Source organism: Rhinoderma darwinii, chromosome 8, assembly GCF_050947455.1.
Source record: "Rhinoderma darwinii isolate aRhiDar2 chromosome 8, aRhiDar2.hap1, whole genome shotgun sequence".
Classification (NCBI taxonomy): domain Eukaryota; kingdom Metazoa; phylum Chordata; class Amphibia; order Anura; family Rhinodermatidae; genus Rhinoderma; species Rhinoderma darwinii.
Window position 1 is genome coordinate 108530385 of NC_134694.1, and position 238399 is coordinate 108768783.

Genomic DNA, 238399 nt, shown 5'->3' on the forward strand with positions numbered 1-238399 from the left:
CCCTTTCATCTCCCTTGGCCACTCTCGTTGCTTAATCCCCATCGACAGAGCACTTTCTACTGGCACCCCAAGTCCTGATACTATTTCTCCTCAGCAGTTGTCTGCCCTCACACATACATCAGGTACATTACAACATATCTCTGACGTTATTGCCTCATAGCCATAAAACATGAAGTTTCTTCATCCTATTAGTGAAATCAATGAAAATAGAAAACTTCCTTCCAATGGTACCTTCATCGGGGTCACTACCCCACAATGCCATTGTAAGGTTTCCTGTACCCGTATCCACAATCCCTTAAATGTAGTCTCACAAGTTTGACGCATAGGCACCTGACTATCCCCTAACATCTCCCATCAGAAGAACAAGGGTTAAACCGATTGAAGTTTAACCATATTAGCCAACGCTCTAACATTATTCTGAGTTCTTATGTAAAAGGGGAGATCTCCAAGACCCCAGAAGGGCAGATAAATGTCCCGGAGAGCCAGGAGTCATTTCCGCTTGAGCGTTTAGCCGCTCCTCCGCTGAACGAAATACTTTCCTGGTGCCGATTTCTGCCGACAGAGCTGAGTGCCAGGAGGGGAAGTGACTGTTCACAAATGACTTCTTGGTGGATAATTCTGGAGTGAAGTGGAGGTCTTTTTTTATTTTTATTATGTACACATATTGAACGGCACTATTTATGGACACTCTCTGGCTGACCGTATTAATGAGGGCACACGGCTTGGGGCATTCTTTCACTTATAAGGGTGCACCGCTAATTTTTCCAAAAAAAGCAATTGTCAGAAGTTGTCATCTATGGATTTTACCTATCCAATCCTTTGCTTTCTCGGGAGATAAGCGATGCCATACTTGTCTGCCAGCTGCTTATCCCCATTGAAATAACTTGCATGATTAGCAGGGCCGAGGCCTGGGGTCTGTATTAAGGGGATAGTCCGGTTTAAGGATCTGTATTAAGGGGATTATGTGGTCTTGGGTCTGTATAAAGGGCATAGCCTGGTCTGGAGTCTGTATTAGGCTGAGTTCACACGTTGCGGATTTTTCGCAGATTTTGTTGCGGTTTTGAAGCAGATCTCACCCTTTTGCATTGCAAAATGTAACACCTGCGCTGAAAATCTGCGTGAAATCCGCGACGTGTGAACTCAGCCTCACAGTGATAGTCCAATCTAGGGTCTGCATTAAGGGGATAGTCTGGGGTCTGCATTAAGGGGATAGTCTGGGGTCTGCATTAAGGGGATAGTCTGGGGTCTGCATCATTAAGGGGATAGTCTGATTTGGGGTTTGTATTTAGGGAAGTCTGTTCTGCGGTCTGTATTAGTTCAGTGGTTCTGGAGATTCTCTATTTAGGGGTTCTGGTCTGAGAGTTCTCTATTTATTTAGGAGTTTTGGTGTCTGTAAAAGTTTAGAGGTCTGTATTCATTTTGGGGTGTGATGAAGGGGGTCATATGCACTATTTGGGATTCAAATACCACAGACTGGTGGCGTTTCATATATAAATGGGTGGGTTACGAGGCCAAAAATTGTGCACACCGCTTTCTAACACCTCATGCAGACGACCGTGTGGGCCGGCCGAGTCCTGTCAGTGATCCGAGGAAAGATAGAACATGTCCTATCTTTCCTCGGATCGGAGACTCGGATAATTTTTCACGGACCCGATTCCCCCACTAAAGTGAATGGGTCCGTGAAGACTATCGGGTGCCACTCGGCTGCCGTCAAAAACGGGACTGCGTGGCACAACGGTCGTGGGCATGAGGCGTTAGTTCCTTTGCAAAACCGCTGGGATATTTCTTTCTTAAAAGTTGTCAGTAATGCGAGAGATACGTCAAATTCCTTATTCTCAGAGACAAAGCCTGAGAGTTTCTATGTTGTAGACAAAGAAGTCCGTCTAGAAAAAAGCTCACGTTTTCCACCTGTCTCCGCGTTTTACATGTGAATAGGTTTATCTTGGGGTAGATTGGCGTTCACCTCAGGCAGGTTTCTAGTTGCTAATTCTTGTTGTCCCCGCTACATTTACTAGACTGATTTCTTTAAAAAAAAAATTCTCCTTTCATGTTCAAACATTTTACATAATTAAAGATTTCAGTCATAGCCCTTCACCTTCTTCCCTTCAGGGTGCACCTATTAACCCTTTAGTGACCAGTCTATTTTAGGCCTTAATGACCAAGCTATTTTTGAAGTTTTTCCATCGTCTCATTCAAAGAGCTATAACTTTTTTATTTTTGCGTCAACATAGCTGTATAATGTATTTTTTTTTTGCGGGACAAGTTGTATATTTTAATAGCACCATTTTGAGTTACATATCATTTGTTAATTAACTTTTATTAACTTTTTTTTGGGGGGGGGGGGGAATAGAAGGAAAACTGTAATTTCGCCAAGCAACTTGTAGTTTTTATTGGTACAATTTTGGAGTACATGCGACTTTTTGATCACTTTTTAATCACATTTTTTTTAAGGCAGGTTGCACAGAAAACGGAAATTTTTGCATTGTTTTTTATTTACTTTTATACGGCGTTCTCCGAGTGGATTAAATAATGTAATAGCTTTATAGTTGGGGTCGTCACCGACGCAGCGATACAAAATATGTGTAACTTCTTTTTTTCATAATAAAGCATTTTGTAAGGGGAAAAAGTGGGTTTTTAATATTTTTTTTTACTTTGGATTTTTATTTTTTTATTATAAACTTTTATCAAACTTTTTTTTTACTTTTTTACTAGTCCCACTAGGGGACTTCACTATACGATCGTCCGATCGCTTTTACTTCTGTATTGCAATGAATTACTGCCTGTCCATGTAAAACGGGCAGGCATCTGCTAGGCCATGCCTCTGGCATAGCCTAGCAGGCATTAACTAAAGGCAGACCTGGCGGCCTTTATTAGGCCCCCGGCTGCCATAGAAGACACTGGCACCCTGCGATCGTATAGCAGGGTGCCGGTGGGGTGAGAGAGGGAGCTCCCTCCCTCTCTCCAAAACCACACAGATGCGGTGCTCACTATTGAGCGCTGCATCTGAGGGGTTCAGCTAGCAGGATCGATACCGATATCGATCTCGCCCTGCTTTATTTACTTATTCCGATGCAGTGTGGTAAAAAGGCTACTGCATCAGAATAAAGCTCATTAGTGGCCGCCGTAAAAACACCTATGGGTGGTCACTAACGGGTCAAAGAGAATCTGGCGTGGAGAACCACTCCTTCTGTATAAACAAGCCTGTACTCCTGAGGGAACACTAGCACCCACCACTGGTGCCGATCCAGAGATGAAATCACTACTTACTTGTGTTGTTTTGGTCTATTTACACAAATCAAATTAAAACAATTGATGTCACCCCCCCCCCCCCCAACTTTTTTCCCACATCCTTCTTCACCTTCTTGTGTTCTATTTTACTGATTTTATGTTCCATGACTTAATATTTTTAGTTATCCTCCTCTTCTTTGGGCAAAGTCTTCCTTGTCGTATCAATTAAGATATTATTAATGATCACATGATATGTACCTTATACTTTGTATACTGTTATCTTATTACTGTCCCGAGATGTTTCTGCCATGGGATATACTGTTAGGCTATGTTCACACGGAGTATTTTGGGGGAGGAATATCTGCCTCAAAGCTCCAAACGGAATTTTGAGGCAGATATTCCTCCCCCAAAATACTCCGTGTGAATAGCAATGATCGCGCCGTTTTTCGCCCGCGGCCATTGAGCGCCGCGGGCAGAAAACACGCTTTCTCCTGCCTCCCATTGAAGTCAATGGGAGGTCGGAGGCGGAAGCGCCCGAAGATAGGGCATGTCGCTTCTTTTTCCCGCGAGGCAGTTTTACTGCTCGCGGGAAAAAGACGCCGACGCCTCCCATTGAAATCAATGGGAGGCGTTCTCGGGCCGTTTCTGCCGAGTTTTGCGACGCGGTTTCCGCGTCAAAAAACTCGGCAAAAGACCCCGTGTGAACATAGCCTTAATATTACTTTATTTTTTATTTTATTTTTCTATATACATATTTAAAAAAAAAAACAAAAAAACAAAACAAAACAGTGATGTCAAATGAATTGTGTTGTGTAAATAGGGCAACCAGAAATAATGATTCATTCTCATCAGTCATTGACAGGTCATACATGTAAAGTAATGGAGACAGATGTTGGGTGACAACCTCTGATGGCATCTATTATAGGGTTTGTCATTACACACCCCAAATGACATGTAAATCTTTTCTGTTCATATTATTGTCATGGTTTCCATTCTTAACAGAGCCATGACAGCTTTGACAGATTCATTTTCAAATGGATCCCAAGGAATCTTGATGGATCCCATTGACTTATAATGGAGTTCATCAGATTTCTGTTTGCTATTCTTTCAGTCAAAAACACCAGAACCTCCAAAGGAACAGAACCCAGTGATGTCCAGCTGACCTTGTCCTTCTTTCTAAGTTATCTTTGTTTCACATAGGGGTAAGAGATGCCGGGTGACCACTAAAGGCAGCTAATACCCAGCCTATAGGGTTTGTCACCCAGCTTTCCATAGACTCTGAATAGCATATAAATCTACTACTGCCTTTTCTGTGTCAGTCATTTCTGTAGTTCTGAAATTCTGTTTGTGATATAGGAACATTAGGATTAACAGTCCCCGTCAAAAAAAAAGGGGGAGGATAAATCCAAATCCAAATGATGACTATATTGAATGTCTACCTTTTAGCACATGTCATTTTTAGGTCCAACATTCTGTGCTGATTACTTTATTAATATATCTTTATGGCAGTCGGAGCTCCATTTTTCTGATACACAGCTCCAAATCCCCTGCATAGGCATAGAGTAGGAGCAGATTGCTGTGTCCTCATCTAGAATGTGTAAAATAATTAGCAAAATGTTGTCGTATTTTGTCTCATTTTATTTTAGAATAGTTTAACGGGTAACTATCATTTAACTTTTTTCCCCCGTATCGAACGTTTCATACGTTGATAAATAACTTTACAATATACTTCAGCTTGAATCATGTCCATCATACCTATGTAAAACCCCTGTTTCTAGGTGGCATTGCCTGAGTTAATAAGAGATCTCGTGAACATTGCCAAGCAGAATCCGTATATCAAACTGGTTTCAGTGCAGTTGCTTTCTTCCTCAAACTGCAGCGTCATCCAGTACGTGCACGCTCCCGTTTTATATCAGAAGTACTGTCATCCGGCATAGGCAGTACTTTGGCTGTCCAGCAGTAGTTGTGTGTCCGCTGACGTACTCTTTAAGATCAGTTGTTTGAGCCTCACTAGGCACTTTATACAGTGTCTAGAAAAGGGGGTGTAGCTTAGTGGGAAGAGACCATGGCCTAAATTGCATCAAACAAAAACTAAGCCAACCAAGAGTTGGTATAAAGAAGAGGAAAATGTCTAGTCTGTCTAGCAAGATGCGCCACATTTATCATACAGCGTGCCCCACTGTGATAAATTTGGCATATCTTCAGACTGTCTAAATTTATGTTGTCTAAATCTTAGATAGATTAGAAAATCTGCCTCGCAGAGATCAAAATTCTGTCTATGGCAGCCACCACTAGGGGGAGCTTATGAGCTTACTGCATACCTTTTTTTTTTATTGTGTCTAATGTGTAAACTATATTTTGTCCCTATGCTCCCCCTAGTGGTGGCTGCAGGCAACCAGAATTTTATCATTTAACATTATGTGTATGCTTGAAATTTGGCGCGCTGTATCAGAAAATAGTCATAGAGATACATTAATACATTTATCTACACAGATTGTTGGACCTAGTTTAAATAAAATAAATAAAATCTAGGGGTAAATAATTTTGGTGAGAACTTCAAAACTGAATGTAGTATTTTAATTGAAGCTCTGTAGAGACGTATCATGGCCTCTATTCCTTTACTGCCTTTTTAGGGCTTCACAGGGGAGGTGTATGACACAAGGGCATCCCTGTGTCATGCACTGCACCGTCCCTGGTGGAACATATTGACCACTCACCATCAGCAGGTCTTTCGGCTGCTTTTACAATACATGCTGCTCCCCTGCACTAGAGGGTGGAGTATTGGATGTGGATATGGGGAAGACCAGTAGAGGAGATATCATTTAATGTAGTGCTTCAATTCAACCTTCGTAAACTATTACCACATCTGCTGAATTGGCATTGTCTTCTGATACAGCCCTCAAAAGAAAATGTATAATACTACAAAATCCTGGCAATTACTAATACTATTCACAAAAAAAGGCCTGAATCATCCCCTAAGGCTACTCAGGGTGACAGCACTAGTACTACCCTAGTAGGTATAGCTGAAAATCTGATATGACTCACCTACCTCTGCCAAATAGACCTCTTCAGCGCTGAACTGTCGCTACTACAGCGGTAACAACTGTGCTGGCACTGCTATATGGCTGCCACAATTATTTCTGATGGCCGCAATGGTTTGGCCACGCTGACGCTACTAGTTTGCCAATATTATCGTATGAGCACCACAGTGTGGAATATCTACAATGTTTTTTGCCCTGATAGGACCAGTGTTGGACTGGCCCTCCATAGGGACCTCTACCCAGCCCACATTCTGAGTTTTCTCATTATTTCACAAATAATGTTTTAGCTCTTAGTGGTATGGACCGTGTTTGCAATGATAATGGCATGGGTTATCCACCAATAAACATACACGTAAACATGTTCTTTTTAACTGGGCGGTTGTGGCTTTATATTAAAGAGGCTCTGTCACCAGATTCTCAAATCCCTATCTCCTATTGCATGTGATCGGCGCTGCAATGTAGATAACAGTAACGTTTCGTTTTTTAAAAAACGTTCATTTTTGGCCAAGTTATGAGCAATTTTATATATATATATATATATATATATATATATATATATATGCAAATGAGCTTTGAAATGGACAACTGGGCGTGTTTTTATGACGCTGACCAATCAGTGACCAGTCAGCATCATACTCTCCTCTCCATTCATTTACACAGCACATTGTGTTCTTACTAGAACGATGTGCAGCCACATACACAAGTGTCCTGATAATGAATACACATGACCTCCAGCCTGGACGTGATGTGTACTCAGAATCCTGACACTTCTGAATCCTTTCTGTGAGATTTCCAGCAAGGGAAACAAAATCTCGTTTACCTCGTAATCTCGCGAGATTACGCGCGGCTTGCTGGAATCTCCAAGAAAAGATTCAGAAGTGTCAGGATTCTGAGTACACATGACGTCCAGGCTGGAGGTCATGTGTATTCATTATCAGGACACTTGTGTATGTGGCTGCACATCGTTCTAGTAACAACGATGCTGCTGTGTAAATGAATGGAGAGGAGTGCATGATGCTGATTGGTCACTGATTCGTCAGCATCATACACTTCTCTCCACAACGCCCAGTTAGTAAAACAAGTAAACACGCCCAGTTACAAACACAATACACGCCCAGTTGGACATACGAAAAAAAACACGCCCAATTGTCCATTTCAAACCTCATTTGCATATATATATAAAATAGCTCATAACTTGGCCAAAAATGAACGTTTTTAAAAAAAAAAAACACGTTACTGTTATCTACATTGCAGCGCCGATCACATGCAATAGGAGATAGGGATTTCAGAATCTGGTGACAGAGCCTCTTTAAGGGGTTGTCTGGTTTATTAAACTTTTTTCAAATACCTTATTAGGGAATTTTGAGTTAATAGGGGAAGCTCTCGTACAGGAGCCCCATATTTTACCAGGGCAGAGATCGGCTACAAAGAGCGTCTCTCTCTCTCTGGAAGACCTGGCCTCTCTGTGGATTACACAGACAGCCAATTGCTTTCAATGGGCACTGTGTAATACTTCATTTCACCTGTGGTGGCACTGCTGGGGAATTGAACACTTTTACTCCCTGCTTCCCCCTGCAGATTATGACATTTTTTTGGGATCCTTCTAACAAGAAGGGATTGACAATATTGGACAACATCTTTAGATACCTCTGGTTGGTTGCAGCACAGCACTGGTTATGGTAAATATAGCTCATAGAGGGATGGATTTTCTCAGGAATCTATTGACTAAAGATCATGGATGATAATAATTCCGAAGTGCTCACACAATGGATGCCGATTTGCCAAAAGTTCAAACTTGGGTGGGGTTTATGCAAATTTCCCCCCAAAAGTGGGCGTTTCCAATCAGTTTGGGCGCATTACCAGGCAGAAATGATGGTTGTCTTACATTTGGGGGATTTAAATGTTGGTAAGTACGCTAGTGATTTGAGTAGGCCCTGTAATATCTAACTGTGGGTTCTCTAGCAGCTCATCATGGAGGTTGCCAGCAATGGGACCATTAAAATGTCCCATGTCGTACCCACAATCTAATAAAGGCTTGTCCAAACTACATCTACAGTTGACCTTTTATGAGACTTTTCAGGCTGGGGGTGGGAGAATATAATGTTCTATAATGGTATAAATTATAGGAAGTCCAAAAAAATCTCTACTCCCATGATGACTACTTTATGTCATTTTATATCTTGACTTTTAAGAATTTCCAGAAACATTAACATTCATAGGTGTGATATTTGCAGCTCTTTTTATAAGCCGCCAACTCATTTGCATGAACTACTTTTAATACACTTTGCGAAGAACCGATCTTGCATCTAGAAACAAAGATATTCACAAGCTCCATCTAGTGTCTGGTACTGGGTATTACAGGATACCAATAATTTTTTTGTGTGCAAAAGTGGTGGTTAGCAAATATTGTTCTGTACTTTAAAGACTTCTTCCAGGTTCTTGTAAATAATGATTTATCAATGTACAATATACAATTCTTCAACTTTCGAATATACATTGTATTTCAATTCCTCACTAAATTTAAGATCTCTGTTTGCTGTAAGTGAATGGAAAAATTCTTGTTTAAATTCAACTCACACATTCACGTGACCGCTGTAAGAGCTTCTGGGACCAGAGTGGTGTAGAATGAAGCCGCTGCGCTGGAGCGGCATTTCAGGGATGAGTAATGGATAGTTTATTATTCTATAGCATTCCCTGCCCTCGGAGGTTTTTTAAAAAGTTCTGGTTAACCCCTTTAAAGGCTGCAGGATACGCAGAGTTTGTTTGTATTCTGTAACTATGGAGACACATAGGTCTGCAGTGGAGCTGTATACAGAAAAAACGGAAAGATATTTTTAATGAAGACTATTTGCAGTTACTTCGTTTTTACTTTATTTTAGATGCATCGGAGCAATAAAAATTTGGTTTTGTACGGTGGACAGAATAGCCTTTCAATTTTTATGTTTGTATAATCCATTTGTGATCTGAATGATAATCCCTCTATGCAGGAGCATCTGCAGACAGCGCTACAAATGGTGTAATGCTCTGTAGAAGGTGCCATTCCAAGCAGAACATTTCTTAAACCTGTACTGGAGGGCTGTACAACCCTCCCAGACGTGACTCTCTAAATGAAATAAGATTTAATTGATAACCAAAACTGTTTCCAATGTCACTATAGCCACACTACCCTGCACATCACGCACTTCAGCAACTAGGAGGAATTCAAATGAAACCTGACATTTTAGACTTACCATTATATCCCGGCCATCAAGCTTTGTATTGTATCCCAGAAATTGCAGATACCAACGTTTATGGTTATATGGAGTCATTTATAAGTACTTGGAATCATTGTATGATATTAGAAAAACATAATAAAACATAGCTGCTTTCTTCTAGAAACAGCGCCACTCCTGTCCCATGGGCTGAGTCTGGTATTGCAGCCCAGCCCCAAAGTCCTTCAACTAATATACTCTTTTATTTTTTTCAAAAAAGATAATATTTACTAATTTCTCTCTTTTTTTGATGACCATTACTGTTTATTAGAACCCAACCTCTTAACCGGTTCAGGTCCAGGGTATTTTGGGTCTTCAGGACCAGAACCTATTTAGCTGTTTTTAGTCTGCATTAGTTAAACAGCTCTAACTTTGCCCATTGCAAAATTATTCTTTTTTTCAGCGTTTTTTATACACATAATTTTCACTTTTTTTTAAAAAAAAATTTAGGCTTATAGATAATAGTTCCAAAAATATGCTTTTTTTTACATTTTAGTTTATTTTTCTGGTAATCTTGTAGTGTTACCCTAAAAGAGACTTTCTATTCATATTCGTCTACCATTAATTTTGATATATTACATGTCAAATTTAAAGTAATTTATTGATACTAGCGGAACGACAACAATTGGAGGGGGGTTTTGGGAAGATGTAGTCGGTTTTTATCATAACAAAGAATCATTATGGGAGAATAATTACCAATCGCTACAGACAGTGGAAGATCAAAGGTCATTTTCTGGAGATCAGGTCGGCTTGTGTTGGAAATTTTGGTCGGTAGAGGTCGAATGTATGTGGGTCACTTGAGCGAACCATGTAAATGCCAACCAACATTTCTGCCACTGCTAATCTCCGAAGGGAGCATAAATCAGATATGAGGAAATTTAGCATGCAAATCCCTGCCGGGCTGCCCCTGTATATACTAGGCCAGTGGTGGCCACACAGATCTCGAGCTACAGGTAGACTCAGAATAGGGACCAGTAGATCTTCTTAACCACAAAAAAGGTAATTTAACTGGTTTGTGAAAGGTATACTGGAAAGTGATATGGGACCTTGTTAGGGTCGAGCATCTTATTTTCATAATTTAATTTGGTTCAATACATTAGGTGATTAGGACCTAGCTCAAACTCCCCAATAAATGAATCCCATATTGAAAAAATGTGGTCACCCCTGCATTGGATTATCAGAGTGATAAGGCCACAGCTATATAGGCAATGTCTAGTCACGCAATAACATTACCAAAATCCAGTATTAAATCAGCTTTTTATGGCGGTGCTATAATTGGGCCCTTGGTTGAGTCAGCTGGGAAATGGCCTCCTCTATGAAGTCTAAACACCATAATAGAGCATATGGACGGAGTTTTGTCATCCTGATACAACCCCTATAATTCCAGGTGATTTTAGGCTTCGTTCACATCTGCGTTGGGAAACCCATGAACGGAATCCAAACGGAAACAAATGGAAACCATAGGTTTCCGTTTGCATCACCATTGATATCAATGGTGACGGATCAGGTGCAAATTTTTTTGTTTGTCACCGTTAAGGGTTCCGTTGTTTAAACGGAATCACTACCATAGTCGACTGCGCTATTCATTCCGTCAAAATTCCGAAATCCTTACACAACGGTGACAAACGGAAACCATTTGCACCGGATCCCTCACCATTGAAATCAATGGTGATGCAAACGAAAACCTATGGTTTCCGTTTAGATTCCGTTCATGCGTTCCCCTGACGGAAAGCTCAGCCGGAAACCCATGAACAGAGTCCCGATGCAGATATGAACGAAGCCTTGGTAGTGTGATTGCAGAACTAGAAATCTGTACTAGTACTATATGTACAGGCGCCTCCAGAAAGTGTTGACCATGATATGCTCCATCTGTGTGACGGCCGTCACACGGACCTATGCAATTCAATGGAGCCTTCAGACATGCAGTGTTCTTTACGCAGCGTGTGTCCGTTGCGTGAAACTCACAGCATGTCCTATTCTTGTGCGTTTTTTGCGCATCACGCACCCATTGAAGTCAATAAGTGCGTCGCAATCACGGACAGCACATGGACACACATCCGTGTGCTGTCCGTGATTCACGCACAAGTTCATAAGAAATGAAGACAAAAAAAATAAAAAATAAAGAAATATGTACATAAACAGACATCAACAACTGATGCCACACGGAAATGCAACGCATGACAAACGTGTCCGTTTTTTGCAGGACGCAAAATGGACACGTTCGTCTGAATAAGGCCTTAGGTTGGCATTCGTTTTTTTGTCTACAGTTACAGGAATCATTATAACACGAGTGTGTTAGGAGCCTTTGGCCTCGTGCACCCTGACTATGTGCATTTGGCCAGTAATATGGGGACTTTATTGCGGACTCTTAGTTCAGTTCTGAGGGATCTCCTTATGCCAAGTGCACAGGACCGAGTGCCACTCAGGCAGTTTTTCACGGACACATTCACTTTAGCGGGTGAATCGTGTCCGTGAAAACGGAGCAGACTCTCCGATCCACGGATCACGGATGGGACTCGGCCGGCACACACGGCCGTGTGCATTAGGCATTAGTTCTCAGTGAGGTTCTGATTCATGGATCGAGTTTTATCTCTGGAAGCACTGAAATCAGTGTTTCTAGATGAGAACCCGGTCAGATATACAGCATCTGATGGAGCATGCAAATTGTTTTTTTTGTTCACGTGATCCCAAATACGCTTGTGTGAATGAGGCCTTGGGCTGTTTTTAGAAGGGCATAATAACTGCCGATAATTTAATATCTATGAAAACCTTCCAAATATCCCCCGATGGCATGTGTTGAGGGTAACGAGGATTGGGCATGTTAGGGTCCTTTTACACGGGCCATGAAAACAAGCGCCGTTATACAAGAGCTGTTGACCGGCGTTTGTTAGCTTCTTTCACAAGGAGCAATGATTGGGTATGTATTGGGACGAGCGATCGTTACTCCGATCGCTCGTTCCCATACACTTCCATCATGTCGTCACCACATCTCAATGTTTACACAGGGAGATCTGCTCCATTTTTTGGCCGCGTAAACAAGCAAATCAGCCAATGAACAAGCGTTTGCCCGATCATTGACCCGTGGAAAACGCCTTTTAGACTTCATCTTGTCAGATTTTTTTTCTCTGCCAGGAGATAAGACACCTCTAGACACCTATGACATTGTCTTGTTCCCTTCTCCCTTTTTGACACTTGGCCAAGCATGCAGGTTTAAGAAGATCTAAAGTGATCTATGGTGATCTAACTTGGCCACATTTAATCTGTCTAAAACCGACCTAAAGCTGCTGACGAATTAAGGAACTGAATCTTCGATCCCGTAGATCAGTGATCTCCGACCTCGGACTTTCAGGGTATGCTGGGAGTTATGGTTTTGCAAAAGCTGGAGAGCCACAGGATGAAGATCAGTGTCTCAGATGCACAGTAGTAAGTTCTAGAAGAACATTAGTAATTAAAACTACTGGTTCCTCCTTGGGGATTTAATACTGAAACCATGGGCTGATCTTCTGTGGCGCCTTTTAGCGAGCAAAGCAATTTTTCGTCTCGGTTTTGGCACACACTAATGAGCACAGTGATTTACTGTTCCTTTTTGAGGAGCCGTTTAACAATCTTCTGTAAACAAACCCACAGAACTGTTTACATCATTATGAAAAAGATCCATACTGTGCGTCTGTATAAACTTGTAAAACTTGTATAAAAATATTTTGTCACATCGTTTTCTAAAAATAGACGAAATTAAGCCTTGATTTATTGTGAGATTTTCACAGATTCCATCTTGTGGCAGCAGCTGGATATTACAGAACGATAATGAAGATTCCTTATGAAATAATGGGCCATTTATATAAAGATAAATAAGGTGAAATGCCGTCTAAGAGGTAGGATTGTGTTCTACTGAAAGAGTCAAATGTCTTCCATCTTCTTTCTTCATACATACTAAAGTTCAATCGCAATGCCCTGAGAAAGTTGCTCCTTTGGAAAGTGATCTACTCCAATTCAAGTTCATTTCTGCCATACTATAGCAATGGTGGCATCTGGGCTTGTGTACATGTGATTAAGACCAAATTTGAGCTTATAAGGTCTGCCTGAAATATTCTTCTAGGTGTCTTCTGTCAGCTTTTCCGGTCAACTGAATACAGCCAGCAGCAGCCACTGTCGAGATAACATATATTATATACTTATACTGTATATTAAAGGGGTTGTCACCTATATAAAAAAAACACGTTGCCCTATTAAAGGGTAAATAAACTTTTAAAAAACTTTTGACATGTCATAATGACATGTCAGAAGTTTTGATCAGCGAGGGTTCGAGTACTGAGACCCCCACCGATCGCTAAAACAAAGCGGCAGAAGCGTTAGGGTGTGGGCTGTGCCGCATCGTTTTTGATAAGCTTTCCCCCGGAAAGCCAAGCGAGTGGTGTACGGACCCATAGATTTTCTATTGAGCCCGTACACTGCCCCGAGGAAAGCCGATCAGAAACTAAGAATCAATACCGTAGTTGACAGTAAACAACGTATTGGACGGAACCCTTAAACAATGGTGACAAACGGTAAACATTTGCACCGGATCCGTTACCATTGAAACCTATGGTTTCCATTTGTTTCAGTTTGGATTCCGTTCATGGATTCCCTTGACGGAAAGGTCCGGCAGAACCCATGAAAGGAGTCCCGACGCAGATGTGAACGAAGCCTAACATGTCACTATGACATGTCAAAAGTTTTTTAAAAGTTTAGTTACACTTTATGCCACATCCCCTATCTGCCCAGGAATGCCCACAAAACCTCTCAAAAACATTTATTTTGGGGCTCATTTGCATATGACACATCCCTTTTGAGGTCCATATGGAGGGGGCAATCCAGCGAAAAACAGGACGATTGAGAGGCATCATAACATTATATCCAATATGGAAGCAAATATAAATATGAACAATTTTTGCCTCTTCTTGTCCCCTCCCTCTCCATAGTTTCCTTCAGTGGCAATATTTTAATAGGTTCATATTAGTGTGAGCAAATCTATCAAACCGCATACACATTATTGAAAAATTTGGCGCATCTCCAGCTTAGCACCTCTAGCTTTAGGCTCTATAACTTTAAGCCATTATTAATAAATTTGCCCCATTATGTTCTCACCGTTAGACGTCATTATATCTATGTTTACAAATACTATTAAAGCCGAGCTCCTCTTGTGTAGTACATTGTGTAGGCTGTGATTACATCAGGTGGCCAAGCAACACCTCGACTTCCTGTCTAGGTGACCACTATTTTAGAAGATACGGTTTTATCTACAAATGTTATCTTCTGCATGCTCTCTCTTCTAACGGCATGCAATTTTACAAGAACACACAGAGAGAAGCTGCAGCTTCATCTCCCTCCTCCCCGTGCTATTTATGTTAAGGATATAATGATATGTGAGCTTTAAGTTTTGTGCTATGATCCGAGAGAAAGGCTTGGGGAAAACATTGGCTTTAAAGTGGACCTGTCACCTCTCTCCTCCCATGGAATCCTGGAGCATCTTTTCTTAAAACTCTATGTTGTGCCAGTCCTCTGTTATTCTTCTTAGAAATGTATAAATAAATTAAAAACTGGGTGTTACCAGTTGGGGAGGGGGGGTGTCCCTACACAGACTGACACTGACCAATCAGTACTGACAGAGTGAGACTGTATAGGGACCGTTTAATAAGAAGAATGCTAACATCCGGTTGTTATTTATTCATAAATTTCAAGGAAGAATAACAGAGGAACGGCAAAACAGAGTACTAACATAAGTTGTTCCAGAATTGTTATTTTTATGGGGAATCCAAGTATTTACTAAAATAGATGTGTCAGGAGAAGTGACTTGTGGTGTGTATTGTATGGCTACTTTGCAGTTAGAGTACATTTATGATCTTCTTTAGAAGGTAGATTTGTATAAATCAGGGGATCCAGAGGGGCGAATATACATATTTTATGCTGCATGTTGCACAGCAGTACCAACATATACCCCCTGTATGACCTAGGGATGTCTTGCAACCTTCGGCACTCCAGCTGTTGTAAAACTACAATTCCCAGCATGGCCTGACAGCCTTTGGCTGGATTAATAAAGCCTTCGGCTGTCAGGGCATGCTGGGAGTTATAGTTTTACAACAGCTGGAGTGCCGAAGGTTGCTGATCCCTGCTCTAGATGTATGTTACGCTTGTTATATTCTATCCCTCTGTAACTTGAGATTAATTAATAAAACATGATGTGATCACACACAGTGGAAGGGAAAAAGTCGTACAGTTCAAACCTTTATGTGTCGGATTGTGCTTGGTTCCTGAAATTAAAACACACAATACCTTTTTAAAGATACAAACCTGACGATAGTTTAAAGTCACTTCACCAGAGCCGGCAGGATCTGCAACCTGGAACTTCTCTGCAGAACACGAGAAGATGATAACATTTTATTGTACCTTCAGAACCAGATCAACCGCTTTGATCCTTCATATTATGATATCTTACCTAATAAAGTTTAATTCAGGGATACGTAGTATGATCTTAGTAATAAGGTGTGTTAGTTATACGATACTCACTCATTTCCATCTTTGAATACCATTTTTTGAATGTAAATAGGTCCAAAATTTTGTGCTGAATAATTTCTTAATACTGTATATCTTTATATCAGAACTCCAGATCTCCTGCATAGGAAAAAGAGTTAAATGATAAAGTTCTGACTGACTGCAGCCACCACTAGGGGGAGATAAAGAGATAGCTATATTATTGAACTCAATAATAAAACAGTAGGCAGTAATCTCCCCCTAGTGGTGGCTGTAGATTACTAGAATTGTATCATATAGCTCTACATCTATACAGAGAATTTGGAGCTATGTATCAGAAAAAAATGAAGAAATATTGAAAAATTAATCAACGCAGAATGTTTGACTTGGCTATGACTATAGCACAGAGGTGAATTTGATGTTCAGAGGTTCTGGTTATTTGCACATGGAACTGTCGTGATGACAAATCTGTTTAAAGGGGTTGTCTAGTTCAGAAAAACAATTTTCATGTACCCTATTAGATAATTCTAATAGAGGATTCCCAAGTCTTGACCAGCGTGGAGAGCAGTTATAATAGAGCATCTTTTGCTCTGGAGGACCTGTCCTGTCCTCAATTACACCCACAACTAATTGATATGAATGGGCACTATGTAATGCTTAATTTCCCCTGTGGTGGCGCAGCAGGGAAATTAAACACTTACTCCCAGGTTTCTCCACAGATTACAGCTGATTGCTGGGAGTCCTAGCATGGAGACTCTTTGTGATCAGCTTATTACACAAGAAATGTCCAACCCCCTTTAAGATGTCCTAATATAAGTACCCAAACTCCCCTTAAAATTCTAATCAGAAGGGGGCAAAATCAGTGATCCCTCTGAGACAACCTTACAGAAAAGTTCTAATTTGCACACAGTACACAGGTTGCTTTTAGCCCCTCAACTGGGACTTCAAATGAGGTGGGGGAGGGATTTAGTGGGTGCACTCACAGAGCTGTAATAGACACCCTAATTTCATGTGGTCTATCATTAAGACAGATCCTTTTTAAATATCTGGGACCTGAGTCCTGATATGGACCATTACCACAACAGTCAGCATTGTTAGGATGAATTAACCCTTGTGAATCAGTATTTCGGTACTGCCTGCAACTTGCAGTAATAAAGTGCTGCGTAATATGTTGGCGCTATATAAATAAAGATTATTATTATTATATACAATCCGTACGTGCCAAATTCCTTAAAAAAAGATGTAGCAGTTACTGTATTTTCATCCTAGGGGATAGAATTTCATTATATTATGTGGTGGAGACGGCAGCATAAACCCCTATGTCGGATAGAACAGCTGGTGCTCAGAGGAGTAAGTCTAAACTTGGAGGATTTCAACAGAGACTTTTGAAACCTACAATAAATTCACCAATTAAATGAAAAAAAAAAATGGAGAAGTGTCAATTTATAATGTAATGCAGCCCAGCACAGATCCCCAGGGCTCCTCAACAAGGAGCAGAAGAGGCTGAAGTAGAAACGACCGAGATTATATGATTACTGAATACGGCAGGTGTTCATTAGATCCGCAAATTCCAGAATAGAGCTAAATAAATTCTTAGAAAAAAATCTGATTACTATGGCAATATAACATAAGGTAAAGGGTCATCGAAATAGCAGGGCGGAGTCCAGATGTATGTGGGACCTTGAGGGACAGAGTCACGGTGGGCCCCCGGTCTAGCCCACCCTCTGCTTGACAAGTGTTGTGCATGTTATTCCAGATTACCATGGCCTTCGAAAGCCCATTTAGCCTTCATATATGCCCAAGTTTGCCGGGTGCCAGCCCTGCTGAGTAGTGCCAAGCATCCAGCTTTTTTATGCCCTCAACCTCCGTGGAAGTTAATGGCAATGATAATAGTGGATGTTCCCTTTCCCTAATACTTCAAACAGGTTTTTCAACAAAATTTTACAAAATATCGCTAATGTAGTAAGAGACAGAGTGAAGCCTGGTTCAAGTTTTGCCAAGTCTCTTTGGCATTCCAGTATTCTGCCAAACTTAAAGGGGAACTCCAGTCAAAAATAAGATGCTGACTTGTCATAGATATTTGTTATATAAGATCACATTCCCCCTTTATGGTGCCAGCCTTTCCCACCTAGGACAGGAGGGCCTGGTGTTTGTTCCCCTTTCCACGTGACCCTTGGGGCCAATTCCACACACCCTTGTTTGCCAACAATGTCGTTTCCCTGTAGAGAGGAGGCCTGCACAGGTTTTCGCCACCCAATAAGAAAGTTGATGGGACCCACCGCAGCTGGATCCCCTCTCCTTAAGGGCCCCACAGCAGCAGCCTATTTCGTACGTACGCCGTTTTTGGTATAAGCTCACAGAATCCATGGATGCAGGGGCATAGCTATTTGGGTGCAGAGGTAGCAGTCGCACTCGGGTCCTTGAGCCTGAAGGGGCCCAAAAGTCCCTCAGTCGCATAAGAAGACACCAGTATTATGAATGATATATGGTATGTGGGGGGGCCCTGATATCAATGTTGCATTGGGGCCCAGGAGCTTCAGGTCATGCCTCTGCATGGATGTGATCTTCTGACATACTGTATATCTAAATATTATTTTTGGGTAGATTTCTCCAGAGGATCTGTCACCTCTGTCTATTTTAGTAAATACATGTATACCCCATGAAATAACAATTCTGGAACATATGTCTTAGAAGGAGCTACACTGGGAGAGTCACTCCTTGAGAAGGATCTGGGTGTACTTGTAAATCATAAACTAAATAACAGCATGCAGTGTCAATCAGCTGCTTCAAAGGCCAGCAAGATATTGTCATGTATTAAAAGAGGCATGGACTCGCGGGACAGGGATGTAATATTACCACTTTACAAAGCATTAGTGAGGCCTCATCTAGAATATGCAGTTCAGTTCTGGGCTCCAGTTCATAGAAAGGATGCCCTGGAGTTGGGAAAAATACAAAGAAGAGCAACGAAGCTAATAAGGGGAATGGAGAATCTAAGTTATGAGGAAAGATTAAAAGAACTGAACCTATTTAGCCTTGAGAAAAGACGACTAAGGGGGGACATGATTAACTTATATAAATATATTAATGGCACATACAAAAAATATGGTGAAATCCTGTTCCATGTAAAACCCCCTCAAAAAACAAGGGGGCACTCCCTCCGTCTTGGGAAAAAAGGTTTAATCTGCAGAGGCGACAAGGCTTCTTTACTGTGAGAACTGTGAATCTATGGAATAGTCACCGCAGGAGCCGTCACAGCAGGGACAGGAGATGGCTTTAAAAAGGCTTAGATCATTTCCTAAAACTAAAAAAATATCAGCTCCTATGTCAACGTGTAGAAATTTTGTTTCATCCCTTCCCTTTTTCCCATCCCTTGGTTGAACTTGCTGGACATGTGTCTTTTTTCAACCATACTAACTATGTAACTATTTAATATTGTCTTAGAATTATCCGTTGTTCCATTCCTCTGTTATTCCTCCTAGAAATTTATGAATAAATTGAAAATTGGGTGTTACCATTCTCCTTGTCAAATGGGCGTGTCTCTACACAATCTCACTCTGTCAGCACTGATTAGTCAGTGTCAGTCTGTGTAGAGGCACACCCCCAAATGGTAACACCCAGTTGTTAATTTATTCATACATTGCTAGGAGGAATAACAGAGCACAATGGCGAGTTTTAAGAAAAGATGCTCCAGAATTTTTAATTCATGGGTAATACAAATATTTACTAAAATAGACATGTCAGGAGAGTTCCTCTTTAAAAAAATATGCACCCTAACATTAAAAGTCTATCTCATCCTCTTCTGTGACCTTGTTTAATAGTCTATTCTGTAATCTCTAAGTCAACCTTAGTCTCATTCAAAGGTAACAGATACTTGGTAACATCTATGAATACCCATCCCTACAGTGCTCATCGCAGGCTTTCCAAAGGCGTTGAGTAGTAGGCAGGGCTGTAGCTATAGGGGGTGCAGAGATAGCATGCACAACCTGGGCTATGGTGCCCGAGGGAGCCCAATGGCCCTTGTGGCTTACGAGAAGAAACCAGTATTATAAATGTCTCATGGTAGGTAAGGGCCCTTTTACAGATTTTGAATTGGGGCCCAGGAGCTTCAAGTTACACCTCTGGCTAAGATAACCCATAAAAAGCTGACTTTCGAGAAAGAACATACCGTACATCTCAACTATTTACTGTGCATTTTCAAATAAGGGAAAAATAGCAAGAAAGTGAGTATAGTTAATAGAACACAACAAAAATAAGGAATTGAGAAAGAGAATTAAAAATGAAAGCACATGGCATACAATGGGAAGAGGAACCAGAGATTTCCTCTTCAGTGGGGGGGGGGGGGGGGTGAAGATGAGAGGGAACATTTATAATAAAAAGCATGAGAACAGTGACCAGACCTTACATTGCAGTAACAATGACTAGAATAATAAAAAACAATATGTAGATACCATCCCGGTCATTAGGCCCCATTTGGATATGAGGCAGACTTTTTTTTTGCGGATTGGTGGACAGTGCATAAAAGTATAGACATATAGGGACAAAAAAGGGTCCACATAACAAATAACAAAATAGGGTCCCTTTCCTGGTGCTCGTATCCATCATGGGGCAAAGAGCCCCTTTGAGACGACCATCTAAAATGACATTGAAATGGAGGAGCACCACAGATTGAAATGTTGACGCTGATACATCTAATTTTCGTGAAGCCTTTTAAAGAGACCTACCTGTCAGACTCTGAAGTTTGAGCAGACAGCAGATAAAATCAGGATAACTGAGGAAACCGTCCGGATCTCCATACCTTACCTGGGCCAAACGGACCAAAAAATCATCAGCCGTGAGACCTATCAGAGACAAAGAAGATCACGTGCTTGTCACCCCATTAATATTGCATTTTATATTGGTTTCTTGTGGTACAAATAGTTAAAAACTGGCAGCTCGGAGGAAAGTTAACAAAATTGGATTTTGGCCTCCAGGCAAGCAACATAGAAGTTTTTCGGTTGTCCAAAGTCTTGTAGACCATACTAGTTGTGGATTGTATTCTTGTATACGTATCCAATTTAGCATGTGATTGCCTCACCCACTGGGAGGTGCACAACGTTTTCCAGACAGGATGTATAATTTCCAATGTCACCTTGGAAAATGCTTATTGGAACTAAAATTTTTATTTTCAGTACTGGTGCTGCTCCACTATCTTCCTCCAGATATCCCCTCCTGATCCTCCTTGTCTTCTTACCTTTCCAACTTGTTACTGCCTCCTGTTACTTTGCTTAAAAGATATGACAGTATTTGTTATAAATATTCAACCGTTTTGTGTCTACAGCTCCTATGCAAACCTATGTGTCTCCATGGTTACAGACTACACACATACCCTGTAAAGTCTATTTCTGAAGTCATACTCTCTTCCATCTGTCCCCTACTTCTTACTTACTTACATACATTCGGTGTGTCATGCCTGTGGGGTTTGTGGATCCACTAGACCACTTTGCCGTAGCAGAGAAGCAGCTGGCCAGAAAATAGTCAATAACTGTCACAGTGCAGGAGTACCCATGAGTGCTATGCAGACAGATGCTTTGGAGTAGCAGACAACACCAGACGTTGAAGACAACCTAAAACGTGGCAGATGACCACAGACATGGCAGATGAGGCAACACGACTCCAACAAACGAGTTTAGGCCCAGCGACAAACGTAGCAACAGGATACAGGAACACAGGGAGCAGGATACAACTAAGGGACCATTTGCTTAACGAACATGGGTAGACACAACAACGCTCAGTCAAGGACTGAAAGGGCGTAGCCCTTTTTATAGTCAGGGTGATCTGGGGATTGGTTAGGGAAGTTTAGAATGTGCGCGCTGGCCCTTTAAGGCCGTGGACAAGCGCGCACCTTAGAACACAGTCCAGGACAGGACGGCCGCGCGAGACGCTGGCAGGAGGCCAAGACTCTGCGGTCGCGGCCATCTGGCAGTGAGCAACCGCAGCCATTACACGGTGCCTTAGGATAGGCTGAGGTTGTTACAGTAATATACGGTATTAAATGGGACAGATTCTGTAAGGTAGTCATGGCTTGGAGTGAAGGAAAACCCATCATAGTATATTATTGTACATATAAGAGCCAGCTATTCTGGCCATGGTCGTTATATTAATATTACGATGCAGGCTTTCAAATGAATGGTCGACCACTTTATAAGAGGTTGCACTGAGTCTACCATTGCGAGGAGAGCAGGGAAACTTTTCTGGAATGGAAAGTTCAAAGCAAAAGTACCCTCTCTATGATATCTATTTCCCCTTATAGGGCAAAATGCAAAGGATTGTCCAATTGGGGCAACCCTTCAAAAGGGCATTCCCATTATTTATGGCATATCCGCAGGTCATTCCATAAATTCCTGACAGGTAAAGTTCTCCAGTGGATGGACCCGTACCTATCAGGGGGACGGTGGTCCGGTGACCCCCATTCGCTGATTCCACAGCGTGCCCCAGTAAGTTTAATGGAGAGGTAGCCACACTTGTACGCAGACCTCTCTTTTCCAGTCGAAGTTAGGGAAAAAGCAGAGCATGCAGTGTGTGTATGCCATAAATTCTTGAGATGGGAGTACCCCACCTTTTGTTACTTGGTAACAAAAACAAAGCATATGAGTGAGTATACACATAGATATAGCAAGGTTATACAAGGCAATATATACATTACAGGGTAAGCAGAAGGACACGATCATTGGGGAGGGAGACAAGGTAGTGGGGTTTCTGATGGTGCAAGGGGCAGCCAATTTTAAGAGTTAAATAAGGGGGCGAATAAGAATGGCAAGGGGAGGAGATGGGGACACAATTTGATCCCGTGACCTTTTATTTAGGTGAAGAACAATTCTAAATTTGCAAGTGTGTGTGTATGCGCACGTGAGAAAACACATCATGTTCTTCCACATTTTTCAGAATTAATCAGTTCTGTATTTGACACTTAATGCTGAGTCACAACATTTATTCCACTGACAAGAATTTCACTGGTGACAAAAAAGCTGAACAGCAAAAAGCATTCAAAGAGATTTTCTGGTTTAAAAATACCTTTTTAGGGAATTCTGCTTTAATAGAGGGGAGTCCCCTTTTCAGGACCCTCATCTATTAGCCAGAGCGGAGAGCGACTACACAGGGTTTTTCCCTATGGAGGACCTGGCATGTCCAGGCACTACACGGACAGCCCACTGATTTCACTGGGAACTGTGTAATGCTTCAAATCTCCTGTGGTGGTGCTGCAGGGAAACTAAATACTTGCTGCTAGGGTCTATCAGACTTCAGCTGATCACTGGGGGTGCCAAGAGCAGGAAACCCTGTGAACAGTTTATTTTCAATAGACCCTTCTAACTAAAAGGGATTGTCCAAAGAGGAGAACCCCTTTACAGAAGACACTCTGACAGGGGGATATAGGACCTCCAGATAATGAGCGTTGGAATTGAATTGGTTTCTATGGGCAAATTTCCTTTAAGTCTTTCTGGAATAGACTTTGTCCCAGCCGCCATCTTTGTTTTTAGTCTGGCAGACAAATTTCAGCATTAATGATTTTTAGCAATTTTAGCATAAATGCTAGCTTCCATAATGTAAATTAACTGTTAAAGGGGTTATCTGCCTTAGGCACCCACTTTCCATGTCCCCCTTTTAGGATTCACAAAATTGACAGGAAAATCTAACGGTGTGTAGATTTTTTTATTTGGTGGGAAATATTTTGTAGTTCCTAATTTGTTTGCAGGTTTGGATTTAGTCAGCACAGAGGGTTCCCCATTATAAAATGCTGCTTTCCCGATTAAGGATTTCAGTTTCACCAAAAATATATTCACTTGACTGTGTGTTAAATAAGAGATGTCCAAGTACTGCACACCTTGCATACTGAGCAGGTATATGTAGGTCATGCTTATTACCTGCTGACTGGAGAGCTGCTGCGAGCTGATCACCGGAAATTCTGTCAATCTTCTCTTTGTGCAAATTAGTGAATATACACTGCAGAAAAACAGATGATTATTATTAGAGTGGAGACTCTTATGGAGCTTGTCCACCCCCAAAGGATATCTGCAAATGCATAAAATCCGGACAATCCATGTATAAATATAGTGTTCGTAGCTGTTTCTTTTTCACATTGCTCTAAAAACCACCCATAATTGCCTTTTTCATGGTTCCAGATTTCAAGATTGTAAATAAAGCACGACATTTAAAGAGGCTCTGTCACCACATTATAAGTGCCCTATCTCCTACATAATGTGATCGGCGCTGTAATGTAGATTACAGCAGTGTTTTTTTATTTAGAAAACGATCATTTTTGACAGAGTTATGACCTATTTTAGCTTTATGCTAATGACTTCCTTAATGCCCAACTGGGCGTGTTTTACTTTTTGACCAAGTGGGCGTTGTGGAGAGAAGTGTATGACGCTGACCAATCAGTGTCATACACTTCTCTCCATTCATTTACACAGCACATAGTGATCTTACTAGATCACTATGTGCAGCCACATACTCACACATTAACGTTACTCAAGTGTCCTCACAGTGAATATACATCACTACCAGCCAGGACGTGATATCTATTCAGAATCCTGACACTTCGCTAACATTTGTGTGTGATTTTGTCGTGTCCGTGGCTGCGGGCTGTGAGCTCCGTTCTTCCCCTGACAGCCGCAGCCACAAGTCGGCAAGCGCTGGCCCGAGCCTCCTCCTGAGGAGAAGCCAGCGTTCGCGTCTACTCACCAATGCCGGATCCCGTAGGGTGCGCGCGCACGCTCGTACCCGCTCTTAAAGGGGCAGCGGGCGCACCGGACCTCGTTCCAGAACTTTGACCCATGAGTACTCTGGACTATAAGAGGGGTCCAGCCCCTTAGTTCTATGACTGAGCTTTGTTGTTTTATCCCTAGTCTGTCTTGCAAATGGCCCCCTAGTGTTTCCTGCTCCCAGTGTTTCCGGTTTCATGTTCCTGTATCCTAATCTAGTGCCGTGCTTGCTGTAGCCGTGCTGTGCTGTATTATACGCCTGACCTGCTTCTCCACACCTGACGTCCACCTGCTGCCAAGTTCCTGCCTAGCCTGCCTTGCTACTGTCCGAGTTGCCACAGGTACCCTATACGAACTATAGACTCTGACCTGCGTCCTGTTGGCCAGCTGCCATACCGGCAAGGCGGTACGGTCCAGTGGGTCCACAAACCCCTTGTGACAGATTTACAGCACAGCACATCGAGATCACGCTGTAAATGACAGCTTACAGCGTAATCTCGCGAGACTACGCTTGCTGTGCTGTAAATCAACCACAAACGTTACCGAAGTGTCAGGATTCTGAATAGACATCACGTCTTGGCTGGTAGTGATGTATATTCACTGTCAGGACACTTGAGTAACGTTAATGTGTGAGTATGTGGCTGCACATAGTGATCTAGTAAGATCACTATGTGCTGTGTAAATGAATGGAGAGAAGTGTATGACGCTGATTGGTCACTGATTGGTCAGCATCATACACTTCTCTCCACAATGCCCACTTGGCCAAAAAGTAAAACACGCCCAGTTGGGCATTAAGAAACTCATTAGCATAAAGCTAAAATAGGTCATAACTCCGTCAAATATGATTGTTTTTCTAAATAAAAAACACTGCTGTAATCTACATTACAGCGCCGATCACATTATGCGGAAGATAGGGCACTTATATTGTGGTGACAGAGCCTCTTTAAATATATCCCAGCCTGGATGGGAACTACTGCACATGGTAATGAAGGGAAGGGACTGTAGTCTATGTGCACCCTGGCCCTAGCCTATGATCAGATGACTCTTACGTATAAGCGTACCTATCATTTTTTTTTAGCAAAGATCAATAAAAGATTAAACTTTGTAATATGTCTTATTAGGGGAAAGTGTCATCTTCTTCACTTTCCAGCACCCTGTAGTTTCTGCCTGCAAACCTCCTCAGTCACCAAAAAAATCCATCTAGAGTAAAACAGTAAGGGCTTATTCACATGAACGTATAATACGTCCGTGCTAAGGGTGTGATTTTCACGCTCGTCGCACGGACCTATGTTAGTCTATGGGGCCGTTCAGACTGTCAGTGAATTTCACGCAGCGTAAGTCCGCTGCATGAAACTCACGACATGTCCTATGTTTGCCCGTGTTTCGCGCAGCACGCACCCATTGAAGTCAATGGGTGCGAGCAAATCGCGCTTGGCACACGGAAGCACTTCCGGGTGCCGCGCGTGATTCGCGCAACAGCAGTAAAAACAATGAATGAAAACAGAAAAGCACCATGTGCTTTTCTGTTTGTAAACATAAAACCAGAGTGTCATCATGCCGGCTGCGCGAAAATCACGCAGCCGCGCACCATATGCTGATGACACGCGGACCTTTTACGCGCGCAAAACGCAGCACTTTTTTGCGCGCACAAAACGCACACGCTCGTGTAAATCCGGCCTAAATAGAAGACAGGGAGAAGGGGGATGCAGCTGCAGCTTCTCTTTCTGTTTCTGTCAAACTGCATGCTAGGAGAGGAGAGCAAAAGTTGGGAGATATGTGATTGTCTCAGAAATCCAGGCACAGCATTCGCAGCCCACCATGAAAAGACTGTCTACCCAGCAGGCACAGAGAAAAAAAAATGCAATTTGGGCATGCAGAAGGGTGGAAAAAAAGGGTCATCCTTTGCAATTCAGTATTCTTAACTATATATGATGTCGAAATGTATTTCTGTCCTAGGCCCAAGAAGTAGCTAAGTACACCATTTCTGGTATCTATGAAGTTATAATTTAGTCAGAGTCACCAAGACATTGTAGAAATGCACAGACCCTTCTCTCTCCTCCCCTTTAACTCTTCCCCTCTCTCTCTATTTTAGTTCAGTGACTAATTTATGGCAGCCTGAGAGTGAAAAGCGTAAAAAACTTTAGTGTTTTATTATAATGTCCTGACTAACATCTCCACATTATATTTTATAGTTTTTTGATTAAATGGGTTCTTCGTGTTTGATCGGAGGATGTCCCCCATCCGGGAACCCTGCCAATCAACACAATAAATGGACCTCAGCATTCGTGTGGACGCCGTGTCCTCTTCATTGTTTAGACAGACAGAGCAGCTCACCTGTACTGGTGGCTGTGTCTGGTACTGCAGTTCATCTCATTCACTTGAATGAGACAAGCTGCAGTACCAGGCTTATAGACGTGGACCCCTTTGATAATTGGTTTATTGTTTAAGTATCACATAGAAACCACATAACAAGAGCTAATATATATATATATATATATATATATATATATATATAACAAAAAGACAAGAGCATGGAAGCAGCACTCACGAAAAAAAGGGACGTTTATTCACCCAACAAATGCAACGTTTCACTTCCTCAATGGAAGGAAGTGAAACGTTGCATTTGTTGGGTGAATAAACTTTACTTCTTTTCGTGAGTGCTGCTTCCATGCTCTTGTCTTTTTATTACACATCATATGTGGAGAAGTCACTCCTATCATTTGAAGCTTAGCACCAACCATTTATTTGGTAATTTGCACTTGTGCTGCTCCTACCTGCCTTACTATTTTGTATATATATACAGTGAAGGAAATAAGTATTGGATCCCTTGCTGATTTTGTAAGTTTGCCCACTGTCAAAGACATGAACAGTCTAGAATTTTTAGGCTAGGTTAATTTTACCAGTGAGAGATAGATTATAGAAAAAAAAAAAAAAGAAAATCACATTGTCAAAATGATATATATTTATTTGCATTGTGCACAGAGAAATAAGTATTTGATCCCCTACCAACCATTAAGAGTTCAGCCTCCTCCAGACCAGTTACACGCTCCAAATCAACTTGGTGCCTGCATTATAGACAGCTCTTACATGGTCACCTGTATAAAAGACTCCTGTCCACAGACTCAATGAATCAGTCTAACCTCTACAACATGGGCAAGACCAAAGAGCTTTCTAAGGATGTCAGGGACAAGATCATAGACCTGCACAAGGCTGGAATGGGCTACAAAACCATAAGTAAGATGCTGGGTGAGAAGGAGACAACTGTTGGTGCAATAGTAAGAAAATGGAAGACATACAAAATGACTGTCAATCGACATCGATCTGGGGCTCCATGCAAAATCTCACCTTGTGGGGTATCCTTGATCCTGAGGAAGGTGAGAGCTCAGCCGAAAACTACACGGGGGGAAATTGTTAATGATCTCAAGGCAGCTGGGACCACAGTCACCAAGAAAACCATTGGTAACACATTACGCCATAATGGATTAAAATCCTGCAGTGCCCGCAAGGTCCCCCTGCTCAAGAAGGTACATGTACAGGCCCGTCTGAAGTTTGCAAATGAACATCTGGATGATTCTGAGAGTGATTGGGAGAAGGTGCTGTGGTCAGATGAGACTAAAATTGAGCTCTTTGGCATTAACTCAACTCGCCATGTTTGGAGGAAGAGAAATGCTGCCTATGACCCAAAGAACACCGTCCCCACTGTCAAGCATGGAGGTGGAAACATTATATTTTGGGGGTGTTTCTCTGCTAAGGGCACAAGACTACTTCACCGCATCAATGGGAGAATGGATGGAGCCATGTACCGTCAAATCCTGAGTGACAACCTCCTTCCCTCCACCAGGACATTAAAAATGGCTCGTGGCTGGGTCTTCCAGCACGACAATTACCCGAAACATACAGCCAAGGCAACAAAGGAGTGGCTCAAAAAGAAGCACATTAAGGTCATGGAGTGGCCTAGCCAGTCTCCAGACCTTAATCCCATCGAAAACTTATGGAGGGAGCTGAAGATCCGAGTTGCCAAGCGACAGCCTCGAAATCTGCATGATTTACAGATGATCTGCAAAGAGGAGTGGGCCAAAATTCCATCTAACATGTGTGCAAACCTCATCATCAACTACAAAAAACGTCTTAAGTATTAAGTCTTGTTTGCCAAAGGGATCAAATACTTATTTCTCTGTGCACAATGCAAATAAATATATATAATTTTGACAATGTGATCTTCTGTTTTTTTTTTATATAATCTATCTCTCACTGGTAAAATTAACCTAGCCTAAAAATTCTAGACTGTTCATGTCTTTGACAGTGGGCAAACTTACAAAATCAGCAAGGGATCAAATACTTATTTCCTTCACCATATATATATATATATATATATATATATATATATATATATATATATATACTGTATATAGTCAAGAAGAAAGCAGAATAAAAAAATAAATGCTGTAGGTGGGTCCCAGCGACCATGAAATTTATGGACACCTCTAAGGGCGTTGTCTAAGTAGCCTCCCCGGTCTTCACCCTTTAACCCCTATACAGAGATCTGGTCTTCGCTGTGGGGAGGCTAACAGGTCTTGAGGTGGTCCCGGCAGAGTAGCTGCTGGCCATTACAGATATAAGATATAAGGCAGGCAATGGCGTAACTACCGCTGTAGCAGCCATAGCAGATGCGACAGGGCTCGCGGCATGAGGGGCCCCACCATGCCCAGTGGCGCCTCTAGCAGCCGCTTTCGCTGCTACAGCGGAAGCAATACTGCATTCAATAATATGTGAACACTTTGGTTGAGCAGGGAGGCATCTCCCTGCTCCGCCATTTACTAGGCAACAAGCCTACAGCCTATCAAGTGCAGGGACAGGATCCCTGTGTAGGTCAGCGTGATGACAACACTGGATCACTCCGGCCTACGCAAGGATCTCGTTGGCGTTGTTGAGCAGCTCCGTTTGTCGCGGGAACGGGGTTTAGGTGAGTATAAAGTTTTTTTGAGGGGGCTGTATGGCGCTATCTACAGAGGGGGCTGTATGGCGTTATCTACAGGGGGGACTGTATGGCGCTATCTACAGAGGGGGCTGTATGGCGCTATCTACAGAGTGGGCTGTATGGCGCTATCTACAGAGTGGGCTGTATGGCGCTATCAACAGGGGGGCTGTATGGCGCTATCTACAGTGGGGGCTGTATGGCGCTATCTACAGGGGGGGCTGTAAAAAATGCACTATCTACAAGGGGGGGGGGGTTGTGTGACACCCAGGGGAGGGGGGGCCCCAGTCAAAAGTTTGCTATGGGGCCCAGTCTTTCCTAGTTACGCCCCTGCATATATATATATATATATATATATATATATACATACACACACATATATGTTGATGTGGACTATCTGCAATTGTGGAATACACATATGAAGTGATGAACGCACTGTTCCAGCTGTGATTTTCTTCCAAAGTATGCAGAACTGCTCCAAGTCCAGGGATCCAACAGCTGATATCTGTTTATAGTCACATCATCATAACATTTAGATTGAGAAATGAGATGACCGAGTGAGACAAAACGGGGGCTAAAGTGCCCTAGCCATATATTAACCTGTTATACATGAAGTGACACCATATAAAATATTTATAGGACTGGATGACATCTTTCATCAACAATCTACATCTGTACTAGACTTTTAGTCATTGCTGTTAGTTAGAGGTACCCCACAGATAAACCATTTCATAAACACATAAGGATACATCAATTGAGGCCATTAGTGAGCGGCAGATTTCCAAGGTGAACTTCGGCAAGAGGGGAACTGCAAAGATTCAGAAAAATTTAACATAACGTCACTATACAGGGTTTCTGTACGTAGAAGAAAAACACACAAGAAAATAAAGAAGCGCATTGGACGGATAATCTTGCTACATGGTTATGAGGCCACGGCAAAACAATCGCTTTTGTGCCATGTAAGGGTATGTTCACACGGCTTAGCAAAATACGTCTTAAAATACGGAGCTGTTTTCAGGCGAAAACAGCTCCTGATTTTCAGACGTTTTTGTAGCAACTCGCGTTTTTCGCGGCGTATTTTACGGACATTATTGGAGCTGTTTTTCAATGGAGTCAATGAAAAACGGATCCAAAAACGGCCCAAGAAGTGACATGCACTTCTTTTTCGCGGGCGTCTTTTTACGCACCGTCTTTCGACAGCGACGTGTAAAATTACGGAACAGAACATCGTAAAACCCATTGAAAGCAATGGGCAGATGTTTGTAGGCGTAATGGAGCCGTCTTTTCAGGCGTAATTCGAGGCGTAAAACGCCCGAATTACGTCTGAAAACAGAGCGTGGGCTGTGGTATGCACCTGGTGAGACGTCAATCACATGTAATGTACTAGTGCAGGATTCCCTTTGACAGTCATACAAGGGACAATCAGTGTTGAGTGGCGCGGAAGAGGTGAACCCCACCCCCCACCGGACTCCTAGGACATTTTTTTAATGCAAGGAAGAACTGAGACGAAACAACATAAAAAATAAAATGGCTTCAAGTTCTATGTAGAATATTTTAAAAAAAACATAAAAATTAGGCTGGGTTCACACGACCTCTTTTCAGACGTAATGGAGGCGTATAAAGCCTCGAATTACGCCTGAAAAGACGGCTCCAATACGTCGGCAAACATCTGCCCATTGCCTGCAATGGGGCTTACGATGTTCTGTGCAGACGAGCTGTCATTTTACGCGTCGCTGTCAAAATACGGCGCGTAAAATGACAGCTCGTCAAAAGAAGTGCAGAAGACACTTCTTGGGACGTTTTCTTGAAAACAGCTCCAAAAACGGCTGAAAAAACGCCGCGTAAAACGCGCGTTGCTCAAAAAACGTCTGAAAATCAGGAGCTGTTTTCCCTTGAAAACAGCTCCGTATTTTCAGATATTTTTGACTCAGCGTGTGCACATACCCTAAAACGTCAACCAAATCTAGCACAAGAGGAATGACTCATGTGACCAATTCGATGGTATTTGCTTAAGGATTTAGTAGGTGTGGAGAGAGGATGTTTGTCATACACTGAAGCATCTACATGCAGGAGTGGCATCATAAAAATTCATATGTGATTGAGCTCTGCTAATATAGCATGTTTATAGCAGAATGGCACTTGTAGATTGTGGGCGTATGTGGGCGAGATTAGATTTGGGATATAATTGTGAAGGAGCAGAGAGGTAGGATGAATTGAGTCAGGACTGTACACGTCAATGAAAGTAAGTTTATAGTGGATACATTTGATTGACAATATAGAAAAAATTGAATGATTCAAAGGGTATGTTCACTTTGGCCATGATCACACACGCAGTTTTGATGCAGTTTTTGGCTCTGTGTTTTTTTTTAGCCAAGCATAGGAGTGGACTAAAGAAAAGAGTCTTTTCTTTATATCTTTTCTTCCTTTTGGATCCACTTCTGGATTTGGTTCAAAAAATGGAACCAAAAACTGCATCATACCTCTGTGTGTGACCTTTTGCACCTTTTTTTTTAATTTTTTTCATTGCTCACATGCATTCAAAAGGTAAAATCTGTATAGTCTGATCCTGCAGTAATGCTCTACTCACTTTCATTTGCCCCCTCTACTGTTTGTAGGTGAGCAAGAAGAAGAGGCAATGGGAGTGTAGTAAAAGATGACGGTAGGATCAGACTACACACAGAATTGTTTGTAGTCTGTATCCAGGGAAACTCATAGATCTGCATAAGAGTTGTAGGCACAAAACGGGCATTAGTCTAAAGAATACAATACTAAAACACATTACAATGTAATTTACAGGACAATCCAGTTTCCTTGAGCCCAGCATATATTTTTTGGCTCTTTATACAAACAATATTTACTTTTCTGCAAAGTCTGCATTTCACTTTTTAGTGCTGCAGCAGCAAGTCTGGGAATCTGCAGCGCTGAGTGTTGTTAGACCTTTTCCTTCCCTGGTTTTCTTGGTGTTTTGATTTACTCACCAAACTCGTTCAGTAACGAAGCCAAAAGCTTGTGAAGTCGTACGTTATTGACTCGGCCGTTCTGTGATTGAACAAAGGGGTGTGGGGGGAGGTTTTAGTAATTAAAGGGGTTGCACATGAATGCTACATAGGGCTAAAATTGTAAGCACATGCAGTTCTCCTAATTTGTAATATATACGTTATGCTAAACTTCTGCCAGGGAGGGCGGTTACAGAGGAACATGGGAGAAACAAAGGCAGAGAATGAGGAAGTCCGGACTTGCTCCAGTCACGTCCATACATGAAACTCTTAGAACAGAGTTCATTACATATAAGTCAATATACAGAGCTCCACCCCAAGAGATATCTGTGACACCCTCCTCTGACCCACTCTTCTATAGTCATTAATCCTGTATAAAAAGCCATGATGCAAGTCAGTGCCAAATTCAAACCTATATAGCAGAAGGAACGTAACAATTTGTCTGGGGCTCCAAAATGTTAGCTAGAGAGGTCACTTTAGTAACCCCACTGTCTATCACACATTGGGACTTGTGCTACTGTTAAAGGGGTATTCTCATCTCAGATATTTATGGCATATCTACAGGATATATTTTTAAATGTCCAATAGATGCGGGTACCCGCTCTGGGACCTGCACCTATCTCTAAAATGGGGCACCCTAACCCCCGTCCTATGTTCTCCCAATGTCTCTGGCCACTAAGTTACAAGGTGGGTGGGAGTACAGAAACAGCCGAGTTCGCTGAGCTACACTGTTTCCGTAACTCCTATAGAAGTAAATGGGAGTTACGGAAACAGTGCAGCACAGCGAGCTACGCTGTTTCCAGAACTCGAGCTACAGAACTCATTAGCCAAAGCCCAGCAATAGCAGAAGGTAGGACGGGGGATCAGGGGGCCTCGTTGTAGAGATAGGTGCAGGTCTTAGAGGTGGGACCCACATCTATCTGACATTTATGGCATATCCTGTGGATATGCCGTGAATGTCTGAGATATGATTACCTCTTTAAAGTAAAGTTCAAGCTTTGGTGCTACTTTAAAGTACTTATTTGACTCAACAAGACGACCCCATATCATATGCCTTATTAGGGCATTTGGACATCACAGAGGTTTTTTTTTTGAACCAGTGCAGAGAGCCGCTAAGGAGTGGCTTCTACTATGGTGGACTTGGCCTGGCTATGTATTACATTGTCACCCATTCAATCAAATAAACACCATGTAATACTACATTTCCCCTGTAGTGGTCACTGCAGGGAAATGAGTGGCTGACCGCTACCTCCTTCCTTCACCTGCAGCAATCAGCTGATCACAGGGTCAACTTCCGTTTAAAAAGTGGTTGTCTTGTTGAGACAACCCCTTTAAAGTATAATTCTACTTTCAACAGGATTTCAGAATTTAAATCTACATAAGAAAGTGAAATATCGTTCAATATAAAGATATATTTTGGGCTGAGTTAAATGAAGAAAAACGGTGTTCAAGGCTGGACATGCTCTTTACGATTATGGATATATTTATCTCTATCACTTTACCCTTATTTCCATTTTTATCCTCATCTCTGTCTATCTAAATATAATATGTACCTCATTTGCACACTGTAGAAATCTGCTCAAACACTGGTCCTCTGTGGGGATCGTAGAACGTGCCTGTAACAGACAAACATAAAGTACTGTACCCCACTAGGCACGTGTCTGTGAGAACGGAATAGATATAAAGCCCTTCTTTCTTCATGTCATAATCCCCATAGATTATAATGGGAGGGAGATGCAAAGATTAATGCTTGTTTACATTAGTTAGGAAATGTTAGCCGTTTTTGTAGCGTATCCAATATTACACTATGGAGATGTTCCAAAAATAGCTTTATAACTGGCGTATAAAAGTCTGAGCATGCATAATTATGTGTATAGATTATAATCTTACATTTCAGTGGTCACTTTGCAGCAGCATTTCTCAAATCCAGTCCAAGTCCTCATAACAGGTCATGATTTCACGGTAGGGATACATGTAGTGGCCCCCTGGTGGTCAAGGTGCGATCACGACGCAGCCGAACACTGGAAATCAGCACCGCTTTTAGACTACTTGTTATTGTTCGTGCATTTCTGCAGGTAAACAGCAGTTTAACCTGCAAAAAAGGCGCATACAGTAACAATTACTTAAAAAATACGCCACCTTGCGGCAAAACCGAATGATTGCTCGGTGTGCAGATGCATCGTGCCTGTACCTCGGCCGCTATATGTGTCCCTACCATAAGGATTTCTCAGTATTGTACAGGTAATATTATTACTGGCAATGCATCAGGAATTGCACATCGTCACTGCCATAGGAATCACTGAAGAGAGCAGCACACATTCGCGGCCACCTCTCCATTCATTCTCCGCATGGCAGTACAGGAGTTGGGTGACTGCCGTTCTCAAGATAGCTGAAGGTCCCACAGCTGGGACCCGCATCTCTCAGACATTTATGGCATATCTCATGCATACAGTTTGCCATAAACGTCTAAGGGTATGTTCACACGGCCTATTTACGGACGTAAATCGGGCGTTTTTGCCCCGAATTATGTCTGAAAATAGCGCCTCAATAGCGCTGACAAACATCTGCCCATTGAAAGCAATGGGCAGACGTTTGTCTGTTCACACGAGGCGTATATTTACGCGCCGCTGTCAAAAGACGGCGCGTAAATAGACGCCCGCGTAGAAGAAGTGACCTGTCACTTCTTTGGCCGTAATTGGAGCCGCTATTCATTGACTCCAATGAATAGCAGCGCTAATTACGGCCGTAATTGACGCGGCGTTCAAGCGCCTGCACATGCCGGTACGGCTGAAATTACGGGGATGTTTTCAGGCTGAAACATCCCCGTAATTTCAGCCGTTACGGACCCCCGCCGTGTGAACATACCTTAAGGCTTAAGATGAGGATACTCCTTTAAAGGGGTTGTCTCATCATAGACATGGTGGCTATACCGCCAATGTCCAATTGACAGGGTTCTGACCACTGTCAGCCCCACAATCACTAGAATGAAGTGGCAGCAGCCTCAGGAAAGCGCTGTGCCATCTCCCATTGACTCTGCTAATTTTGTTTTGGGTGGCCACATGGACGGATTGGTTATAATGGTTGTGGAGTCGACAGGAGGCTTTGTTCTAGCTATTGGCGGGAGTAATAGCGGTTAGATCCCCACCAATCGAACACTGGTGACATATCCTAGTGGCATACACTTCAAGCCCTACACGCGCCACGATGTAACTGTACGCCGTGGTGGGGTTTAAAAGAGGGAGCGGGCTCCCACTGTTTCCACATTAGAACCATCTCAATGCGATCGTGAGGTGCCGATGACTGTCATGGCAGTTGGGGGCCTAGCAAAGGCCCAGAGGCCTGCTATTAGACAGTGCCAAAGGCCTCCTACAGTTATAAAAACTGAAAAATAAAAAAGTTATAACTCTCGGAATGCGACAATGAAAAAGACCCAAAATAGGCCGGTCCTAAAGGAGTTGAGAAATTCTGTCCAGCGATAAGACCAATTTTTACCACTTCATATGACAAATACTTTCTGTGGACAGCAGTGTAACAGCGCCCCCAACTGTAATCGAGCTGATGTCAATGGTCATGTCTATGTCAAATTCAGATTTGCATTGGAGTCGTACTATATAAAAGAAGTTCTCATGTGAACTAAAAGGACATATGGGATAGAATCAACAATCAGATATGTGCAATCATAGAGTAGGGTTAAACGTCATGTCTTTGTGTTAAATGTCCGCTGCCATGAAGTTATGAATATAATACACTTACCGGATTATCCCCGCAGTTCACATTATTATTCATTGGCCTAAAATTAATTAAAGAACAATTAGAAGTATGGAAAGTGATAAAGATTGCTACCGCTACAGTACATAGTTATAAGTCTTACGGCCTCCACAAATACAACAGGGTTGATAGGGATTCTCCCTGTGGGTTCCTCAGAGCCCACTTTGAGAAGTACTACCAGAGGTGTAAATGAAGCAGAGAGGGCACCATAGCATAACCCCAAATTGGACATCCTGCACAGGAGAGCCCAGAGCTTTTTTCCAATCACGGAGTGCAGTATTACCTGCTGTATGTTTCCTTCTTAGCGTCAGCTTGGCCCACTCTACTCATTGGCCTGATAGCAGCAGCATGGGTTGCTTCTATGGAGCAAATGCCCTTGAGTTCTACACTTATGACTCATATTCATATCTTATAGCAGTAAAGACAAAAGAGGCTTTGTAGGAGTTTGATTCACTCACAGATGGCTGCCAACACATATATTATGCCTTAAAGGAATTTTTCATATATGTAAAAAAGCCCTTTCCAAAGTGGTTTATTAATGTATTTAAAGGCATTTTCCTACTAAGAAGGTTTATCACCTATTTATAGAATAGGTGATAAATGTATGATCCCTGGGGTCCACACAGCTGGAACCACCATGATCCGTAGAACGATGGTCTCAACTGTCAGTCCCTTAGGCTTTGAGTAGAGCGGAAGCTCTCGAGCGGTGCGGAGGAACGGAGAGGTCGTCGCCCCATTATAGTAATTGGTGGGGATCTCAGCGATCATACATTTATCACCTAGCCCTTGGATAGGTGATAAATGTTCTTAGTGGGAAAACCCCTTTAAAGGAGTTGTCCGCTTTGGAAGGTGGGGTCCGATGTGCGTCTGTTTCCGTCAGTCCCATAGAGTATGAATAGAGTGGCAGCGAGCATGCTTGACCTGCGCTCCATTGCCTCCTTGCTACGGTCGTGAAGCTGGGGGAGCAGGGTCACCTCCTTACAGTGATCTGTGGTGATCCCAACAGAATGATCCTCAATGACCTAATGGATAAGTTATAAATGTTTTAGGCAAAATTACCCCTTTATTGCTGAGGAAGAAAAACACGTGATCAGCAATGTATGGAGGGTCCTGTATTTCTACGTGATGCTGACATCTCTTTATTTTTCCCCTATTTTACCTGGAACTGTTTCCCTTCTCTGTTAGGACTCGAATCAGAAACTCTCCTTCATCAGACTCCTTCTCTAAGGATGGGATGATTATGTAGTGCCCAGGTGGCAGGCTTGAGCAGAGGACAACTTCACGGTGATTATCACACGGTCCAGCACTAAGAAGGGGCTGAGAGGAACGGAGGGCATCTTGCAATAGATACACATGGGTGTCATCCCCCTAGTGAAATATACACCAATAAAGTTTAATGTCAAAGGATAAAATAGCCACCCGATTACCACTATATGGAGCAAAATACGTTTAGTGGCCCTAACCAGTGAATAAGATAAATGCTTGATTCTGATTGGTTCACGTGAGTGATGACACATTGTTTTTGATGCCACCATGCAATTTTAATCATCGCTGTATTTCAGACTTGCATTGTGCCATATTTATAAAACTTTGGGTGAAGAGGATGCAACCATTTTAGGGACCTATAAAATACACGCGAACCAGTTGTAAAGTAATTGTCAAGCCATGGGCAATGCCAGTGTTCCTGTATGGCAAACTTGGCCATTGCATGTGTTTCCTAGTGGGTCCCCGAAGCCTGGACCCCCAGGAGTTACCTGAGAGTGGAGCATGTAAAACTTCCCTGCCCTAAACCACCAGAATGTGCATGAGGTTTATTGGATCTACAAATGGAGCTCCCTAGTTCTGAACAGTCTAATGACTTCACAGAAGTAGTGATTTAAGTTTTGATCATATGGGTCATAAATAATCCAGGACTGACGCAAGGAAGCATCTTCAATATCTGTACAAGTCAGCAAGTAAAGGGGGTTTTACACTGGACGATTATCGGGCAAACGAGCGTTCACAGAATGCTCGTTGCCGAGAGTTGCCCAGTGTAAAAAAAGGAACGATCAGCAGATGAACGAGCAAATATTCGATCATCTTCTGGTCGTACCGTTTTAAAAATGTGAAATATTATCTCTGTCGGCAGCGCATCTCCCTGAGTAACAACCGCTCGTCCCCTTACATATCTCCGTGTGACAGGAGCAAATGAGCGCCGATCAACGATGTCTCGTTGATCTGCGCTCGCTGCACCGGCCGCTTATCAGCCGATGTAAAACGGCCTTAACTTGTGCTCCTAGCACAATTACCCCAGGTTAGCAGGACCATTTTTCTATTTCCTAGAGATACACTTGTAACAGATTATGCCATATGGAGTGTCTTTGTGTTTGTTTTAACATTTTCTTTTATCTGGGCACCATATAGTGGTATTATAAACATGATGTATGGAGTGTATTATTTAGGCATTGTATGGCGGTATTTTTTTGGGCTCTGAATGGCATTATTTGGCAACATTTGGGTACAAACAGTCGGGTAAAAAGTGCATACTACTCCACGTGCTACCGGTATTTTCAAATTTGGTCATAGATTCTTTCATAAACACTATAATTGTTACATACAGTAAGATTCGGCTAGGGCTACACGGCGACATTCGCCACAACACAGGTCGCACGGCCCAAGCTCGCTGTGTGCCTCTGCATGCATCACAAGTAATAAAAGTCAATGTGCCCGCATTGTGACCCACGGGTTGCTGCGACCCCGACACGACAGTTGCAAGAAATACAGCAGGTTTGTATTTCATGCGAATGTTGGGTCGTGGGAACCCTTGGGTTGCATTGCGTCCAAAGTCGCCGTATAGCCCTAGCCTTTACTACATGCGACTGTCAGGTCGTGATCGTGTCAACCCTGGGGTTGCATTGTGGCCAAAGCCACCGTCTAGCTCTATCGTTATCTGGAATCCATTGGACCGGTGTGATTCAATGTTAACAGATGGCGCTGGCAGTGGTTTATAACATACTTCAAAATTCAAGAAATGTGCCTTTCCAAGAACTCATCTACAGCTCATCCCCAGTCCTCAAGCATGGCTTCTCAACATCCCTACTAGGACCTCATCAGTCAGTACATGATTAATCCAGGGGCTCGCCAGTGGTCGGGGTCCATGCTGAACTTAGAAAATGTATCTCAATTTATTTTTAATTTATCTCCGGAAACCCAGTATAAGAGTAAAATAAACACAGGCGTCAGTTACCTTGCTAAACCAGAGATTGGTACAGACGTAGAAAGGCCTATGCAGCATATAATCACTTCGAGCTGCCCCCTTGAACAAGTTGAGGCACCTCACCATTTAGTCCAGCCTCACAGTTTAAGCTTTGTCCTAAACCCTAGAGGACCTCACGCATCCTGCCATTGATCCTAATCGTCTGGTGTTTTACATTTTCACCTGGAAGCTCCATAACATCTGGCAATTTTAGACTAAAAAGTTATTTGGGATTATTTGTGACAGGTGTCAAATTACGTGGCAGATGCCAGATTGAAGATTTTTTTTTACCAAACTACAAAGCACATTTTATCAATAGTATAAATAGACAGCAACCCCCATGTTTTCCCTGTGTTTTTTGGCTTTTCCTGTTCTTGAATGATCTTATAAAAAAATCAATATTTGCCTTATCACAGACCTACATTTAATATCAGATATATACTAGTATATTTATATATATGGATTTTTTTTTACCTGAAATATGTGGCATGCTACACGAATGTGTCCAGTCCTCCGTAACCTCTGATGCTTCTGCATGACGGATACAATAAAGCTGCATGATGTTTGGGGTTCAGAGGTGTCCTCATTACTATTCCCCAAAGTAAGGGAAAATTGAGGGTTCATCCAGTAATAATCTGTAAAGCACAGTCAGACATTTTTGGGATAAATCCATTACTTCCCATTGCAGATACAACCAACATAGTGGTGCTACTTGCATGGGTCATTTCCAAAAACGGAAATATAGGGGTGTTGTATAGAATTTTTTACACATATAGACCAATTTTATAGGGTTCGTCGATTGTAAGCAGTATGCAGTATCTACATTTCGTATGTACCTTGATGCAGTACATTTGAGTTATACAATATGAAGTTTTTGAATCTAGATTACGGAAGTTTTTTAATGTCACTTTAGGGTTACCATATTTTTTCATACATACTACTTTTTAGTTGACAGAAGACTTGACGATACATAGAGGGTTCCAGAAATACTGTAAGCCTACAATGGAGTTTCAGTAAGAGATCTCCGACCAAAGGAGTCTGAGCTCTCTATAGAACCCATTGTGGAAATCAGTGGTGGTCGGAGATCTTAGAATTCACCAACGTGATCTTCTCACATGCACCTACGACATATCTGAAGATCACTTTGACTTGATTTCTCCTTCAAGTGTTACACAAGATGGAAGACAATACCATTGTAACTTAGAAGTACTTGAGATCCATACAACAGCAAAACAGTAAAAGAAAACTAAAAATTTTTATTTTTCTAATGGAGTCTATAGAAGATATCCCACAGAAGGCCAGATATTTGCAGTCTACATTTTGAACCTTCTTAAAGATTTGCTGAAAATTAGTAGAACTTGCTGTGGTTCACAAGCACATGGCAGAGAATACCACTTGTTTAATTGTAGGACAGCACAGACAAGAATAAACTATATTACATGGACTCTTTATCTTACCACTGATGGCTAGGCTGCCCCCTGAAGACAATCCTTTCACCCAGCGTCCTTCATAGGTGGCATATTCCCAAGGCTTAGCAGCTCCACCAATTTGCAGAAGACTCTGTGGCCCCAAGTGACATATCTCCAGAATATGGAAATTCTTTTGGAAGTCCTCAACATCCATCCTGCATTGAGGTATACATTACTAATCTATGTATACCAGATAGTCAATCACACTTAAAGCATCCTTGTCTCCTCCCCGTATATAAGCCTATACAATTATGGTGTCAGCTTTGCCCCGTTATTATTCCATTCTATACCTACAGGTCAATCATCTCGAAACCAATCTATACCACTATACCTATGCTTGTTCAATAGACTAGTCTTCATCCATATATTTTTTAACTTATTTCTCCTGTTCCCGTCCAATACAATCTACCACAATCTACACCATCCTTTAGCAAAATAAAGTTGTCAATTTAACATTGGATTTAGACTGTTAGACCCATTTGAAATTTTCACGCAAATTGTCATTCGTAACGACAACAGCTGCCTGGTGAAAAATGGACAACCTGATGGACTTTTTGGGATATTTTTGGTGACTATCAGATAATAATAAGCTTCAAGGTCATGGTTTACAATTATTTGGATAAAAAATCATGTGTACTATTTGGGTGAGCTTCTGGGTGAGTACATTTATGTGTAGGGCCAAGCAAACTAACTTCAACCAACAACATAGTAGGATATGTTATTATCTAATATGCTGCCTGAGCTCCAGTAAAAGCCAGGAATGAAACAGTAGGTATTTGGTCTCTATAACTTGTGACAATCTTGATCCATAGCAACCTCAGTTTGGCCCATACACTTGGGATCCCATTTTGGTGAATATACAAGCTGAACGGAAACTATCCAAATGTCCGTAGGATGCTCGAATGATTTCATACTTTTAACTGGTATTCAATATGGTGGTACAAATCGAGGTAATGGTCAATATAACAGTAATTCAAGAAGCTTTCGGAGTTGGCCGGTTCATGACTTTTGACTCACCCTGTATATTCACCAATAGAAAATAACTCACATATATGGGCCAACTGGGGTTGCACAACTCGCAACCTGTCGATTCTACCCCCTGGCAAATTAACCCTAATAATAAGTGCTTGTATAAGGGGGACAACCCCTGTTCTTATGCTCTCTTAGGGCATAGTGACATCTGCACGGAAAGCCCTCTATGAACCAGAGTAGGGAGATGATAGCAAGCAACGGCTCTCGCTCTGGTGGACTTGGGCTGTCCATGTATTACATGAACGTCTATTCAAGTTTAGAAGAAATTAGAAAGCTATGGCAGCTTCCCCACGGAAAACTCAGCTGTTTGCTGGGGGTCTTCGAAACTGGATCCCATAGGTGGCTCCCATATGATGGATAACAATGATTCTCCTCGTCGGACCAGAAGGAATTTCCTTACGCGGACAAGGATCATCCTTATGAACCATCAGATCTTCGTGAATGAATTTTCAATTCTCCGATCATTTGTTGGTGGTTTGAAAAGTCATTACATGTAAAGGGGCTTTAAGAATGGCGAGAGTTTTTTTTACCAGAATTCTCCATCTTCTAATATTACATTCTCTGACTGCTCTGGGTCTTTTACACTTTGCCATTCAGGCCCCCTGAGAAAACAAAAATATAATGTACATGAAGATCTCATCTATCTGCTCATCAACTGTATACGCAGGAGAGAAAAACTCCTACCCATCTCTCCATGGCCCAATCCACTCTGTGTGTCCCCAGGGGTTACGAATTCTCAGCAGAGACACAGAGCCATGTAATGTCTGAACCTGCAGGAAAAGACAGGTGTTAAATTGGGTAAGATACTTTGCGCAGATATAATTCTAGAATGACTGACGTAATCACTGAGTAGTCATAATACTGCGAAACAAAGTGCACTAGGGAGGCAAATTGTCACTCATTACAATAGAGCTGCAAGGGAAAAATCCAAAATGCTATTTCTAGCATGGACTGGGCAATTGAGCAGCTACAGTAAATCGTGAGTCAGAAGTTGTCATCCATTGTGTCCCGAGAGCTGATGGGGCTCACACATTTGTTGTATTTTGTTCTAATTGTTTTATTCCTATTCAATTCTTTAAATGGCCCATAATTAGAAAAACTAGGAATGATGATCCATCGATGCTGATCTAGCAGGTAGTCACACTGAGGGGACTAGCCGGATGTCTCCTGGAACCAGAGCTGCTGGAAAGAATGCCTCTTGCTTTGGGGCAATATGAGTTCATTACCAGTTGGGCATTAGATTTAGAAAGGTGGCTGTCGTCCCTGGACAACCTCTTTCTCCTACCCTAGATGGGCCTTGTGCTTAAGCTGGCCATATACATGAGCTAGATATTGGCCAAATGCTTATACAGTGACTGCTATTTCCTCCATCTCCACCATAAACAACCATGCAAGTGTACATTTTTTTTTACACTGCGGAGAGGGGAATAAACCACTGCCAGACCTCTCTGGCAGTGCCTTATCTCCCGCGGAGACAAAGGATCGGGCATGTTAAAATCCTACATGCCAGATCCTTCTTTCTCTAAGAGTCAGGATGCCCCATACACATTAGATAGTCAGCTGATCCTGCTGAAATCATTGGTTCGGCCGATTTTTATCCAATGTGTATGGCCTGCTTGAACATTTCTTTACTTCCTCACTTTTGTGTGTGAGAAGAGAGGTGGCAACCTCTCTGGTTGCTATAAAAAGGAATCAGAGACCTTTCTTTTAAAGTTCTACTTTTTGGCTAAAAATGTGATCAAAAATCTGATTAAAATTGCACCGTATGACACATATATATTTGGCCTGTGTAAAAGGGCACGGTTCTTCTGCTGCTGTCACTTCTATGAGGTCCAATGCGACTCCCCTGTACACTTACTTCTTTTGTCCCTGTCACTGAGTACATGTGGTAGCTGAGAATCCCCATCTGATTAGTAGTTTCAATTTCTCCCTATACCATAAAAAGTTAGAAAGACAATGTAAAGATCAAACAAATACAGAAAATTTTCAGCATTCATTACATACAATAAAAATTTGCCTTGCCAACATGCTACATTTAAAGAGGATCTTGCCCAATCTCCTCGCTAATCTAACAGGCGCTGTCACACTGATAATGCTAGTGAAAATTGTGTCCCAAAAAGTTTATTATTTTAAAAGTTATGAGCTTTTTTCTAAATATGCAAATGAGGCTATACTAGATAAGTGGGAGGTAACAGCAGTAATTCTCCTGAGGCGGAGCCTCCTCACAGCCTCTGACGCTGTCCTATCAGCATGAAGCTGCTTCACACAGTGTGAGAGACTGAGGCTGGTGGGAAGGGGGATCACATCGTCTAGAGTGAAAAGAAAGGGTAGCCTCCTATTTGGCAAGTATAGTCAAATTAGCATATTTTGGAGATAGGGCATTAATAAACTAGTGACAGAACCTATTTAAGGAAACTGCATCCTGCCTATAACCGTAACATTACCATACATGATTAAGGTAACAGAGAACATGTTATCCTGATATGTAAGGGGGCACACAGGGTAAAGAAGAGTGAGTGACACAGGAGGCGATTTATCTGGAAAATTGTATTCTGCTAGATATGTCTAAAATAGAAAACAGAAATTTGACACCTCTCTTTGGTAAGGTAAGGTCTACTTGACTTCCCTTACGAGAGAGATGATCATCTACTGGATCAAGCAAGGCTGGCCTAAGGGGTGTGTGATCTGTGCGGTTGCAGCCTTTAGATGCCTAGGCTGTACTGAAGGGGGTGCCACTGGCTCTAATAGCCTAGGCACCTAAAGCTTGCAGACCCAATCTCATATTTAGTGCCCTATGGGATGCTGCTACATTTGCTTGTTTTTTGAGTGGATAGTATCATTTAGGTAACTATCTGGCAATGAATGATTGTATTTTTTTGCATGCTGTTTTGAGAATAAATGGGAGCGTCATTAGAAGCTGCTGCACAAGGCACCAACCAAAGTTAAGGCCGGCGCTATTCCTAGTCCACAGGCCGCTGCTAGACCGCATGTCTCTTCAGAAATGTCTGCCTACCTAATCTTAAAGGCCTGGTTTACAAGTGTGAAGAATTTAATATATAATTTTGTGAAATTACAAAATACTTACAAAATAGGGAAATTTTTATTTCATTTGTTTTTCTATCCCTGGTGCTGTTCCTAGTTATTCGAGACAGTAGGATCATTTGCAGAGCTGGTAGCAGGCTTCTGGGATTATTGTAAGGGGTCATTTTAATTTAGTGTGAAATTTAAGTCATATTCCTCATGGTAATCATGTTTGGTGATAGATAAAGAGGCATGTGTTTATTGGCGGTACATTTTTTGGGAAGAACGATGTAGACTCTTTTACCTGGGTGTTACCACAGCAGATAAGTGCTCCTCTCTCAAGCATATTGTGTAGGTGACTCCATAAGTCTGAAGATGGCCCAATGGTATCACAGCTTTGTACAACACCTCCAGTCATATCTTCCAAAGCTTCTCCGGCAAACCCCATCTGGAGAGTGGAGTAACCACCTTTCAGCCTGTAGCAAGAACAATCAAAGTAAGATCTCAGACCGGTATAAGCTCAGGCTATCTAACGGTCCATATAGCACTTACTTTGCGTAAGCTTTCTCCAGAAGTGAGCTCCAGAACTCATCCTTGTCCTTAGAGTGCACAAAAACTAAATCATATCGAGTCCTCCCATTGTTTTGGACAGGAACTGTAGGCAGAAGGTCATCCACCACAACTTCTACCCAATGTCCATACTGCCAAAACTGTAAGTGTAACAGGATTATTATTGTATATCTTGTTGGTACCATCGGTGTCCGATGAATGGTATTTTACCTGGAATCTAAATTTGCCATTGTAGCCATCCTTAAAACCTTGATCCATGGGGACTACTTGTTCCAGAAGTTGGGGGTAGAGAGAAAGGCAGGCCACAGCCGAGAGGAACCAACAATTACCTGTAGAGTGGAGATTTTATTGAGGAACCCAGACTAGTCAACCCAGATTGGCATTCAAACGATCAAGCGTGAATTAAAGTGTAACTAAACTTTTAAAAAACTTTTGACATGTCACTGTGACATGTCACAGTGACATGTCAGATGTTTTGATCGGTGGGCGTCCGAGCACTGAGACCCCCACCGATTGCTAAAACGAAGAAGCAGAAACACTTGGGTGAGTGCTGTGCTGCTTTGCTTCTGATCGGCTTTCCTCTGAAAGCCGAGTGAGTGGTGTACGGGCTCAAAGACTTTGTATTGAGCCCGTACACCACTCCAATGAAAGTCGATCAGAAACTAAGCGGCACTAACCTGAGCACTTCTGCCACTACGTTTTAACGATTAGTTGGGGTTTCAGTTCTCGGACCCCCACCGATCAAAACTTCTGACATGTCACTAAGATGTCAAAAGTTTTTTAAGAAGTTTAGTTACCCTTTAAGTTGTATAACCAGTACAGTGAAACATATAACTCAGGGCTGCTACTCTACTGGTATAGTTTTTCCTAACCAGGGTTGTACAGAGCCCCAGTGTTTTTTTGTTGTCTTGGGTTTTCCAGAAGTTGACAGCGGAAAATGCTGTAACTGTTACAGCGGGGATAGGGAACCGAATTCAACCTCCTTAAAGATGCCCAGTGTTGGCACAAGCAAAGTAGTAATTCACCCCACACCAAGCTTTTATGAGATCCCCCAATGCATATAGGTTGCAGGGTCAGATTGGCTCATGAGAGTACTAGAGGATCCTCGTAAATGTCCAGGCTCTGACAAAATAACGGGCCTCAAAAGTCCACAAAGAACACTACATTTCGGAGGTCACTTTGGGGCCAATCACTTGTCACTAAGGTTTATTTCTTTTGGGCTGATTCACAACCTATTAGACCTTATTAATGATTTGAGCTATGTGTACAATGATAACAAAGATTACAATGCAATTATCAGGGGCCACGTACATGTTCTGCATAGGTTGGGCCCTCAGAATAATTTCCTCTGGTGAGCCCATTCCAACACTCTAGGTTGGGAATCACTGCAATTCACCGGTGCATACACTGGCGAAGACAAAAATGTTGTTTATATATATATATATACTGTATATATATATATATATATATATATATATATATATATATATATATAAAATGATTTTTTTTTTTAACTTTAGCTTACTTAAAATGTTAGCACTGTATATGTCTATACATGACAACTACTGTGTCCATGAAATAAAAATTAGGTCCATGGTCTTTGGTAACTGTAAGCCATATCGTTATTCTTTTTGAGTCCATCCTGGTTGGAGCCCAGATCAACCATCTAGATTAATAATCTAGCTCTTTATCACATGGTCAAAACCTTTTTCCCGTTTCCCCCATTGTAGACTACATGGAGAAACAGCATGCAATGAGTAGGCGCTAGGGAGTGGGTAAAAATAAGGAGCTTTTTATTTTATCCCGGGACGAAGAGCCAACATCACTGGTCAAGTCATGCATGTCCACCTAGAGTCAGGACTCCTCTCTACCCAGGACTCTTTTAAGACTAAGGCCTCATGCACACGACCGTAGCCGTGTGCACGGCCGTGATTTTCGGGTCGGCCGGCTGCGGACTGTCAGCCGCAGGCCGCCCGCAAATCGCGGGACATGCACATGGCCACCGCCATTGTTTTCAATGAGCCTGGACCGCAGAAGACGGCCGTAATAAGACATGCCCGTTCTTTCTGCGGTGCGGGCTCCCGGGCTGTGCAAAGACTACGGTCGTGTGCATGGCCTCATAGAAATGAATGGGGCCACAATTCTCCCGTGGATTTTCGGGGAAATTGCGGCCGCAAAAACACGTTCGTGTGAATGGGGCCTAACTTACATAAGTAAGATCTAGCACAGACTTACTCAGGTTGCCCTGGCACACATCCATCCTGGTAGCTCCATCTACAATGAATCGAGGACATTCACAGATCTCCTACAAGGAGAAGACGGAGTGAAGGACACGTGGTGACATTTGTTATAGAAAGTCAAGAAATAATTACAATCAATTACCTTCGGTCTCTTCCACTTGATTCCTTCAATGAGTAGAGCCTGATCCTGGGGGAAGGTGCTGTCCTCGAAGAGAGGTAAGAAGGAGGAGGACACTGGTGTGGGTGTTTGAGAAACAAAATCCTCATCAGGAGAGACTGTAGGTTTGTGTCTCTTTGCTGGAAAAGATGCCATTACCTGCCACAACCAACAAACATATCGCTGAGATACACCTGATTTGGGTTAATAAAATGCATTTGAGTAGCATTTATGGTATCACTTGCAGGCTTTGCACTTAAACTTTAAGAAGTCCTCTAATTGACCAATGGGTTGAGGACCACCCCCCCCCCCCCTGGCCGTGGGCCCTCGTGCACTTCCCAAACGGTCAATCGCCCTTGAAAGAGGAAAACAGAAATAGTAATACTCTAAGGGCTTATTCAGACGAACGGGATATACGTCCGTGCAACGCGCGTGATTTTCACTCGCATCGCACGGACCTATATTAGTCTATGGGGCCGTGCAGACATGTGCGTGATTTTTACGCTGCGTGAGTCCGCAGCGAAAAAGTCACGACAAGTCCGTTCTTTGGGCGTATTTCGTGCATCACGCACCCATTGAAGTCAATGGGTGCGTGAAAATCACGCATGTCACACGAAAGCACTTCCGTGGGACAAGCGTGATTCGCGCAACAGCTCTGAAAAGAATGAATGAAAACAGAAAAGCACCACGAGTGTCATAATGATGGCGGTTGCGCGAAAAGAATGCATCCGCGCATCATACGGGGCTGTCACACGGAGCTGTCAAGTGCCTTTTGCGCGCGCAAAACGCACACGCTCGTGTGAATCCGGCCTAATACTGTACGTTGTATGACAGTTTAGGCTAAGTTCACTCTAGCATTTACCTCTCTTCCATCAAAGGAAAAGAGGATCGAAACATTAAACGGAAAGCAACGGTTCCGTTAGAATTACCCTTGATTTCAATGGTAATTCTTTTGTTTCAGTTGCCTTCCGTTTGTTTGCGTTCGCTAGGTTTCCATTTTTTTTTGACGGAATCAAAAGTGCAGTCTGCAGAACTTTTGTTTCCGTGAAAAAAACAAACGATTGATGACTTTATAGACTGTCTTAAAGGTGTATTCCGGTTTTAGCAAATAAATATTATTCATTGTATAATGTAAAGCTAAAAGAATTTAAGGGCTGTCCGCATCATGTTTTGGCCCTATGTTTAGATCAGGAAAGCTCCCAACGTACACGCTAAAGGCATCCATGGGGCTCCTCCATTATCAGACGGAGGCCAAAAGAGGGTCTCCTTACCCTCCGTCTGGACGATATACATCAGTAAACTGCAAAAAATGTATGGAAAAGCATAATAGACTTCACTATTCCGTCCTGCTGAGTCCAGTAAAAAAAAACGTATATGTAAAGCATATACTTTTTTTTAACATGGTAGCCTATGGGTGACGAATTCCACTGTATGTAATCCATCCCAGGTGTCCTTTAACCGGATATGTCATAAGATTTTCCCTGCGTGTACGTTAAACATAGGCTAAAAACCTGATGTGAACTGGGCCTTACTAATATACCTTAGGGTATGTGCACACACACTAATTACGTCCGTAATTGACGGACGTATTTCGGCCGCAAGTAGTGGACCGAACACAGTGCAGGGAGCCGGGCTCCTAGCATCATAGTTATGTACGATGCTAGGAGTCCCTGCCTCTCCGTGGAACTACTGTCCCGTACTGAAAACATGATTACAGTACGGGACAGTTGTCCTGCAGAGAGGCAGGGACTCCTAGCATCGTACATAACTATGATGCTAGGAGCCCGGCTCCCTGCACTGTGTTCGGTCCGGTACTTGCGGCCGAAATACGTCCGTCAATTACGGACGTAATTAGTGTGTGTGCACATACCCTTACATATCAATTACTGACGTTTTCCAAGATCTCTGCTTGTTGTCATGGAATAGGAACCGCCATTGTTTCCTTCCAGAGGATGATAATCTATCCTGAGCAGGGTCACCTGTCCCAAATGGCATGGCCATGAGCTTCCTGGGTCTGCATATGAAATCATCCAACTGTGGCCACCTCTGGAGGTCTTACCTCATGGACCCCACCTAGGTCTAATATCACTTTAAAGTAATAAACAGGATTTGAATGTTTTATTCGGTGCTAAATAACGTGGTGTATGTTTGTTTTTCCTCCCCCGTTACTTGTAAACCTGGTACCTGCACGGATGTCGCACATTGCACAATAAGACTCTCTGCAGAGGAGCCAGGAAATGAATCACATAATATATATGATCATCCCTCAAATTCCTGCAGTCTCTTCTACCTCTAGCAGTCTCTTTCCCAAACAGCCCTTTACCTGAGTAGGTCACAGGGCAGGAACCCAAGACGTTCCAGGACAGCCTTGTACAGAGACATTCAGACAAGCTCACTACTCAGGGAAGTAACTGGGATCTTGAACAACCGGTCGCCTGCAAAGCCTCATGGGAAAACTTCCTCTTTACACACAGACTCACGGTATAACGCAGCAGTCAGGATACTGCGGAGCTACAAGCCCCAGCCTGCCCTGACACACCATCTCTGATCATAATCATAATAGCTTTATTGCTGCCTTAGGCCCTATTCACACGGTGTGTATTTGACACATATTTTGGTGCATTTTACATGCTGAAAAGCGCTTGATTAATTTTACTATTCAAATCAATGGGAAAGCGCACAGTTAGTACATACAAAGCGTTTTTTGCTTACGCTAGTGTGTTTAAAAAATGTGTCGCGTAAAAAAAAAAAGCATCAGGTCAATAAAACGCGCCAAATGTTCCCATAGTCAATGGGAGTCCTAATTATACGCCAAAAACGGGAAAAAAAGAACATAAAATGTGACAAAAATCACGCCGAACAAACATAAAAAACGCCTGTATTTTACAATAATTTACAAGGAACGTTAGTGTGTTTGACACGTTTACACGCCGTTTCTTTAGCACCATGTGGGCATGCCCTTATGTGTTACATTATGTATATTAAACTTCTTATATTAATCTGCTAATAAGTTCGATTGTCCGCATGGTTCCGTTATACAGATTGATTTATGATAAGCGCCATTATCCACACGGCTGCATTACGGCTCTGTACCACCTCTGATACGGTAATACGGCGCCCAGTGTGATGTACCCCCATAAAAATATTTGGCATGCTCTATTGGATTTCAAATGTACGGAGGTATTCTTCAGAAATGGTTCTAGGGGACAATATCTTCATACATAGGGCCTGAGTCTGTATGGCGGTGCACGGATGCTGTGCGGCTCTGTACTAGGGAGTACGGGCTCCGTCTACGCGGCTTTGCTGTGTGCAAGAAGGCACTTCCATGAGGCACCGTATTCTCCCTTTGGGTATGTTCACACAGCTTATTTTCAGCTGTTTTCAGGCCCTAAACAGCCGAAAAACGGAGGAAAAATTGGAAGCAGAACGCCTCCAAACATCTGCCTATTGATTTTAATGGGAAAAACAGCGTTCTGTTCCGACGGGCCGTTTTTTTTGCGTGGCCGTTGTGAAGAACGGCCACGTAAAAAACGGCTGCGAAAAAGAAGTGTATGTCACTTCTTCAGCCGTTTTTGGAGCTGATTTTCATAGACTCTATGGAAAAACAGCTCCAAAAACGGCCGTAAAAAACGCAGCGAAAAACGCAAGTTTGATTGAAAAACTCATGCACATGGCCGCATAGAGACTATAGAGGTGGATGAGTACCTCAGCATGCCTCAGATATCACATGGAGACATATTGTACAAATCCAACAGAAAAAAAATCGTGGCATGCTTCATAGCATTACTTCTAGAGAGGAATTGCTCCATACATACAGCACCCAAAAGGGCACCATACGGCAGCAAATGGAGTCCACAATGCGCAGTATTACGGAGCAGCAGGCGACTAAGGTGATAGAGAATTGATCTCCAGAGATTAGCTGTAATCTGAGGGAGAACTTGGCTGCAAGTGTTCAAATTCCTTGCAGCGCCACCACAGGGGAAATGAAGCATTACATAGAGCCCATTTAAAGAGAACCTTTCACCTGCCCATACATGTGCAGTTGAGTTCAGCATGTAATGGAGAGGGCCGCACAAACCCTGGGGCACTTTACATTTTCTTTCCCTACCCTCCTCGGTTATTTAGATATCGGTGCCGTTATATTTGGCGCCCGATATTCAAATAACCCCCTGAATTTATTGAGGATGGAATTAATAGCACTATTTCAGGAGGCCGGCCCGGACGAAGAAACACGGATTTCTGGGTAAGTATAATTTATTTTTTTTACCGAGTTGCGCAAAAAACGGCAACATCTGTTATTTGGGTTGAATTCAATAGGGAAAACTCGCAACAACAAAGCAGCGATTCTGCAAATACAATTGACATGCTGCGGATTTAAAAAAAAAAAGCATCGCAGTTACATTTCTGAGCGTTTTTTCTGCTTATCATTTACGCAGCGTGCAAATTCGTTTTTTCAAACCGTATTATGCTGCGGATTTTCTGCAACAAAATCCGTTGCGAAAATCCGGAGTATTTGTGCTACAGGTGAACTTACCCTTAAAGGTACTAGAAGAAACAGTCTGCAAAATCATGAAGGTTTTTTAATTGTGCAAATGTTTATATATAAGATTCTGGTTTCTATCTATAACAGAAACAACAACAGTGTTGAATCCATCGCACAACAGATACCACCGTTTTTGACTGCAATAATAGTGCTGCATTCTTCCTGTCAAATCTGACCAAATTTTGATGCAGGCTCCCAACGAATGTGAACAGAGCCTCAGTTACAGAAAAAAAAAAAAATTTGTGCACTGGTGACAGATAACATGGCCAGCAGGGGGAGCTGTTGGATAAGTGAAAATAAGCATATGAGTGTAATAGGTTATATATTTATTAGCACTATTATATTCTGTAGCACTGTATGCAGATTGTAATCACTATCAGTCCCTGCCCCTAGTGGAGCTCACTATATAATCTCCCTATCTCACATATTTCATTTCATGATAGGAAAATATCTATCAGATTTTTACTGAGTGTGGGTTATGGGATGATCAGAGTAAGGGTATGTTCACACGGCCTATTTACGGACGTAATTCGGGCGTTTTTGCCCCGAATTACGTCTGAAAATAGCGCCTCAATAGCGTTGACAAACATCTGCCCATTGAAAGCAATGGGCAGACGTTTGTCTGTTCACACGAGGCGTATATTTACGCGCCGCTGTCAAATGACGGCGCGTAAATAGACGCCCGCGTCAAAGAAGTGACCTGTCACTTCTTTGGCCGTAATTGGAGCCGCTATTCATTGACTCCAATGAATAGCAGCGCCAATTACATCCGAAATTTACGCGGCGTTCAAGCGCCTGCACATGCCGTTACGGCTGAAATTATGGGGATGTTTTCAGGCTGAAACATCCCCGTAATTTCAGCCGTTACGGACGCCCTCGTGAGTTTTGCGCACGCAAAAAAAGTGGCGTTTTGCGTGCGCAAAAGGCACTTAACAGCTCCGTGTGTCAGCCCTGTATGATGCGCGGCTGCGTGATTTTCGCGCAGCCGCCATCATTATGACACTGCGTTTGGATGTTTGTAAACAGAAAAGCACGTGGTGCTTTTCTGTTTTCATTCGTCCTTTTCACTGCTGTTGCGCAAATCACGCTTGTCCCACGGAATTTACTTCAATGGGTGCGTGATGCATAAAGAACGGACATGTCGTGACTTTTACGCAGCGGACCAACGCTGCGTAAAAATCACGCAACTGTCTGCACGGCCCCATAGACTAATATAGGTCCATGTGACGCACGTTACACGGACGTATATCGCGTTTGTCTGAATAAGCCCTAACCATAATAAGCAGAGGCGTAATTTAAAGGGGTTGTCCAGGCACGAACAACTGATGACCTATCCACAGGATAGGTCATCAGTCTATGATCGGTGGGGGTCCGACACCCGGACCCCACACCGATCAGCTGCCTCTGGGCACTGGATGTTATGCAGGGTATGGAGTGTACGTAAGCAGATGGCTCTGTCCACTTGAATAGGAGCAGTACTGCAGCTCAGCCGCTATTCCACGACCCATCTGCTTCAAAAGACAGCGCGTAAAAAAGACGCCCGCGTCAAAGAAGTGCCTGTCACTTCTTGGGATGTAATTGGACCCGTTTTCCATTGACTCCATAGAAAAACAGCTCCAATTACATCCGTAATGGACGCTGTGAAAAACGCCTGCACATGCCATTACGTCTGAAATTCCGGAGCTGTTGTCTCCTGAAAACAGCTCCGTAATTTCAGGCGTATCGGACGTGTACGTGTGAACATACCCTTACAGGTGCCCAGTCTAATGGGATGAACATATACACAGAGACTTTTTGTAGTGCTACTAATTCATTTTAACTCTTGAGTGACAGCTGCAGTCCACAAGGCTGCATGCAACTCAATGTATTCATGTGGACTGCAGCTGTAGTTCAACAGATAAAATCAATCTGAGGCACTACAAAAAGTTTAGGTGCAGTCCTGGCCTAAAGGTTAGGGTCAATATGATCTTATTTTAACTATTGAGCTACTGCTGCAGTCTAAATAAGTATATTGAGTTGTATGTAATCTTGTGGACTGCAGCTGTCACTCAAGAGTTCAAATCAATCAGTTTCACTACAAAAAGTCTCCGTGTATACGTTCATCCCATTAGACTGGGCACCTGCCAGTGTAGATAGTGACACAAAGCCCCCCTGTAGATGGTGCCACAGTGCCCCTTGTAGATGGTGCCACAGTGCCCCCTGTAGATAGTGCCACACAGCCCACTGTAGATAGAGCCACAGTGCCCTCTGTAGATAGGGGTGCGGCACCTGTAGATAATGCCATAGTGTCATTTGTAGATAATGCCACAGTGCCCTCTGTAGATAATGCCACACCCCCAGTAGATAATGCCATAGTGCCCTTTGTAGATAGTGCCACACCACCCTGTAGATAGTGCCACAGTGCCCTCTGTAGATAGTGCCACACCCCTCTACATAGAGCCACAGAGTCCCCCTATAGATAAAGCCGCAGAGCCATCTGTAGATAATGCAACACCCCCTGTAGGTAATGCCACAATGCCTTCTGTAAATAATGCCACAGTGCCCTCTGTAGATAGCGATACAGCCCCCTTTCCCTGTAGATAGCGCCATTGGGGCTCCCTCTAGGAGTAGAATCCCGGCTAGGGAGTCGGCAATGCTCTGGCCGGGGATTACACTCCTGGAGGAGCCCCTGACATCACTGTCCATAAATGGATAGTGACGTCAGGTGCTTCCCCAGTAGCCGAATCCCCAGCCAGAACGTTGCCGACACTCTAGCCAGGGTATCCTCTTCTGGAGGTGCCCCTGACGTCACTGTCTATATATGGACAGGGACGTCAGGGGCTCCCACTATGAGCGGAATCCCCAGCAAGAGCGTCGTCAATGCTCTGGCCGGGGATTCTGCTCCAGTACTAGTTAATGGCATAGCAGGGAACAGATCGTTTCCTGCTCTGCCATAGTATTCAATTGTATCTGCGTCCTGAGGACGCAGATACAATTGAAAATAGCAGTTGCCGTGACACGTCTGGGACAGTAATTTGCCGGGACTGTCTCTGTTAATTCTGGAAAGTCCCGGCAAATTTGGGACTGTGGCAAATTTGGCCATGTACAAATAAATAGTGTATATACAAAAAAAAAAGTGTGACATTAAAACTTTATTATTGTCATTTGAATGGGGCAGGCTGTAGTTCCCTGCACAGCCAGGTGGCCGGGGGCGCCACTGTACATGGAAATGTTAGAAAGGGACATAGCGCTAAAAAAGCTCTATGGGTGAGGATGGACCCCCACCGATCATAGTGATGGCGCATCCTAGCAATATGCCATCATGTTATAAAATGGGATTAACCCTTTAACACCTAATTTATAGGACATGGTATTATCTGAACACAGTAAATGCACAGTGAGCGTCTACATGTCGAGATCATATCACAGCAATATGACCGCAACGTGTGCATAGACCCTTATACACGGCAGCTGATCCAGAAAAGCCCACCCAAAAAAACGTTAGCGTGACATAATGCACCAAACGGATGTACTTTTTAGAAAAACAGCAGACAATTGCTTAAAGGGTTATTCCCATCTCTGATATTTATGGCATATCCACAGGATATATTCTAAATGTCTAATAGATGTGGGTAACCACCCCTGGGACCCGCACCTATATCAAGAATGGGGGTCACCCGACCCCTGTCCTGCCAGGTGAGGTAGCCACCTGGCTGGACAGGGGTTTGGAGACCCCCGTTTTCTATATAGTTGCGGGTCCCAGAGCTGGGACCCGCATCTATTAGACATTTATGATGTATACAACAGATAAAAGCTTTAAGCTGTGGAAAGGAAAGAGTTAAAATAAAATTCAAGTAACCCAAGAGTGGGGACAAGTGTCGCAGTGGGAGGGATTTTCAAATAGCTTGTTAATTGGGCGCACAATTTTTCCGGTAGTACTGCAGATTTACCCCTTAAAATCATTTTAACGGACATGCGTTTTTGTGGGAAAAAAACGCTGTATCGGCAATATCGCGCAGCGAATTAACAAGCTATTCGAAAAATCTTGCCGACCGCACGTGGGCGTGCTTTCGACCGCAGGCAGCCAGAAAGTGTCCTCATCCTAATCCGCTGTACCTATCTGCAGGGTGTGGAATTTTTAACTCTATCATCTCCAGAGCCTAATTTCCGCAAAACTCGTACGTTCACGCTCATGCATTTTGCCGCGATTTTGCGATACGGTATTTGGCCGTTTAGTATATACAGGTAAAACACATTTTCTTAACCATGTTTTATCTGTAAATAGCGCACCTCCAATTATCTCAAAACCGCAGCCATTCGCGGTAAAACGTTTATTGCTGCAATTATTGCAAAATCGTAGCAAAACGCTGAGGATTATGCGCTGATTGCAACAATACACCGCAATTTGACTGCACCGTGTGAATAGATCCTAACAATGCCCTGTTCAGACGTTAGGAATTTCACACAGATTCGGCGCTGAAATACGCATAAAGTACGCTGACAATCCGCCCTCCATTGAAGTCACACAATAGCATGTCATTTATTTGAGCAGAGTCCCTGCACTGACTTCACTCCAGCCTCTGAAATCCGCACCTAATCCGCCGGCTTGCTGAAAGCACGAGGATTACATCATGGATTCCTGTGTGCAGATCAGAGGCCTGGAAGTGGAAACACAAACGGGGGGGAGGAACAGGAAGAGGAGACATTTCTGTTTGCACTGAAAGAGTGAGGAAGCATCCCCTCAGCAGATATGGCCTATAGGAGGATGGATATGGATGTTGGAGCCCTGATCTATGAGGTAAATGATCAAAATCCTGTCAGAAATGTCATTGTTGCAGCAGATGTGTTTAGGAGGATTTTTATTTTGCAGCATGTGGATGTTTACTTGATGTGCATACGTCACACGTGACAGCGGATAAGGGGCAGACGTCATGGCGACCGCCTAGGGTGCCACGTGCCTCATAAGCATCCAGCAAAAAATGGTCGCATGGTGGGTGGGGCTTATGTGCATTAGCATAAAAGTGGGCATTCTTCGGGTTTTTGTAGGCATTCCTGGACATGTTGGGGGTGGGTTTAGGCTGTGTTCAGACCAGCGTGGTTAAACTCCTCAGTGTTTCATCAGGGAGAAACGATTTTACATCCCAGTTGAATCAGGATTGTGTCCGAGCGCGTTCCGTGTGGTTTTAACGTCCGTGTAGCGTTAGTGATCGTCATTTTTTTTTACGTCAGACAAATAAAACTTCCTGTTTTCATTTCAGCGTCTCCATGCAGCCCAGCCATGAAAGACCGACCACGCTGTGATGGCGTCCGTGTGCTATCTGATATTTTTTTAATTTTTTTTTACATTTTTTTTTTTCACAGACGCATTGACCTGAATGGGCGAGTCTAGTGCGAGAATCGGATTTAAGTAGTTCATGCTGCGATTTTCTGCGCGCGGAAAATCGGACGTGTGAATGAGCCCATTGACTTTAATGTGTCCGACTTTAGTCCGTGTGCTGTCTGTAATACACTCGGACATGAACCGCGCTCGTCTGAACAGGACCTTAAAGGGGTTTTCCCATGAAGGACATTTATGACATATCAGATAGATGCGGGTCCCACATCTATCTCCAGAACGGGGCCCCTAAACCCGTACAGCCGCTGTATGTTGCGGCTGCATGAAGTGTTTTCCGACCATCAAAGACGTTATATGGTCGTGAGTTACGTAAACAGCGTAACTCGCTGAGCTACGCTGTTTCCGTAACTCCAATAGTAGTGAATGGCAGTTACGGAAACCGCGTAACTCAGCGAGTTACGCTGTTTACATAACTCACGACCATATAACGTTTTTCATGGTCGGAATTTACCTAATTCAGCCGCAACACAGAATGGCGTTCTGGAGATAGAGGTGGGACCCGCATCTATCTGACATTTATGACATATCCTGTGAATGTGTCCTAAATCCCTCTCGTGTACTTTTTAATAGCACCATTTTAGGGTACATATAATTTTTTTATTAACTTTTTTGGGGGGGATTATAAAAAAAAACAACCTGAAATTCGACCATTGTTCTATGCGTTTTTAAATTGACGCCGTTCACTGTGCGGCGTAAATAACATGTTACCTTTATTTTATGGGTCGGTACGATTACGGCAATACCACATTTGTAGAGGTTTTTTTTATGTTTTACGACTTTTGCACAATAAAAACACTTTTAAACTAAAATTATTTGTTTTTGCATCGTCGCTTTCCAAGAGCCGTAATTTTTTTATTTTTCCATCAATGTAGTGATTTTGTGGGCTTGTTTTTTGCGGGACGAGACGTAGTTTTGAATGGTACTGTTTTGGGGTGCATGGGACTTATTGATTCATTTTTGGGGGGCAATGGGAAAAAATTGCAATTTCGGCATTGTTTTTTGCGTTTTTTTTTTACGGTGTTCACCTTGCTGTTTAAATTACATATTAATTTTATTAATAGAGTCATTACGGTCGCGGCGATACCACATATGTGTACTTTTATTTATTTTTTACACTTTTACTAAATAAAACCACTTTTTATGGAAAAAAATGGTTTTATTTATTTTTTTTACTGTAATTTTTATTATTATTCTTTATTTCACATTTATTACTTATTTTGTTAGTCCCACTAGGGGACTTTACTGTGCGATCTTTGCCTGTCAGTGTAAATCTGACAGCCAATCTATTAGGACGTGCCTCCGGCGCGTCCTAACAGGCATATGTCCAGGGCAGACCTGGGGGCTTTTATCAAGCCCCCGGCTGCCATGACACCCCATCGGAGACCCGCGATTGCATTTGCGGGCCGCCGATGGGTGACAGGGGGAGCTCACTCCCTCTAAACAAGTTAAATGTTGCGGTCGCTATTGACGGCGGCATTTAACAGGTTAAACGGCCGCGATCTAAGTAAACTTTGATCGCGGGTGTTGGAGCAGGAGTTCGGCTGTCATCAGACAGAAGAGCCCCGGCCCCAGCCTGCACGGGACAACCGTGCAGGACTTAGACTGGGCCACCATGAAAAGGCGACGGCCTAGCCTAAGGCCCCTTAGTGACCAACGTGAAAAGGCGTATTGGTGGTCACTAAGGGGTTAACAGGTCTGGGGACTGTTTATTTTGGGGGTCTGGTCTTAGGTCTAATTGATTTGGGGGTCTGTATTTATTTTGGGGTCTGGTCTGTTAATGCTGAAGTCTGTATTTCAAGGTCTGGTGTCTGTATTTATTCTGAGGTCTGTATTTATTCTACGCAAGATAAGTTGACATTCTGCGGATTCTAAAAAAACGCACCGCAGGTCAATTTCCATCCTGAAAAATACCGCAGTGTGTACATGAGATTTCCTGGAATATCATTGACTATGCTTATACTGTATTATGCAGCGAATTTGCCGAACAAAATATGCATCGTGTGGTTTTAGTCTGGTGTCTGTGTTTACTCTGGGGTCTGGACTGCGGTCTGTACTTTAGGGTCCGTATTTTGGATTCTGGTCTCAGGTCTGTATTCCGGTTTCTGTATTTTTTTTTTCTGGGGTGTGGTCTGAGGCCTGTATTTTGGGGTCTGGTCTGAGGTCTGTACTTTGGGGTCTCGTATCTGCATTTATTCTGGGATCTGGTTTCTGAAGTTTGGTCTGTGTTTTGGGGTCCTTATTAATTTGAAATCTGGTCTGGGATCTAAATAATAGGGTCCGGTCTCTGTCTGGTCTGTGTTTATTCTGGGGTCTTTCGATGTCTGGGGTCTGTATTTATTCTGGGTTCTAGTCTGAGTTGTGTATTTATTTAGGGTTTCTGGTTAGAGGTCTAATTATGTTGGGGTCTGTGATCTGTATACTGGGGTCTATTTATTCTGGGGTCTGGCCTGTGGTCTGTGTTAATGCTGGAGTCTGTATTTCAAGGTCTGGCGTCTGTATTTATTTTGGGGTCCGTATTAATTTGGGGTTTGGTCTGGTGTCTATTTCGAGGGTCTTGTCTGGGGTCTGGTCTGAGGTCTATTTCAGGGTGTGTATTTTTTCTGGGGTGTTGTCTGATGTCTATTTTGGGGTCTTGTCTGAGGTCTGTATTTCAGGATCTGGTCTGGGGCCTGTATTTCGGGGTCTGTATTTTTTCTGGGGTCTGGTATGAGGTCCGTATTTTGGGGTCTATTTATTCTGGTGTCTGGTCTGATGTCTGTATTTATTAATTATCTGCAATCTGTGTTTATTTTGGGGTCTTTATTTCAATGTTTGGGGTTTGTATTTATTTTGGGGTCTGGTCTGAGGTCTGTATTTATTTTGGGGTCTGGTCTGAGGTCTGTATTCTGGGGTGTGATCTTGGGTCTGTATTAATTTTGGAGTCTGTATTTTTTGAGGGCTCAGGGAGTCTGTTTATTTTGGGGTCTGAACTTGTTTTGCGGGCTGGGATCTGTATTCTTGGGTCTGTATTAATTTTTGGGGTGTGATAAAGGAGTTATATGCACTACTTGAAACACAGTAGGTTGGCAGTGTTTGGGGGGGCAAGAATATATTAAAAAATTCTGTGCATCAGATCACTTCTCAGAATGTCACCACCCAAAAGTGGACAAGTATGGTGTGTAAGTCTATATGGGGGTATATGTTTGTGTGTGTATGTGTGTGTGTATTTGATATACAGGTGTGTGTGTGTGTGTGTGTGTGTGCACATACTGTATATGATATATATGCTGTATATACGTGTGCTTGTTGCAAGTGTAGCCTGCCCCTGACTGTACATATATGTTATTGATTGTACGCCTGTCCCTGGCCGTCCGTATAGCAGGATCCCCGCACTCTCCGCACTGCCTTGCCTAGTTGTGGACCAGTGATTGGTGCACCAAACAGCGCTGGAGCATGAGGAGGTGAGTAAAACACCGGACACCCACCAGGTACTTGACTACTTTGTTAACACAGGCCGTCCTGGCAGATTTGACAGGAAGAATAGTGCTACATGGCGGAAACCACATGGAACCTGACAGACCCCATTGTAATATCCATTGGTCGATAGATCCGGCAATGTGCCGTAGCTTCCATTATAAATGGAAACCACGACGCAAGTGTGAACAAAGTCTTACCCATTCACTTCGATAGACCACCAGGGTTGTTCCCATTAACAACTTCACTACCAATGACCTAATTACTACCATTTTAAATAGATTTTTATGGGGGGCAGGAGGTTCTTTATCTGCTTAGGGCACCAAAATAATTTGTCCTGGCCCTGCATCGCATGCACGCCAATGTACCAATTGTTTAAGTAGCAGATGTGTTTAGTAAGGTTTTTATTTTGCTGCATGTAGATGTTTTCCAGAAGTGCATGCATTATTGTGACAGCTCATATACACATGTATACGAAAAAGCATAGATTATTTCTTGAATGTCTGTTAAGAAATGTAATGGCTAGAAAAAATAAAAAAATTAAATAGTCACTAACTTTTCAACAAACTTTGTGTAAATCAGTAGTACATTTTGTAATATCGCTTACTAGAGGCAGAGCGTCACAGATGCTGCTGCAGCTTCTAGTAAGTGTTATGTCACCCCAGTGCTGAATTCACAGCTACACTGCTCATTACTGCTGAGTAATCTCCTCCATGTTGCTGCTTTTGAGGGTGTTCTGCCCTATGTATGGCAGACATGATAGCGGTCAGGCTCCAACCACTAGCTCAGAGAAAACTGAGAATTGGGGAGAGAGCTTGCAGAGGGGAAAACTGCTAAATAATGCAGAATACAAGTCATATAATGGCCAGAAATAGTGTAACTCCTCATGTACACATATATGAAAGCTTATTCTGAAAGGTTAGGCATGCTTTAAAGAAAATAAATTCTTGTATTTTTTAGGTGGGGGTCCGCCCAGCTCTCTGGAATAAAAGCTGTTCAGAATACACTGACCGTCAACTGCGGCGTCAAGCATGGAACCAAGTCTGCAAGGCACTGTACCCGGTGTGGGGCGGGTTTACACAGTACAAGCAGGGGATTATTGGTGAGTATTCCGCTGTACAAACAATGTTTCCTTATGTATTTTTTTTTTTTCCGTGCAGGAATCCATCATTGCCGTATGTCAAACTATGACACTGCTGCTTTAAACGGCTGTGGAGGGCAATGCAAAAACAGGCCTATACTTATGTACTGTGTTTATATGGGACGGTTGTTTTTGCTCCTCATAGGCATGCAAAAGATAATTCAAACCTATATTCAACCAGTAGCGTTGTCCCAACAACTGGTGTCATGGTGCCACACTGATACAAAAAACATGATACAGACTTCACATCGTTTTGGTTTTTATTCCAGAAAAGGACGTCAAAACGAGGTGGAAGACTGTACGGGACCGTTTTTTCAAGCACCTCCGTGAAATTGAAAGGAATGGGTCCTCTCCCTCACGGCATCCAAAATGTCCATTTTACGATGAGCTGCTGTTCCTTCTGCCCAACAGGAGCCTCCGCTCGTAAGTATAGAATGCTTTGGATGTGCTTTAATCAGTTTTTTATTTTTTTATTTTGTACTTTATAGTAACTTATATATATTTTTTTCTACAGATCTGAAGGCAATTATCGTGATCGAGAAAGCCTGGCAGATGATCAGGCTGAACAAGAGGAGCAGTGGGAGAGTAAGCACACTCCCACGTTATCCATGGAGGTCAAAGAGGAACCAGAGGATGAACCTGAAGACCAGGCAGGACCGTCGAGTGTGGCCACACCACCACTAGATGAAACAACGGCCGCAGCATATGTGACCACCACAACAGCGCGTCCCGCCTTTCCAACCCGCACAGGTACAACTCGTATGTGGAGTCGGAGAAACCTCCAGGCAATGGACAGGCGGTTAGAAGTTGAAAGTGAAGCCTTGTCCCTCATGCGGAGGGTCGACGTTGATGATGACTGCGACTTCTTCGGATATGGGATTGCATATCGCTGTCGCCAGATGCGTCGAGACATCCGAGATAACTTTATATCATACGTCTATGCCGCGGCGAACGTCTTCAACTCCGCAAACCCCTTGCCGGAACTTGGGGATTTGATAAACCATCTCCGATCAGTCACTGGCCTGCGGGATGCTCCTCCTCCTTCAGTCCCCAGGCCCGGGGTCGTGTCCACATCCTTCCAATCAGGCCCCATTAATTTGCCAGCCCCTCCCCAACTTCCCACTGCTGGTCCAGTTTTTCATTTATCCACCCAACCTCTACATATTAGCGGGCCCAGTCAGCAACCTCCAGACTGTTCCACCTCTGACTCCCAGGACTTTACCCCCCCACTTTTCCCCAACGATTGATTTTTATTTTAGTTAGGTTTTTTTTAAGGTCTGGGAGGAAGTGGAGTTTCTGTATATAGTTTTTATATTTAGAGGGTGGGCGGGTGTAAGGGAAAGTTGGGTAGTTTTAGGGAGAGGGATTGGGGGAAGAGAAGGGCTCCTATAATAAGTATTTATTCTTCTATTTTTGTACTTAATACATTTCTTAGTTTCCAACTCTTGTGTTTTGTGTCTCTTTTTATATAAACATTTTTTGATTTACGTTAATGGGTCTAAAAAAAAAAATTCGATACTCCATCAGCATAAAGGAGTTCTCCAAGATGCGACTGTTTTTTTATAGGGACTGGAAATGAAATATATAAACCAAAAAAACAACACTTGCCTATCCTTGCCCCCGTCGATCAAGCGATGATGCGGCGGCACTCCCGGTGGTTGTTTACATGCACGTAGATGTAACCGCTGCAGCCAATCAGACGGCTCAGCAGGACACAGTGGTGTTGAATCGTATTTCATACAACACGTGACCTCTGATTGGCTGCAGCAGTCATAAACTCATATACAAGGTCTTCTGTAAGACACTGCAAGAAGAAGACTTCCAAATGGTGGTAATCATCTCACACTTGCTAGGAGCTCCATCCGTGTGGGACAGGCTGTTCGTAATGGAGGAACACATGTTGACAATGCAGGCACCTAGAAGTCCACGTAGGTATTTCTCACCTGTACACTACGATTGGACGGCCTAGCGGTGCTCCCGTTGACATGGGAGTGGCAAAAAGCTACGTGTGTCTCCAAATCCATATCAGGTCTGTCTTACTCCCACGCATAGTTGTGGAGAACACAGGAAGCCTTGATTAATGCATCAACCGTGGCCTAATCCAACTGCAATGCACCAGTGAAGACCCTCCACTTACCCGCCGTGATTCTGGAGGTGCACTCCACTAAGTGCCATGGAGATTCTGCACTGAAAATCTGCATCAATTTACAGTATAATACATTTGGATGGGATTGTCAAACCCCATCCGCATGTAGCGGAAACCATCTGTGCAGAATGGCAGGCCGGCTGCGGATTTTCTAATCGGTATGTCAATTCTGTTGCCGATTCTCATTGTGGATATCACCCTTTGCAATGCATAGGGTGAAATTCTCACCAAAACATGCGTCAAAATACGCATGTAACACATACGGATTTGTTGTGGATTTTCTACAAAATCTGCAGTGGAAAAAGTCTGCTTTAGGCTGGGTTCACACGAGCACATTAACGTCCGTAATGGACGGACGTATTTCGGCCGCAAGTCCCGGACCGAACTCAGTGCAGGGAGCCGGGCTCCTAGCATCATAGTTATGTACGATGCTAGGAGTCCCTGCCTCTCCGTGGAACTACTGTCCTGTACTGAAAACATGATTACAGTAAGGAACAGTTGTCCCGCAGAGAGGCAGGGACTTCTAGCGTCGTACATAACTATGATGCTAGGAGCCCGGCTCCCTGCACTGAGTTCGGTCCGGGACTTCCGGCCGAAATACGTCCGTCAATTACGGACGTTAATGTGCTCGTGTGAACCCAGCCTAATGTGGATTCCGCGATGCAGTAAAAAAATGCATTGCAATATCGTGGTAATTTGCATTGTAGCCATGTGCGGGTTTCGCTGCATTGTCCTTGTCTGCATGGCACACTATCACTACACATATGGACATCCTTAGGGAAGATTTACACGAACATGTGCGTTTTGCGCGCGCAAAAAACGCTGCGTGGCAGGTGCGTGACCGCTCCGTGTGTCATGTTCATATGGATGCGCGGCTGCGTGCTTTTCGCGCAGCCGCCATCATTATGACACTCCGTTTCGATGTTGTGCGAATAACGCGCGTCCCACGGAAGTGCTTCCGTGTGGCGCGCGTGATTTTCACGCACCCATTGACTTCAATGGGTGCGTGATGCGCGAAAAACACCAAAATATAGAACATGTCGCGAGTTTTACGCAGCGGACTCACGCTGCGCAAAACTCACGGACAGTCTGCACTGCCCCATAGACTTGCATAGGTCCGTGCGACCCGCGTGAAAACCACGCGGGTCACACGGACGTACAGCACAGTCATGTAAATCTGCCCTTAGAGTCAATACAGAAATTATTTGACTTCGGATGTTCCTATATTTTTTTGTTATTGGGGGCACTCACGGAAATAGAGTATGCGTAAACGTTTTCTCTTACAAAACAAATAGCTTGAAAAGTTGGTTGAAAATATATCATACGCTTGCACTGCCTCCACTTTTTATGATCGTAGCGTTTACCACTAGTGTCCAAGAAATATTGTAAATACTCAGATAGATGGAGCAAAACATAACCGTCGCTAACAATAATATTTTCGGGTCAAAACGCATTATTCATAGATATAATGATATCTTATAAGACCTTAAAGGGGCAGTGCAGGTGGAAATTTACACACACTGCAGGAGGGGGGCAGGAGGAACAGCCGGTTGTAAGTAAACCTTCAGGTACCCCCCCCCCCCCCCATTTTGTTTCCACTTTCATTATGATACGGTTCTGTATCTTTGCTTGTTTATCTTGGTTTTCTCCAACTGATTGTCCAGAGCTTCATGCCGTTTTAGCACTACTTAAAAATATATATAAGTGACGATACTGTTTGTATGTCACAGTCTTTTATAACCATAGACTCACTGTAAAGAAATGCTATCCTGCGGTTATTTTGAAATATCTACATTCTGAATACTGGGCGGACCGCAGCCCCACCTGTGCTTGTGTAATGTATTTACTCTTGATAACAGCATAGTCTTTTGTGCTTCATCCCTTTTAGTTTGAAATACCAAACACAAGGACCATGTAGTCATTGCAGGAACAAGCTGACTTAGGCCTCATTTACACGAACGTATTATACGCGCGTGCTTTGCACGCATGTCGTACGCACCTATATTAGTCAATGGGGCAGTTTAGACGATGCGTGAATTGCGCTCAGCGCGTGTGCGCAGAAAAAAACTCACGACATGTTCTATAATCGTGCGTTTTTCGCGCACTCACGCACCCATTGAAGTCAATGGGTGCGTGAAAACCACGCATGCCGCACGGAAGCACTTCCGTGCGAACTGCGTGATTCGCGCAAGAGCTGTCAAACTCCTGAATGTAAACAGAAAAGCACCACGTGCTTTTCTGTTTACAAACATCCAAACGGAGTGTCAAATTCGAGATGAGCGCACCGAACTTCACCGGGTTCGGCCAAACTCGTTTTGACCGAAACCGGAAAAAAATGTTCGGGTACGCGACGTCAAGAGAGGGACGCGTCACCAAGGCAACGGCCGGGAGCCCGGACTGGGGGAAGCAGGAAGTTCTTGGTAAGTATGAAAGTCTTTTTTTATTCACAGGTTGGTGTATATTGTGTTCGGCATTCACTGTCGAGGGTGCTGAAAGAGTTACTGCCGATCAGTTAGCTCTTTCAGCACCTTGGACAGTGACGGACGTCGACTAGCCTCATCTCTATGATGGCGGCTGCGCGAAAATCACGCAGCCGCGCATCATACACGGATGACACACGGAGCTGCCAAGTGCCTTTTGCGCGCGCAAAACGCAGCGTTTTTTGCGCGCGCAAAACGCACACGCTCGTGTAAATGAGGCCTTAAAGAGGATCTGTCACTAGTTTATTAATTCCCTATATCCTAACTAATCTAATAAGCGCTATGAAGCTGATAACTACAGTGTGAATTTTTTTTCAAAAACTTGTATTATTTGCAAAGTTATGAGCATTTTTCTAAATATGATAATTTGGCTATACTTGCCAAATGGGAGGTAACTCTTTTCACTCTGGGCCTTGTAAAGTTTTCTGTCTGACACTGTCCACTTCTGCCATACAGTTCTCCTCTTCCCAGCCCATAAACGCCGTATGATCTTATAGTATACAGCTTCCATTCCTGATTGTGTTTTCAACTGGTGATGTCTCTGGTTGTTTCACAACTAGAACTGCGATCTTGGTGCCGTATGAAAGATTAGAAGAGCCGGAGATATGGCTATTTGAAGTGATCCCACTTCCCTCCAGCCTCAGTCTCTCACACTGTGTGAAGCAGCTTCATTCTGATAGGACGGGGTCAGAGGCTGTGAGGAGGCTCCACCTCAGGAGAATCGCTGGTGTTGACGCCCACTTGTCTAGTTTAGCCTCATTTGCATATTTAGGAAAAAAGCTCATAACTTTTAAAATAATAAACTTTTTGGGACACAATTTTCACTAGCATTATCCGTGTGATAGCGCCTATTAGATTAGCAAGGAGATTGGGCATGACAAAACTAATGACAGGTCCTCTTTAAGCGGGTTGTCTGGTTTAGAAAGTCCTATTAAAATACCATCTTAGTTGGTACCATTTGAGTTTATAAAAGGGACCCCGTTCAGGACCTCCTTCAATTAGCCAGTGCAGAGAGAAGCTACAAAGAGTGTCTCTTGCTAAGGAGAACCCAGACGTCCGTGCAGTAAACAGACAGCCCGTTGATTACAATGGAACTATGTAATGCTTCTTTTTGCCCTGAGGTGGCACTGCAGCGAAATTGATCACTTGACAAAGATTGCCACTGATCGCTGGAGGTCTCAGCAGTGGGACACTCTGTGATCATCTTATCGTTGGGAGACATTTCCAACAAAGAGGGATTGTCCACTAAAAAAAATTACTTTCATTTATTTATATAACGCCAACATATTATGCAGCGCTGTACAGAGGTCCTCTTTTTTACTGTCCCCATTGGGGCTCACAATCTAAATTCCCTATTGGTATGTTTTTGGGGTGTGGGAGGAAACAGGAGTACCCGGAGGAAACCCACGCAAACATGGGGAGAACCTACAAACTCCATGCAGATGGTGTCCTTGGTTGGATTTGAACCCAGGACCCCAGTGCTGCAATGCAATAGTGCTAATCACTGAGCCACCATGCTGCCCCATATTATGTGATTACATTTGGTCAGGGGCGTAGCTGGGGGGGCAGGCGGGGCATGTGCCCGGGCGCAACTTAGAGGGGGCGCCAGCGCCGCCACCTCCTGCACTATAATTGTACCTGTGTCTACAGGACACAGGTACAATTAGAAGCAATGACTGGCCGGGTACGTTCCGTGCCCGGCCATTCAGCTCTTTTGTATGAATGAAGCAGTGTCGCGTTTCCATGGCTAAAAGGCGCTGACTGACAGGGAAAGTCACTCTGCCCAGCCAATCAGCGCCTTTCATAGACTCTTCGTTCAACCCCCAGGAGACCTGCGCAGAAGAGAGCAGGTCTCCATTGCTGCCGGCCGGCCGTGGGAGCGGGATTAAGGTGAGTTTAAATAGTTTATTTTATTGTAATGAAAAAGTGTGTGGCTTTATCTACAGGGGGGCTATATACTGGGTTGGGCTATCTATGGAGCACCATATACAGGGGTGGGCTATATCTACAGGGGGGCTATATGCAGAAGTGGGCTATCTATGAACCACTATATACAGGGGTGGGCTATATCTACAGGGGGCTATATACAGGGGTGGGCTATCTGTGGAGCACTATAGGGGAAGCTATTTGTGGTACACTGTATACTGGGGTGGGCTATATGGGGGCACTATCTACAGGGGGCTCTATGGCAGGCACTATCTACAGGGGGCACAGTGTGTGTGGGACACGGTGTATGGTGTTGTTATTATAATTAGAGGTGCAGTGTATGGCGCTATTATATTTAGGGGTGTAGTGTGTGGTATAAGGAGAACTTTATCTTTATTTATAGGTGTAGAAATGTTGGAAAAGTGAGAAGCTGAAGACATCTGAGCCGCAAACTGCAGAAATGGTCTGTGACCGGGAGAAGTCATCATAGAGGTCTGGACCGGATGGAGAAAAAGAACTAGAATCTGAGACGTCACCAGTGAAACAGCATCTCCCAGCATATCCTCACCATTGTTCGGGCCATGTTGGGAGCTGTAGTTTTACGCCGTACATACCTATACGGCAGGGGTTGCACTGAATTGAGCTGTATTTGTGCTGGTGTTGTATATATGTACTGAGCTTTGTTCTGGCGCTGTATATAGAACTATGTTGCTTGTAAAATGTACAAATGTTTTTATGCTCGAGTTACATAAAAAGAAATGTGGAAAAGAAATGACACGTCATTGATTGGTAGAGAAAACAAACAGTGAGGGGGAAGGAGATGTCGGGAAAGAGGTTGGCGGGGGGGGGGGGGGGCGCCAAACGGAATCTTTGCCCCGGGTGCTGGAGAACCTAGCTACGCCTCTGCATTTGGATTTACAGTATTGTGGAGCTGACTATAAATTGTCATTTGCACTAATGAGATCCGCAGGTCTCAATGCCAACCACAACCAGTGCAACTGCAATCCACGCACATCGCTCCTCACAACAAATATTAGCTCAGGGTGTTTTCAAAAAACAGGCACATGATCTTGTACTAAAGTCATTCTGAAGAGCTGGTCAATTTAGGAAACTGGAGAAGACCCCAAGTAAAACTGTAATATTCAACTTGCCTAAGGCTGTACAGTATAAAATATCTTAATGGACTTTTATCCGATAGAACAGACATCTAAGGTTGGGTTCACACGACCTATTTTCAGGCGTAAATGAGGCGTATTATGCCTCGATTTACGCCTGAAAATACGGCTCCAATATGTCGGCAAACATCTGCCCATTCATTTGAAAGCATTTGCCGACGTACTGTGCCGACGACCTGTCATTTTACGCGTTGCTGTCAAAAGACGGCGCGTAAAATAACAACCTCGTCCAAGAAGTGCAGGACACTTCTTTGGACGTAATTTGAGCCGTTTTTCATTGAATCCAATGAAGAACAGCTCCAAATTACGGCCGTCAATGACGCCTCGCAAAATGCGAGTACAAGCAATTACGTCTGAAATTACGGAGCTGTTTTCTCCTGAAAATAGCTCCGTAATTACAGACGTAATGGTCGTTCTCGTGTACACATACCCTAAGGGTACGGCCATGCGGACTGGCCCTGACACGGTCGCAATGCGGCCAACAACCACACTGGCACTATATAGGAGCGGCTGTCAAATACCTCGTTAAGAGGTATTCCGGTTAGGCCTGCTTCACACGAATGTGTTAAACGTCCGTGGGACGGCCGTTGAAACAGCGGCCGTCCCACGGACCTATGTAATTTAGTGTGGCTGTTCACACAGCTGTTTTGTTCACGGACCGTGTGAAAATAGGACATGTCCTATCTTTTCACGCTTCACACGTTCCTCCATAGACTCTCAACTATGGTGGATGCGTGACATCGCGTCCCGCAGCGCTGAGCACGGATGCACCTAGGACGTGAAAAACTGCAGTTTTTCACATCCGAGATGCGCAGCACTCATGTGAATCAGGCCTTACATGCGCACTGCCGCTCCATTCATTCTCTATGGGAGAGCCGGAGATAGCTGAGTGCAGTGTTCGGCTTTTTCCGTCGCTGCCATAGAGAATGAATCAGGGGTAAGTTGTTGTAATTTAATCGTGCGGCCATAAAGGGTGTATTAATTGACAGCCGCACCGAACATGGTGCCGGCGCGGTTGTTAGCTGCGTCGCAACCGTGTCAGGGCCGCTCCGTGTGGGCTTACCCTAAGGGATACTCTCAGAGCTCCTTCATAGTGCCGGATTACAAATATGTATTGTACGGATCCACAATATTGTGCTCATAGTCTGCTATGGGGACATACAGTGCCTCTATGTATGTCCTCCATTGTGGCATGCTCCATCTCATGCCATATAACATAGGTACCCCCCCCCCCCCCCCCGAAGCATTAGTTCTAGGGAAGAATACAGTCCCCATGTTGGCAGAATATGGCAGCACACAGAATGCCTACAGTCATAATAAAAACCATTAAGAACGACGTGTCATCTTACAGGGTCCATGCGCATGCCTTTGCTGTGTGCATGAGCTCTCTGGCCTTAGGCAAATGGCAAATGGAATAGGAACCTGCCTGTTCTTGAGATCAGTGGGGTCCCAGTGATCAGACCCCCAGGATTCATAGGTTATAAAGTATTAGGGTTGAAAATCCCCTTTAAGGGGAAGCTGTGTAGTGGTCACAAACAGGACACAGAATAACAGTAGTTCAATTAAGTTATCATATTAACCAATCAGATTTTATCTACCATTCTCCAAGAGTATTATAAACAAATGTCTCACAGGGACAGGTAGCTGGTTGGGTACAAACCACATTGGTATGCAGTACCCCCACAGTGTCATGAAATAGCAAACTCACTGATAGCATAGCATATATATGAGAAAGAAAAGAGTCATGAGCTATATATAAAGTACAAAATACAATTTTATTAGATATAATTGACATAAATGATTTTAATAAAAAACATGGCGAGGTTTCTAAAAAGAAGAGATATGCCTGTGGGTCACATTTGGAGAGTATATACGACCATGGGTATATTTGTATAATAAACAATGAATGACACGAGAGCATGCAGGTATATATTGCTCAAATGCACCGTTAACAATTTATCCAGCACTGCTGATATTAAAGGGAAAAAGGACAACATAAAGTCTATGTCAAAGGTAAGTGTGCCATATGAGGAAATCCCTATTACTGGAACAAAGTGCCATTCAATCTAAAAAGTCCAAGGACTTATAGTAATAGCTGCACTCAATGTGTAAAGTATACACCATATGCATGGCTACTACTCCGGAATCACCGAATAGAGCTAGGAAGTATACACTCACCCATAGTTGAAAGAAAGTAAGATCGTGATCCACAGACAGTGAAAGGCCACCCCAACGCGCGTTTCGCTGTATCAGCTTCCTCAGGGGGTCTGAACTAAACTATATCCTGTCCACCCTTTTATATTGTCCCACGGCCCGAATCGCAGAAGAAAGAAGAGAAGTTCCGGGTGTCAGTCCACATCAGAGGTCCACGGCGCATGCGCGGGATTATTGCATGGACCACGAGAACTCGGTCACCAGTCATCACGCCCCAACTGCGCGTGCGCGCCTCCAAAGACGCGTCTCCATGGAGATCGCGCAAGCGCAGAGGGGCGTATAGAGGAGAGGGGACCGAGTCGCGCGTCCAGCATCCCTGCTCATGCGCAACCCCAAAGATGTGGTCAGTGTATGAGTAGGCAGATCTATCTTTAGATGGATGGCACCCGTCCCCAGAAAAGACCCCCGAGATGAACCTGAAGCGGCACAATCAAGGGATTGACTATAGACATCAAGGCAATCATTGGATGATATACATATACTTTAAAAAGAAGAGAGTACTAACAGAAACTCAATATGTGTATGCTGTTGCATAAAAGGAGAACAAATAATAAATTAAATGGTGAAGAATATATATAATAAATATTTATAATATAATATTACAATATAAGACCGAGACTAATGCTCGGATATAAAAATATCAAAAGTGGGTAAAGAAAAAAGGGGGGGGGGGAAAGAAAGGAAAAGTGAAAGGAAGGAAGGAAAAAGTAAAGGGAGGGGGGGGGGGGGAAGGGAAATGAAAGGTGATGAAGCAAAGATGCACAAAAAAGAGATGAAATCAATCCATAGGAAATCTGTTAGTAACTTGTGCTGATAAAATATATATAGAACAGTACACAAATTATACTGGTAAGTGCAGTGAGAAAGTGCTAAACCGTGTAAAATATATGATCACAAAAATATTTATAGATAAAATTATATATACACCAAAATTTACCAAGGGTCTCAGAAAGGGGGGAATTTCAAAAAATAAATAACATCCCAGCCATCCTACTTTACAATATAGTAAAAATATAATGTTGGGACATATTATTCATTTCATATTCAGGTAACTGTTGTTCATCAGTTGAATAGTCATGTTTCAAATTGTTCCAGTATGGATCGTGGTCATCAAAACACGAGAAGGTCCTCATGAAAGAACTACGACCGGATCTAAATCTAGAGGTGGGAACAAAAGGTTAGTAACATTTTCCAGGTGGATCAGGTATATATTAACGCATAAAATCGCCTAAAAAACGCAAAAGATTACAGTGAATGGGTATATTCTATAAAAAGGGAGAAAAGCTCAAATATTCATTTAGACCAGATGGGGTCATAGTACCGAGGGTAATAATCCATCTGCACTCTTTTTGTGCAAGGATTTTAATCGCATTACCCCCTCTGACACCACAATGAACCGTGTCTATACCTCGCACCAGAAACGTTTTAGGATCGCATCTATGATGTAGTTTAAAATGTTTAGGTATCGTCTTTAGTAATGACACGTCACTGATTTGTTCTGCAGCCTGGATATCCCTCACATGCTCACGAACACGAATCCTGAGTTGTCTGGAAGTAAGGCCAATGTATACTTTAGAACAGCCACATGTTGCGTAGTACACAACATGGGTCGTGCTGCATGATATGTAATGCAGGATATTGAATTGGCGTCCGTTTTTAACAGAAGTAAAGGAATTTGTCCTTATTATGTTGGCGCATGCCACACACTTGCCACAGGGGTAGCAGCCTTGAATCGGGCCTCTTGAGGAAAAGGGGTTGAGTTGTAAGGGTACGTAATGACTTTTAACAAGTATGTCTCTCAGGTTTCTATTTCTTCTGGCCGTCATCTGGGGATTACTTTGTAGAGCCCTAGAGATAACAGGTTCTGTATGCAAAATCGGCCAATGTTTTTCTAAAATTGATCTCATTGTTTGCCACTGGTTGTTAAAAGTGGAGATAAATCTAATTTTGTTATCCGTCTGATCTTTCTTTTTTATACCGATCGGATGTAAGAGAGTCTTCCGTTCTGTTTTTTTGGCTCGATTGTACCCCTGTTTGATACTCCTTTGACTGTATCCCCTGGCTCGGAATCTTTCTTTCAGATCTTGTGCTTGTTTTTCGAATTTTTCCTCAGAGGAGCAGATCCGCTTCATTCTCAGGAACTGACCAACTGGGACAGCCATTGTAGTGGAATGTGGGTGCGCTGAAGTGGCATGTAGGAAGGAGTTAACTGATGTCTCCTTCCTATACACATCTGTCTGTAGAAGTCCCCCTCTAGCTGTCTCAATAGTCACATCTAAGAAATCTATCTTGTGTTTATCAGAAATATATGTTAGTTTGATGTTCAACATATTCTCATTCAACCCTTGCATAAAGTCAGTCAAGGCTTTTTCAGAACCTTGCCAAATGAGGAATACATCATCTATGTACCGTAGCCAGCACTGCACATGGTCAGCGGCATGGGCGCCGCCACCCTGCAGAACCTGTCTCTCCCAGAAGCCGAGGAACAGGTTCGCATATGACGGAGCGCATGCCGCGCCCATCGCAGTGCCTTGCCTCTGCACATAGAAGGTATCTTTAAACACAAATAGATTATGAGTAAGAATATACTCTAATAGTTCAATGATCAGATTTTGTGTCTGGCTGTCCCAGTTGCTCATCCCCAAGAAGAAGCGGGCCGCATTCACCCCATCGTGATGTCTGATATTTGTGTATAGCGACTCAACGTCAGCCGTTACTAGTAACATGTCCTGTTCCAGAGCAATCCCATCGATTCTCGTGAGCATATCAGTCGTATCTTTTATATACGAAGGTAATATTTCAACCAAGGGCTTTAAATAAAAATCAATGAATTTGCAAGTTGGGTCACATAGGCCCCCAATCCCTGAGATGATAGGCCTCCCCGGTGGTTCCAATGGATTTTTGTGCACCTTTGGTAACAGGTAAAGGGTAGGGATTTTGGGGTACTGGACCATAAGACCATCAGCTACTTTTTTTGGGATAATCCCCTTTTCCAAGGCTCTATCCAAAATTTTTCTCAGTACACCAGAGAAAGTGTCAATAGGATTATAAGCAAGTTTCTCGTATGTCTGTCGATCTTTTAATTGGCGGAAAGCCTCTCTTTCATATAGGTTCATCGGCCAAATAACAATGTTCCCCCCCTTGTCTGCTGGTTTATATACCACGTCCTTGTAAGACTGTAGTTCTTTTAATGCCGACCTTTGATTTGCTGTAAGGTTATCGTATCGTTTGTTGATAGATATTTGTTGGAAATCTTCCATCACTAATTTAGTGAAGATTTCCACTTGCGGACAAAGAGACATGGGGGGGAACCTTGTTGACCTAGGAAGTATGGATGTTGGGAACCCACCTTGTTGCGGAGAGGTTTGCTCTTGTAATAATTCCTCAAGGGCCAATAAGGTTTCCTTCTCCAGAGTGGTGTTCAAACCCAAGTCCATATCTCCCCTACTATGTAGTTTTCTCAGAACCAACTTCCGTGAAAATAAATGAAGGTCTTTCAAAGCTGTAAAATAATCAAATGAGTTGCTTGGTGAAAAAGATAATCCTTTGTTCAAAATATCGCATTGTGTGTCAGAGAGGGTATATTTAGATAGATTTATTACCTCCAAATTTTTGGGCTTTTTTCCCCGTTCATAAGGAGATGGGGTCTTGCGTTTAGCAGCCTGTCTCTCTCTGTTCCTTCTCGGGAATATGGGATCTGGCCTGTTCAATGCTGACTCTCCAGTCCATCTATTTCCTGTTTGTTCATCCGAGGTCTGAGAGGACATGGACCCCGATCTAGAGCGGGGCCCAACCCGTGGGTTCCCTCGTCGCCATTTGTATACCCTCCCCTGTTGGAAATCGGTAATATCTCTCTGGAACTTTTTAGTTTTAATCGAACAAATCTCTTGTTCCCATTTTTGGAAGTCTTTCTCTAGATCAATGTTAAGTTGATCCAGTGCTTCACTAGAGAGATCTTTTTTGAGGGAGGTCTGTAAATCTTCGATTTCTTTTTCAATCCCCACCAGGGTAGTTGTATTTGATTGGATCAGAAGATCCATAAACCCACGTGAACATGTGGTGGCCAGTGATTCCCATTTATCCTTAAAGACTCCCTCATCTGTGGGAAAAGATGGGAACACTTGGATTCTAAGACCTCTTGGAACAAGGCCCTTACTTAAATATCTGTCAAGAAAGGCCTTATTCCACCAAATCCTGGTCCTATGTCTGAGCAGTTCTTTCAGTTTGTTAGTTTGTTCCCTCAAATCCCTGCCACTGTTATCTAAGAGCGTGTTAAAATCTTCTTTAAAAACCTCATTTAGTTGCGAGATCCAAGACTGGTCTCGCAAACGGAAGTCCATGTTAGGCCTGGAGCCAGAGGCTGTGAAAAACACAGAAAATACGATTATAAACAAATGTCTCACAGGGACAGGTAGCTGGTTGGGTACAAACCACATTGGTATGCAGTACCCCCACAGTGTCATGAAATAGCAAACTCACTGATAGCATAGCATATATATGAGAAAGAAAAGAGTCATGAGCTATATATAAAGTACAAAATACAATTTTATTAGATATAATTGACATAAATGATTTTAATAAAAAACATGGCGAGGTTTCTAAAAAGAAGAGATATGCCTGTGGGTCACATTTGGAGAGTATATACGACCATGGGTATATTTGTATAATAAACAATGAATGACACGAGAGCATGCAGGTATATATTGCTCAAATGCACCGTTAACAATTTATCCAGCACTGCTGATATTAAAGGGAAAAAGGACAACATAAAGTCTATGTCAAAGGTAAGTGTGCCATATGAGGAAATCCCTATTACTGGAACAAAGTGCCATTCAATCTAAAAAGTCCAAGGACTTATAGTAATAGCTGCACTCAATGTGTAAAGTATACACCATATGCATGGCTACTACTCCGGAATCACCGAATAGAGCTAGGAAGTATACACTCACCCATAGTTGAAAGAAAGTAAGATCGTGATCCACAGACAGTGAAAGGCCACCCCAACGCGCGTTTCGCTGTATCAGCTTCCTCAGGGGGTCTGAACTAAACTATATCCTGTCCACCCTTTTATATTGTCCCACGGCCCGAATCGCAGAAGAAAGAAGAGAAGTTCCGGGTGTCAGTCCACATCAGAGGTCCACGGCGCATGCGCGGGATTATTGCATGGACCACGAGAACTCGGTCACCAGTCATCACGCCCCAACTGCGCGTGCGCGCCTCCAAAGACGCGTCTCCATGGAGATCGCGCAAGCGCAGAGGGGCGTATAGAGGAGAGGGGACCGAGTCGCGCGTCCAGCATCCCTGCTCATGCGCAACCCCAAAGATGTGGTCAGTGTATGAGTAGGCAGATCTATCTTTAGATGGATGGCACCCGTCCCCAGAAAAGACCCCCGAGATGAACCTGAAGCGGCACAATCAAGGGATTGACTATAGACATCAAGGCAATCATTGGATGATATACATATACTTTAAAAAGAAGAGAGTACTAACAGAAACTCAATATGTGTATGCTGTTGCATAAAAGGAGAACAAATAATAAATTAAATGGTGAAGAATATATATAATAAATATTTATAATATAATATTACAATATAAGACCGAGACTAATGCTCGGATATAAAAATATCAAAAGTGGGTAAAGAAAAAAGGGGGGGGGGGGGAAAGAAAGGAAAAGTGAAAGGAAGGAAGGAAAAAGTAAAGGGAGGGGGGGGGGGAAGGGAAATGAAAGGTGATGAAGCAAAGATGCACAAAAAAGAGATGAAATCAATCCATAGGAAATCTGTTAGTAACTTGTGCTGATAAAATATATATAGAACAGTACACAAATTATACTGGTAAGTGCAGTGAGAAAGTGCTAAACCGTGTAAAATATATGATCACAAAAATATTTATAGATAAAATTATATATACACCAAAATTTACCAAGGGTCTCAGAAAGGGGGGAATTTCAAAAAATAAATAACATCCCAGCCATCCTACTTTACAATATAGTAAAAATATAATGTTGGGACATATTATTCATTTCATATTCAGGTAACTGTTGTTCATCAGTTGAATAGTCATGTTTCAAATTGTTCCAGTATGGATCGTGGTCATCAAAACACGAGAAGGTCCTCATGAAAGAACTACGACCGGATCTAAATCTAGAGGTGGGAACAAAAGGTTAGTAACATTTTCCAGGTGGATCAGGTATATATTAACGCATAAAATCGCCTAAAAAACGCAAAAGATTACAGTGAATGGGTATATTCTATAAAAAGGGAGAAAAGCTCAAATATTCATTTAGACCAGATGGGGTCATAGTACCGAGGGTAATAATCCATCTGCACTCTTTTTGTGCAAGGATTTTAATCGCATTACCCCCTCTGACACCACAATGAACCGTGTCTATACCTCGCACCAGAAACGTTTTAGGATCGCATCTATGATGTAGTTTAAAATGTTTAGGTATCGTCTTTAGTAATGACACGTCACTGATTTGTTCTGCAGCCTGGATATCCCTCACATGCTCACGAACACGAATCCTGAGTTGTCTGGAAGTAAGGCCAATGTATACTTTAGAACAGCCACATGTTGCGTAGTACACAACATGGGTCGTGCTGCATGATATGTAATGCAGGATATTGAATTGGCGTCCGTTTTTAACAGAAGTAAAGGAATTTGTCCTTATTATGTTGGCGCATGCCACACACTTGCCGCAGGGGTAGCAGCCTTGAATCGGGCCTCTTGAGGAAAAGGGGTTGAGTTGTAAGGGTACGTAATGACTTTTAACAAGTATGTCTCTCAGGGGAAGCTGTGTAGTGGTCACAAACAGGACACAGAATAACAGTAGTTCAATTAAGTTATCATATTAACCAATCAGATTTTATCTACCATTCTCCAAGAGTAGCCTAGACATACAGTAGATAGCAGTGAATATTTAAGTGCTGTCTATTTCATCACCCATTTAGATAATTATGCTTGCTCTGTGGCTGAATTTGTGGCCTGCCTTTCACGAGAGGGCATTAAATATGGTTCCAAGGTATTGGTTTCCATAGTGGTGGAAACGGCCACTGCATTTCATACATGGACGGAACTGATTGGTTGAGTCTATAGTAGAGTAGTAGTGTAGTCGAGTGTACTTTACCAAGTGATTACCCATAGCTCCAAATTTTTAGACATGCCTGAAACTTTTGCGTACTCTACTTTACCAATAACCAAACTACACAATTTATACTTAAGACCCTACACGAAACACGAGTCACACCTGATTCTAAGGGCCCTTTTACACTGGCCAATTATCGGGCAAACGAGCGTTCACAGAAAGCTCTTTCCTGAACATTGCCCTGTGTAAACAGGGCAATGTTTGACCTATGAGCGAGTAAATGCTCGTTCCTCGGCTGATTGTATAGTTTCTGCAGTCGAAAATATCATCGTTATCGGCAGCACATCTCCCTCTGTAATCATGGAAACATGGGGACGCACTGCCAACATGATAGAAATGTATGGGGATGAGCAATCATAGTAACGAGCGCTCATCCCCCATACATAGCTACTGGTGAAAGAAGCAAACGAGCGCCGGTCAACGAGCTGTCTCGTTGATCGGCGCTCATTGTTACGGCCAAAATGGGCCGGTGTAAAAGGACCCTAAGACTCCTGGAGAGTCTTTGCAGCTGTGTTTCCTAAGCAGAGGTCTAAATTGATTGAGGCCATTACTTAGCAAAAGAGGTCACAACTAGTGGGTGACACGACTGTTGGGCTCCATGCTATTGTAGGGGACCAGCAAAGTCACACATCCCAAGCAACAGAGGAGTTGGTGACACGTATTGTCTCTCCCAGAGTTCTTAGTTAATTATTAAACCTTGGAAGTTGGGTATAGTGGTGTTCATAGAAGAAAGGGGCCCCCATAGCAAAGGTCGATATGTATTCACGTTTATATTCTTGGGTTTCGCTATCCAGGACAGTAGGGTCTGGTGTTTGTTTCCTCCTCCATGCCCCATGCAGTTTCTCTGTAGAGGGGAGGGGTCCTGCACATATAATCACCACCCAGTACCAAAAAGGAGGGAACCAACCAGGGCTTGGCCCCCTCTCCCCAAGGGCCCTATAGCAACCGCATGGTTTGCCTCTATGATATATGCCCTTGATTGGGTAGGTTATATTTGGGGGAGTTATAATGTAAGCATTTTATAGGGTTAGGTATGGACATTTAAAGTGGCTGGGTTGGCATGGTAAGTTGTGGATGCCAAATAATGACTTGGTTAGTGGAACACTTGGCTAGCAGACTCTATATAATAAGCAAATGAATGGTAACATTTAGTCTACTGATGGTTTATAATTGGTATATTTGTGGAATATTTGACCCATCCCCTTTTCAAGATAATTAATTTATCCGTAACATTGGGCTTGTCCATGGTTGTTGTCAGTACCTGGTCTTCTCTATACCATCTATTGGCATCTAGTTATTATTGTCCAACACGCTTTCCAAAGATATTCACTGACATTCTATTTACAGTCAAGTGGAAGGTTACAAGAAATGACCTATGTCTACATCACATTGTATCCCATCACCCACATAAACACTTCCCAATTCTAACCTGCACCTTACAGGTGATCTTATTAATATATTTAAATTATTCATGGTCCAAAAAAGATTTGGATGTTCATTCCAAGAACTACACAAGAGCATAATGGGTTTTAGTTTCATATAAGGTAAATGCATTTTGATCCTCAATATCGGAAAGGGTTCTTTACAGTAAGAGTAAAGAATAGGAATGGGCTACCACAAGACATAGAGTACGAAGATAACTTGAAGAAGGAAATTAATTAGAATGGGGTCAGGAAAAACTTTCTCCCAACCCCTTATCTTTATTAAGCCATATTGCCACCTATTGCCTGGTGGGATTTGTTTTGCCTACCTCTGGGCCAATGTAATGGAAACTTGTCAGCCTATGTTATTATATATTGCGCATCTATGTAACCCATACCAGCCTCCTATGATCCTAAACTCAACGCTTTTATGCAGTGCAGAGAAACTCGTCTAAGTCCCAACTCTGTCCCTGATCCCGTAGCTCAGTCTTTTCTGTCGTTCCTCAATTATAAGGAGTGTCATATACCACGGCCCTGGTAACTGTGACCTAATCAATATTTATGGCAATCAGCTGATAGATGCCCGCCCTAAACCTTGTGTACTCTAGTCAGCTCTACCCTTAGTCATCGCCACTGGGGAACCTATCCTACTCGAGCAGGCAGAAAGCAACTGGGAGGTCAAAGGTGACTGGAGCAGACTGGTGTTACCTGGGCGAGCTGGTTTACAGTGTAGGGACTGATAGCAGGTGCGGTGATCATGCCTTCCCTGCACACCAGGAAGAGAATTGGAGTATGTCTGAACGAGAACAAGAAAAGAAAACTTAATTTTCATATATTTGAGGAACTTTGCAGGTCAGTCTTATTTCATGTATATTACACTACCTACTTGTATATGTACAGGTGTGCTGCTGGGCTCATAGACTATGTGCAACTAATGCAGTGATCTGAAAAATTGTATTACCTGTGTACGGTATTATGGTATGTGCTTCAATATGCATGTCTACGTCGCGCACAGTACATCCCGCTTTAGTCTATTACACATATGTAGGTGGGTTTTTTGTTATATACAGCATGTATAAGCTATCTGAATTGTAAAATTGTATTTAGCCATGAATTAATTATATTAGATGGATATAGTATATGCTTGTGTGTATGTGTGCTAGAGGTTTGGGCTTTGTAATCTTAAAGAGGGTTGTCTGGTTTAGAAGACCAACTTTTAGATACTCTATTAGAGAATTCTGTGTGGATTAGAGGGGGTCCCCCATTTAGGACCTTCATCTATTAGCCAGAGCGGAGAGCGTCTATTAAGAGTGTCTCTCTCTCTTTCTCTCTGGAGGACTCACAGTCCATTGATTTCAGTGATAAATATGTAATGCTTAAATTCGCCTCTGATGGCGCTGCAGGGAAATTGAACAGCTGCCCCTACAGATTACATCTGATCACTGGGGGTTCCAGTTTCAGGAAACCCTGTGATCAGCATGTTATCAGAGGACTCTGCTAACATAAATGGTATTTTCAAAGTGGACAATCCCTTTAAATATAAAAAAAATCATCTGTTAATATATATTCCATTATATTAGGATGGAAAATAAATGAATATATACAATTAGGGGAAATTTTACGCCAAAAAAAAAAGGCCCTTTAGGGCTAGCTTAACCTCCATAAGAAGGTGAATTATGTGAGGATTAAGAGCTTGATCCTTATCCAATAAGAAGATCCTTTAAAAGAATCTCTTGAGGATCATGTGTTGGGGATAATGAATGCGCCTGATGGGTGGAAGAGTTTATTATGACTGAGAGAGATGTCGTAAATACTGAAAATCTTTATGTAATGAACCTGATTTTCACTTTTATCATAGAAAATAGAAGGATGGTGTTCACTGGTTATACACCATAAGTGAAGTCTGTGATATTTCGGCAGCACCATTGGCATTAACGGCTTTTTAAAAAAAATAAAAGCAACCCATAATTTGTAGGACTGTTTTCCTGTATAGGACACACAGGATTGTATGACAACCCACGAATATACAGAAGTGCTTAATAAAACACCTGCCAATCTATACCAAACTCAGTCACCTTAGCCACTGCCAATGCCAAGAGCTAATTACCCACCACCAACTTAATCACTCCTAATAGATTTATCATCCACCACTACCTTAAATAATGTGTGTAAGGGGCCATCACAAATAAGACTGAGGCCCCATGTACACGACAGTATTTTCATCTATCCCGAAATACTGTCAGTAAATACGGATCAGTAGGCATCCGTATTTCATCAGTATATACGGAAGGGTGTCCATAAATACGGTCCGTATTGCATCCGTATTCCATCCGTATATATACGGATCCGTACAAAAAGAGGGAGGTTGTAACTGATGGCAACATGTTGCCTAGCAATGCTTCCGTAAATACGGACGGTTTATGGATGCACATCAGTAGCCGTCTGTATTTACGGAAGCTCCCATAGACTTCTATGGGAGAGTTCTTGCCATAATTACTGACAAGAATAGGACAGGTTCGATCATTTTTTAAGCGCGGACACCCATCAGTAAAAATACTGAAAGGTGTCCGTGGCCAATAGAAATGAATGGGTCCTTAATTACTGTCCGTAATTACTGATGAAAAATATGGTCGTGTGCATGGGGCCTTAAATTTTGCTTTGGACTAAATGGTCTAGAACAGGAAGATGTATCCATAAAAAAATATCTCAGGGACCGCATCTGACAGCGAACCAGTGTTTGGATTCAAGGGGACCATTTGTATAGGCTGCTCTAAGGATTAGATGTGGACATTCATCTCTATGTCAATTGCCTAACCTCAAAGCAGCCTGTATGGCTGTGATTCATGAAGACAAACACTGGCACCCCCTACACCATGGTCCATGAGAATTGATCTCTAAGTATGAATTTAGTTTATATCAAAATTGGAGCATTACCTATGCTCAGTGTTTGATTGGCCCACCAGGGTACCAGGAGCTCTCCACATGGGCCCTGACTCTGACATAATAATGGGCCAAAATAATCCCCAATGTGAGCTGACTTTGAAGTCAATCACTTGTCACTAGGAACTGTTTCTTATGGGATGAGTCACAAATAACCTATAAGACCTAAGTGATGATAATTCCAGTGTGTAAAATAACAACAAAAATTATTGATGGAGGGTGGACCTCCGGATCAACTCTTCTGGTGAGCTCAAGGGACACTGCCGACACTGCCTATACTTGCTCTATATCATCTCTAACCAACTCACCCAATTTATGAGGTGAGAATGTGTGAGCAAAGTTGCATGTATCTTGATCGGCATATGCATAGAGATAGGTGTTTACCTATGAACACAGGATAGCAGTGGGGGAGATCCACTTATAGACCATATACAACTACTCCTATCCAAGAAAAAGTCTTAAATGGTAAATACCATTTACACTGCAAAGTATTTTATCAATTCTTCATGCTTAGGTTTTCTACAACATAGAGAATTCTTGAGTTGACAGAACCTCACGTGACTCGAACTTCAAACAAAATATCTGTGCGGTCTCACCGGCTTGATGGGTGCAGCTAAAGGTTTTGCATCTCCTTGTAAACCTGACAATTTTACCAAATATGATGACCTCTAGGTGTCTGGTTTCCTTGGATGTTCAACACCTGCTTGACATCACTGACATCTGGTTGAGTAGAGACCATATGTGCAGACCAAAAGTTGCTAATGGCAGAAGTCTTCTTCATGGTCATGTCTACTAGTGGTCCTAATAATTAGAAAGAAACATCATCTGGTCCATTTTGGGCTGTGATGTCCCGAGCATTCTGATATTATACTTGGTCTATAAATCCATAACTGCATTACTCTCTATTGTTATCATGATTAGATTGATTGTTCTGTAGTCTATGTATGTAGTCTTGGCACTCAACCTTGTTTTGTGTCTATATTCTAGGAAACATGGATACGATGTAACAGAGGTAAGATCTCTTAGGGATTACCTCTTCCTATTATGATATGACCGTATAACATCTAAGCCTTGATTGTGAAGTCCATGCCCTTCCTCTGGTGATTTCCTCTTACATAGAGGAAGAGACTTATTTACAAGAGTTATTGTCTAATACATAGCTGACATACCATCCTCAACAATGACACATACGGTAAATGAGAGGTGGTAAGATGCCTCGTTCTATTAATAACCAACTTCTACTCATTTACCGTTGGTGAAAGCCTGAGGCCTGGGACATTGAGAAGATAATGTCTTGGTACATGGAATTGTATTATCATATTGCGTTATATTATAGTATATATTTTTCTCTATCCTTAGATGATTTCTATACAATGACTTTGAAAAACCGGTGCCATTACGGAGCTGATTTTGAGCTTGTCCATGGATGGATATACATAGTTGGAGCCTTTAGCCACACAAAACCTTTTGGCTCAACATTTTTTCCATATAGAGGGTCTTTATCTCAAATACTTTTCGTCAATAACTAAAACAAATTCAACTTTTGACAGATTGTTCCTTAGCGATATAAATTAAAATGTTCTTCTAACTAGGTCAACCATTTCCAGGTTGCTTAACCAAAGTCAAATGTATATCATCTAAATTATTGTCCTTTCTTGCCCTATATTATTTTCTAGAACTTTTTTTAAGGGTCATTTCATGTTGTGTCATTTTCAGGTTGACCTCACCAAATGTCTCAATAGCCAAGGGCCATTTGACCTCATTATCCACAAGTTGTCAGATCTTTTGGTTGAAGCGGGTCAGGACCTGACGTCCCATCACCTTGTCCAGAGGCTTCAGGTAATACCAAGAATAATGGAGAATTAATTTATGTTATACACAGACTATACTGCCTAGGAAGAATGGGGAAACTAAAAATATGACTGAATTACATTCGGGACTGTGTTGTATCAATAAAGGGTGTATAAAAATACCTAAAGAACGGTGTAAACTTGGCCGTACAATGGCACACACCTTTTTTTTTTTTTTTAAAGATATAGATTCGAAAGGTGTAAATTTCCTGGAAAATGTGTAAATATTGAATTTAAACATACGGACGCCTTTAAAGTGAGTGTCACGTGCTTACAGAGATGGCAGCCAGTTTGTCCAGTAGTCTTATCTACATCCAGTAACTAATAGTGGAGGTTACTTTGTCTTGGTGTTCATAATGAGTAAGCAGCATTTTTATTTTTGCTTTTTCACAGGTCTATCTTGACACTCATCCCTTTACCATTCTTCTGGACCCTCTACCTGCTCTGCACACGCTTCTTGACCGATTCCAGTCATATCACCTTCTTCGAAGCCTGGAGGAGACCCAACGGAAAGGTCAGAGGCAAATCACGAAGACTTAGTAGGTTGTCCATGTTATGGAAATAGCTCATATTGCTGTTTATATGGGTTTTTTTGTGGACGTTTTGGGAAACGTTTGTAGATCCTGGGTTACTTGTGGGTACGCATGGCGGCCATAAATAGTTTGTCTCTGGCCAACAATAAAAATATGGTCATCTGTCCATCCTTGGACTTCTTGAGCAGTAAATACCATTCTTCGAATTTCATAGAATTCCAATGTGGACTATTGAGTGCTTCTTCTGGTCACCAGAAACACTTCTTATATTCTACCCCACGTAGGTCCAACTTTTGGTCACATTTATAGCTTCTGCCTTTAGTAACAGTTCACCAATTTATTTGAGTTACCCGCAATGTTCTTCTTGGCTCCGTACTAGAGTAGTTAGGCTGAATTTACACGTAGCGGCCACAGCAATTGTACCGCATAGCGGTGCGTTCTTCAAATTGATTGTTAATGGTCACACGGTTTCGCAGGTAAACAAACAGTGCAGCCATTAACAATCAATTTGAAAACCATGCCGAGTTGTGGTTCAATTGCTGCAGCTGCTATGTGTGAACGCAGCCTAGCTACTCCAGTCCGGAGGCCAAGAAAAGCCAGGTTGCCGTAAAACCGCATCACCGTGGCCGCTATGTGTGAACTCGACCTTAGGGGACTGCTTGTCGAATTCAACAACACGTCCGTTTCCCTTCCTCATCTGACTACAATTGCTGCAGTCAATAGCCTTCTAACAGGATGCCTGCTATTAGGTGTGTAGCTATACAGGGTGCAGAGGCAGCAGCCACACTGGGCCCTGGATGCTGAGGGGGCCCAAAGCCCCTCTGCCACAGTGGACGACACAAGTGCTATAAGGGTATGTTCACACGGCCTATTTTCAGCCGTTTTTCGGGGTGTAAACGCCCGAAAAGTCGGAAGCAGAACGCCTCCAAACATCTCCCCATTGATTTCAATGGGAAAAACGACGTTCTGTTCCAATGGGCCGTTTTTTTATGCGGCCGTTTTGAAAACCCGCCGCGAAAAAGAAGTGCAGGTCACTCCTTGGGCCGTTTTTGGGGCCGTTTTTCATAGACTCTATTGAAAAAAGCTCCAAAAACGCAGCGAAAAAAACTTCTGAAAATCAGGAGCTGTTTTCCCTTGAAAACAGCTCCGTATCTAAAGACGTTTTTGAGTTTGCGTGTGAACATAGCCTTAATGACACATTGCAGGTGCGATGACCCTGTTTCTCTTTTTGGTTGGTGTGGTGGCCAAGCATTTTAGGAGATTGTGGTTTAATCAGTTCCTCTACATGTGTTATAGTTTCTCTAAATTAGGAGAAATTCCTAAAGAAAAGGAGTTATCTGCATTTCATTTTGCTATTTGATGTACGACATCTTGATCTAAGGATCAGAAGAATAAGCTCAACATCAAACAGCTTTCCTTAAATCCACCTAAGTCGTTTTTAGAAGACAAGGTGCCATTGTGTTTGGCCAGTTGCCCTTTTATATAATCCAGTATTAAGGGTTGGTATATCTGGGCAACCATGCAAATATGGTCAGTGTGATTCCTATTAATCATTAACTGGTTTCAATGTTGTTTCCTATTTTCTGCAGGGGTCAGCGCTGTGTTCTCCCCTCCATGTGTGGAGCTAATGTCCAAACGCAGTGATGTGGTGGCTTTGGTTAGAGACCATCTTACCTTCCCTATCAGTAAGGATTCCTATTCATTAAACAGGGCGTAGTCTTGTGCATGTACGTATGTGCCATTTATGATAGTGATGGCCTTTGGGCTTCCTCTGGCACCAGGTGAAATTGCTACCTCTGCACCCCCTATATCTTGACCTCTTTCCTACAAGAGATGTGAAGGGTGGGAGGTTTTTTCTCCACCAGGATGTCGGTGGGGAACATGGCATAAACTTGACCCCGAAGAAGAGTATTGCATTTCTCTCTTGCTTTATGTAATAAGAGTGTTGCTATTTTCTTCCAAATATTGGTTCTGAGACCATAAGGGCTAGTACACACAACGTATTTTACGTGGCGGGTTCCGCCGCAAAATCCGCTGTGGAACTACTCCTTCCGGTGCCAGGAAGAATCCTCTCTCCCATTGGCATCAATGGGAGTTTCGGGTGGGATCCGACCGAAGATCGAGCAGTAGCATCCAACTCCCATGGAAATTAATGAGTGGTGGAAATTTGCGGCAGAATTCGCAGTGGATTCAGCTGCAAAATTCCCCGGTGTGAACATACCCTAACAGCACCGCTACAAAAATAAGTTCAGAAAGTTCATCATAAAAGAGACAGGGAAGAGTTAACTATTTATTAAGGGAAGGTCACATTAGATAATAAAACAAACAGCGTGACAACCCCGCAACACCGTCTACCCATCTGTCCATGGATGGTTCCACTGGGTGAGACTGGCAGTATTTGCTGTCCTGGGGCCTCCTCCCTGGTTGAATTACTCATTATCTCTGCTAAGGGGTGGAAATTTGAGCCTAGATTTGTGTCATTCAGACTGAGGGTGCAAAGTTCTTCAGGTGTGTCCCTGTGTCCAGCGGAGTGAAGTGTGAGCACCTACTGCTGCCGTCATCGACAGTCTATTACTATTATTATTGAGATTTGCTCATCTCTCTGCTCTTAGTTTGGTGTTTTGGTTTTTCATGTGTACAAGTTGTACAGTTGTTCATATTTGTATACAGAATCCATGGAGACGTTACAGCCAGGCTGGTACATGTGTCACAGAGAACAATATACACCTGATAGCAACATAATAACAGTCATCACAATACAGGGGTGACACTGTGGTATAAGAGGGGTGACACTGTGGTATAAGAGGGGTGACACTGTGGTATAAGAGGGTGGATACTGTGTTATAAGAGGGGTGACACTTCTATAAAAGGGGGATACTGTGCTATAAGAGGGAGATACTGTGCTATAAGAGGGGGGATACTGTGTTATAAGAGGGGGGATACTGTGTTATAAGAGGGGTGACACTGCTATAAGAGGGGGATACTGTGCTATAAGAGGGAGATACTGTGCTATAAGAGGGGGGATACTGTGCTATAAGAGGGGGGATACTGTGCTATAAGAGGGGTGGATACTGTGCTATAAGAGGGGGGATACTGTGCTATAAGAGGGGGGATACTGTGCTATAAGAGGGGGTATACACTGTATAAGAGGGGGGATACTGTGGTAAAGATGGAGGATACTGTGGTATAAGGGGTGTATACTGTGGTATAAGAGGGGGGATACTGTGGTATAAGAGGGGTGACACTGGGATAAGGGGGGGTACTGTGGTATAAGAGGGGAGATGCTGTGGTATAAGGGGGGGATGCTGTGGTATAAGAGGGATGATACTGTGCTATTAGAGGGTTGATACTGTGGTATAAGAGGGGTAACACTGGTATGAGGGGTTACACTGGTATAAGGGGGGGTATACTGTGGTATAAGAGGGGAGATGCTGTGGTATAAGCGGGGGATGCTGTAGTATAAGAGGGGTGATACTGTGCTATAAGAGGGGTGATACTGTGCTATAAGTGTGGGAGGTACTATGGTGTAAGAGGGGGGGATACTGTGCTATAAGAGGGGGGATAATGTGCTATAAGAGGGGGGATAATGTGCTATAAGGGGGGGATACTGTGCTATAAGAGGGATGATACTGTGCTATAGGAGGGGAGATACTGTGGTATAAGGGGGGGGGTGATATTGTGATATAAGAGGGGTGACACTGGTATAAGGTGCAGATACTGTGGTATAAGAGGGGGTGATATTGTGATATAAGAGGGGTGATACTGGTATAAGGGGGGATGCTGTGGTATAAGAGGGGTGACACTGGTATAAGGGGTGGGATGCTGTGGTATAAGAGGGGTGATACTGTGCTATGGGAGGGGAGATACTGTGGTATAAGAGGGGGTGATATTGTGATATAAGAGGGGTGACACTGGTATAAGGGGCAGATACTGTGGTATAAGAGGGGGTGATATTGTGATATAAGAGGGGTGATACTGGTATAAGGGGGGATGCTGTGGTATAAGAGGGGTGATACTGTGCTATGGGAGGGGAGATACTGTGGTATAAGAGGGATGAGACTGTGCTATAGGAGGGGGGATACTGTGGTATAAGAGGGGGTGATATTATGATATAAGAGGGGGGATACTGTGATATAAGAGGGGGAGATATTATGATATAAGAGGGGGGATACTGTGATATAAGAGGGGGTGATATTATGATATAAGAGGGGGGATACTGTGCTATGGGAGGTGGGATACTGTGATATAAGAGGGGGAGATACTGTCTAACAAGAAATTGTGATTAATGAAATGTATTAGTTCAGTCCTTTACATCTTATTGACATTGGAAAGCTTCTTTTAGGTTGACAGTGGGCCTCTTACCTACTGGGCGCCTGCACAGGTTGCACATATGGTGTGTCCGCCCGTCCTGCCTCGCATATAAAATAAACCACAGCATTGCAGTGCCAGGCCCTGCCCTGGTGAATGAATCATGATAATTCCTTTACCCTAGGAACAGTAAAGTCCTTTTAATGAAATACTAATTAACCTGGACTGTGGGAGGACGTCTATGAGAAAAGTTCCTAGCACAGATATATTAATGTGTAGCACAGCACAGATTATAATGAGATTTACCCTTAGCATGAACAGAGAAAATATATGATCTGGCGCGCAGCTTTCATACCAAGGGTGGCTTGTTTTAAAATTAAGCAATTGATATAATGTTGGTAAGAACGGTCATGCTGGCTGTACATGGTCTGGTTTGACCACTTCGGACAATCCCTTTTTTTTTAAAGGAGTCCCCTATCTATTAGTAGATTGCAGTGCGTTCCATAATGATCAGCTGGGATCTGTGGAGGAACCTGGCAGCTAGCGTTCAATTCCTCTGCAGCGCCTCCACAGGGGAAACAAAGTATTACACAGTTCAAATTGAAATCAATGGGCTGTCCGTGTAATGCATAGAGGTGCCAGGTACACCAAAACAAGAGACGCTCTTTATTCTGACTATTAGATGGGAATCTTGAACAGGACTATTTAAGAATTGGTTTTGTAAACCAGACAACACCTTCAACCCCTTCCCTCCGGTAAAGCATGGAGTGGGCTCATTGGCTCCATAACTTGCATGTGTCGGCAGTATGTTACACCAAAACTTCCCTGCATTGAGCGGGATCCTGCTCGTTTAACCCCTTAGGTGCCACGGTCAATAGCAAGAGGAAGGTAGCCCCCTCCAATGTCCCATCACACCCCCCCCCCCCACAATGCGATCACGGGTTGCCAATGGTTCCCATTTCCCCCCTAAAGTTATGTTAAAAGTAAAAAAAAAAATAAAAAAATTAATACAACTGGTATCACAACATCCTTAAAAGTCCGCACTATTGCAATATAACATTATTTTACGGGCACGGTGAACGCAGTAAAAGAAAAATTAAAACACCAGAAATGCAGTTTTTTTTCCATCACCTCATATCCGACAAAAAATGGAATAAAAAGTGATCAAAACATCGTATGTAGCCCAAAATGGTACTAATAGAAACCGTTCACCCCGCAAAAAAACAAGCCCTCAAACCGCACAATCCCAAAAAAGTTATGTCTCTCAGGATATGAGGACACAAAACTAATTTTATTTTTAACAATTCATTTTTCCCTTGTAAAAACATAATAAAAATGATATAAATTTGCCATCTTTGTAATTGTTTTGACCCGCAGAATAAAGTTAACATGACCTTTTTACCGCGTGGTGAACGCCATAAAAACTAAACCCAAAAAAACTATGGAGGAATCGCCCTTTTTTTTTTTCCATACCACTTCATAAATAATTTTTTTCCAGTCTCCTAGTACATTATATGGTACAATAGATGGTGCCGTTAAAAAGTACAACTCGTCCCACAAAAAACAAGCCCTCACACGGCTATATCGACACAACAATAAAATAAGTTATGGCTTTTGGAAGGCGGGGAAGAAAAAGCAAAAATTTTAAAAAAATAAAAATGGCTGCAGAGCGAAGGGGTTTAGTCCAGTCCTATAATTGAGGAAGGAGGGGAGGGGGGTCAAGTGTGACCATAAAACATCAAATATGGAAATTTTCCAACATGTCGTTTTCATTAGTATGACTTCATTAGTGTAAACCTATTAGCATCTTACAATGTGAAGATTGTGGGAGAATTGGTCTGTGTATGCGGAAGATTACAAGCACTTCCAACTTCATTTCTTTTATATAAATTTACTATTTTGTGGCCCGTCCAATTTACTTTCTATAATGATTGTGATCCCCGAGATCGAAGATTAAGAGATTACGTTTTGTTAAAAAAATAAAAAAGACAAGATGAAAAGAAAATGATATAATATTCCTTTTCTTGCAGTTTGCAAAACTCAGGTGGCCCACGGACCGCGCTCACATGAGGTCGGTATTATTATGTGTTTGTCCTAAAACTATACGACTCTAACTATAAAATACAATTTGGTAAATAGAAATTAAATGCTCTGCTGGGGTAAAACTATGATATTTAGGAGGATCTCACAAAGGCCATTTTGATGACCATAGTTGACCATAGGATCGGAGCTGCTTGAACCCACTGACAATTCCATCTACGCCTCTGACCCATGGGTCCATCTATGGGTTGGAAAGCCACTAGTCGAAATACACATTGATGGGTCATTTCCAAACGCAGATCTCACAATAGGTATCCGCATATATACACTGAGAAAGCGTGGATTGGTAGTACTGTAGGTTTTCTGTGGGTTGTAAATCTGACATATGGAGCAGATTGTGCGTTGTCTGCCTGTTTGATAGATGTGTCCCCTGACAATAAGTTGATAGGAGTGTGTCCTGCTGATCACAGGGTTTTCTACCCCAGGAAACTTCAGTGATCAGCTTTAGCCTGTGAGAGGAAGTGTTCAATTTTCCTGCAGCACCACCACAGGGGAAAAAGAGTATTACACCGTTGAAATCAATGGGCCATCCATGTTATGCATGGATGTGATGGGTCCTCCATAGCAAGTGATTATCTTTGTAGCTGCTCTGGCTAATAGATAGGACTCCTTAATAGGGAACCCCCTCCCCACTATTCATTCAGAATTACCCTAAGGCCTCATTCACACGGCAGGGTTTCCCGGCCGGGTGCCGGCCGTTCATAAATCGGCCGGCACCCGGCTGCATTAGGAATAATAGACCCCTAATGGGGCTATTCACACGACCGATTTTTTGACGGCCGGGAAAACCGCCCGTCAAAAAATAGGACATGCTCTATTTTCGCCCGGGTACCCGGCCGCCCGGCTCCCATAGAAGTCTATGGGGCCGGGTAATACCCGGCCATCACCGTGATGTGTCCCGAGTGACGGCCGGGTTTTCCGGCTCTTGCGCTCTATCTCCTCCTCCTCACAGCGCAGAGTGCATGTGAGGAGGAGGAGTTGATGCCATTCTGACGAATGGCATCGCTGTACACTGTGTGGCAGGGCCGGGGTGTACAGCAGGTGGAAGGGAGCGCTGCGCTGGCTCCCTTCCCCTGCTTGTTTTAAAAGCGCCCTGGCCCGGCGACACCTTTGATGGCGCCGCTAGCAGCTGCAGCAGCAGCTGCTGCTGCTACTACTGTAGCGATGCCACTATAGCAGAGCGGGGAGGTATCTCCCCGCTCTGCTATGTGCTAGCCGCACTTTAGCTCCTTGAAGGAGCGGAATCCCCGTGTGTTCGGGGATTCCGCTCCTGGACAGAGCGCTTGATGTCTCTGTCCATATCTGGGCAGTGACATCAGGGGAAACTCCTGAAGCGGAATCCCCGAACACATGGGGATTCCCCTTCAGGAGTTGCCGCTGATGTCACTGTCCGGATCTGCCCGGCCCGGCACGGATGCATAACTTTATGCAAACCGGCCGGGCAGAATGGCCGATTTTACCGGCCGGCACTCGGGCTCGGACGCGACCCGGTCGTGTGAATCCCGCCTTAAGGATATTTGATTTTGAGTTTTGGAAAACCAAACAATCCTTTTAAGCAGTTTTCAAAATAAATTGAGATAATTTTTGCCGGTTATTGTAGGTGGGTGTTGTCTATACTTGGATTACTTTTTATGAGATAGCAGTTGCAAGTGTAATTCTGTAAAGACAATAAAACAATTACAAGATAGAAATATGACACCGGACACGTCTACTCGGAGAAGTGGGTGGATAAGGAATTATATATTATATGTAAAGTATTAATGATTTATGTTGTGTTATGAAAATACATATACAAGAATCAGTAAAGAGCGCTCTTATTAGGCTCTGTTCACATGAGCGTTCGAGGCTCTGTCGCAGATTCGGTCACATTTGCAGAACAAATAGCGCAGCACTGTTTTTTCTGCTAAATTGACGGGCAGCGTGACGGAACCTGTCAGGCTCCGTTGGTGCTCGTCGTGCGACCGATCTGGCACTCCTATTACAGAGCAGGATAACAAAACGAACACAGATGTGAACAGATCATTAGGCTCAAGCTGCCAAATTAAAACGAATGTATTAGGCCTCCAGTCATGTCTGCTTTTAGTAAATACTTGTATTCCCCATAAAAAAAAAAACAACGCACTTCTTTTCTTAGAACTCTGGATTGTGCCATTCCTCTGGTATTCCTCCTGGAAATGTTTGAATCAATTCAACTTGGCCTTATCATTCCAACTTGTCGATGGGGTGTGTCCCTGCATGCTCTGACACTGTCCAATCATTGCTGATAGTGTCAGACTGAGTAAGGACACACCCTATTAACAAAGGGAATGGTAACGACCTGTCATCAATGCATTTATGTATTTCCAGGAGGAATAACAGAGGGACACAAAGTGCTCCAGAATTGCTATTTTATGGGGAATATAAGTATGTACTAGAATAGACATGTCGGGAGAGCTGACAGATCTTTATACCAGTTTTGCTAGGTCCTTTAACCTCTACGTTCTTATATTGCAGATGTCCTTGATATTTAATGAGCAGGGTTTAAAGGATGTGACTCCCCCTTGTCTTCTCCAGAGCTTCATTAACCACAGTGCTGCACTCTATAAGGTTTTTGTTGTGGGTTCACAATATTTTGTAGTCAAGAGGCCATCTATACATAATTTCCCTCTGGGAGAGACAGGTTGGTATTCTATAATATTCATCTCTATGTTGTGTATTGCAGATGTGTATACTTTATGTATACATTTAATGTAAATGATTTGCTAGCGTATACAGATATGGGTCATGTCTCCTAGTCCAGAGCTTTGGTTTCATAGCTGTAAGATACAGTATGCAGGTACGAGGACACATGAACGCAGCTGTATTATGACTCCGTTTTGTATAGAGCCATAATAAGGCTGTCATAGAGATGCATGAACCACCTCTGTATGACAAAAAGTTTTTTTTGGGTACAAATCCAACAGAAAAAAAATCGTAGCGTGCTTAAAGAGGCTCTGTCACCAGATTTTGCAGCCCCTATCTGCTATTGCAGCAGATCGGCGCTGCAATGTAGATTACAGTAACGTTTTTATTTTTAAAAAACGAGCATTTTTGGCCAAGTTATGACCATTTTCGTATTTATGCAAATGAGGCTTGCAAAAGTACAACTGGGCGTGTTGAAAAGTAAAAGTACAACTGGGCGTGTATTATGTGCGTACATCGGGGCGTGTTTACTACTTTTACTAGCTGGGCGCTCTGATGAGAAGTATCATCCACTTCTCTTCAGAACGCCCAGCTTCTGGCAGTGCAGACACAGCGTGTTCTCCAGAGATCACGCTGTGACGTCACTCACAGGTCCTGCATCGTGTCGGCCACATCGGCACCAGAGGCTACAGTTGATTCTGCAGCAGCATCAGCATTTGCAGGTAAGTAGCTACATCGACTTACCTGCAAACGCCGATGCTGCTGCAGAATCATCTGTAGCCTCTGGTGCCGACACGATGCAGGACCTGTGAGTGACGTCACAGATCTGCACTGCCAGAAGCTGGGCGTTGTGAAGAGAAGTGGATGACACTTCTATACACAACGCCCAGCTAGTAAAAGTAGTAAACACGCCCCGATGTACGCACATAATACACGCCCAGTTGTACTTTTACTTTTCAACACGCCCAGTTGTACTTTTGCAAGCCTCATTTGCATAAATACGAAAATGGTCATAACTTGGCCAAAAATGCTCGTTTTTTAAAAATAAAAACGTTACTGTAATCTACATTGCAGCGCCTATCTGCTGCAATAGCAGATAGGGGTTGCAAAATCTGGTGACAGAGCCTCTTTAAGGAGGATCTGTCACTAGTTTAGTAATGCCGACTCTCCTCGCTAATCTAATAGGCGCTGTCACACTGATAATGATAGTCAAAATTGTGTCTCAAAAAGCTCATTATTTTAAAAGTTATGAGCTTTTTTCTAAATATGCAAATTAGGCTATACTAGATAAGTGGGAGGTAATACCAGCGATTCTCCTGAGGCGGAGCTCCTCCCAGCCTCTGACGCTGTCCTATCAGCATGAAGCTGCTTCACACAGTGTGAGAGACTGAGGCTGGAGGGAAGGGGGATCACTTCAAATAGCCATATGTCTGGCTGTGAACCACCTAGAACAGTGGTTCTGGTGGCATATGAAAGATTTGATTCCATTTTTTCATTTTGCATGCAGCAGAGGTATCACCAGTTGAAAACACAGTCGGGAATGGAAGCTGTATACTATATGATCACTGTGTTGCTGGGCAGGGAAGGGGGAGAAGCTGTATGAATCTGATGGACAGCGTCATACAGAAAACATGACACCGTCCAAAGTGAAAAGAAAGAGTCACCTCCTATTTGGCTATTAGAGCCAAATTAGCATATTTAGAAAAATGCTGATAACTTTGCAAGTAATAAACGTTTTTGAAAAAAATAATTACACTGTAGTTATCAGCATTATATTGCCTATTAGATTAGTTAAGAGATAGGGAATTAATAAACTAGTGACAGTCTCTTTAATTAGACGTATGCACGGAGGTATTACACACGGAGTCATGTATGACTTTATACTAAAGTTCCATACAGGCTCCGTGCACAGGGCATTGTTGTGTGCATGAGCCCCAAATCTGATTATCCTAATCACTCCGGCCTACCAAAGTGCAAGATTATTGGATTTTCCGGATTACTGAGTGTTTTATTTATAGGATTTCTCATATCATATTCTGACCCTATAAGTACCCCTTTAAGGATGGTTCCAGTAACCAAATGTTTTCACCACTGTCCCAATTTTATTTTTCTTGGTTTGTCCCTGGAAATGTCCGAGCCTCAGGCAGTTTCCTGCTAACTAGACACTGGGTGTATTCTGTATCTGTAGGATACCATTGTGTGAACTGTTTATGGAAACCAAGTACTAAATTATTGATTTTTCTAATCTAATATATTCATCAGCAGCTGTACGTACAGATAACATTAAGGAACTGGAAGCGCCATTTTACACCAGCCAATTATCGGGCAAACGATTGTTCACAACACGCTCATTCCTGATAATTGCCGGTGTGTAAAGAGGGCAACGATCGGCCAATGAACGTCGGGCCCTGTAATAGGACCTTACTCATTCAGTAATTGTATGGTAACAAAATGTTTGTCTATTTTTTGCCTACAGACCAAACAACAATTTTCTTCAATAGCCACCAGGTCTCCAAGGCCGAGTCCTGTTCACACTTATCCCAGGTGAGTTTAAGAGTGGGTTCACTTACTTAATTATTTCCATGTTATTTATAATGCATTCAAACAGGCTTATGGTACCCCTGTAGACAGTAGACTATATATCTGCACATGTTGATATTATGGATACATGCTGCTATGGGCCCCATACTGCACCTCCAGTGGTGTAGCTACATGGGGTGCAGAGGTTACGGTCACATTAAGTCCTTGGAGCCTGAAGGTGCCCAAAAAGGTCATTTTGCCCCATATGAGAAGGCCAGTACTTTAAATGATATATGATAGTTGGGGGTCCAGGAGCCTCCGGTCACACCTCTTTGCACCTCCATATGCCTATTATACAGAGCTACACAAAGTTTATCTTTGCACAATTCATATGGAGTCCTTGAAAAAAAAAATTGTACTTTGCTCTATCACATTATTATTGCCGTATTCTCCTCCAGGAGCATTGCTTGTAAGGGAGAACTAGGTGCAGCACGGAGGCACCATACAGCAGCACACGGAGAGCCTGTGGCTCCATAATATGGGACATAGATATGTCTACACCAGACACTGATTAAGGACCTTTTACGCGGGGTGATGATCGCCCGAACGATTGTTCCCGATCATTGGCCGGTGTAAACATACCCAGCATTCAAACCACAAACATTAGAACATTTGTCGTTGATTACATCTTTTATGCGGGCATGAAAATGATCTTTTGTCGGGAGCACATCCCATTGTACAAGCAGTGGATGTGCTGCCGATAATAATGTAAAGTGTTTGAAGAAGTATTCGGCACACAAAATGTAGTTTTTAAATTCTTCAGGTTTATTGTATTTGATGCCAGAGGCTTAGTGCGTGCGACGTTTCGGTCAGGAGACCTTCATCAGGCACTTAGTTCCACTGGTTCCTGGTGTATCCAGGTGTTCGGCAATACTGTCTGTATGGCAGCTAACCGCTTGTTTTGGCGCTCAAAACAAGCGGTTAGCCACCATACAGACAGTAGCGCTGAACACCTGGATACACGAGGAACCAGTGGAACTAAGTGCCTGATGAAGGTCTCCTGACCGAAACGTCGCACGCACTAAGCCTCTGGCATCAAATACAATAAACCTGAAGAATTTAAAAACTACATTTTGTGTGCCGAATACTTCTTCAAATACGATTGGGTTGGGACCCTATTCGTGCACCTGCCTTGGTCCACTACCTAATAATGTAAAGTGTGTCGAGGGTTTGTGCGAACCCCCTCACGATCATTGCTGCATGAAAATGAAAGTAAACGAGCACCGATCGACTTTATAGATCATCGATCAGTGCTCGTTACAGGCAGTTTATCTGTACATGTAAAAGGATCCAGAGCGGGAGATTTATTATTAGAATTCTGCCAGTTTCCTAGTGGAAAATAAGTTGCACATTTTGGTGCATGCTTGTTTTGCGCAAAAATTTGCAACTTTTTTGGGGTTTTTCACTGCTCCTGACACTTTTTAAAAAAGTGGGCGAGGCTTATCGAGAGGGCTGGGCCAGTCAGATTTACTATATGGGCCCTAGCTGGCCTAGATTTCAGTTTGTTGCGCACGGACAGCCCAAGATAGAATACATTTTTTAAGTGGGGTACGCCTCTTAGTAATTTTTTTCATCTTACTCCAGCAGACTTCAGTTTAAGACTGGCGTACGAAAGGCCAGTCTTAGTACAACTAGTGTATCTGTGAAATGATTGATCATTGTGACAAATGTTGCTCCCTCCTCTAAGGAACTATCATCTTTTGGATCTCTAGTAATGGATTCCTTAATAGACTCATTCGAGCAAATTGAATGTAGCTCTCCCTGTCCCCGGTTTTACCTTTTTTGAGATTTCTCCTTTAGTAGGATTTGGCCAACAGCAACGTACAGAAGATGTTTTGGAAAGTATGTTTTTCTAATGTTTCTGCTACTTTACGACCAGTCTTGCCAAAATACTGCCAAGGAGCAATCTTGACAAAGACGTTCTTCTCTCTTTCCAGACACCCCTGTATCCAGATGTCCTACCTCCATCGGATGATGTTGTCAGACAGGTGGTCCAGGGTCTTCAGGAGGCTCTGGGAATGTCTCTTTTTGGTGTGGATTTAATTGTAGACACACAGTCAGGTCGTTCCGCAGTTATTGATGTCAATGCTTTTCCAGGTAAAAAGTTGTTGCACTCCACCTAGATATGTATATATATGAAAAGTTCTGAAATCCCCAATACATATAATCAGTGCTACATATACCCAAGGGTTCCAATTCCATAAATTGCTTCTTTTTTTAGGATATGAAGGGGTTACTGAATTTTTCCCAGCTTTACTTTCACATGTGGACAAAATCCTCAAAAACAACAAAGAATCTACATCTACTTTGGAAAGTTCCTCTGATGTCCCCTCATGTGAAGATCGCAAGATGGAACGAAGATCTCTCCCGGAGCCTTGTAAAAGACAAGTCAGTAGCACATCTTATTTTACAATGCGGGCCCCAGCCTTCCCTGCTGATTGGTGACAAAAGGAGTTAACCGTCAAACCAAAGGACCTTTCTGTAGTAAATTAAACATCGACATGGACAACCTTTCATTATGATGAGATTACCACTACTGAATCTACCTAAAATTCAGCAGTCATGCCTTGTATAATTACAATTAGAAGACTACCCAAGGAACATTGACCTCTTATAATGAAGACCGCCACCAATATCCAAAGTGTATATATACTTAGACCCTGAATTTGTCATTTTTATTTGGTTCTTACAACAAAACATGAAAATTATCACCGGATAGACAATGCAATGACTCGTGTAGGTATCTCCCAGAACAAAATGGACCTTCTCCTTCTGTTTGCACCTAACATTTCCTGTGTTGACCTACTTGTAATTTCATTAATGAACAAAACATCTCTAAGTAACGTTGTTAAAGAAGAATATTAATAATATTTTTGGGAATCGGTACAATGGGATAAATCCTCTACCACCAGTTTTTTTTTTCTTTTTGAGGCACTACCAGGATGACAAATACCTTTGCAGATACAGATTCATTGCAGACAGAGAAGAATTTCAAATGTGGATATATATAATCCTGTTTGCTCTGAAGCCACAATCCGTTCTGAGCGTATTAACAGGCCAAAAGCTTTACTTCATAATATAGCCACAAAAACACAGCCCCGTTTTAAAAACAGTATACAGCAGACTGTGGAAGAATTGTGTATATACAGGGTGCAAGAACACGTGCAAAGCGTTGGCAGGTTGTAGTCCGGAAGACAGAAGATTAAGGCCCATTTTCCTTCTCTTAGCCCCGGTGAAGCTCCTGCAGTCGTTCTGCTGCCTTCCTCAGCTCTTCCTCTACCTCTTGGATGTCCCTTTCCTTAAAAACACACACACACAAAACAATTATATAAATGATCAACACTGATTTGTTTTTACATATTTGTGCAAATGTTTTTGTTTTCAAAAATTCCATTGAGTTGGATCCATTTACAAAGGAGGATAGATGGTATAATCCTAGACAATTTTTTTCAGTCCCTAATGTGATGGAATAATCCTAGAAAAGTTTTTCCAGTTCCATACCCTAGCTAAAAATGGAATTGACCCACACATCCAAAAACGGTAATCCATTACTTCTAAGTACCAAAAATTTAGATTAAAGTGTATCAGTCCACTTGCCACATCATGGTGACCATACCCTAACAAAGAACATGGGACTGCATGACTACCAAGCCTAACACAATGTAGCACCCACAAGGCATGTAGCTCATGAACACAACGGCACCCCAACCACCAGGCTAAGCTACTGTGGATAACAGCTGTTCCCGTGCTGGCACAACACCATAGCAATCAAAGCCGCCAAACAGCCTCTCACCCATGTGAACTAATCAAAAACTCATCTCTCTACTTGACCACAGTTTTTACATCGAGATCAGTCGTCATATCATGTTATTTTTTGAAAAATGTTTTTAGAATTTGGGCAAGTAGTCTAATTTTCTTATCTCTTCTTTAACATAGTTCATAATATGACCATCTTCACACATAATTTCCCTGTATTTATGAATGTCTAATCAGAAGTTGTGTAGGGTCCATGTAGACTCTTTCGAATATAGTCTGGTCAAGGTAATTTGTGGCTGACGCCTAACATTGGACTACACAGTGCAAAGTGTTTGTGATAAGTCGTTTTATTGGTGGCTATGTTCTTATTACGATAAAATTACTAAAGTCCAATAGTTCTTTTTAAACAACAGTCATAAAATGGGAGTACAGCAAACAGACAAAAATATTCCAATAGAGATAATGTTTTTATCAATGTCCTAAAGTAAACCTAAATTCACAAGAGTTACAGGTAATGTAGATAATCTTATCAGGGGCACCCTTTCTAATTTTTCCAGAAAGGCACATATTTCACTCAATTATTTCATATATTATTTAAGGAACATATTTCTGCTATCCAAGTGTCCACCCGGGACAGGGAAATACAACCTACAGATGTCAACATGAGTTCTCCTCCTCATCATCATACCTTAGCTCTGTGTTCTTCATGTTCTTCCATTTCCTCCAACTCCCTCTCCTCTTCCTCTTCTCTGTGGTCATGATTTTCAGGTCTCCCATTATGGTGGTGCCTCTCTCTTCCCATCTCATCTTCTCCCTGACCATAATAGGTTCCCTCCCTGTCCATTTCTTCTTCTTCTGGGTGGTGGATATGCCTCTTGTCTTCTCCATTGTAGCCATGCATATGGGTCTTGGTGTTGAAGTATTTCAGGCCTCTGTCTTCAGACTCAAACTGGTCTGTCTCTTCCTGACTGGGGTCCTCTGCCATCCTTCTTTGTGAACCTCTTTTTCTTTCTTCCCATCCCTCATGGTTTCTATGGTACCACCCATTGTTGGTCCCAAGGAAACCCCTCTCGTGCTCTCGTTCCTCTGAGCTGTCTTCATCACTCTCATCACTAAAGTGTTTTTTGTCTTTTCTCTTGGTGGCCACGTCACTTCGCACCTCTTTCCCATCTCTTTTCATCTGATCTTCTCCTTTTTTAACAGGTGCGTTTCTTTTTTTCTCTTCTTCTTCCAGCATCTCGTGCATCTTCTCCTCAGATGATGTGCCATGTTCCTTCTCCTTGACCTGCACTTTCTCTATTTTCTCAAACTCTTTGGACTCCTCATTCTCAGATCCCCTTTTGGACTCGGCATCTCTTTTAGGAGGAGGTACAGGAGCCTCATTGACTCTCTTTTTAAGCTCTTCTTCTTCGATACTGTCCCTTTCTGCATGTAGCTGCGACTTTTCTAAGGAGGAAAGGAAATACAACAAGTTTAGTTTTGCAGAGCTCATGTGAAAAAGATGCCGTTAAAAAGTACTACGCGTACATCCTATGTGCAAACTTGTGCCAACTAACTATGGTCTGTGGTAGGTATTCCATCATTGGACAGGACCTTGAAGGTTCTGTCGAAGTAACCTGAGAAAAGTTGATGTTATAAGGATGTTTTCATAAATAGAAATACCACCAATGATATTTTATACATAGACACTATAAGATGGTTGATGACCCTTGTTCACACTGTGCAATCTCATCTGCTATTTATTTTGCTCATAGCCGGCTGCTTTTTAGCTCTGCTCCATTGGGGAACATCTATCATCTGTTACTACAGCTTTGCTGCGTTGTCTAAAGGGAGCCTGAGAGTCTGATCTCCATTATTTGCTTCACTGTACACCATGTTTTACACTGCATCTCTGCTTGTTCAGATTGGTGGCTGGGTATGGCCATGTCAATACCATTACAGCAATAACAGAATGACTCTAAACTACAAGCAACTAAACCACTGGTGAGAAAAAAGTTAAAGGGCTATTCCCCTCTTAGGCTGGGTTCACACGACCTATTTTCAGGCGTAAACGAGGCGTATTATGCCTCGATTTACGCCTGAAAATACGGCTTCAATATGTCGGCAAACATCTGCCCATTCATTTGAATGGGTTTGCCGACGTACTGTGCCGACGACCTGTCATTTACGCGTCGTCGTTTGACAACCGTAAAAAACGCCACGAAAATCGCGAGTTGCTCAAAACACGTCTGAAAATCAGGGGCTGTTTTCCCTTGAAAACAGCTCCGTATTTTCAGACGTTTTTGGTCTGCCATAAATGTTTGATAGATGCGGGTTCCCGTTTTGGGACCCAGACTTATCCCTAGAACAGGGGTCATCCGATCTCTGTCCCAACTGGTGAAGTGGCGATCGCATCCTGGAGCTCTCTTTATTCATTCCTATGGGAGTTACAATTACAGCAGAGCCCTAGCATGGTAACAGTCAATACAGAAATAACAGGGGAAATGAGGAGAATATTGATTTGACGACAGTATATTCAGAGAGCATCTGTGCACAAGCATATAGTTGTGCTAGACCTAATAATGTCAGCATACGGCTCTATAGCCCGACAGGTCCACTAGAGAACCATAGGATCCCATATTGGGCCCAGACTGACACAATGACGACTACAAAGGTATCGAAGAAGATGACCCCATTTGGAACTAACCACTAGGGTCTATTTCTTATGGGAACTATATAGCAGTATTATTAAAGTGGCTATGTGGGGACCAAAAATTATTAGCAGTGTACTCCCTGCAGTATGTGGTACACTCGCTAATATACATTCTGGTCCCCCCATGTGCTGATTCTGAGATTGATAAATTTTTATAACACTGCCGGGGACCAGAAGTCTAATTGCACAATCACATTCTAATTATATACCAGCCATCATTCCTGTTTATAACCCCCATCATCTCTGTATATAACCCCCATCATCCCTGAATATATCAGCCATCATCCCTGTATATAACCCCCATCATCCTTGTATATACCAGCCTGGCTAGTATATACAGGTAAGATGGGGGTTATATACAGGGATGATGGGGGTTATATAAAGGGATGATGGCTGGTATGCACAGGAATGATGGGGGTTAATGCAGGGATGATGGCTGGACTACCCATCATCCCTGTGTATAACAACCATCATTCCTATATAAACCCCGTCAACCCTGTATATACCAGCCGGGCTGGTAATTACAGGGATGATGGGGGTTATAAACAAGGATGATGGAGGTTATATATGGGGATGATGGCTGGTATAAACAGGGATAATGGTGGTTATATACAGTATAAATAGAAGGAACTGTAGCACTCAGGATTTTCAAAAGTGAAAAAGTGGTTTTATTCACCAAGCATAAAAATTTGTCTCTCGACACTCCGGTAAAGTTACTGTGGGAGTGACAGCACAGCGTGATCTCGCGAGGTCACGCTGTGCTGTGAGTACAGCTGAACATGAATGAAGAACAGTGTATGACGCTGATTGGTCAGCATCATACACTTCTCTTTACAACGCCCACTTGCTCAAAAGTAAAAAAAACGCCCAGTTGGGTATTTAGAAGAAATTAGCATAAAATGAAAAATAGTCACTTATAAACTGGTGACAGAGCCTCTTTAATCCCAGACTGTTGCTAGAACCTGTGCTGTAAGTAAAAAGAGGGGGGTCCCTTATTCAGTGCTCTCACTTATTAGCCAGTTCCAAAAGCGGCTACAAAAAGCATCTCTCTCTGGAGTACTCGGCACATCCATACATTACATGGACAATCCATTGGCTTGACCCGCAGGGGAATTGAACACTTAGGGTATGTTCACACACACTAATTACGGACGTAAATCGGGCGTATTAACCCCCGAATTACGTCCAAAATTATGGCTTGAATGCGTTGACAAACATCTGCCCATTGAAAGCAATGGGCTGACGTTTGTCTGTTCACACGAGGCGTAATATACGCGCCGCTGTCAAAAGACGGTGCGTAAATAGACGCCCGCGTCAAAGAAGTGACCTGTCACTTCTTGGGGCGTAATTGGAGCCGTTATTCATTGACTCCAATGAAAAGCAGCGCCAATTACGTCCGTAATGGACGCGGCGTTCAAGCGCCTGCACATGCCGTTACGGCTGAAATGACGGGGCTGTTTTCTCCTGAAAACAGCCCCGTAATTTCAGTCGTTACGGACGCTGTAGTGTGAACATACCCTTAGACCCGGTTTCCCAGCAAATTGATCGCTGATACTAGTAGCAGCAGCAGGACACTCTGTGATCTGCTTATCATCAGGGGACCCTTGTAAGAAAAAGGGACTGTCCAACATGGAAACACCACCTTCAACCTTGTAGTTCCCTAGCGCAACTCAACCTGGTAATGCTCATGGAATCAATTCCTACTAAAGTCCTACTACCTTAAATCATTTGTGATGGTCCAACATTTTGCTAAAGAAATTGAGTCTCCATACTATCATTATTAGAAACCAGTACTTTCATAGTTTCTCCTCCAATTTAAACTATAACTTCCCTGACACTTATCAGTTACCTCGATGAGTCAGATCCTCCAGTTCTCTGAGCAAATGTTGGTGACGCAGCATGGAGATCAGACGCTCATCTGCAAAAGCCCAAACATCGTGACTTTAACAGAAGGTCCAAAGATGTCTACAGAACACCCACATTCACATCATGTTCTTTGTAAATCATCTACACATAAAAATGTCATTTCTCAACTTATTTAAAGGAACAGTCTACCCAAAAACGACAGATCATATAATTATGAATACCTAAAATAGGAGAACAAAACTAAGAGAGTCTTAGCCCTTATTCACACGAGCGTATTTCCCATCCGTGTTACACAAGTTAAAACAACAGACGTCACACGGACCTATGCAATTCAATGGGGCCATTCAGTGTTTTTGACACAGCGTGTGTCCGCTGCGTGAAACTCACTGCATGTCCGATTCTTGTGCATTTTTTTACACATCCTGTACCCATTGAAGTCAATGGGTGCGTGAAAATCACGGACAGCACGCGAACGTCCTCCGTGTGCTGTCCGTGATCCACGCAACAGTTGCTAAAGAAATGATGAAAAAAAGAAAAGCACCCCCTTCAGTTTTTTTTGCTGACGTAAAAAACAAGTGACATACGCGCGTAAAAAACGCAGACGCGCACCGTAAACGGATGTCACACGGAACTTCAATGCAAGAAGAACGCTGCGTTTTTCACGCGCACAAAACAGACACGTTCGTGTGAATAAGGCCTTAGGCACATGTTATACGTCCGTGTGACGGCCGTTGAAACAACGGCCGTCACACGGACCTGTATAATTCAATGTGGCCGTTCACACGGCCGTTGTTTCAACGGACCGTGTGAAGGATCCGTGAGAATAGGACATGTCCTATTTTTTCGCTCTTCACGCATCCCTCCATAGACTGTAGTCTATGGGGGATACGTGATATTGGTTCCCGCAGCGCAGAGCACGACTTTCACGTCCGAGATGCGCAACGCCCATTTGAATCTAGCCTTAGGATGAGGAGAACACAGTAGGACGACATGGAATGAAAGATTTGGGTGAGTAGAGAGAAAATTGGAGACCAGGGATTAAAACAGATGGCTCCAAACCTTCTTTGAGTATTCGGATGCAGCTACTGCTGACTCTTTCTGGCCCAGATGAGGACAATGATTCTGCCAGGACCTCCATGATACATCTTGTGACCTGGAGGACAAAAAGGAGCATGATTAATACTGGGACATAGCCCAATAAAAAAATAATTTGATCACTGGGTTGTTTGTAGTGTCTTCTTCTGGATCAACATAACACCTCTACAATTATAGAGCAATTTGTAGTCATTAGTAGTTTAGATATTCTTAGTTGGACAGTCCAATGGTTTTATGAGCTTAAAAAGGGACAAAGCCACAAATGTGTCCAGAGTCATTTACCTTCCCCCTCATCTCCGCAGGGGGTGACTAAGGGAATAAATGAAAGCTGCTCCCAGGATAAAGAGAATATGAAATCTGTGTTCCATCCTGAGGCATGATGGGGGTGCATTAAGGATAAAATAAAGGATAATTACCAACACCTAATTTCTTAGTATGGACTGGTCGCTCTTTGTTGGCAGCTCTCCGCTCTGGAGGAAGGACCTAAGTGGGGACGTCCCTGTATGATGTCTATATGCTCTAATAGGGCATTAAAGGACTCATTCGTGTCCATAGGCTATATCTGGTATTGCAGCTCATCCCTATTCAAGTGAATAAGGCAGCGCTGCAATACCAAACAATACCAGAGTGGCGCTGTTAATAAAAAAAATGCTGATTCTGTTTTCTAATCCTGGACGCGCCTTTTAACGATGATATTGTAAGTGCAACCAACATATACCATAGAAAATAAAAAGCAGGAGAAAAAGAATTCTAATCTACTAGAGCCATGAGCTCTGACGGCTCCTCCTAGAGTCCCGATAAAGAGCTGTAGTCCATGCAGTGCTTCTGTCAGTACGTCATGTACTGCCGGTGTTTTCTGTCCACAGAAGATTTAGTTACTAATTAAGCAGCTGCAAAACTTGTCGCCTATACAATGAGAGTTCAGCTTGTCGATAATATTGAACAGCGACCTTCGGGTTTGATTTCAACGAGTTTGACCGCTTTTTTTGATTGTGACAACCTCTTCTGTAACATGATGAATTACAGTGGTTCAGAGTACACAGTGTAACAAACACCAGCATGTGAAAGGAAAAGTTTCCCCCTTGTCTCATTGTCTTACATGTTTTTGCACGTTGCCTTAGCGGGAGGGACCTAAACTAAGGTCGACCGTTCCCATTAAATAGCTGTTGGCCGAACGTTCGTTTGGCCGATGGCTGATAACGATCACTTACGGACTCCCAAAAAAACATGTACAATAAATTTGGCCGAGCATGCATGTTTACTTCACTGGGCAGAGTGGAATCGCCCCCTGCCAGACACCTCTCCCGGGTAAACGAAGGATCAAATTCTTCATTCCTCTCACATCGGGTTGCTGTAGGGTTGCCCCCATATGCACTAGTTAGTCAACCGATCCCACCAAAATAGGCTGGATTCACCAACATTTATCTAATGTGTATGGGCAGCTTTATTCTGTTGTTCACAAGATAGAACTTCTTACCACCAGTATATGTAGTTATATGTAATGAAATGGTAGTCACCCACACAGGAACCAAGTGGTTGCTGGGCAACCTGAGCTAAGTCAAAGTAAAGTAGGAAGGGAGAGAAATAATTAAAGCTGGAGAACCATTAGGGCTATTGATATATTCTCTACGGGTGGAAAAAATGAATATGTGGATGCATCTTGTAAAGTAGACATCACAGGTCAATTTGAATCATCATCTGGAGATGGATCCACAATGGACATAGGTAGAGTGGATTCGATTATATTCTAAATAGAAAGCAGAGCAGGATTACTACAGTAGAAGACCTTTGTGAATGTCCCTGACCTTATTGACTGTAGGGATGTACAGCTCCCATACACAATCTTATTTAAAAGCCCAATCCAACATTTAGGACCAAACGTGGGCCATGTATGGGCAGATGTTGAGATATTCCGATAATGCGAATCACTAAATATCACAGAGTTCTACCAACATGAAGGAAAGTCTGTGATGATTCAACCCTTCCATTTCTGAAAGAGCAGCAAGGTATGGACCTCACCACGCATTACTGGAGGTCGAAGGTTGGGCAGATGTGAGACGTAGGTTCTTGTATGGATACCTTAAGGCATATCATGTTGACATTTCTATATAATGGAATTCTACACTGAGATTGACTAATTACATTGATTATTTTATGGTATTTACTATGGACAACTGCGAGAAAATCAATAAAGACGTATGCAAAAGGATAACCGGTATTGCTGCCCTTGGCAATCAGAGAGTTGAATGACTTCCTTATCCAACCAGTACTATTAGAAAACACTGAATCCCACAGTTATTGTACAGTAGTATCAATATAATACAATGACATCAAAACTTACATCTCAAGTAGCTTAGTTACCATGAATGAGCCCCCAGCACAAAAACAATATATGGCCATACATGTCAATGATGAAGTTTAGGAGGCATCTGAGCATTATAAGACGTTACCTCCAACCTGGGACTCTCCAGCTGCTCGGGAAATTTAACTTTCGGCGTACTCTGTCAGCTGCAAGATGGGGGTTGTAGTTTCCCAATAGCGAGAGAGCCACAGGTTGGAGACCACTACAGCAGATGGTTCGCATATTGTACACATTTATTAGATGTCACGTGGAAACAGATAATACATGTCTAAATATCAAAACTGTTCACCTTTTCTTCTTCTTCAGACAGCTGGCTGGTCAAGGGCATGGTGGAAACTAAGAGATAAAAGGCAAAGATGAAGTTACTTCTTCATTATAGCTGACACTATTGACTCCGCTGTTTTACACAACGCTCTATGTTGGTTGACCAGTCTGGAGACCCAGTCGATAGTCTTCATTGAAGGAGAAGATCCTTGATCACATCAGCCTGAACCTTCCACAAATAACCAGACTGAAGATTTATCTGATATTGAGAGAAGATCCAGCTGGTGAAAATACAGGTGAGAAGAGTTGAAGGGGAGAAAAAGGAAAAGGGCGACTAGGAACGAGACGGATGGAGGCCATCACGGACAACATGAACACAGCATTGAGAAGGTTGAAGACCCAAACCTATTGATATGGTCTTCGGGAGTCAAAAGAAACTTCATGGCTTTATGAATTTTAGGATATAAGGTAGTGCTTTGCAAAAAGCGGCTCTCCAGCTATTGTAAAACTATAACTCCCAGCATGCCCTGACAGCAAGGAGTTGTAGTTCCACAACACCTAGAGAGCTATCGGTTGGAGATCACTAATGTAAAGCAGTTTAGAAGATATCTAAAATATGATAAACGGAACGGATTGTGGCATTTCTCCTTATATAACATCTTATGGAAATAACCTAATTACCGGGGAGACCGGCAATAACTCCAGGACAGTTGTTTGACTAGATCATGTATAATATATGACTTAGAATCAAATCTATGAATAGAAAGCAGTCCCCAGAGGATGACGCATATTTTTAAGGTCGCATATTTGGAATGAAAATTAATTTTTTAAAATATATAATGCATTAATAACTTATCGGATCCATCTCCGACTAATGGCTGTGTTGTCGTGTATTTTTTGCAGATCCAGGTCTCACCTTGGAGGGGTCTCCAGTGCAGAGTAAATAACATTTGGCAGACTGCAGTTCTTACCTTGCATGCAGACAGCTGCAAGCAGTAAACACTTCACAGGACCCATCCTAGATGTGCGGCTGATGATGATGATGATGGTGGTGGTAATCCTCCAACCCAGGCTGTGATGATGCAGATACAGGAAGGATGCAGATAGCCTGAGCCCCAGGCTGGACCACAGTTTGCACAGTCTGTCTGTAGCTGCGGATTATATAGCTGGCAGAGTGCAAGGGGAATGTCGTCATATTGACACCCCCTCCATCTGACTGCTCTTTACCTGTGGCTCGCTTTACACCCCCTCCCGTGCAGGTGGCTCTGTCCAGCATAATTTAGCAATCTCTTTATGTTTATGGATTATATAATCCTTCTTCAAATACCACATCTTGTCCTTTCCAATTGTGACTGTAGATATATAATATTGGCAGGGAATATACATCACAGCTATATTATTAATCAATAGCAAAGGACCAGAAAAATACATAAAACAACGTTAAAGGGAAACTCCGGACACAGAATTTCCCTTTCTGATCCATCATTAGGACGTCTTATTTGTTGGCTGAGCTGTTTGTTGTAGCCAGAGGTGTAACTTGAAGCTCCTGGGATCCAAAGACAAAATCTGTAGCCGGGCCCCCACCTACCATGTGCTATTTGTAATACTGGTGTCTTCTTCATAGGAAGAGGGGGCTTTTGGCCCCTCTTGGACACCAGGGACTTGGTATTGGCTGCTTGTATATGGCTTATTAGCACTTTGCCTGCCAGATAGATGAAGATGGTGACTTGGGTACAGCGCTGGATTGTGGGGTAAGTATTCTTTTAATGCTGTTTTTATGTATTCCTGCCAGAATGACTCCACCTGAATGAATGCCAAACAATCTGGCCCTTTTCTCCCTAAACCGTTGTAGTCAGTTTACCACTTTGTGGGGGCTTCAGGTGTGGCCCTTGACTCCATCCGAGGGCTACACCTTACATACACACTGTATAGTACACCAAAAAAAAAAAAAGTAACTATACTTTCATAAAACTATTGACAGGTCATAGTGACATGACAGAAGTTGTGATCGGTGGGGGTGCGAGCACTGAGACCCCACCGATCGCTAAAACGAAGCGGCAGAAGCGCTCAGGTGAGCGCTGTTCCACTTAAAGCCAAGCAGGTATTGTATGGGTTAATACAAAGTCAATGAGTCCTACACCGCTCACTTGATTTTCCCTGGAAAGCAGAGCCGATCCAAAAGGAAACGGCACAGCGCTCAACTGAGTGCTTCTGCTGCTTCGTATTAGTAATCAGTGGGGGTCTCAGTGCTCGAACCCCCACCGATCAGAACTTCTGACATGCAAAAACTTTTATGACGGTATAATTATGCTTTACGCTGGCCGTACATGTGCAATAGCTGTTGGACGAATAGCTATTTCATCCAACTCCTCCCTAAAGATGTGCTCTTGGCTTAGCCGAGCATGCGTTTTTATTTCAATAGGAAGAGTGGAATAATCTCTTGCACAAACAAAGGATCGGCATGTTAAAATCCAACACGCCCGATCCCTCTTTCTCCTGATTTATGCATCGGGGCATGGTCCGGAGGCCCCAATACAGGGGCGTAACTGTAGGGAGAGCAGAGATAGCACTTGCACAAGGGTGCCTGAGGGCCCCTCTGCCACATAAGTAGACGGCAATTACAAAACTTTGCATTGGCGCTCAGCAGTTTTAAGTTACACCTCTGCTCCCCAAACACGTTAGATAGTTGGCCAATCTCACCGAAATCGCTGGGTTTGGTTGACGTTTAGCTACAGTGTATGGCCAATTTTATAGGAGAATTACAGAATCCTGGCTACATAAACCCTACAATAGACCAGCCAGATCTCCATGATCTTCAGCGCCATCTCTGATACAGCGTACTTGTTGGTGACATTGGTGCTTATGGGGGAAGTGACGAGAATTTTGATCACCGGCTTTAGAGCCACTCCCTGGGACTCAAGACCTCCTCCAAGCCAAAGTACTTCTACCTGAGGTTTTCCCAATATTCTCTTACTGAAGTCCTGTGGCAAAACCTGGCAACTGGTTTACCTTTGATATTCTCGCTGGGAAGTGGTGGATATTCACAAAACCAATCCAGTTAAATATAGACGCGCTTGATGATGTCATTACAGCACCTGCCGCACCCAATAGACATGTCTACAGATCTAGAAAACGTTAAAGGGGTTGTCTATTTTAGAAAAAACATTTTTATTCACCCTATTAGGGAATTCTGAGTTAATAGAAGGGGGTCCTCTGTGCAGGATCCCCATCTCTTGGTCAGAGTAGGGAGCGGTTTCATAGAGCGTCTCTCGCTCTGGAGGACCTGTCCTATCCCGCATTACACAGACATCCCATTGATTTGAATGGACACTGTGTAATGGTTCATTTGGCCTGTGGTGGCGCTGCAGAAAAATTAAACACTTACTGTCTGGTTTCCCGACAGATTTCAGCTGATCGCAAAAGAATCTGGCTTCCTAATCGTCCTCGACAGCACCCATGGGTTATGTGTTCCAACCCGAAAAAACGGACAGAACCTACTAAAAAGCAGCAAAAAAGACTTCATTCCCAAGCCCCTCTCTTAGTCAATAAAGATTCCAGCTGCCCAAAGGTGTTAGAATTGTTTTTGTTCTGTCGCCTGTAGGACAGATAAGTCGGTAAGATTCTCTTCCGACCAGGTAAGCAGCAACTAGTAGATTATAATATTATTTTTTCCTATCTTGTTTTTTCTCTTTTCAGGGCTGGCTGGCGCGGGTTGAATACCCCGATCCTGGCAGGGGCTGCCTGCCAGTTAAACTAAGCGCCACTTATATTAAAATACTATTTTAGTATACCAAGGGTGTCGGGGGTCTCTCCTGTAGTCCGGCTTGCTGTGTCTCGCTACCCATTCCAGTGATGTTTGTTCACGTGTTAGTGATATTCAAAGATGGCGCCTGCAGCACCTTCTGTTCAGAGCTAAGCCCCGCCCCAGTCAGGCTCCGCCGGCCTTGTTTTAGTTTTTGGATATGCAGTGATTCAAGTGTGCTAGGCAGTGGATCGGCGTGTACTAAATTTCATATTAGTCTAAGGGTATGTTCACACGACAGCGTCCGTAACGGCTGAAATTACGGGGATGTTTCCGCCTGAAAACATCCCCGTAATTTCAGCCGTAACGGCATGTGCAGGCGCTTGAACGCCGCGTCCATTACGGACGTAATTGGCGCTGCTATTCAATGGAGTCAATGAATAACGGCTCCAATTACGGCCAAAGAAGTGACAGGTCACTTCTTTGACGCGGGCGTCTACGCGTCGTCATTTGACAGCGGCGCGTAAATATACGCCTCGTGTGAACAGACAAACGTCTGCCCATTGCTTTCAATGGGCAGATGTTTGTCAACGCTATTGAGGTGCTATTTTCGGACGTAATTCGGGGCAAAAACGCCCGAATTACGGACGTAATTAGTGTGTGTGCACATACCCTAAGAGTGAAGGGGGCGTGGGGCTCCCTGACTTCGTTTCTTACCATCAGGCCTCGCACTTGGCGCGCATCCTGGATTGGTTCCGCCATACGGAGGTCAAACAATGGGTGTCGATGGAACAGTCTTCTATGGCTGTCCCCTTACAGGCCCTACCTTGGCTGGGCAGGGATACCCCTCTACCAGCAAGGACACACCCGACGATAGGGCCTTCACTGGCAGTTGCGTCGAAGGTCTTCCCTCAAACAGAGATCTTCCCTTCCCCGTCCCCCATGTTTCCAGTCCTGGGCAATCCGGAGTTTCCTCCAGGGCGGGAGGGGGGTCCATTTAGGAGCTGGTTGCAGGCAGGCAGGGGCCCCGCCTCTCATTACCTGCACGGGGAGTCATGGATGACTGGCCCGCAACTGATGTCTTTGACCGACCCTCTCCCCCTCACTCCCTGGCAGGTCACTCAGCTGAGACACTTCCTGGTGTCCTTGCCTAACCCTGCGGAACATGCTCGGGTTAAAACTCCGATTGAACTCCTCTGCGTGGGCACTGGCTCGATGCGTCACACACTATCCAGACTATACTCCCTATTGATCTCCCCATCTACCCTCTCCACACCCACATATTTGCTACGGTGGGAAAGGAACTTGGGAATAACGCTCTCGGCGGAACAAATAGATAGGATATACACAACGACACATAAATCGTCCATGGCCAGCAGGTATCAGGAAGCAGGGTTTAAAATTTTAACGCGTTGGTATAGGGTGCCTTCCAGATTATACGTTATGATTCCGGCGGTCTCACCGCTGTGTTGGAGATGTGGTGATCAGGTGGGAACAATACTACGTCTTTTGGGAGTGCCCGCGGCTGACTGCCTTTTGGTCAGAGGTGTGGCGTATCACCTCCAAATTCACGGACTCCCCGCTTCCGTGCACACCGGCCTTCTTCTTGCTCGATCTGTGCGAGATCCCGTTGTTCTCATATCGTCGCTCAGTGGACCGCCATCTGGTGAGCGCTGCCAGGGCCTGCATACCAGCGCTGTGGAGACAATCGGCTGCGCCATCGCTCAGCATGTGGTTCGATAAGATACAGGCGATCATGGGGATGGAGGATCTCACGGCTTCTATGAGAGGTACTCACGCCAAGTTCATCAAGACTTGGTATCATTGGGTCAGGTTTCAATCATCTTTGGAATTCAGGAATATCGTAGCCTCTTAATTGGCACTTCATACTTGACACTTAACAACGGAACTCGTCCCTTCCTTTCCCTCCTCTGTCGTTCCTCTTTTCTCATTTCCTTTTTCATACTTCCTTCTAAGTTACCGTATGTTTTGCTGTGGGCCTTAATGCATGTCTGCAGGTTCAGGATGCAGGGGATTAGCACCATTTATTCCTTGACTATACTATGTTTGTACATTTACCATACAGGATGACCACATATGCCGGCCTGCGTGCCGAAGTACTATATGGTTGCATATTCTTTTGGCATTTGACGTGATATGTTTGTTTGTAAAATTGAAAAAGTAAAGAATTTATAAAAAAAAAAAAAAAAAATGGCGACACACAGTGTAGGAGGTTTGAACATTCAATCCCCTCCTTTCTCCTGGAACTAGCCAGGATAAAGGAGGGGGGATTGTTTGAGGACGCTAGAGCGAGTGTGTCTTCTCAAATTTTGCAGCATAAAGCAATGTGGTTGCTTTACCACATGCCAATGCTGCAATTTTGGGAATTGCTCCCTCTAGTGACCAGCACAGGGAAATGTTATAAATTAGAATCTAATTTATAATATTTCCTGACTCGTGAAAAAATTAAAAGAATTAGAACAATGTTTAATCACCTATACACTAACTGTTTAACTAAAAAAAAACAAAAAACATTTCTAGCGACACATTCCCTTTAAAGAGGCTCTGTCACCAGATTATCAAACCCCTATCTCCTATTGCATGTGATCGGCGCTGCAATGTAGATAACAGTAAAGTTTTTTTGTTTTTTATTGAAAAGCGATCATTTTTGGCCAAGTTATGAGCAATTTTATATTTATGCAAATGAGCCTTTCTAATGGACATCTGGGCGTGTTTACTTGTTTTACTAGCTGGGCGTTGTGAATAGAAGTGGATGATGCTGACATGTGATGCTGACAAACCAGTCTATTCACAACGCCCAGCTAGTAAAACAAGTAAACACGCCCAGATGTCCATTAGAAAGGCTCATTTGCATAAATATAAAATTGCTCATAACTTGGCCAAAAATGATCGCTTTTAAAAAACAAACAAAAACGTTACTCTTCTCTACATTGCAGCGCCGATCACATGCAATAGGAGATAGGGGTTTGATAATCTGGTGACAGAGCCTCTTTAAGAAGGGAAAATTTTTTAGACCAACTATACGTTGGTATGAAATGCGGCAATTATTTGCGCCAAAATCTTGCATAGAACTTTCATAAATGTGTTTAACTCTAAGGGTATGTTCACACGCAAATGTAAAATACGTCTGAAATTACGGAGCTGTTTTCAAGTGAAGACAGCTCCTGAATTTCAGAAGTTTTTTGCATGTGCAGGCGTTTTTCGCGGCGTCCATTACGGACGTTATCGGAGCTGTTTTTCAATGGAGTCAATGAAAAACGGCTCCAATTACGTCCCAAGAAGTGACATGCACTTCTTTGAGGCGGCCGTCTTTTTAGAACACCGTAGGACCCATTGAATTCAATGGGCAGATGTTTGCCGACGGTTTGGAGCCGTTTTTTCGGCCGTAATTCCAGGCGTAAAACGCCTGAATTACGTCCGTAAATAGGGCGTGTGAACATACCCTTAGGCTGGGTTCCCGTGTAGCTTGAATTCTGCAGAATTTCCACATTGAAATTTGGTGTGGAGATTCCGCAGCATTTACAGTAGCAGCAAATTGGATGAGATTTTGAAAATCTCATGCCCACGCTGCGGAACGGACGGCAAAGGAGGGATACGTCACCATGACAATGAACATTGAGTTTTTTCCACCACAATTTACTGCGGGTTCCGGATCAGATACGCTGCGTAGTTATACGCAGCGTATCCGCCCCGTGGAAACCCAGCCTGCAACTTACGCCCATTTTAGAATTTTATGAACCAAAGTGTGATGCCAATAAAGTGCGCCAAATAATTGTCACACAACAATCCAAAAACTAGGCGCAGAAAAGATAATAAATCTACCCCAATATCTTCATACTACGCCAGTAAATTAAGGCGAAAAAATGGAGTCACGTGGTGAGTATAACAAGAACGTCACATAATTATATATAAAAATAACCTAAAACGTTAAATAAATGTTTTCTTTTCAGACACAAACCCAAAAAATGTTTACGCAAAGTGAGGGGTGCAGCTGAACGGGCAAGACATGTTACACGGAGCCCCACCATCCTCCAATCAGCTGCTAGATTATGGAGCGTTGCTTCTAGGGGAGAATATTAAGGCCTCATTCACACTTCTGTTGGCCGTCGTACGGACGCTAATGACGGATCCGTGAAACACGGACCTCACCGGGATGGCTTCCGTGTGCAGTCCGTTGTTTCAACGGACCAAATGAATGAAAAGGCCGAGACTGTTCCGTCAAAAACGGCAGGAGTAGGAACTGTCCTATTTTTGTAAGAAACGTCCACTCGGTTCCGTTAAAACAACGGACGTGTGCGTGGCCCTATAGAAATGAATGTGTCAGTGTGCGATCCGTAAAAAAAAAACAGATAGCACCCTGACGAAAATAACTAGAGTGGGCGTGAGGCCTTAGACCCTTTACGGCAGCACGAAGAGAACAGAGACTGTAAAGCTTTGGCGTTACCAATTTTGATGCGACTTTAAGATCCGATTCACACGAACGTGCCCGTTTTGCGGACGTAAAAAACACAGCGTTTTTCATGCATTGCAGTTCCGTGTGCCATCAGTGTGGGTTCAGTATATCATCAGTTTTTGATGTCGGTGCACATTTTTTGTTATTTTTTTTTTTATTTTCTCTGCATTTCTTTAGCAACTGGTGCATGAATCACAGACAGCACACGGAAGCCGTGCGTGATCCACAAAAAAACGTACCAAACTAGGACCTGCAGTGAGTTTCACGCAATGGACACTTGCTGCGTGAAAACTCACGCATGTCTGAATAGCCCCATTGAGTTGCATAGGTCCGTTTGCTGTCAAGGGAAAAAGCTCCTGATTTTCAGACGTTTTTTAAGCCACTCTCTATTTTCGCTGCATTTTTTACGGCCGTTTTTGGAGTCAATGAAAAACGGCTCTAAAAACTTCCCAAGAAGTGTCCTGCACTACTTTTTCGCCAGCCGTTTTTTACGCGGCCATTTTTCAAAACGGGCGCGTAAAAAAACGGCCCATCGGAACAGAACATCGTTTTTCCCATTGCAATCAATGGGCAGATGTTTGGAGGCGTTCTGCTTCAGATTTTTCGGCCGTTTATGGCGAGAACGGCCGAAAATAAGCCGTGTAAACATACCCTAAATGGGTTTTATGAGATTAGAAAAAACAAAAGATCTGGTTTTGATCTCTAGAAACAGCGGCACTCGTGTCCATAGGTTATTTTTGGTATAGCAGCTGAGGCCGCTGTGCAGTAAAGCCCAATTCAAAGCGGAGAAGGGTATGCAGCACTAAATCAGCACCGCGGCCCCTTTATTCTCAGGATCGGTGGGAGTCCCAGAGGTCAGACCCCCACCAATCATAAAGTAATGAAATATCCTAGCGATATATCAGCACTTGATGGGAAAACCCCTATAAGAAAAGAAAGAAATGCCCTTCAGCACACAATTATAATACTGTTTAAAGGGACGGGCTACATACAATCGTAGAAACACTTTAATTTGCACAGTATACGCTGGCACGAGGGCTCTGATGCACGTAAGATAAATATTACAGGAGAATTAATGTCTGGTGTTTGTGGCAGAGCTGCGCTCGTTGTATAAATAGTCGCTGTTCCATCCGCCTCTTGCTATTGTTCCCGGCCGATCCCTGGCAGGTGTCCTCCTCTCCATTGTATCTGCCTTTGTTTGTGAAATTCTAGCTGCAGGGGCTCCTGCCTGCCACCTGGACGGGTATGGAAACAAGCCGGGGGCCACTACCATCCAGATCATATTAGTGTAATGTCTCCATAATGTGGATATAGAAGAGTCAGTCAGAAAGCAGAATATTTACTAAGCAGCAAAACTGCAAGACTTCAAGCAGAATGACATTTGCTGGAGTCACGCTTGGTTTACCCGCAGGAGCGATGTGCCACGGCTGCTTACGGTCCCTGCACATATCCCCTCTCCGTACAGAACAGACATGATCATTCAATCCTGCAAGGAGCAGCGGTTATCAAAGCCGGGTCACCCTGCAGCAACGGTCCCCAAAATCAGCATTCGGAGAATTAATTTTTCCTGGACAATGTTTACATACTGTGAGCCTCATAAACGACATCATATATTACTGAAGATAAATCACAGCCCTCCAATTATTACAACAACAGCCGAATACTAAATAGGAATAATATTTGTGCTGTAAGTAAATGGGATCAGTTCTTCCTGCCTTTAGCACAGCAGGAAGTCACAGCACACTTCCAGGCATGAATCCAAAACTGGCAACGCATTTAAAGAAATACTGTATCTTTATATGTATATAGATAATGAAGCTCATCACCACCCGCTCATAAAGGGTTTGTGCATATTTTTTTGTGTGTTAAACTTAGGCCACATCAGACGGCCATAAGGTGGACGCATTTTAGTATTTGTATTACGACCACAGGACCTGGACAACTGCGGCTCAATTAAACCAAAATTTGATCACCATAGAATCCTATAATGATCTAAGTTCACTTAAATCTTGGGGCGGGGTTGGTCGGATCTCGCGGCTGTAGTACAGACGCTAAATTGTGGCCACACTGTGGCTGTCTGCATGTGGTCTACATTTTTATAATATAGCTGTACAAGGGAGCTCTGTATTTGTGACTAGTTCTGGTTGTATACAGCCACCACTAGGGGGAGCTAACTGCTTTGTAGAGCTACTGTTAAGGTCAATGGGAGTTATATAAATCTGTCTACAGTGAACTCCCCCTAGATGCAACTACAGGTAGCCACAATAACAGTGGCAAGCAGATGTCCCGTCCTAGAGGAACCCCCCCACCACAGACCCCTTACCAGTTGCCGACCTCAACAGTTAAGTACGATACTGAAGAAGACGGCACAATTTATCGAAATTTATTTATAAAATATATTAATATGCAACGTAGGAAGGTTTTCAGAGTTCATGATTATTCCCAGCTGTCTTCTTGACTCTTCCCTCTGTGATCTCCACATCACTGAGTCCTCCGGACACAAGGTCACACCTTCTTGTTTGGTTTCTGTTTTTGGTTGGGTCCGATGTAGGTCTGTGGAGTGTACGGCGGCTTTTCTATGACGTCAGCGCCCACGTACGGTTGTAGCACCTCAGGAATACGTACCCGGCCATCCTACAGGAGAATCACATTAAAATACAAGAGCAGTGCTACAGATATAAGCAGCGTTTAATGAGGGGGTGTGGGGGGTCTCAGGAGGAGAGAAGTACAGACTCCAGCATGGACACTGCTCCCGACACATGAAAGGGCTCAGTCTAAAACACTTTTCTGAGCATCTTGGATAATCCCTGAATGATGAACTCAATCCTTCTCTACCTGAGTAAAGAATAACTTTTCATTCCCTGCAGATCTCTCCTGTGGTCAGAGGATAGAGCACCCCCGCTGGTCATTAGATGGATCCCTGAATTACACCATCAATCTCAAGACCTATACACAGAATAGGCCATCAGTATATGATGCTCCGGTTACAGTATAGCGGCCATGCTGCAGTACTGCCGCTCTGCTCCTATTCAAGTAGAAGTGCTGCAGTACTGCCGCTATACAGTGTACGGAGCCATCTGCTTCCGGCACTGAACACTGCATAACATCCGGTGCCCTGAGGCAGCCGGGACAGGGTCTAATCCTGTACAACCCCTTTAATAAAACATGTTAAGAAGTTCACTCTTAAAGCCCTTCAGAAGTTTTAGGCTGGATTCACACGAGCATGTTCGGTCCGTAAAAGGACGGAACGTATTTAGGCCACAAGTCCCGGACCGAACACACTGCAGGGAGCCGGGCTCCTAACATCATAGTTATGTACGATGCTAGGAGTCCCTGACTCTCCGTGGAACTACTGTCCTGAAAACATGATTACAGTACGGGACAGTTGTCCTGCAGCGAGGCAGGGACTCCTAGCGTCGTACATAACTATGATGCTAGGAGCCCGGCTCCCTGCAGTGTGTTCGGTCCGGGACTTCCGGCCGAAATACGTTCCGTCCTTTACGGACCGAACATGCTCGTGTGAACACAGCCTTATAGTAAATCGGCGGATTGTTGTGGGTCTGGGTCCTGACAATGATCGCCACGGCCAGACATTTCTCCTGCAATGATTGGATATACTGGATGGCTGCAATAAGTCTGCCTGAACGAGAGCCGCTCTTACACTCTGGCTTACCGAGAGGGGGGTCTGGAGCAGGGTACTCCCCCTCTATGATGTCTATATGCCTTAATAGGGCATGTGGACGGATTGCCTTGATGAGAAAACCCCTTTAAGGACCGTCCGCATGTTTTTACTGGGGTGGTTGAAACGGTAATAAGAATCCCCGAAACTCTAGCCGTTCTGTGCCCGCTGTCCTAACTGCTCATGGGCATCTTATGGGCACGGTCATAGCGACACTAAGGTTTAAGCAAAGGGAGGCCGCTGAATTTCAGGATGTAAGAAAGGAAAGAATGGCAGAACACAAGGAGCCATTGTGGGTGAGATGTTCATGGCAGAAGCAGGGATGGTAATAAAAAAAACAAAAACCGTCAGAAGCGCTCACCTTTAACTGGTTAGACTCCAGAATAGCAATGATGAGCCGGGGGACAGCACAAGCAGTGCCATTAATCTGCAAGTGTAAAGAGATAAAGCTTATATACAGACACAGAAGAGGTCCAGTACCAAACACAGGAGACAGAAACAGCGCCACCCCTGTACATGGGTTGTGTCTGGTATTACAGCTCAGTTCCACTGAAGTTAATGGAGCGGAGTTGCAATTCCACACACAAACTGTGGACAGGCGTGGCGCTGTTTGTGGAAGAAAGCTGCGGCAGGTCATCGTTGACTGCATCAGTGACATCACTACGGACGATAACCGTCACCACTGAAACAAGCGATTGGCTGTCACGGTCACGTTGAGTTGGACAACAGAAAAGACAACAAGAAGTAATGAGACACCCCCAAAGATGCTGAATTTAAACAAGTATATTATAAAAAAAAATTCCCTTGAGTTTTAGGGGTTGGAAAACCCCTTTGAGGCTCGATCCCAATACATGTGGAATGCAGCTAGGGTCATTAATACTGGGAAAACTGGCCATGCCCATAGGAACCTAACAAACTCCAAAAGTATTTCAAGGTTCAGATCACAACACTGAGCAGACATCGGATTGGATTTTCTGGACACGGACTTCTTTACGTGTTCATGAACTCACGGTGTGGGCATGGCGGAGCGCTCCATTAGGTCTCCGGTACATGATGTTCAGCCTCCGGCTCTGGAAGTCGGTGCAGTTTGATGCGCTGGAAATCTTAGGGAAAGGAAAATAATATAAGCAATAAAATGTAATAAACGACATTGTGCATAATATGTGACCTGAACCCCAGTAATGACCTCAGCTCCCTCTGCTGACCAAGCTCTGGTACTACATGAACAGACTCTACATACAGAAGGCAGATCTTGTAAAGACATGGATACTGAAACGCAACACATCATTATTCTTATTTTGGCACATCTACCTCTCCGTACTTCCCTCGTCCCGGCATCCAGGCCTCTATGTCACATTTCCTGTACGCGGGCAGCCCAAGTTCTTCACTTGGCATTTCCAAAACACTTGAAAACAGAAAATCATCAGTTTAACCCTTGCGGGTGCATTTATAGCGCTAGTATTGTGGCGTTTTTTTTTTGCACATAAATACTTCATTTTGGCCACGGTTTTGCATCTGCCACATCGAAAGCTAAAGTGGAGGAACCTGCAGAGTAAGGAGACCATATAGCTGGGAAAGATTAAGTAGGGGCCAGTTAAAGGATCACTGGACAAAATTGATACACTTATGCCTAAGGCAGAACCTGAGGGGGGCGGAGCATGACACAGGGATTCAAAGAATTCCAAAGAGAGGACCCCTGTGTCATGCTCCGCCCCCCTCAGGTCCTGCACTATGTATTGCTTTACCAAAAGGGCTCCTTTAAGCAACATTAGGGAGCTGAATTACTGTAAATTCCCCAATAAATGATTATCAGATTTGCTCCCCATCAGCAGTATAGAGGTGCCACGTATGGTAGCCTGTATTATGTGAATAGAGAGGGCAGAAGGCTGTCAGGACCTGAACAAGGCCTTAATCTTAGTCTGCCATATTGCAGTCACCACAATAGGCTACTGTTCACACTAGTGTTCCTTCCGTCAGGGGATCCATTACTTATGACGACTTGAAAACCACAGCATGCAGCACTATTTTTTCCATAAAAACAACGTAGACTCGACGGGACTCAAAGGACCCAATTAGAAGTCAATGGAATCTGTTGGACGCTGTTTGGATCAGTCACATCAGGGGCGTAACTAGGAAAAACTGGGCCCCATAGCAAACCTTTGACTAGGTCCCCCCTCAGCTAGGTGCCGCACACAGCTCCCCTTATAGAGAGTGCCCCCCTGTAGATTGCACCATACAGCCCCCCCTCCTGTAGATAGCGCCATACAGCCCCCCCTCCTGTAGATAGCGCCATACAGCCCCCCCTCCTGTAGATAGCGCCATACAGCCCCCCCTCCTGTAGATAGCACCATACAGCCCCCCCTCCTGTAGATAGCACCATACAGCCCCCCCTCCTGTAGATCGCGCCATACAGCCCCCCCTCCTGTAGATCGCGCCATACAGCCCCCCCTCCTGTAGATCGCGCCATACAGCCCCCCCTCCTGTAGATCGCGCCATACAGCCCCCCTCCTGTAGATCGCGCCATACAGCCCCCCCCCTCCTGTAGATCGCACCATACAGCCCCCCTCCTGTAGATAGTGCCATACAGCCCCCCTCCTGTAGATCGCACCATACAGCCCCCCTCCTGTAGATAGTGCCATACAGCCCCCCTCCTGTAGATAGTGCCATACAGCCCCCCTCCTGTAGATAGCGCCATACAGCCCCCCCCTCCTGTAGATAGCGCCATACAGCCCCCCCCCCTCCTGTAGATAGCGCCATACAGCCCCCCCCTCCTGTAGATAGCGCCATACAGCCCCCCCCCTCCTGTAGATAGCGCCATACAGCCCCCCCTCCTGTAGATAGCGCCATACAGCCCCCCCTCCTGTAGATAGTGCCATACAGCCCCCCCTCCTGTAGATAGTGCCATACAGCCCCCCCTCCTGTAGATCGCGCCATACAGCCCCCCCTCCTGTAGATAGCGCCATACAGCCCCCCCCTCCTGTAGATCGCGCCATAAAGCGACCCCCAAAACAAACATCATGCTCAACCAGGCCCCGTTCCTGCAACGAACGGAGCGAATCAATGCTGACGGGATCCTTGCGTAGGCTGGCGTAATCGTGACGTTGTCACGCCGCCGACGCCGGCCTGCGCAGGGACCCCGTCTCTGTGCCTGATAGGCTGCAGGCCGAATGTGGCCTGTAGCCTAGTAAATGGCAGGGTAGGGAGCTATCTTCATGCTCTGCCATAGTGTTCAATAGTATCTGCACCCTAGGACGCAGATACTATTGAATGTGGCATCATTACCGCTGTAGCAGCCATAGCTGCTGCTGGCGGCGCCACCGGGCATAGTGGGCCCGTGACGGCGGGCGGCACGGCCCTCTCCTGCCGCAGGCCCCGTAGCAGCCGCTATGGCTGCTACAGCGGAGTTAGGCCATGGAGTCACATGACGCACAGCTAGGTTTGCGTTATGCGGCTTTATATGAACGGAGCCTAAACCCTGAACCCCTGCCTCTCTTTAGTGATAATCGGGGGGGACTGTAAGGATTTACTTACTGAAAGTGTAAACCCAGATCTGAGAAAATCTCTTTCTGCAGGTTCAGGAACTCATCCAGCAACTCCTGACTCTCATTCCCCGTCTCATTAGCGGTGACTCCGAACATCTCCACCTGGAAAACAGAGGAGAATATTGCGGTCACCACTGAGGAGAGAAGACGCGGCTGAGACACCCTGGTAAAGAGCGTGACCTTGGTAAAATGATGAACTCTGTAGAGGCCCCAGGTCTCCCGGCCGGTGTCCGTCTCTGCTCGGTAACATGTGCTGCAGCAAACCGTCCTGCCAAGGAAAAGATCAGATTATAGAGAATCACAGGGACAAGATGTGGACTGATGGGGCACAGAGGGCATTATGCAAACCTACTTATTAGACTTGGTGATATCGAAAAGGGATAATATATCACATGGCAATATTCACAGACACAGCGGAGGGGGATGGCAAGCGGGTTGTACAGGTAAATGTAGAAGAAAGCATAAAGGGCATCTCCATTCAAAATACAAACAGTAAATAATTGTAATACCCATGACATAACATTTCTGTAGCATCTTTTCTTAGAACTCTGTGTTCCTCAGTTACTCCTCCTAGAAATGCATGAATATGTTGACAATTTAGGGTTTCCAGTTGGGGGTGTGTCTCTACACAGACTGACACTGTAGGGACACACCCCTTTGACAAGGGGACAGGTAACAACCACTTGTCAATTTCTATATAATTTTCTAGGAGGAATAAGACAACAGTTCCAGAATTGTTATTTCATGGAGGATCCAAGTATTTACTTAAATAGTCATGTCAGGAGAGGTGAAAATAGTGCTTAAAGGCGGACAACTCACCGCTGACATTTGAGCAGGCTGGCATCATGCCCGAGCTAAATTTTTCAAGAAGGCGTCATTACCAGATGTGGCCTATAGGAGGTGCTCAACATCCCAGAAGAGAACTCACCTAATGGGGAGATCTGACAGCTGTACCGCATGATCCATAAAATACCCTACAAATAAAAAAAGTGCACAAGGAGCGACATGTGACCAATAACCAAATGAAAAACAGAATCACACACGACGGGTTTTGAAATACTGACAATTCATCATTTGGTACTTGAATTAAAGAAGTATCCCCCCCTCCCTGTAGATGGCGCCACACACATCCCCCCTCCCTGTAGATGGCGCCACACACATCCCCCCTCCCTGTAGAAGGCGCCACACACATCCCCACCTCCCTGTAGATGGCGCCACACACATCCCCGCCTCCCTGTAGATGGCGCCACACACATCCCCCCTCCCTGTAGAAGGCGCCACACACATCCCCACCTCCCTGTAGATGGCGCCACACACATCCCCGCCTCCCTGTAGATGGCGCCACACACATCCCCACCTCCCTGTAGATGGCGCCACACACATCCCCACCTCCCTGTAGATGGCGCCACACACATCCCCGCCTCCCTGTAGATGGCGCCACACACATCCCCACCTCCCTGTAGATGGCGCCACACACATCCCCCCTCCCTGTAGATGGCGCCACACACATCCCCCCTCCCTGTAGAAGGCGCCACACACATCCCCACCTCCCTGTAGATGGCGCCACACACATCCCCACCTCCCTGTAGATGGCGCCACACACATCCCCACCTCCCTGTAGATGGCGCCACACACATCCCCACCTCCCTGTAGATGGCGCCACACACATCCCCACCTCCCTGTAGATGGCGCCACACACATCCCCACCTCCCTGTAGATGGCACCACACACATCCCCGCCTCCCTGTAGAAGGCGCCACACACATCCCCGCCTCCCTGTAGATGGCGCCACACACATCCCCGCCTCCCTGTAGATAGCACTCCACCCTCCTGATGTTACTGCTATTACGGCTCCTTATAGGAGCAAAATCCCCAGCCAGGGGATTCTGCTCCTGGAGGAGTCCATGGTGTCACTATCCAGTCGGCAACACTCTGGCTGGGGATTCCCCTCCCATAGGGAGCCCTAATAGCGGTAACAAAAGGAGGGAGGAGCGCTATCTACAGGGGGGGGGGGGGGTTGTATGGCACCATTTAAAGGGAGGATGGAATGTGTAGCGCTCTCTACAGGAGGGGGGGGGGGGAAGAGTGGGATGGCAATAACTACATGGGCACTGTGGCACTATATGGGATCTACAGGGGACTGTTTTTTGGCGGGGGTTGATGGGGTTCCCTGTCATGTAGGACTAGCAGTTACATCCCTGGAAGAATGAGAGGAGGAGCTCGGCTAGACACGCCTCTAGCCGTCTCTCCTCAGTACAAGGCATTATGGGAGTTGTAGGAAGGAGGGACTTGCGCAGGTACGCATATCTTACGCTGCAGCAGCCATATCTGGACCAGAGAGAACGAGAAAATAACATATAAAAAAGGCGGCGGAGCAGTAAGAACGGCAAGACAATATTTCTAGCAGTATTTAGGGTAAGAGGACAGGTGGTCTTAGCAAAAAAACAAACAAAAAAAAGAAAAAACAGCTGGGAGTGCTTCTTTAAAACAGGTTACAAGGCCGAGTCATGCAGTTTTACCTGCGATTCCAACCTCGGAGGTCCCGGCCAGATGCAGGTCGGGGTGTGAGGACGGATCCAGGCTGTAGACCTGCGAGCTGTGGGCGGCCGGCTGCATACCACAACCTTCCTGGGACATGGGGCAAGTGTAGAGGTCAGGAAGATGCAGACGAGCAAAATAAGGCAAAAAGTAGATTTATTATTAGACAAACAAAATGAATGTGAAGTGGACTCACAAATACTGCGCCTCTCAGCACGTCCGGCACAGACATCGGAATAAATCCCTGTAGAAGAAAAGGATAGAAAATCATTAAACAAGAGAGTCGACTAATATCCAGAGTCATTCCATCATTTAACCAGAAGGGGGCGTAGATTATGAAGGCGCCAACAAGATCTACAAGATCTTTATTACGACTTGCTTCTGACAGTCGAAGCAGCCGTCTGGATTTTAGCCTCCCAAACCTGCCACTCCAGAGGTTGTCCCGTCTTTTACAACGAAGAAACTTTATTCATATAACGAAAAGTCCTGCAACTTTCTAATCTACTTTGCAGTTTTTTTCCAAGATCTCTTCTTGCAGTCAGTGAATGAAACCATTGCTGTTTACATAAAGAAGCTAGAAACCCATACAGATCTACGGATACATTAACATATTATGATGACAATTTTGCTCTCTCTGTCAAAACTGAATATTTTTAAAGTAATATGGAAGGGCCCTTTAAGAAGTCGCAGTGGAGATAAAATTCACACTGCTCCATCTGTAGAAGTGGAGTTGTGAATTTAGACATAAATGATGTTTTAAGGATTATACCACCTGGATATCATAAGGGGGACGATGACCGTTTTGTATTCGCCTCTATAAGCTAACGAAGAGCTGCGGCGGAGACCGGGGATATAACGGAAGTTGAGAAAATTGGCGTGAGGTTTTGGCGTTACCTTTTTCACAAGTTTTGTGATTGTAAAATTGACTAGAGCGTGCTGCAACATGGAGCCAGCTCCACGCAGGTAATAACAGCGGTTACCCGAGATGTGGGTGAGACGTCTGAAAATAAATTAAGGAAAAACGTTAGAGAAAAACGTGACAGCACAAAGCGTTACCCAGAGGCACAATCCTCGCTCCCATCTGCGAGTCATTATTTGTAAAGACCGTACCGCCATAGACACCATAGCAACAGACTAACAACATAAATACATAAATCCGCCATCATATCCTGACACACGCACACAGGGCCCCCGTCACATTATACACAGACAGCACTGACAACGGAGATCAGACTGGAAAGTGCCTGAGGTTAAAGCCCTTTATATAAAATTTCCAACATGCAAGCAGCGGATATACAATTCTGCCGTCATATACAAGCGAAGTTAGTGTGTCAGGTAAAGACCAACAACTAAATAGGACAATTTAAAGACGACCGGTCAGCTCTCCTGTGTGGTGTAGTATAGAGGATCTGTCAGCTCTCCTGTGTGGTGTAGTATAGAGGATCTGTCAGCTCTCCTGTGTGGTGTAGTATAGAGGAGCTGTCAGCTCTCCTGTGTGGTGTAGTATAGAGAAGCTGTCAGCTCTCCTGTGTGGTGTAGTATAGAGGAGCTGTCAGCTCTCCTGTGTGGTGTAGTATAGAGGAGCTGTCAGCTCTCCTGTGTGGTGTGGTATAGAGGATCTGTCAGCTCTCCTGTGTGGGGTAGTATAGAGGAACTGTCAGCTCTCCTGTGTGGTGTAGTATAGAGGATCTGTCAGCTCTCCTGTGTGGTGTAGTATAGAGGATCTGTCAGCTCTCCTGTGTGGTGTAGTATAGAGGATCTGTCAGCTCTCCTGTGTGGTGTAGTATAGAGGAGCTGTCAGCTCTCCTGTGTGGTGTAGTATAGAGAAGCTGTCAGCTCTCCTGTGTGGTGTAGTATAGAGGAGCTGTCAGCTCTCCTGTGTGGTGTAGTATAGAGGAGCTGTCAGCTCTCCTGTGTGGTGTGGTATAGAGGATCTGTCAGCTCTCCTGTGTGGGGTAGTATAGAGGAACTGTCAGCTCTCCTGTGTGGTGTGGTATAGAGGATCTGTCAGCTCTCCTGTGTGGGGTAGTATAGAGGAGCTGTCAGCTCTCCTGTGTGGTGTAGTATAGAGAAGCTGTCAGCTCTCCTGTGTGGTGTAGTATAGAGGAGCTGTCAGCTCTCCTGTGTGGTGTAGTATAGAGGAGCTGTCAGCTCTCCTGTGTGGTGTAGTATAGAGGATCTGTCAGCTCTCCTGTGTGGTGTAGTATAGAGGAGCTGTCAGCTCTCCTGTGTGGTGTAGTATAGAGGATCTGTCAGCTCTCCTGTGTGGTGTAGTATAGAGGAGCTGTCAGCTCTCCTGTGTGGTGTAGTATAGAGGATCTGTCAGCTCTCCAGTGTGGTGCAGTATAGAGAACCTGTCAGCTCTCCTGTGTGGTGTAGTATAGAGGATCTGTCAGCTCTCCAGTGTGGTGCAGTATAGAGGAGCTGTCAGTTCTCCTGTGTGATGTAGTATAGAGGAGCTGTCGGCTCTCCTGTGTGGTGTAGTATAGAAGATCTGTCAGCTCTCCTGTGTGGTGTAATATGGAGGATCTGTCAGTTCTCCTGTGTGGTGTAGTATAGAGGAGCTGTCAGTTCTCCTGTGTGGTGTAGTATAGAGGAGCTGTCAGCTCTCCTGTGTGGTGGAGTATAGAGGAGCTGTCAGCTCTCCTGTGTGGTGTAGTATAGAGGATCTGTCGGCTCTCCTGTGTGGTGTAGTATAGAGGAGCTGTCAGCTCTCCTGTGCGGTGTAGTTTAGAGGATCTGTCAGCTCTCCTGTGTGGTGTAGTATAGAGGATCTGTCAGTTCTCTTGTGTGGTGTAGTATAGAGGATCTGTCAGCTCTCCTGTGTGGTGTAGTATAGAGGAGCTGTCAGCTCTCCTGTGTGGTGTAGTATAGAGGAGCTGTCAGCTCTCCTGTGTGGTGTAGTATAGAGGAGCTGTCAGCTCTCCTGTGTGGTGTAGTATAGAGGAGCTGTCAGCTCTCCTGTGTGGTGTAGTATAGAGGAGCGGTCAGCTCTACTGTGTGGTGTAGTATAGAGGAGCGGTCAGCTCTCCTGCATGGTGTAGAATGGAAGACTTCACAGGTCCGCTATACTACACCACACAGGAGAGCTGACAGGTCCTCATGAAGCCGTATATTGCATTTGTACCTCTGTCTGATGATATCCAAATCCTCCCCGATTTCCAGGTGACCCCGAACATTAAACTCAAACTCTGGAAGGAGAAAACAGAATAGGTATAATGGCTCTTCAATTATCTCTATGAAGCATTTTAGTGAATGATAGATATATATATCTCTATCTCACACACACAAAGTTTAATTCACTTTGTAAATTCATTACTTCTCTAGTAATGATCCTAAGTTACAGCTTGTGTTATACTCCAGGAGCTGCATTCATAATTCTGCATGCTTCAGAGCTGAAATATTTCAAGCAGAAACCCCACTTTAACTGCAATTTTACTGTAATAGGCACAATCAGGTGGTAAGCAGTAATAAGTACAAGACTGAAGTCACCCTGAGCTCTGATTGGCTGCTATGGACAACAAGGCCGTTTTTTATTTTAGACAGTTATGATAAATCTCATCCAACAATTGTGTTTTTGTTTGTGGTGTTTTTTTGGTCTTTTTTTCTTTTGCGGTGTCATTTTGTTTTTTGTCCTAGGTCCAGCCTGCTCTGTGTGTGGTATTTTTCTAGAGTATTTTCCACCCACAGACCCCAATTTCACCAAAATCTACAACCGCCTGTGTAACTTGAGCTGCATTTCTCAGGTTTAGTTTAGATGCTTTTTTTTAAACCGCGTGTGAATGAATTTAGTGCCGCACCATAAACTACATTCCTTACCAGGTTTCTCTCCAACAACCTCCAGTACCCGGGCGTTACTTTCTTCCCCAATAGGCTGTAGAAGGAATAAGATTACATGAGCTACCAAATACTATGCCGTATAGGCACTTTTCTAGAAGCAGCGCCACTCTCATCAATAGGTTTTGTGCGGTATTACAGCAACATTTACTTGAATACGGCAATACCAGACACAGCCTATAGACAAGAGTGGCGCTGTTCGAGGGTAAAAATTAAATGTACATTTTTTTTCTTCTAATCTCTGAGAGGGTTTGTCATTATTGCTACTCACGGTGCCCGGATGGGTTCTGTTTGGTAACTTAAGTGCTCGAAAGTAGAAAAATTCCTCGAAATCAGTTTCTTGCTGGTAAAGAGAATTCAGCTGTTGACGGATCTCTTTTCCTCTTTTTCTAATCGTCATGTATCTGGGGATCTAAATCACAAATGACAAGAATGGTATCAAATATCAGGGAAACTATTCCTACAGCTGGACCCACAAGTCACAGCATGCCCCCGACTGATCTGTATATCATGTATTTATTTTTTATCCTGTCTATTGCAATAAAAACTGAGAAACGTATTAATTCTCCTCCTATAGGTGTCCCGGGAGATAATCCACCCCCTCCACTTTACATACTTCAGATCACATTGGCTGTATGGCTACTGGCTTTAGCAGGAGCCCTTCTCCACTGCCTTGTCTGCAGGCAGTATAAATCCCGCCCCTTGTGAAGCCCCTCCCCTTCAGCTATTACTGTTACTGTACCTTTACTACCAGTTTTGTAGTATGAAATGAATACAGTCCGTCAATCCCGGCAATAACCGAATATTGCAAAGTAACGAAACAAGTGGAGATACTTACCGACTGCAGCGCCTGCCGATCGTGTGTCAGCTGGGGGAAAAGACAAGGAATTAAGAAAGCAGTCAGCGAGCAAGACACTCATGGCAGCCGGATGCCTCCAATCTATGTGCTGCCCCCTGCTGCTAAGAGCTTTAACTTCAATTTTTCCGTTGACGTAGCCGCCTGAGGCGAGGGCTTGTTTTTTTTGCCAAACGAATGGTATTTTCTTACAGGGTTTGTCGTGAGGTATAAATGACATGTAAACGTTATTCTGCGGGTTACAGCGATCACGGCGATGCCAAGTTTATAGATTTTTTTTCTTTTTATCATTTAAACAATAAAAACTTTTTTTTTTTTAATAAAAAAACATTTGTTTTATGTCGCCGTACTCTGATACTCATAACTTTATTTTTCCCATCGATGAGTCGTGTCAGGACTTGTGTTTTTTCGGGGCGAGCTGTACTTTTTATTTTACAATTTTGGGGAAATAGCACTTTTTGATTACTTTTTATTCAATTTTTTTGGTAGGCAAAGTGACCGAAAAACAGCAGTTCTGGCTTTTGTTTTTTTTTTCCGTTCACGATGCGGGATGATAACAATTATGTTTATTTAAATTATTTTACATAAAATATAGGAAACCTTTTTTTTTCTCCACATACATTATACACAACACAAAAGTTTGAACAGCACATTCCAGCAAAATGAAACAAAACGTGTATACAGGTGCAAGAACGCCCGTGACTGAAAATATACAGGACACAAGAAAATGGCGACCGCACACTGCGAACACTAATGTCACCGAAGCCGCTAAATATAAATAAATATTCATTACTGCTAAATCTACTTACAATAGGGAGGTTCTTAGTGCACATTTTGATCAAATTGTGTGAGCCCACCTGCCACGACAAGTCGACTTCTACGAGGTGGGAACCTACGCTGCACATACACCCAGAACTGGGACTAACCCCACATATATTTGGCTTAGTCCCACTAAGAACCTCCCTATTGTAAGTAGATTCAGCAGTAATGCATATTTATTTATATTTAGTGGCTTCGGTGACATTAGTGTTCACAGTGTGCGGTCGCCATTTTCTTGTGTGCTAAATAGATATATATATTCTTGAAAATGTTTTTAAACTTGTGATCACTTGTACAATACACCAATTTTTCTGTATTACTGTGTATTGTCCTCGTATCAATCCCGGTCTCTGGCAGGGCTTAATAGAAGTACTAAGATGGCAGACCTGGGGGCTTTAACTAGGCCCCTGGCTGCCATGATGGGCCATCAACTGCCCGATGACCCCGATGACTATAATGGGGTCCCTCAGACTCCCGTCACAGTGTCCATGATATATGCTGCGCTATTTTATCCAGGATTTTTTATGAAATCTGCGACGGAGGTGAGCACAGCCTTATGTAAATGTTGGAACACTTGAAATTTCAAGGACACGTTGAGATATTTCACACTCACCGTCATCTCCTTCACTTCATTGGCCACTTGTGATTTCTCTTCCTCCAGGCTGCGAATTTCCAGCTTTAATCTCTGCAGTTGCTCCCAGACGTTCACCTGTGACAACAGTCAGACCTGAGGTCATAGAATATCACATACTATGAAGGATTTTCAACTTGTGAGACATCCCCAGCATCCCACAGCAGCACCAAAGAAGATCCATTACAGCCGATTCCTCCAGCTGATTCAATGTCTGCAAATAGGTGCGTGGGAACAGAGTTGTCAGACCCCGCCCAGTTCTCCCAGTAAAGTCAGTTTTAAAACGGCTGTAATGAGGATGAATTTTAATCATTTATAGAACAGCAACACCATACAAACTCTTAAAGGATAAAACACTACCTTTTTGTTTCTGCTCACTGACAGCAAGCAGAGATTGTGAATCTGTCATGATCTTTAGTAAGAGAGACTGTAAGCTGCTTGAAAGGGTCTCCCCATCACAGAAAACTATGGCATATTGCTAGGATCCCCCAGCGCTGTGCCTTCTTCATTCTCTGGACCAGTGGGGTCCCAAAGGGCAGACCCCCTCCGTTTAGAAAGAGATGGCTTATACTAGTGGTAGGAGAACCCCTTTAAGCAGCTTAGGGGCTGTTCACATCTGATTTGGAGGCTCCACTAGGGGTCTCCGTCACAGCTCCGGCCAAAAGTAGCAAAAATCACGGACATCGCAAAAGAAGCCATTAAAGTCAATGAATGCACATGGCGTCAGTCATGCAACAGAATCAGCGCTATTTTTGTTGTTCTGCTCCTCTGACGGAGCAGATGTGAACAGGCTCTTACAGGATCTCTAACTTAAGGCGTGACATCTTGAGAAATTCCTTTCAAGGACCTTTCACCGCTCTTGACGTGTCTATTTTAGTATAAACTTGTATTCCCTATAATAATTCTGGAACATCTTTTCCTAAAACTCTGCAATGTGATGTTCCTCTGTTATTCCGCCTGGAAATTTATAAATGTCATCAATTAGGAGGATGCCCTACTCAGTCCGACACTAGCCAATCAATGCTGACAGTGCACGCCTTTGACAAGGGGAATAGAAATACGCAGTTGTCAATTTATTCACAAATTCCCAGGAGGAATAACAGAGGAACAACACAATGCAGAGTACTAAGGAAAGATGCGCTAGAATTATTATTTCATAGGGAACACATATTTACTAAAACAGATGTCAGAAGAGGGGACAGGTCCTCTTTAAAACAAGAAAAACATCCCCCAAAAAAAAAAAAATAGGACTGGTTTCCAGCCTCTGATTGTAAACAAGATTGAGTGTATTCACTGACAGCAAAAGAGATCTTGAAAATGGTAAGGAAATAAAACATATATTATATAGTATTCAAAGACCAGGGAGATCTGTATTCATCCGTATACAGTTTTATATTTACTATTAGAGATATAATAGATGTTTTTGTAATCGAAGGAATATCATTATAAATGTGTTATAGATATACAATACATATAGCGACTCCTGCTGGTCGTATCGTGGTACTACACTAAGCTTTATTTTACACACATATATACACTACAGCGACTCCTCCTGGTCGTATCGTAGTACTACATTAAGTTGTAACACACGCACACGCTCTGCAGCGACTCCTGTGTGTCGCATCGTGCTACTACACTAAAGCCATTGATAAAGCTGAGTGAACTCTGAGCTGCGCCCTTCTCTTACCAGTGTCCGCAGTTCTCCCTCCTGAGGTCTGCCCGGTCTCCTCTCCGCTAGTTCACGCTCCGCAGCATCTATATCCCGGCTCAGGGTCTCCATGTCCAGCTGGGGCCGACTAAGATAACCTTCCCGCACATACTCATACAGCCGGCTAGGGGGCACCGACTCCCCACTGCTCAGAGTTCGTGTCCCTGAAAAACCCCGGCACGTAAACCGGACACACAACCTGACCAGGATGCGGGCCGCCATCTTCCCGAGTCGTAAATTGAGTTATCCAATCACAAGGCAAAACGGGGGCTCGTCTAGGTCGACTGACCAATCAGAAGCTTTAGTTCCCTACAACGGACCAATAATAACACTATAAGTTGCCACTATCACTAGAAAAGGCCAATCGTGTGCTCCTGTCATTAGAACCAACCAATGATAACACTGGGAGAAACCACTGTCACTGGATTGACCAATCAAATCTATAGGTGGGGTTGTAGTCTTAGTCTGCGACCACGCCCCTTCCCTGCATGACCTGGAAGTGACTGCACATGCTGCCGTGTATGATCGCGCTCCGGGGCTGCTCAAGGTGAGTGAGGATCAGCAGCTGGTTGTGCTGGGACTTGTGGTTCCTCAGTGAACATGCTGCTACATTGTCTGCACTGATAATTACATAGATGATATTTATAGCCGTGATGTCACATAGACGTCCCCTACGAGGAGTGATTATTGTTCATTGTAGCTAGGGGGCATGTGCCAGGAGAGGGGCCATCTACCAGGGCCATATGTGGACCACCAAGAGAAACTCCAGTGAAGAGTCCTCCAGAGCTGCTATAAAAGTCACATTGTGTATATTCAGATGGTGCGGTTGGAGTGCGGTCGTCACGGTTTTCCCCCTACCTCACAGTCTATATACATTGCACAGCGAGGCTTTTCCCGCTGCAGCTGTCACAGTCTTGGCCACCTCAAAAAGGTAGAACCATTTTGTCCTGTCTGTATACTTCGGGTTGTTTTCTTCCCTCTGCGTCTTTTCTCTGTGTGAGTAGGGTGCTCCTCCTGGTGGACACTAGTGGTGTGCAAAATCTCCTGCTCCTCCTCCCCTCTCACAGCATTCAGTCTGCAGCTACGTCTCCCTGTTGAACTACCACAGTAAGGCCTAATTCACACGTGCGTGTCCGTTTGGTGTGCGTTAAAAACGTGTTTTTCCTGCGTTGCAGTTCCGTGTGGCATTTGTGTACGGTGGGCGTCCGCGTTTTTTACGTGAAAAAAAAAACTGAAGGTGTTTCATTTTTTCCTCATATCTTTAGGAACTGGTGCGTGAAAAATATGGACAGCACACGGATGACGTCCGTGTGCTATCCGTTTTTTTTTTCCATGCACCTATTGACTTCAACGGGCGCGTGATGCGCAAAAAAACACGCACAATAGGACATGCGGTGAGTTTTACAGAGCGGACACACGCTGCGTGAAAAACACTGAATGTCTGAACGGCCCCCATTGAATTGCATAGGTCCGTGTGACAGCCGTTGTTTTAACGTGCGTAACAAGGACGTGAAATACGCTCGTCTGAATGAGACCTTAGGGTCAGTCCACACGTAGCGTAAATACTGTGGATGTTCCGTAACGGATTTCGTTGCAGAAAATCCGCAGCATGATACGGTAGCAGCAGAGCGGATGACATTGGAATGAATCTCATCCACTCGCTGCGGAAACGCTGAGCGGAAATAACGCTCAGAAATTGACCTGCGGTGCGTTTTTTTTAGTCCGCAGCGCGTCACTTGTATTTGTCTAATCGCTGCTTATTTGTTGTGGATTTTCCCCATTGAATTCAATATGGAGGAAGAACCCGCAACAAATCTTACCCTTCGTGTACCCCTCATTTAGTCAAGTATCAGAGAGGGGGGCGGGTGTCCAATTGGTTTTAGTTCCAGCCGCTGGGGAGATACACAATCGTACAAGCTCCATGAAGTGTTGAGCCTCCCGCTAAGTACATGATGTGTGATTATTTGCTGCAGGATATTTACATGCGTTTGTCTCGCAGGTGATGTCTGTCTGACCCACAATGGCCTTTGCTGGAATCAGGAGCCTTGTGTCCTTGCCCTGGAGATGGGGTAGGTTGATGCCATGCCGAGCATTGCCCAGTTTGGTCGTAGGTGCGAGGTGGTTGTGTACAATCCAGGATAATACTCTTTGTACCGCGTCTTTATGCGCAGATCAGCTCGGTGCTCTACAGCTCCCAAGTCTTCCTTTTCTGGGACAGGAAATATCTGTTTGATAGCTACTTCCTGTCAGCCATATTATCTCTCCAGTTGCTATTTTGTCACCCATAGGGCCCTCTCTCAGCTCTTCCTGGCAGTCGATCACAGTGAGAGAACTCACCTCCCCCATTCCCTTCACTGTACAAAGAAATGCCGGATTGAATCTCTTCCTGTAGAGCATGAAACCAACGTCAGACACACCAGACGTAACCTTCATTTTTAGGTTTGCTTTCCTATAAAGTTAAAATAACAAGGAATACTGGGAAGTGGATCAGTGAGGGAGGAAGTAGCTAGCTTCTTCTGACAATAGAAATCGGTATAGCTTGCAGCCTGAGACGTGTCACCGACCTAGAAAAAGCTGAGCGGAGCCAACAGAAGACAAAGTGGCGCAATGCTTTCGTAGCCCTGCTGCCACTTTGTTCTAGCCATCCCTAGGGGTCACAGTGATTAGATCTCTGCCAATGGCACGCCACCATTGTCTTTAACCCTTTTAAGTATGTGAATGATGTTCTAAATGGATCTCCTTTTTTTTAGGCTCCTCTCTTTTTCGTACGGCTGTCCCTTCGCTGGAGAACTCCTGTAGCATGGCGACACTCAATCAGATGCACCGAGCAGGCCGACCCAAGAAAAAACCACACAAAGTGGGGCCTTTGGGTGGCAACCCTCAGCTTAAGGGTGTTGTTTTGAAGACCATGATCCGCAAGCCTAAAAAACCCAACTCTGCCAATCGCAAGTGCGCCCGTGTACGGCTCAGCAACGGGAAGGAGGTGGTGTGCTTTATACCAGGAGAAGGACACAATCTGCAGGAACACAACATCGTCCTGGTGGAGGGCGGTCGCACACAGGATCTGCCTGGGGTCAAACTAAAAGTAGTCCGGGGAAAATATGACTGTGCCCATGTAAAGAAGTAATGGCGGCTACTAGTGAGGAGGTTATCATGGCGTCTGTGCCCAGGACAGCCACCAGCAAACTGTGCACTGGAGGCTGCTCAGGTTACTATTCTGTCCTGAGACGATGGGGAAGACGACTTGTTCGTGGTTTCAAGGGATGTAGTTTTTTTTTTTCTCATATTTGCCATTAAAAAAAAAATAATGTTACTGATCGGAAATCTGTGCCTGCCAAATCTACTGCGGGGGGTGCCAGGCATATACGGTGTTAAAGAGGCTCTGTCACCAGATTATAAAATCCCTATCTCCTATTGAATGTGATCGGCACTGCAATGTAGATAACAGCAAAGTTGTTGTTTTTTTTGGGAAAAACTATCATTTTTGCCCAAGTTATGAGCTATTTTATATTTATGCAAATGGACTTTTCAATAGACAACTGGGCGTGTTTTCTCGTTTTACCAACTGGGCGTTGTGAATAGAAGTGTATGACGCTGACAAGTCAGCGTCATGCACTTCTCATCGTTTCCACCCAGCTTCTTTCACTGCAGACACACAGCGTGACGTCACCCACAGGCCACACACCAGGTAGGGGTTCCCTAGAAATATTCCCAATGTTATTGGTTTAACTTCTGTATAATACGGACGCTAAGCCTGTAATTGATCACATGACAGGTACACTACAGGGGTATGTCCGATTATGCTATATTAAAACTTGGGTAACTTTGTAAATTCATTACATTTCTTATCCTGTACCGATCCTGAGTTACATCCTGTATTATACTCCAGAGCTGCACTCACTATTCAGCTGGTGGAGTCACTGTGTACATGCATATCTTTTACTCCAGAGCGGCATTCACAATTCTGCTGGTTTTCATTGGAAACCGTCAACAAGCATATTAAGACACACCCTAACACTTTAGCGGAGCTCCTATAGTACAAAGGGATTGTTGGTTTTCCTTATATCAATTTACTGTACAGTGTCTGGTGATGACATTTCCCAGAATGCAAGTCACTAGAGCAAGCTCTGTACAGACACCGAGCAAGCAAGGAATGCTGGGAGATTTCAGCTCTGTCGAGTACATGCAAAGGAGATCCCCTACCTGTTACTGTATCCATTCTGAAGTTATTCTCTGTCCTTATATAAATAAATGGCAGATTTCAGCGACGGTTCATTAGCCTGGTTGACATGTGGTGAAACTTTGTATTTTTACGTGTAAAATTTATTTCTGAGTGAAAGACGGGCACGTAGAATTATACATTTTTAAAAAAAATTTACTTTTCAGCTATACACATTATCCTAATATATACACATCATAGAGGTATAGAACAATGCTATAAAGAGCAACCCGCTCCGTGTGTTGGGGGAGGGGGGGAGCTCAGGTACAGGGCTCGAGGTTCCCGCACTTCACCGTGACGGACGAGTTAGTGATCCGGGCTCCGTACCATCCTTTCCAGAAGTGTGTGTCTTTTCCTCTGTGATTAAAGTTCACATATCGTACGCCGGGTCCATAGTGGCGGAACACATGAGAAACCTGAGGGAGCAAATCACATCATGGGACCGTACCAAGAGAAAAAGATTAGGAGGAGCTCGAGATGATCCAACAACGGGTCTACATTTAGAAAAAAGGGGGTGTCCAATGTCTCACCGTTATAAAGATAATTTTCACGATACAAAAATGTAGTTACTTTGTAAAGATGTAGCATTACTTATTTATTGTTCCCGAGTTACAGCCTGTATTACATTTCAGAGCTGCATTCACAATTCTGCTGACTTCAGAGCTGAAATCTGTCTCTGGTTCAATGTCTGCACATAGGTTGTTCTGGAGATTTGCTTCCGGATACCGTACAGAAATCTGATGTAGGGAAAACCTAGGCTGCCCATGGACATTTTTATTATTGTCATCGGATCATAATGTCTGGAGGGCTCTGGACATTCCCCTTCTGCAGATGTCCTGGATTGGGGGTTAACGAAGATCAGGCATGTTTAATTTCAATATGCTTTACCATTGATTCTTCCAGGAGATAAGCCACTGCCAGAAGCGTCAATATTGTGAATGCAGGCTGGATTCACACGAGCATGTTACGTCCGTAATGGACGGAACGTATTTCGGCCGCAAGTCCCGGACCGAACACACTGCAGGAAGCCGGGCTCCTCAGGACAACTGTCCCGTACTGTAATCATGTTTTCAGTACGGGACAGTAGTTCCACGGAGAGGCAGGGACTCCTAGCATCGTACATAACTATGATGCTAGGAGCCCGGCTCCCTGCACTGTGTTCGGTCCGGGACTTGCGGCCGAAATACGTCCGTCCATTACGGACCGAACATGCTCGTGTGAATCCAGACTAACTCAGGATCAGTACACGATAAGTATTGCAATGTTTTTACAAAGTTACTCAGCTTTTTAGGATTATATATAAAACATAAAAATGATGTTCAGGGATGTGAAGATACCTTTTAAGTTTTTAAGACGATGATCCAGGCTCATCACCCCATTACAAAAATGGGGAAACCCAGGTATAAGTCAAAAACAGCGCCAATAACTCCATGTGAACAGGGCCTTATGCAAGTGCCGAACACTCCAAGCAAAACTGAATTTTCAGCACCTTCATTTAAAGGGTTAATAAACGTTTGACAAACTTCTGACATGTCAGAAGTTTTGATTGGTGAGGGTCCGAGCACTGAGACCCCCACCAATCGCTCAAATGAAGCGGTAGAAGTGCTCGTGTGACCACTCAGCCGCTTTGCATCCGTTCGGCTTTTTCCTGAAATCAATGTATCGGAGTACAAGATCAATAGAAAGTCTATGAGCCCGTACTCCGATACATCGGCTTTCCGGAAAAATCTGAACCGACACGAAGCGGCTGAGCGGTCACACGAGCACTTCTACCGCTTCATTTGAGCGATTGGTGGGGGTCTCAATGCTTGGACACTCACCAATCAAAACTTATGACATGTCGGAAGTTTGTCAAACTTTAGTTACGCTTTAAAGTCTAGGGGACCGACGGAAACAGCCGGACACGATACTCAGCTGTTTCCATCATTACCATAGACTCTGAACAGAGTGACGGGCATTGAGGAGAAACAGGGTTCGGTACCCTCGATCTAGTGATCAGTAGGGGTCTCAGCGATCAGACAATGCTCACCACTCCTGTGGATATGTGATAATTGTCCATTCTGGGAACCCCCTTTAAATCTGTGGTTACGTAATTCCAGTTTAAGCTTCGCTATATATAATTTGGCTACATACCTGGTGATAATGTGTGTCGTTCCATTGGGGGATGGGTTCGGGTGTCATAGTAAACTCCTTGATCACGGTTTGCTTATCAGCAGCTAAAAGTTGAACTTTTACTCGGTAGATAGAACCGCAGTCATGTCGCCCAGCGAACCTACAAGGCATCGGTAATTCTGTTTTTACTATGATATCCCAGGCTGAACATATATACAGCTTTATTATCCTATCTATTTATATAGCAGAAGCCTATTCTTTAGTTATATACCTCCATGGTCTTGCCCTGGAGAACCCAGCATGTCTGTGCATTATACAAACAGTCCATCGACTTTAATGAGAATTGTGCAATACTTTATTTCTCCTGCAGAGGCGCTGCAGGGAAATTGAACACTTGTAGGTTTGCCTATAGATTACAGCCGATTGTTGGGGGGCCGAGCAGCAGGATACCATGTGATCAGCTTATCGCAAAAGGAAACTTCTAATAAAAAGGGATTGTCCAAAGTGGAGAACCCCTTTATTAAACTTCTGTATACAAAGCCAATATAACGCACCAATCAGATATACAGATGACAGGCTGGTGGACGTCCAGGAAATGCTCCCAAAGGCCTTCCTTTATTAGGTCTATGGTCTGACTCTTCGCACACCAGCTGTAGAGAGATGTATACGGTTGGGTACAGAATTGTCAGCCAGTCAGCAGAAGGCCAAGTGGTTACTCACGAGAATGAGGTGACGAAGCAGGTCTGGCTCTCGGCATCTTGTACAGATGAATAATTGTCCTCCACCTTCCATCCATCTCCTCCATGTACAACACTCCAGTGATTAAGTTGTTCTGAAGAATATAAAAAAAGACACATAATTTATTTTTTTAAGAATTTTTAGGATTAATTTGAAAACAATTGTATGCTTTTTTTATATTATAGTATTTTTTTCTGGTAATCATATAGTGTTCCCCTAATAGAAGTTTCATTCATATACATAATTGTCTAATTACATGTCAAATTTATAGTAATTGGTTTGTGGCTAGCGGTACGGCAAAGATTTCTGGGGAAGGGGGGGGCGGTTTTTCAGGAAAATGTTTCTTTTGTGTATTTTTTTACTTTTATTTTTTCTAGCCTGTCCCTCAAAGGTCAGAAAAATTCACATCAGCTGCATTTATAGGAGAAATCTGCCTTATTTCAGCCACAATTGTTAAAATTAGACCCAGCACAACCTCCGGCTACCGACATCCTGGCGATCATGTGATCAGTCACGTGATTATCGGGACCAAGAGAGGCAGCGGCACGCCATAAAAACCACTTCTGTCTTCTTTCCAGGTTTCCCACATTCGGCTGTCTGATCGCCCAGGAAGCCGGCATAAACCCACGCCATAAATATCTATTAGCGCAGGTTTAAGGACCAGGAGCAAGAGCTGCAAATTTACGGTGGTCGGTCCTTAAGAAGTTAAGTATCGCTGCGTCTTTCTCCCTTTCCCATGTAGTAAAAACACTCCTCTCCTGAAACGTCTGGTAGACCAGGAAAGTATAAGCGAGTCTCCTGGAGGCCGCCAGCTGGGTGTTGCCTGCCGAGCATTCATTCTCATGGAGCACTTTGGGGGAATTTTGGTCCCCCGTTCTCATCGCTAGGGGTCCAAGAGATCGCGCACACACATTTCCTCTACCCTGTGGAAAGGGGATACATGTGTTTTGTGGAAGAAACCCTTTAAGCCGTTTAGGACCGGGCCTATTTTGGCCTTAATGATCAAGTATTTTTTTTACTTTTTTCCTCCCAGCATTCCAAGAATTCTAACTTTTTTTTGTCAACATATAAGGGGGCTTGTTATTTGTGGGACGAGTTGTATTTTTTAATTGCACCATTTTTGGGTGTATATATATAAATAATATTAATTTACTTCTCTTCATTTTTTTGGGGAGGAATTAGAAAAAATACCCACGCTATTCCATAATTGTTTTCCGTGTTTCAAATTCACGCCGTTCACCATGCGGTGTAAATAACGTGTTACCTTTATTCTATGGTTCGGTACAATTATTGCGATTCCAAATATCTATAGTTTTTTCATGTTTTACTACTTTTGCACAATTAAAACACTTTTAAACAAAAAATAATTTGTTTTCGCATGACCGCTTTCCAAGAGCCGTATCTTTTTTTTATTTTTCCGCCGATGTAGGACGGAAAAACTTTGGCATGTTTTTTTGCGGGACGAGATTTATTTTTCATTGGTTCTACTTTGGAGTACATGGGACTTATTGATTACGGTAACTTTAATTATTTTTTTTGGTGGGGGGAATGGGAATAAAAAAAAAAAAAAAAAGGATTTTTCCCGCTGTTTTGTGTGGCGTTCACCCGGAGGTTTAATTAATGTGTTAACTTTATTGTTCGGGTTGTTATGATCGTGGCGATACCATATATGTGATTTGTTTATTTTATTCAGTACAGAACAGCGGTTCCGTGGGGAGGCGGAGACTCCTAGCACCATAAATGTCTATGATGCCGTTTTTCACGGCCCGATCGCGGTTCGTGGGCAAGAGCTGTTAGGCCAGGCCTCTTGCATGGCCTAATAGGCATATAGCCAGGGCAGGCCTGGGTTTCTTTGTTAAGCCCCTAGCTGCCATGGCAACCAGTCGGCGGGTGGTGATCGCTGGCCGCCGATGGGTGACAGAGAGAGCCCCCTCCCTCTGTCAAACCACTTAAAGGCCGCGGTTGCAGCATTTAAGGGGTTAAACAGCCGGAATTGGAGGTCTCTCCCTGTTGAACAACTTCTGTGCCCGCACGATCACTATCACATACCTGCCAGGCAGAATGTGCGAAGGGTTGCCATTCCATGCCGTGCGTGATTATCCGCTGAGGCGTTAATAACACTGATGGATGACATGATTCATATACTGGAGCGGTTCCCCTATACAATGGCCAAGTCTTACACCCTCACCTGTGCCACAAGGATTACGCAGCAGATTCCTTGAAAATGGCGCCTTTAGACAAACTCTCTGCCAGAAGAAGCCGTGACAGAAATCAGCGGCTAAGAGAATGTCTCTCCTCTGTTCTCGCTCACACTTGATCCTCCACAGGGAGGGCGAGTCCACCAGATGCTTCCAGCGCTGGCTCACGCGTCTACAGTGGACCAGCAGGTCTCGCGCTGGCACAAAGCTCAGGATTACCAGGAGAATCTCATCTGGGAAAGGCTCCAGATCCATGAAAAATCGGAACAAAAGCTGGCATGCGGATAATGATGGTGGTGACTCCTGGGCATTATGTCGTGGTGGCTCCTGGGATGTCGTAAGCCGTGGTGGTGGTGGTGGCTCCTGGGAGCCACTTTGACCCATTTTAAAGTTATCAAAGCCTACAAGAGAGATAGAAAAAAAATAATTGTAAACAAGCGAATAATAAACCAGGTCAACCATATTTTAATATTGCATGGCGCACTTATTTTGAAGGGATGTTGCCCGGAGCTGGGCGCACCGCAACGCTAAGGTTTAGCTTACATAAGTGGGCAGAGTCTGGCGTCCTGTGCCAGGCAGGCTGTGACCACCGTTGCCCATGACCTGGCCGTACTAGGAGGCTGCGGATGAGACTTTAGGCCCCTTCAGTTGCTGAGGCCTAGATGTGTCTGCAGCTTTCACTCCCTGGATTTATTGCAAGCAGGTGTAGTATATTCAAAATGGTGGCCATTACATGCACTCCATATTTTTTTCCTAGGTGTAGAGGATTTCAGACTGTGTAGGGACACGCAATATTTACCAGATGAATGGTAATACCCAGTTGTCCATTTATTCCGAAATTTCCAGGAGGAATAACAGAGGAATGGCTGTATGCAAAGTTCTAAGAAAAGATACTCGAGGATTGTTATTTCAATGGGAATACAAAGGATCCAGTAAGACAGACATGTCAGGAGAGTGGCCGAGCTCTCTTTAACCCTTTATCCCCCTTAGGGTTGCGGCACTTTTCGCCTCGAGGATGTGGCATATTTTTCAGTCTTTGCCTCACTGCACACTGGGACTGTTTATTTTTTTATCACTGACTTTTTGATGTTAAATCTTTTTTTTTTTGTTTTATAATTTTTGTGTGCATAAAGTTTAGCAGTTAATTTTTTTTTTTTTTTCAAATATATTTTTATTCAAAGCCAGAACAGTTACAAGTATGCAATGTGTGTCACACATACAATAATACGTACATCAAATAGCAATGTGTTCCAGCTTCAAAATTATTTTCCATTTTCCTTGTCATCATTAAGTTACAAAGTAATTAATAATACAAAACAAAGCCAACAATTCCCTTCCCTCCCCCCAACTTCTCCCCCATCTCGGTGAACATTTTCTTAACTAGCCACCAGAATGCCTAGCGTGCCCTGGATACTCTGTGAACTATACCATGATGTGTGTCGAAATGTGCGCATGAACACCCCTATCTCTGCTGTGGGATAATGTTGCTCGATGAATGTACGCCAAGTTTTAAAAAATTGTTCTGTAGACCTTTCTTTGTGTCTTTCTAGGTCTGTTTTATCATATCCCAATAAAGTCTTGAGAGTGGTCACGACCTCCGCAATTTCCGGTACCGATGCCTGTAACCAGTGGCGCAAGATGCACTTCTTGATAGCCAATAATGCCATATGTACTCCTTTCCGGGCCACTATAGGTGGTCCCTCCCCCCCTGGATCCAAAGGGATATAGTGAAACAACACTGCCTGTGGGTTTGCGTGCACCTCTTCCCCCCAGGTGTCTTTAATAAATTGTAGAGCCCGATCCCAAAACGTGCGAATTTGTGGGCACAACCACATCCCATGAAGTAAATTAGCTTTGTGTAAGTCGCATTTAGGACAACTACGCAGATAGTGTGCTGGAGCGTCCCTATAGGATAAATTAAAGGCGTATGTCGCTCTGTGCATAAGCCGGAAGTGCATCTCACGCCACTGTTCATTTACCATGACCTTCCTCACCCTCTCCCATCAATCTCGAATTTTGCTGGAGATTTCTGGATCCTCCAGCTCCACCTCCCACGTTCTAAAGCAAGAATTACTAAAGGAATCAAGATGAGCATTCCGAAGTTTACCATATAAACTTGCAAGACTTCTCCCCGTACCACCCTGCGGCACCATCCCATCAAATGCTCCCCGTATCTCCACTCCATCAATATTGCAGACTTTGGTTTTACACAACCCTGTTACTTGAGCATATTGCAAATACTGGTTTCCCCTCAAATTATATTTGCTAGAGACCTCCTGCCACGTAAGCCATCTCCCCTCCTCAACATTCATGAGTTGGCCCAGGACATTGATCCCTTCATCTCTCCACTGCGTATTTGTTTTTGTTTTTTTGCGGAATGTGCAGAGAATTCAATGTCACCAATTTTGGTGTTTGTTTTTTTTTCATAGTTCTCCTGAACATCTTAAATTATGTTTTCAATTTATCATGTGGCTTGTAACGGTAAAGTGGATATATAATGTTTGCATTTTTTTTATGTTTTATAACTTTTTCTTTACTAAAAACTATTGTTTTTTTGATTAATTTTTTTCCTTGTGCAAGCAAATGTTTTATAACTAAATATTTTATAACATTTTGTTTCAAACAGTGTTTGGTCCCACGAGGGGATTTTAATATAATGCACTGGGATACCTCAGGACAGGCCCACAACATAGCGGATTATCTACATATTTTCCGTCCAAAAATCTGCGGCAGAATAAAAATCTGCTGCGTAAATTTTCTGCACAGAAAGTACACATTTTTCAGTCCACAGAATGTCATCTCATGCTGCAGATTCGCCAACTCTTTCCTGGTCCAGCGCCAGTCTCTGTATACCCGGCCTCCAGCAGCGACGTGTCACCTCTGTGGCTCGTTCTATGGGATTGTGTGCACTGCTGTGCCGCAAAATCTCCAAGAGCAAAACTGAGTGCCACCGAGAGGTGCCCGTTACCCCCGGCCCACATGACATGTCACTCCGCACAACAGTGAGATTGGGCCATATATCGTCCCACGTCTGGACAGCACTGGCTTCAATGAAGCGCCAGCTCTGCGGGGAAGTGCTGACGTGGACATGAAGCCACTGATGCCTCCAGAACAGTATCCCATACGTCTACCTGACCTGTGATCACGAAGTTCTGGCCTCCGAGTATCTCCAGAAGATCGGGGATGGCTTTGTGGGTGCTATATGGGTAGACAGCAGGCTCTTGGACGGGTGCTCAGACTTGTTTCCCTATAAGACTGTGAACTAGACAGGAAAGGACGACGGTGGCAGAAGGTGAAGGATATTGGTCTAAAAGGGAGGGGGGGTGTGAGTGTGTGGGACTCAACCAGGTGTACAAAGGAAGAGGAAAACCTACTACACGGCCGAGATCAATTCATGGACAGACGACAGCTCTCCTGACAGGACTGTTCAGTAAATACTTCCCTATGAAATTACTATTCTTTCCTTAGAACACTGCATGGTGCCGTTCCTCAGTTATTCCTCCTGGAAATGCATGAATGAATTGACAACTGGGTGTTTCTGTTACACCACCAGCACTGATTGGACAGTAACAGACGGTGAGGAGACATGGTAACACCCAGCCGTCAATTTACTCATAATTTAAAGGGAACCTGTCACCAGCATTTCACCTATTAAACCAGCAGTCCCTGGTGGAAGTGGGTAGAAAATCATTTTTATGTAACCTATAATTATCTTCTAAGTCGGCTTTGTACCTTTAGTATTCCGTTTTTTTGTGTTCCCGTGCCGTATACTGAGTATAAGATTTATATCTTCATTCCTCAAGCCTTTCCAAGTTAACGCCGGCCCCTTACTTTTGATTGACAGCTCTTCTCCCCCCCCCCCCCAGCACACACAAAATCCCGCCCTTGCGCATCAACGTCCGGTCTTTTGTGCGTGCGCACCACGGGACACCATAGCGGCGCATGCGCAGTAACTAGATTTGAGGCCCGGACAAAGCAGGAAAGGGTGTCGGACCATACATGACGGGCGCAGATCTCAGACGAGATTTCGGCATTCAGGGCGGGCATAAGAAGAGCAAACGAGACTGCCAGATAATTACCATAAAAGGCGCAAAATGTTTGCAGACCGTTATTTACGGTCGGAGGAGGAGTTTAGAAGCGGGGATAACGGCAATGAACTTTTGACAGCAGCGGCCAGCGAGGGGTGAGTAGAGGTCAATAGGTGAAATGCTGGTGACAGGTTCCCGTTAATGTCTGGGGAAGATTTAGCAATAGCGCCACGAGATGTGTGTATTTAGGAACCGGTGAAAATAAAGTAAAGTGCGCCAAATTTTGCAAAATAGAAAAAAAGTGCACCCGACCACCCGCTGTGCAGAAAACAGCAGCCGGCCCCATTTATGTGAACCTGCGCAGCCCCCAATAATAAAGAGCTATTCCCATCTTATAATATTCTTAGAGCATGGTATTACTTTATGATGGTGGTGGTCCGACCTCTGGGATCCCCACCGTTCCTGAGAATGTTTTTCCCTGACAAGCGGCGCCACACAACCGGGGCACCGCTGTGCAGAGAAAAGTCTGAAGGGGTCACAGCACTAAATCAGCGCTGCGGCCCCTTAATTTTCCGGATCGGTGGGGGTCCCGGAGGTGGGACCACCACGATCATAGAGTAATACCATGTCCTAGTAATATACCATCACTTTATAACAGGGCTCAACAAGCTTCAGCACTACAGCTGCTCTTCAACTACAATTCCCAGCATGCCCGGTCAGCCTTCAGTTGGAATAATAAAGCATTTGGCTGTCCGTGCATGCTGGGAGTTGTAGTCTCACAACAGCTGACCCCTGCTTTATAAGATGCGAATACCCTTTTAAAATGGCCCAAGTGGCATCATATATTTGGCGCACCTCGACAGACACACGTCTTCAATCAATGTGCCGTCACGGTTTACGAGTCCGCCCAGCCACATCGCTACTCTATACACAAGACACGTAATGCGCGCAATTGTTTCCCCATTGTAACAAACACTTCTGCTGTGGGAACAATGAGCGTACGCCAGTGTGATTTGGCGCAGTTTTTGCCCGCCTCGTCTATTATTAATAAGTTTGTCCTAAAAACGTTTTGAAAAGTTGCAGAACTCCGCATGACATAAAACCAGAAAATCCCTTTAAATATATTCATTTATTAGTTTTATCTGTTTCTAGGAAAGCTGGGTGACATCTAAAATAGTCATCATGACATTACATTACCTCTCACACGCCTATCACCCAGCTTTACTCGAGCCCTAAACGGCAGATTCGCCAGTGTATGGTGGGATATGAGAGTTGGGGGCTTGATGTCGCTGCGACATCACTCCTCTCATGTCTGACATATCCGTGTCATACTGACCTGTAAATACGAGGCATGTCTTCACTTACGTACGTGTCACCGTTACCTCTGACGGGCATATAGAAAGCAAACAAGACGTTATCCTCACGTAGCCCCGCCCATGTGTGGGCGTGGCACAAGGCTGAGTAGTTGTGAGAGCAGGAAGTCAAAGAATTGTGGGAGTTGTAGTTTTCTTTTTTTTTAAAGTTTATAAGTTATGACTAGATAGAGATAGATGGACAGACAGACAGATATGAGACCAATTGATAGATAGATAGATATTTTTACCATTAGAGTCGTGAATTTTGAGATAATTAGTGCAGCATTTAGTAGACTTCGCACGCTCTTCTTGCTTCCACTACCTCAGACAACTGCTGCACATGAACACAAATATTTTATACCAAATAATGGTGCTAGTCCATAATAACCGTGGCGTGACCCTAGAGAGCTGTTTTGCCACTATGCATCTATTTATCAATATTTTGCGCCATTTTTTATATATATAGAGGGGTGGCTAGGAGTCACATTATTGCAATGTTGGACAACGGCAGGTTACATGCGTCACACTTGTGTTCACCTTGCAGCTCCGTTGCGTTCTCTTCTATTTGTATCGTACACAATTAAAGAGATTCCATTTACACATTTATGGCAAAACAGTGCAGACCTGGGGGAATAGTAAAGCCCAGTTGTCAATTTATTCATACATTTCCAGGAGGAATAACAGAGGAGTGGCACAATGCAGAGTTCTAAGAAAAGATGCTCCAGAATTGAGAATGTCAGGAGAGCTGATGGATCCTCTCTAAGGTAGACCATCAATTTGTGATCAGTGGGGGTCAGCAGAATGAAGATCGAGTGGCACAGCGCCTTCACTATAGCACCCGACACACTGCCGATCATGTACATGTGACCAATACTGCAGCTCGGATTCATTCAAATCAATAGGGCGGAGTCGTGGTAGCAGACGCAGTCACAAGACACAACCGGCACTGTGTTGGGTATTGTAGAGTGAAGGGTCCATGGGGCTTGCTCCCCCCCAAGAAGAGCAAATAGGAAACACTGAACTACAAGCCCCCCTCAGATCACACTTTCAGACATATCCGCTTTTCCCAGTGTCTAACGTCACTCACAATTCCCCTGTCCATATAACCTATTGAGACATATTGATGTCATAGAGGGGGTCCCCACTATGGGGAACCCCTCTATGAGCCAGAATGCTCTGGCAAACTTGGTCTGCCCTTGTTTCTGAATGGCTGCCATGTAGTACTAAATTTTCCCTGCAGAGGTCGCTACAGATGTCTGGCTGACCTCGGCTTTCCCTGGAAAAAATCTAATTTTCCCATTCTGGAACCTTAAGAGCTTAATTTGTCCATCTTTGTTATCACCCAGCTTTCTTAAAAGAAGATACAACATACACAGGGCAGAATAGAATGGGGAAAATTTAAAGGCCCTATTCACACAGAGTATTTTGACAAGTTTTTTGACATGGAGACCGCGCCGCAAAACTCGTCAAAAATGGCCCGAAAATGGCTCCCATTGATTTCAATGGGAGGCGGAGGCGTCTTTTTCTAGTGAGCAGTAAAACCGTCTCGCGTGAGAAAGAAGGGACAAGCCCTATCTTTGGGTGTTTACGCCTCTGACCTCCCATTGACTTCAATGGGAGGCAGAGAAAGCGTATTTTGCGGCGTTTTATGCCCGCGGTGCTCAATGGCCGTGGGCAAAAAACGCTGCGAAAATCGGCGTGCAGGGAGAGGAAAATCTGCCTCAAACTTCCAAACGGAATTTTGAGGCAGAAATTCCGCCTGCAAAAAACTCAGTGTGAAGATGTGGCACCTTGTTTTTGCCGCAAATCTTTTTCGACACATTTCGTCAGCCGTACTGACGGCTCGGCTGAGAGCGCGTCCTGTGTGTTCATAACTTAGATGTCATCGATATTAGGTGGATCCTGTGTTAGAGACACACAGGACACACTCTCAGCCAAGCTGTCAGTTCAGCTGAACTGACGGAATAAAGACTGAGAGAGAACGATACAGCTTCTATGTATACAGGAACATAGTTGTATTCCCAAAAGATTTTTTAATAAAAGTAACTTTGAAAGTGGCTTAAAAACACAAAACACAAATTTAATAATCATATTTAAAAAAAGCTTCTTTCCATAGGTGTACATAGACAAAAAGTATCTGCTTTCCATGGTTTTTTTCTTGAGTGTGTTGCTGGTTTCATGCAGTAGGGGGCAGTTGTGTTTCGCACAGGACGCTTCATATACAGCAGCCCTTCTGTTTTGTTTTATTTCCGGCTTTTCCAGGACTGTATCTCCAGCAGAGGATTTACTTGCTGTTTACTGACTTGAATCCCCAAGTGTAGGAGAAGTAGTTGTTTCTACTCTCCACACTGCAAGGACTCTCAGGTATGTTCTGCATCACCCTTATATCATGGGTCTGTATAGAATTCAGTTTTTAACCCCTTAGATACACTTAGATTTCGGCTATACACCCTTTCATTCGGCTATAGGTTATGTCTACACTGACTAATCATGTTCCCACTGCAATAATAAAATGGAGAGAAACAAGTTTAATAGTAAATGTAAAGTACAACCCCTATGGCCCATGTGGGGGGCGGGGCAGTTCATGCTGACCCTTGTTCATCTTCTCTTGTGTCACCAAAAACGCCACAACCCCAGGCTGGGCTCCCCCTTCCACAAACACCACAACCCCAGGCTGGGCTCCCCCTTCCAAAAACACCACAACCCAAGGCCGGGCTCCCCCTTCCAAAAACACCACAACCCCAGGCCGGGCTACCCCTTCCAAAAACACCCCAACCCCAAGCTGGGCTCCCCCTTCCAAAAACACCACAACCCCAGGCCGGGCTCCCCCTTCCAAAAACACCACAACCCCAGGCCGGGCTCCCCCTTCCAAAAACACCACAACCCCAGGCCGGGCTACCCCTTCCAAAAACACCACAACCCCAGGCCGGGCTCCCCCTTCCAAAAACACCACAACCCCAGGCCGGGCTCCCCCTTCCAAAATCACCACAACCCCAGGATGGGCTCCCCCTTCCAAAAACACTACAACCCCAGCAATCAAAAGAGGGATGACCTTAAGCGATCACAATGGTCATGCCTCCGTTCTTTACTACTAGGGATCGTGAAAGGGTTGTGGTGAACATTTCATGAGATGTTTGTGGCAGTACAAACTGGGAGAGTTTGCATTTCGATTTTTGCTCTGAGGTACCCTTCCTATGAAATTAACCACCAATGGGTCCCTTTGGGTTTTGTGTAGATAGGTCACCTTCCTATCTTCACTGATGAGTTCTGCAGGATTACTTCCTCTTACCCAAACCATAAACCACTTTAATTTGTCATGATTCCCCGTGTGACCCTGATGGTGACACTAAGCACATGAAGAATACCGCCTCAAATATCCGGCATCCGCTTATCTCCGTGCTTTTGCAGGAATCCGGGAGCTAGCTTTTGGATTACATTGGCCATAAATCTTCTTGTTAGAAGACTCACCCAATTCATGGTGGCCCATAAACATGAGATTACTAGCAGGTCCAATGAAAATTGGCTGGATCTTCCAACAAATATCTAGCTTCTTTTGTCCTATAATCTGACTATACATATTAGTATTTGTATGCGGATCCCTCCAATTTCAAGGAGCCCCATCTAGAGAAACGAGGATCGGGTAGGTTGGATTTTAACCTCTCTGATCCACTGTTTCTCACAGATAAGCGGCACCAGAGGTGCCTGGCAGCTGTTTATCTTCTCACCTTGTTAACATAACATGCTTGGTTGGCTGAACTAAACATACGTGTTTTAGTGGGTGATCATCGAGAAATTGTTTGGCCAACAGATATTTTATGTGTATGGACAACTTTACTAGTAACAATAGGGGGCATCAGGAGAGATATGCACATGCAGGGGCCGACATAGACAGCAGAGGGCGCCTGTGCACACAGTATATGGGCCCCCTGCTCTCGAATCATAGGGTATCCCCCTTATCAGAGGGTATCTCCCGTATCAGAGGGTATCTCCCTTTTGTCTCTCCAAAAATCCACTAACAATTGTAAAGTATTAAATGCATTAGCTCAGTCCCTTCCATGCAATCTACTAGACAGTAGGGTGCTGTGAGGTGCTTTAAAGGGAATGTGTCATCAGGAAATTACCTATTTGTTTAAATCAAGTTTTTATGTTAAACATATTTTTTAAGCTTTTTTTTTAGGTGACTTTTTATTTATTTTCTACGTCATTATCTACATTAAAAAATAGCCCTAAAATCTTGCAGTTCTCACTCTGGCCACTGAGCCTCACAATAGACTGATCCTTCCTGTTCTGTAGTGATCACTTCTCAGCAGTCATCTCATTATCATCACAGGCAGGATTACACTGACGGGTAACACCTCTATATAGATAACACAGGATCTACAATTGACAATAAGTGATGGTCACAGCTCTCCTCCTCCCCGTTTCTGCCCAATGACCTCTGCACATGTTACTGAGCATGCCCACAACATTCTCCCATAGACGTCAATGGGCCAACTCCAGATTATTGTTTCCTATGGTCCATATATCGAAATGCTTTTAACAGCAGTTCAGGCAAGATGGCTGCCCCCATAATCATGTACAGAAAATAGAATACTCTGTAATCAAATAATGAAAAACAGATTAGAAGAAAAGATTTTGATTTACTATCTTGTTTTTATTAGGAAAAAATATATAGGTGATACATTCCCTTTAAGGACAGCAGAGGGCCCCCTTATCTGCTGGGTCCCTATGCAGGTGCACAGATTGCACATATGGTATGTCCATTCCTGACGACCTGTGCGGCCGCCTCTCCACTTCCTGGAAGCAGCTGCTGCCGGTTGCCTTGGCTTGCAGAATGGGGATCAGGGGACACGTTTACGAACATCGTTTGGCGTAGGCACCGGAAAGCTCCCATCGCCAAACTTATCCATAGTTTCTCATAGGGTGTGTGGATATACCTTTTTTTTTTTCGCTGTATAGAATAGTGTACTAGATGACATTATTATATAATGGGGGAATACAGTAAAAAAAAAATAGCAGGCTCCGACATAATGCGGAAAACCTGTTTAAAGAGCTTTTTCTCAAATATAACAAAAATCCCCATCAACTTTGCATGTAATGCTACACAATGTATTCCTATAGTCTGCAAATGTTGACCGATTTATTGGTGGCACTATATGCCGCTGACATTATAATTCGGGATGTGTGTGGTTGCGCCATTATGTTTTTTGTGACCTATAATTCTATAGATAGGAAATGAATTGTTTGTTGATACTCTTACTATAATGACGTGTAACTTTTATCAGGCAGGATGTGGACTTCTATTCTACCCCTGTGTGTGATCATCCTGACTGTCGACAGTGCCAACATTGGTTGGTATCAACCTGAGCAGGTGCACCTCTCATATACAGGTAAGCATTTTTGGGACTTCTGAAGGGCGCTTTCTTCTCGCTAAAACAGGTGTTTTTAGTAACTAGTCTGAGGCTGGGTTCACACGACCATGTTACGTCCGTAAAGTACGGAACGTATTTCGGCCGGAAGACCCGGACCGAACACACTGCAGGGGGCCGGGCTCCTAGCATCATAGTGATGTACGATGCTAGGAGTCCCTGCCTCGCTGCAGGACAACTGTCCCGTACTGTAATCATGATTACAGTACGGGACAGTAGTTCCACGCAGAGGCAGGGACTCCTAGCGTCGTCGCATCACTATGATGCTAGGAGCCCGGCCCCCTGCAGTGTGTTCGGTCCGGGTCTTCCGGCCGAAATACGTTCCGTACATTACGGACGTAACATGGTCGTGTGAACCCAGCCTTATAGTAATCTTATTGCCATTTTCAGGACACTTCATTCTGATCTAAGTCGTTCTGTTCAATGGAAATATTGTTCCTTTACATGGGCGCAAATTCAAATTCTTATACGACATTAGCTGGTTAATGACTACTATCCCAGAAAATGTTGAAGTTTACTAATTATTTTAGCACCATCATAATTGAAAGGGGCCCATGCAGTGTGGACCATAAAAGGATTATCCAGTTTAGAAAACCCATTTCACATACCCTAGTAGGGAATTCTCAGTTAATAGAGGGGGCTCCTCTGTTCAGGATCCTCATCTCTTGGTCAGAGCAGAGATCGATTACAAAGAGCGTCTCCTGCTCTGGGAAACCTGTCCTGTCCTGCTTTTCACAGACAACCCATTGATATTAATGGACACTGTGTAATGCTTAGTTTCCCCTGTGGTGGTGCTGCAGGAAAATGGAACACTTACTGACAGGTTTCTCCATAGATCACAGCTGATCACTTAGGGTCCCAGCAGGGTGACACTTTGCGATCTGTTTATTAAACTCGGGACCATTCTAACTAGTAGGAATTGTCCAAACGGAGAGCCTCTTTAATGTCCTGCTCTATGTTTGTTAGCTACAATATGACCGCAAGACTGGACATCACATTATTCGCAAAAACCATATAAGCTCCATCAGTGTTGGACATTCAAGTGGACATGGTCCTGTTCTGTATATCTGGAGGACGGACGCTCAGAATAATTTCCTCTGGTGGGAACCATGTATCCCAATAATGGGCCCACGAGAAGAAATTATTCTGAGGGCCCAAAATGCTGCTATACAGAACAAGAGCATTTCCCCTTTTAGTTGTCATATAATCAATAAGGACTAAAGGGGGTTTTACACTGGACGATTATCGGGCAGACGAGCGTTCATAGAACACTCGTTCCCGATAATTACGCTGTGTAAACAGGGCAGCGATCAGCAGATGAACAAGCAAACGCTCAATCATCTGCTGATCGTATCGTTTTAAAAAACTGAAATATTATTGTTGTCGGCAGCACATCTTCCTGTGTAAACAGGGAGACGCGCTGCCGATATGATAATAATGTATGAGGACGAGTGATCTTAGAAATGACCGCTCGTCCCCATCCCTAGCTCCGTGTGACAGGAGCAAACGAGCGCCGATCAACGGTGTCTCATTGATCGGCGCTCGCTGCACCGGCCGATTATCGGCCGCTGTAATAGGCCCTTTAAAGGGTATTTGTTAATTATGTCAAAAAGTGATTGACCCTAAAGACAATTGATCTAAACCAAAGTCAGCCCTATCATATATATATGTTAGAACCTGGATACAATAGAGTGTCCTCAGCTTTTGTGGTCGGCCAGTCCGACCCTGAAACCCTTGTATCTACCTAGTGTTTAAAAACATTTCTATAGAGAAGTTACATTTTTTTTTTTTTCATCAGGACGTCCAGCAACTATGACTGTGACATGGACTACCTTCAACTGGACCCCGTCTGTAGTAGAATTCAACCCTCTGCCGGGACCTCCTTCCTTCAATACTACTGCTTATGGCAGTGCCACCGTCTTTGTGGATGGAGGACCAAAACATAGAAAGATGTTCATCCATCGGGTTACTCTGGAGAATCTAAATCCGGGTCAGAAATATGGTAGGAAAAATCGAGGCTACGATAAAGTCATCATTTGTTGTTTTAGTCATACTTTTTATCAACCATGCATCAGGTGGCTGTTTGTAGCTTTTTTTTTAATGTATGTTTTATGCATTTCGTTCTCTCAACTCAGTGACTTCAAAGACAAATTCAGCTCCGCGACATCTGTACATTGGGATTATAATCTTTAGTGTTGTAGGCTTAAACTGAGCAAGACAAGCTGTTCTCCTCCTCAGTTCCTCCTTGCCTTTTACTAATCTGTAATCTTTTTATAGTATTCATTTGCACTGTTTTTGTGGCATTTTTTATTGTGTAAAATCTCAGCATACAGATGTCAGTTCTTTATTGTCGTTGACCTACAAGTCCCATTGCCCCCACATCACAAGTGATATGTATTGCTAAGCCAATTTTAGCTGCTGGTATTGGTAGCCATCCTTAGACCTCCTGTTGCAGCCAGTCTGAGAGGTATGCTTGGAGTTATTACTTTTATGGACCTTCTGTGGCTGGCACTTATAGGGGCATCTGGGGCTTGCACATTTTTATGCGGCATCAGTGGCTGGCACACTTATGGGGGCATTTGTGACTGTGGCTTTCTTCTATGCAAGAACTTGTGGCCATTCAAAAAGTGGCATATGAAAAATATTCCACTGTATGCATCACATATATCTATGGTGGACTTCATGCTACAAGGGGGAGGGGGTTTCAGAAGCCGGATCTGTGTTGATCAGCTGATCACTGGAAAGCAAAACGCTTACCATGGTAAGACAACCTCTTTAAAAAAAAAATAATAATAATAGTGGTTAGTACTCCATGCTCTGACTTCCTGGTCAGCTTGTGGTGGGCTTGTGCTTGTTCACAGCAGCCAATCTGAAAAAGCCGAGCTGCAGTGTAAAATATGGGCAGCAGTCTCTGACTCTAATGAGATAGGTGGTGGATTTCAGGCTATCCTGTAGACACTGTACAAACTTACATATGATTGTTATGATCCGAACTGGACAAGGTCAATGTTTTATTTTACATTCATCCCAATTGTCCATGTTCCGTTCTCATGTTCACAATTCTCGTTTCTCAGTTTATCATTGCGGCAGTTCCCTTGGTTGGAGCCCTCGGTTCTACTTCCGTGTACTTCAGGTTGGCTCATCATGGGGACCACGCTTGGCCGTGTTTGGAGATATGGGAAATGACAATGCTCAGTCCTTATCAAGGCTCCAGAAGGAAGCACAAATGGAAATGTATGATGCTATACTCCATGTTGGTAAGTACTGGGATTTTTAGCCCTAAGCTTTATTTTGGAGCTACTTTTTACGAATCAGGTAATTGCATAAATAGAAATTTCCCATTTTAATGTTATTATCAGAATGGCGTCCTTTAGCTGGGGTGTTGTGAATATACTCAGGGCACCTGTGTTAATGTCCGAATCCCTATTGTACCTGGCTCTTTAGGTGTCCATATACCTGGGATAGCTGTCGATCAGACAGCTATTCCTCCCGATCCGTTAGACATGCATGCTCGGCCATGTGCATGTGTACTCAATGGGGAGAGGGGAATAAACCACTGCTCGACACCTTTGGCAGAAGCTTATCTTCCGTGAAAGCAAAGGATCGGGCATATTAAAATATAACATGCCCGATCATCTGCCATCGGAAGAGAGTCGGGACGCCCTTATACACATATAGGTTCGGCGAACCCTAGTTTAATGGGTATGGGCACCTTTGGTCACAGATTACAGTCTGCCATAAACAGCAGAGGTGTATTCAGCCATGTATCCACAATATGATCAGGATCCAGAGAGGAATCATGACCATGGATAGAACAGAATCATAACAGCGGAGAAAAACTCTGTTGTGAACATAATGAGGATATTGCCCGTAATAGCCAATCAGTTTGTGTATTAGAGGAATTTCCAAAAAAATCGCAGAATACCTTACAGCGTTCATTTAATGATTCAACAATATGTGAAATCTTCCGCCCTGGTCCTCCGCTGTCCATACCTGTAAAAAAAAAAAAATCCCATGTAAATAATGTGGCTGCAAGTAATGTGTCAGCCATAGTGACGTCACATACTGTGGTCACGTGATCTTGTCATGTGACCAGTGGCTCTAGCGCTGCACATGTGGCTCACTATGGATAACTTGATACTTGTGGATCCCCGGTTCGGACATTGGGGGACCGTGGCTGGATTTGTAACCCCTCCAGTTTTGTGAGTTAAAGTCATTAAAAGAAAACTGTAAAGTTTTGCGTGAAAAAAATATTTTCCTGGGCGGGAATGGAGTGGTTGTTGATGGGGTTGTCTCATGATGAAAACCTCTGTACATCTGTCCATCTGTCCTATTAGGCCATAGGGATGTCATAGGGGGGTTCACCACTTCGGACCCTCCTCTATGAGCCAGAATGGAGAGTCGCTCTGTGAGAGTAGTCCCTGCTTTGGTGGACCCGGCCTGTCCATGCTTTACAAGGATGGACAATCATTTGAATGGCCGCCATGAGGTGCTACATTTCCCCTGTAGGGGTCGCTGCAGGAGAAATGTCTCTCCAGCCACGGAGAGCTGCAGCGATCATCAGCTTCTATCAAGAAGGGGTTGTGTTTATGTCCCTTTGGCACACATGTGGTTGGCATATCTCTGCTTCAGCTGGGGCATACGTGATGTGAACTAAGCCCTAGACTTATGTATTCAGGAGACTAAAGTCTTTTTTTGTTTCTATTTTTTGCAGGTGATTTTGCTTATGATATGGATGAGGTAAATGACCTTTAAGTCCTGCTGACATGTCTGATTTCATATTAGGTCTGGGATTGATGCGCAGTTGGGGGTTTTCAGTGCAGCGATAAGATGTGACATTTAGTGTAGTTAAGTGGTATTATATGATTAGAAAATCATGGCTGCTTTCTTCCAAAAACAGCGCCACTCTTGTCCATGGGTTGTGTCTGGTACTGCAGCTCATCGTCATTCAAATGATTCCTCTGTGAACAGTCTGGAGATTAGTATGATACATTAAAGTTACACTGATACATTGTAGCAAAGTATCAGGACAGGAAAGAGAACTGTGCTGCCGATCACAGAGCAGTGCCAGGACTGGATACAAGTGTAGCAAACCCTCAGCTGTAAGAAGTAATACGTCTCTGGACAGAATTTGGCGCTGAAAATTACTGGCCGATGTATTGTCGGTAGTAACAATCCCTAGACCAAGCCTCCTACTCCCCTCCTTTGTGGGTTGTCATTTGCAGAACGATCCTTCGTGGTTGCACGAGTGACCCAGACACATTCAACTACTTTCGATACCCGGATAAAAATTTCCAAAAAGGCAGACCAGTTTTTTTCAGACGATTATTGTCGGACATCGGGCGGTTGTATTGCTTGTTCGCTTAATTTTCTAACAAATAATCATTCGTTATGGTCAAAATCGTCCACTTTGATCAACTTTCGTCTAATATGTATGGCCACCTCGAGACATAGGGGATCATTTTTATCTGCTTGTTATATTAAGGTTAAATCCCCACCTTCCTTTTCTTCCAGGATGACGCTCAAGTAGGTGATGAATTTATGCGTCAGATTGAATCGGTGGCAGCTTATGTTCCCTACATGACATGTCCTGGAAACCACGAAGAGGCATAGTGAGTTATTGGCTGAAACCAGGGGCATAACGTGAAGCTCGTGGACCGAAATGCAAAATGTGTAACAGGCCCAGACCTATCATGTCCCGTATTTACAATACTGGTGTCTTCTTATGTGGCACCAGGGTCGAGTTAAGGACAAACTTTAGGGTATGTTCACACGTAGTCAACAAAAATGTCTGAAAATCCAGAGCTGTTTTCAAGGGAAAACAGACCCTGCTTTTCAGACGTTTTTTTACCAACTCGCATTTTTCGCGGCGTTTTCACGCCGTTTTCGCTGCGTTTTTTACGTCCGTTTTTGGAGCTGTTTTCATTGGAGTCTATGAGAAAACAGCTCCAAAAACGTCCAAAGAAGTGTCCTGCACTTCTTTTTACGAGGCGTAATTTTACGCGTCGTAATTGCCGTACGACGCGTAAAATTACGCGTCGTGTGGACAATACAGCGTTCTACCCATAGAAAGTAATGGGCAGATGTTTGACGACGTATTTGAGACGTATTTCCAGACGTAAAACGAGGCAAAATACGCCTCGTATACGTCTGAAATTTGGCCGTGTGAACATACCCTTAAAGTGAATCTTCACCTATGAACACTTTGTTGTTTTTAGATCCAACATTCAGCGCTGATTAATTTTTTTACATATCTTTATAGCGGTCGGAGCACCGTTTTTCTGATACGGAGCTCCAAATCACAAGTAGGGGGCGCTTACTGCATACGGTTATATTATCAAGTTATATCAATGTATAAGTAGTATGCAATAAGCTCCTAGGCTCCCCCTAGTGGTGGCGGCAGGCTGATAGAATTTATTATTGAACTCTATGACTAGCAGGGGATTTGGAGCACCTGCTGCTATAAAATTGTGTTAAAAATGAATCTGCATGTTTCGTTTTCCCATTATTCCAACAGCGCTATGACCATTGCACGGTTGCCACCCTGAAAAGTATCTCCCATGTGGCTCTACCTTTATTCTTGCTATACATGTGCAGCCATTTTACATTTGGATGAGATTTTGTATGAATTCCAATGCTATTATATTGGCCTTCTATGTGTCCCTGAAGACTATGATAGTATCAAACGCTACATCCCTCTCTCTCTCCACTTTTGTGTTTTAGTAACTTCTCCAATTACCGAAACAGATTTTCCATGCCAGGAAATACAGAAGGCCTCTGGTACAGGTGAGCTGACAATTGTTGCGCTGCCACATACTATTCATGGTGGGATATGAGAAATTAAATATGAATATGTTGTCTCAACAGCTGGGATCTGGGACCTGCTCATATTATCTCCTTCTCCACCGAGGTGTATTTCTACCCGAAATATGGGCAAGAGCTGGTGGCAGAACAATATTATTGGCTGCAGAAAGATCTTCAGGTCAGTTACAAGGTTTTTTTTTCAATAAAGGGGTTATCCAAGATTTTAAAATTGATTGCCTATCAATATTAGATCGGTGGGTGTCAGACTCTCGTCAACCCCGCCGATCAGTTGATTGAAGGAGCCACGGCGCTCGTGCGATCGCTGCAGCCTCATCGGTTTGATTCTGGTTCGTACTTGCATGCGCCGTTACTTTAGCAGAGGACAGGTCCTCCAGGGCAAGAGACGCTCTTTGTAGCCGTTTTCCACACTGGCCAAGAGATGAGGACCCCCCTCTGTTAACTCTGAATTCCCTAATAGGGTGTATGGAAATGGGTTTGCTAAACTGGACAACCGTTTTAATGATTTGATCCAAGTTCTTCCATAGATTTGTATTGTTTACAGGAGGCCACCAGCCAGGCTCATCGTTCTGAGCGGCCATGGATCATCACAATGGCTCACCGTCCCATGTACTGTACCAACTTCGATAGTGATGACTGTGCCCAACATGACAGCACGGTAAGGACAACCTATAAAGAAACTTGCAAGGGAAGCAGTTCTTTAAAGGAACTAAAGACCCCTTTACACGGGCCAATGATCGGGCAAACGAGCGTTCATATGAACGCTCATAGCGCCGTGTGAAAGGAGCAAACGAGCACCGATCAACGAGCTGCCTTGTTGATCTGCGCTCGTTTTCACGGCCCATATCACGCCGAGTAAGAGAACCTTAAGAAAAAGATTTCAAGGAGAATAATGAAATGTTTGCCTCCACCCACATTAAGCTTTTTATGAGATTAGCGTTCGCTGCAGGGTAAATGTAGTATAAAAGGAAACAAAGTTCCAAGTTTATTCCAATGATTTAAAAGTTCAAGTGCAAGGGGGTAGTAGCAGCAGCCACCTACGCGTTTCGGACAACGCTTCTGTCCATATTCATGGCTCATGAATAAGGACAGATGAATTGTCCGAAACGCGTAGGCTGCTGCTGCTACCACCCCCTTGCACTTGAACTTTAAAATCATTGGAATAAACTTGGAACTTTGTTTCCTTTTACAACTTTCTACGAGCGCTGGATCATTTCCTCTGTTTTTTCCTGTTGCTTTGCCGTGTGCCGTCACGCAGGATCAGATCGCAGTCTGGATTGAGACAACTAGTGGGTGAGCTGGAGGATTCCTCTCTATTTCTCGAAATGTAGTATAAGGCTAGGACTATACGGCGACTCTGGTCGCACGACATGAAGATCGCAATGTCATAATGAAACATCGCAAGTGATAATTGTGAATGTGGACGTGAAACGACAGTCGCAAAAAAAAAAAAACCTGCTGGATTTGTGGTTGCAGATCGGCGTTCGCACGCAACTTAACCTGCATAGACCTAAATGTAAGTTGTATGCGACTGACACTCATTTGCATCATATGCGCAATTATACTTTTTTTGGTTGTCTTTTGAGAGTCGCAATTCCAAAATCGCATGCGACTCGTGATCACAAGTTGCAGACAAATAGCAAAAATAATTATTTTGCCTAGCAATTTGATATCGCGCAACCAAAGGCTTTTCAAATGAATGGCTATGTAATACATGGATCGGCCGGGTCGAGTGATGCTCTGTGTTTGGGGCCAACCGCTATTACGCCCCTGTGCCCTAATAGGGCATAAGGAAAAGGGTTGTCTCGATGAGATTCTTGGCCCAACCACTGCACTGGACAGCGTACATCCATCTTTCTTCATTTCTCTGCCGTGTCCCTTGGGTTTGAATGTTATAGGCATCTTTTCTCCATACGTTTTGGGGATTGGGTTTGCATTGTGCTCTTCAGCTAGATGTTCTAGGATGAAGAATGAGATCGATGTCTCACATCTCTTTGACTCATATACTAATTTCTTATATTCGATGTTCTGCAGATAAGAACTGGATTACCGGGTGGACAGTACGCTCTGGAGGAATTGTTCTATAAATATGGTATAGTGATAAATATCTCTTCTTACCTATTTTTCCCCATACAATTCTGAATATAATGAGGGCATGCAATCCTTATGTCATGGTTGTTGGGCAGATTTTTATTTCATTGAGTTGTCCATAAAGACATAAAGACACAAGATTCAGAGACTGAAACTGCGTAATGACCGTGACGTAAGTTGTTTGACATCACAGTGGGTTTCAATTAGGTAAGCTACTATGACATCACAAGTGGGTTTTAGACAGAAAAGCTGCTGTGACATCATCAATGTCTTTCTATCAGGTATGCTACTATGACATCATAGTGGATTTTAGTCAGGTAAGCTACTATTACATCATATCACATCGCAAGTGGGTTTCAGTCAGTTAAGTTGTTTGACATCACAGCGGGTCAGGTTAGCTGTTATGACATCACAGTAGGTTTTAGTTAGGTAAGCTACTATGACATCACAAATCACAAGCCAATTACGGTCTGCTGTAGTCACATGTCGATACTAGTGATGTCACAACAGCGAGCCATGACTTCATGCAAACAAATAAATGTAAAAGAAGGGTTGCTCGATTTTAAAGGGATTGTCCTATCAGCAAAACCTCTGCCATATGATCTATTAGAGCATATGGATGTCATAGACGGTGGTCCCCCGCTCAGGACCCCCACTCTATGAGCCAGTGTAACAAGCTTATGCAAATACTTATGCTGAAAATTGTCTCTCTCTCTGGCGGACTCAAGTCATCCATGTACTACATAGATGCCGTTTATCTGAATGGCCGCCATGTAATACTACGTTAGCCCTGCAGTGGCAGCGGCCCACAGATTAGATAATACAACCCAATTAATGTAATTAATTTTTATTGGTCATCTATTTCCAGCACTACTCATGCAAAAATCAAACCATATGTATGTTATACATACTGATCTACATACATATTTTCTAGGGGTAGACTTGGAAATCTGGGCACATGAGCATTCCTATGAGCGGATGTGGCCTGTATACAACTGTACGGTGAGTAGACTACACGTAGGATCATAGAATACTCTGCCATATTACTGTTACCAGAGGTGGACAAACTATATATGCAACCTGTGCAACTGCAAGGAGGCCCAGTGCTACCATACAAAAATTAAACAATAATGGTTTATGTTGTCTATCAGATCACATATTAGGGGCTATGCTCCTTCCTTGCCATGTCTCATAATTAATGTTGTATTGGTACAACACTGGGGCATTTTCTAGAGAGCCATGAATGAGATGGTCCTTGACTAGCACTCCACTGTCAGCTAGCAGTTGGAAGTCAGGGAGTCCACATACTGTTCTTGCACAGGGGTCCCCTGTTGTTTGTGTCCGCAGCTAGGTAAGCTACTGTGATATCACAAGTTTCAGCTGTGACATCACAAGTGTCTCTGTCAAGTAAGCTGCTGTGACAACTCATTGGGTTTTAGTCAGGTAAGCTACTATGACATCACAGTGGGTTTCAGTCCGGTAAGTTGCTATGAAATCACAGTGCGTTTCAGTCCGGTAAGTAGTTATGACATCACAGTGGGTTTTCGTCAGGTTAGCTGGTATGACATCACAGTAGGTTTCAGTTAGGTAAGCTACTATGACATCACAAGTGGGTTTTGGACAGATAAGCTGCTGTGACATCATCAATGTGTTTCTATCAGGTAAGCTACTTTGACATCATAGTGGATTTTAGCCGGGTAAGCTACTATGACATCATATCACATCGCAAGTGGGTTTCAGTCAGTTAAGTTGTTTGACATCACAGTGGGTTTCAGTTAGGTAAGCTACTATGACATCAGAAGTGGGTTTCAGACCGATAAACTGCTTTGACATCAATGTGTTTCCACCAGGTAAGCTGCTTTGAATTCACAGTGGGTTTTAGTCATGTAAGCTTCTGTTCCATCATAAATGTGTTTCGATCAGGTAAGCTGCCATTACAACACAGTGGTTTTATTCACGTAAATTACTATAACATCAAAAGTTGGGTTTCCCTCCAGGTAAATACTGTGACATCACAACAGTTTGTGTCAAGTAATCTATTGTGACATTACAAATGGGCTTCACAGTAGGTTTTAGTTAGGTAAGCTACTATGACATCAGAAGTGGGTTTCAGACAGATAAGCTGCTGTGACATCAACAATGTGTTCCATCAGGTATACTGCTGTGACATCACAGTAGGTTTTGGTCAGGTAAGTGGGTTTCCCGCTAGATAAATACTGTGACATCACAACTGTTTCTGTCTGGTAAGCTGTTGTTATGACACAAATGGGTTTTAGTCAGGTAAGCTGCTGTGACATCACAACTAGTTTTTGTCAGGTAAGATACTGTGAAATCATAAGTGTGACATCACAACTCCTTGTCTGGTCATCTGCATGCCTAGTTTTCGTTAGGTAAGCTCAGGGGCGGACATACCATACATACCATCAAATTAGCAGTTGGAAATCAAGGAGCCCATATGTTCTTGCACAGGGGCGCTCTGCTGTTGGTGTCCGCTCCTGACTTACATTATCTGAACGCTACATACTACACCATCTTTACCAGTTTAGTTCATGAAAAATATTTCACAAGCAAATATTTGTAGACCTGACCCATGAGAGACCCCCGTCACACAGTAATGAGTATGGAGAGACACCGCTATTTGTTCATCTGTGCAAAGATTGCTTATTCAGACCTCTACTCATTGCAGGTTTATAAAGGATCGCCCGAGGCGCCTTACACAAATCCCCTGGCTCCTGTCCACATAACCACAGGATCTGCGGTGAGTGAAACACTGGGGTGACAACAGGTATGGATGTATATAACAATTATTATTGTATGGGCTACAATGCTAAATCCATTTATAATTCATAGATAGATCTAGTAAATCTCCACCTTTTAACACTGTCATTTTTTTGGGTCCAGCCCTGTGCGCTGATTAATTACCAACTCCATTATTCGTATATAAAGCTCCAAATCCCCTGCAAGCGGGCTCGACTGTTTCCTTAACTCCCATAAAATCCATAGAGAGATGTGCACGGCCACCTCTCCATCCATCCTCTGCCTGAAAGCAACGGCCAGCGGCCGCCTCACTAGACAGAACGGGGGTTAAGTGACAGTATAGAGAAGGGAGGAAACCTCCAGCTCACCGGTCCTGCGTCTCCAGATATCTCGCTCGGATTCCCGCGACGGCCGGCGGTGTGTAGTACAGGAAAAAAGGAGAGATGATCCAGCGCTGAATGAAGTTTAAAAAGGAAGAATTGTTCCCAATTTTATTGACAAAATCATTAAAAAAATTAAACAGAGACGCAGTCTCAAGGCAAGGAGTAGTGCGGGTGAATACCCGAGCCTACGCGTTTCGAACACGTGCAGTGTTCTTAATCATGGCAGAAGATGTGTGGGTTAAGTGACACCCGATCTTGAAATAAGTGTGGGTTCCACATTTATCAGACATTCATGGCATATCTCGTGGATATGCCATAAATGTTTAAGGTGCGAATACCCCTTTATATAATAAATTTTTGGTTGTTTGCAGCTGCCATTAGGGGGTGCTTATGAACTTTTTGCATACTACAGTATGTATGCATTAAAGTGTAACTAAACTTTTAAAAAACTTTTGACATGTAATAGTGACATGTCAGAAGTTTTGATCAGTGGGGTCCGAGCACTCAGACCCCCACCGTTCGCTAAAACGAAGCGGCATAAGCGCTCGGGTGAACGCTGCGCTGCTTCGTTTCTGATTGGCTATCCTCGGCTTTACTCACAGCGGTGTACGGGCTCAATAGAAAGTCTATGAGACCGTACAGCGCTTGCTCGGCATTCCGAGGAAAGGCAATCAGAAACCAAGCAGCACAGCGCTCACCCGAGGGCTTCTGCCGCTTCATTTTAGCGAATGGCGGGGGTCTTAGTGCCACAGATCAAAACTTCTGGCATGTCACTATGACATGTCACAAGTTTTTAAAAAGTTTTGTTACCCTTTAAACTCAATAAAATTTAAGTTCCTAAGCTCCCTCTAGTGGTGGCTGTAGGCACACTCAATATTACTATTTCATTATATGGCTGTGTGAAGGGGTTTGGAACTCTTTATCAATAAAATTAAGCTCCAAACCCTATAAAGAAATTCTAAAACATGTACAGGCACAGAAATTTTAGACTTAATGACAATGTTAAAAATTGGACATTCACTTTAAAGTTCTTGGAAACCTCACACAAATAAAAATGGCTTTTAAATATTTTTTTTCTGTCAGGGATGTAAGGAGAGGCTGGATCCTTTCTTTCCATTACATCGGGAATGGAGTGCAGTAAGGATAGAAGATTACGGCTATACACGTATCCACATAGCAAACAAGACCCACATACACATCCAGCAGGTGTCAGACGACAGGGTGAGTGCATGCATCGATCTTACAGTGTGACATATTGGACATATTGGTTGTCTTTTTTAGCATTAATTCATGGCAATTGATTGATGTATTCAATAATAAAAAATCTTTATTCCGCCAATATATGTGGCAGCGCTTACAATATAGTGAATCAGATAAAGGGTATGTCTAGTCTTGCAACCATTTTTTTTATTCATCCAGTGCATCTAACATAAAAAAAAAGCAAATTTACAAATAGTGCTGATAAAAATGTATCCCACCATTTTGTGCCTACAGCTGATATGCAGGCCTATGTGTTTCCACGGTTACAGACTACAAATGAGCTCTGTGTAGTCTGATGCTACAGTCATGTGTTACTCCACTTTTTTGCCCCCTTTTCTTGATAACCTACAGACAGTAGAAGAGGGGGGAGAGGGAAGAGACTAAAACACGATTGCAGGATCAGACTACATAGGGTTTATTTGTGGTCTGTAACCATGGAAACCCATAAGTCTGCATAGGAGTTATATTTACAGAAAGTTGTAGAAAATATTTAATAAAGGCTGTCTCCATGATCCAGAGGATTCCAAAGAACTATTTTATTTTTCTTAAGAAGTTACATTTCTGTTCTGAAATCTGTGCTGTGTTTTCCCTAGGATGGAGAGATAATGGATGAGATATGGCTGGTTAAGGACAAGAGGTGAATGCTCTAAGTCTATATTTCTGGATAAAATTTAACCTCAGATTAATTGTTGGACTCCAACTCCCTGTATCGGTAACTCCAAATCATCTCCAGACCGATGTCCTTCTTTATGTATCTCAGGAATGATCACAAGATGCCTCTGATCCGGCTGCTGATCTCTTCGACTCAATGAGCTGTATAAGGCTTTGTTCACATGTGCGTCAGGGCACTGTTCCGACTGAGCTTTCCATCGGAACGGAGCCCTGACTGACACAAACAGAAACCAGAGGTTTCCATTTCCATCACCATCGATTTCAATGGTGACGGATCCGGTGCCAATGGTTTCCGGTTGTCTCAGTTGTGCAAGGGTTCCGTTGTTTTCACAGAATCAATAGCGTATTTGAAATCTATGGTGATGGAAATGGAAACCTCTGGTTTCTGTTTGTGTCAGTCAGGGCTCCGTTCCAACGGAACGTCGGAACGGGGCCCTGACGCAGGTGTGAACGAAGCCTAAGTTCTACGTTGCACTAAATAATCACAGACACAAAGATAACATAAAGATGCTAATATACTGGTATACGTGGAGCTGACACGTGTTGTGCATTGCTATTGCTTCATAGAGGAAGAAACCTGTTTTCAAACCAATATTCACCATAAAGTTTACAAGTCAGATGATGCTCCCTTGATACTTAAAATCGAACTCCCCCTAGTTCAGTTAGAATGATATAGTCTTGCAGAATCCATGTTTATTTCTCTTCTTACAGCTCTGGGGTGTATTGAACAGGCTGTATGACTCGAGGTTACTTAGCAACCGCTTGACTTCCTGTCTGGGTGACCACCATTATTGTACATGTAGGTACATTTAAAGAAGCGGTCACATGAAGTTCTATCTGCTGTACAGTACGCCCCCTCTCCATGGCTTGTTTTCGGACTCTCACTCTTGTGTAGAGCCCTTAGGGAGGTAGAGTTTAAACATATCATGGAGTACAAACCACTGACACCAGAGGGAAGAGAACGTGAACATTAACATATTTCAATTTTATATGAAGGCCAGTACTCGGATAAATGTTCTAGAATTGTGAATGCAACTTGTGTGGAAATGTTATTAAAGGAAATTTGATATTTAAAATTGATTTATTTTTCACCCCCCCCCCCCTCCACTGTTCACTCTATGGGATGTTAACAAGAATGTTTTGCCCTACGGGTGGAGAATACGATGACCTTGAGAATGGGGGTGCTTGGTGCCCATTCCAAATGGCTGTGGAAGCGTGGTCACACACATTAAATGGGGAGTACCTATTTAGTATTTAATAAATGCTTTTTCTTAAAGGGGTCCCTCTGGTGACTGATTTCCTTTAAATGAATGCGATACAGTAAGTGTTTTGCGGGGAAAAGCCCTTTAGACTTTGTAGTTAAAGGGGTGTTCCCAAAATGATAAATGATCACCTATCCACAGGGTGAGTGACCATTTTATAATCGCTGGGGGTCCCACCGCTGGAACGCACACATTGATCGTGAGAACGAGGGTCCCGAACACGCAGATCCTACTCACTGCTCGGTCGCAGTGAGAAGCTTGAATGGAGCGGCGGTCGGTGGTGGTGGTGGTCGAACAGTGAGGAGGTTCTGGGGGTTCGGGACCCTCGTTCTCACAATCATTGTGCATTCCAGTGGTGGGACCCCCAGCGATCATAAAATGATTGCCTATCTTGTGGTGATCATTTGTGATTTTGGGAATACCCATCTAATCATTTTTAGCTGCTGTATTTTTTATGTACCAGATTGTTTTTTTTTTTAATTCATATTATGCCTGGGGATGAGACCACCATATCACCATTCTCTTATGGAGGCGCAGCAGGGTAACATATTGACCGGTGCCATCATACGTGCCATCAGCACTTCTAGGGTGAGGCTGACGGTGACCAGGACCCAGTATTTACTGGAATATTTTTTTATGCAGATCTGTAGGCGGCAAAATAATTTTTGTATATATGTTGATATTTATTCTTTAAAGGGGTTTCCAGTTTTATGTAAATTTACCTTTATCATTGTATAATTAAAAGTTCTGCAACTTTGTAATAATCTTTTTTTATATGTATCACCATTTTTAAAGACCCTGCTTGCTGTTAGTGAGTGGGAACATTCTGCTTTTCATTCAGAGGCTGTGCGGTAGTGGGCCGCATGGCCAAGAACAACGTGGCAAAATCGGTATGGATTCTGCAACTGAAATTCAGCAGCAAATCCGCAATGTGAGCAGCCTCTGGATGTAAACATGGACGTTTCCATTCACTGACAGCAAGCAGACATTTTGGAAAATAACTAGGAATTGTAACACAAAGTATACTAGAAAGTAACAGAACTTTTCAGTAGGCACTATCACACTTATTAGTTTAGTTATTTATAACCGTGTCTATAGGCTTTGCCAGTAGATACCATAGCAATTCCCAGAATTCCCAACTTTGAATGTTGCTTTTCTTGCCCTCACAAACTATGGCAACTTCTGCCAGAGCCATGTTTTTGAGGACCAAGAATCACACAGGCTCCACTAATATGTCTCCCGTGCTGCAGACAGCTGACAGCAACAACAACCGACCTCCTACAGCTGAGGTAAAAATAAATAAAAATGCGAGATGCAAATACTCTCCCAGCCAATCAGAAGGTTCCGTCCACATGACTGACGTTGGTCTAGTCCACCCAATCAATGAGCTCTAGTTAGCAGAGTGACAGCTGTTCTGACCAATGAAAGCGCGCTTCCGCATTAAGCAGGCGGGCCGCTTACGGCGTACGGCGTTGCTGGGCAGCCGGCGCTGTGGGAGCTAGGAGTCCCCCGGATGTTGAAGCTCGCAGGGTAACATGGCGCCTGGGGCCGGAGGACAGTAAGGAGAGGAAAGTCTGGGTCTAGCTACCGACAGGAAAGGTGAGTGAGACGTTATAAAAAGTACTTTATGCAGGTGGTTGAAGTATTACTTAGCTGATTCTTCCCTTTTTATGCACTGACTTGTGATTTTGTGCGACGTGCGATGTTAATCGCCCGATCTGATCGAGGTTGGATGCCTGCTGTCATTGTGAGGTGTTTGCAAGCTATCTTGGGCGTTGTAACCGTGGGGCAGAAAGGTAACTGGTCCAAATTTCAAGGATTTAGAAATTCCTATTTGAAAATCCAGACTTTTTCTAAAATATAAAAATTTTTTTTTTAAGGAGGGAATAACAATCAATCAGGGTGTTAGTCAGAGAACGATTTAATTTTACCCTGGGAGGAGTGATACCCTTGGCTCACTGGTGCCCCCTATAGACCAGAGCACAGAATACACGGCCTGTTTATACGTGACTGTAGGACACAGCTTTTTATAGGTGGTAGATGTCCGTCCGGGTGACTGTTTTCTTGTCGTGTGACAATTGCGGTCGCAATGCCCTATACGAAATAAATGCGCAATCGAGTTACAAGTGACTATTGCAAGATTGCCCCCCCCCATAGGAAAGGAAGCGGCTGTAATATAACATAGAAGGTGGTTATATAGAGACCCCCCTCTATGATGTCACTATGGAGAGGGGCTGTCCTGGTACGACCTTTTTGAATGACCTCTACGACACGTCGTAAGTCTGAACAGTGGGGGTCTGCCCATTAAAACCCCCACCAACCCTGAGTACCGGCCAATGCCAACCATTAAAGAGAGTGTCCTATTTGGCCATAGAGACCTCATAGAAGTACCCCCTACCTGCACCCGCTCGCTCTAAAGGGCTCTGTCCAACCAATCCTCCTATGAGCTAGTTCACACGGTGCAGATTTAGCATTCACATTTTTATTTTTTAAACTAAAAAAAAAATAAATACATGCAAAATCTACACTGTGTGAACAAGGCCATATACTAAATATCCTCTATAGAATTGCCAGTCATCGGGTTTCTAGTTGTTTCAGAACTACAACCCACATCATTTCCTGGAGGACCACTGTCTTGGGTGGACAACCCCTTTAATGGGGAGCGGATGCATGCGGATGGTCAGTCTTCATTGAAATGAATGAGAGCTATTGACACCAGCCTGCTCTCAGGGTGGGTGGGGGTCTCGCAGCTGGACCCCACTGATCAGACCCTTATGATCGCAGTTACTGTGGATTCTGCTGTGCATCGTGTGTTTATATTGCATTTTTTCCTAGACTTTATTTTCACCTTATCAATGTGGATTGTGATGTTTCTCGTCAGAGTTGGGGGGAGGTTGTGCAGAGACCCTCGTCCTATTATCACTGCTAGCAATGGCTGTTGTTATTATTAGGTCTCCTCTATCTCTCCACAGTCCGGCCTTTTAAATGGAAGCCGCCACGGCGTTAAGGACGAGCTGTCACCTCTCCTGACAGGTCTAATTTTAGCAATTACTTTTATTCCCCAAAAAAATAAACAATTCTGCTACATATTTTCTTAGAGCTGTGCATTGTGCTGATCCTCTGTTATTCCTCCTAGAAATGTATGAATAAATTTAAAACTGGGTGTTAACATTCTCCTTGTCAAAGATGTGTCTCCCTCCTTCAGCATTGATTGGACAGTGTCAGTTTTTGTACAGACACCCCCCAACTGGTAACACTTCTACATTTCTAGGAGGAATAACAGAGGAACGGCACAATGCAGCTTTCTAATAAATTGTTATTTTATGGGGAATACAATTGCTGCTGATCGGTTCCATTATCTGAATTGGTCAGGATCTCGGTGAACCTCAACTTTAAAGGGGTTATCTTCATGAAGATCCCCTCCCCATATTACAGATTAGGGCACATGTATGTCATAGGAGCGTCTCTCGCTCAGGTGGGCGCATCCCATCCATGAATTCCGGGGGCAACGTATGGCCAGTTGCGGTTTAAGGCCCCATGCACGTTACAGATCCGTAATTGCAGATAAAAATACGGAACAATTTCTAGATTTCCCGTAAATATATAGAAATTGTTCCGTATTTTTATCTGCAATTACGGATCTGTAACGTGCGCGGTGTCCGGGCCGTAGAAATGACCCGCACAAATTAGGACGTCCTATTTTTTTTTGAATTTACGGACTGTGCTCCTATTCTTTATAATGGGAACACGGCCCGCAAATGCAGGTGACAGTCCGTGCCCGTAATCCCGGACCGTGCACATGGCTACAGGGGGCCTGACAGCTGATTGCAGGTGGTTTCTAAAGCCGGACCCTCGGTGATCAGAAGACCGCCGCTCTATGAAGTGTCCTCTGTATGATAAAGCTTCTGTATGTGCGTTTTGTTGGGAATTTGCCTGTGGCCGGTCATACATGGCCTCACCTGATAAGACTTGGAGATATGTACAAAGTTCAGTACAAGTGTGAACGCAGCCTGTGAGGGATGTGGTTTAGATTGCAACCTTCAGGACGTGACATTTGGGTCTTCTTTTTTTGTTTTTTCCCGCTTGATGACGACTTTTCAAGATTACGGCCTCAGTGACGTGTCTGTATTTGAAGAAATTGATGTCGTCGTAAATCCATCGCACAGTGAAATCACATAAAAGACTCTGCCCCCCCCCCCCCCACAACGCCATTTATGTCCGTAGGTTGTCTGGTGCTGCAGTCCTCTTCGCTTAAATGCTGCAATACCAGACGCAGCCCATGGACAATGGGGGCGCTGATTCTATCAGAAATAAAGCAATAAATCTGTTACAAATAACTGTCACTTATTTTAAGGTCGTCCTAGACGTTTCTCTCCGTTGTGAAGATTTCACCCTAAAATTTAAAAAAACAATTTCTAGTTAATGGAATTTCTTGAGTAATTTTTTTTTTCCTGACAGGTTGTTAAAAAAAGATTCAGCTGTTGACAGCCAATATGGCCGCCACTACCCCGTACCCCTGAGAAATCGTTTTTTTTTTTTTAAGTGATGTTTCCGTTACCCGATCATCACTGATCTAATCCCATCTTATTAGCCGGCCTCTGCTACGACTTACCGAACCGTGGTTGTCATCAGTCACCGGGGAATAGGACATAATTCCCCTATATTTGCATAGGGGCGTTGTCATGTGGCTCCCAACTCCCAGGATGCCCTGGATAGAGGTAGATATGCACGGCGCCCTCTATGGGCGTGTTCCATCAATCCCGTCCATACAAATCAGCCTTTAGCAGTTATTCTACTCTTAGCGCCCATTCCCATTAGATGAAAGTTCGCTAAACCCACTGATTTTAACGGGTCGTCATGACTATTTAATGTATCCCGGGGTGTATCAACACTCGTGTCGGGGATAAAGCAGGATCGGGAATGTTGGGTTTCAGTATGCCCGATCCTTTGTTGCGGCAGGAGAGAAGCGGCTGTGAGCGTAGCGAGAGTGTGTATGGGGGCGTCTGGAGGAATTGCTGTTGGCCGACCAGTATCTAAAGTGTATGGTCACCCTAAATCCCAGAGAAGCCGTTTAGTATATCTAGTGCAGGTCTGACGGTGCAAGTAACCAGGACAAGGGATAATTCATAAGCCCAGACCTAAATGCCAGCGGGTCTACCGCAAATTTGCTGCGGTTTGCAAAAGTTTTTTTTTGCCTGTGCGGTTTTAAATGGTGAAATAAATTTGTTTCACCAGCAGTTTTTTTATTTTTTTATTTTTTTTCTTCTAATATGGCCAAAAAGTCTTCTGTAAATGCACCCAACATTTCAAGAAAGACAAATATCCTCCGAGTGTGAATAGCTGCAGGTGCCGGGAAGGACTGCGCTTTCACCCAGGACTAATGAAATTGTATTCCCCCGCCCATGTAACACTACATTCTGCTGCACCTCTGTTATGGGCGAGTCCATTGACTGTTATTTCCTCTGTCCTTTCACTCGAGATTCCTATCCTGCCCAGTGACCCTGGACATAGAAGGGTTAAAGCAATAGTCGCTGGTGGGATGTAGGTGTGGCAGCACTGTGATTGGCACAGTGCGGGTGATTTTCGGATTGGGCGCGGTACTGTGACTAGGACAATAAGCCGGGTCTCTTACTTTTATGGTTTGTTATGTGGATCGTCACTTCGACCCCAGTGTTTCCTGTTTTAGCCTGGAATACTCGTCACGTAGGTTTTCTGCACAAGTCGTACGATGGGTTAGTTATCGCATGGCTAGAGTTACGTAATCACTTCCCTTACGTTTTTGCGTGGTACTTAATGCCCCCTATTTTGCAGGTACCGCCAGAGCTGTAGCAGTGGGTGACAGGCGGACACAGGTGGTGCGTTGCACCCGCCTCAAGATGCGCTGCCATCAACCTTCCCTGTGAGGCAAGCTGCGACCTGCTCGAGGAACAAGTGTATCCTCTCCACACCTGTCATTACCTGAGCTCCAGCTTCATACAGCAGGGACGGGGACAATTACAGGCCGCCCGTCCCCAGCTGGTGCGGGACTACAACCCTCAGCATGCCCCTTTTAGGTTGTCTATATTCGGCTGGATTTACGGCAGGCAAAACTCCCTCCCCTCAATCATATGAACATCCAGGGCCGGCCTTAGGGGTGTTGCGAACTGTGCGGTAGCACGGGGCATCCGCTGCCCCTCCTGAAGGGGGCGCCACAGATGACCCGGCTTGTGTAGATTGATTTGTGTGTGGCACTCATTTTTGGTCACTGTATATTGGAATAATTTTTGCATTGTTTTGTGGTATATACATAGTGTGGCACTGTATGGTGGTGGCAGCACTTTATAGCATTAGGTAGTCAACTATATGGAGGTATTCTTTTTCCAGTGTATGGCACCCTTTTGTAGGCACCACACTGTATGGCGCTACGTATTTAGCACTGTAGGGTTATTTATACATTGTATGTCCGTACACCATCTGGAGGGGGCGCCAACGGAAGATAATGCACAAGGCATCGTTCAACGGAAGGCCGGCCCTGTGTGCGTGAAGATAATTCAGCTGTGATGGGAATTGTTCCCATCCTAGTAAAAGTCTGGGGGTGAATATGGTGCCCGCCACTGAAATGTGCCAGGTGCCTGTATGGAAAAGTGACGGAAATCGGTGGCACTTAAAGCGACAACAAAGCCATTCACCCCTGATCCTAGCACACACGGCAAATGTGGCAACTCTTCATAAATATGACGCTGGTAGCAATCGATGTTCAATTAATACATATTTGCACCCCTCTTCTTTATGGACTCCAGATAGAGATCCCCCCCCTGCGCTATTATTATAGCTAGGCCACCCGCTGTTGTAAAGGTTCCCACCCCACCCCCACTTTGGAGATCTGATCTTTTGGGTAAATTCACACAGTGCAGTTTTCGAAGCCGCAACCAGGCTTAAAAAAAAAAAAACCGGCACTGTGTGAATAAGACCTTTTGATAAAGGAAGCAGCTGCTGTTGCCCCAGTTCTGATAATGTGGATCCCATGTCTCCAGATGTGGTGCGCGAGGCTTGTGATAATCCAAATCGAATTGACCGATAGACGGAGCACAAAGTAGAAATTCAGACGTTATGTAACGCAATAAATGAATCTTGTGTGTCTGTGATATTAATTCTCCCAACTAAACATTATTGAGGCGGCCAGGGGCAGGTTAAAGTCTATCGCCATACTGTTTAACAGTCTATATAGGGGTCTATATAGGGGTCTATGGTGCTGTGAATTAGTTGGGTAGAACACAGTGACGGGCTCAATGTTGGATCCAGAATACGAGCTGTTAAACTGAACTCCTAGACATCTCATGCAGTCCCATTCAAAGAGTTGTCCCGGAGTAGAAAAACATGGCTGCTTTCTTCCAAAAGACAGTGCCACACATCTACACAGCCCCATTGACTTCACTGAAGCTAAGCTGCAATACCAGACACCACCCATAGACAAATGTGGCGCTGTTACTGGAAGAAAGCAGCCAAGTCTTTATGATCTTGTACAACCCCTTTCAGTTTTAAAGGGGTCATTCCACCCAAACAGCTTATGACCTATCCACAAGTGCTTGATTACTGGGGGTCCCACAGCTGAGACCTTCACCGATCAAGAGAGAGGGGGTCCCCGAGTACCCAGAATGAACGGAGCGGTGGTCATGCATGCGCGCTGCCGCTTCATTCATTCTCTATGGGACTGCCAGAGATAGCGGAGCGGTGTTCATTCAGGGTTCTCTTGATCGGTGAGGGTCCCAGCTGTGGGACCCCCAGTAATCAAATGCTCGTGGATAGGTGATAAGTTGTTTTGGTGGGATAACCAACAGGAGAATGCTGTAGTTCACGAGCAGAGCAAATATTGGTTTAAGCTGAATGCATCTAGTAAAATTGACTATGATAATCGTGAGCAAGCGACGGCGCCAAATATGGGACCTCCACGAACCGTGAAGAATGATCCCATCGCAGGCGCGTTTCGCAGATGTATGTGATCGGCGCAGGACACCGGCTGGGAGTGCGGGGGTGGCTGGTGCTTTGGACGATGTCCAGGTTTCATTCCCGGGAGCTGATAACTCCCATCAGTTTCTCTTACACTTTGGATGATTTGGATAGCAGATCTTTCATTGCTACCCCAGAATATTCGCATGTGTCCTGCTTCCTCTAGCTGTGGATTGTACTTTGCAGCTGTCTGGGATAACAAGTGCAGGCAACTTCTTGGAAAGGGCAGTGCCACGTGCAAGGCTGGCACTCACTGGCTGTGCCCGTATTGTGTTGCAGACCTGACCGCTTATAATGCACAGTGCAGCATAATGCTGCGTGACAAAAGAGCTTTCCAGGAAGGACGTTGCCCTTTCATGTCACACATGGTTATTATTACATGAAGGGAGACGCCGCAGGAGGGCGCAGAATCAATGGGCATCAGTGGGGCTACAACCTGAATAGTCATTTGTAGGGGTCATGTTACTTTAATAATGCCGCCTGTTAACCACTAGACCCTGGCATGTGTCTGGATAATCAGGGGGGCTGCATGGAGATGGTCTCGGTGTCTCCTTCTACATTCCAGGCATAGCTGTCCCATCCCCCTTGTCAGTAACCCCTTCACCCCAAGCACGTCTTGAGAATCAGTACATTGACACGTACAATACTAGCCATGAGCACGGGGCAAGCTCTGGGTGTTATTGCTTATCCTGAGCCATGGGCAAATGCGGCAGCTGCCAGTCATTGTATATATTATCTGCTGTATTGCGGTCTATGAAATTCACATTTATATGATTTTCACTCTATAACACGGTACTACACAATTTTTTACTGTCCTATTGTGTCCTAATTTTCATAGTTTCCGTCCTCCCGGTCACACATTACAGGCACCATAAACACGAAGGCCTCTCATGCATCGGGCCGGGTCATAGCTCCGTACACCCTCTGAGTTATAACATGGCACCCCTAGGCTTTTAAGGGACCCCACTGTGCCTCAAGTTCCATATGAAACGTACTAAAAATTGGATCGCATATTACTGAGAAAATTCTCCCTAAAAGCGTTGGGTCTTGCTTCTGACCCCCCCCCCCCCCTACAATCAGCGGAGATCACTAGGGGAAGTAGCGGCCAACCATACATGTTGTATTACTAGGAGCCCATTAAGTACATGGACGGGTCGAGTCTGCCAGTGCAGAGACCACTGATATTTAGCGGATCTCCGCACTGCCTTGTAGGGAGGGTCCCGAGCAGGGACCTACCTCTATGATATCTATATACCCGTATGGGACTGCCCTTTAACCCCTTCCCGACATCCAACGTACATGTACGGCGCTTTTGGGAAATACTTCACACAAAACTCCCGTGCCATCAGCCCGCAGCAACTGGGATGGCGCTGATCATGGCCGCTTAACCCCTTAGATACCGCGGTCAATATCGATCGCAGCAACTAAGCAACTCCCTCTGTCATCCCATTAGCCCCCCCGCGTCGCAATGTCGTGGTGTTGATGCGTTGTCATGGCAGCTAGGGCATTAAAGTGTACCTATACTTTCACAAAACTTTTGACGTATCATAGTGACAACAGAAGTTCACCTAATTGGTATCGCTGTGTTCCTACTGACACGAACTATAAAATTATCACGTTATTTACCACGCATGGTGAACTTCGCTCAAAAAAACCCAAAAAAAACAAAACAAACCACCAGAATTGCATTTTTTTTTTTTCTTCCCAAGAAAGCAATAAAAAGTGATCAAAGAGATGTTTGTACTCCCAAATAATACCAATGAAAATGGTAACTCACCCCACCAAAAAAAAACAAGCCCTCACATGATCGGTGGAAAAAAAGTTGTTGCTCTCCGAATACGGCTGCACTAAATCAAGTTATTTATTTTTAATAACAAAAATGCTTTTATTTTACAAAAGTCGTTAAACATAAAGAAATATATATGGATTTGGTATCCCCGTAATTGTACTGACCCACAGAATAATTTTAACATATCATTTTTATTGCACGTTGTACACCAGTAAAACAAACAAAACCTCAAAAAATAAAGGGGGAATTGCTGTGCCCCCCCCTCCCAACAAAAAAAAAAGTTGGGATATAAAATGGTAAGTGCTCTCCAGAGCAGTCACAATGACCATGTTCATGAGTCTCTTCTTCAGGAGTCTCTGCAGTCATGAGGAGGTCAAGACTTTTGACCTCTTGGTCATAAAACTATCTCCTGCTTTTCATCTGCAAACCTTCACATCCCTCTGTGCTGCTCCGAAAAGTCTCTGGTCAAGCCGGTGACATCGCATAATTGGGGTGTTTTTTATTTTTGCATCTGATGATCTTTTTCTGTGCCTGTGAGTAATGGTATCGGTCAAAGAATCTAAGAATATTCATTCGTCTAGTTTCCAGCTTTAGGGTCTATTCTGATTGGCGGACCATTTCTAGGTATTGGTTCCAGTACTTCTAGGAATCTAGCTGAGATTGGGGCCATGGGGTGTTATCGAGAGCTTCTGGTTGCTGAGGCCCCATGTGGACCTTGTATCCCTATACGGGACGTAATTGCAGATCAAAGTACGGACCCATTAATTTCTATTGCCCACGGACACCTTCCCGTAGACTGGCTCCTCCAAAAATAAGAAATGTCCCATTTTTTTTTATTGTCCGTGCTCACATACTTTATAATGGGGGTACGGTCTGCAAATGCGGATGACTGTCGACGGCCGTAGCCATAATTACGGACCAGGACTACGGGTACTGCCATGTGCAGGGGACCTTAGAAGGAGGTTATTCCTGCGTGTTGGTCCATACATTTTCTCATAGGCTTTGGCCACTGCTGTGCCTGTTGTGTATGAAGGTGAGAGAGAGTTTCACCACCCATAGAGGTCTGTAATCCAACTCATTGCGAATTTTGCTTGTCCACTTTGGATATATACCCTCTTTTGTTAGAAGAATCCCCCGACCATAAGCTTAGTTGTCCTACTGTAATCTGTGGGGGACTCCAGCTGCAGATGTTTGATTTCCCTGCAGCTCCTCCACAGGGGAAATGAAGCATTACACACTTCCTATTTGATGTTTTAAATACTTTTTTTCTTTATTGACACAAAAGTATTTAATTGACTCAGACTGTACTGGCGAACATGGTAGCACGAGAGGTTGTCTGGGCAATGCATGGACGTGTTGAATCCCCCAGAACGAGAGACGATATTTGTAGCCACTCGACACGCTGGATTCATAGAGAAGTCTCCTGAAAAGTAGACCCCTTAGTCGACTATGCTGTTATAACGACTCATACTGGCTCAACGTATGCCAAAAGGACACTCTTTTGGCATACACCAGGTCAGTGGGGCCCTGGAAACGTTCGGCCTATCCTTTGAAAGCTTTCGCGAAACATCTGCTGAACGAAGAGGTAAAACGTAATGTGAACGCAGCCTTATTCACAGGGGCCTGATGTTTTCTATGCAGGGTTTGTTGCTCTGTCTATGAATGTGTAGGCACAATCCTTAAAATAATGTAAGTGGACAGCGAGGAGAGGTCGTCACAGTGTGTCAGGATTATATCCCATCAGTGTGGACTTTAAATCTCCAGTCTGATAAACCTTCTGTCCATCTTAACCCATCGCTTGCTCATTTACACACAGATTATCACTATGAGCAGCCGTTCTGAATGGGTATGTGGGAAGCTTCTGTAATATCAGGACGCTCTGCTTGTGACTGGTCAGATGAGCTGGGTCGAAGCGCCCGGGATCCTGCTGCTCGTAATTCTCTTTAATCCTTTGTGTGAGTAGGAGCAGTGAAAGCAGATCTACATTAACATGTGTGCAACGCCACCGCCGCCGCCACCTCCGTCTCTTGTGCCATCTAGAAATACAGGCGGAGCAAGTTTTGGAAGGCTGTGTGACCCTGCTCTGCCAGATTTGAGATCTAGATAGATATATATATCTATATATCTGAAAATTATTATGACTGGTATTGCAATGCTGGCTTGTTTTTCCATTCATATTGGAGTAGTTGAGTTTTCCTCAGGTAGATTGATGTATTGCTTCTATTATGTGCAGTCAAGTGGGTTTCGAATTTCATAGTCTATCTTCTATTTAGATCCTCAAGCTTCTCAATGGTGTTTGCATGTTTTCTGAGGTTGTCTTCATCCGTCTTATTCCTGGTCGCGCTCCTTAACAAGTGGTTTTTCAAAAAGCAGCGCCACTCTTTTCCATAGGACTTGTCTGGTATTGCACTTGGCCACATTCACTTGAGTGGAGATGGGCTGCAATACCAGACACAAGAGACCAGAGTGGCGCTGCTTCAGGATCCTGAACTATCCCCTTTATCTTACTCTTCAGTAATTCTGTACTTAAAGGGGTTGTTCCAGAACAATTATCCCCCTATACATAGCGATGAGACAATTATCCCCTATACTAAGGACTCTACCACTGATGGCGAGAACAGGGTTCCCGAACTCCGGTTCCTCCTCACTCCGTTCAAGGAGGAGCTTGAATGGAACGGCTATCTAGCATGTGCCCGCCACTCCATTCACTGCCTATGAGAATGATGGAAACAGCTGAGTGCTATACTTGGCTGTTTCCGTCATTCATTTGAATGGAGCAGCAGCAGGCATGCTCAACCGCCGCACCATTCAATGTCCTGTCAATTCAGGAACCCCCGTTCTCTCGATTGCTGGTGGTCCCAGAGACCAGGCAGGATAGGTGATCATTTTTGATTATAAAACAGCCACTTTAAGGCTAGGGCTACACCGTGTCTTTGGTCGCGACATGAAGATTGCAATGTTGCGATTCGATATCGCAATTATTGACCATGAATGTGGCTGCTGTATAACCTGCAACTTAACGCGACTGCGACACGACAGTCACATAAAATCCAAAGTTTTTGGTCGCAGGTAGAAAGTCTCCGTTTGTCACCATTGTTACAGGGTACTGTTATTTTGATGGAATCCATAGCGCAGTCGACTACTTTATTGATTCCGTCACAATGGAAACCTCCGGCGGAACACCTCAACGGAGAGTCAACGCTGATGTGAACACAGCCGAAGTCGCGTGTGACTCATTTGCGACATGTCAGCGTCCTTTTTTTGGGTGGATGTTGCAAAGCCAAAATCGCATCCTGAAATAGTAATGCGACAACAAGTCGCAGACAAATCGCAAAAATGTTTGGGTTGTGCGACTTGATGTCTTGCAGCCCTGGACTTTTCTAGTACACTGGATCTCCTAATAGTGAGTCCATAATAAGATAAAGCGTGACACTGACCGTGTGTGGAGTGGAAGGCCCAGCTCTGACTTGGCCAGAGACCTGCTGACTTGTTTTCCTCGTCTTCTGGTATTTTCAAAAATCTTTACCAAGACTATTGCTTCTTGTCCTTGTACTTTATTGTCCAGTTTTATCAACCATAGGAAATATCATGGGCTACGTATGGAATTGTAGATACTTTAACATGGTTTAGTTGAGTTCATGAGTGTAAAAAGATTCTGTACTGACAAAAAAACCAACTTGGGCACCAAGTCCCAATTCTGTATCCAAGTGCCAATTGCGAGGCTTGTAGGGGTCCGAGTAGAGCCGGCGTTCCCCTCTATACAGGAGCGTTATGTTAGACCGCCTGCACACGACCGTGCCTGTAATCCCTGTCCGTGGTTACGGGCACAGCCGGCTGCGGACATCCACCCGCATTTGCAGGCCGTGCTTCCATTTTAAAGTATGGGAGCACAGTCCGTAAAAAGCAAAAAGTAGGACCTGTCCGATCTTTTGCGGAGCCTTTCTATGGCACAGACACCCATACGGGAAGGTTTCCGTGGGCGATAGAAGTGAATGGGTCCATAATTACAGATGAATTCTACGGTCGTGTGCACGGGGCCTAATAGGTACGTCCCATCCCAGGACTTAACCTCTTATAGCTAAGCTGCTACCCCCTCCCCCGATAATCCCTACGAATGAGAATTGGGACTGGGATATTAGAAAATTGCATCGTTTTAGGAACATTTTGGACCCCCTTTTTTTTTTTTTTTTTTTTTTTTTTTTTAATTCACATAACGAAGTTATTCCTATAAAAAATATATATTGGGGATTTGTCATTTGTGCAGCTTGCCTATAAGTACGTGGATGCGAACTGTAATCTGACTTGCAGGAGAAATACAGAGATTGTGTATTTTTTATTTTTTTTCAAACTGTAAATGAAGGAATGTGGAAACGCCAGTCTAGTATGATGCGCGCAGCCCTCCCTATAGCAGGTTTTTCTCCGTTTTTGGTCTTTTTTTCCGGATCAGACCTTGCAGTCTCCTCCAGGTTTTTAGCAATGATCCAGCGCACATTCATTGCTGTATTGTGATCCTGACCCCTCCTGGTATCCCTGTCTTTTCCTGTCCTCCTCCCTCCTCCCATGGGCCGGGGAGGAGCTGATCTTTCACGTCATGAAACTGGCTGGGACAGTGAGAGGGCCTGAAACTTCCCATCAAACAGCTCCAGGAATTCTCTCCCGCAGCCAGTGTCCTCTCCTCCTGGGTCTCTATGGTGTCCGGAGCCCAAAGCGATGCCAAGGGTGAGTCCTTTACTGTTGGTGATTTGTTTCTTGTAAGGCTGGGAGTCCCTGTCCAGGCCATTAGTGGGTATGTGCCTCACCCATTATTACACGAGACCCACCTGCACAGGAGAATAGTGTCCGTCATGCGTGGGGAACTCTTGCAGGAGTGTGACATCTCCGTGCTGGGTCCCTTATGTGTCCATGAGAATCTAGGCAGGTGGTTGGCATTTATTTTCTCTAATAGATACAGAAGCAGCGTCCATACAAGTCCTGCGGACACGGACCCTCTTAGTAAGTTTATCTTTAACCCCTTAATGCCTGAGGCTTCTTGTGCCTTATTGAGCAGGCAGGTTTAACGGTGATAACTTGGTTTTTTGTTGGACTCTCCGAATTGTTTTTGATGTTTTTTCCTTTAGGTTGTTAGTACTTTATAGTTTTTGCATAAATAGTATTTTCCTTCATCAAAGTTATTAGGTTTATAGGGGACTAAAATGTTGCGTGGAGTAAACGTGATTCAGGGAACAAGGAGGACATTTTTTTTCTTCTACTTTTAAAGGCAATATAGACCCATGAGCGATGTTTTACTACAGCCCCGGTAACTGGACAACTTTTCTATGATGGAACGTTTGTTTAAAATATCTTTTTTGGAGTCTAGAGAGTGACGTGAGGACTGGGGCAGGACTTTACCTTAGTCAAGCACTTCTTTAACCCTGACTTCTAAGCCACCGACAAGCAAACCGTATACCTGCGGCCGTGCCATTAAGCAGAATCTCAGTATCTAGTGACCGGTGTGTAGACAGTCATTAAGAGGTTAAATATGACCAATCACTTTATTAGGATGTAGCTTTAGCTGGATATGGGGCGATGAATATTTGAATATAAGACATCGTCTTCTTCGTCGTCTTCTTCTGCAAGAGTCCAGCAAATTATTAATGTGCAGAGTTCGTTCTCCGGCATCTCTGTATTATTGATGATGGTGAGAAGGTGAATACAAGACTTGCAGTAATATAGAGGAATGGTTAGAGTCCCACATTGTGTGTGTCTGGGGGTAGGGGGAATGAAAGGCAATAAAGAAGTGGGGGATGTGGGTGGGAAGTCACATGAAGCATATCGTATCATATGACTTGAGTTGCCAGATGCCGAGCATCATGTAGCACCGGTCGTAGCGATATGTACAAGTCTGGGGGTCATTGGGACTCGCACACTAGGACCCATTTTATAGGAAGCCAATTGACCGATCGGTATAGGAGAGAACCCACACAACCCAGGAAGGTCATACCAACTCCAGATGTTGTGGTCGAGCCCAGTGCTGGAAGGCTACGGTGTTACCGGCTGTGTCGCCCTTTACTCGCACTTCTTCCCAAAAGCTGGTGGACGTTCAGGTCAGGCTGCTCTCTATGGAAGCAATAGATGGATTTCCTCTATGAATAGCTCTTCATGTATCCTGTCCATACACCGGAGACATAATCAATCAATCACCAATCAATCCTGTAAACAAACGACGTCCCCTGTAGCCAAGGTCAATGAGTTTGATAATCAGCGGTGGGATTTTAACACCATGGTGAAGATTTACGAAGTAAAATGCAGCAGAGTTCTGTCTCCAATGGCTCCAAATGACGTCCATGACGAGCTGTAGACACTTTTGACATCGACATCAACAGTTTTGCGTGTCTAAAAAAAGGGTTGTAGTTACCGGGTAATGAAAAGCACCTCATTTATGTTGATAATTGGTGCAAATTATTGATGAAGGAAGCTTCCGATCCTGTACAGTGTTGGAATTGTAGACGAATAAAGGGTAATACCAACCTTAGAAATGTATGACATCCACGGGAGGCAAGATGGTGGTTGGGTGACCCCTGTTCTGAAGATAGTTGAGGCTCCCGGCTCTGGAACCCCCCACCTATCATTCATTTGTGGATATGCCATAAATGTCTAAAGTGGGAATACTCCTTTAATACAAGAGTAGAACTTGGCTCTGTTAACACTTTGTTTGTAAATTACATTTGGCGTCTGAGCTGTCAAAACTTTCAGGGCATAGGCCGAATGTATCCATAGGGCCCCATTCACACTGCTTATGCCTGGACGGTGTGTTTTTGGTATACCTTCTATTCTATGGAGATGCATACAGTAAATAAGCATATCCTGCACGGTATATGTGTGTTTTTTTTCTTTTCTACTGTGAGCGGCGTATGCCTGACGCACGTCGCAGCCTTCAGGTGGAAGTAGATGTTGGGAAATCCTTCCGAAACGTACCTCAGACTGAAACGATCCTAAAGGTGCCCCTTACGTATTAGATGATCGTCGGCCCAACCCACTGATTACGACGGGACCGACCGGCCGGCTAATGTGTATGGGGGTGTCCATTATATCCACTTATGATGCTACTGTAATACACTGCGGGTCTGACCGACAACAAATCCGCCCGGAAAATCTCTACGTTACGTGTGAACATCACCTTAGTGCTAATAATAGAAGGATATAATCCTTTCTTATGATATTTCCTCCATGCCAAGAAAGATATGCAACTTCTTCCATGATCACCAGGCATTGCTCGGCAGCCTGTGGATGTTAGGAGTTGTAGTTTCACAGCAGCTGTGGAGCTATAGGTATACATGTGATCTACAGCGCTGCCGCTCTCCTGTGTCCCGGGCCCGCTCTGCGCTGTATGAATGTATCCTGCTGAGATCGTGTTTTGCCTCTGGCTCGTCCTCAGGAAGGAAGCAGCGCTGGATTGTGTGTGTGAAGATTGTTCTGTTGTACTGAAACACTTTCTATTTCTTTATGTAACCAAATAAATAAATGAACTTAGGATATTTTTGGGTGGGGGTTGGGGAGGGTGGGGATGCGTCGCGCAGTAACGCACATTGTAGTATCCCCTTTTTTTGGCAGGACGACCTCAAGGAATACATTTATAAAAGATTCTGCTTGGCTGAACGGATTCCGTGCGTTTTCTCTTTCATTGCTGGATTCAGTATTATGTCCTCTGCCAGTCTCGTGTGTTTATAGAGTGCAAGCTCTTCAGGTAACTGGTCCTTGGGACAGTTTTTGAGGAAGTGGCAGCGCTGCTAGGAAAGCTTCATGCCACTTTGTCTCCGGTCAACTCTGTTTTTTTCCAGAGGACACGTGGTGAGTCATTGACTATAATGTGGTCATAGACACGTGGTCCGCCTGAACTCGTAACGTGCGTGGTTTTCCGGGTTATACCCTGATGATTGGCAGGTAATGCCCTGACTCAAACATCTCTTCTATGGCCGCTCACATGGTCGCTATGTTTACGGGCAGCCTCAAACCTCAGATTGCAGTTGTCTAAATTAGTCTTGACCCCTTCTAAATGACGAGTTAAGGTCATCGTATTTATATAGGAGGAGGAGATAAGCGTCTGGAAGACCCCTGGACATGGCTTATCTCGAAGATTGGTCAAGTACTTTCCCAATGACAGGCGCCTGTCCCCATAGACAAAAATCTGTGGCCAACCTTGGATGACTTTCATTGTGTATTTCTATTTGTCCTCCAGGTAATGGATGTTTCAGCACTGTATAAAGCACTCCGGGTAGAGCCTTTAGTTCATCCTGATCTTCCTGGTTCAGGAATTGAATCTAGGACTTCAAGGAATCTAATCTCTTATTTTAGTCAACGGGCAAACATGCGGCCTCCTGGGAAAAAAAAGATGAGTGGAGATGAAGTGGCATGGCGCTCTCCGAGCACTGCTGGAACGTCGTCTTTTCTCACAATGCCATTCAGACATTGGTAGCAAATTCTAGCGATATGCCACCGTCTTGAGATCCACGTTTCCTTACGGTAACTGCTCTCCAGCAATGTCCACCGCTCTTTATCATGAAGTAGGGAAGTTCTCACCGGCTAGTCCGTGATATTGACCACAGCGGACGATGTGATCTGTGTATCGCTAAATGAATAGAGCCCTAACCAGAGAGCATGGGGGGGGGGGGGGGGTGGGGTGTTCACGTAAATCCCAAAAAGTATGGAATAAAAAGATCTGTAGTTGTCTCTGGACTAATCCGCTGTCTATGTCATGCCGTTTGATTGGCATGTAAAGGCCGTGTTCACACTTTGAGGTTTTGAATTCAGCTTTTGGCCTATAGACGTTTAATGTATACATCATGAGCTCTTCTATAACCTTTTCATTACGTGTACGTTAAACAGATCCCATAATAGCCTATAGGTTAGGCAGTAGTCAGGCATCCGTTACCCATAGACTATTATGAGATCCGTTTGACGTATACATCCTGAAACGTGCTTAACCTACAGGTTTAATGTATCCCTGTGACGTATATGTAACCCATAGGCTACCATGTTATTTTTATTTTTTTTGCTGGATCCCGTTGTATGGAATAGCGTAATCTACCACACTATTCCATATCTAAAAAAAAAAAAAAGGGCATACTGACCTATATACCAGCCCAAAAGCGCACTCTCTTGGCCTCCATCGGCTAATGGAACCACATCCCAAACGTAATGTGGACATGGCCTAAGAGAGAAGGTCACTGCATGCTCATGTCGGGCCGCACAGTACAGACTGTAGTCCACTGCGGAGTTCTGCGTGACTGATCGCCACCTCGGTTAATGAGTTACTAATTAGGAGGAGAGACGTTCCAGGCACTGTAGTGGGAATGTGGGAGTTCTCTCTCTGTTCTTCTCCCCTTTACATCACAGAGGACCAGTTAACCCTACAAAAAACAAAGCCGCAAACTAGAGGTGCAGCTCCGCGACATGGAGCACCATCCAGGTGGGGTACAACTTCCTAACAAGCGCCCTATCCCACGTCTTGCTCAATACTGAGCTAAGCTGATTTACCAGAGCCGGGATTGACTTGTACGTGTGCCAACAACCTGTTCTCTGCCCTCAGGACACGGCATCCACCCATTTAATAAACTTCTACACTCCAGCGGTGAGCGTTATAATGGAGGCCTCGCAGATCAACATTAGGTTGTTCTCTGGTGCTGGAGTCCACAGTTCTTTGCTTCTATGTTTTAATAGAAGTTCGTCAAAGGTGGAGCCTTACTTTAAGGCTGAATGCACACGTTGCTGATTTTACTGCGGAAAATACGCAGCAAAACTGCAGAAAACCGCAAGAAATTTGCAGCAAAAAAAACGCACCTGAAGGTGAGTTTATTGATGCGTTTTTTGGTGCGGTTTTTACGTCTTGTGTAAGTCGCGTCATTTTCATGCTGCGGGTTTTGCCGAGTATTTCTGCATAACTAGGGGGATAGAATTCGCAAGCGTAATCGCGGGATAAATTAACTTGTCGCTGTTTCGAAAATACACACCGGTTCAATCTACGTCCCGAAAAATACTGCAGCGTGGACATGAAATCCCATTGCCTATGCTAGGACTGTATTACGCTGTGGTTTTGCCACACGCAAATACGCGTGGCAAAACCCCACGTAATACGCATCGTGTGCATTCAGCCTAAGGCTACATTCACACAAGCGTGACGGATGTACGGCCAGAAAAAAACGCGAGAATCTGTCCATGTGCTTTGCGAGCGTGGCATGCGTTTTTCACGCACTCGCAAAGCACTTTTTTTAAATTTATCTTTTTCAAAGGAATTGTTGTGCAAAAGACTGATGGGCATCCGTGTGCAGTGCGTGGTTTTCACGCACCCATTGACTTTAATGGGCGTTTAGGTGAGTGAAAACGCCCCAGTATAGGACATGCAGTGAGTTTCATGCATGTGTGACCGTTCCCATTGAAATCAACGGGTCTGTGGGCTGCGCGTGATTTCCATGCGAGGTTCATGTGAATGGGCCCTAAAGGTAGAGTGGTGATGCGGGCAGCACGTGGCTCAGTGGTTAGCACTGGGGTCCTGGGTTCGAATCTGAAGCCCAGGGTGTGGGGGGGGGAACTATTTTGGAATTTTCATTTTCTATTACAACTCCTATTGGACTGCTATGTGTCTATCAGTACCATCTGCATCATGGAAGGATTAGCGCTGCTCCGGGCTCACACCCTTCCTCACTATGCGGCCACACGCTGTGTTACTACTTGTACAATGAGCCCATGTTTCATCTGTTCTTTGTAAAACAAGCTCCTGTGGTGTGTGGAGAATGTCTTCTGCGTAGATCCCCCCCCCCCTATATAATGTGCAATGAAACGATCCTTTATAACGCCGCAGATTGCTCGCCACATGGCTGACGGTTATAAAGTTTCTAAACATTCCCATTAAACGAGGACACGAAGAGGATTTAACATGTTGAGTTTTTCCAGCTTGTCCGGATGTGACCACAATAAGGCCTCATGCCGCGGCAGGGCTGTATACGCGACGGCTTATGGATCCCCGGTATGAAGCGGTACAGCCGGTCTGCTGCCATGTAGACCGTTAAGCGCCGTATGGATGGAGCGGTTCTCCTCTAGTAGCGATGCTTGTAGGGGAGATGAGCTCCGTGTATACAGGATCCGACGGCGCATGCCACGATTTTTATTTTCTGCAAAATTCTATAGAATCTGACATAAAAATACTTGGTGGCATATACGGAGGTACGATACAGGCCCCGTTCTCTAGAATGGGAGCCCTATTACGGTTCGGGACAAAGCAGAGCTGAATACATAGATTTGCGGGGGGTGTGCTGCGTGTTTTACGTTGCGTATTTATTTAGGCATTTCAGTCTGGATTCCGCAGCCAGTGTAGGTGAATATCACTTAGGGGTCTGTCGAGGAGGGCACCAAATATGTTACTGCAGTGACCTATTTCATCACCCGAAGTCCATTTAATGCTCGATAGGATTTCAGGGGATCCGTGATTGATGTTCGTTGCCTTTTAAAATGTTACCCCGAAGCGGATTTCCACCCAAAATCAAAAATTAGAGCTGCACCTAAAGTTATATCATGTTTTATGTACTTAGCGATACTGATATTTGTCCGTTTCGTTGTGGTGGCCATATTTGAGAAGTAGTCGGCAGGGTGTGCAGCCATATTGGTTGTCATTTTTTTTTTCGTTCGCTCCTAAACTTTGGCGTCTGCTGCTATAACTTGTGGCTAGCTAATATGGCCAAGGGCGTAGCCTAGAGGCAAAGCAGTGGCTGATATGGGGTCCACGGAGAGAAGGGGGCCCATTCCTAGCTTGTATGTTCCCATTTTAATAGGTGGTGAGGACCTGCACAGTGATGTGGTCTCCATATGTGCCTCAATGTTGGCAAATGTGGAAGTGAAAAATTTTCTCGCTGGGATGGGTACGATAAAATCTTCTGTCCCAAGTCATTAGGAGTGTGATGGTGTCAAGTAGCTCTTGACAGGGGCCTTCCGATTCATTGTGCCAATTGGTGGGTTGTGTCATTGAGATTTGCGGTTTATCCCTGACCTTCGATAAAAGGGAGCAGTTTTTACAGGGAAAATGACTTTTTCATCCATCCCTAAATACTGTCCGTAAATACGTATCCGTAGTCATCTGTAAACCATCCGCGTTTACGGATCCACTAAAACACAGGGAGGACTCTAGGGTTACGCCCCGGCGTTGCATAGCAATGCTTCCGTGATTACGGACGGATAAGTGTGCACATCTGTAGCCGTTTGTAATTACGGAAGCGCCCATAGACTTTTATGGTGAGTCCGTGCCATAATTACGGTAAAAAAAAAAGGACCTGTTCTATCATTTCTACGGCACGGACACTCGTTCGTAAAAATATGGAAAGGTGTCCGTAGCCCATAGAAATGAATAGGTCCGTAATTACGGATGAGAAATACGGTGGTGTGCGCGGGGCCTTACCGTTTATGTTCTAGTTTATCGTTCGCTTTCCCTTGTATTGTTAGTCATGTTCGCTTTCGCTGTCTGACTACTTTTGGGGTGTGACTTTGTGAATGACTGATTTGTAGACTTGGTTTTGTAATCTGGAATAACCAGTGTATCACCTGAGCGTATCTGTCATGTGACCGCGTGTGGGCGACCAGCGTGTGCTGCATTACTAGGAAGTATATAAGCATTGTTCTAGCTCTGCTATAAGATCTGGGGTAAAATGGCGCAGTGCCACTAAATGCAGGGGAATTTTGGACTTTCCCTGAGATTCCTCGCCCATCCACCAGCAGAGTACAGGCTATTTGACAGCAGTCTGCCTTCTAGAGCGCAATATCCAGTCTGTAGTCTAGTGAGGGATAGACCCGGAGAGTGCCTGGGCATGTGAACCACCTCTTCTTCAGTACATTTAGATTACTCGTTTACGTAATTGGATCAATTCTGGGAAACCATGGCACCTTAAAGTGATGCGCCAACCTTCTTTTTTTTTTTTTTTTTTTAAATCGGTTTCTATATCCGGAAGTTTCTTGCTTTCATTGTTTAATACAGTGCAGCGACCAGGTTGGCAATACTATCTGTGCCCACATTTACAATGAGAGACCAGGAGATGGTATTATTTGTACCTAGATCATTTACATACACAACGAGGCAGTATTATCTGAACCTACATTATTTACAAGGAGACAGGCAAGCAGTACCTATATCATTTACAGGGATAGGAAGTGTGGAAGTACTATCTGTATCTATATAGTTCACAGGGAGAGGGAGCTAGTACTTTTCTGTACCCAAATAATTTATAGGGAGAGAAAAGTACTGTCTGTACCTAAATCATTCACAGGGAGGTAGTACTATCTGTCTATATAATTTGCAGCTAAATGGGGAGGCCTATAACTTAGTACTGCCTCCATGTAACCTCACTATCTGTACCAGCATAGTTCATAGGGAGAAATATGGAGGCAGTACTATCTGCGTCAACGTCATTTACAGGGAGAGACAGTGTTGGCAGTACTATCTGTATCTATATCACTCACCGGGAGAGGAAGGGAGGTAGTACTATCAGTACCAACATAATTTACAGGGAGAGGTATGGAGGCAGTAGTATCTGCGTCTACATCATTTACATGGAGAGACAGGGAGGCAGTATTATTTGTACCTCCATCATTTACAGGGAGAAACATGGAGGCAGTACTATCTGTACCTACATCATTTACAGGGATAGACAGGGAAGCAGTATGAGCCGTCCTACATTTACAGGGATAGACATGGGGGCAGTACTATCTGTACCTACATAATTTACAGAGATAGTCAGTGTGTTAGTACTATCTGTGTCTATATTACTCACCGGAGAGAAAGGGAGGTAGTGCTATCTGTATCTATATAATTTACAGAGCAATATGGTGGCATATAATTTACAGGGCTATACTATCTGTATCTACATCATTCACAGGGAGGCAGTACTATCTAACAGTTACAGGGAAGTAGTACTATCTTTGTATCTGTTATTTTATGGGAAAGAACATATACTACCTCTGCTTGCCATGTGTGATGGTCGGCACCTGCAGTCGCATGGGCTGTTTCCATCATTGTAAGTGTATATTAATATAAGAAATAACAATACCTAAACGTTGGCACAATTCAGGTTCCCGGAGAATTGATAGATGTTTTTCTGCATTCAGCTTTTAGAATATATTTGACTCTGAGAGTTGTGATTCCGGCAGCTCCTGTGCTGAGTCGCCTCCAGGCAAAAGACAGAAAGTCAATAAGCAAAGAATACAGGAAATAAATGGCGTTGTCTGACTGCGAGTGGATGCAAATCTCCCGGAGCATCGCATTTATTATCGCAGACTTTTTGCCTCCGTCTTATTTGCTGTCACAACTCTTCCTTTTTTGCTTGAAAATGATTTTAAATTTCCCTTTCATTTCCTGCATAAATTAGGTTTTCACAGTTCTCGTATTTCATTCTATCACTCAAATTGTGTTTTCATGAGATACTTGCGGAGAATATTTATTTTAGATGGATGGAATAAAGTTCTGAGCTCTCCTATGTCGTCTCCTTAATCCACGCTGTTACTTATATGGCTTAAAGGGGTATTCCAGCCGGGGCTTCCATTCTAGCGGTTGGTGGGGGTCCCAGTAGTTGGCTCCCCTCTGATCTAACGTTTGACTCGTCCTGTGGAAAGGTTCTAATTGTTAAAGGGTCTTCTCCTCTCGGACATTTAGGGTATATCCTCAGGATACGTCCTCGGTAGTTTGCATATTGGGTGCAGTAGCATTTGCTGACTTGTTTCTTTCAAGGAATCTAGTAGATCAGGATTGATCGACGTTCCTCTTAGGCCTCATTCAGGTAAATGTATAGAGATCTACTGCGCTGCAAGTTCAGTTCAGCCACAGGGGGTCCGGGTGGTACATCCAGAATCCGGACCGGTAAACAGTCACAGTACACCCATGTGTAGTTGGCTGAATTTTTGTGACTCTTTTTGTGACTTTTTTTTCGACTTGGGCCTCATTCAATCAGTCATTCATTTTAACAAAAGTCTGCGTCAATGGGGGTGAGTACCGTCCCATTTCATATGGCCATGTCATGTAGGGGTGGAAGGAAATGAGTTCATATCTCCTGGTCATACTTTTATGGGGTGAGACACCTTAATAAATGTCTTGATATATGAATGCTTCACGTTCATGGAGAATAAAGTTACGGTTTTCCTCTTAAAGGGGTATTCCCAAATTAGATTTTTATAGCCTATTCTGTGGATATGTAATAAATGTCTACTTGGTAATGGGACCCGCACCGATTTTGAGATCGGGGGTCAACAACCGGCCCCTGTTTCGCCTTGTGCGCCAGCCGCAGATTCCAGGCGGGGGCTAGTGGAGAGAAGGCCTATCTCTCCATGCTGTTCAATGCTCGGCTGTTTCCGTAACTATAATACAACAGGATAGAGAGTCCCCGCCTGGAACACACCAGACTAAGCGGGGGCCAGGTAAACTAAACGGGGGTATGCTTCCTCTACAGCCCCTTGGACCATAGTATGCAGATGGCGAAACTGATGGTCCGCAAAAAAAAACATAAAAACAACATGGAATTTAGTCGTAGACCGCACTATTCCATACAACTGTATCCAGTGGAAAATATGGTATACGTTAAAAGTATACATTTTTTTTAATTTTTTATATATTTTTTTGCAATTGTCGGTAGCTTTTCTAAAGGGGCCGTTAACGTAATGTGAACAGATCCTTACATCGCAGAGCAGCATTTTACCTGATTGGGCAGAGCACTCACTGAACAAGTCTGCAGGCTCCACCCCTTAGACTTGTTCAGAGATGAGACGTTTAATTAGCAAACTATTCCTCAGCTTCCACTGATTCTAACTTGCCCCTTTTAGCATAAGGACGTAATAACCGCAGTTTCTGAATTTCGTTTGGCGTTTGTCAGGTTGTGCTAATATTATTGTATCCATCTGTAGCTAATGTGCCCAAATTGGAAAATGTTCATGTACTTTCCATCTCGGACGTTCGTTATTTTCGGAAGGTGTTCCCGTTATCATGGTAACGGCCTTGCTTCCACTGTATCGTGCTTGAATACGTTCTGTTCTGGAGAAGAAATCCAGTCTTTGTGTGAAGTCGCTCTCTTGTTTTTGCTCGCTGCCTCATTAGCGCATCAATAGATGTGGAACTGTGTTCCGATCGCACAACACAATGACCTCTGCTAAGTGGACATTATTATAGAGCCATCTCTTCCAGCGTCCACAAATCCGTTCAGTGAAGTCTGTAGATCCGTGTGCCAACCATGCCAGTTTAAAGCCCTCACCCACATGCACCCATAAAGCGGAGGCCTCACAATGCTGATGGGGGAGAGGCTGTAAATTGTAATAGTGTCGCTGTTTTTGTATATGGCAGACTAGGTTTTCCGTGTATTCGCTCTTTACTAAGCTTGTTCACTTTCCTGTGCATGCTTTCCCCGCAGGTCAGCTAGTTGCCATGTTCAGTAAGAAAAAGAAACGCCTTGAGATCTCGGCCCCGTCTAACTTTGAACATCGGGTGCACACCGGCTTTGACGAGCAGGAGCAGAAGTTTACCGGGCTCCCGCGACAATGGCAAAGCCTTATAGAGGAGTCTGCCAAGAGACCCAAGCCGCTGGTGGACCCGGGATGTATCACTACCATCAGACATGGGCCACAAAAGGTGAGATACCCAACTCCAGATGTAGCCTGCAGGATCGAGCGTACAAGACGGGTACAGTGGGGGGAAGGGAGGCATTTCATATCATTTGGGCCTCTGCAGAATCTCTTCAATCTGCAATCCAATACATTTATACATTGCTGCTGATGACCTCCTTACAGTCGTGGTCCTCTGATTCATGCCAGCGCAACCGATGTTATTCAAGCCTCTTTTTTTTCAAAATGGGCAGGAAAGTCAGACTTCTAGTAAAACAGCCCACAGTCAGATCTATGGGTCCCTTAGTGGTTGCAGATGCATTTTTCTTTGGGCATCCATGCATGCCTTAAGGGGGTTGTCCACTTTCAGCAAATTAAAGTTACACAGTTTTCCAATAGACTTTCTGAATTAATTCCTCATGGTTTTCAAGATCTCTGCTTGTTGTCTTTCAGGAGGAACATTTATTGTTTACTTCCAGTGGATAAATTTCTGTCCATGGTCATGTGATGGATTCACAGGTGCACGGCTCGTTAGAAGACACAGCTTTGCTACACATACTGTAACCAGTGGCGTTGTTACCACTGTAGCGGCTGCTACGGGGCCCGCGTCATGAAGGGGTCTGTGCCGCTCCCGGACATAGCCCCCTTATGCCTGGTGGCGCCGCTAGCAGCCGTTATGGCTGCAACAGCGGTAGCGACGCCACTACGGTGCCCACGCCGCCCCTAATGTCTATAGGCCGGGCTGCACAGCCCCCTCATGCCAGCTCCGGACGCAGATACATATGAGTACTATAGGCTGCAGTTCACATTTGGCCTGCAACCTATAAGGCGCTGGGAAGACTCCCTGCGCAGACCGGCGTGATGACGTCACTGAATCACGCTGGCCTGCGCAATCCTCCCGCCTGGAGGATATGCAGCGCTCCATCCATCGCGGGAACGGGGCAAGGTATGTACAGTATTATTTTGGGGGGTGCTCTGTGGTGCAATCTACAAGGGGGTATTGGGGGGGCGCTTTATACAAGTCGATTATGACACGGTCTACAGGGGGGCTGTATGGCACAATCTACAGGGGGCACGATTTATAAGGGGGCTGTGTGTGGCACCTAGGGGAGGGGGGGCCCACTCAAAAGATTGCTATGGGGCCCAGTATTTCCTAGTTACGCCCCTGAATGTAACGAACGATCCCAGCTCCTGTGTGTCCATCATATGACTATGGACAGAATTTTATCCACTGGAAGTAAACAATGAATGTTCCTACTGAAAGACAGCAAGCAGAGATCTTGAAAACCATGAGGAATTCATACGGAAAGTATATTGGAAAATTGTATAACTTTTAATTACACAAAAAATCACATTCATTTCCAGATAGTGGACAACTCCTTTAAGGCCCCCTGCACACGGCAGTAGTTGTAATCCTGGTTCGTGATTGCGGCTACGGGCGGTCGCGGACAGTCACCCGCATTTGTGCGCTTATAAAGTATGGGACCACGGTCCGTAAAAAGAAGAAAATAGGACACGTAATAACTTTTGTGGAGCCTTTCTATGGCACGGACTCCTTCCTTTAAATATACAGGAAGGTGTCCGTGGGCAAATGAAATGAAAGGGTCCGTAATTACGGATGAATTCTACGGTCAGGTGCATGGGTCCTTAAGTGACACTCCAGGGGAAACTGAGACAATCTTTTAAGCCTAGTGCAGGACCTGAAGGGAAGGTGCATGATTGATGTTCTTTGAATCCCTTTAACCCCTTAATGACCAGCCTATTTTGGACCTTAATGACCAAGCTATTTTTTACGTTTTTCAATCATCGCATTCCAAGAGCTATAACCTTCTTATTTTTGCGTCGACATCGCTGTATAAGGTCTTGTTTTTTGCGGGACAAGTTTGTATTTTTTAATAACACCATTTTTAGGTACATATTATTTATTGATTAACTTTTATTAACTTTTTTTTGGGGGGGAATAGAAAAAAATCTGAAATTTTGCCACTCTTTTTTGCGTCCTAAATCTACGCCGTTTACCGTGTGGTATAAATAACACAATAACTTTATTCAGCGGGTTGTTACGATTGCAACGATACCAAATTTGTATAGTTTTTGTATGTTTTACTACTTTTACACAGTAAAAACGCTTTTTTTTCAAAATTATTTGTTTTTGTGTCTCCATATTTGAAGAGCCGTAACGTTTTTATTTTTTCGCCGATGCAGTTGTATGAGGGCTTTTTTTTTGCGGGACGACTTGTAGTTTTTATTGGTACCATTTTGGAGTAGATGCGACTTTTTGATCACTTTTTATTACATTTTTTTAAAGTCAGTATTCGCAGAAAATAGCAATTTTTCCATAGTTTTTTATTATTTTTTTTACGGCGTTCACCGTGCGGGTTAAATAATATAATAGATTTATAGTCGGGGTCGTTACGGACGCGGCGATACCAAATATGTGTAACTTTTTTACTTTTATTTTGTTTTTTTAATAGTAAAGCAGTTTGTAAGGGGAAAAGCTGGGGTTTTCATTTTTTTCACATTTTTTTTTAAAATTAACTTTGTTAAACTTTTTTTTCACTTTTTTACTAGTCCCACTAGGGGACTATAATATGCGATTCTCCGATCGCTATTATAATACATTGCAATACTTCTGTATTGCAGTGTATTACTGCCTGTCCGTTTAACACGGACAGGCATCTGCTAGGTCATGCCTGCAGCATGATCTAGCAGGCATTCACTTCGGGCAGCCTGGGGGCCTTTATTAGACCCCCGGCTGCCATTAGAGACACAGACACTCGGCGATCGTATCGCCGGGTGTCGGTGGGGGAGAGAGGGAGCTCCCTCCCTCTCTCCAAAACCACTCAGATGCGGTGCTCGCTATTGAGCACCGCATCTGAGGGGTTAAACGTGTGAGATCGATACTGATATCGATCTCACATGGCAGAGCAGGGATGCCCCCAGCCCTCAGCTGCCTCTAGCAGCTGAGAGCAGGGAGATCTGACAGTTCCCTGCTCTGTAAACTTATTCCGATGCCGCGACGTAAAAAGTCTATGGCATCGGAATAAGGCCCGTTAGTGACCGACGTAGAAACACGATGGGCCGGTCACTAACGGGTTAAGAGGGTATCCCTGTGTCATGCTCCGCCCCGTCCGGCCCTGCACTAGACGTAACACAGCGTATCTGTTTTGGCTGGAGTGTTCCTTTTAAAGTGTAACGCTCGTAGTTGAGCTCTGCCTCCACTGAGGGATGTTGAGCATCTATCAAAATGATGTGGAAATTGGTCTGCTGTCCAGGACAAGAAATTCTAGGCTACACCTCTGTGGGAGTCATATTGATTGTCACCCAACTTTCCCGAGAAGCAGATATAGTTAAAAAACAGTCTAGAAAAGGTTGCAAAATTCTAGGTAAAATGGTCTTAAAGTCCCTTAGAGCAGAGAGTGCACAATATGTACAGATGTTCTGATTTTCAGCTCATGGGCAGATATTCAATGTCCCCAACATCTTCCAGCTTCTATTTTCCAGAGAATGAGTCCTAGAAAAATGTGTTTCCCTTTCTTAATTCTGTATTTTTGTCTGCCGTAGACAATCGTGCGTGGGAACAAGATGTCACGAGACGGCTCACTGACTTGGCTCCTGGATGAGTTTGAGAATATGTCTGTCTGTCGCTCTAACTCATTGCGTAGAGAGAGTCCTCCCTGTCACCCAAGGGAGCAGCGTGTCCCCACGGAAAACGGCGTTAGCGACGGACGCCTCCGGCAAGTACGTGAAGAAGGAGGTAGAGGCCCGGAGAGAAGCAGGACAGAGCATGCAAGGGACCGGCCGAAAGAAGATCAAAGAGCAGCACCCCAACAACCACGTGGACAAGAGCCAAGCATTAAACACCGGCTGCCACCGCCAGATTACCCAAAGACATCAGAGAACAGATCCACGCGTTCTCACGAGAGAATGGATGGAAAGCGGGTGACAGATGGTGACTACAGCCAGCCTGCTGATAGGGTGGTAAGGAGAGAAAAGGAAGACCGAAGGCCGAAATCGTCATACACTGGAGGACAGGGCAGCCCACAGTCACCTCGAGACAAAAGACCACTATCTGGGCCCAATATCCGTACGCCGGGTAACCCCGCCGCAGAGGGCGCGGTGAAGCCAACACAGCAGGCAGGGCGGCCTTTCAATACTTACCCCCGGGCAGACACTGACCCTGGCAGGGGGGCACCTCCACAGGTGAGCCGTGTATTCTAGTTATATATTTCTATTATTATATACTTCTGGAATATCCCTTTAATCACTTGGCATTTAGAAGTAGGTTTCTATGAATATCTACTACATGGTCGTCTTCACACACCGTCATTTTATCTTTGTCTGTTCAGGTACCAGATTCACGTTCAGCCAATCCACTTGACCCCAAAAATCCTGCAAGCAAAGGCAGTTCTCGGCCTCCAGCCCCTCATCCCAAACCCAAACCTCCAGAAAAGCCGTCTCCAGCCGTCCTCTCCCAGCACAGCTCAGACCCGCAGCTCTCTCGCCCACCACAGACACAACAAGCTCCCCAGCCACGATCCCCACAGAGAGAGCCTCAGCGGGTGTCCCACGAGCAGTTTCGAGCGGCTCTGCAGATGGTGGTGGATCCCGGTGACCCCAGATCTTACTTGGATAATTTCATCAAAATTGGGGAGGGCTCCACTGGGATTGTTTGCATTGCTACCGTCAAGAGTTCTGGGAAACTGGTCGCTGTCAAAAAGATGGATCTCCGCAAGCAGCAGAGGAGGGAACTTCTATTCAACGAGGTAAGGCTGGACTCTCTGTTTCTGTTTGAGGATGTCCTGCCATGGTACTGCGGGAGGTCTTCATTGTCCTGCCATGGTACTGCGGGAGGTCTTCATTGTCCTGCCATGGTACTGCGGGAGGTCTTCATTGTCCTGCCATGGTACTGCGGGAGGTCTTCATTGTCCTGCCATGGTACTGCGGGAGGTCTTCATTGTCCTGCCATGGTACTGCGGGAGGTCTTCATTGTCCTGCCATGGTACTGCAGCCATATTGAATCCCCTTTACAGGAATACTTTATATACTATTATTTTGTTTCTGACAGTTTGGGAGTAGTATGCTATAGAACAAGGGGATATGGTCACAATTTGCAATCTGCTGGGTTTCCCAGGAACACATGGGGAAAGTGCATAAAGTAAAATTTCCATATTAAATTGATCACCTTGACCAATAATTGTGTAATATACAAAAATCTACAATGAGTACATGCATTGGTACAGATACACAATGAGTCTGGGATCTCGCACTGCGCGTGATTTGCTGCAAAAAACACATATAAAGCATGACGTGTTATCCCAGACTAAAGAGTTTGTGGACCCCCTCCTAATTACTGCGTTCAGGAGTTCCAGCTACACCAATTGCAAACCGGTTCATAAAATCAAGCACACAGCCACGCAATCCCATAGGCAAACATCTGCTAGATCACCAATAAGTGCTAAGTCTGCCAGGTCACCTGTTAGTGCTATTATTATCTGCTAGATATATCCGGTCACCTGGAAGTACTATTATATGCTAGATCTTCCCCTGTCACCTATAAGTGCTATTATCTGCTAGATCTGCCTCGTCACCTCTAAGTGCTATTCTTCTCCAAGACCTTCCCCGGTCACCTGTTAGTGCTATTATTATCTGCTAGATATGCCCATTCACCTGTTAGTGCTATTATTATCTTACTACATCTGCCCCGGTCACCTGTTAGTGCTATTATTATGTAACTAGATCTGCCCCAGTCACCTGTTTAGTGCTATTATTATCTGCTAGATATGCCCGGTCACCGGTTAGTGCTATTATTTGCTATATCTGCCCCGGTCACCTATAAGTACTATTATTATCTGCTAGATCTTCCCCAGTCCCCTATAAGTGCTATTATTGTGAGGTGGAAGCATCTAGAAGAAACAGCTCAGCCATAAAGCAGTAGACCAAGCGAACTCATAGAGCTGGGCCACTAAGTGCTGAAGCTTGTGGCACATATAAATGGCCTATCCTATGTTGTATCACTCACTACAGAGATCCACGCCGCCTCTGGAAGTGACATCAGCATCAGAGCTCTGCGTCTGGAGCTTCATGTAATGGGTTTTCATGGTCCTAAGCTGAAGATCATGTACAATGTCAAGCGGTGACTGAAGGGATGTTAAGCACCAAACCACTGGAGCTGTGCGTGCTCTGCAGTGGTGAATCATGACTCACCATCTTCGTTACATAGTTAGTGCGGTTGAAAGAAGACACATACAGGGTCCATGTCTGATACTGTCAGACCCTGTATGTCCATCAAGTTCAACCAAGCGATGGGAAAAGGCAGTCTGCATTCCGGCAGAATATAAAATTTGGTGCAGGAGGTAGTGGTCTGGGGTTGTTCAAGGTTTGGACTAGGCCCCTTATTTCCAGCCTAACCGTGCCCCTGCACACAAACCAAGTTCCAGAAAGACCTGGTGCGACGAGTTTGCTGTGGAGGAAATGAGCACAGCCCCATCCAGCACAGGATAAATCGGAATGCGATCTCCAAAATCAGCGCCTGACCCCTCAAATGCTCTTTTGGCTGAATGTACATACGTTCCCATAGACACGTGTTCGACAAGCTCCTATAGAAGTGATGGTCACGGGTCCACATACTTTTGTGTATATAGTTTAAAGCCCTGCTAACAGTGACCTCTAGAGCTGGAATACGGAACTACAATAGAGTATTGTCAATTCTGTTTAATTCGTCTTCGCTCGCGGGTTTATATAAAGTGCGCTCGTTTTTCCTTGACGTCTATGCAGCCACAAGTGAACAGTCTGTTGATGCTTCCTGTGTCTTGCAGGTGGTAATAATGCGGGATTATCAGCACGAGAATGTGGTGGAGATGTACAACAGTTACTTGGTTGGAGATGAATTGTGGGTTGTGATGGAATTTCTGGAAGGAGGGGCCTTGACGGACATCGTGACACACACCAGGTAAGCTCCGGGAATGAATGATGGATATTATACCGCTGTGAGCTCCGCTTACCTGCGTTCCCACTTTTACCTTCTAATTTATTTAAAAAAAAAAAAAAAAATGCAGTTATTAATCTCTCTTTATAAATAGGCAGAAGGGTATAAGGAGACATTTATGGAGTCCTGTTCTTATTTTTTGCACTGTGGGAATTAATCCAAAAACAATGTGGTAATCTGATTGGTTGCTATAGTTAACTTCTACTTTCCATTAGCTCCATTATAATAGCGAATATACAGCCGTTCTCAAATGCTTACCTATTATGGGAATCTCCACCTTTTGACAGGTTGTGATCCTATAATAGGGATCTAGTCTGTTAACCAATCAGACACTTGCTATTATATGACTGCTTGTCTCTGATATACGCAGGTTACTGTAAATGATGGCCTGTATATTAATAGCAGATTTGCAGGTCAGTAGAAGGGCATTTGATTTGCCTGTTTGTTCCGTAACATATAAGTCTTAGTTTAACCCTTGGTTGAGCCTGCGCTGTAAGGGCGGTGTACCCCTTTATTGCTCAGATTCCTGTTCTTCAGCAGCTTTTCCAGCAGATCTGTTAGTGTCTTGTATTTTCCGGTGATTTTGCTTTTTCTTGTCTCGCTGTTATTGGTGACATTTATCAGAACATCGGTGACCGTTTCCATTTAGTCTCTCTCCAGACTTGTCACTGAAGACTTTGTGTTTTGCTTTCAGGATGAATGAGGAGCAGATTGCTGCGGTGTGTGCATCTGTACTGAGAGCGCTGTCTGTACTGCACGCCCAGGGAGTCATTCACCGGGACATTAAGAGCGACTCTATCCTACTGACCCACGATGGACGGGTAACATTACATATCTGTCTCGTTTCTCTCTCTGTCTGTCTCTCGTGTGTCTCTGTCTGTCTCTCGTGTGTCTCTCTCTGTCTCGTGTGTGTGTCTCTGTCTGTCTCGTGTGTCTCTCTCTGTCTGTCTCGTGTGTCTCTCTCTGTCTGTCTCTCGTGTGTCTCTCTCTCTCTCTCGTGTCTCTCTCTCTCTCTCGTGTGTGTGTGTGTCTCTCTTTCTGTCTCTCGTGTGTCTCTCTCTCTCTCTCTCTGTCTCTCGTGTGTCTCTCTCTCTCTGTCTCTCGTGTGTCTCTCTCTCTCTGTCTCTCGTGTGTCTCTCTCTCTCTGTCTCTCGTGTGTCTCTCTCTCTCTGTCTCTCGTGTGTCTCTCTCTCTCTGTCTCTCGTGTGTCTCTCTCTCTCTGTCTCTCGTGTGTCTCTCTCTGTCTGTCTCGTGTGTCTCTCTCTGTCTGTCTCGTGTGTGTGTCTCTCTCTCTGTCTGTCTCGTGTGTGTGTGTCTCTCTGTCTGTCTCGTGTGTGTGTGTGTGTGTGTCTCTCTGTCTGTCTCGTGTGTGTGTGTCTCTCTGTCTGTCTCGTGTGTGTGTGTCTCTCTGTCTGTCTCGTGTGTGTGTCTCTCTGTCTCGTGTGTGTGTGTCTCTGTCTGTCTCGTGTGTGTGTGTGTGTCTCTCTCTCTCTGTCTGTCTCGTGTGTGTCTCTCTCTGTCTCGTGTGTGTCTCGTGTGTGTCTCTCTCTGTCTCGTGTGTGTGTGTCTCTGTCTGTCTGTCTCGTGTGTGTGTGTCTCTGTCTGTCTCGTGTGTGTGTGTGTGTGTGTCTCTCTCTGTCTCGTGTGTGTCTCTGTCTGTCTGTCTCGTGTGTGTGTGTCTCTCTGTCTGTCTCGTGTGTGTGTGTGTCTCTCTCTCTCTGTCTCTCGTGTGTGTCTCTCTCTCTGTCTCTCGTGTGTCTCTCGGTCTCGTGTCTTTCGTGTGTCTCTCTCGGTCTCGTGTGTCTCTCTCGGTCTCGTGTGTGTCTCTCTCGGTCTCGTGTGTGTCTCTCTCGGTCTCGTGTGTGTCTCTCTCGGTCTCGTGTGTGTCTCTCTCTGTCTGTCTCGTGTGTGTGTGTGTCTCTCTCTGTCTGTCTCGTGTGTGTGTCTCTCTGTCTCGTGTGTGTCTCTCTGTCTCGTGTGTGTGTCTCTGTCTGTCTCGTGTGTGTCTCTCTCTGTCTGTCTCGTGTGTGTGTCTCTCTCTGTCTCGTGTGTGTCTCTCTCTCTCGTGTGTGTCTCTTTCTCTGTCTCGTGTGTGTGTGTGTCTCTGTCTGTCTCGTGTGTGTGTGTGTGTCTCTGTCTGTCTCGTGTGTGTGTGTGTGTCTCTGTCTCGTGTGTGTGTGTGTCTCTGTCTGTCTCGTGTGTGTGTGTGTCTGTCTGTCTCGTGTGTGTGTGTGTGTGTGTGTGTCTCTGTCTGTCTCGTGTGTGTGTGTGTGTGTGTCTCTGTCTGTCTCGTGTGTGTGTGTCTCTGTCTGTCTCGTGTGTGTCTCTCTCTGTCTGTCTCGTGTGTGTGTGTGTCTCTCTGTCTCGTGTGTGTGTGTGTGTGTGTGTGTGTCTCTCTGTCTGTCTCGTGTGTGTGTGTGTGTCTGTCTGTCTCGTGTGTGTGTGTGTCTCTCTCTGTCTGTCTCGTGTGTGTGTGTGTGTGTGTGTCTCTGTCTGTCTCGTGTGTGTGTCTCTGTCTGTCTCGTGTGTGTGTGTGTCTGTCTGTCTCGTGTGTGTGTGTGTGTGTGTGTGTGTGTGTCTGTGTGTGTGTGTGTGTGTGTGTGTCTGTCTGTCTCGTGTGTGTGTGTGTCTCTGTCTGTCTCGTGTGTGTGTGTGTCTCTCTCTGTCTGTCTCGTGTGTGTGTGTCTCTCTCTGTCTGTCTCGTGTGTGTCTGTCTGTCTCGTGTGTGTGTGTGTGTCTGTCTGTCTCGTGTGTGTGTGTGTCTCTGTCTGTCTCGTGTGTGTGTGTGTGTGTGTCTCGCTCTGTCTGTCTCGTGTGTCACTACAGTAGCGGTTTAAAGTACAAAAAGTGGTTTATTCATCCATGTAAATGCTACGTTTCTGTTCCCCCCTCATGACCTTTACTGAGGGGACTGACACGTTGCATTTACATGGATGAATAAACCACTTTTTGTAGGTTTGCAGCACTCCAGTAGCGGGTTAATGTTTTTGTGTACCTGGTGGACCCTGGATCAAGGTCGAGTTCGCAAATCCCCGTGAATCCTATATAGAAGTGCTGCTCTCCTCTACTTTTTATCTATTTATCTATTTATCAATCTGTCGATCTATGGTGTGTATCTATTTATCTCACCATCTAGAGTAATAGATCTTTAATGGTGTCTCTCTCTCTGTCTGTCTCGTGTGTGTGTGTGTGTGTCTCTGTCTGTCTCGTGTGTGTGTGTGTGTGTGTGTGTGTGTGTGTCTCTCTCTCTCTCTCTCTCTGTCTGTCTCGTGTGTGTGTGTGTGTGTCTCTCTGTCTCGTGTGTGTGTGTGTCTCGTGTGTGTCTCTCTCTCTGTCTCGTGTGTGTCTCTCTCTCTGTCTCGTGTGTGTCTCTCTCTCTGTCTCGTGTGTGTCTCTCTCTCTGTCTCGTGTGTGTGTGTGTCTGTCTGTCTCTCGTGTGTGTGTGTCTCTCTCTGTCTCGTGTGTGTCTGTCTGTCTGTCTCGTGTGTGTGTGTGTGTGTGTGTGTGTCTGTCTGTCTCGTGTGTGTGTGTGTCTCTCTCTCTGTCTCTCGTGTGTGTCTCTCTCTCTGTCTCTCGGTCTCGTGTCTTTCGTGTGTCTCTCTCTGTCTCGTGTGTGTCTCTCTCTGTCTGTCTCGTGTGTGTCTCTCTCTGTCTGTCTCGTGTGTGTGTCTCTGTCTGTCTCGTGTGTGTCTCTCTCTCTCTGTCTCGTGTGTGTCTCTCTCTGTCTGTCTCGTGTGTGTGTCTCTCTCTGTCTAGTGTGTGTGTCTCTCTCTGTCTCGTGTGTCTCTCTCTGTCTCGTGTGTGTGTGTGTCTGTCTGTCTGTCTCGTGTGTGTGTGTGTCTGTCTGTCTCGTGTGTGTGTGTGTCTCTCTCTCTCTCTGTCTGTCTCGTGTGTCTCTCTCTGTCTGTCTCGTGTGTGTGTGTGTGTGTGTGTGTGTCTCTCTCTGTCTCGTGTGTGTGTGTCTCTCTCTCTCTCTGTCTGTCTCGTGTGTGTGTGTCTCTCTGTCTCGTGTGTGTGTGTGTCTCTCTGTCTCGTGTGTGTGTGTGTGTCTCTCTGTCTCGTGTGTGTGTGTCTCTGTCTGTCTCATGTGTGTGTGTCTCTCTGTCTGTCTCGTGTGTGTGTGTCTCTCTCTCTCTGTCTCGTGTGTGTGTGTCTCTCTCTCTCTGTCTGTCTCGTGTGTGTGTGTGTGTGTCTCTCTCTGTCTGTCTCGTGTGTGTGTCTCTCTCTGTCTGTCTCGTGTGTGTGTGTCTCTCTCTCTCTGTCTCGTGTGTGTCTCTCTCTGTCTGTCTCGTGTGTGTGTGTGTGTCTCTGTCTGTCTCGTGTGTGTGTCTGTCTGTCTCGTGTGTGTGTCTCTGTCTGTCTCGTGTGTGTGTCTCTGTCTGTCTCGTGTGTGTGTGTGTGTGTGTCTGTCTGTCTCGTGTGTGTGTGTGTGTCTGTCTGTCTCGTGTGTGTGTGTGTGTGTGTGTGTGTCTCTGTCTGTCTCGTGTGTGTGTCTCTGTCTGTCTCGTGTGTGTGTGTGTCTGTCTGTCTCGTGTGTGTGTGTGTGTCTGTCTGTCTCGTGTGTGTGTGTCTCTGTCTGTCTCGTGTGTGTGTGTGTCTCTCTCTGTCTGTCTCGTGTGTGTGTGTGTGTCTGTCTGTCTCGTGTGTGTGTGTGTGTCTGTCTGTCTCGTGTGTGTGTGTGTGTCTCTCTCTGTCTGTCTCGTGTGTGTGTGTGTGTGTGTCTCTCTCTGTCTGTCTCGTGTGTGTGTCTCTCTCTGTCTGTCTCGTGTGTGTGTGTGTGTGTGTCTCTCTCTGTCTGTCTCGTGTGTCACTACAGTAGCGGTTTAAAGTACAAAAAGTGGTTTATTCATCCATGTAAATGCTACGTTTCTGTTCCCCCCTCATGACCTTTACTGAGGGGACTGACACGTTGCATTTACATGGATGAATAAACCACTTTTTGTAGGTTTGCAGCACTCCAGTAGCGGGTTAATGTTTTTGTGTACCTGGTGGACCCTGGATCAAGGTCGAGTTCGCAAATCCCCGTGAATCCTATATAGAAGTGCTGCTCTCCTCTACTTTTTATCTATTTATCAATCTGTGTATCTATTTATCTCACCATCTAGAGTAATAGATCTTTAATGGTGACTCTACTCGTGTATGTAACATATGGGTTTCTATTTGCAGGTGAAACTATCAGATTTTGGGTTCTGTGCCCAGGTAAACAAAGAAGTTCCTCGTCGTAAATCTCTGGTAGGAACTCCTTACTGGATGGCCCCAGAACTCATCTCGAGGTTGCCTTATGGCCCGGAGGTGAGGCATTATTCCTGGCTTGGGGGTTTAGGAGTTTTAATTCAAGTGACCACCTTTTGTCATTCTGTGTTTTTGTTCCCCTCTCAGGTCGATATCTGGTCTCTGGGTATCATGGTGATAGAGATGGTAGACGGAGAACCCCCCTATTTTAATGAGCCTCCGCTAAAGGCAATGAAGATGATTCGGGACAATTTGCCTCCAAAACTGAAAAATGTGCAAAAGGTAAACGAGATTATTGGTGACGCTGTATTTATGTAATAAAAGGACTCGTCATTAAAAGTGGATCAAACCGGAAATGAACACAAGTTCTGGTCCTGTCCACAATCGGCCGGGTTTGGGAGGAAGTGAACAGTTGTGATCTAAAGTGCGAAGTATCACGGAGATTTTAGACATGAACAAAGGGATTCACATGGGAGAGATCATGATCAATGACAGGTCAGTGACTAAATGGTTAAATTCAGCCCTGGTTAATGGGTGTTAAATTAATTATATCTGTAACCATGGCAACTGCTGACTGATGTGACCCCAAACTCACGATTAATAGCTCACGACACTTATGTAGATTATACCCATATACAGACTGCAAAATGGTGTTAAAAGCGGATCATAGGCTTTAAAGACACCAGAACAAAGGTCTAGACACAATATATTGTATAAAGTTCTATAAAAACAGCTGGTGCTATATCCTGCTGTATGCAAAAGAAAACGTTCTCTGCTGCCATCTATAGGTGACTTCTTTGTAAGTCAATGTCCGACCATTTTTAAAGCGCCTTCAAACATGGCCAGTGATCAGCCAAACCCCCCCCCCCCATCTGGATCTTGTTTATGTTGACTCAGCGCACCACCTGTAGGTGGCACTAGAGATCGTTTTCTTCCTTCTGGTGGAGGGCTATTTGCATATTTTACTCCCAAGGAGAATTGCTGAAAGACTCTTTACTAGCTGGATCTCTGCAAGGAGAATCGCTACCGTTTGGGATGCCATATCTTGCCGTAAAAATAAAAGGGAGAATAAGGGTATGTTCACACAGGGTGGAGATGCTGTGGAAATGTACACCGGGTATCCGCCCTGGCGGCCGCAGGGTGTTCGGATGACAAACCGCACCAAAGTGTGTTGAAGTTTTTCGTCCGGGTTGTCCGATGCGGAAAACAGAAGCCAAAATGCCCATACTTAACCTCTGACGTCCTGCGGACCGGCCTCCTGGGATGACGTTTAATCCCATGTGACAGCTGCAGCCTGTAATTGGCTACAGCGGTCACATGTGATGAAACCTCATCCCAGGAGGCTGGCCTGGACAAAGAAACACAGAATTATGGGTAAGTATAAGATTTTTTTTTTTTTCGCAGCGGAATCGCAACTTTTCCACTGCAAAAATGACATCTGCTGTTTTTTGTGTGTTTTTAACTTCCCATTGAATCTGATGGGGAAACCCCGCAACAAAAAAGCAGCGATTACGCAAATACAATTGACACGCTGAGGATTTTAAAAAAAAAAAAAAAAAACCCAGGTAAATTTCTGAACGTTTTTACCACTTATCATTCAGTTTGCTGCTACTGTATTATCCTGCGGGTTTTTTTTTTCGCAACAAAATACGTAGCGGAAAGTACGCAGTATTAACGCTACATGTGAACTTGCCTTAAAGATGTTCTTCACTTTAGAAAATCCCTACTTGTAAGGCTTCGTTCACATCTGCACTAGGGCTCCGTTCCATCTGAACTTTGTCGGAACGGAGCCCTGACAGACACAATCGGAAACCATAGGTTTCGGTTTCCATCACCATTGATTTCAATGGTGACGCATCCGGTGCCGATGGTTTCAGTTTGTCTCCGTTTGATCCGTCGTTTTGACGGAATGAATAGTGCAGTCGACTACGGTATTCTGTCAAAACTACGGAAACCTCGCACAACGGAGACAAATGAAAACCATTGGCAGCGGATCCGTCACCGTTGAAATCATGGGTGATGGAAACGGAAACCCATGGTTTCCGTTTGTGTCTGTCAGGGCTCCGTTCTGACGGAAAGCTCAGACGGAACGTCGGAACGGAGCCTAAGAAAGGTTCTTTAACAGTAAAGCGATCACAAAGTGTCCCCCTGCTGTGACCCGCTCAGCGATCAGCTGTAATTTGTGCTGAAATCTGTCAGTAAGTGTTCAATTTCCCTGCAGCGCCACCACAGGGGTAATTAAGCATTACACATTTGTCATTGATATCAATGTGACAACCCCTTTAAAGAGGCTCTGTCACCAGATTTTGCAACCCCTATCTGCTATTGCAGCAGATCGGCGCTGCAATGTAGATTACAGTAACGTTTTTATTTTTTAAAAACGAGCATTTTTGGCCAAGTTATGACCATTTTTGTATTTATGCAAATGAGGCTTGCAAAAGTCCAAGTGGGCGTGTATTATGTGCGTACATCGGGGCGTGTTTACTACTTTTACTAGCTGGGCGTTCTGACGAGAAGTATCATCCACTTCTCTTCAGAACGCGCAGCTTCTGGCAGTGCAGACACACAGCCGTGTTCTCGAGAGATCACGCTGTGACGTCACTTCCCCAGGTCCTGCATCGTGTCAGACGAGCGAGGACACATCGGCACCAGAGGCTACAGTTGATTCTGCAGCAGCATCAGCGTTTGCAGGTAAGTAGCTACATCGACTTACCTGCAAACGCTGATGCTGCTGCAGAATCATCTGTAGCCTCTGGTGCCGATGTGTCCTCGCTCGTCTGACACGATGCAGGACCTGTGAGTGACGTCACAGCGTGATCTCTCGAGAACACGCTGTGTCTGCACTGCCAGAAGCTGGGCGTTCTGAAGAGAAGAGGATGTTACTTCTCATCAGAACACCCAGCTAGTAAAAGTATTAAAAACGCCCCGATGTACGCACATAATACACACCCAGTTGGACTTTTACTTTTAAACACGCCCACTTGTACTTTTGCAAGCCTCATTTGCATAACTACAAAAATGGTCATAACTTGGCCAAAAATGCTCGTTTTTAAAAAATAAAAACGTTACTGTAATCTACATTGCAGCACCGATCTGCTGCAATAGCAGATAGGGGTTGCAAAATCTGGTGACAGAGCCTCTTTAAGCGCTGGCCTGTAGAGTGAAGTCTTCTTGGATGACATAAAACTGATGTTTGGAGGAGGTCACATTGGGGTTTCCCCAGTTCATATCAATTTTTTTGTATTTTTCTGTTTTTAATGTGGTTACCTTAAATCGTTCAGTCATTTATTATATTGAGCTGAGCTCATGCCCTGGCAGAGTATGCAGGACATCAGTAGGGTGCGATTTTTATGGTCCGCTGCCCCGTTTCTCGGAGCTGTATCTGTATTCCTGCCGGTGATCACACGTTGTAGCTCTCTGTGTTTGACGCTGCAGAGAAATCCCGTGTCTCCAGCCCTCATGACTAACCTGTAAAGTACTCGGTGCTGCACTGCTTGTATAACTACAACTTTACATCAACATAGACATTGTAATCCTTTTACTCAGCAGAATGCGACAACCGGTCCAACAAGATATAATCTTACCTTTAGATGTAGCAGAGCTGACTTTGTCATTCGTCACCGTGACTCCATGAATCTTGCGTGTTGTATAACTCCACCTAGTGATGTGGTGTTCCTATTTTTGCATAGGACTGCAGGTTTACCTATTGCATAGTCTTTATCACAACTGGACATGCTATAAATGTTCACCGAAACGGACAATTTTTTAATTTCTTCAGCCACCTGACATCCACCCGCTGGTCACATTATACCATCCAGGAGACCAATTAACCACCGGCCGCTGCAGACAACCCCTTTAACACTGCTGAGTTTATTGGGGATTGTGCATTCAAGATCGCAACGGTGTCATGTCCTCAAATATAAACCCTAAGGCGGGATTCACACGACCGGGTCGTTCCCGAGCCCGAGTGCCGGCCGGTAAAATCGGCCATTCTGCCCGGCCGGTTTGCATAAAGTTATGCATCCGTGCCGGGCCGGGCAGATCCGGACAGTGACATCAGCGGCAGCTCCTGAAGGGGAATCCCCATGTGTTCGGGGATTCCGCTTCAGGAGTTTCCCCTGATGTCACTGCCCAGATATGGACAGAGACATCAAGCGCTCTGTCCAGGAGCGGAATCCCCGAAAACACGGGGATTCCGCTCCTTCAAGGAGCTAATGTGCGGCTAGCACATAGCAGAGCGGGGAGATACCTCCCTGCTCTGCTATAGTGGCATCGCTGCAGTAGTAGCAGCCGCAGCAGCAGCTGCTGCTACTAGCGGCGCCATCTAAGGTGTCGCCGAGCCAGGGTGCTTTTAACAAGCAGGGGAAGGGAGCCAGCGCAGCGCTCCCTCCACCTGCTGTACACCCCGGCCCTGCAACACAGTGTACAGCGATGCCATTCGTCAGAATGGCATCAACTCCTCCTCCTCACATGCACTCAGCGCTGTGAGGAGGAGATAGAGCGCAAGAGCCGGAAAACCCGGCCGTCACTCGGAACACATTCCGGTGATGGCCGTGTAATACCCGGCCCCATAGACTTCTATGGGAGCCAGGCGGCCGGGTGCCCGGGCAAAGATAGAGCATGTCCTATTTTTTGACGGCCGGATTTTCCGGCCGTCAAAAAATCGGTCGTGTGAATAGCCCCATTAGGGGTCTATCATTCCTAATGCAGCCGGGTGCCGGACGATTTATGAACGGCCGGCACCCGGCCGGGAAACCCTGCCGTGTGAATGAGGCCTAAGAAATCTTGACACATCCGCCAGTTCACACAAACATACTGAATGCAGATCTCAAAGGCTGAGTATGCAGGACTCGCGCCCTGATCTCCAAAATCTTTCGATAATGTCCAGGGTTGTTGAGCACCAGCTGAATGACGTATATAACTTTAGGCTACATTCAGAAGAGTGTGTCCAATTTGCGCACGTAAAAAAGCTGCGTTTTTTCCCTACATTTCATGTCCATGTCCGTGTGCATTGCGTGTATTTGTCTCTGCATTTCTTTGTAACTGGTGCGTGAGACACGGACCGCACACGTATGTTGGCCGTGCTTTTCGACCACCCGTAGACTTCAATGGGCGACTACAATATTAGACATACAGTGAGTTTCTCGCAACGGACACTCGCTGCGTGAAAACTCACACATGTCTGAATAGTCCCCTTGAAATGAATGGGTCCGTGTGCTGTCCGCTATTTCCACACGGATGAGTATTCCGCTCGTCTGAACGAGCCCTTACAGGAGTGCAGCTGCTGGGATACGAATTATCAGAATCGGCAGAGTACAGGGGTTTACAGCAGCCCGTATACTTTGTACAGAGGGGTTAATGTAATACTTACTGCATATGACAACAGAATCGCCTCGTAAATGACAGGCGTTTGTATTGTGCTGATGGTGCGGTGAATTTGGTTTCCCCGCAGCTGCTCTCCTGTATTACTCACATAGCTCCTGTCTGGTAAATGGGGTATAGGTCATAATCCAGTTTCTTTATGTATTCAAGTTGCTCCAAGGATGGTCCAAGATGTGAAAACATCAAGAAATATACTGTTCAGGCCAAACCTCATATTTAGGAAGCACCTGCGCCACTTTTAATGCTTCGGAAAACGTGGGCGAGGACAATCACAACTTATTTTTGACTTGCGTCACTTTTCTACTTAGAAAAGAGTCAGAAAACATAGTGAGGTTCAACCTGCCGCGGTTTTTAGCCTATACCAAATTAATCAACATAGAGCCCTGCCCAGACCAGAAGGAAGCTCAACTGGGTTGTCCTGGATTAGAAAAACATGGCGTCTTTCTTCCGAAAACAGCGCCACACCTGTCCATGGGCTGAGCTGAAATACTACAAACAACATGTAGACCGGTGTAACACTGTTTTTTGAAGAAGCAGACATGTTTTTCTGATTCTGGGCAAACACTGACTCCTCGTATGATGCGTCTGTATTAACACAGCTCCCCCTATGGGCTCCTATGAGTACTGTGTATGCCCCTGACAGCTGAAATGGATATTTTTGTATATTTGTTAGCTATAGAATTGCGAAAAGTCCCAGGTTAGGTTTACATAGAGGTTATCATGGGTCATGGGGCGGTTTTCGGTATGGGAGTAATGGAGCAACTTTATCTGGAAGTCTTGGGATTCCATTACATGACACCATGTGGTTAAAATGAGGAGCAATCACTTTTATTGTGCTTCTCTCTTTCAGGTGTCTCCCTTATTGAAGGGATTCATTGACCGGCTTCTCGTCAGAGACCCAAGCCAACGAGCCGCTGCCAATGAGCTGCTGAAACACCCCTTCCTGACCAAGGCCGGGCCTCCGTCCTGCATCGTCCCACTGATGAGGCAGAACCGCATGAGATGAGCTACAGACACAGGGGAAATACTTAACCCTTTACACAGACTACCAAAGACTGACACAATGTGGGGGAGCAATGACATGAAGGTGGCATCTCTGCCACCTGCTCAGTGTTGTACCCGGATCCCTGGATAAAAACTACTGATGAACGCCTCTCCTGGAAGCTCTTCGAGGTTGTTCTCCCTCTTTCTGCACTCTTCCGTTCCCTGAGAGGACTTGTCTTCAGTGCTTCTCTCAGTCCATGTTAACCCTACAATCCTCTCGCCAGCCTTCGAGTGCTCAGGTCATTTATTTGTAACCCTGCACAATACAGGACCTTGAGAAACGGAGAGCAATCCCACGACAATGCTGCAATGCTGGGGGACCTGGTAATCGGCTGCTTTCTTCATGGACAACCAATAAGCACTTGGACAGACGCACGACCTGCCCCTTACTCATAACCTGGGACTTAACACTGGAAAATAGACGTCCCTAGACTGTGGTCAGGGGTCAACTGGAATAATGTAGGATGGGCCGAGTCCAGGCAATGTGGTTCATACTTCGTGTTCCTATAGGGGGCTGTTACACGCAGAACAGGTGACCAACCCCATCACTTGGTCCTATTTGTGGCTGGTGGTCCTACCTCCGTTAATGCCCACTCTCTTTTTTTTTTTTTTTTACAAGCATTTTGTTATTTCTCAAAGGGCAGAGGAAAGACGGGGTCTTAGGAAACGACGTCCCCACTTGTTTCATAACCAAGAAACTCTTAAGCGTAGGACACCAAAACTTTGTGCATCTCCTGTAGCTAGCGCAGAGGTAAAGGGGCCATCCAATAAGACTTGTGTCACCATCGCAGACCCCAGCTCTGTTTTGTATGAAGTTTATTAAATTGCACCCCCAACCCCACAAGACACACCAGCATCTAATCCCATTCAGCCACCCATGATCTGCTATACATAATATCATGCTATATAATATTGCGGCTGCTCCTTCGCCATCGTCCTCCGTCAGGACTAGGTGTTCAGCAAATTTATGGCTTTAGATCTTCCTCCTAATATTCGATGTCCAGACCCCCTTACCTCTCCCTTTTCTTCTTGCAGTGACATAAAGGAGACAATACCTAAGAACACGACATAGAATACGATACACTACAATTCGTCTATAGGGTGTGACTGCAAATTGATACTGTCCTAAAGACCCATACGGTTGTATCGAATACCCGTAGAAGAGCATTGTCCCTGTACTAGAAGAGCATTGTCCCTGTACTAGAAGAGCATTGTCCCTGTACTAGAGGAGGATTTTGTCTTCCTATGTGGCCGTAGACATTCAATAATTTTTATTTCAAAAGTTTTGTTTTTTTTGGCCAACATGGCAGATTTCCCCATTGACATGCACTTTCCGCACAGCAGAATGTATATGTGTTATTTCTGTGGAGATGACGGACACCCGTGACCTCACTAATCTGGGGGAACCAATAGTATAAAGGCAGCAGCCAATCAAACCCAGCCACCTTGATTTTTCCATTGGCAAAGTCTACCATACCCTATAAATATTGTATTATTGGGGGATCTGACAGACCATTGTAAAACCTATGGCCGCCTTAAAGGTTACGTGCACTTTTTTTTTAATGTTCCAATGCATCAAAAATAAAACGTGAAGCAACTTTGCACTTCAAGTTAAAAAATAAATGACCGTTTTGTGTATACAGCTCCCATGCAGACCTGTGTGCTTTGTCTCTCGCTAACCTACTGACGATAGAAAAGGGGGTGGATTGAAGTAACAGATGACTGCATAATCCGACTGCATGGGTTTTAAATCCATTGAGAGACATAGGTCTGCGTAGGAGCTGTATACCCAAAACTTTAGGAGATCTTTTTTAGTACAATTTGCAAGTTGCTTCGTTTTTTTTCTTATTTTGGATCAATAAAAAAAGGGTTGAAGAAGTGGACGTACCCTTTTAGAAACTTTTGGCCGTTTTGCGCCAGCCTCAAGGAGTCCGTTTTTGTTAAAACTGACTCACCGATCGGCCAGATTTGTTGTTCGTTTGAACAATTCAACAGACGATTGATCGACCGCGGGCGTTTTATTGTCTTCTGCATATGGCCGGCTTAAGTCTCGTCAGCAGAGAGAGGTCATCTTCCTGTGTGATTGCCAATATGAGTGCAGAGGGGTTATCGTGTATGAAAAGGCTTAATGGGGTTGTCCAGAATCAGAAAAACATGGCCGCTTTCTCCTAGAAACAGCGCCACGCCTGTCCAAGGCCTCTGTCTGGTATTGCAGCTCAGTCGCATTAAAGTGAATGGTGCTGAACTGCAATACCACACACCACCTGTGGACAGCTGTGGCACTGTTTTTTTGAAAGAATGTAGCCATGACTTCTAATCCTGTACAACACTTTTTTTAATGTTTTTTTAATTCGGGTGATAATATAGAATAACTCTAGAATGGTCAGTCCCCCTAACAATCCCTTTATACTTTACTATATCTTTATTTCCATGGGCGTCGTTGGACGTGTCCATTATAATCAATAGTGCCTTATCCTGTGGATTTCCATCGTCCCTTCACGGCCCCTCCATACGACAATCGTGGACCATCCGCTCCGAATCCGCTGCAATTGGAGCAAGCAATACTTGTAGCACTGGGAGACCGGACCACGAATCTCCCGACAGTCCCCGCCCCTCCCCCGTCCTTACATGAGCGACTACTGGTTATAGTTTTATATATAAATATATATTTATAAAGTGTGTGTTTTTGAAAACTCTGCAGTATTCCTGCGTACCGACCTGGAGAAAAATATGCTGTGACTTTGAGGGACTTGAAAACAAAAAGGATCTCGGCTTTTCAATTAATTTGTACAAATAAATTCTACTGTATTTTGCATCTTTTGGTTTGAACAGCGATGAATAGATGAATTGCTAGTTTTACAAATACAGTTTTGGACAAAAAAAAAAAATTCCGTTTGCCTTCATTCATTTCTTCATGGAAGAAAAACGTAAAACTTTTGGTTCATTACTCAAGTGGAGGTGGAACTACTTCTGTCTAAATACTGGTATTTCTATATTCAACTAAGTTTGCTCACTGTAGAATGAAAAGTTCTGCAACTTTTTGATACTTTTGTGTATCAACTTTCAAGATCTCTGGTTACAGTCAGTGAATGGCAACTTTCTTGTTTACATTTATAGGCTGAAACTCTGTACTGATAATTTGCTGCGCAGCTCGAGTCACCCTTGCAGCTGTGTGAGCAGGACACGAGCCATGGATGTTTGTTTACGGACTGCAAGCAGGGATCTTGAAAATGGTGGAGAATCGAAAAGTATATTGGAATATTGCAGTTTAAAGTGAATCTCCAATTTTGTATCATCCTGTTGTTTTTAGGTCCAAATTTCTGTGTGGATTTTTTTTTTTTTTTATATAGTGGATGGAGCTTTGTTACTCTGATTCAGAGCTCCAAATCCCCTGAATAGACAAAGCTTTAAAACATAACATGCTGTCTGCCTGCAGTCACAACTAAGGGGAGCATACTGCCTACGGTGTTATTGAGTTCAATGTATACACTGTATGCAGAATGCTCCATCTAGTGGTGGCTGCAGGTAGCCTGCATGTTATGTTTTATGTAAATGTTTGAAATTTTTTTTTTTTTTGTTTTTTGTTTTTTTTTTTAATAAAAAAAAGTGTTAGTGTGTGTTTAAAATGTATTTACAAGAGTTTAATTAAAAATTTGTTTTACTTTTTGAGTTACAGCTGCTCTGTATTCTGTATACAGAGCAGCTGTATCGTTCATTAAATCCTGTTCCCGTCAGGTCCGCGGGTTCATAACTTAGATGTGATAGTTTACAGGTGCATCCTGCGTCACTGAACCCGTCAGGTTCGTGGGACTGACGGATTCTGGTCCTAGCGAACGATACAGCTGCTCTGTATACAGAATACAGAGCAGCTGTAACTCAAAAAGTAAAACAAATTTTTAATATGTATTTACAAAGTTTATTAACACACACACACTAAGGCCTGATTTACACGAGCGTGTGCGTTTTGCGCACGCGAAAAACGCGGTGTTTTGCGTGTGCAAAAGGAACTTAACAGCTGCGTGTGTCATCAGTGCATGATGCGCAGATGCAAGATTTTCTCGCAGCCGCCATCATTTTGACACTCCGTTTGGATGTTTGCAAACAGAAAAGCACGTGGTGCTTTTCTGTTTACATTCAGAGTTTGACAGCTGTTGCGCGAACCACGCAGTTCGCACGGAAGTGCTTCCGTGAGACCTGCGTGGTTTTCACGCACCCATTGACTTTAATGGGTGCGTGATGCGCGAAAAACGCTGAAATCTAGAACATGTCTTGATTTTACGCAGCGGACTCACGCTGTGCAAAACCCACGGACTGTCTGCACTGCTCCATAGAGTAATATAGGTGCGTACGACACGCGTGAAACGCACGCGCGTCACACGCGCGTATATTACGCTCGTGTAAATGATGCCTAATACACATTTTTATTTAAAAAACAAACCCTTTCACACCTTTAGAAAGCCTTTAAATCTGTCTGAAGGTTTTTCTGAGGCCGTGCTCCAAACCCCTTGCAAACGCTGTAAAGATATATTAGGTAATTAATCGGCACAAAACTGTGAAGCTGTTTAGATTTTTAAAAAAAACAAAAAAAAAACAATTGTCTTCATGGGTGAACATTTTACTGTTTACATAGGACTGGAAAACCCCTTTAAACATCCGCAGAGTAGGAGGAGACTTGACTCAAGTCCTTTTCTTCTCTAATGTTGTCCGCTGAGGAGCAGAGAGATAGTAGTTGTCTGTATCCAGAGGGAACTTGCTAATAAAGTCCTGTGATTACAGCAGCCTCTGCACAGATTGAAGCAGTGTGTCGGAGTATACGAAGGTCCTGTTCTCACAGTTTGTTTGCTTTTTACGTGTAACGTGTGTCGGGATCCGCACCAAAAGATGACCCAAATCGCCTCCCATTGATTTCGCTTGCGGGAAATAAAGCGTTATGCTCTTTCTTCCCATGGTTCCATCTCCGACCTCCCATTGAAATCAATAGGAGGCAGAGTGTTTTTCGTCCACGGCCAAAAAATGCTGAGAAAACTGCGGCAAAGTGCAGGCAAGGCAAAATCGTGTTTTGTTTTCGTCCCTTATTTATTTTTTTCCCTTCTGCAAAATACTCAGTGTGAACAGGGCCTAACATTGGAATGGTCGGAGTGGTAAGCATAATATGAGCTAGTAGGCTTATAGAGATAGTGACCAGGACCGGGCTGCAGCTCCACTGTAATGGGCCTTTTACACCTACCGATATTCAGCCGGTGCAGCGCGCTCGTTTGCTCCTGTCACACGGAACTATGTATGGGGACGAGTGGTCGTTACTCCAATCGTTCGTCCCCATCCGTTATTATAATGTCGGCAGCGCGTCTCCCACTTTGCACAGGGAGATGTGCTGCCGACAACGATAATAAGAAAAGAATAAAAACGGGAACACTGATACCACACTGAACGGAAATGCATGAAAAACGCTCCGTTTTTTTTTTTGTCTGAATAAGGCCTAAGACGGTCTGCGGCACAAATTGCTGAGCTTTGAAGGGAAGGGCTCCATAAAGGTCCTGCGCATGAGAATCTACACGCACTGAATTTTTATTTTTTACTGGTAGATCGCTTTAAAGTAACAAAAACAGAACCCCAGATTTCCAGGTACCCCGAAGTTTCTTTCTGTGCCAACATATGACACTCATAATACAACAAAGAGCCATTGGAGATGTCTTGAGGCTGTAGTGTAAAGTACAGGTTTATATACATGTAGCCAATTATATTGTTATAACAGCCGATATCTGGTAGATCTAAGTACCCCGCTGTTTCCATTACACCCCATGTGTAAACATCCACGAATATGATCTGTCTGGGTAATAGGTGTTATATACAGGACATGTTCAGAAGTCGCACACCCCAGGGAGAGTGAATCACGTCCGTGTGCTGTGCGTTGAAACGACGCACAGCACACGGACCCATTGATTTCAATGGGGCTGTTCACACGTGTGATTTTTCACGCAGCAAGAGTCCGCTGCGTAAAACTCACTGCATGTCCTATATTGGTGCGTTATCACGCACCTACTGAAGTCAATGGGTGTGTGAAAACCACGCACCGCACACGCATGTGCGGTGCGTGATTAGCATATCAATTCAGTTGCAAATTATGAAAAAAAGATGTGCTTTGCGAGTGCGTAATAATGGATGCCACTAGCAAAACACACAAGCGCGCATTCGTTTTTCACGCGTGTGAATCGGATACATTTGTGAGAATGAGGCCTAAATCATCATCATTAATCAATCAAGCTTCATATTCTTCGTAGCGATGTCAGGCGAAGCGTAAACAAAGCTCACTTGAATTGATTGACTGTTTCCTTTGTAGGTGACGTCTCGAGGATGTCATCTGTTCTCTCCAATCTTAAACTTGAGGACTCTGATAGTGCACGCGGACAGGATGTTCAGATGAAGCAGAGCCGTGTGCTGCCCAGTCATTCTATTGGAAGCAGAGGAATCGAGCTGCTCTTGTAAATCCGGCCTGTGGAATGTCTGTGCTAATTGGCCTGTAATGTTAATGATACACACCGAGTATTAACGTGCCACGGTAATGGGATAAAGCACTTGAGGCTGGGCATGCACAAAGCAAAGATTAGACACGTTTACATATGTAGCAGAGCTGGATTTAAATTGGCAGTCCAATAACACAGCGGGTGTAGCTTGGGGAAGTGGAAGCTTAGACTGGCAGAAGGGGGTGTGCTGTGTTTTGTGACACTGTTGAATGACGTGTTGCCCTATTTTTAATGTAAGTGTAGGGACTCGCTGAGGTTGCCAGTGCGCTTCTACCATGGCCGAACTGAGGCAAAAAAGCAGCCCTGGCACACAATCCCCAGCAGGCAACACACTCTGTCTAAAACCGGCCCTGGCCCTGGCCCTAAGCCCCCCCAGTCACAGCACACAGCGCACATCAGTCGATGCGGTCCAAAGTGATTTCTGTTGAATGTCAGATTACTGCACTTTTTTATGAGGTGAATGCGTTCCGGTGGAGCAGCGAGCTCACAGCTTATGTGCTCAACATTCAGCTTTCCCCCTTCCCCATAGAGCAACAACTACGGGTGACGGAATGTGATACTTGATTGTGTGATGAGAATATTGCTGAAATCTGCAGTAATGTTCTGTAAAAGAGAACTGGTTCAGCCGCATAAGTAACTTTCTTGTGCAGCAACCTCCTCACTACACCACCTCCACCCAGCGACGTATCCTCTCAGACAAGGCCACACTTCAGGATTTGAACCAGGGTCCACACCGAAGACACTGCTTAAGCACCAGACCACCAGCTCAGGCTGATCTCTGAGCTTTCTTATTGCCCAAAGACCAAATGTAAACGTCACTTCCAGCAGGAATGAGAACATGTCGTCTTTGGAAGAATTTGTTGCCGACAGTTGAAAGCAGAGGTAGCGCACTGGTAAAGATCTCTGCTAATAAATTAGAGGCGTGAGGACCATGTGAGTTCTATCCCCAGGATCTCCAGCCTTAAAAGCAGTTAACCCCCAAGCCACCGTCATGTCCCAATGTCATCCAAGGTTTTTCTTGTTGAAGGTCCGATTACCCGTTTTTAAAAGAGGTGAAAATGCATTCTTGTAAAGCTGCCGTGCAGCTATCTCACAGCTTGCGTGATCTGAGGTGAGTGCAGAGGTCACTTCTGTACAGTGTGGGTTCTAACCCCCACATTGTCCTAATGGTGACTTTGGGCAGCTCCCCCTTTCCCAAAGTGCCACCTATGGAGGGATGGATTCTGATACCTGTTTGAGTGATGAGTATCTTGTTGAAATCTGCAATAATCTACTATATAAATCCAGCTGTCTCAAAAGAGACAGCTGCATAAGTAACTTTCTTATGCAGCAACAATCTCACTGCACTGCCTCCACACCACTAAGCAAAGTACCACTTTTGACAATCCACACACCAGGATTTGAACCAGGGGCTGCACAGAAGACACTCACCATTCAGACACCAGCACCACCAGCTCACACTGCCATCTTAGCTTTCTTATTGTCCCCATAAGACCAAATGTAATCATTACTTCCAGGAATAAGAACATGTCATCTTTGGAAGAGTTGGTGGCTGGCTCCCAACAGCAGAGGTAGCGCACTGGTAATGTTCTCTGCTGATAAACTAGAAGTGTCAGGGACCTGTTGGTTCTATCCTCAGGATCTCCTCCTTGTGTCTCAGTTTTGAAAGTCTTTCACCAGTTTAGGTTCACAGGGCGAGGCATCCTTTTAAGGCTGGGTTCACACGAGCACATTAACGTCCGTAATGGACGGACGTATTTCGGCCGGAAGTCCCGGACCGAACTCAGTGCAGGGAGCCGGGCTCCTAGCATCATAGTTATGTACGACGCTAGGAGTCCCCTGCCTCTCCGTGGAACTACTGTCCCGTACTGAAAACATGATTACAGTACGGGACAGTTGTCCTGCAGAGAGGCAGGGACTCCTAGCGTCGTACATAACTATGATGCTAGGAGCCCGGCTCCCTGCACTGAGTTCGGTCCGGGACTTCTGGCCGAAATACGTCCGTCCATTACGGACGTTAATGTGCTCGTGTGAACCCAGCCTAAAGGAGAAGCGCATTGCCCTGTTGAGCGTCAGCTGCTTGCCAAAATTGTTGGGAAAACATCACCAAGCACAAACAACAAACTCGTATAAGTGATGTGGCCGCCACCTACCACACAAGCAGCATGCAGGATGCTTTGAACCTAAGGATATGGGCTAACTCCATAGCAAACCAGGCCTAGCCACCAAGCTTTCATGCTGCTGTCCTCTTGTTAAAGGTCCGATTACCCGTTTTTAAAAGATGTGAAAAATGCATCCTTGTAAGGCTGCCATGCAGCTTGCTCACAGCTTGCGTGATCTGAGTTGAGTGCAGGGATCACTTCTATACAATGTGGGTTCTCACCCCCATGTTGTTCTCCTGGTGACCTTGGGCTGCTCACCCTTTCCCGAAGTGCCACCTATGGAGGGATGGATTATGATACCTGTTTGAGTGATGAGTATATTGCTGAAATATGCAATAATCTACTATATAAAATACAGCTGTCTCAAAAGAGACAGCTACATACGTAACTACTTTATTCTACAGCAACAATCTCACTGCACTGCCACCACACCACTATAAACACCACCCAGCAGGACTCCTTTTTAGACAAGGACACACATCAGGATTTGAACCAGGAGCTGCACAGAAAACACTCACTGTTTAGGATGCAGCTTAAGCACCAGACCACCAGCCCAGGTCAATCTCAGGACTTTCTTATTGTTCCCATAAAACCAAATGTAATCATTACTTCCAGCAGGAATAAGAATATTTCATGTTTGGAAGAGTTTGTGGCCAGCTCTTGACAGCAGGGGTACTGCGTTGGTAATGTTCTCTGCTGATGAATTACAGGAGTCAGGAACATGTGGGCTCTATCCCCAGGATCTCCTCCTTGTGTCTCAGTTTTGAAGGTCTTTCACCAGTGCAGGTTCACAAGGCGAGGCATCCTTTTAAAGGAGAAGCGTCATTGCCTGTTGAGCGTCAGCCGCTTGCCAAAATTGTTGGAAAAATGTTGTCACCCACAAGCAACAAACTTGTATAAGTAAGGAGACCGCCACCTACCACACAAGCAAGATGCTTTGAACCTAGGAACATTGGCTAACTCTATAGCAAACCAGGCCTACGCACTTAAGCCCCAAGCCACCACGCTGTCATACTGCCCCCCCTCCCCAATGTGATCTAAAGTTTCTCTCGTTGATGGTTTGATTACCTGTTTTTAAAAGACGTGAAAAATGGCACCTTGTAAAGCTGCTGTGCCGCTAGCTCACAGCTTGTGTGATCTGCTCCATTCTACCGCTCTGTGTTGCGGCTGAATGAGTTGAATTCCGACCATATAAAAGGTTATATGGTCTTGAGTTCCATAAACAGCGTATCTCGTTGAGCTCTGCTGTTTCTGTAAGTCCCATACAACTGAATGGTAGTTACGGAAACAGCGTAGATCGCATATTATGCTGCTTTCGTAACTGCTATTCACTACTATGGGAGTTACAGAAACAGCATAGCTCAGCGAGCAATGCTGTTTTCTTCTTCATGGTCGAAAATCACACGCATTAGCCGCATCACAGATCGGAAGAACGGGGTTTAGGGTGCCCCGTTCCAGAGATAGGCGTGGTTCCCTTCTACGGCTTGCTCAAAATGTGCACTAAGAAGCTTATGTACATTTTTGCCAATGGTAATTTATCACTCTTTGCACGTGCTGACCAGTTTTTTTTTTAGTTTTTTTTAAGGTGGTTGAATTTTGTTAAATGACAAACTTAACTCTGCTGCATGTGTATCTGTGCTATTCCAATCAGCTATTTCTTCTAGTTCAGCCAATTGTCAGCAGTCACGTCAAGCTCTAAGGGGTTTATGACTTATAGATTGGAAGAGCTCCGACTGCCAGCACCCCACTGATCACAAGAATGGCGCACTTTGTCCTGTTCCCCTGGTGAGGAGTACAATCCACCTCCTGCAATGCATGCTTCTAATTCAGAGAGCGGTGTCTGCTCCTCCGTCTTATTATTGTGGGGACTACCAAGTTCAACAGCATCTCTGTCTGCAGTCATTGAATGGAAGCCTTTACTGTTTATTTCTAGTAGATAAAAAGCTGTCCTGGTCATGTGATTGGACACAGGTGCACGGCTCGCCACTATACAGAAAGACTGCTTTCCACAGGGCGTTTTTATGTATTTTTACTGCAGTTTTGTTGCGTTTTTTATGTGCTTCTTAATTGCTTTGAAAATCACATGCGTTTCACCACGATTTGCTGCAACTTTGCAATGCGGTTTTGGCACCTGCGGCTATTACAGGTGAAGCAGAATGAAATCATAGCCCCAACCGCACGCGTTTTTTTTAAATACGTTTTCATGGCAATTAAGAAGCACCTAAGAACCGTAACAAAACTGCAATAAAAAACGCTGAAAAAACATGGTCGCGTTCTGCGGAAACAGCCTTACTGTACAGTAACGAGCCATGCACCTGTGTGACCATCACATGACCTGGACATATAGTTTTTTAACAATAAATGTTCCTACTGAATTACAGCAAGCAGTGTTCTTAAAAACCATGAGGATTATAGTAAGCCAGTCTAACTGATAACAGGGAACAATAGACAGGAGTCAACAACACTACAAATGGGGATGACAAACTTGGGTGCCATATGCAAATGAGCCCTGAAGAGTCCTGCAGTCTACATGGTTTAGGAGGCTAAAAATGTGATGACAGCCCAGACTCCCTTTAAAGGAAATTTCCAGTCCAAAGAAATTGATAGCCTATCCTCAGGATAGGCTATCAATATCTCAATGGTCGGGGTCCGAATCTTGGCACCCCCGCCGATCAGCTGTTTTGAAGGGGCCGCAGCGCTTGTCCGAGGGTGTCAGGGATTCACAGTGTGAGCAGCAAAGGAAATGAAGGGGAAACAGCTGATCGGCGGGGGTGCCGGGAGTCGGACCCCGACCATTGAGATATTGTTGGGCCATCAATTATTTCTTCGGACTGGAAAACCCCTTTAATATTGAGTAAGCAAGATCGTTTAAAACCGTGGCAAAGCTCTGAAAAAGCTGCAGCAATGACTCTTCAGCTTTATCCATAGTCTCCCACCTGCCGGCTCAGCGTATGACAGAACAAGAGCAAAACAATGTAATTTACTGGGGATTAGCTGGAAATATCCCTCGTGCACCATACGTGCTCACAATCATAAGTCTGAGGCATCGCTGCGTCTCGATGAAGATTAGATATCGATATAAGACATGATGATTCATGCCGCTAGGCCGGCTCTCCAGCTATAGTGCAATTCCCATCATTACAGCTTAGATCATGCTGGGTGTTGTAGTTCTAAAGCAGCTGGATGGTTAAAGGTGCTGTGATATGGCAGCAAAGCTACGTACCATAGAAGGAGCCCATGCGGCTGCTATTGGGCCCATTTGAGGCTGGTATCATCCCCTTTTTAATGGGGACTGACAACCTGCACAGGGACGTGGTCTCTACAGGGGCTGCAATGTTAGCAGATCAGGAAGTGGAAAATGTATTGAAGCCATAAAAATGGGATGGGGCACCAGGCCCTCCGGCCGCAAGTAGTTAGGGGTATGATAGTGTCAATCAGCACCTGAAATGACCCTCATTTTTATCTTTACTATGGGGACTCCCATCCTCTATGTGTGCCACTGCTCCGCAGCAACAGTGCGGTGGGGTTTGTAAATTTCTTGCCAAAAACGGAAGAGCCCTTCAAAGGAAAGCAGGAACTCCTCTACTAGAGGCAAGAATTATATACAGTCCTCACATGGACCATTAATATTGAGGTGTAAAGACCGACTTAAAGGGGATGTCCACCTTTTATCAATATCTAGATATAAACCTCATAAAAAGTTAAGTAACTTTGTGAGTACATTGCTTATTTTGTACTGATTTTACTTGAGTTACACTCTGTAATTTAGTCCAGTCCACAACTTTGGAAAAAGTCGACAAGCTTTCTCGACAGACACACCCTTAAGGGTATGTTCACACGGGCTATTTTTAGCCGTTTTTCGGGCCGTAAACGTCCCAAAAAACAGCTTAAAGATCGGAGGCAGAACGCCTACAAACATCTACCCATTGATTTCAATGGGAAATACGGCATTCTGTTCCGACGGGGCGTTTTTTTACGCATCATTTTCAAAGGCCATTTTTCATTGACTTTATAGAAAAACAGCTCCAAAAACGGGCGTTAAAAACGACGCGTAAAACGCGAGTTGCTTAAAAAAAAGTCTGAAAATCAGGAGCTGTTTTCCCTTGAAAACAGCTCCGTATTTTCAGACGTTTTTTGCTAAGCGCGTGAACATAGCCTTACAGTCTAGCAGATCTTCTATAATGCAGCTCAGGAGCTTCCATTCCCAGAATGTAATCAGCAGAGGAAGCTCTGTGCAGGCAATGGGCCAGCAAGGAATCCTGGGAGATTTTAGCTCTGAAGCTTGCAGTATTAGAAATGCAGCAAAGGTGTATTATACAGGCTGTAACTCAAGATCAGTACAAGCGAATGCAAAGTATTTACTGTTATCCAATAAGAAAATTAGCCACATCATAATCCAGCATTGCGGTCCCTTCGCTGGCGATGGAAGGGGAAAAAAAATTACTCAGGTGGAGTTGCTTTTTCCATTCCCCCACACATCAGGAGCAACCTACTTGAAGTCCCAGCTAGGCAAGGTTGCCTACATGCTGCAAAGCATCATGGTCGCTACCAAGACATAGGTATTTACAAGTGAAAAATATTGGGTGGACTTGCCCTTTAAATGTAACACAGAACTGGATCAAGAGTGATACAAAAGACCAAATAGCTACTTCAATGCATTCAGCTGAATAAAGAAGATCTATACAGACTATAGCCTGACACATAATGGGCAGATCATGACAAAAGCCCGGCAGTAGAACGGGTGCTGGGCGATGACGGGATCATACTGGATCAGCCTGTCTTTCTGCAGGTGTGTTTCATAGAAATATCATAATAATTATTGAAGATAATAAAATATCTTCCCTGTGATTCACAGATGCGCTGAGAATAGGACAATTAATATACAGTACAATCGTATCTGGAGGGAACAATTGGTAAAAGTAAATTGTCAAGACCTCCGATCTACTGCAATTTCATGATCTAGAATCAAGTCCGTTCCGGGTCCTTATTTCAGGTTAGCAGTGTTTCAAAATTTAAAGAGACCCCCCCCCCACCATTAGGTGCATTAGGTTACTTTTCAGCTCTTAGGGCAGGAACACATGCAGCGTAATCAGGGCGCATACAATGCGTCAACCTGCGCAGCGCAATCTCCCTGAACACCGCAGGGAATGCTGTCCGAAAAAGCACTTTTCCAGAAGAAAATCTGCAGTGTTTACGCTGTGTGTTCGTACCCTTAAGGTGGCCATACACATTAGATTAATGTCAGCTGAACCTGATGATTTCAGGATCGACTAACCATCTAATTTGTATGGGGACCTCTTGCTGGTAGATGTCGGCGGAGAGAAGAATCAGGCAGTGGGATTTCAATATACCCGATCCTGTTCCCAGGGGAGATGTGAAACTCAAATTACCAAATTGCTTCTAGAGTAGATTGTTCAGAATAACAGCGCCTCTCTTGTACATTGGTTGTGTCTGGTATTGCAGTTCAGCTTTATTGAAATGAATGAGGCTGAGCTGCACTACCAAACACAGCCCGTGGACAAGAGTGGTGCTAGTTCTGTAATCTTAGATAACCCCTTTAACTTCTGACACTGAAATGTGTCAAAACATGTCATGGGGAGGGGGGTGTCTGTGAGCTGGGACCCCTGAATGAAAGGGCCCCTGTACTCAGTAATGCCTTTATTTCTGGCGTTGATCATAAATTTCTGTAACTCTGGCACAGTGACAGCATTGATTTCAGGGGCTCTGTTATGGGTATGTGCTGTAGAGCCCCTATGAAATCGATAGTTTTTCCTAAATTAAAGTGGAAGACCCCTTTAGGAAAACATATATTCAGTCCATATTGGGTGGTACACTATATGGCCAAAGGTATGTGGACATCCCTCCTAATTATTGAGTTTAGGTGATTCAACCTTACCCATTACAAACAGGTGCATAAAATGAAGCACACCTCCATAGACAAACATTGCTGGTCGTACCAAAGAGCTCAGTGACTTTAAGCGTGCCATGTTCATTGGAGATCCTCCTTTGCCATAAGTCAGTTTGTGAAATTTTAGATCTGATAGATCTGCCCGGTCACCTGTAAGTGCTATTATTATCTGCTAGATCTGTCCCATCACCTGTAAGTGCTATTATTATCTGCTAGATCTGTCCCGTCGCCTGTAAGTGCTATTATTATCTGTTAGATCTGTCCTGTCACCTGTAAGTGCTATTATTATCTGCTAGATCTCCCCGTTCACCTGTAAGTATTATTATTATCTACTAGATCTGCCCCGGTCACCTGTAAGTGCTATTATTATCTGCTAGATCTGCTCCGGTCACCTGTAAGTGCTATTATTATCTGCTAGATCTGTCCCATCACCTGTAAGTGCTATTATTATCTGCTAGATCTGCTCCGGTCACCTGTAAGTGCTATTATTATCTGCTAGATCTGTCCCGTCACCTGTAAGTGCTTTTATTATCTGCTAGATCTGCTCCGGTCACCTGTAAGTGCTATTATTATCTGCTAGATCTGTCCCGTCACCTGTAAGTGCTTTTATTATCTGCTAGATCTGTCCCGTCACCTGTAAGTGCTTTTATTATTTGCTAGATCTGTCCCGTCACCTGTAAGTGCTGTTATTGTCCTGGTCACCTGTAAGTGCTACTGTTGTGAAGTGGAAGTGTCTAGGAGTAACAACAGCGCAGCCACAAAGCGGTAGACCACACAGACTAGCAGAGCAAGACCGCCGAGTGCTGAAGCATGTGGCACATAAAAATCTCCTATCCTCTGTTACATCACTCACTACAGAGATCCACGGAGCCTCTGGAAGTGACATCAGCACCAGAACTGCGCGTCTGGAGCTTCATGAAATGGGTTTTCATGGTCAATGCACACCAGCCGAAGACCACCATGCACAATGCCAAGCGAGTGGTGTAAAGCACGCCGCCACTGGACTCTGGAGCTGCGTGTTCTCTGGAGTGATGATTCACGTCTCACTATCTGGCAGTCTGATGGAGGAATCTTGGTTTGGCGGATTATAGGAGAATGCTACTTTGTGGTAACTGTTTGGGGTTCGGACTTTTCCTATTCCAACATGACTGTGCCCCTCTGCACAAAGTGAGATCCATAAAGACATGGTGTGATGAGTAAGGCTGGGTTCACACGAGCACATTAACGTCCGTAATGGACGGACGTATTTCGGCCAGAAGTCCCGGACCGAACTCAGTGCAGGGAGCCGGGCTCCTAGTATCATAGTTATGTACGATGCTAGGAGTCCCTGCCTCTCCGTGGAACTACTGTCCCGTACTGAAAACATGATTACAGTACGGGACAGTTGTCCTGCAGAGAGGCAGGGACTTCTAGCATCGTACATAACTATGATGCTAGGAGCCCGGCTCCCTGCACTGAGTTCGGTCCGGGACTTCCGGCCGAAATACGTCCGTCCATTACGGACCGAACATGCTCGTGTGAACCCAGCCTAATGTGGAGGAACTTGAGTAACTGCACCAAAGTCCTGACCCCAGCCCCATCCAACATCTTTGGGATTAATCGGAACGCCGAGAACTTCTCCCCAACATCGGTGTCTGAGCTCATAAATGCTCTTCTGGATGAATGGGGATAAAATCCCATAGACTTACTCCAAAATCTTGTGGAAAGCCTTCCCAGAAGAGTGGAAGCTATTATATCCGCAAAAAGGGGACTAACTCCATATTGGTGGACTGGTGGTCAGACTGGGATCAATGACAATGCTGCCCATAATGAAAGGGTTCAATATATGAAAGCAACTGAGCTGGGAAGAAACAAATGTCACTGCTAAAATATTGCTGGTGAATTAGCATTACATGTCCCAAATTTTTTTGCTGGAGTGCTACTTTATTTTAGGGCACAGATTAGATGTCTTAAAGGTGCAGTCCTGCTTAGGAAACCAATTTGCAAATACCCTAGTAGGGAATTCTGAATTAATAGAGGGGAGTCCTGTACATAGTTTTATTAACGTACAGGCTATATAGTGCGGGATGTGATGAGAGGTCTGGATGTGCAGCGACTGTTCCTGTTTCTGATGAATTGTTAAACAGCTCTATTCAAAGGTGGAAATATATCCGAGAACTTGTCACTTCCCTTTCCCTGCAGGAACAGATCATGCAAACTGCATTCAAGAAAAAGGAAGAATCACTCTCTTGGGGTGTATCTAAACTCAATATGTCCCCCTTTGCAGCCTTGTTGAATAGGGCAGAAAAATCCAGCCAACGGTTTTAGTCAGCAGGTGGCGACATTGAGCAGTGGAGAAAGCTCCTCCCAGGAAACGGTAAATTTGAGACAAATGACCCATTCAAAGGCATGATAGGAGTGAAATTTAGGGCTAAATATTTAGTTTTTAACAAAATCAGTTGCATTTACTATTGAGCTGCCCTGTAAGGCACAGCAGCAAATAAATGCATTATTTTATTGATAACGATAAGCCCCAGAGTTTCCCAACTTGCAAAAGTGCGTACAATGTCTGTGTTATGTTATGTATATGTACGTCTTGGCCTAAAAGGACTAAAAGAAGAGACCATAGAGAACAACTACTATAGGAAGTGATGCATGTACATAACAGGCTCTGAGTGCACAGTGTCAGTGAGTCACCAGGGAGGGGACATTAGTTACCAACTCTGGAACTGCGAACGCAAACACAGATCACACCTATATAACTATACACAGCTCCGCGAGTATTCCTCATAAAGAGACTTTATCACACGCGTTATCACAGATACTTTTTATAGGGCTGGTAATCTCATTTTTTCTTAGTATGTGTTCCCCCGCTGAAAAACACAAAATTAAAGAACATGTCACCTTTATGTAGTAAGGTGAACTAGTAGGGCCTGTTACATCTACTAAGTAGCCCTCCCAAAGAGGGGTCCCAACCCTACTAAAGGGGGTTTTACACTGGACGATTATCGGGCAGACGAGCGTTCAGGGGATGAACGAGCAAATGCTCGATCATCTGCTGGTCAAATCATTTTTAAAAAGTAATATATTATCGTTGTCGGCAGCACATCTCCCAGTGTAAACAGAGAGACGCGCTGCCGACATAATAATAATGTATGGGGACGAGCGCCGATCAACGATGTCTTATTGATCGGCACTCGCTGCACCGGCCGCTTAAGATCAGAGCTCTCCCTGATACTTAGGAGACAGGGCTGTAGGGGAAAGTGATGTGACCCTTCTCAGCACCACTCTTGTCTATGTTTTTATTGTGAAAAAGTAGTAAAACATAAAAAAGACTATATAGATCTGGTATAGGATTTCAGTTCCGGTCCCATTGAAGTGAATGGGACTGATCTGCAATCCCAGGCACAGCCACTACTGTGTACGGCGCTGTTCCTGGTAAACACTGAAGAAGCTGATCGACAGGGGTCCACCACCGATCTCATATTGATGGCCTATCCTAAGGATAGGCTATAAAAAAAATGTCCAGGCAACCCCTTTAAATGTTGATGCTGTTGATGTTCGTCCTACATGCATTTTTTTACGTGCATTGAGTAATATGATGCAACTTTTTTTAATTATTTAAATGTTGGACATTTTCACCCTCTCATTGTTATCTTAGTGATACATAAGTTCTGTACAGCTGCACCTATAAATAATGCTATAAATATCTTGCACTTCTACATTGTTGCATGTGCCCTATTGTACCTTTTTGTAATATTTTTTATGCTGTTGCTGCAAAAAGTTTTGACTTTTCTCTAAATTCTTTAGATCAAGTCAGCCTAAGCTGGAATCTTAAAGACAGGCCACCAAAGTATTTTACAAGGTGCTAACAGTGTTCATTTAGAGTGTACCCAGAATTAATTAGTCCAGGGCCTCGAGAGGAGTCCTTTTTGTCACCGTCTTGTATCAGCATAGGAGTTACTCTGAACACAATGACATGCCTGTTCAGGAGAAGAAATGACGCTCCCTCCTTTGTCGACACTCCCTCCCCTCCATACTACTCATCGTGTCACACACCTACACTCCTAGTCTCCTCTCTGGGAAGGAGGAGCAGCACCTTAAAAACACCTGGAAGGAGAGAGAGAGCAGACGGAAAAATGAGCGACTGCTCACAGCAAGACGGGGGAGTTGGGAGCCCAGGTGGAGATGACCTGAGGGTAGATTCCGAGGGCTCAGTGGGAGAGTCCCCGGCTTCTGTTGTAGGAGAATCCAAGTTGGCCGAGATGAGTCAATTTAAAGAAGACTCAGGAGTTGGTTTTATTAAAGAAGGAAAAAAGAAAAAGAAAAAAGAGAAAAAGGCGGAGATTACAACACAGAAACCGAAGACAGACAGTAACTCTGCCCTGACAGAAGGTACAGAGACACTCAAGAAAGTGGGTCACAAGGAAGGAGACCAGAAAGAGAACCAACAAAAAGCATTACATGAAAGTGACACTCAGGAACATGGAAAAATTAAAGAGACAGCCAAGACAGATGTAAAACTAGAAGAACAGAAAGAGACTTCTCATGAGAAAGATGAGGGCAAAACAAAACCTAACAAAGAAAGGAAACACAAAGGGACACCTGAGGAGCTGGAAGCAACTAAACAGGTGGAAATGAATAAGAAAGCAGCTGAGAAACAGGACAGTAATGAGACTGCTCAGGAACACAAGTCTGAAGTGGAAACTCAGGAGCAAGAGAAGCCCAAACTTACTGATCAGGAAGAGGAGAATCCCAAAATGTCAGTTCATGAACAGGGGAATCCCAAAGTGATATCTCCGGAACAGGAGAAGCCCAAAGTGACAGCTTATGAGCAAGAAAAGCCACAAGTGGCAGCTCAGAAACAAGAGAAGGTTATAGTGACAGCAGAACAACAAAAGTCTGCAGTGACTGCTCAGGATCAGAAGCCCAGAATGACATCTCTGGAACAAGAAAAGCCAAAAGTGACTGCTCAGGAGACAGAAAAGTCTAAAGTGACAGCTCAGGAGACAGAAAAGTCTAAAGTGACAGCTCCGGAACAAGGGAAGCCTATAGTGACAGCGATGGAACAAGAGAAGCCTAAAGTGACAGCTCTAGAACAAGAGAAGCCTAAAATGACAGCTCCGGAACAAGGGAAGTCTATAGTGACAACTCAGGAACAAGAGAAGCCTAAAGTGACAGCTCCGGAACAAGGGAAGTCTATAGTGACAACTCAGGAACAAGAGAAGCCTAAAGTGACTGCTCAGGAGACAGAAAAGTCTAAAGTGACAGCTCCGGAACAAGGGAAGCCTATAGTGACAGCGATGGAACAAGAGAAGTCTAAAGTGACAGCTCAGGAACAAGAGAAGCCTAAAGTGACTGCTCAGGAGACAGAAAAGTCTAAAGTGACAGCTCCGGAACAAGGGAAGCCTATAGTGACAGCGATGGAACAAGAGAAGCCTAAAGTGACAGCTGTGGAACAAGGGAAGTCTATAGTGACAGCGATGGAACAAGAGAAGCCTAATGAACAAGAGAAGGCCAAAACGACTGCTCTGGAATTTGGCAAACCCAAAGTGACATTTAAGGAACAAGAGGAACCTAAAGCAAAAGCTCAGGAACAGGAGAAGACTATAGGGACAATTCAGGAGCTAGAGAAGCCCAAAATGACAACTCCTGAACCGGAGAAGCCCAAAATGTCATCTCAGGAACATGGGGAACCTAAAACAATATCTCAGGAACAGGAGAAGTCTATAGGGACAATTCAGGAACAAGAGAAACCTAAAATCACAACTCCTGAACTAGAGAAGCCCAAAGTGACATCTCAGAAACAAGAGGAACCTAAAGCGACATTTGAGAAACAGGAGAAGTCTATAGAAACAACTCAAGAACAAGAGAAGCCAAAAATTACAACTACTGAAATAGTGAAGCCCAAAGTGACATTTCAGGAACAAGAGGAACTTAAAGCGACATCTCAGGAACAGGAGCAGTCTATAGGGACAACTCAGGAACAAGAGAAACCTAAAATGACAACTCCTGAACTTGAGAAGCCCAAAGTGACATGCCAAGAACAGGAGAAGCCTAAAGTGACATCTCAGGAACAAGAGAAGACCAAACAAACAGTTCAAGAATTAGAGGAGTCTATAATGCCAGTTCAGGAACAAGAAAAACCCAACATGACAGCCCTTGAACAGGAAAAGCACAAAGAGACAATTCAGGGAATAAAACCGCCCAAATGGAAAGTTTCAAACACAGAGACACATGGAGACAAAGTTCCGAACATTGCAGGTTTTGCTCCACTGTTGGAGAAGGAACCAGAGACTGTTCAGGGGTGGTTGGAATTGTGTGATAAGGAGTGGGGTCTCAAGGAGAGGGCAGTTGCCCTCCCGAACAATGCAGACTGGAAGGATCTCTATAAGAAGAAACCTTTTGGAAGGAACTTCTTGAAAAACCCAAATCCAGAAGGTATGATCTGTTCTATTCACCTACCAGTTCCCTTCTGTATGTAAGGAATGCATAGAGTATCTTGTTTTACTGTTGAATATAATGTGTCCTCCTAATTTAACTAACATCTGTTAGACAAAGCAAAAAGATCCCTACCTGGTGGTTACCCCCTTCCTTGTTTGCTAATATTGCAGGGGAGAGCCCTGGACAGGTTTACACCACGCATGCCCTGGGCTGTGCCCGTCTCCACGGCACATACAGAAGCTGCTTGGACTGCCTTTCATGATATATATATACATACAGGCCTGGAATATTACTATTAACCTAGATTTTGCAAAAACATTGTATCTCAAGAGAGTCATGGTATAGTTGATGTATTATTGCGGTGATAGAAGTTCTCCCTTGGCCTTCCAGCCGTGGCCTCTTTGCTTTTCTTGTCCTCTCACAGCAGGACAAGCTCTAACCTGTATATTCATGTATATATTATCTCACTAGGTCTCTCCACCACAATGCCTCCTACACAAGAAGAATTTGACCCACCCCCGGTGAAGAAGCCCCTGGAGACATTAGGTTTGTGACAAGAAGCCATAATATACTCTTCTACTATGCTGCAAGTTTCTACCTGTGTGATATAGTTCCTCGTTTTCCAGCTCACACCCAGTGGATCTCTCCCTTCATTTCCGTGTTTTCCTTGCTCATACACATTAGAGTTTGTGGATAGATTTGGTTGTTTTTGGCCATCTCTGCCTACAATGTCATGTCTATGTCCCACCTGCCATCCAAACTCAGGACAAGTGATGATTGGCCTATTGTTTTTTTTTTTGTTTTTTTGCCGGAAATAGGCAGAGTCAGGGGATAAGTGACCAGGACTTGATCATACTCCCTCCATAGACTTCAGCCAAGCATATGAATGGAGTCATTTACCAAAAGAAAATGTGGTTAGCAGATACCAAGCATGTCCGGACAGGCTTCATGTATCTACAGGAGCA

The 238399-nt window shown here is 44.2% G+C and overlaps 10 protein-coding genes across 13 annotated transcripts in view; 6 read left to right on the forward strand and 4 right to left on the reverse strand.

Annotated features, from left to right (window-relative positions):
* Nucleotides 1–13267: 13267 nt before the first annotated feature.
* LOC142658854 (calpain-1 catalytic subunit-like) lies at nt 13268–50630 on the reverse strand. The gene is made up of 21 exons (XM_075834467.1): nt 50552–50630; nt 48214–48387; nt 48067–48136; nt 46042–46160; nt 45814–45971; nt 45566–45737; nt 44099–44170; nt 42925–43010; nt 42771–42842; nt 41197–41363; nt 40214–40374; nt 37664–37872; nt 36490–36526; nt 34290–34352; nt 32719–32779; nt 30490–30548; nt 30177–30245; nt 23926–24004; nt 20749–20865; nt 15848–15906; nt 13268–13666 (listed from the first exon to the last, which is right to left on the reverse strand). Exons 2-21 carry the CDS (start codon nt 48382–48384, stop codon nt 13640–13642), a joined length of 2028 nt encoding a protein of 675 aa, XP_075690582.1. The 5' UTR covers nt 48385–48387; nt 50552–50630; the 3' UTR covers nt 13268–13639.
* Nucleotides 50631–57289: 6659 nt separating this feature from the next.
* LOC142658855 (uncharacterized) lies at nt 57290–64064 on the forward strand. Its single transcript, XM_075834468.1, has 4 exons — nt 57290–57548; nt 62559–62700; nt 63009–63162; nt 63254–64064. The coding sequence occupies exons 1-4, from the start codon at nt 57501–57503 to the stop codon at nt 63984–63986; spliced, it is 1077 nt and encodes a 358-aa protein (XP_075690583.1). The 5' UTR covers nt 57290–57500; the 3' UTR covers nt 63987–64064.
* Nucleotides 64065–82002: 17938 nt separating this feature from the next.
* ITPK1 (inositol-tetrakisphosphate 1-kinase) lies at nt 82003–100662 on the forward strand. Its single transcript, XM_075836281.1, has 10 exons — nt 82003–82097; nt 85173–85197; nt 85902–86024; nt 86429–86549; nt 88158–88253; nt 92907–92947; nt 95470–95635; nt 98114–98181; nt 100155–100314; nt 100439–100662. Exons 1-10 carry the CDS (start codon nt 82003–82005, stop codon nt 100660–100662), a joined length of 1119 nt encoding a protein of 372 aa, XP_075692396.1.
* A 199-nt stretch (nt 100663–100861) lies between these two features.
* CCER2 (coiled-coil glutamate rich protein 2) lies at nt 100862–111453 on the reverse strand. Its single transcript, XM_075836280.1, has 6 exons — nt 111224–111453; nt 110278–110324; nt 107591–107684; nt 106515–106583; nt 102662–103419; nt 100862–101515 (listed from the first exon to the last, which is right to left on the reverse strand). Exons 1-6 carry the CDS (start codon nt 111267–111269, stop codon nt 101441–101443), a joined length of 1089 nt encoding a protein of 362 aa, XP_075692395.1. The 5' UTR covers nt 111270–111453; the 3' UTR covers nt 100862–101440.
* Nucleotides 111454–120837: 9384 nt separating this feature from the next.
* On the reverse strand, nt 120838–136338 carry SARS2 (seryl-tRNA synthetase 2, mitochondrial). The gene is made up of 16 exons (XM_075836282.1): nt 136057–136338; nt 134352–134447; nt 132902–132931; nt 132335–132475; nt 132046–132100; nt 131354–131417; nt 129121–129226; nt 128423–128470; nt 128208–128316; nt 126618–126663; nt 125870–125957; nt 125679–125791; nt 123459–123552; nt 123158–123250; nt 122509–122574; nt 120838–121102 (listed from the first exon to the last, which is right to left on the reverse strand). Exons 1-16 carry the CDS (start codon nt 136297–136299, stop codon nt 120974–120976), a joined length of 1521 nt encoding a protein of 506 aa, XP_075692397.1. The 5' UTR covers nt 136300–136338; the 3' UTR covers nt 120838–120973.
* A 211-nt stretch (nt 136339–136549) lies between these two features.
* MRPS12 (mitochondrial ribosomal protein S12) lies at nt 136550–140365 on the forward strand. Its single transcript, XM_075836286.1, has 3 exons — nt 136550–136624; nt 138077–138146; nt 138828–140365. The coding sequence occupies exons 2-3, from the start codon at nt 138098–138100 to the stop codon at nt 139202–139204; spliced, it is 426 nt and encodes a 141-aa protein (XP_075692401.1). The 5' UTR covers nt 136550–136624; nt 138077–138097; the 3' UTR covers nt 139205–140365.
* Nucleotides 140366–140378: 13 nt separating this feature from the next.
* On the reverse strand, nt 140379–150817 carry LOC142659806 (F-box only protein 27-like). Of its 2 annotated transcripts, none has more exons than XM_075836283.1 (6): nt 150709–150817; nt 145335–145745; nt 143129–143240; nt 142963–143058; nt 142430–142568; nt 140379–140712 (listed from the first exon to the last, which is right to left on the reverse strand). In XM_075836283.1, the coding sequence occupies exons 2-6, from the start codon at nt 145726–145728 to the stop codon at nt 140557–140559; spliced, it is 897 nt and encodes a 298-aa protein (XP_075692398.1). In that variant the 5' UTR covers nt 145729–145745; nt 150709–150817; the 3' UTR covers nt 140379–140556. The 2 variants fall into 2 exon arrangements, with proteins under 2 accessions (XP_075692398.1, XP_075692399.1); XM_075836284.1 differs by lacking the exon at nt 150709–150817 and adding an exon at nt 150570–150674.
* A 125-nt stretch (nt 150818–150942) lies between these two features.
* On the forward strand, nt 150943–171217 carry ACP7 (acid phosphatase 7, tartrate resistant (putative)). Of its 2 annotated transcripts, none has more exons than XM_075836288.1 (16): nt 150943–151491; nt 152990–153091; nt 156017–156117; nt 157955–158158; nt 159231–159413; nt 160871–160896; nt 161671–161768; nt 162880–162942; nt 163024–163138; nt 163523–163636; nt 165013–165070; nt 166004–166071; nt 167756–167827; nt 169293–169430; nt 170063–170106; nt 170853–171217. In XM_075836288.1, exons 3-16 carry the CDS (start codon nt 156018–156020, stop codon nt 170866–170868), a joined length of 1299 nt encoding a protein of 432 aa, XP_075692403.1. In that variant the 5' UTR covers nt 150943–151491; nt 152990–153091; nt 156017; the 3' UTR covers nt 170869–171217. The 2 variants fall into 2 exon arrangements, with proteins under 2 accessions (XP_075692403.1, XP_075692402.1); XM_075836287.1 differs by having other exon boundaries at nt 150944–151491; nt 156013–156117.
* A 1650-nt stretch (nt 171218–172867) lies between these two features.
* Nucleotides 172868–219233, forward strand: PAK4 (p21 (RAC1) activated kinase 4). Of its 2 annotated transcripts, none has more exons than XM_075836290.1 (9): nt 172868–173002; nt 197585–197802; nt 201339–201977; nt 202124–202540; nt 204593–204726; nt 205457–205583; nt 209929–210054; nt 210142–210276; nt 216227–219233. In XM_075836290.1, exons 2-9 carry the CDS (start codon nt 197599–197601, stop codon nt 216380–216382), a joined length of 1938 nt encoding a protein of 645 aa, XP_075692405.1. In that variant the 5' UTR covers nt 172868–173002; nt 197585–197598; the 3' UTR covers nt 216383–219233. The 2 variants fall into 2 exon arrangements, with proteins under 2 accessions (XP_075692405.1, XP_075692404.1); XM_075836289.1 differs by lacking the exon at nt 172868–173002 and adding an exon at nt 185781–185897.
* A 15805-nt stretch (nt 219234–235038) lies between these two features.
* Nucleotides 235039–238399, forward strand: part of LOC142659811 (uncharacterized) — a 14707-nt gene continuing 11346 nt past the window's right edge. Inside the window, exons 1-2 of the mRNA XM_075836291.1 lie at nt 235039–237431; nt 237906–237980. Coding sequence (XP_075692406.1) covers nt 235130–237431; nt 237906–237980 — 2377 coding nt within the window. The 5' untranslated portion in view covers nt 235039–235129. The remainder of the gene's footprint in view (nt 237432–237905; nt 237981–238399) is intronic.

Coding starts and splice junctions, on each gene's coding strand:
- LOC142658854 (XM_075834467.1), bottom strand. CDS start 48,384: ATGGCATCTTTTCCAGCAAAGAGACACAAACCTACAGTCTCTCCTGAT. Junction 41,364..42,770: donor TTAGAAGATGGAGAATTCTG/GTAAAAAAAACT, acceptor ACCTCAATGCAG/GATGGATGTTGAGGACTTCC. Junction 20,866..23,925: donor AGCAGCTCTCCAGTCAGCAG/GTAATAAGCATG, acceptor TGTCTCTGATAG/GTCTCACGGCTGATGATTTT.
- LOC142658855 (XM_075834468.1), top strand. CDS start 57,501: ATGGCCTATAGGAGGATGGATATGGATGTTGGAGCCCTGATCTATGAG. Junction 57,549..62,558: donor TTGGAGCCCTGATCTATGAG/GTAAATGATCAA, acceptor TGTATTTTTTAG/GTGGGGGTCCGCCCAGCTCT. Junction 63,163..63,253: donor CCCAACAGGAGCCTCCGCTC/GTAAGTATAGAA, acceptor TTTTTTCTACAG/ATCTGAAGGCAATTATCGTG.
- ITPK1 (XM_075836281.1), top strand. CDS start 82,003: ATGCCTTCCCTGCACACCAGGAAGAGAATTGGAGTATGTCTGAACGAG. Junction 85,198..85,901: donor ATGGATACGATGTAACAGAG/GTAAGATCTCTT, acceptor TGTCATTTTCAG/GTTGACCTCACCAAATGTCT. Junction 86,550..88,157: donor GGAGGAGACCCAACGGAAAG/GTCAGAGGCAAA, acceptor TATTTTCTGCAG/GGGTCAGCGCTGTGTTCTCC.
- CCER2 (XM_075836280.1), bottom strand. CDS start 111,269: ATGGGTCCTGTGAAGTGTTTACTGCTTGCAGCTGTCTGCATGCAAG. Junction 106,584..107,590: donor CATCCGAATACTCAAAGAAG/GTTTGGAGCCAT, acceptor GGGCTTTTGCAG/ATGAGCGTCTGATCTCCATG. Junction 101,516..102,661: donor ATGAAGAACACAGAGCTAAG/GTATGATGATGA, acceptor TGTGTTTTTAAG/GAAAGGGACATCCAAGAGGT.
- SARS2 (XM_075836282.1), bottom strand. CDS start 136,299: ATGGCGGCCCGCATCCTGGTCAGGTTGTGTGTCCGGTTTACGTGCCGG. Junction 129,227..131,353: donor TTGGATATCATCAGACAGAG/GTACAAATGCAA, acceptor ATTTATTTTCAG/ACGTCTCACCCACATCTCGG. Junction 125,792..125,869: donor GAGTTCATCATTTTACCAAG/GTCACGCTCTTT, acceptor TCTGTTTTCCAG/GTGGAGATGTTCGGAGTCAC.
- MRPS12 (XM_075836286.1), top strand. CDS start 138,098: ATGGCCTTTGCTGGAATCAGGAGCCTTGTGTCCTTGCCCTGGAGATGG. Junction 138,147..138,827: donor GTCCTTGCCCTGGAGATGGG/GTAGGTTGATGC, acceptor CCTTTTTTTTAG/GCTCCTCTCTTTTTCGTACG.
- LOC142659806 (XM_075836283.1), bottom strand. CDS start 145,728: ATGGGTCAAAGTGGCTCCCAGGAGCCACCACCACCACCACGGCTTACG. Junction 143,241..145,334: donor GCGTAATCCTTGTGGCACAG/GTGAGGGTGTAA, acceptor TATATTCTTCAG/AACAACTTAATCACTGGAGT. Junction 142,569..142,962: donor GTCATCTGTATATCTGATTG/GTGCGTTATATT, acceptor GATGCCTTGTAG/GTTCGCTGGGCGACATGACT.
- ACP7 (XM_075836288.1), top strand. CDS start 156,018: ATGTGGACTTCTATTCTACCCCTGTGTGTGATCATCCTGACTGTCGAC. Junction 166,072..167,755: donor GGCCTGTATACAACTGTACG/GTGAGTAGACTA, acceptor TACTCATTGCAG/GTTTATAAAGGATCGCCCGA. Junction 169,431..170,062: donor AGCAGGTGTCAGACGACAGG/GTGAGTGCATGC, acceptor TGTTTTCCCTAG/GATGGAGAGATAATGGATGA.
- PAK4 (XM_075836289.1), top strand. CDS start 185,867: ATGGTGTCCGGAGCCCAAAGCGATGCCAAGG. Junction 197,803..201,338: donor TCAGACATGGGCCACAAAAG/GTGAGATACCCA, acceptor TGTCTGCCGTAG/ACAATCGTGCGTGGGAACAA. Junction 204,727..205,456: donor GACATCGTGACACACACCAG/GTAAGCTCCGGG, acceptor TTTTGCTTTCAG/GATGAATGAGGAGCAGATTG.